The sequence below is a fragment of the Bos mutus genome, chromosome 2 (assembly GCF_027580195.1).
Source record: "Bos mutus isolate GX-2022 chromosome 2, NWIPB_WYAK_1.1, whole genome shotgun sequence".
Taxonomy (NCBI): Eukaryota; Metazoa; Chordata; class Mammalia; order Artiodactyla; family Bovidae; genus Bos; species Bos mutus.
The window spans coordinates 131,068,863-131,342,980 of NC_091618.1; the positions used below are offsets into that span (position 1 = coordinate 131,068,863).

Consider the following 274,118-nt stretch of genomic DNA (forward strand, 5'->3'; position numbering starts at 1 on the left):
GGCACATAGCCATAGCAGCACATCAGTGTGTTCACGGAGGAACACAGGAAGCTCCACTGACCCTCAGTGCCCCGAGTTTTTAACTGAGGCTTCATTATTTGGGCACGACTGATTACAACATGGGGCATTACAACTAGGTCAGGTCAATCTCCAGGGTCCCCACCCACCCACCACGGGGCCTGCCCCAAATTCCAACCCTCTGTGTGGTAGGTCCTTTCTGGTGACCAGCCCCCAATCCTAGTTATCCAGGGGTCTACCAGGACTCGCCTCATTAGCAACATAAAGACATTCCTAGTACCCAGGAAATCCCAAGGGCCTTAAGAAGTACACGGTGAGGAACCAAGGATGGAGGCCAGACAAACCATACCAGAGTTGGAAGGTTGAACTTTTAAGGGTCAAACCACTGTAACAGTTACAGTTTTTCTTCACTCACCAAGAACCAATTTTCACCCTGGTAGCGAATGCACCCTTGAAGACAATGAAGAGACAGCCCCCCAAAACCAGAATGGAATTTTATTGTGTAAAGTTTATAGAAGTATGACTAGTATTCTTCTGTAAAAAGTGCACAACAAATGGTTTTAAATATAACTGAGAGAACTGCGAATCCTATGACATTTGATACAGGCTGAATCATTTACAGGTACACTAAAAAAGTTTTTAAAATATCATCTTTCTCCAAAGAGTCCATCGCGCATTTCTGAAGAGTAGCAACGGGGAACCTCCCAGGCAGTCACAAGGGCATCTTATTGCCCTCGATGCTGATTTTTACTGCGTGTGCAGATCTGCTTTTTTTCCTGATGTCTGTGAACTTTCTCATCTGTTTATCCAGTCGACTGATACCCTTCTTGGAGGTCCCCTGAAACTAAGAGTGGGGTAGAAATTAAACAGCAAATTACTGAAACACATATATTTAGTTTTGTCTTTCACCTTCTTTTATCTGAAAGTCAGCAGACTGAAGAGCTCCCAGCTCTGGAATAACCAAAATAAGCTTTGGTGACCTCAGGAACAACAGAGCAAGTATACACAGCAGTGTCAGAAATGTATATTAAGCTCTCTCAGAGAAGAATAATTTTGTTGTTATCTGCGCCGTATTTTAAAATTTTGCCTCAAGTCCACAGAAATTTGCTAGGAGACAGAAACGGGGGAGGAATGAAACTACATTCCCCCTGATTCATCAGATTACATTTTGACTGTATGCTTTTTCCTTTCAAAGACCAAATATGGAGGTGACCACTTGACATACACAAGTTCAAACAGTGCTGGCATAAAAAATTATCTTCTAAGGCAAGGAAAGTCATCGAGAAAAAACCCTAAGCGTAACGAATGAGATCAGAACTGCTAAGTGCTTGCTGGAGCTCTAGTTTCAGATTAGAAATAGTCAGGATTCTATAAACCTGTGCAAATGATGCCCCTTGTCTGAAAGACTTCCAGGACTGCTGGGAGAAGTGATCAGGTAATAATAACAAATACAAGCACACAATCACGGCTCAAAATAAACATCGGCTACTACTACTATTACTACTACTTTGCAATCAGTTTGACACAAAAAGAAAAGTAAGTTAAGTCTCTTGATCGAAGAGGCTTACTACTTCTTGCATTCTCTTTCTACTTGCCCTTTTATGGTTAAAGATTTGTTGTTAGGTAATTTCTTCTATATTTTGAAAAGATTGTTATGTCTTGAAAAAGTGTGGTCTCCAAGAAGTTGACACCTTTAAGAAATGCTGAAAAGGTCTGCCATTTATGTTGGATCAGGGCAAACTCTTCTTGTTTGGTACAGTAATGCCAGCAATCCCAATCTTCATGAATGTTGAGTAGTTAAAAAGAGGTGAGTTTTTTCAGTTCTTTTCCCCAGATATTTACTACTGAATCGCCTGTGAAGCTTAATTCAAAGAATGCTAAAATAAGGTAGAGACTGGAGATACTTTAGGGCTGGTACTAGTGTGGTGAAATTCTTTTGAGTTGGGGAACCCCTCCTAGGCTTAGCTCACCTTTAGATTCAGCTTCTACCTCAGATATAAGCAAGGGTCTCTAATAAAATCATTCTTGAATAAGAGCTACATTGATATCCATCCTAGATTTTCTATGTACATCCAATTACAAGTATTATATTAACATCAATTTTAGTATTTGGCACTAGTCCTGTGAGGGGGTGTAAAAATTCATTATCAGATGAGAAAGCACTATCACCCTACGCAATACCCCAGATTTCTGGAGTCCCTTCCTTTCAGACAGTGTGCCCCGATTTTAGGATGTGCAGAGTCAGTGCACACTGGAAGCCTTGCCTGCTCAGATCTCTGCCGACTGCCCAGCTCCCAGCAGCTCTCCACATCAGCCTGCACTTCTTGTCCACTCCCAGCCCCTTCTGTAACAATTTGAGCCCTCTAATCTCAGCAACTGGGACACGCCCAGGCTGCGCTGATCTACTACCCCTTGTTATAGATCATAAGTCCCGTAGCTGGCAAATGCCTGGTTACCCCAAGTCTGAAAACACACAAAACTGAACACCTAGCATGTCAGATTCAATAACTTCTCTCTTGATTTCTTAACCCTACACCACCTAGGACAGTAAAACTGTATACTACACTTTATCAGTGAACAATCAAAAGCAGCCTAAAAGATTAGCAAGATGGGTTTGCTTTAAAAAATACGGTCAATCATATTATAATACAATATTTAGTCACTGAAGAATGTTCACTCAAATGAATTTTTACCATGTTAAGTAAAACACAAACCTAACAAGGTATAAAAGAATATGATCACAATTTTGCTTAAAAGTTCAAACACTACTACCACAACAAAAGAAACCCCAAACCAGTAATAATATGTTTATGCACACATATATAAAGGATTAAAGAAATAACCCAGAATGTTAATATAAGGTGTGGTGGGATTACAAGTGACACTAAGTTTATTTGTGCTTTTTGTATTTAAAGATTTATATAAAAACATGCACTGCTTTGTCATTTTAATGTTATTTTAAAAGCATTACATGGAATAAATTAGCATATAAACATACAATGTAGTGCAAGTTATTGAATTATTTAGAAGTGAAAAATCAGAAACCATAGAAGAACGAACAAATTATTAATATGTTTTTACATGATAGACTTATGCAGCCATTACAAATGATAAATATATAAGGTGGTTTAATGAGAGGAAGTGATCAAAATTATATAAATATAATTTTAATTATATTAAAATATCAATAGGAAACAAGGCAAAATTTTTGTCACATTGCTTTTGAGTGGTGAGTGATTTTTCTTTTTATAATCTCAAAATTTTCTACAATTATAAGCAGGAAAAACTAAGTTTAAAACATTACTGAAAATACATTTAATACATCAAAATTGTTAACAGTGGTGCTTTACATGGAGGAAGAATAGAACTTTGGGGAATGGGGTTTATTCTACAGTATATTTACTCATGTAATTTCAAAAATAAGAATTACACTTAAAATAAAAAGAGTTTCATGTGAAAGCCATTAATTCAGTTCAGTTTTCTCTTAGGAAGCGTGTTTTCCAGTAACACTCATAGTGTCTGTACAGTGTGAGAGCCTGAGGGGACATGTGAGGAGTCTTAATAGGGAGACAGTGCAGGACAGTTCACTGCAGTGTAACACAGGATGTGCTGATTTGTAGTTTAGTTGCTCAGTTGTGTCTGACTCTTTGTGACCCCATGGACTGTAGCCTGCCAGGTTCCTCTGTCCATGGGATTCTCCAGGCAAGAACACTGGAGTGGGTTGCCATTTCCTTCTCCAGGGGATCTTCCCAAAGCAGGAATCGAACCTGGGTTGCTTGCATTGCAGGCAGATACTTTACCAACTTAGCTACGAGGCCAGCTCCCCAAACATGCCTTATTATTATTTTTTGGACAGAGCTCTATAAGCCAGACAGGCCAAGATAAATAACAGTCCATTTTGATTTGGGAATGTTGGACAAAGGAGAACTCTGAACTTCCCTCTCGTCATGCTGGTCATGTCTCAGTCTAGAAGGAGGCTGGGCCACCTGTTCCCCCCTCCCCAACACCTACAGGGAGGGTGGGATCCAGACTATCAACACCGCAGACAGGCACATGCCCTTCCAAAAGAGACTGGCCATTACCACTTTTTACTACATTTTTCTCTGCCCTATTGTAGATCCTGATTTTCTGGAATAAGTGTACTGGGGAAGAAAATATATTATGAAAGAGAAGAATAAAAGAAAGGAAGAGACAGTGAGAATAGTAAAGGTAAAGAAAAACAGGGGTGGTGGGGAGGGGAAGGAGGGATATCAAGGGAAACAGAAATAGAAGAGGAAAGGGAAGGAGGGGACTTCCTTGGTGGTCTTATGGTTAGGACTTCAGGTTTTCACTGCCCGGGTTCAATTCCTGGTCAGAGAACTGAGATCCCACAAGCCACAAGGTGTGACCAAAAAGAGGGGTAGTGGGGAGAAAAAAGTGAAGGAAGTAGAGATGAAGGAGTTCTTAGCACTGAACCAGTGCTCTTCTACCTTTATTTATTCTCAATAAAGTAAGACTGTGTGCTTGGACTTCCAAATGTATATTAATTAAATTTATCTCCTAAATATTCAGTGTTAGGATTTATGCAATGAGCCCTCAAAGGCAGGTTACTGAGCCACTGATAACACAAAGCCACGTCCCTTCCACCAAGATGTTACTAACCAGCTTATATGCCTGTAAGGCAGACCAACCACTATGATTCTGGGCCCTGACAAAAACCTTTTTAATAAAAAGGGTACCAGGCAGAAAGACCAAAATATCTATCAGTGAGGTAATTATATACTGGGGTACTGATAAAGGAAGGGAACCTCATATCAATTTCTAAATATTCAAGATGACCAGAATGTCACTAGGTGCCTGTCACAGTCATTATTTCAGAACTAAAAGTGGTTCTGGCCTTTTCTGGTTAGGAAAGCACACACACACGCTTGTTTCCCCTCTAGCTGCTCAAGCCCATGCACAGAGCATGCTTCCTTGGGGATACCTCCCAGATAAGGCTCGGGCAGGGCCAGGCCTACAGGGGCATCCTGTTGCCTTCAATGCTGAACTTGACAGCACGGTGCACTTTGCTGAGTCGTTTCTGTTCTGCAAATCTCCTCTTATGCTTTTCCAATCGGCTTAGGCCCTTTTTAAGAATACCAGGCTAGAAAGAGTAGTTTGAATGGAGAATAAAAAAAGATTACTGAGCAGCAATGAGGATCAGCGAGTAGTATTTACAGTGATGGAGACATAGTGTCTACCCTAAACACCTCATAACAGACTGACTTAAAACAGCTCAACAGTAGGGTGCAAAAGGTGAGTTCTGTTCCTCAGGGTTCTAAAAAAAATAAAAGACTACACCAAAACACTCTAGCCTTCAAGCTTCAGTTGAAATAAAAGGAGTTAATATGAAGAAACTTCCCAACTGATAATGTTTCTTTAAGTCAGAAGTAATGCTCACCAGTAATAATGGTCAGAAATATAATCAAACCAGTAATAATAATAACCAGATAAACTGGCTAGATAAAGAGAAAAATAGCTCTCTTCAAATCAGACAAACCCTAAGAGCTGCTTAAGGGTTCTCAAACATGAAGTAAAAGACAGACAGTAATCTGCGTTTCAGATCCACCTTGTTGTCCCTGGACTGATTACTTACCCTGGATGATTCCATTTCCACATTCCACTTGGGCCTGACAACATAGTCCTTGTTCGAGGGCATGGGGACCCTTGCCCGGGCGCAGAATCCAGGATCTCCAGGTCTAAGAGCCCTGAGAACGGGAAGAAGAGCACGCTGCTTATGTAGCCAGCCTTAGCCGGGCCCATGCACTCATCCGCACATCTGTGTCAGATCTCCTCTGCCCTCCCGATGTCACCCACCCATGCCCTGCTGTCTTAGACGGCTGCATCATCACTCATGCTGCTCTATTAACTGCTCGACTTTCCCCACAAAGCCAGCTTCCTCTGCAGGATTCCTTATCCCCTCTTCTCAGCTTCAGATATAATCGTGTCTCTCTCCTTTCTAAGGCTGGTTCCTCCATGAGGACTCTGAATCTCAATTTCTCTGGTCTAATGGAGTCACTTGTGTTCACTTGTGACATGGAAAGTCAGGCAGTCAAATGACCTCCCAAACTGAGTATGACCATAAAGTGGTTTACATGGTTGTGCATATGCAACTCATACAGTCATCTTTTGGTCTGTTTCCTGTTTTGTAAAAAAAAAACTTGAGATACAGATTCACATGCAGTTTTAAGAATTAATACAGAGAGATCCAGTGTCTCTCTCAAAAAACAACATGCAAACCACTACAGCACACTATGGCAAGCAGGATATTGATGTTGCTGTCACTCATCAATTTTTATTTACATTTTCCCGTTTGGCTTGCATTCATGAATCTCTGTGCATGTGTTTCTACATAAGAAACCACCACACTATTTTCCAGAGTGGCTGTACCATTTTACCTGCAGCAGTGGATGAGTGATCTAGTTTTTCTGCATCCTTGCCAGCATTTAATGGTGTCACATACAGTAACTTTCACATACAAATTTAAGAACTACCATGCTCAAGTAAGACTGCCATCCTTCAAAAGTAAAGTCTATTCAGTGTCTGGGAATTCGAATCACTCAACTTTTAGGTAACTATCTCCACTGGTAAAATGGAGATTGGATATGTGTGTATGTTGGGGTGGGGGGTGGAAGAGAAGGCTAAAAGATTCTAAACTCTTTTCTATTCCCTTGTATGGTTTGCTCTATTCTTAAATATCAAGCTTCTATAACTTTCATATATGTGAATAGACCAACTGACTAGAAAATTTCCCACAAGTCTTATTTCCCCCTGAAGCCACTATCAGCAAACCTATCCACAAGTAAATGACATGTGCTCCCTCCAACTGATTTCCTGTTTGCCTTTTGTGATGTGGGTGCTGCATAATTGCCAGCATTCACTGCAAAGCCCCTCTGAAGTCTACTCTCCACCATAGCCCCCTCCAGGGCAGCCTTGTCCTTCTCTAGGTTCTCGTCCAATGTGTAGGATCACAGCTCCTCACTGGCCTTCGGTGGCTACACCCCTTTTCAAAGCATTCAGTTTATTTTTTGATGCATTTAGTGGGTTTTTTTGTTTTGTTGTACTGTGCAGCTTGCGAGATCCTAGTTCCCCAACCAGGGACTGAACCTGGGCCACTGCGGTGAAAGCACCGAGTCCTAACCACTGGACCACCAGGGAATTCCCCGTTCAGATTATTTTTCACTCTGTTAATCTCATGATTCAACAGTCTTTGCTAGGGAGATAACTATCAATGTCTCTAGCTCAAACTCCAGCACTAGACCCAGGATATTTACAGGACTCTCTCATTCACCTTCTATTTAATACGTTCAAGAAAAAACTCACCTATGACTTCACATCAACTTCTCTCCACTCTAGTGAAGGGTAACACCATCATCTCAGTTAGTTAAGTTTAAAATTCTGGTTGGTATCTTCAACTCTAGCCAGCTCTTCGCCCACCAAGTCACCAACTCCTGGCAGTTTTGCACCTGTGAATTCTCAACTTTCTGCTTCTCCATTACAGTTTCAGTTGACCTGTATCATCACCTTCAGTTCTTCTGCCCTGCAACCCATCCCACAGCATGCCACCAGCAGTGCATTCCAAATCAAATTTAATTTCACATCCATGCTCAAAAACTTTCTAGGAAACCAGAGAAGTAAACATCCCTCATCTTGATTTAAAGCACTTCAGAGTTTGGTCAATATTTGCATTTCCAACCTTATCTTCCACCACTTCAGGCACCACAGTTACTGCCCGATCACTTCGGCCTACTCAGTTCAGTTCAGTTGCTCAGTCATATCTGACTCTTTGTGACCCCATGGACTGCAGCACACCAGGCTTCCCTGTTCATCACCAACTCCTGGAGCTTACTCAAACTCATGCCCATCAAGTTGGTGACGCCATCCAACCATCTCATCCTCTGTCGTCCCCTTCTCTTCCCACCCTCAATCTCTCCCAGCATCAGGGTCTTTTCAAATGAGTCAGCTCTTCGCATCAGGTGGCCAAAGGATTGGAATTTCAGCTTCAACATCAGTCCTTCCAATGAATATTCAGGACTGATTTCCTTTAGGATTGACTGGTTGGATCTCCCTGCAATCCAAAGGACTCTAAAGAGTCTTCTCCAACACCACAGTTCAAAAGCATCAATTCTTTGGTGTTCAGCTTTCTTTATAGTCCAACTCTCACATCTATTCATGACTACTGGAAAAATTATGGATTTGACTAGATGGATCTTTGTGGGCAAAGTAATGTCTCTGTTTTTTAATATGCTGTCTAGGTTGGTCATAGCTTTTCTTCCAAGGAGGAAGTGTCTTTTAATTTCATGGTTGCAGTCACCATCTGCAATGATTTTGGAGCCCAAGAAAATAGAGTCTCTCCCTGTTTCCATGGTGTCCCCATCTGTTTGCCCTGAAGTGATGGGACCAGATGCCATGATCTTCGTTTTCTGAATGTTGAGCTTTAAACCAACTTTTTCACTCTCCTCTTTCACTTTAATCAAGAGGCTCTTTAGTTCTTTGCTTTCTGCCATAAGGGTGGTGTCATCTGCATATCTGAGGTTAATGATACTTCTCCCAGTGATCTGGATTCCAGCTTGTGCTTCATCCAGCCCAGCATTTCACATGATGTACTCTGCATATAAGTTAAATGAGCGGGGTGACAATATATAGCCCTGAGGTACTTCTTTCCCTATTTGGAACCAGTCTGTTGTTCCATGTCCAATTCTAACTGTTGTTTCCTGACCTGCATACAGGTTTCTCAGAAGGCAGATCAGGTGGTCTGGTATCTGGTATTCCCATCTCTTGAAGAATTTTCCACAGTTTGGTGTAATCCACACAATCAAAGGCTTTGGCATAGTCAATGAAGCAGAAGTAGATGTTTTTCTGGGACTCTCTTGCTTTTTCGATGATCCAACGGATGTTGGCAATTTGATCTTTGGTTCCTCTGTCTTTTCTAAATCCAGCTTGAACATCTGGAAGTTCATAGTTCATGTACTGTTGAAGCCTGGCTTGGAAAATTTTGAGCATTACTTTGCTAGTATGTGAGATGAGTGCAATTGTGCAGTAGTATGAACACTCTTTAGCATTGTCTTTCTTTGGGACTGGAATGAAAACTGACCTTTTCCAGTCCTGTGGCCACTGCCGAGTTTTCCAAACTTGCTGGCGTATTGAGTGTAGCACTTGCACAGCACCATCTTTTAGGATTTGAAATAGCTCAACTGGAATTCCATCACCTCCACTAGCTTTGTTCGTAGCGATGCTTCCTAAGGCCCACTTGACTTCACATTCCAGGATGTCTGGCTCTAGATGAGTGATCACACCATTGTGGTTATCTGGGTCATGAAGATCTTTTTTGTATAGTTCTTCTGTGTATTCTTGCCACTTCTTCTTAATATCTTCTGCTTCTGTTAGGTCCATACCATTTCTGACTTTTATTGTGCCCATCTTTGTATGAAATGTTCCCTTGATATCTCTAATTTTCTCTAGTCTTTCCCATTCTATTATTTTCCTCTATTTCACTCAGGAAAAGTTTCTTATCTCTTCTTGCTATTCTTTGGAACTCTGCATTCAAATGGGTGTATCTTTCCTTTTTTCCTTTGCCTTTAGCTTCTCTTCTTTGATCAGCTATTTGTAAGGCCTCCTCAGACAACCATTTTGCCTTTATTTTTCTTGGGATGGTCTTGATCACTGCGTCCTGTACAATGTCACGAACCTCCGTCCATAGTTCTGCAGGCACTCTATCAGATCTAATCCCTTGAATCTATCTGTCACTTCCACTGTATCATCATAAGGGATTTGATTTAGGTCACACCTGAATGATCTAGTGGTTTTCCCTACTTTCTTCAATTTAAGTCTGAATTTGGCAATAAGGATTTCATGATCTGAGCCACAGTCAGTCCCATCTTGTTTCTGCTGACTGTACAGAGCTTCTCCATCTTTGGCTGCAAAGAATACAATCAATCTGATTTCGGCTACTAGCAATCCTAAAATAGGCCTTGAGTGTTTATCCTACATCTTTGCTTAAGCTCTCCCCTTTGCCTCTGATCCCTCTAAAGACTTTGAGAGAATGGACTACTTTTAATATGATTCTGTATTTCTGGAGCCTAACACAGTTTATTATATAGCAAGTGGCAACAAAATCTTTACTTGAACTATTTTTCAATTTTCTTGTAGCCTCCAGAGCACCAATACAGTGTGGATATTCAATAAATGCTACACTAGAAATCATCCCCCACTACTCTGAACCATCATTTCATTCGCTATTTTTCTTAAGGCAGCAAGAAGAACATTCACAATATCGTGTAAGAAGAAAATCAATACAAAAAAATCTTACTTTTCCTCCCCTGTCAGCACCTTTTCCAGATCTCTTCGGGGTGTCTGACCACCAGTGCTGGGAGAAAAGCAATTGATGAGATATTAGGAATGTTAGAACTTTACAATTAAGGGGAAAAGAGCACAGTGAAATATCAAACTCAGATCATAATTAGGTCTTTTATATTGGATCAGAGAAAATAATTCCTAATCTTATAAAAGTGCTATTTATTTCAGTCATCATTTGCACATCAGGTTTCACTCACCTGTAATGATCCTGCTAGATGCAACTGTATCCAGTTTATGGATACAAATTTAACCAGTGATATCCCCCCCACCCCCACCCCCCTGCCCCGCCACTAAGAATCTGGAAATGGGACTAAGAAAGTCGTTCCTATAAGTGGTTGCAACAACAGAAGCAACCTCCAAAACGGCAGAAGAGGCCAGATGCAACCAGGAAATTCTGGGAGGGGAGCAGGTAACAAGCTTCACTAGACACTGCTGCTGCTAAGTCGCTTCAGTCGTGTCCGACTCTGTGTGACCCCATAGACGGCAGCCCACCAGGCTCCCCCGTCCCTGAGATTCTCCAGGCAAGAACACTGGAGTGGGTTGCCATTTCCTTCTCCAATGCATGAAAGTGAAAATGAAAGTGAAGTCGCTCAGTCGTGTCCGACTCTTAGCAACCCCATGGACTGCAGCCTACCAGGCTCCTCTGTCCATGGGATTTTCCAGGCAAGAGTACTGGAGTGGGGTGCCATTGCCTTCTCCAACTAATTCACTAGTTTAGTATGCAATAAAATAACAGAGGCTTTGAATAAGACTAGACTAGTGTCTAGTCACTAGACACTACCCACATTTAAACTTAAACGGTATTATGAACTACAAGAGACAGCAAGCGGAAAGACAAACTCCTATCATCTTATGGGTTTCTTAATCATCTTTATTTACAAAAAAACACAACAACAACAAAAACCCTGAGTTATCAGAGCAATAGTATTTACTTCACTTACTCATACCTGTTCCCTCATACCTGTTCATTCTTCGCCTTTGGGGCATCTGTTCTAGGTCTCTCTGCTCCCTTTCTTCTCTTGTCATTCCTTTGTAGTTTGAGGTAAGACCAAATATAGGCCGAGACCATTCATCTACAACAAAGGGAAATTAATTATTTAGTCAAAAGAGTGGCATTCTTGAAATAATCACACCCTATGGGAATGTCATATCAGAATATTCTCTCCTTAAAGACACCATTATTTCAGAACCATTTATAGGATAAATGTCTATTTAAGTCTTCTGCCCATTTTCTGATTTTTTTTTTTTTAATACTGAGTAGTATGAACTGTTTGTATATTCTGGATATTAAGCCTTGTTGATCACATTGTTTACAAATACTGAAAACAAAATCTTGAAATTCTCTATGCTCTTATTCTAACCAAAAACAAGCTCCTTTATTACTTAGTTGTCAAATTGGTTTAAATCTTTTAAAATTACCTTTTGATAGTGCAGACGTTGGGCCTGTATTCATCAAGTCTAAGAAAGCTGTTAACAAAAGTGCACACACAAAAATGTTCTACATGCACACTGTTTAGCCAGCAAAAGGCCAGAGGTGCCATTTGATGTTTTTGTTCTTACTGCTGCATTATATGGACATCCCTGGTGGCTCAGACAGTAAAAAATCTGCCTGCAATGCAGGAGACCTGGGTTCCATCCCTGGGTCAGGAAGATCCCATGGAGGAGGGAATGGCTATCCACTCCATATGCTAGCAGTCCCCAATCTTTCTGGCACCAGGGATCAGTTTTGTGGAAGACAATTTTTCCATGGACATGTATGTGCGTGTGATGGCTTTGGGACGATTTAAAGTGCATTACATTTATTATGCCACTGCTGATCTGACAGGAGGTAGAGCTCAGGTGGTAATGCAAGTGATAGGGAGCAGCTGTCAATACAAATGAAGTTTTGTTTGGTCGCCAGCTGCTCACCTCCTGCTGTCTGATCTGGTTCCCCTGGTACAATAAAGGACCTTTACAGACAGGACACAGGTGTCATCAAACTAAGAAGGAAGCAAGGAGTCTTGGGGGTCTATATCTCTTTAAAAACTGACATGCCTTCCCCATCTCTGGATTCAGAATTACTTGTAGTACATCATGGGTATCAGTAGGAACAGCCTGCTTCCCTCTGCCTAGGGCAAAAAGAAGGTTGAAAACCACTGCATCAAAGCATCAAAAGCTCATTATTTAATAGGCAGTAAACTGCAGGTTAATAAGATGTAATACTCCTCTAGTTTATTTAAAAAATTAAATTTCTTCTAAAAGTTTTTGATAATCTTAAAATAGCAATAGGCAAGTAACTACTGTATTCAGATATAAAGTCAAAGTGAAAGTGAAGTCTCTCAGTCCTGTCCGACTCTTTGTGACCCCATGGACTGTAGCCCACCAGGCTCCTCCGTCCATGGAATTTTTCAGGCAAGAGTACTGGAGTGGGTTGACATTTCCTTCTCCAATTCAGATATAAAAGTAGTTACCATTTCAATCTAGCCTTAAAGTTTAAAAATCTTTCCAACACAAAGCACAGGAAGAATTAAGGAGGGGGATGAAGACACACGTGGTGTTCAATATAGCAACTGATTAGATGAATTTCAGTTAAGACTTCTCAGGATTTCTCTGGTATCATTAAGTAATAACACACAAAAGGCTCTGGAGATCATTATAAAAGTAACAACAATAGCAGCAGCAGCTAACATTTCTTGAGGATTTACTGTATTCTAGGCACCATGCTTTATATATATCTTGTTTAATCTTTACGACAACCTAAGTTAAACACACAGTTCTCTGTTTTACAGAGGAGGAAACCTGATTTAGAGTTTAAATCACTAGCCCAAGGATATGCAGTAAGGCAGGTGGTAAACGGGAACTCTAGGGCCTATATTCTAATCTCCCTCTCTCTACATGTTCTTGATCCATAATTAGAAAACACATCATTTTATTTGTTATACACTGGGATAGCATCCTTAAATATACTGAGAAGCATTTTAAGCCTAAGGACAAAAAGCTTGGTATCTATAAGAAGGTATCAAAAATTTTTCTACTTCGTTTCATAGACTCATTTTAAAAGAATACTGGTAGAAATATAGTTAGTTTATATATATATATATAAAAAAACATATATACATATATACATGTATGTATATACAAATATATATATATATATATATATAAATATATATACACATATATATACATGTCTCTCTATAAACATAAACACAAGAAACAAAAAGCAAAATGTACATACTGATTAATTTCCCTGCCATGTCCTTGTTGGACCTTGATTCCTTGGGGTGTTTATAGAGATACATCACTGCTCGTCCAATCCCACTATGCTTCAGGGTCTCCTGGCTCACACTAGGTAGCTGGGGAACATAAACACATACACACACATTAATCATTAAGAAGCTGGGAGTCCTGCCAATCTACTCTAGCGGGCCTGCAACACCTGGTTCATTCACAACAGAACAAACGACAAAAAAGTTCTATTTTCAGTATCTATAGTCATTGAATACAAAGATACTCTGTGAGGAGTTCAGAGTTCAGTACTACCACTGAGTTGAAGTAAAACTTAACAGTGTGAGAAAGTGTAAACTAAGCACCCTCGGAGGTTGCCAGTTTAACAAATCAAGGGTCCTCTCAGGTCTCTGAACCAAACAGACCTACATCTGAACCCACAGCCACTTGCTAGTTTTGTGACCTTGGACAAGTCATTTAACTTCTCTGAGTCTTAATTTCCTCATCTGTAAAATGGAGATAATACACCTATGCTGCAGGTTTGCTGTGAGGAATAAATGAACCTATACATTTAAAAAACACCTAGCACATAGCAGGTTCCTCGGGATTCCTTCAGAAGTTAAGCAGCTTGCCCAAGGTGTCAGAGCCACATAAGGTGGCCCAGACCAAGATTTAAAGGCACATCTGAGGCTGAAGTCGGTGCTCTTTCTACATCAAGTGCCTCCCTATAAACACGCCCACCACCATACTACTGTTCTCAGATAAACCAGAGCTACTGCAAGATCTTTCTTCTTCAATACCATAGTCACAAGAAGTTTTAAAAGGCCTTCCTTTTAAGTTCATTTTACTTGGTATGCTCCTAATAAACATACCTAATACAACTCTTCTGACAGGCTATGGCAGACAGAATACAAAAATACACAGTAAAATGCAGAGGTTATGATAATACAAGCCATGTCTAATAATTAATGCAAACAAGTCAGATTATCTGCCTCTCACCTCTTGCAGAATCCTCAGCAGCTCTTCTCGAATCTTCAGTGCTGGTAAACTCCTATCTGGTAGAGGAGAGAGCCATTCTTTGATGGCGGACATCACACCACTGTCAATAAATGTTTCTTTAAGGTCCTGCCTAAAACAATGACAATAAAGGAAAAGAAGGTCAAGTCTATGAACGCTGGTTCTACTGTAGCTTCCTTTGATTTTCTTATATATTTAGTGATGTTTCAAAAAACTGCTTAAAAAAAATTACGCATTTATTTACTGAGCCCCTGTTCATAGATTTCAACAGCTCTATGAAATTTAGTTCCTGTTTTCAAGAAACAGACATGATACGCAAAGAAAGATGGTTTGTTAACAGTAACCTGCACCCCCACCCCCCCCCGCCCCTGAAAACACATCAACTTACACGAGGGTAGGCTAATGCTGGTATGACTGGTGCAGACATAATGAGCTTCAACTATCACATCTAAAAAACTTATGTTGAACCTAGGAGAACAGTGATCCTTAAACTGTTTCAAGTAATAGAGAACCCAGAATTATGCTATTCTTTGCAGGCAGGAATACCACCACTCTCCCAGCAGAAAAAAATCAAAACGAAATACTGATTATTATTAAAATTCCATTTTATGTACCAGATCAATTATGTTAACAGGGAACATGATATTATATATATGAAGTCTGGCACAGATAATTTTCTCTGTTGGCATAGAGGTAGCAATTTTCTAGTATAAAGTCCTAGACCATGTGTTTGGCTCATTGGTGTACTAATTCAAAGATAAAATTCATGATATAACAGGTCGCAGGAGTCTTGTTCAATACATCCTCCAAGCAGTCTTCCAGGATTTGCTCTGCTCTCAATCATACTGGGAAAACAGACCCAATTTATAAAGAACAAAATTAGTAGTTTCCAAATTTTCTTTCATTACCATCAGCTTGCCATTTGTTCTGTTTTTATCAGGCATAAAAGTTAAGAAAAATCTCTAAGAAAGTAATAATTTAGGAAATTCTATTCATTACTATTTTTCTGTAAATTGATAGAAGTTGATCATTCTTTAATAACATCTCTAGAACACCAGTACATAGCTTGAATATCATTCCATTAAAAGGAAAGCACTTTTTTAAGAAAACAGAACACTTACTTCTTAAGGTGCATGACCACAGTAGGTAATAATGTTAATTTTTTCAGTGCTGGTTTTTTTTGATTATTCAACTGTCTGTCTTCCTATAGGAAGAAAAAGATTTTTCTAAAAAAAAAAGTAAAAAGAAAGCAATGGCTTTTTGTTTTTAACTTTTTAAAATAATTTATTTTTAATTGGAGGAAAACTACTTCACAACATTGTGTTGGTTTCTGCCATATATGAACATCAATCAGCCATAGATATACATATGTCCCTTCCCTCCTCCCACCCTATCCTGTCTCTCCAGGTTGTCATAGAACACTGGATTTGAGCTCCCTGAGTAATACAGCAGATTTCCACTGGCTATCTAATTTTGCACATGGTAATGTATATGTTTTAATGCTAGTCTCTCAATTTGTCCCACCCTCTCCTTCCCTCCATGCCCACGAGCCTGCTCTCTGTCTCAGCTGCTGCCCTGCAGATAGATTCATCAGTACCATCTTTCTAGATTTCATATATATGTGTTAATATACCATATTCATCAGAGAACAACTGCTAATAGCAAATTATTAACACTATAATTCTAAGCTTTAAATATAACAAAGTGGCAACTTCTCTGAGACACTAGAGGTTCTCCTACAAGAAAGAACTACATACAGTATAGGCATTTAGTAGTGCCAAAACCCACAAAATTGTTAGAATAATTAGTTTTAACATCTACAAATTGAGAGTAACAATTTTAATTTAAAATACTGGCACAAATGTCAGGTTTTCAGAGTTCATTCAATGTACAAATTATACATGGAAAAATTTAGTTTATCATCAAGAATAATATTCTACCTATGCAGTTTGTAACAAAAAGAATATGTTATTAAAAACTTTTAGTCTTTGATATTTGGGTATTTTTTTTCCTACTTTTTTTTTTTGGTTGCACTGCAAGGCTCACAGGAATCGTTAAGTTTCCGAAACAGGGATTGAAACCCAGGCCCTTGGCAACAAAATCTTGGTGTCCTATCCACTGGACCACCAAGGAATTTCCTCTGCTTTTTTAACTGTAGAAAATTTAAATTCTACAAACACAGAAAACAAAATGACACACTCCTGACACACACATTTCAATGATTAAACACACATGGCCAATCTTGCTTACTGATCTCTCTAGCTGCTTTCCCCTTCACCCTTGAAGGGGAACAAATCTGGAACAAATCCTATACACACAGCAAAATACCTCAGCAAGTGCCTCTAAAAGAGCAGGACTTGTTTTTAATCATTGTATTTGGCCAATTTTTACAATTTGAGCACAATTTTAAAATGTAATCTTTTAATCACAGGCAAAAGCATGACGCATGAGTTTAAAACCTATTAGACGTAAGTTTATAATTTTTTTGTATGTGAAGAAACGTCACTTTGTGGTAAACTAGCCAAACCTGAGAGCAAAATCATTCCTCCATAAAAACAGCAAACCAGGGACTTCCCTGGCAGTCCAGATGTTAACATGCCATACTTCCAATGCAGAGGGTGCAGGTTTGAACCTTGGTTGAGGAATTACATACTGTGTAGCCAAATAAATAAAATAGCAAAATATTATGAAAAAGGCAAACCAATTCAGCTAAAAAGGCTCATTTTACTAAATAATCAAGTCTTCATTTTTTTCCCCTAAAACATACTACTAAAAATTTCCATGTTTAACATTTGGAACATTAAACGCTTATCATAAAAAAAAAATTAAGTATCTTTAATGTAAATTAAGCAAGAATTAAGTTTTTTTTTTTTAAAGGCAGGAATTCCCTGGTGCTCAAGTGGCTTGGACTTGGTGCTTTCACTGCCAAGGACATGAGTCCAATCCCTGGTTGGGGAACTCAGATCCTGCAAGCCACAAGGTGTGGCCAAAAAACAAAACAGGCTATATAACCAATTATGTGAGAGAAAGAAGGATGAAGCCGGAAGTGACCCACCTCAGCAGCTTCATTCATCTTGACAATCATGGCACTCACAACATCGTCAGCATCACTAATAAAAGTGCCACCATCGCGGTTGCGTCTGCGCTTGCCACTCATGCTCTTTTTCCGTTGTAACATCATCTCAAAGTCTGACAGAAAGTCCATGCTAAGCAGTAACACAAAAGCAAGTAGAATATAAATTCTCTTTTAAATACACATCTTCTTTTAAGAGTTAAGAACCACCATTTTTAAAATTCTAACTCAATGAAGTACTACTTTTTTTTTTTTTAAAGTACAAGTACTTTTAAAATTGTTTTTAACAGAACACAATACTGCTGCTGCTGCTGCTAAGTCGCTTCAGTCGTGTCTGACTCTGTGTGACCCCACAGATGGGGGCCCACCAGGCTCCCCCGTCCCTGGGATTCTCCAGGCAAGAACACTGGAGTGGGTTGCCATTTCCTTCTCCAATGCATGAAAGTGAAAAGTGAAAGTGAAGTCGCTCAGTCATGTCTGACCCCATGGACTGCAGCCCACCAGGCTCCTCTGTCCATGGGATTTTCCAGGCAAGAGTACTGGAGTGGGGTGCCACTGCCTTCCCCGACAAATCTGCTAAGAGCCTCAAAAAGTCATCTTAAGTGTTCACCTGAATCTTTACACTTAACAAGGAAGCTAATATGCTCTCTGCCAAGTAAGATGATACGGTTTATATAATTTAATTTCCAAAGGTATTGGAAACTCTCAGCTTAAATCTTGCATGTCACTAGGAATTAAGAAGGAAACTATTATTTACAGTATCATCTTTATAACCCTAACAGTAACTAATAAATCTTTCTATGTTTGGCACCTTTCAAGACACCAGATTTTTCTGCACAGATTCCTATCATCTCAACAAAAGTATGTGAAATACAATCAAGCAGTATTCTGTACCTAAAACTTTCCCCTCCGGGACTCCTAAATCAACTTTCTCTTTCTCAACAAACTTTTACTGGGCTACTTTTCAGACTGAAAAGTAAGCTGAGATATGAATTAAAAAAGCCTGACAACCAAATAGCTCCACAAAGATAGCTAAGCACAGGGCAAATGAAAGAAGAACAGCAAGTACAAATAATTTTAAGATAGCAACTGTATACAGAGAAGTAGACAGGAGGACAAAAATGGAAGATTCTTTCCTACACTTAACCAGGAACCAAAATAAGAAAAACAAAGTTTGTTAGTCTTCATCTCATTTTAAAAGTTCTCTTTAACAAAGTCCTTAAAACAAACTTACTGTTTTCCTCTCTTTATGTTATCATCAGAATCTGAATCTTCTGCTTCTTTTACCTGTGTTTCACTTTTTTCTTCTTCCAAATCTTCTTGGTTAAAACCCTAAATGCAGGGTAAGTTAGTCAGTTATCACAACCTCATTACAGACTCTTCCGTGTAACTGCCTGCTCTTGGATACCAAAAGATATATAGCAAAAAAGCTCCTTCCCCTCCAGCCACTAGCGTTACTGGTTTTCTTGTTTCCTTCCAGAAACACTTATGCTTACAGAAGCACTTCTACTTACTACATTCTTTTATTATACACACTGAGTGTGGTATACTGTTGTGCACATTTCACATCTAACAAAAGAATCTGGAGTCAAACTGATATTGGTATAAACTACCTTTGTTTTTAAGGCTTTGATTTCATCAAACAATTGCAGCCATAATTTAAGTATTTCCCTATTGACATTTAGATATGTGTAGTTGAAATCTTGAGAAATATCTGCAAATTGTCTGCAAATTGGTTATACCATTAACTCTCCTTCCAGCAAAGCACAAGTGAACCTGTTTCTCACCTTCTCATGACTACAGCAGGTTATCAAGCATTGACATTAGCAATCTCTGCACTGAGAAAAACAAAAGACATCTCTGTAGTTTTCTCTGCATCCACTTATTATGAGTAAGGCTGGGCATTTTTCAGGTTTCAAAGCTATCTGTTATTATTTCTCTGTGAACTCTCAATATCCAGTGGCCATTTTCCCACTGGATCTTTGTCTTACTGGTATAGAAAATCTCTTTAAAAATGAGAGAAATCAGCCCTTGTTATGTGACAGGAACAGCACAATCCTCACACCTGTACAGTTTTGCAAACACAGTTTGATTTTGTTTATGGTAATGTTTTCCAGGCACAATTTTTTAACTTAAATGGCCAGTCTTCTCTTCGTAGCTTGTAACTTTCACATTATACTTAGAAAAGCCTTCCCAATGCCTTCCCTAGTATGCTGTTTTTCTCACTGGACTGAACCTATCAGCTGATGTCCATTCTCCACACTAGAAAAATATATCTTGTCCTTGTAAATGTGGCTTAATGTTGAGTATAAGCCCCATGAGGGCAATGTTCAACAATCTCTGGCATTCATTGAGTGAATTCTTTTCTATTTTCTTTGGATTTGCTATTTTTCTACCATCTTGACCTATACTCTAAATTCATCTACTTTCATTCTCTCTTGCTTTAGTAATGAAAGTACTGACGTCTTTTTCAACATAAGAACTGTTTAACAAGTTTTAATTTTCTCTGGATGGCAAGGCTGTTTTATTTGCCAATTTTGTTTCAGACTTTTAATTACATTGCATTCAGAAAATGCTGTCTATAGTTTCTATGTTTGGCAAAAGTTTAAATTTTATTTGGAAATGCAAAGAACCAAGAAAAGTCAAGGCAACCTTTGAGAAAAACAGACTTAAAGGACATAAAAAACCAAATATCCAGAGTTATGCATTAACAGTACAAGGATAGACCAATGGAACAGAAAAGATAATTCAGAAAGAGACTAGAAGATACACACTTGATTTATGACAAAGATGTCACTACAGAGTAGTGAAAAGAAGAATCTGGGTCAACTAGGGGGTGGGGGGCAGAAATCTTGACTATCTCATACATATTGAACTTGTTTGTTTTTTATTCACTGAGTCGCGTCTGACTCTTACAACTCCATGAACTGCAGCCCACAAGGCTCCTCTGCCCATGGGATTTTTCCAGGCAAAAACACTGGAGTGGGTTGCCAGTTCCTTCTTCAGGGGATCTTCCCAAACCAGGGATCTAACTTGTGTCTCCTGCATCGGCAGGCAGATTCTTTACCACTGAGCCACCAGGAAAGCCCACACACTGCACATAAAAACTCATTCTAGACAGACTATATAAGTTAAATGAAAAGATAAGCAAGATTCTAAAGAATTACTCACAAGAATGTTTTTATAACCCTGGGAATAGGTAAAACTTTCCTACAATTCGAAAAACCTTCAACATAAAGCAAAAGATTGGTAAAGCAGATTTACAATAAAAAACTTTTGCTCATTAAAGACTCCATTAAGAAAGTGAAAAGGCAAGCCACTGAATAGAAGATATTTTTATCTTTTATAATCTCCAAAGGGTTTCTATGTCTGGATTATATAAAGAGAGAAACTTCTCGGACTTCCCTGGTGGTATAGCAGATAGGAATCCGCCTGCCAATGCAGGGGACGTGGGTTCAGTCCCTGGTCTGGGAAGATTCCACATGCCACAGAGCAACTGAGCCCATGCGCTATAACTACTGAGCCTGAATGCTGCAATTACTGAAACCTATGTGCCTAGAGCCTGTGCTCCCCAACAAGAGAACCCACGGCAGTGAGAAGCCCACAAACAGACTGGAGTAGCCCCTGCTCTCTGCACCAGAGAAAGCCCTCACACAATAACGAAGGTCCAGTTCAAACAAAAATTTTAAATTAAAAAAAAAAAAAAAGAGAGAGACTCTTTCCTATCTTTGGTGGTATTTTTTGGTCTGATGGTTCTATTGTTTATATTTCACTTACAGAATTGTGCATTCTCTTTGCAGTTCTGTCAATTTTTGCTTTGCATATGTTATATGTATTTAAAGCCATGTTACTAAGTACATGGCTAGGTACAATTTAAAACCTTTTTCCAATATAAAGTGACCCTCTTTATCTCAAACAATGGGTTTTGCCTTAAAGTCTAACTCTTTGATATTCATATAGCTACATCAGCTTTCTTGTGGTTAGTGTTCAGAGAGAGTATCCTTTTCCATTCTTTTATTTTCAATGTTTCTTTATCTTCTGTTTTGGATAAATTTTGAAATGAGTATAAATATACTCATTTTAAAAATCTAGTCTTTTTAAATTTGTTCTTTAACTGGAGCACTCAATACATTTCAGTATGATATTATCAAAGTTTGTTATCTGCTATCTTACCGTGTACTACTTTCTAACTGTCCCCCTGTTCTGTATTTCCTTTATTTTTCTCTTTTTTGCCTTCTTTTGGATTGACTAGCTTTTACTATTTCATTTTTCCTATTAGGTTGGAAGTTACACACTCCAATAGTATTTTTAGAGATTACAATGTGTATCCTGACTTACCAAAGACTACTAATGTATTTTTACATACCTTTGCAAAGACCTGTGAACATTTCAATTTCACATAAATGCCCAATTTGCTACTGCCATCATGTTTTAATTTTAAACATATTTTAAACCATACCAAACGTGACTTTGGCTTGCATGACCACTACCCATTTAGACTGAGCCACATGCTTTTGTTTCTCTTTTTTCCTTCCTGCATCCCTGACTTTCTGCCTGAGATATTCTTTCTGCTTTTACAATTTCTTTCAGTTGGCATTTTGATAAGATGAAATAAGAAGGGAATCTTCATTTTTGTAGAATACAAAAAACTCTTAAGTTTTAGTTACTGGATTCTCTTACTTCTGCTGACAAGTCAGCTATTAAAATAACTTGCTCTCTGAGGGCTTCCCTGGTGGCTCAGACAGTAAAGAATCTGCTTGAAATGCAGAAAGCCTGGGTTCAATCCCTGGGTTGGGAAGATCCCCTGGACCCGAAGGGCATGGCAACCCACTCCTCTCTGAATGTGCTTGTTTATTACCCTTTGGCTGCTTTCAAGTCTTTCCTGCAATTTTATTGTGATGTATTTAGGGGCAGATTGGTTTGTATTTATCCTACCTGTAATCTGTAGAATTTCTAGACTCTATGATTTATGAATTGTTTCTTTAAATACTGCTTCTGATATACGTATATTTTTCCTTTCTCCTTCGAGGATTCCAATTCACCCTGTTAAACCTTCTCATTATGTTTTTTACATTTTCTACACTAATATCTCAGTATTTCATTCTACATAGTTCCTTCTAACTTACCTTCCAATTCACTCATTTTCTTGTCAAATATGTCTAATCTGTTGTTAAACTCATCCACCAAGTTTTAAATTTCAGTTACTGTATTTTCACAGTTTCAGAGTTTATAAAAAAATTAATTAATGTATTTAACCACCCTGGTTGTGGTGGTTTAACCATCACTGGTATTTAACCATCCCAGTGTGGTTCACGGGATCCGTCCTGCATCACGCGGGATCTCTCCTTTCAGCCAATGACTCTCCAGTAGCGGCGTACGGCCTCCAGAGTGCGCAGACAGCCTCCAGAGTGCGCAGGCTTGGGAGTTGCGGCACACAGGCTTTAGCTGCTCTGCGGCACGTGGGATCCCAGTTCCCTGGAAAAGGATCAAACCCTCCTCCCCTGCACTGAAAGGTGAACACTTAACCAGTGGACCACCAGGAAAGTCCCCAGAATCTCAACTTGGTTCTGTTCCAAATATTTAAACACACACACACACACAACTATTTGCTCTAAGAAACTTTTTAATCTTTTATCTTGCTGAACACAGATACCATCTAAAATTTCTATATCTAGAGCCCTTAGGTCTATTTCTACCATCTGTTGTTACTACTGTTTTCTTTTAAATTGTGAAGTGCATATTATGTATTTGAAAAACTACAGAAATAATTTGAGGTCTATGATTATGTTAACTTTGTCCTGAAAGGTTTTTTTTTTTTTTAACGTTTTGGCACATGGGATCTTAGTTCCCTGATCAGGGATAAAATCCAAGCTTCGTGTGGTGGAAGCACAATCTTAATCAATAGACTGCCAGGGAAGTCCCTGTCCTGAAAGGATTTCTGTTTGAATATATCAGGTTCCTGAGAGCCAGCCAACAGGCTAATCACGGTAATCAAACTTCTGAGACTGAGACTGAGCAAACCATGTTGCTAGATGACTCAAAGGTAGCCTAAAATCTGAGCAAAGGCTATTTTAACTTCCAGTTCACCCTTAATCTTAGGAGTCTCAATCCAGAGCATTGGGTTTTCAGGGTCACCTAACCTCAATAGGCCCTGACCTCAAAGTTTTGTCTCTTGAGCCTTGAGGCAACTGAAAATAAACTTATCCTCTCAGCCTGACTAGATGAATAGCCCAGAGAAAGCAATTCTAAATGCTGAGCTTACCTCTTTAGGTTCCTACCTTCTGCTGGGTTTTATCTCATTTTTATGATGATGAGCAACTTTTTGAAACATTTTGTCTAGCTTTTGTAGATGTCCTTAGCAGAAGGACAAATTACATTGCCTGCCATTGCTATAATCAGAAGCTCCATAACTATTGTGAGTCTCTAGCATTATAAAGTGCCTTTTCATTGTACTTTAATGTGTTCCTTCCTGTCCTTAATACAATTTGCCTGTTATATTCCTTTTATGCCTTTGTAGACCATTTCATTTCACTTTCTGAATACCTTTTTTCTAGATTATTCTGCTGGATACATCATAGTTGTTTATTTTTACTTACTGAAATCTCTTAATAGAGAACCACTGCCATAAAAACAAACAAAAAAAACATAAAGAGGAAATATTTCCATCTTATACTTACTGTAAATTCTTCCTCCTCCTCATCACCAGATTCTCCAAATATGTCTGCAATAAGATTTCTAGAAAAGAAATATAAACAATTTTCATTTGTTTTCTTCTCATTTGCATAGGAATCATGAAACCTTTTTCTACTAGGGTATAATTTACATATAGTAAGACATGTAGGTCTCATGTGTCTACTTTAATGGGTTTTGACAAAAGCACACATTTATGTAACCATTACCTTAATAGAACAATTGCATCTCCCAGAAAGTTCCTTTGTGACCCTTTCTAGTGAGCCCAATATATAAATGTCCCAGAGGCAGCCACCTTTCTACCTACCATCAGATTAGTTTTGCCTGTTCTGCACTTCATATAAGTGGAATTAGATAACATGTCCCCTGTACTTCTTTCACTTGTAAGAGAGTGTTTTTGAGATTCATCCATGCTGTACTACGCAGCAGTAGCTGAAGAATTAAAATCCTTCATCTCCCACAGCCATGCAATTAGGCAGGGTATACTGTATTACGCTTCAACACAGAATTTTAATGTAAGTTTAAATAACTTGAAAGACAAACTCCTCTCTACCACCTTATATGAACCCTGGGAAGTTCGGGTTACACGGTCACTTACTCTTCTTCATTCCCTGACTCACTATCACTCCCAAACAGATCCTTCTCTTCATTTTTCTTATCAGACAGTTCTTTCCCCGCTTCCTCGTCACTGTCAGATGCTATCGTCTTCTCTCTTTTGCCTGATTTGTCCGATATAACATCACTGTCAGAGTCATCTGCATCAGAGACAACACGACTCTTCTTTGCTGCTGCTGAAAAAGAAAACCATCATTAATCTTATTCACCATGGTCACTGTGTTAGAACGTACAACAGATGCTCTAAAATGGCAGTATGTGGCAAAAATGAAAGGTCTTATAACACAGTTTAGAATAAAAAAAACTTAAAGATTCACTCAAGAGTCATCTTACAATTAAGAAGATGTTAGGAAAAAGAGGCCAAAAGATGAAGTTTTTCACCAAAATAAAGTGGGCATCAATAGCTACCTTTCCTTTGGGGGAACGAAGAAAATAAGACTAGAATCTCTTTCATGCTGCCTAGTATTAGCAGAACTCTTAAGGCTTGGATATTCTTTTGTGGAATCCCCATTTCTCAATTATCCATCACTGCTCAATCCGGAATTTCAAACTGCACATATGTTGCTCTTTTCCCTTCTCCTTTAATAACTGTCAGGTATTGGGGAATGTCTCTTCCAAAGAAGATATTTCATCAAAAAGTAATCAAGTAGTAAAGATTGGAATACTCTGTGGAGACACTGAGTCTCTAAATAAGAGTACTTCACAAACTTCCCGGCATTCAATGATGTTTAACAAATGAAGACAGGTACCCGTGGGAGCTCAGTCACTGTATGGATGGGATGCAGTGCATTTGCTGTCAAAGAGACCCACCGCTAACTCTGGATACAGCTGAGTTTTCATGTAATCATATTTCCTTGAACATTACCCTTTCTAGTAAAAAACAAACAAACAAAAAATTTTCATGTAAATCTTTCATATTGCCATTATCATGCAATCTATCTTATCAACCTGAAGCAGTCAGAACTTAACAAATACTGCTCAAAGAATTCAAAGGAAATTTAATATTAAGACTTGCCAATGAGGGAATTTCCTGGTGTCCAGTGGTTAAGACGCTGCACTTTCATTGCCAAGGGCCTGAGTTCAATCCCTAGTTGGGGAACTAAGATCGCATAAGCCAGAACTATGCTTCATATTATAAGTTTAGACAATAAGTAAAACTACTGATAAACAGCCCAAAATAATTCCTTACATGCTTTCTCTTCATCATCACTATCAGAAAGCACAGCAGCTTTTCGCTTTGCTACCTTCTCCTCCTCCCCTTCTTTTTCTTCATCCTCATCACTGTCAATTTTGGCCCTTTTAGGTTCTTCCTCCTCGCTGTCAGAACTGTTGAACCGCTTTCTGTCTACATGGGCATCTGCAGGAAGGGAGTCATTCTGCACTTCCGTATCCTCTCCCTTATTCTCCCCATCACTGTCCTCCTCAGACTCTTGTTTCTGTTTGTGTCTGGAGGCATCCTCAGTTTCTGAATCACTGGCAGGTCCCTTCTGAGGCTCCTCACTCTCAGAGTCACTGACTCGGGGTTTGGGAAGCTCCTCATTTTCAGAATCACTGGCCTGGTTCCTTGGGGGGTCCTCACTTTCCGAATCACTTATTCGGGGTTTGGGAAGCTCCTCATTTTCCGAGTCACTGGCTTGGTGCCGTGGGGGATCCTCACTTTCTGAGTCACTGATACGGGGTTTGGGAAGCTCTTCATTTTCCGAGTCGCTGGCTTGTTGTCTTGGCGGGTCCTCACTTTCTGAGTCACTGATTCGGGGTTTGGGAAGCTCCTCATTTTCAGAGTCACTGGCCTGAGTCCTCTGAGGCTCCTCACTTTCTGAGTCACTGATCCGAGGCTTGGGAAGCTCCTCACTTTCAGAATCACTAATTCGAGGTTTAGGGAGCTCTTCATTTTCAGAGTCACTGGCTTGGTTCCTCGGAGGTTCCTCACTCTCTGAGTCACTGGCTTGAGGTTTTGGAGCACCTTCTGTTTCCGAGTCACTGGCAGGACTTTTGGGGAGCTCTTCAACTTCTGAATCACTGGCAGGAGGCTTCCTAACATCTTCATTTTCTGAGTCACTTGCATGTCCATTAAGCAGTTCCTCATTTTCAGAGTCACTCGCAGGTAATTTCCTGGTCTCCTCACTTTCAGAGTCACTCCCATGGTGATTGATGTCTTCATTTTCAGAATCACTGGCAGGAGGCTCTGCGTGCTCTTCAGATTCAGAGTCACTGTCCTTTTGTCTCTGGAGTTCCTCACTTTCAGAGTCACTGGCATTAAGATTGGAGGGGTCATCATTGTCAGAGTCTGTCACCTGATGTCTTTTGTTGAGGTTATCTTCTCGATCACTAGGTTCATTCTGAAAAATTAAGGGAGAAAAAATTAGAAAAGTAAAAAAAAAGTTTGGTAGTAAAAATGTTAAACTTTTCAGCTATTTTTTTTTTTTTTAAAAACTGAGGTTTAGAGCAGTCTTGGTCATACATCCAAGTAACCCTGGCACAAAAAAAAAAAAGTTTTAGGGAAAACACTGACTAACCTAACAATACTAACATATAACATCACATGAAGTAATCTGAAAACTCAAGGGTACAAAGGTGATACAAGTATATTATAGCTGTGCTTTTGTAAATGCAGAGAAAAACATGTAAAATTAAACATGTCAAAATACTAACAACTAAAATGTGGGTAATTTTTTCCCTTCTAGTATCTGAACTCTCCATAATACGGTAATTAATATTCTGGCTTAAAAAGTAAAGTACTTCTGTGTTTGAGTTTCCCTCCTTAAAAATATGTTGAGCCAGTATTTTTCTTTATAATATATGACGAACATTACCTGGACTTACTTTAGCACAAACCAATTCTCAAGCACCAAAGAAACAAAGTATAAGCCCACCATATCATGGGATGAAATAATTAAGTAGTAAGACAATTCAGTGACAAGATGAAAGGCTTATAAAATAAGCTTATAATATAAAAAATTGAGGGCTTTTCCCCCTCTGTATTTCACTGCCATCTTGACAGCAAAGTTTCAAAGACATAGTAACTGCTATAAATATATTCATTCAAATATAACATATTCAAGAAATTTTTTAAAATCATAAATTTTTCAAATTTCCCAAAGGTATTTTTCTTTTATTATCATGGGTCACTCACAGCATAGCACTGTACTCCTTGTCAGTCATACACCCTGTTACCCCAATAAAACTGGCATTTATCTATTAAATTAGGACAGGAGAAATTACAGAATTTTTTCATACTGTACAAGATATAGTACTCCATATATGGATAGAAGCTTACTTTTGGCTGTATTTCATAATTTAATTTTTTATGTTTTAAAAGAATATAGATGAAAAAATTAACTATCTAGAGTGTGACGCCTAAACAGGCAGGCATTTTTTGGCCTGTTGTCGTCACTGAGAAGGCACACTCTGTGCTTCAGAGCGCAGAAGGGTGTCTGGTATACACAAAATCATAGGAAGAATTCATTGAATGAATAATAAGAATTAAATGTTAATAATTTAAAGTGAGGAATAATTAACTCAACAAGTATCTGCTTCAAGTCTACCATGTACAAGGTGCTAAGAATCAAGGCTGAACATGTCTCAGTGCCTGACCTTAAGGAAGTTTTATCTAGTGAGCTGGCCACATATACAGTAACAATAGTATAACATACACTATTACAAAGGTGATATTCTGAAAGCCAGGAAGTGATTTATATGAAACTAAGCCATAAAAGGTGTGCAGACAACAGGTATTTAATTATTGGTGATGACAGAGTTAAGAAGTTAACTACATTATTGAGGGTGGAAGGCAAAAGATACAGGTACCAGCAGAGGTAACTAAAGCAGGAGGCAAAAGGGAAAATTGTTAACTGCCTTTCAGAATGCTTTCAATAACATACTCATGACATGTTCTTATGACTCAATTTATTTCAGCTGCAAACAACACAAATCATTTCAGGCTAACTCCAGAACAATCTTTCCAGAATCACAGCGGGATGAATGGTTAAAGGCTCTAGAAGGGTAGGAACCAGGGCAGTTCAGAGAGCTCAGAAAGGGAACTCAAGGACCTTTCACTAGAGACTTAGCTCTCACCACTGATAAATTTTGGTGCCTTGGACCTCAATTTTAAGTGCCCAGAAGAGATGATCTAACAGGTCATGGCAATAGAGGATGTCCAACAGGTTATAGCCAAAGCAGAGGCGCAGCGCTGGGAGAAAGGAAGAAGACAGAAAGACTCCCAAAGAAAGAAGAGAGGCCATGAACTGAGCAGTCATTCCAAAACGCATCTATTACACTTTACCCTGGACTTCCCGACCAAGGACACGACATGTGATAACGACTGTGAAACTTGTGAATTCTCATCAATTTTTGAGGAGATTTGTAAGAATCTGAGTATCTACCCATCAGGTGTGGCACAATGGAGGGAAAGTGGGAAGTCACCATGGTAAGAAAGTACTGATGGATAGAATCAAGGTAGACAATGTACTTCGGCGAATACATTGTAAGACTTAGGAAAAGAGTACATTAGAAATTATATGGTAAAACTTAGAAGTTATCAAAATGATATTAAAAAAACTTTAGACTGGTTTCAGCAATTAAGTTGTAAACTTAAAAAAATATTTTAAAAAATGCTTTTTAAAAGTCATATTTGATATCAACAAATAAACAGTGGGATTCCCAGGTGGCCCAGTGGTAAAGAATCCGCCTGCCAATGCAGGAGATAGAGAGATGTAGCTTCAATCCCTGGGTCTGGAAGATCCCCTGGAATAGGAAATGGCAACCTACTACAGTATTCTTGCCTGGAGAATCCCACTGACAGAGAAGCCTGACGGGCTACAGTCCATAGAGTCGCAAAGAGTCGATACAACTGAGCAACTCAGTGCAAACACGTGCCATTTAAACACTATTTCTTAATATAAAAGGATCCCCAATTTTAACTCTCAGAGAAACTGAGCTCTCTAACAGTCCTTAGAGGCTTTAGACATGTCTATAACGCCTCATATCCCGCTCTTAAAATCATTTACACTATAGTGGTTACCCATAGTGAATGAATTGGTTGATGAATTGGTTGTTCGTCTCAGCAAATGGTAACAGATTCCTTACGACCAGTGCCACAATATGCAGAGATAATTAACATCCTAAATTAAAAATAATTAATCAAAATGATATAAAGCAAGTATCAGTTTGTAAATTTCAAAGAAGTATAAGAATGTCAAATAGAAGTCCTTGTAAAGAACCAAAAAACTGAGGACAACTGTTTCCTCCTTATTAATTAAAAGAATTAAACTCAAAAGAGTTGAACTTGCAGACCAACCCTTCATCATAAATTGGTAAAACATTCAACACCAAGTCACATAGTAAATTCCATGAGGAAGTATTTACAGGAACATTTTCCAAAACATATTTCACTGGATCTTAGTTCAAGAAGATAAATTTTAAATCCTCATTGTGGAGCTTTGACAATACATATCACTGTAAGAGCATAAGGAAGGATCTGAGAAATCCAGTTTTTATTACACAATGCTGTTAATCCAGTGTAGCTCCTGAAGGGCTGCAAGGCTTTTGACTTTGTGAAACTCCAGCTTTACAGCAATCATACACATAATAAAAAAAAGATATATACCTGAGTGTCTTTTGTCAAAAGCTGGTTGATCTTAGAATCAGTCAAAAACAAAAACACTTCTGCTGGGTACTAGAAAAAGAAAATGTCTACACAAAGTTTAGGAGTTTATAATGATGGGACTTCCCTGGTGACTCAGTGGTAAAGAATCTGCCTGCCAATGCAGGAGACACAGGTTTGATTCCTGGTCTGGGAGGATTCCACATGCCTCAGAGCAACTAAGCCCATGTACAACTACTGAGTCTCTGTTCTAAAGCCTGGGAGCCACAATTACTGAAGCCCGCGCCCCCTAGAGCCCATGCTCCACAAGAGCAGTCAGTGCAGTAAGAAGCCCGCACACCAGAAAGTAGCCCCTGCTGGCCGCCACTAGATAAAAGTCCACGTAGTAATGAAGACCCAGCACAGCCCAAAACAAATAAGTAAATAAAAATAAAAAGTTTATAATGATGAAGCAAACTCCCGTCTACCTCTCCAGACTCGCTTCTGCCCTTTCACCAGCATCAACTCTATGCACTGCACCAGCAGTTCCCAAACTCTTGCATTAAGAATCACCTGGGAAGCTTTGGTGAAAACACAGATTTTGTGCTTCTCCTCTCCAGGTATTTAGATAGTAAATCTGGGGAAGGGGGTCAAAGAATCTGCATTTTGACATCTAATCCAAGTGACTCTAACTGCACATTAAAATTTTACTGCAGACACATGGAACTACAGATTCACTACATTACTCCATGTTTTCACCTCAGCTTGTCCTTGTCATATCTCAACATGAGGCAAAAATACCCCCTTCCTGAAGCCTCTTTCATCCTTCTCTCTAGGTAGAATGGATTCTGAGCAATATGAGTTCACAATGTGGACTTAAGAGTCTATAAGATCTAGGCCATCTAGGTTCATGGCTCATCTTCTTCTGTAAAATTTAGGGAAATTACCTTAACTTCCCAAAGTCCTCAATCTGACAGTCAGAAATAGTATTTATAACTTAGAGGTCGGTCTATTGAGAGGACCAAATGTATGTGCCTGTGAGCACTCACTGTATGTTGCTAATCATCTACAACCAATTATTAATTATAAGACATTCACCCTTGAAGACAGAGCTCAGATGCATCATCTCTGCAGGCTGAGCTGGTCAGTCACTCCTCCTTTCATGTCACCAGAGCGTCTTGTGCATCTACCTCACTAAAAGGTGATGTTTTTACATTTATCTTCATAATATGAATGAACAAATGACCTTAAGATAAGAGACCATTTAAGAAAAGTAACCCAAAACCTATCTTTTACCTTCAGTATACAAATAAAACAAACCCCACAAGATAATGCTTAACAAAAAAGAACCAAAGCAAAATGTTTTTCTCATAAATTTGGTAGACTCAAAGACAAAGGCTGAAACCTAACACAAAGAAAGGACATAAATGGAATTGAAAGAAGTGCTATCAAATAGGGTAAACAAGGAGAGCAATGTCTGAAAAGAATCTTCTACAGGCTTCAGTGTACTCCTCATAGGAACGCTTTCCTTATATTAGCACAACCTTTCTGTGCAAAGACCCAAATGATTGCAGACTGCTATCTCTTCTCAATTCAAAGTAAAGCTGGGGCTAATGGGGCTGTCACCAACTTCAACCAAAGATGGATACTTGTGCCCATTAGCCTCTGCCTACAGTCAGCAAAAAAGGAGAAGCCAGGCACTATTTCCAAACAACCTCTTTCTCAATAGCCCCATACACTATTTTTTCCTGTGAGACCCTCAAGAGGGGAACATTACTTTTCTATGCAGATAAAACCTATAAAGTGGATTCTTTTTTTTTTTTTTTTAAAGTGGATTCTAAAATGCACATTACTTTCCATATATTTTCTGTGGAACAAAAAACAGCTGATCACAATCCACAACTAATTTCATGCTGCTCAAGAGACTATTCAAATAAAACAACAAAAATTAGAACTGGCAACTAGTTATAACTAGGTTGCATTCATGCTCAAATTGCTTTATTTAAAAAATTGTGTTTCCAAAGAAGTTAAACTGTCACTGTTTGCAGATGACATGAAGATTCTAAAGATGCTACCAGAAAACTACGAGAACTCATCAGTGAATGTGGTAAATTTGCAGGTTACAAAATTAATACTCAGAAAATCTGTTGCCTTTCTATACACAAGAACGAAAGATCAGAAAGAGAAACGTCAAACAGTGATTCTATTTACCACTGCATCAAAAAGAATACAACACCTAGGAGTAAACCTACTTTCCAGCCATAATACTCCTGAAACACAAGTGCTTCTCAGTCCTAGGCCTTTAAACCTGTGGTTCTCTCCAGCTAGAATTATCACCACCACCTCTAACTGGCTTCTCTATCTGGTAATGTCAGTCACTCCTCAGAGTCTACTTAGCCCACCCTCCCATCCTCCTACAGTCCTTTGTATGTGCCCTTTATGTAATTTTTAAATATATTTAGTTATTTGATGCATGCTAATAAAAATAGGTAACTACATAAAATGATGGGACAGTTATTCTAGTTATTTTCCTATGATTTCAAATATTAATGTGCAGACACAGAAAAGTATATTAAAATCACCTTCAACAACACAACCCAAAGATCACCATTATTTACATTTTTTACGAGAAATTTCCTCTCAATCTCTTCTCTGTGTGAATTTACTTTAAAACAGTAAATAAGGATCTAGAATCACAATTTAATGGCCGGTATCTTTCAAGTAACACACTGAATTCTCCCATTTCACAAAATATTTTTTTGGAAACAACTGTAATGGCTGCATTGCCATTCTTAGAAATGTTCTCTTTATATTTTAATTACTAATTTTCATTTTGTTGGACACGTATTGCTTCCTTTCTTATTTTTCTTTGCCTCATTTGTCCATTTCAGTGTTCTCAACCTGAGGGTGGTTCTGAGTCCTCCCCTAAGGGGGCATTTGTGAATGCAAAGGCCCTTTGGTTAGCAATGACTGGAGAGGGTATGTTACTACCATTTTATTTAATGCTTTGGAACCAAGATACTAAATGTCCTGCAATATAAAGGACTGCCTCTAAATGCCAACAGCTGGCTTACTCAGAATCATCTGTTTAGCTGGGCGGCTCTCCGTGGAGGGGAGGCCACATCCACACACAGCAGGAGAACCAATGAGATGAAAGAGCCAAAGGTCCCAGCAGAGACTGTGTTACCAGAGTAACAAGTAAAGCAGCCTGGCTTCTTCTGGAATGTGAACTGGGAAACACAGCTTCAACCAACTAGTAAAGAGAGATAAAAATGAGGCTAAGTGAAAACTTCTGGTATGCTCTGCTGACACACTAACAGTGTGTCCATCTAACAGTGAAATCTGTTACAAGTATTTAAGAACAACCATTCAGGGACTTCCCTGGGGGTCCAGTGGTTAAGACTTAGCACTTCCACTGCAGTAGGTGAGGGTTTGATCCCTGGGGAGGGAACTAATATCCTGTATGCCATGGGGTGTGGCCAAAAAAAGAAAACTTGAGAGGAAATAAAAAGACACACCTTTAAGTGTAAATTAAAAAAAAATTATTACAACCATTCAAAGCCTCTGGAAATGGTACTAAAGACAAAGAGCAAATAAAGAAGCATCTATCCAAGAAGGTCTACAAAAATTAGGTAAGAAAGGCAAAAATAGCTGGTATTTGAACCAATACTACTCCTTACTTCCACCCTCAGAGATGAACAAGAAAATGATTCTACTCCAGGCTGCTGCAGTCAAAACCAGGGTACTCTCTTCCTCTAGCTCCCGAGGGTGGGGTTTCTTCCCAGGAAAAGCATGATGTCAGTGTTTCTCATTCTGCCTCCAGCTACCTGTTGCTGTAGGTAAGTTCCCAGCAAGTGCAGCTGAAACTGGTGGCTCCCAATCATAGTAAGAAGGCTCTACTGGGGGCAGAGCACACTGAGAGTGCTGGAGGCCTTATCGCCTTTGCCCGAATTTGTGCACAGTGGTTCCATGCCAAGAGAGGCAAGCCAGGAGCACTTCAGGTTGCTATCCAATCCCCACCCCACACTGCGAGCTCAGCTTCTGGAACTGGGATGTCACTCAGAGAGAAATGTGCCATCACCCTTTCCCGCCCCAAACTCCAGATCCCTGGCTCAGAGATTTTGCTTGGGGAAAAAGCAGGCAGTAGGACTTCTCTGGTGGTCCAGGGGTTAAGAATCAGCCCACCAATGCTGGGGACACAGGTTTGATTCCTGGTCTGGGAAGATTCCACATGCTGTGGGGCAACTAAGCCCGTACACAACTACTGAGCCTGTGTGCCTAGAGCCCGTGCTCTGCAACGAGATGAAAGCCACCACAACGAGAAGTCCATCCACTGCAACTAGAGAAAGCCTGCACGCAGAGACGAAGACCCAGCATAGCCAAATATATACATAAATAATAAAAAGCAGGCAGTAAACCAGATAGCTTCTAATTTTTCCCAAAAGAAACCAACTTCATCTGTAACCAAGCTTGGGGAAGTTCAGGCTAAGGCACTTTCACAGGAAGTTGTGGTGAAATGCACTTAGGAGGAGATTCAAAATATAGATAAACTGTAGGCCAGCTAGTTTGCAGGAGATAAGCAGGTAATAATATAGCTGGAAGGAGCCAGACTAACTTGTTGAGCAATTTATGCCATAGGGCAATGCTGAAAAAAACAGAGCTATTTGTGGAGTTTTAACAGCTGATGACGGTCACAGAAAGAGGAAAAAAAGAGCCCTATTAATACTATTATCATCTCAGGTGACAGTCAGCATGTCCCAAATTGCACATCTGAGGATGCAACATTAGAGATTTAAAGCTGTGGGTGAGGAAACAGAATTCACTAAAATAATCCAGCCAGTCATTAAACAATTCAAAACATCCAGTTTCCAACAATAAATGAAAAGGTATGCCAAGAAACTGGAAAGTTGACCCATAACCAGGAAAAAAGCAGACAACAGAAACTGCCTGTGATAGCAACCAGATACCAGATTTATCAAAAAAGACTTTAAAGCAGCCATTTATAAACATGCTTAAAAAAATAAAGGTATGATGACAATATCATATCAAATACACAATATATACAGAAACAGAAATTTGATCACATAAAATAACAACACAGTAAGATTAACAACTGACTCCTCAACGGAGACAGTGGAGGCCAGAAAGCAGTGGGATAACATATTCAAAGAGCTCAAAGAAAAACTGAATAAAGGAAATGGCAACGCACTCCAGTATTCTCGCCTGGAGAATCCCATGGACGGAGGAGCCTGGTAGGCTACAGTCCACGGAGTTGCAAACAGTCAGACACGACCGAGCAACTTCACTTTCTCTCTTTCTTCAAAAAAAAAGTTAACAAAAAAAAGAAAACTTTTCCAGATGACCAAAAGAGGAAAGAATTTGTCTAGCACACCTACCATACAAGAACTGCTAAATGAAGTTCTTCAGGCTGAAAGCAAGTGACCTCAGTGAATCTACATGAAAAAAACAATAACCACCAGTAAAGGTAACTGTGTGATTATAAAATCTGTATTTTTTCCTTTCTTGATGTAATTGATTAAAACAACAGTGCACAAATACGTATATATTGTATTGCTGAACCTGCAATATATAAGAATATAATGTGTATTTCCCAATGACAATCAAATGGCAACCCACTCCAGTATCCTTGCCTGGAAATCTCATGGACACAGGAGCCTGGTGGGCTGCAGTCCATGGGGTCGCAAAGAGTCGGGCACGACTGAGCGACTAAGACTTAACGCTTCCCAATGACAGTATAAAGAAGGTGGATGGGAATAAAGTTGTATTACATGAAGGAATAACTTTAGCATGTACTTGAAGTTATCAGCTTAAAAGAGACTGGTAAAAGATAATTTTACATATGCCTCATGGTAAGCCACAAAGCAAAAAGGTGTAAGTAATCTTAGCATACTGCTACAGAAAATCATCAAATCACAAAGGAAGAGAGCAGGAGAAAGAAAAAAGGAATGGCAAAACAGTAAGAAAACAATGAACAAAATTGCAATGATAAGCCCCTAACTATCAATATTTACTTTAAAGGTAAATCGACTCAATTCTCCAACCAAAAGACAGAGTGGCTGAATGGCTGGGGAAAAAACAAACTGAGCTATGTGCTGTCTCACTTCAGCTTTTAGAACACATGCAGGCTGAGGAAAAAAGGGATGGAAAAGATATTCCATGCAAATGGAAACCAAATGAAAGCAAAGGTAGCTATGGTATTAGCTATATTTATAATAAGAGAAAATAGACTTTTAGCAAAAACTATAAGATACAAAGGAAATCATTATATAATGACAGAAGAGTTACCCCAACGAGAGAATTTAACATTTGTAAATATTTACGCACCCAAATCAGAGCACCTCAATATTAACAGACCTGAAAGAAGAAATAAGATACCAATGCAATAATTGTAGGGAACTTCAACCTCTCACTTTCAACAATGGACAGAACAGACAGAAAATCAATAAGGAAGTACTGGGCTTAAACCACGTTAGACCAAATGGACTGAAGAGACATTTACAGAATGTTTCACTCAGCAGAAGCAAAGTACACATTTTTCTCAAGTGTACATAAAACAAACTTCAGTATAGATCAATGTTAGGCCACAAAATAAGTCCTAATAAATTCAAGAAGACTGAAATCATACCAAACATCTTTTCCGACCACAGTGGTATGAAAATAGAAATCAATTATGAGAAGAAAACAGAAAATTTCACAAATATGTGGAGATCAAACATCATGTTACTAAATGACCAATGAGTCAAAGTAGAATTCAAAAAATATCTTTGAGACAAATGAAAATGGAAATACAATATGCCCAAACTTATGGAAAACAGTACAGTAGTTCTAAGAAGGAAGGTTACAATAGATGCCTACATTAAGAAAAAAGAAACAACTTAAACAACAACTTTATACCTCAAGGAACTGGAAAAAAAGAATAAACTAAGCCCAAAGTTATTAGAAGAAGTAATAAAGATTAGAGCAAAAATAAATTAAAGAGACTAAAAAGACAACAGAAAGATCAATAAAATTAAGAATTGTTTTTTAAAAAGATAAACAAATAGGCAAACTTTTAGCCAGACTTACCAAGGGGTGAAAAAAAGAGGATGGAAAGAAGTTAAACTATAAAGGAAAGAAAAGGTGTCAACATTACAATTGACACCACACAAATACAAAGGATCATAAAAACTAAAAAGCTGTATGCCAAGAAATCGGACAATCTATAAGAAACAAATTCCTAAAACATTCAAACTAAGACCAAATCAAGAAGAAACAGAAAATCTGAACAGATGGATCACCATGAAGAGACTGAGTCAGTACTGAAACACTTCCCAGCATTAGGAATCTCAGGACCAGACGGCTCCACTGGCGAATTCTACCAAACGTTTAGAGGAACTAATACCAGTCCTTCTCAAATGGTGCCAACCAAAGAGGAGGGAACATTTCCAAAATCATCTTATGAAACCGGCATTACCCTGATACCAAAACCAGACAAGGACACAAGAAAAGAACATTACAGACCAATAGCCCTGATGAACATAGATGTAAAAATTCTCAAAAAATTATTAGCAAACTAAATTCAGCAAGACATACACTATGATCAAATGGGATTTATTCCATGGATGCAAGGATGGCTCAATATCCACAAATTAATGTGACACACCATATTAACAAAATGAAAGCTAAAAATCACATGATCATCTCAATGGCTGCAAAAAAAAAAAAAAAAGCAGACGAAATTTTACAATTAACGACAAAAACTCTCAACCAACTGGGTAAAGAGAGAATGTATCTCAACATAATAAAGACCATGGGACAAGCCCACAGCCAATATCACTTTGCACTCAATGGTGCAAAGCTGTAAGCATTTCCTCTAAGATCAGGAAAAGACACAAATGCCATCCCTCAACATTTTTATACAACACTGCATTGGAAGTCAGTAAAAAAGAAATAAAAGGCATCCAAAACAGAAAGAAGCAACAGTGTCATTATTTGCAGATGACATAATATATAAAGAAAACCCTAACGACTCACCAGAAAACTGCTAGAACTAATCAGTGAATTTGGTAAAGTTGCAGGGTATAAATCAACAAACAAAAAATCTGTTGCATTTCTCTACACTAAAAATGAACTATAAAACAGAAAAAATTAAGAAAGCAATCCCATTTATAACTGCATCAAGAAGAATGAAAAATCTAGGAATAAATTCAACCAACAAGGACAGTACACTGAAAACTAGGACACTGATGAAAGAAACCAAAGACACAAATAAAAAGAAAGCTAATCCATGCTCATGGACTGGAAAAATTGATATTGTTAAAATGACCATATTATTCAAAGCAAACTACAGGTTCAATGCAATCCCTTTCAAAACTGCAATGGCATTTTTAACACAACTAGGAAAAAATAATCCTAAAATAAACCACAAAAGAACCTGAATAGCCAAAACCGTGAGAAAGAACAAAGCTGGAGATATCATATGCCCTGATCTCAAACTATATTATAATGCTACAGTAGTCAAAACAGTATGGTACTGGCATAAAAAACAGACACACAGATCGACACAACAGAATAGAGAGCCCAGAAACTATCAGAAGCACCTGTGGTCAAGTGATCTACAACAAAGGGGTCAAGAATATACAATGGGAAAGAACAGTCTCTTCAATGAATGGTGTTGAGAAAACTGAACAGCTACATGCAAAGACTCCAACTAGATTACTTTCACACCATATATAGTAATATACTAAAAATGGATTAAAAACTTAAAGAAAACATATGTAGTGCACTCCTGACGCCAGTCTTAGCAAAATTTTTTTGGACACATCTCTTCAGGGAAGGGAAACAAAAACTAAAATAAACAAATGGAACTATATCAAACTAAAAAGCTTTTGCACAGCAAAAGAAACTATCAACAAAACAAAAAAGTTGCCTACTTAATGGGATAAAATTATTTGCAAAAAACATACCTGTTAAGGGGTTAATATCCAACATACACAAAGAATTCACACAACACAACATTAAGAAAACAAATAACCCAAAAACAAAATGTGCAGAGGATCTAAATAGCTATTTGTCCAAAGAAGACATACAGATGGCCAACAGACACATGAAAAGATCACTCATCATCAGGGAAATGCACATCAAAACCACAGTATCAGTAGTACCACCTCACACCTGTCAGAACGGCTCTTATCAAAAGGACAAGAAATAACAAGTGTTGGCAAAGACGTGGAGGAAAGGGAACACCTCTGCACTGTTGGTAGGAATGTCAACTGATGCAGCAACTGTGAAAATAACAGCGGAAACAATTTAAATGCCCATTAACTGACAAATGGATAAACAAATGTGATTTATCCAAAGAATGGAATACTACTGATCACAAAATGGAAAGAAATACTAACACATGCTACAACTTGGATAAATATGAAAGCATTAAGTGAAAAGAAGCCGGTCATAAAAGACCATATGTTATATAATCCTATTCATATGAAATGTCCAAAATAAGGAGGGGCTCAGGGGTGGGAGCACAAGCTGGAATCAAGATTGCTGGGGGAAATACCCATAACCTCAGATATGCAGATGACACCACCCTTATGGCAGAAAGTGAAGAACTAAAGAGCCTTTTGATGAAAGTGAGAGAGTGAAAAAGTTGGTTTAAAGCTCAACATTCAGAAAACTAAGATCATGACATCCGGTTCCATCACTTCATGGCAAATAGGTGGAGAAAGTGGAAACAGTGGCAGACTTTATTTTCTTGGGCTCCAAAATCACTGCAGACGGTGACTGCAGCCATGAAATAAAAAGACGCTTACTCCTTGGAAGGAAAGTTATGACCAACCTAGATAGCATATTAAAAAGCAGAGACATTAATTTGCCAACAAAGGTCCCTCCAGTCAAGGCTATGGTTTTTCCAGTAGGCATGTATGGATGTGAGAGTTGGACAGTGAAGAAAGCTGGGCACCGAAGAATTGATGCTTTTGAACTGTGGTGTTGGAGAAGACTCTTGAGAGTCCCTTGGACTGCAAGGAGATCCAACCAGTCCATCCTAAAGGAAATCAGTCCTGAACATTCATTGGAAGGAATGATGTTGAAGGTGAAACTCAAATACTCTGGCCACCTGATACAAAGAACTGACTCATTGGAAAAGACTCTGATGCTGGGAAAGATTGAGGCAGGAGGAGAAGGGGACGACAGAGGATGAGATGGCTGGATGGCATCACCGACTCAAGGGACATGGGTTTGGGTGAACTCTAGGAGTCAGTGATGGACAGGGAGGCCTGGCATGCTGTGATTCATGGGGTCATGAAGAGTCAGACACGAATGAGCGACTGAACTGAATGACTAACTGGGGGGTGGGAGTGGTAAAGAGGTAACAGCTAAAGGGTTTCCTTCTGATGTGATTAAAATATTCTAAAAAGGACTATGTTGATGGTTGTACTGCTGTGAATATACTAAAGATCACTAAATTGCACACTTTAAATGGGTGAATTGTATGGTATATAAGTTTATCTTAATAAAGCTGTGTAAAAAAAAAGGTGTTATTTTTAAAGGTCAAATTTGACATATAAAAAAAAATCCATGAACACAGTATCAAAATTTAAACACTGGGATATGTATTACTTATTTTTTCTTTGCTTCAGGCTCCAATATGGACCACTAAAGCACTGTTACTAATCTTGACTTTAAGATTTTGCTATTTTTTTCATCATATTGATTGTATTAACTTTAAGTTTTAAAATATTATCTTGATCTTCTTCAACACTTTCCTTAGAGATCTAAAGAAATACATGCAGAGTGAGTATTACAGGTAAAATGAACTAAAAAACAAACAAAACCTGGCCTGTAGAACTCCAAAATCCAAATGGGAAAAACATTATTTGGAAAATCAAGTTGTGAGTACCATCTTGCACCAGGCAAAATGATGCCCCACAAAAGATGACCACAGAACTTGTAAATATGCAAAAGTAATGTATAGATATAAATAAGGATAGGGAGATTATCCTGGATTACCTGAGTAGGCCCAATATAGTAATAATTATAGGGATCCTTGCACCCCACTCCAGTACTCTTGCCTAGAAGATCCCATGGGCGGAGGAGCCTGGTGGGCTGCAGTCCCTGGGGTCACAAAGAGTTGGACACAACTGAATGACTTCACTTTCACTTTTCACTTTCATGCATTGGAGAAGGCAATGGCACCCCACTCCAGTACTCTTGCCTGGAAAATCCCATGGATGGAGGAGCCTGGTAGGCTGCAGTCCATGGGGTCGCTAAGAGTTGGACACAACTGAATGACTTCACTTTCACTTTCACTTTATGCAGGGGAGGGAGGAAAGTCAGAGAAACTGACATATGAGGAACTAAGCAAAGGTCTGGGAGATCTGAAGATGCTACAGCTCTAGCTTTAAAGATGGAAGAAGCCACATGCCAACCAGTGCAAGTGTCCTGTAGAGCTGAAGAAGGCAAGGAAGCAGGTTCTCCCTTAGAGAAAGAACACAGCCCCAGTGACACCCTATTTTAACCCAGTGAGATCCTCTTTGGACTTCCGACCTCTGGAATTTTAAGAAACAAATCTCTGGGGTTATTTTTAGCTACTAAATTTGTATCTGGTTGTTATGGCAGCAATAGGAAACTAATACACATCTTTCAAATTATGGGGCTATAATCTGCACTGCTCCATATAATGTAACTGTACTTTTTCAAGGGTACAACTGCTACTCAAAACTACTAGTAATTAGAATAACCTTTCTGGAGGGGAAAATCTATGAAAAGCACAAAAGTATGTTCATGGCAGAATTCACTGACAATAGCTAGACAGTCTAAATATTAACAATTAGGAAACTGCTGAATAAGTAATAGTTCATCCATGTTATGAAATATTAAGCAGCCATTAAAAATTACACTTAGCGAGAATCTTTAATAACATGGGGCAGTATTTAAAATCTTAAGTAAAGAGATAAAACTGTTATACAGACATATATATATATATATTTCAAGTAACTTAAAACATATACATACATTCTATATAAGAATAAAAATGCAGGAGAAATATATTTTTATATAATAATATAAAAAGTTAATATTTCTGTGACAGGAGTATGCTGACTTTAATTTCTTTTTTAAACTTTCATATAATCTCTAAATTTACAACATGCACATTTATTTATTTAGAACCCATCTCATTAAAAAAATAAAAGTAGTTGAAAAAAGAAAGTCAACACTACATTTATAACACACTTATAACTGAAGCATGAAGCCATGAGTCAATCTCCTGATGCGGTTTTCCAAAATGGGAAATTAAGACGTCACACACTAAATATACTAAAACAACGTTTACATTATCAAGTAATTTCTACCTATCATTTAGAATTTAGTCTAAATGCTTAACAGTATACAAAAAACCAAAATGACACCAAAATAACTAAAAGATAAGCCCTCTTCCCACTTCTGATCTCATCTGCCCCATATTCATTCTACTGTAGCCACAATGGCTCCCACCTTAGATCTTTGTTGGGAATGTTCATTCGCTACATAGCCATGTAGCTATTCCTTCACCTCCTTTCACATCTTGATTCAAATGTCACTTTCTTAATAAGGCCTACATGCACCTCCCTATTCAACATTCAAGCCTGCCCTCCATCTTGGCACCCTCCATTCCATTCTTTCTTCTTTCTTCACAGCAGTTACCATCTTCTAACAAACTATACAATTTTCTTTTTTTTAAAGTATACTGTTTAATGTCTTTCTTCTGCTACTGGAAAACAAGTCTAAGAGAAGGAGTTTCGTGGCAGTGGAACCTCATTAAGTCATTGATATGTCAAAAGAGCCTGACACATAGCAGCTGCTCAATAAATATTTGTTGGATATATGGCTAAACTAGAGATATATCAAAGGACAAAGTCAATAATACAATCTCTAACAACTGCATCTATTATTGCATGTAATAACCTAAAATTGGGCAATTTTCTGTGCAAAATATATGGCATATTGGCCATCTTTATCATTCCTACACTTTAGTTTGTTTTACTGCAAACTTACAGCTGAATTTTTTTAAAAGCCTCAATTTTATTTTGTTAACATTGTGCAGTACAGGACTGTATAACCAGGCAAGCAAATTAAAATGACACAAAGGTAGCAGGTGATAATCCCCATAACTTTCTGTTTCAACTGGTATTTCTTCAGACTTCAAATCCTCACCATCGGATTAGGACATCATTCTGGGAATGAGGAAGTCCAGTCAAATATCAAACACCTGACCTGTTTTCTGAATCAATAAGCACAGTTGAGACTGCCTACTATCCAAAATGAGACTCAATCAGTCCTTACTCCCTATGATTTCATACGTAACCAGACTATCCCTATTTATTTTTAAAGCAGTTCTCTATTATTTTTGAAGGGTTTGCAGCCTAGACCCCGTGACAGGGTCTCTACATCTCCTAAATAAAACAAGTCTCACAGAATAAGCAAGGGAAAAGCCTCCCCAAAGATGTTGTTTAGCCAATACCTCTGAATGACGTTCTACACTTCCAGTGTCTGATCCAGAGTGCTGCTCATTTACATCATCCTCAACGTCTGACCCTGAATCCCGTTCATCCTGCACTGGGGTAGCGCCACCATCATCTGCTTAAAAATAAAACAAAAACCCACTTAAGGAGTAAGATGGATGACATCCTCAACTGAAATGAACACAATGAATCAAGAATAATGTAAGAGCAAAGGTTACCACTGATGAAGCATAACTAATAATACTAATTTGGGAACAAGTACAATACATACATAAATACTCAGTCATACCCTGTACTGCTGACACATTTGGCAGTGAAAATATATCATTAAAGGAATGTGAAGCTTAAGAAATGCCACTAAGAACCAAGTCAACAAATTCTAAATAACAGTGTGTACTTTCAACTTTGTTACAATAACAAAGTCTATTTTCTCCACAGCACTTACTTACCACCTACTAAAGGACTACATGAGTTTCCAAGTTAATTTTGTTCAACGTGATTCTTTCCTCACTTGAATAAAAGTGCCAAAAGAGCAGAGATTCTAGTTCAGTGATGAATCCCTGGAGTGGAGAACACTACCTGGTATAGTATTTGTTTATGAATGAAGAGCATACAGAATTCCATTCCAGAAACAGTGTAAACTCCTTGAAGTAAAAGCATATACTACTATACTATTATAAAACAAAGCTACCTATCTTTAACCAATACTTTAAAAATACAAAGTAAAATTGTACTGAGAGGAATTCAGAGCTGTTGGAGGATACAGGAAGCCTTGGTTAAAAGTTTAATAAAAATAAAATTTAAAATATGAACCAGCCAACTACAGAAGAGTTTAAGAATGAAATCACATTGAACTATGTGTGAACTACTAATGAACTATTCTACTCAGCTAAGGAGTACTGAATATACATATATTTAACCTTTTTCTTATATAGTCATAATTAAAAAAATTTGAAGTGTAATGAAAAGTTATGCTTCAACGGTCAGAATCGGGGTGGGGAGGGGCAGAAGAGGTTAAAACTCTGTCCTAGCATAATAGGAAATAATTACAGAATGCCTAAAAATGATGCAACAAGATAGCATAAGTTAGGAATACAGGGATAAACATCAAAAACGGCTAAAAAAAAAAAAGTCAGGGAATTGCTAACTTTTCATGTCTTTCAGCATGTTAAATTTAAAAACACAAATGAACTGACAACTATTTTGAAAACATCAGGAAAACGTTTAAAGCCAAACAGCAGAATATGTTTGGAAACGTGTTTGCAGTCACTACTGTTCGTCGTCTTATACTAGAATCGATGTGAACGCAAAACAGAAAAGAAGGTAGTTCATGCTTAGAAATTTATTTAAGCACTTCTGACAGAGAATACTCACTGGAACTATAACACAATAGAAAAGCAAAAGTAATGTTTTTATTCCCCATGAGGTTCTGCCTTATTCGTCTTTGGTTCCCAAGTGCCCAGCACCGTGTTAACAAAGTGGGGTCCCGTGTTTATAAACAGGAAAAGAAAGAACTTGAGGGAGGAGAAAGGGGAAAGATCTCAAGGTGAAGGAAAGGCACAAAAAACACTAGTAAGCCCCAGAGGTACACATCTTATTCTAAAATACGTATACAACTCAACTCCGATGTTATCTTTAATGGGAGAAACTAGTTTGCAGGCATAGTCAAACCAGTTTCAACTCCAAGTGAAAAGTCTAGGTAAGATCCTGCACCCCCACTGAACAGCTAGCTCCCCGGGATTCTCGAAAATCACTCTCAACTCCTCAAAGACATTCCCTATCAGGAGAGGCCATTCCTAGTACTTTGCACACAGTAAGCATTTGATATACGGAAGTGGCTCCCATTTCAGCAACATCCTTCGCCAATCTGGAAGACGGCTTTCCGTCCAGAATTCCCTCTCCAAGGTTCTAACTTCTGGGTCCGCAGACGGGCTGCCAGCTCTTCCCGCTACGCCTCAGTCAACATCAGACCCAGTCCCGGGAGAGAACGTCTCTAGGGCCTCCTTCTCTTCCCCGCGGGAGTGCGTGGCCAAGCCCGGTCGAGTAACCGCACCGCCCCCCAGCCCTGTCCCCTACGTCCCTGCCTCACCTGACTGGTCGCCGCTGTAATACTCCGAGTCCATGGCAGGCGGCTCTCGGCGGGGAGTGTCTGGGCCCCGCGCCGCCCCCGTCACTTCCTTGCCGGCGCTTGCCTGCGCCTCAGAGGCTCCAGAAGGTACTCAAACAAACCTCAGAGGCTCCCGCCCAACTGGAGGTTTGGGAGACTGCGGAGAGTAAGGCAGCAACGGCGGCAGACGCCCACACTTGGACCTACAAACGCCGGCAGAAAAGGCCGTACCCTGCTCGCGACCAAGGCGCGCGGGTCGGTAATCTACTTCCCAGAAGCACCTCTGGACCAAAATGGCGTCTGCCCACGACCCTCAAAAGAATGCAGTGCGCAGGCGCTAGCTCATGTCATCTGGCCAATGAGAAGACACAACGCTAATGACGCACGGCATGGCCGGAAAGGAGACTAGTGGGAAAATTGAGCGGGAGCCGCGACTGCAATTACAATCTTCTCCTTGGAGGAACCTGGTCTGTTCCCCATGGAGATGATAGTGTTACTTTATGGGTTCTCCGCCCGCGCTTTGTTTGAATACTTTCTGGACTATTGTTCCGAAAAATGAAGACTCGCTAAAATTAAATTTTCCATCATACGGAAATTAACTATTGTCCCCATCATGCAGCGAGGCTCTTGATTCCCGCCCTTAGTACGGGAAGTGGCGCATTTCCCTCTGGGACTTGTAGTTCGAAGCCTAGCGAGCTATGATGTGTTACTAAGTGGCCTGATCAAAAGAGCCTCTTTTCAAGGCATTTTTCTTCCTTTCTTTTTAAAAATTACGACTTAATTTCCATCTTAAGAAACCATTTGGTTTACACTGGGAAGTACAGGTTTTTGCTTCCAGAAGGGTTCCCGGATGAAATCTTGCTAAAGTGACATTGTTAAACTTGAGCACTACATGCTTGTGAGAATCAACAATGGTTGAGAAACTACCTGACTTGTCAGAAAGCTGACTGTAAAGAACCGTCCTTCTTCCTATCTCTCAAGTAAAAGTTATTCTCCACTCTTTTATGAAACCTGTAAGACTTTACCGTCTGCTGCTGCTGCTGCTAATTCGCTTCAGTACTGTCCGACTCTGTGCAAAGAGTCGGACACGACTGAGAAACTGAACTGAACTGAAGTGAACTGAACTGTAAGACTTAGAGATGACCCCCTAGTTTACCCATGACAAGGCAGAAGACCTTTCCCCTTTCTTCTGAACCTGCTCAGATCTTGCAACTTTCTGTTTGTGTCTTTGCCCCTCTAAAACTAACTAGTGCTGTGCTGTGCTTAGTTGTGCACGTGTCTGACTCTTTGAGACTCCTTGGACTGTAGCCTGCCAGGCTCCTCTGTCCATGGGAATTCTCCAGACAAGAATACTGGAATGGGTTGCCATGCCCTCCTCTAGGGGATCTTCCCAGCCCAGGCACGGAACCCAGTTCTGCTAGTGGATTCTTTACCATCTGAGTCACCAGGGAAACCCAAGAATACTGAAATGGATAGCCTGTCCCTTCTCCAAGGGAACTTCGTGACCCAGGAATTGAACAGAGGTCTCCTGCATTGCATGCAGATACTTTTCCAGCTGAGCTACCAGGGAAGCCCCAAAATAACTAGATGCAGGAATAAGCATTTTTCTGTTCTCATTACCAGTTGAAACTTCTGATTGCAGATCAGTCACAACTATAAGTCATCACACATTCCTTTCTAGGAAAGTCTGAGACAACCCCATCTCCCCTGAACTAGATACTCTGATCTTCATATCTGGTGTATTCTCCCTACTGCAATACCCTGAATAAAGTCTATTTTCTTGCTTATTTTTGTCTTAAACAGAGAGGACAATATTACTGTCTTTAGATTGGAGGAAGTATAGGAAATATTCTGCAGGAGGTGTTCAGTTCAGTTCAGTTCAGTCGCTCAGTCGTGTCTGATTGTTTGCGATCCCATGAATCGCAGCACACCAGTCCTCCCTGTCCATCACCAACTCCCAGAGTTCACTCAGACTCACGTCCATCGAGTCAGTGATGCCATCCAGCCATCTCATCCTCTGTCGTCCCCTTCTCCTCCTGCCCCAATCCCGCCCAGCATCAGAGTCTTTTCCAATGAGTCAACTCTTCACATGAGGTGGCCAAAGTACTGGAGTTTCAGCTTTAGCATCATTCCCTCCAAAGAAATCCCAGGGCTGATCTCCTTCAGAATGGACTGGTTGGATCTCCTTGCAGTCCAAGGGACTCTCAAGAGTCTTCTCCAACTCCACAGTCCAAAAGCATCAATTCTTTGGCACTCAGCCTTCTTCACAGTCCAACTCTCACATCCATACATGACCACAGGAAAAACCATAGCCTTGACTAGACGAACCTTTGTTGGCAAAGTAATGTCTCTGCTTTTGAACATGCTATCTAGGTTGGTCATAACTTTCCTTCCAAGGAGTAAACATCTTTTAATTTCATGGCTGCAGTCACCATCTGCAGTGATTTTGGAGCCCAAAAAATAAAGTCTGACACTGTTTCCACTGTTTCCCCATCTATTTCCCATGAAGTGATGGGATCAGATGCCATGATCTTCGTTTTCTGAATGTTGAGCTTTAAGCCAACTTTTTCACTCTCCACTTTCACTTTCATCAAGAGGCTTTTTAGTTCCTCTTCACTTTCTGCCATAAGGGTGGTGTCATCTGCATATCTGAGGTTACAGATATTTCTCCCGGCAATCTTGATTTCAGCTTGTGTTTCTTCCAGCCCAGCATTTCTCATGATGTACTCTGCATATAAGTTAAATAAGCAGGGTGACAATATACAGCCTTGACGTACTCCTTTTCCTATTTGGAACCAGTCTGTTGTTCCATGTCCAGTTCTAGCTGTTGCTTCCTGACCTGCATACAGATGTCTTAAGAGGCAGGTCAGGTGGTCTGGTATTCCCATCTCTTGAAGAATTTTCCACAGTTTATTGTGATCTACACAATCAAAGGCTTTTCACAGTCAATAAAGCAGAAATAGATGTTTTTCTGGAAGACTTGCAGAAATAGGGCCTTTCGTTCATTAGTTGGTAAAGCATACATCTTGGACTGGATTTCAAGGCATATCTCGCCTGCCGTAAGGACCCATGTGGTGCCCTGAAAAGTCCACATTCTACCTTGGAGTTCGGATTTATGAATTTTATGATGTTAGCTATGCTGTGAATTCTCAGAATGTCATTAGTGAAGCCACATCCCAGCTTTGATAATCCTGGAACCATTGTTAGGCAGTCAGAATACTCTGGCAGAACCCAGTTCTAGGCTCCAGAAAAGGACATGGAAAGGAAGAGAGAGGGATGGTTTCTCTAGAAATTACCATTTTCTTGCAAGAGAGTTCATAGGCAGTCTTTTCCCTGTACATACAGTGGAAAACAGCTTTGAAATCCCAGTCTACCCCTTCAGCTGTAGGAATGACATCTTATTAAGCTATTGTGAGAATCATAAGAGCAAGGAATTAACAGTGCCTAGAACTAAAGGTAGAAAATTTAAAAATTCATTCCCTTCCATTTAGTAGAAAAGGGCTCAGGATTCACCTCTCTTCCAAAGAGATCAACCTCTCTTCTAAGAGGTTGTACCTGTGTAATAAGGTGAGTGAATAGGGCAGAAATCCAGAAAAGAACACACTGAAAATCCTGTCAATAAAGATCTTGTAGTTTCACCAAACATACATAACCAACAGCTATGAAAGTAATTGGCCTAAGCAATGCAATTACAAAAAGATAATGACTGAATTTTAACATAAAAATTCTAACTGTCCTGATGGTTTAGAGAATGGAGAAATAGAAGCAGACCAAATACACCATAATGTGCAGAGAGCCAGAAGGGTCTAAGGAAGTGTCAGATCTATGTTTTGTACTCAAGAAGCCATTAACTTAGTGAGATAGGACAGACTTTTTGAAATAAGTATATGTCTTAGTTAAAGCATTGTGGTTGCAAATGCAAACACAGCTCCGGGAGAGTTTTCCAGAGCCCCTTTCCACCAGGTGGCTGTCTTTCAGAGCCTCCAAAGGATAGATCTTGGAGCAGAACAGATACGCTTTCTGAGTCTTGGCTGCCTTGCATTTTGAAGACCACCATCTCTCTCCACTCCTTGTTCTAGTCCCAGCACAGCTGGTGGTAGAGAGGCCACTCAGAAGGGAGGCTGTTTTTTCCCCCTAAGGATACTAAAGACAGAGAAGAGACATGGGAGAAATGAGCTTGTGGCAGTCCTGAACGCTGTTTCCCTTGACTGATAACCATGCAAGAATTATCCTCCCAGTCTTTTGAGACACTGCAACTTGCTGAATATTTCTGGGAGTGAAAAGTCATACGATATCAAGAGCAGCCTGGCACTGGCAGAACTTCAGACTCGGGGGTCAGAAATCTGGGTTCTGTGTCAAGCTCTGAGTTTATTGTGTTAGATGAGGCAGTTGAATCAGAAGATTTCAAGACCCTTGTTGTTGTTATTCAGTTGCTAAGTCATGTCTGACTCTTTGCAACCCCATGGACTGTAGCATGCCAGCTTTCCCTGTCCTTCACTATCTCCCGGAGTTTGCTCCAACTCATCTCCATTAAGTTGGTGATGCTATCCAACCATCTCATTTTCTGTTGCCCCCTTTTCCTCCTGCCCTCAGTCTTTCCCAGCATCAGGTCCTTTCCAATGAGTCCGCTCTTCCCATCAGGTGGCCAAAGTATTGAGATTCAACAGCAGTCCTTCCAATGAATATTCAGGGTTGATTTCCTTTAAGGTTGACTGGTTGAGCTCCTTGCTGTCCAAGAGACTCTCAAGAGTCTTCTCCAGTGCCACAATTTGAAAGCATCAACTCTTTGACACTCAGCCTTCTTTATGGTCCAACTCTCACATCTACATTTAACTACTGGAAAAACTATAGCTTTGACTATACAGACATTTGCTGGCAAAGTGCTTTTTAGTACACTGTCTAGGTTTGTCATAGCTCTCCTTCCAAGGAGCAAGTGTCTTTTAATTTCATGGCTGCAGTCACTGTCCACAGTGATTTTGGAGCCCAAGAAAATAAGATCTGTCACTGTTTTCACTTTTCCCCTTTATTTGCCATGAAGTGATGGGACTGGATGCCATGATCTTAGTTTTTGAGTATTGAGTTGACATCTTATTAAGCTATTGTGAGAATCATAAGAGCAAGGAATTAACAGTGCCTAGAACTAAAGGTAGAAAATTTAAAAATTCATTCCCTTCCATTTAGTAGAAAAGGGCTCAGGATTCACCTCTCTTCCAAAGAGATCAACCTCTCTTCTAAGAGGTTGTACCTGTGTAATAAGGTGAGTGAATAGGCAGAAATCCAGAAAAGAACACACTGAAAATCCTGTCAATAAAGATCTTGTAGTTTCACCAAACATACATAACCAACAGCTATGAAAGTAATTGGCCTAAGCAATGCAATTACAAAAAGATAATGACTGAATTTTAACATAAAAATTCTAACTGTCCTGATGGTTTAGAGAATGGAGAAATAGAAGCAGACCAAATACACCATAATGTGCAGAGAGCCAGAAGGGTCTAAGGAAGTGTCAGATCTATGTTTTGTACTCAAGAAGCCATTAACTTAGTGAGATAGGACAGACTTTTTGAAATAAGTATATGTCTTAGTTAAAGCATTGTGGTTGCAAATGCAAACACAGCTCCGGAGAGTTTTCCAGAGCCCCTTTCCACCAGGTGGCTGTCTTTCAGAGCCTCCAAAGGATAGATCTTGGAGCAGAACAGATACGCTTTCTGAGTCTTGGCTGCCTTGCATTTTGAAGACCACCATCTCTCTCCACTCCTTGTTCTAGTCCCAGCACAGCTGGTGGTAGAGAGGCCACTCAGAAGGGAGGCTGTTTTTTCCCCCTAAGGATACTAAAGACAGAGAAGAGACATGGGAGAAATGAGCTTGTGGCAGTCCTGAACGCTGTTTCCTTGACTGATAACCATGCAAGAATTATCCTCCCAGTCTTTTGAGACACTGCAACTTGCTGAATATTTCTGGGAGTGAAAAGTCATACGATATCAAGAGCAGCCTGGCACTGGCAGAACTTCAGACTCGGGGGTCAGAAATCTGGGTTCTGTGTCAAGCTCTGAGTTTATTGTGTTAGATGAGGCAGTTGAATCAGAAGATTTCAAGACCCTTGTTGTTGTTATTCAGTTGCTAAGTCATGTCTGACTCTTTGCAACCCCATGGACTGTAGCATGCCAGCTTTCCCTGTCCTTCACTATCTCCCGGAGTTTGCTCCAACTCATCTCCATTAAGTTGGTGATGCTATCCAACCATCTCATTTTCTGTTGCCCCCTTTTCCTCCTGCCCTCAGTCTTTCCCAGCATCAGGGTCCTTTCCAATGAGTCCGCTCTTCCCATCAGGTGGCCAAAGTATTGGAGATTCAACAGCAGTCCTTCCAATGAATATTCAGGGTTGATTTCCTTTAAGGTTGACTGGTTTGAGCTCCTTGCTGTCCAAGAGACTCTCAAGAGTCTTCTCCAGTGCCACAATTTGAAAGCATCAACTCTTTGACACTCAGCCTTCTTTATGGTCCAACTCTCACATCTACATTTAACTACTGGAAAAACTATAGCTTTGACTATACAGACATTTGCTGGCAAAGTGCTTTTTAGTACACTGTCTAGGTTTGTCATAGCTCTCCTTCCAAGGAGCAAGTGTCTTTTAATTTCATGGCTGCAGTCACTGTCCACAGTGATTTTGGAGCCCAAGAAAATAAGATCTGTCACTGTTTTCACTTTTCCCCCTTTTATTTGCCATGAAGTGATGGGACTGGATGCCATGATCTTAGTTTTTTGAGTATTGAGTTTTTAAGCCAGCTTTTTCATTCTCCTCTTTTACCCTCATCAAGAGGCTCTAGCTTCTCTTCACTTTCTGCCATTAGAGTGGTATCATCTGCATATCTGAGGTTGTTGATATTTCTCCTGGCAATCTTGATTCCAGCTGTGATTCATCCAACTTGGTATTTTAACGGCATATTCTGCACAGAAGTTAAATGAACCAGGTGACAATATACAGCCTTGACATACTCCATTTTGAACCAGCCCATTGCTCTATGTCCGGTTCTAACTATTGCTTCTTGACCTGCATACAGATTTCTCAGGAAACAGATAAGGTGGTTCAGTATGTCCATCTCTTTAAGAATTTTCCACAGTTTGTTGTGATCCACACAGTCAAAGGCTTAAGCATAGTCAGTGAAGCAGATCTTTTTTTGAATTTCCTTACTTTCTCTATTATCCAACGAATGTAGGCAATTTGATCACTGATTCTTCCACCTTTTCTAAATCCAGCTTCTACATCTGGAAATTCTTAGTTCACATTCTGCTAAAGCCTAGCTGAAAGGATTTTAAATGACATTACTTTGCTAGGACGTGGAATGAGCACAATTGTGCGGTAGTTTGAGCATTCTTTGGCACTGCCTTTCTTTGAGATTGGAATGAAAACTAACCTTTTCCAGTCCTGTGGCCCCTGCTGAGTTTTCCAAATTTGCTGACATACTGTATTTTAACAGCATCATCTTTTAGGATTTGAAATAGCTCAGCTGGAATTCCATCACCTCCACTAGCTTTGTTCGTAGTAATGCTTCCTAAGGCTCACCTGACTTCACACTCCAGAATGTCTGGCTCTAGGTGAGTGACCACTATTTTCATTAATCTCTGTTTCTTTATTATCTTATTATTCTCTGTGAGAGAAGCTGTCTCCAAGTCTGACCTGCCTTCTTGTGCTTGAGCCGCTAGGGGTCCCTGCAGGTGAAGAAACAAAAGAAACAAGTGCGTTCTAAGCCTGCTTTCCAGCTCTGTGCAGCGTTCGCACATCCCAGACTCACCACTCACTAAGACACATGCGAGATTTGTCCTTGCCCACATCGTTCAGAATACTGAAAAGTTGGACCCACTTGAAAGCCCATGAGTAGAGGATAATGAATCATTAAACATCAATACCATGGCACACCACACCGCCACTAATACTAGCTAGTCAAATCTTTAGCCCTCACATGGAAGGATGGCCAGAATATATGAAATTAACAAAATAGTCATAGAACACTATAAATGGCAAAACTGTGTGTGAACAACCAAAACCCCACCTAAGAATTCCCTAATAAAAATAGAGGGAAAAAACTTTCAGACAAAGATTGAAAAGCCAAAAGCCATAAAAGTCTGAAAATTTTGACTACACACAAAAAATTAAACACAATAGTAAAACAATTGTAAAAACATATGCATGGCAGAAACAACACACCATTAACAAAACCAAAAGATAAATGACTAGGAATTTAAAAAATGTGTATTCAACTATCATAGAGCCTTCTCTATGTGGTTAAGAGAAATGATTAAGACTTCACCTTCTAGGTAAAGTTCCATCCCTGGTCATGCCGCTAAGATCCCACATGCCTCCTGGCCAAAAAACCAAAACATGAAATAAAAGCAACATTGTAACAAATTAAATAAGGACTTTTAAAATGGTCCACATGACCCTGGAGAAGACAATGGCAACCCACTCCAATATTCTTACCTGGGAAATCCCATGGACAGAGAGGAGCCTGGTGGGCTACGTTTTAAATATGAATTTATTTTCCATTTTGTTACCTGGAACTTTTAAACCAGAGGGTGGACTTTGTGTCATTTGATAAAAGGGAATTTCCTGGCTCAGGTCTTCAGTACTGTTCTGCTCTATTACTAACAGAACAGTACGGTACAATTCACTCAGTTATAAACATCAACAGATCTATTACTAAGGATGATGTTTAACATTTCCACTTGTGCTGAGCAAGGACCGGGGAAAAGTCAGGCCTCAGGCTGTTGAATTTAAATGTCTTGTGATAAATAAGGCCCTACAGTGTAGCACCGGGAACTATATTCAGGATCTTGTGATAAATCATAATGGAAAAAAATATTAAAAAAAGAATGTCTATATGTATATAACTGAGTCACTTTGCTCTACAGCAGAGATTGGTACAACATTGTAAATCAGCTATACTTCAATAAAAAAATAAAATTAAGGGAAAAATGGTCCACATTAAAAAAAAATCTTAAAAAAATTTATAGAACGAAAGGTTAATCTCCTTAATGAATACAGACACCCTAGAAATCAATAACTCAATAGAAAAAGACCAATAAACCAGTAGAAAAATGGACAAAAGATATGACAATTCACAAAAGAGAAAATATTAAGGGCTCTAAAATTCATAAAAGATATCTTAAAACAAGATCAAAGCAAATTAAAATTATATTGAGATATTATTTTTCACTTCTCAGATTGCAAAAATCTGAGAGCATTCCACTGGTGAGGCCATGGAGGAAGAGGCCCTCTCCCAGGGTACTAATGGGAGTATATTACAGAAGCCTTTACTTTCTTACTACTTGCCAGAAAGTAAGCTGGCAATATTTATAAAAATTACAAATGCATATACTCTTTAGCTTAGTAATTGAACTTCAGAAAATGTATCCTACAAATACACTTGACCATGAACTCCTTATTGACAAATTCAGACTTAAATTAAAGAAAGTAGGGAAAACCACTAGACCATTCAGGTATGACCTAAATCAAATCCCTTATGATTATACAGTGGAAGTGAGAAATAGATTTAAGGGCCTAGATCTGATAAATAGAGTGCCTGATGAACTATGGAATGAGGTTCATGACATTGTACAGGAGACAGGGATCAAGACCATTCCCATAGAAAAGAAATGCAAAAAAGCAAAATGACTGTCTGGGGAGGCCTTACAAATAGCTGTGAAAAGAAGAGAAGTGAAAAGCAAAGGAGAAAAGGAAAGATATAAACATCTGAATGCAGAGTTCCAAAGAATAGCAAGAAGAGATAAGAAAGCCTTCTTCAGCGATCAATGCAAAGAAATAGAGGAAAACAACAGAATGGGAAAGACTAGGGATCTCTTCAAGAAAATCAGAGATACCAAAGGAACATTTCATGCAAAGATGAGCTCAATAAAGGACAGAAATGGTATGGACCTAACAGAACCAGAAGATATTAAGAAGAGATGGCAAGAATACACAGAAGAACTGTACAAAAAAGATCTTCACGACCCAGATAATCACGATGGTGTGATCACTGACCTAGAGCCAGACATCCTGGAATGTGAAGTCAAGTGGGCCTTAGAAAGCATCACTACGAACAAAGCTAGGGGAGGTGATGGAATTCCAGTTGAGCTATTCCAAATCCTGAAAGATGATGCTGTGAAAGTGCTGCACTCAATATGCCAGCAAATTTGGAAAAGTCAGCAGTGGCCACAGGACTGGAAAAGGTCAGTTTTCATTCCAATCCCAAACAAAGGCAATGCCAAAGAATGCTCAAACTACCGCACAATTGCACTCATCTCACACGCTAGTAAAGTAACGCTCAAAATTCTCCAAGCCAGACTTCAGCAATATGTGAATCGTGAACTTCCTGATGTTCAAGCTGGTTTTAGAAAAGGCAGAGGAACCTGAGATCAAATTGCCAACATCTGTTGGATCATAGAAAAAGCAAGGGAGTTCCAGAAAAACATCTATTTCTGCTTTATTGACTATGCCAAAGCCTTTGACTGTGTGGATCACAATAAACTGTGGAAAATTCTTCAAGAGATGGGAATACCAGACCATCTGATCTGCCTCTTGAGAAATCTGTATGCAGGTCAGGAAGCAACAGTTAGAACTGGACATGGAACAACAGACTGGTTCCAAATAGGAAAAGGAGTACGTCAAGGCTGTATATTGTCACCCTGTTTATTTAATTTATATGTAGAGTACATCATGAGAAACGCTGGACTGGAAGAAACACACGCTGGAATCAAGATTGCCGGGAGAAATATCAGTAACCTCAGATATGCAGATGACACCACCCTTATGGCAGAAAGTGAAGAGGAACTAAAAAGCCTCTTGATGAAAGTGAAAGTGGAGAGTGAAAAAGTTGGCTTAAAGCTCAACATTCAGAAAACGAAGATCATGGCATCCGGTCCAATCACTTCATGGGAAATTGATGGGGAAACAGTGGAAACAGTGTCAGACTTTATTTTTCTGGGCTCCAAAATCACTGCAGATGGTGACTGCAGCCATGAAATTAAAAGACGCTTGCTCCTTGGAAGGAAAGTTATGACCAACCTAGATAGCATATTCAAAAGCAGAGACATTACTTTGCCAACAAAGGTTCGTCTAGTCAAGGCTATGGTTTTTCCTGTGGTCATGTATGGATGTGAGAGTTGGACTGTGAAGAAGGCTGAGCGCCAAAGAATTGATGCTTTTGGACTGTGGTGTTGGAGAAGACTCTTGAGAGTCCCTTGGACTGCAAGGAAATCCAACCAGTCCATTCTGAAGGAGATCAGCCCTGGGATTTCTTTGGAAGGAATGATGCTAAAGCTGAAACTCCAGTACTTTGGCCACCTCTTGCGAAGAGTTGACTCATTGGAAAAGACTCTGATGCTGGGAGGGATTCAGGGCAGGAGGAGAAGGGGACGACAGAGGATGAGATGGCTGGATGGCATCACTGACTCGATGGACGTGAGTCTGGGTGAAGTCTGGGAGTTGGTGAGGGACAGGGAGGCCTGGCGTCCTGCGATTCATGGGGTCGCGGAGAGTTGGACACTACTGAGCGACTGATCTGATCTGATGTACAAATGATGTATCTACAAAATTAACTATTGCAGCACTAATTGAAAAATGCTGGAAATAACCTAAATATCTAATCAGGAATGATCACAATATTATGATACATCTGTACAATGGAATGTTATATAGCTATAGTGAAAAGCAAAGAAACTCTCTTATGTATTGATACATAAAAAGATTTCTAAACTGTGAAAAAAAGCAAAGCACAGAACAGAGTATGCTATTGCTTGTGAAAAGGGGAAGAGTACATATATTTGTTGTTGCTTTTAACTATGTTTTTTTAATCTGAGATTGTATAAGAAACAAAACATTGGTTTTTTGTTGGGGAAAGGGAGGACAAGGGAAAATGGTGCAAATAAGCTTCTAAGGTTGTTAATAGCATGAAACACTTACTCTTGTTCCACATGATAACTTCTACTCAGCTCTGATTTTGTCATATTATACCTGTGAAATGGATAAGCAGAAGCCTCAATGGAGTCAGTAGGCCAGAAAGGGGAGCTCTAATGCTCTACCGCTTCACATCAGTTACAGACCCAACAGAGAGAGAAGTAACTTAACATCTCCAACAGGAAGAAGATTACTGCTCTACTACCCAGCAGGAGCTAGGAAGAATTTTTCCTGGGCTGGCAATCATCAGCCAATGAGAAGCCATCACAACTTAGCCAGTGAAAAGCTGCTACACTTCAAATTAGAAGTTTCATTCAGTGGACTCTGTTTAACAGCCTCTCCCAATACCCCTTCCTCTATAAAGAATATGGTCCTCTCTTTGGTTCTCTGGATATACCTGCAGTTCACCATAGATTGCTTGTCGTGAACTGCAATTCTTTGCTGTTCCTGAATAAACCTATTTTGCTGGTAAAATAACTGATTGTTTTAGGTCAGCATATCAAATTAACTTCACACTCCACTAATGGGCTGACTACTCATAACCTGAAAACCAGAAGTACCAGTCTCCAGTTGATCATGATGTGGAAGCTAACCAGACCAATTTGCTATGCTTGGGGATCAGGCAGAGATATCTTCACGGATTCTGGTCTTGCTTTGTATAGAAACCATCTTTGTATAGATGTGTGCCCTGTCCTGAGCACAGCCTCTTCAACATGCAGTTATGTATGTGGCTGAATAATTATCCAAGTTACAAAAGGAAGGACGTCCCTGATGGTCCAATGGTTAAGACTGTGCTCTCCCAGTGTAGAAGCCGTGGGTTGGAGTTCTGGTCGGGAAATTCCACATGCCATGCCATCAAAATAAATAAATAAAGACTTAATCAACTTAAAAGAATTTTTTTTTTAAGTTACAAAATGCCTCTTTATTTTGTTTTGTTTTTGTTGGCTTTGGTTTTGGTTTGTGATGAGCACTGCCTCCTCGGAAGTGTGGGAGCTGAGACCGTCAGTATGTCATAAAGGGGGTCAGCTGTGAAATCATGGTTGGACCAACTGAACTTCACAGTCTTTTTTTAAATTTTTGTAATATTGGTAAAATATATATAACATAATAAAATTTGCCATTTTAAGTGTACAATTCATTATATGTATAATGTTACCTAGCGGTCACCACTATTTCAAAAAATTTTCATCATCCCAAACAGAAACTCTGCACCCATTAAGCAGTAACTCCTCATTTTGCCTTACTCACAGCCCCTGATAACTTCTAATCTGTTTTCTCAATGAATTTGCCTATTCTTTATATTGCATACAATGTCTGCCCTTTTGTAACTGGTTTATTTCACTTAGCGTATTTTCAGGGTTCACCCATGTTGTAGAATGTGTCCGAACTTCATTTTTAACAGTTAAATAATATTCAATTGTACATATATGTGGATATCCATATTTATCCATATATACAAAGCACAGATATACTTTGTTTATCCATTCTTCTGTTGATGAATACTTGCATATTTCCCACCTTTTGGCTACGGTGAATAATACTTCTATGCAGACCAAAATTGCCATACAAAATCAGCACACAAAGATTAGTTTTTTTCTATACACTAGTAATGAACAATCTGAAAAGAAATTAAGAAAGCAATTCTATTTATCAGAGCACCAAAAAGAATTAAATACTTAGGAACAAAGTTAGCCAAAGAAGTGAAAGACTTGTGCACTGAAAATACAAAACATTTCTAAAAACAAAGAATATACAAATAAAAAGATATCTCATGTACATGGATTGGAAGACTTATAGTGGTAATACTACCCCAAAATGATCTTCAGATTCAATGCAATCCCTATCATAACCCCAACAGTATTTTTTTTTTTCAGAAATGGAAAAACCAGTCCTAAAATTCATATGCAATCACAAGGAAATCCTGAAGAGTCAAAACAACTTTGAATAAGAACAAAGTTGGGAGACTTTCACTTTCTGATTTCAAATTTTACTAAAAACCTTCGTAAATCAAAGCAGTGTGGTATTGGCATAAGGACAGACATATAGACCAGTCGAATGGAAATGAGAATCCAGAAATAAATCCTCACATCTGCAGTCAACTGATTTTGACTAGGATGCCAAGACCATTCAGGGGAGAAAGAACAGTCCCTTCAGCAAATGGTGACAGAAAACTGGACATGAACATACCAAAAAAACAGACCCTTATCTTAACACCACATACAAGACTTAATTCAAAATGGATCACAGATCTGGATGTAACAGCTAAAGCTATAAAACTTTTAGAAGTAAACATACAAGCAAATCTACGTGACCTTAGATTTGGTGATAGTTTCTTAAATATGACACCAAAGGCATAGGTAACAACAGTAACAAAGTGAACTTCATAAAATGAAACAAATCTGTAAAGGAGCACTACCAAGAGAGTGAAAAGATAATCCATGGAAGAGAACATTTTTGCAAATCATGTAGCTGATAATTGCTTAATATTTAGGACATATGAAGAACGCCTACAGTTCAGTAACAAGAGGACAAACAGCCCAATTTAAAAACAGGCAAAGGACTTGAATAGACATTACTCCAAAGATATACAAGTAGCCGATAAGCACATGAAAAGATGCTCAGCATCACTGGTCATTAGAAAAATGCAAATCAAAACCACAGTGGGACACCATGTCACACCAACTAAGATGGCTGTAATCAAAATAACGGAAACTAACACGTGTTGGTGAGGATACAGTGAAATTGAAATCTTGGTACAGTTGCTGGTGGGACTTGTGCATCCACTGTGGAAAATCCTGGCCATTCCTCAAAAAGTTAAACATAGGATTACCATGCTGCTGCTGCTGCTAAGTCGCTTCAGTCGTGTCCGACTCTGTGCGCCCCCATAGACAGCAGCCCACCTGCCTCCCCCATCCCTGGGATTCTCCAGGCAAGAACACAGGAGTGGGTTGCTATTTCCTTCTCCAATGCATGAAAGTGAAAAGTCAAAGTGAAGTCATTCCGTCGTGTCTGACTCTTAGCGACCCCATGGACTGCAGCCCACCAGGCTCCTCCATCCATGGGATTTTCCAGGCAAGAGTACTGGAGTGGGGTGCCATTGCCTTCTCCTAGGATTACCATATGACCCAACAAATCTACTCCTAGGTATGGATACCAAAGAACTGAAAGCAGAAACTCAAATGGACTCTTTGTCTTTTAATACATTTTAGGTTTTGGAATAATTTTAGATTTACAGAAAATTTGCAAAGAAGTTTAATTTCCATATATCCCTCATCCAGTTTTCCCTAATATTAACAACCTACATTACCATTTGTCATTACTTTTCTCAAAAGCCAGAAACCAACACTGATACATATTCTTAACTAAACTCTAGTGAGAAATTTCATGGACAGAGGAGCCTGGCAGGCTACAGTCCACGGGGTTGCAAAAGAGTTGGACATGACTTAGCGACTAAACAACAACACAAGAAGACCTTATTTAGATTTCAACAGTTTTTCTGCTAGTGTCCTCTCTTTGTCCTAGGACCCCAACCAGGATATAGTATTGTATGTTTGTCTTAGTGTCCAGTGGTCTATGACAGCTTCTCAAACTTCTCTTGTTTTTCATGATCTTGACAGTTTTGAGGCATCCTGGAAAAATGTTTTGTCGAATGTCCTTCAGTTTGGTTTGTCTGATGTTTTTCTCATGATTAGACTGGGATTGTGGGTTTGGGGGAAGAATACCACAGAGATGAAATACTGTTCTCATCACAGCCTGTGAATATGATGTATCTCAGGAAATGATAAACTTGATCACTTGGTACATTAGTCTGATAGGGATGCTGCACAAATACCACAGATTGGGCAGTTTAAACAACAGGGGTTTATTCTATCCGTTTTGGAAGTGGGAAGTTCAAGATCAATGTGCCAGCAGGGCTGGTCTCTCCTAAGGGTTCTCTCCCTGGCTTGTAGGCAGCTGCCTTTCCCCTGTCACTGCCTTGTCCCTCCTCATCTCTATGTCTCAGTCTGCTAAGGACATCAGTCAGATGGGACCAAGTAAGGCTCTACCCTAATGATCTTGTTTAACCTTAATTACTAGTATTCTTGTCTGGAAAATTCCATAGACAGAGGAACCTGGCAGTTACAGTCCACGGGGCTGAAAAAGGTTGGACACAACTGAGTGTGCGTGCACACACACACAACCTTAATTATTACTTCTTTAAAGGTCCTATCTCAAATGCAGTTCCATAATGGGCTACCTCGAGACCCTAGACTTCCATTTGGCTCTAATAGTCAGGGTTTAACAGGAGATACAAAGCTGGAAAGTTAACTATATTTAAAAAAGATTTAGGAGAAGTTGCTAAAAGTTATAATCTCTGCTTTCGGGACTATGCAGGAAAAAAGGTTAGTTGTTTTTTTCCAAAACTAGTTTAAAGCAGCAGTGAGTTTTCCTGAATTATTTGACACCTTTTCCAGGGCTCTCGGTGGTAAATACAGACAGCATAAGAGCAAATCCTGCCCTGCCCACACAGCTGGCTTCCGGCTGGCCTGCAGTGGTGAGGGGATGACAGTTCCTCTGCACCCGGCCAGCTTCAGATATAAGAACAAGTGAGATCAATACCAATGTTCCCTGTCCAACCAGGGTGCAATTTAACTGGACATACAAGCTAACAGTCCTTTAACAATTATGGTTAAGATGGTATAATTATTGGACACTCATTCAGTACTCAGGTTTCTAGGTGTGAATCCTAGCTCTGTCACCTTCTAACTTATGATGACCTTGGACAGACTGCTTAACCTCTCTGTGCTTAAACATCATCTATAAGCTGGGGATAATAGTAATATTCATCTCATAGTGTTGTTATGAAATGAAATGTGTTTATATATAAATAATGATTCCTGGGACATAATATATATATATTAATTATTATTAGGAATTGTTATTGTTAGGAATTATGAAGATACAAAACACTGTACCATATGATTCTTGCCTTGAGAAACTTACCATCCATCAGGAAGTCCTACTCTGAAAAAAAATACATGCTAACAGATAAGTTATGTGATGTGTGTAATGAGTGCCTTAGAAATTAAAAGGGGGCAAGGCTAGAGTGGCAGTCAGGGCCAAGTTCCTGGGAGGAGTGCTTGTGCTGGTGTTTGGAAGACAAAGGCAGATTTGGATGGCAGAAGGATCATGTTTTAAAGATGGTAGATTAACTGTTACAACAACAACAAATTTAAGTGACTTGAAATAAAAAAATTATTTCTTGTCCTTGTAAATGGGTACTGGGGTCAGTGGTGGAACTCTGCATCCCAGAGTCATTCAGAAACCCAAGGTTTTTCCATATTGTGGCTCCACCACCCCCTAGGGCCTCAGAATCCACTCTTGGAAGCTCCGCATGCCACCAACAGAGAGGAGAAGAGAGACTGTGCAGGCTAGTGCAGGTTTAAATGGGGCAGGCAGGGAAGTGAAGCATATTACTTACCCTCATTCCATGGTTGATCCTAATCATGAGTGAGGCTGAAAAGAGTATTCCAGCTGTGGAACCAGGAGGAAAAGAAACTAACCTTGGTGTACACAAAGCATTCCAGTCAGTGGTAAGAAATGTATCCTAATGCTTCTTCTTCTTCTTTTCTTTAGAAATAAAGCTTTTAACAAAGGACCTTTCACCCTTAACCTTTTCCAAGACCTGGACAAAGTATGATCATCATTATCACAATCACCATCATCAGCATCATTTAGCTGGTTTATTGAGTTGCCACGTAATCAGGTTTTGCTGTTCCTTCCACTACTTCAACTCCCCAGGGCAATCATATTAGTCATTGAGATGCTATTGACTCTGGTCATGGGGCAGAGGTCCCCCTGTTTATGACCAGTAACTGGACTTTAAGTGCCAGGGCCCAAGACCGAGATTTATTCACTGGACTGCCACGGTTTTCCAGAGAGTGACATATTTTGTGCCCTTGTGGTCACGTTACTCAAGACGACTGTTTTCTTATTCTCTGTACATCCCCTGCTGGACCAGGGCCTCCTTCACCTATATCCAACTCACAGGACTGATCTTCCTACATATTTGCCACAGTCCCTGGCTAGTGATCACTCTTATCAAAGAGGCAATGAGGGGCGTGTCCCTCTGCTGGTTTCCCTGGTAACTAATAAGTCAAACTGATGTCAATTTCACCGTATAACTGGCTGTCATGTCCTGCCTGCTGTTAGCCACATCCAGTGGGGGGTGTCACTCAAGGACCTCGCTCTGACTCTGTCATCCATTAAACCATTGATATCACTGTCGCTGACTCCGAGCTCTTTCTTTGGTCTTAAAGCCGGGCAACTGTGGGCCTTAGAGCAGGTTATAACACAATTGTGCCCCTCCTGTTGCCTAACTCTAACCCCAACCTTTGGACAAACCTCTGGGTGGGTCCTTCAGATGGGTTATGATAAAGCCCAATCAGAATGAATCATTTCTCCTGGATAGGGGTAGTGGACGCCCCCCACCCACCCCCAACCCATCAGGACTTGGGTTCCAGGCTTTGCCCAGTCTAGTGATGGTACTGATCCAGGGAGGAGGCCGCACTAAGACTTCTCTGTCGATACAGGCATTTTCTTGGTGTGTCAGAACAAAGATCCTCTAGGGAGCACCAGCCCCTTCCCTCTATCTCCCGTATCTTCTGAGCTGGATCTTTTTGCCACTCAAGGAGGCCAATTTTGGCATCACTTCTTCCAAGAAGCCGTTCCATCTAGCCCTTGCTGGCCTCCTTTTGTTCCAGCCTTAATTGTACTCGAACCTATGAGCCACGTATTGGTTCTCAATGGGAGCTGATTTTCCCCTCTAGGAGACATTTGGAAATACTTGGAAGCAATTAATTGCACCACTTGGGGAGTGCACATCGTGAGTAGAGGCCAGGGATGCTGCTAAAAAAATACTACAGTGCCCAGGACAGCTCCTCCCAACACACCCATAAGGAATAGTATAGTTCGAAGTGTCAATAATGCCAAAGTCAAGAAAGTCTGACCCACAAGATAGAATGTCTTCCATACTACGCACAACTGTTTCCAGGGAAGCATTTAGGCCTGGTTTCTTCCCGGATAATTTTGTCCTAGGACGTTGGTGATCACAGAAATTAAAGGAGAAATTCTCTTTGGATCCTATGCTGCTGCTGCTACTGCTGCTAAGTCACTCAGTCGTGTCCAACTCTTTGCGACCCTATGGAGCAGCCCACCAGGCTCCTCCGTCCATGGGATTTTCCAGGCAAGAGTACTGGAGTGGGGTGCCATTGCCTTCTCCGGGATCCTATGCTAGGATGAGCAAATTGGAGAAGCACCTTCCCTGAAAATCTCTAAAAATGGATGTCTTATTCAAACTTGAGGGAGTCCAGGTTTGTTTGAAGATTGGTGTGGTGTAATATAGTGCGGTAAGCGCTGGCCCTGGAGTCAGGCAGACCTCCATTCAAATCTTGCCTCCACCACTTTTAGCCACGTGACTTAAGCAAGTTTTTTAACTTCTTTGGTTTTAATTTCCTTACTGTGAAAAGAGTTAGATAAGCACCTCTAATTTGTAGGGTTTTGATGAAAGTTGAATGAGTGGCATATGCAATGAACCCATTACATAGAAGTTCAGTTCAGTTCAGTTCAGTTGCTCAGTCGTGTCCGACTCTTTTCGACCCCATGAATCGCAGCACGCCAGGCCTCCCTGTCCATCACCAACTCCCGGAGTTCACCCAGACTCACGTCCATTGAGTCAGTGATGCCATCCAGCCATCTCATCCTCTGTCGTCCCCTTCTCCTCCTGCCCCCAATCCCGCCCAGCATCAGAGTCTTTTCCAATGAGTCAACTCTTCACATGAGGTGGCCAAAGTACCGGAGTTTCAGATTTAGCATCATTCTTTCCAAAGAACACCCAGGACTGATCTGCTTTAGAATGGACTGGTTGGATCTCCTTGCAGTCCAAGGGACTCTCAAGAGTCTTCTCCAACACCACAGAAAGCAGTTATTAAATGCTCATTTTCTTTGAGATGGAGAATTGTAAAACTCTGTAAACAGTAACTCAGTCCTGGAGGCCTGTGCTTACAGCTGTTCCATTTTATAGTGTTAATGGGTAACTCTGGCTTCGGAAGGCTGGATGGGAAGGTCAGGGCCACTAGGAGACAAGCTGCTTCCGGTTTCTCTATGATGGGTTTGGCAGAGCTGAAATTAAATACTCTCTGTACATGGAACTCTCATATCTGCTCAGAGTTACACGACAGATGGAGGGTAGGGGAATTTGGGGGAGAATGGATACATGTATACATATGGCTGAATCTCTTCACTGTTCACCTAAAACTATTACAACATTGTCAATCGGCTGTGCCCCAATACAAAATAAAGAGTTTATTTAAAAAAAAAGCAATGCTCACTGCGCTCTCTTTTAGTTGCTATGCAGATACTACAGTGGGCTTGACCTTTGGATAGAATGGAATGGAACATAGGTTGTCTCATGGAGGCCTTTTGGTTCAAGTCAGAAACATATTTTTAAAGGTTAGCGGACTCTGCATCTTGAGGAGAATTGTGGAAGTAACATTAGCCTGTGGGACAGTCAAGTCTGGCCACATGTGTGACAGATAAGAGTTCTTAGGCTGCGGCAGGCTGAGTTCCCAGACTCTTTCCTTGATTCCCAGAATGTGGGGTACCCTCAGCAACAGAAAACCCGAGGTTCTCAGAGGACTGCCCCTCAGGAGTTCCCTTTGAGCTCTACCAACTGATGTGGCAGTCAGGCCAGGTCCTTCAGGTTTCCTGGACACTGTCTGCTGGGAGGGACAACTTGATGTGCTGCTTGAGAAAGGTTAGTGACAAAGCATTCAGGCCCCTTGTTTCAGTAAGTTCCCAGTAAATTCCCTTCTGGAATTTCCCTGTAATGACATATTGCAAACAGAGCTGTGAGCACAGGTCTGTACACTGCAGTGTTGTGGGTGGTAGCGATGGATTGACTGCCACCCCGTGTCCCTCCAAGGATGATGGTTACATAAATGATGGACCACTTGTAGCACGGACCACGCTGCCTTTTTTAAAAATTAATTTTTGTTGGAGTATAGTTAATTTACAATGTTGTAATTGTTTCTTCTATACAGCAAAGTGGGGCTTCCCAGGTGGCTCAGTGGTAAAGAATCCACCTGCCAATGCAGGAGATGTGAGTTTGATCCCTGGGTGGGGAAGTTCCCCTGGAGACAAAAATGGCCACCTACTCTGGTATTTTTCCCTGGGAAATCCCATGGACAGAGGAGCCTGGCATGCTACAGACCATAGGGTCAAAAAGAGTTGAACATGACTGAAGCAACTTAGCACCCATGGAGTGTGTCAGTTCCAATCTTCCAACTTAACGCCCCCTCTCTTCGCCTGGGGGCTCAGGCAGTAAACAATCTGCCTGAAATGCCGGAGACCTGGGTTTGATCCCTGGGTTGGGAAGATCCTTTGGAGAAGGGAATGACAACCCACTCCAGTATTCTTGCCTGGAGAATCCCATGGACAGAGGAGCCTGGCGGGCTACAGTCTGTGGGGTCACAAAGAGTGACTATTGAGCGACTAACACTTTGACTTTCATTTGTCCCTTAATAACTGTATGTTTGCTTTCTACATCTGTGACTCTACTTCTGTTTTGTAAATAAGTTCATTTGTACCATTTTTTTAGATTCCACATATAAGAAGTATCATACGATATTTGTCTTTGACCATGCTGACTTGAAGACTCATGGTTAATATCTGCTATAGTGTAAGAAAATACTTATGATTTAATGTCAAACTAGTAAAAAAAAAAAAAAAAAAAAAGCAGGAGACAAGTCTGTAAGTATCCAAAATGTGTTTCTATCAAATTTTAAGACAGGCTCTGGAATAAAAAAGTCTTATGAATCATTTTGTTCTACACAAATATTCTGTTCCACTATTTTTTTTTTGGAAGAGGACAGTGGAATGAGAGCCACAAAGGACCCAGTCTGGTCTCAGGAGTCCCAAAGTAGGGGGCTTATCATTTCCAGGAGCTGCCAGAATTAGCAGCACCCATTCTGTGGGAGTGAAATGTTTCCTTTCTAAACCAGAACAGCCAACTGCCATGTGAAACCCTCCCAAAGCAAGTGTTGACCCAGAAACTGGATGAGGTTTTAGGGGCCAGGAAGCTATTTGGAGCCGGACAGAACCTGAGCACAGCACTTTTGGGGAGTGGGTGGGAAGTTGACTGGATGCCTCAGAGCACATGCTTCCTCCTAATGGCCCTTTCTAAGTCACCTCCCAATTCACGTTCCTACCTCTGGCATCACCAACTCAATGGACATGAGTTTGAGCAAGCTCTAGGAGATGGTGGAGAACAGGGAAGCCTGGCAGGCCTCAGCCTATGGGGCTGCAAAGAGTCAGACACGATTGAGAGACTGAACCTTTGTCCTGGGCTGCTTGATTGCAAGGAACAGAAATGCCTTCAAGCTGTCTCAACAATGGAGTGTGTAGCAGCAGGAAGCTGGGCTTCTGCAGAGCCCACAGCAGGACCCACAGAAAGCTCAGACAGCAGTGGCCGCTGTCTCTCTCCAGGGCCACATGATTGCTCCCCCATGGCTCTTCAACTTTATCCTTTTCCCTTCCACCAGCATTTGGTTCCCATCTCTCAAAGAGGCTCAAGGTCAGGGTTGTCACCCTGCTGTGGCCTCAGTCCTATTTAGAAGATGATAGGGACTTCCTCGGAGAAGGCAATGGCACCCCACTCTGGTACTCTTGCCTGGAAAATCCCATGGATGGAGGAGCCTGGTGGGCTGCAGACCATGGGGTCGTTAAGAGTCGGAAACGACTGAGGGACTTCACTTTCACTTTTCACTTTCATGCATTGGAGAAGGAAATGGCAACCCACTCCAGTGTTCTTGCCTGGAGAATCCCAGGGACAGGGGAGCCTGGTGGGCTGCCGTCTCTGGGGTCACAGAGTTGGACACGACTGAAGTGACTTAGCAGCAGCAGCAGCAGCAGCAGCAGGGACTTCCTTGGTGGTCCAGTTGCTAAGACTCTGTGCTCCCAATGCAGGGGTCCCGGATTCCATCCCTGGTCAGGGAACTAGATCCCACATGCCACAACTGAGAGTTAGCATGCCACAGTGAAAAATCCCACATGCCGTAACTAAGGATCCCACATGCCACAATTAAGATTGAGTGCAGCCAAATAAACCAATAAATATGACAGCTAGTTCCCACACCTCTGCCTGCCAAGTCCTGGGAAAGAGAGGGAACCCGATGGGCTCCTGCTGGGTCACTGAGGAGTACCCCTGAGGCCTCTCCTTGCCCAGGGATAGTGTTGCAGTCAGCAGGCATCTCCTGTGGACTCATTTTTCATCCACCTTCAAAGACCTCACCATCGCTTCCAGGGACTGCCTGTCCCCTCCAACCTGGCCTCTCCCAGGGTGCACTGCTGCATGCTCTTTACTTCTGAAAGATCTGTATTTGCCTCATCGCAAAAATCCCCCTTTATTCAAGTCCCAGCCCAAGTCAGCCCCCTCTGCTCCCAGAGACCGTATTGGGAATCTAGGTGCCCCAGTGGCCTTCAGCTCTGGTGCAAGGCTCCCTGGCCTCTCCTGTGGGTGCTCTCAACTAGGACAGGGGGTTTGGGAGTAGAACTCCTGCATAGGCAGTCTTGGAGTTCCCGTGATCCCCGGAAAGATGCTCAGCTCCCTGGATGGATGGGCACCAGGGGATTTGGCTGGCTGTAAGTGCCCACTCCAGTACTGTTGCCTGGAAAATCCCATGGATGGAGGAGCCTGGTAGGCTGCAGTCCATGGGGTCGCTAGGAGTCAGACACGACTGAATGACTTCACTTTCACTTTTCACTTTCATGCGTTGGAGAAGGAAATGGCAACCCACTCCAGTGTTCTTGCCTGGAGAATCCCATGGACGGAGAAGCCTGGTAGGCTGCAGTCCATGGGGTCGCACAGAGTCGGACACAACTGAAGCGACTTAGCAGTAGCAGCAGCAACAGGTGCACAGAATCAAGCTCTCACGGCCCACGGAGACTCTCTGACGAAGAGGCCAGGGTTAAAGATTGGACCGCTCTGAGGCTCTGCTAGCTGGGGCCGCAGGAGCCCTGTGGGAGTGGGTGTGCCTGGAGCTCAAGGACAAAGTCCTGTCATAAATTACGTGGGCCCAGAGGACTCGGCCATTTCCTCTTGGGGCCCTTCCTCCTCTTCCTACTCTTTCGTGCGCTCCAACACACCCAGAGTCCTGGCACTGCCTTCTGCCCAGCTCATTTCAGAGAACCTGGGTGGAGGGGAAGGCAAGCAACAAGACCCCTACCCTGACAAGGTAAGGGCACTTCCTGGGCCTTCTCTGTGGGCTGGTTGCCCCGAACCTGTGTTCTGCCAGCTGGGAGGGTGGAAGGAGGGTCTTCGGGCAGGGGTGGGTTGGGAGTCACAGCCTTGGGAAAGCACTGCAGGGAACAAGGTGATGAGGAGGGAGCGTGAGAGCCCTTTCAGGAGCCTGGAACTCCAGCCCAGAGAGCCATCCCAGCAGCCGCAGGGCTGCTGGGGCCCAAGCAGGAGGAGGGGGTGTGCTGGGCCTCTGCTCCAGGAAGGCAGGTGCAAGAGTAGAGGGGGTGGCAGTGTGGGGGTGCCTTCCCCCAGAAGGGGGGCCTCCGGGTGGCCTCAGGAGGTGTGAAGCCTCGGCCCCGAGGCCTGGGTACTAGGCAATGTCAGCCGTGTCATATGTGCCGTTTCCCCGCACTTGGGGTGTTATTGCCTCTGTTTCATGGACGAGGACACTGAGGTCCATGAAAGATGAAGTGCCCACAGGAAGAAGCAAAGGGGGACATGATGCCCAGGTCTGGGCTGATCTGAGTTACCACCTACCTTCTTGGACAACTGTGGACAAGTGTGTTCGTCATCTCTGAACAGCTTGGGCCCCAGAGTGAGGCAGGACCCTGCCTGCCAGGCCTCAAAGCCTCCCCTGGGTGGGGTGCTGGGCTGTGGCGGGACGGCGTTCTGAGAGGAGGAACACTCCCCGGCTCTCCCTCGAGCTGTCAGGGTGCTGGGCACCGTCCTCACTTCTCACAGGAGGGAATCTGACACAGACACAGGCTGGGGTGGGGCCCATCCTGAACCTCCTAACCCCACAGCCAGGCCTTCCCCTCAGTCTCCACTCTTTAACTCTGGACTTAAACGTTGTCCCAACCTGAACTCCATTTAGGGTTTTATTTTGAAGAAAACCAAAACTCTGTGTGCAGCTATCGGCCTGGAGCACAAGCCCCCAAGGAACTTTTGTTTAGAGCCACTCAGTTCAGTGGCACCCCTGTCTCTCTGAACCCACTGGGAGCTGAACGCTGGCCCCACTGCCTTCTCCCAGGGGAGCTGTCTGTGTGGGTCTTGGGCCCTGCTGCACCCCCACTTCAAAACGGCTTACAGTGGGGGTGGAAGTTACAGCTCGATGTAAGGGTGACACAGCGGGGTTGAACATTTCCCAATTTCCCAGCTACATTCTTATAACTGAGTGCTTTTCATGTCATATGAAGGCCCTGGCTTCTGCATTCTCAGTCCCTGTGACAAGCCCTCCAGGGAAGAACAGCAGGAATTACAGGACATTTTTCACAATACAGGAAATTTTTCATAGGACATTGGGATGAAGGAGGGTAAAATCCTTCACCCAAAGCCACTGGAGATGAGCTCCGTGAGGGCACAGGTTGGAACTGCTCACAGTTTCTCAGGCCCCTGCACCCACCCATGGCCTGGAGGAGAAGAGGCCCTGGACAGAGAGCTGTATTGGGGAGTGGAGTCATGAGTGGCAGAAATAGAGGTTGGGACAAAGTCATGTTTTCTAGTCGATTTTCATGTTATACTCTCTTGTCTTCCCCCTCAATTAATCAAGCAGCGTGTATCTCTTTTCTGCACTGTTGGGTGAGTGAGGTGAGGCTGTGCCAAAGAAAAGTCACCCACCTGGGGGCACAGACCTCAGGCATCAGGAAGTCAGAGGTGGAGATGTCTGGGGCCGAGGACGGGTGGGGAAGGGGAGGGATTGAAGCAGGCTGCAAAGACAAGGATGGCTTGGTGATGATGTGGAGGGCTAGGATGCCCAGGCTAAGAAAACAACATCCTAAAGATGCAGAGGAAAGAAAGTACAAGTCCAGCCTGGGCACTGCTGGCTCCTGGCAGGACCCTAGTGCAGGTGTAAGGAGGCTGCAGGAAATGCTCTTTCCGTGCTGAGAATGGCACTCTTTTCTGTACTAATACAGTAGCCACTGGCCATACAGGGCTACAGAGCCCTGAAAGTGCAGCCAGCAGGCCTGAAGAATTTTTAATTTTAACTAAGACTAATTTAAATTTCCATGGCCATATGTGGCTGTGTGCTGTGCTGTGCTCAAAGTGTCTGACTCTTTGCAACCCCATGCACTGTGTCCGCCAGGCTTCTCTGTCCATGCAATTCTCCAGGCAAGAAGACTGGAGTGGGTTGCCATTTCCTATGCTAGGGGATCTTCTCAACCTAGGGATAGAACCCGTGGCTCTTGCATCTCCTGCACTGGCAGACAGGTTCTTTACCACTGCACCACATGTGGCTGGTGGCTACCATATTGGGCCTCACAGGTCTAGAGAGCAGAGCATGTCAGACTTGGCAGAGAGGTGAAGTATAATAAACAAACAGAGCCCAACAGGCGTGGGTTCAAATCCTGACTCAGCCACTTACCAAGGGTGGTACCTGAAGCCTCAGTTTCTTCAACTGTCAGATGGAACCACATCACTTACCTTGCAGCATTACTGTACAGATTAAACTAATGAACTACTATTTCAAAACTCTAAGTAAGTATATTATGCACCCCTACTCTGTTTTGGGGGCCAGGGATGGAGTGTTGAGGGGGTACAGAGAGGTGCCATGGCACAGTGAGGTACTGGCATGTACATGTGGATGTATCTGTCAACTTCTCTCTCATCCATCTCCTGCCTTATTCTAAAGGTAAACAAGAGCCTTTTGAGATAGCTTACAGAGATACCTGTAATGCAGAGGAATCAAAATTGAAATGAGAAACCAAGATGAAGGAAAATTAAGGTAAACGTGATGCAGCTGGAAAAAGTTTCATACAAAGTTCCCATCTATTTGCTAGACAAAGCTACCAAATGTATTCTGGGCTTTCTGGCAGATGATCAAAAATAAAATACAAGCAGTGACAAGAATAATAACATCCTCAAGTTAAGAACAAGACCATTTCTGAGAAGAAGCACTGATGGGATACCAGGAAGGGGATATCAAATAAGGAAATGCTATTGACAAAAAAAAAGTAAATTCAGGAGGGCTTCTCAAGAGCCATCCCTGCTAAGATCTCTCCAGGCAGGCTGACAGCACCTTGCCAAAGTGAATCTCAAGAAAAGAAATGTTCTCTGGACAGGTATAAACGATGGGTTTCAATTCAGGGTGGTGAATGCCCTTCCTGAGGGCTGGCCAGGGTCTTCTGGGACCAGAGAGCGACAGATAATAGGTAGGGTGGCTGAGAACAGCATCAGGGAGGCTGCAAGGGGACTCTTTTTAAAAAAAAAAAAATATTATTTTTATTTTAACACCAAAAATATTTTGTATTTGGGTATAGTTGATTAACAATAGTGTGATAGTTTCAGGGGAACAGTGAAGGGACTCAGTCATACATATACGTGTATCCATTCACCCCCAAACCTCCCTACCATCCAGACTGGCACATAACTGGCACATGGAGCAGAGTTCCTTGTGCTATACAATAGGTTTTTGTTGGTTATCCATTTTAAATATAGCAGTATGTACATGACCTTCTGAAAGCCCTTAACTATCTGCAAGGGGACTCTTAAGCCAGATCTGGGAGAGTGGGCTGGAGATGAGGCTGGAGAGGCAGGGACTTCACCTATACCTGCAGGGAACCAGAAAGCACCTGAACCCAGGTGTGAGAAGGGATGGGATAAACGTGGTTTAATTCACTTACTCATGACTTTGCAGAGGACTGGCAGGCTTGTCAAGTTCCCCACAAGTGCGTTGGCCCTCAAGAGTGGGAGCAGAGCCCTGCTGGGAAGAGAGATTCCCCTGGGAGCGACTCTTCACCAGAGTCAGCCTGCCATCTCTGACTTCCTGGGAGGGAACAGGACCCAGGCTCTGGGGGAGCCAGTTCTTGCATGGTCTCACACTTCAGGGGCTTTGGCCGTGGGGGTGGCCAGCCCCTGTGCCCACTAGAGGAAGATGGGAAGGAGGACTGAAACTTTGTATCCTCACCCTGGGCCACCTGAGCAGAAGAGAAAGGGCCCAGGAGTATCGTGTCTCCAGGTCGGGGCACCTCCGTACACCTCCTGGGTGGCCAGTCACAGGTATTCCTGGCATCCTGCCATCAGCTCCTCCATGCCCCTCTGTCACTGAGCTTGGTGGCTGATCTTTGCAGGGAGTCATCACTGTGGAAAAGGGGTGGAGCTGATTTCAGGCCCGTGGACAATCCTGTGAACAGTGAAATAAATAATGGAAAGCGATCTCTGGATATGGAAAAGCCCATCTCTCTCTGCTCCCTATCCCGATTCCCCTTCCAGGAAAAACCACTGTCAACGGCTTACCGTAATTACCTTTAAAAAGGATGTATCTCCCCCAAATATATCTTATATTTTAAAACAAAAATGGCAGTCTTGTGCTTATGCTCAGCCGTGTCCGACTCTTTGCGACCCCATGGCCTGTAGCCCACCAGTCCTCTCTGTCCATGGGATCCTCCAGGCAAGAATACTGGAGTGGGGTGCCATTTCCTCCTCCAGGGGATCTTCCCAACCTGGGGGCTGAACCCGAGCTGCCTGCATCTCTGGCATTGCCAGATGGACTCTACTACTGAGCTACCTGGGAAGTCCACTGCAAAAATGGCATAATTGTATAAAATATAGCTTGTTTCTATTACATAGTCATATATCAATATGTATGTAGATGGAACCATATGAAACTGCCAATATTTGACTTTCCTGACGTCTTGACTGGGTGGTCCAGCACAGATTCCTTATCGCCTGCTGGATGGTTCTGACTTCCAGAGCAGTGGCCCTGTCTGCCTTCACCAGCCCATGCAGGCTCTGTTTTCCTTGGAGTGATGGATTCCAGGCTAGGGACCTTAGGCTCAGGGTTGCGGGGGGAGGAGTGGAGAATAGGCAGTTAGCTGGTGGCATAGCATACCTTCCAAGGTTCTCTTTCTGTTACCCAATCCTTTCTGCCCCAAAATGCTCACATCCCTGCCTTGGGAAATGCTTTTTAGTCTTCCAGGAGAGGGCTCCTTCTGGACTGGCAGCTCATAGACCAGAGTCTCCATTTGGGTTTTGCCTTTTAGACCCTGATCTCCTGAAATGTGCCGCCCACACCACCTAGCACACAGCCCTTTGTCCTTTTTGGTCCCTGCAGCACTTTGATTTTCTCCCCAGATCTACCTTCCCACGCACCTTTTAGTGTTGCTTACCACTCCCGCTACACACAATCCACTTCAATGATGCCCCAGAAATGCATGTGAGTCCTGTGGCTTTAGACTTCCAAAAGCTCTGAGGAGGTCTTTGGGAACCAGCAGCTTGTCCTTCTACCCTCAAGTTATAGTCAATGCCATTCTGATTCTTAAGATTAGGCAGACTCTGGGTCCAGTGCAGGACACTGATCCCCACATTCTCATACTGACCAGCCTCAGAGCTGGACAAGGGGGCCTGAGCTAAGAAGAAACATCTCACTTCAAAAGGGCAGGGACTTGCAAATACTCCTGGGCTTCACCTCATAGGCAACCCCTTACCTGCCTTCCTGGGATGGGTACCAGGCTGCTTCCATCCTCCTGGTAGCTATTCATCCACCCACCCACTCATCTATCCATCCATGCACCCACCCACTCACACATCTATCCATACATCCATTCACCCATCCATCCATCTCTTCATCCATCCATCCACTCACCCACACATTTATCCATACATTTACCCATCCATCCATCCATCATTCAGCAAACATTTTGTGAATTCTTTATGGAATGAGTAAGGCAAGGTTTTGCTCCTAAGTATCTCACAAATGTGGGAGAAACACATACAATGACACAAAAAGCAGAAGTAAGTGATGATACAGAAAGAGCTGCTGCATGTGAGATGTGTGTGCCTGTGTGTGAGTACATGTCTGCATGTATATGTGTTCCTAACTCATTTCCGATCAAGTACAGAGACACAGTACTTGACTCAGTGTCTCCCATCAGGAAGCTTCCATAAGCCTCTTACCCTTCTCCATCAGAGGGCAGATAGACTGAAAACCACAATCACAGGAAACTAACCAATCTGATCACATGGACCACAACCTTGTCTAACTCAGTGAAACTATGAACCATGCCATGTAGGGTCACCCAAGTTGGACGGGTCATGGTGGAGAGGTCTGACAAAATGTGGTCCACTGGAGAAGGGAATGGCAAACCACTTCAGTGTTCTTGTCTTGAGAACTCCATGAACAGTACGAAAAGGCAAAAAGATAGGACACTGAAAGATGAACTCCCCAGGTTGGTAGGTGCCCAATATACTACTGGAGATGAATGGAGAAATAACTCCAGAAAGAATGAAAAGACAGAGCCAAAGCAAAACAACACCCAGCTGTGGATGTGACTGGAGATAGAAGTAAAGTCCGACGCTGCAAAGAGCAATAGGAACCTGGAATGTTAGGTCCGTGAATCAAGGCAAATTGGATGTGGTCAAACAGGAGATGGCAAGAGTGAACATCGACATTTTAGGAATCAGGGAACTAAAATGGACTGGAATCAGTGAATTTAACTCAGATGACCATTATATCTACTACTGTGGGCAAGAATCCCTTAGAATAAATGGAATAGCCATCATAGTCAACAAAAGAGTCTGAAATGCAGTACTTGGATGCAATCTCAAAAATGACAGAATGATCTCTGTTCATTTCCAAGGCAAACCATTCAGTATCACAGTAATTCAAGTCTATGCCCTGACCAGTAATACTGAAGAAGCTGAAGTTGAACAGTTCTATGAGGACCTACAAGACCTTCTAGAACTAACACCCCCAAAAGCTGTCCTTTTCATTATAGGGGACTGGAATGCAAAAGTAGGGAGTCAAGAAATACCTGGCGTAACAGGCAAATTTGGCCTTGGAATACAGAATGAATTAGGGCAAAGGCTAACAGAATTTTGCCTAGAGAACGCACTAGTCATAGCAAACACCCTCTTCCAACAACACAAGAGAAGACTCTACACATGGACATCACCAGATGGTCAATACCAAAATCAGACTGATTATATTCTTTGCAGCCAAAGATGTAGAAGTTCTATACAGTCAGAAAAAATAAGACCAGGAGCTGACTGTGGCTCAGATCATGAACTCCTTATTGCCAAATTCAGACTCAAATTGAAGAAAGTAGGGAAAACCACCAGACCATTCAGATATGACCTAAATCAAATCCCTTATGATTATACAGTGAAAGTGACAAATAGATTCAAGGGATAAAATCTGATGGACAGAGTGCCTGAAGAACTATGGATAGAGGTTTGTGACATTTTACAAGAGGCAGGGATCAAGCCCATTCCCAAGGAAAAGAAATGCAGAAAGGCAAAATTCCCTTCTCCAAAATGCAGAAAGGCCTTACAAATAGCTATGAATAGAAGAGAAGCAAAAGGCAGAGGAGAAAAGGAAAGATATACTCATTTGAATGCAGAGTTCCAAACAATAGCAAGGAGAGATAAGAAAGCCTTCCTCAGCAATCAATGCAAAGAAATAGAGGAAAACAATAGAATGGGAAAGACCAGGGATCTATTCAAGAAAATTAGAGATACCAAGGGAACATTTCATGCAAAGATGGGCACAATAAAGAGCAGAAATGGTAGGGACCTAACAGAAGCAGAAGATATTAAAGAAGAGGTGGCAAGAATACACAGAAGAGCTGTACAATAAAGATCTTCATGACCCAGATAATCGTGATGGTTTGATTACTAACCTAGAGCCAGACCCTGATGCTGGGCAAGATTGAAGGCAGGAGGAGAAGGGGATGACAGAGAATGAGGTGGTTTGATGGCATCACCAACTCAATGGACGTGAGTTTAAGGAAGCTCTGGGAGATTGTGAAGGACAGGGAAGCCTGGCATGCTGCAGTCCATGGGGTTGCAAAGAGTCGGACATTACTGAGTGATTGAACAACAACAACCATTATTGTATCGTTGTCAATTTCTCTTTTTATGTCTGTTAATATTTGCTTTACATTTCTAAGTGCTTCTGTATTGGGTACATGCATGTTAATGGATGTAATATCCTCTCCTTATATTTATCCCTTTACCGTTATATAATGATCTTCTTTGTCATTTGTTACAGACATTTTTTTTAAGTCTCCTTCTTCTTAGATGAGTATTGCTAGTCCCACTGTCTTTTATTTACATTTACACAAATGTCTTTTCCCCTACCCTCACTTTCAGTCTCTGTATGTGTTTATCTCTGAAGTGATCCTCTTGCAGATATCATATAGATGAGTCTGGTTTATAACCCAATCAGCCACCATATGCCTTTTGATTGGAGCATTGCCATTTTATTGTTTATTTTCCAGTTGATTTTGTGGTCTTTCCCTAATCTTCTTCCTTTTTTTCCCCTTTAGTTTCTTCCCTTGTAGTTTGATGATGTTATTTAGTAGTATGCTTCTGTTCTTTCTTTCTTGCCTCTGAGTATCTATGATAGGCTTTTGATTTGTGGTTACCATAGGGTTCATGCATGTTGACCTATAACTGTATCTGTTTTAAACAGGTAGCCCTTTGATTTCAAACACATTCTAAAAGATCTACTCTTTTTTTTTTAAACGATTACCACAGGTTTAATTAACATCAATCACTCACATAGTTACAAAAGATTTTTCTTGTGATAAGAACGTTTAAGATCAACTCTCTAAGAGGTTTTCAAATATACAATATAGGGTTGTTGACTGTAGTTACCATGCTGTACAGAGTTATTTATCTTATAACTGGAAGTTTTTACATTTTGACTGCTGCTGCTAAGTCACTTCAGTCGTGTCCGACTCTGTGCGACCCCATAGACGGCAGCCTATCAGGCCTCCCCGTCCCTGGGATTCTCCAGGCAAGAACACTGGAGTGGGTTGCCATTGCCTTCTCCAATGCATGAAAGTGAAAAGTGAAAGTGAAAAGTGAAAGTGAAGTGGCTCAGTTGTATCCAACTCTTAGCGACCCCATGGACTGCAGCCTACCAGCCTCCTCTGTCCATGGGATTTTCCAGGCAAGAGTACCATTGCCTTCTCCAACATTTTGACTGCCTTACGGTAAAAGATCTATGCTTAAAAATTCCCCCCCCAACCCATTTTGTGTTTTTGGTGTCATATTTCACATCTTCATGTTTATACCTTCACTGATTATTGTAGTTATACTTAGTTTTATCCTTTTTTTGTCTTTTAATCTTCATAATAACTTATTTAAATGGTTGATACTCAACCTCTACTATATATCTGTCTTTACTAGTGGGATTTTTTCCTTTCTTATAGGTACTTACTTTTTCTTATAACTTTTTCCGTTTCTTTGAAAAGACTCTTTAACATTTCTTTTCGGGTTAGTTTAGTATTGATGAACTTGTTTTAGTTTTTTCTTATCTGAAAGGTTCTTTACCTCTCCTTCAATTTTAAATCATAGATTATAATCTTGGTGGATACAGTATCTTGATTTCATGGTTTTTTCCCCTTTCAACATTTTAAATATATCATGTCATTTCTTTTTGGCCCGTAAAGCTTCTGCAGAAAAATCAGTTGATAGTTTTATGGGGTTTCCCTTGTATATAACTCTTTGTTTTTTCTCCTGTGTCTCTAGAATTCTCTCTTTTTCTTTAACTTTTGCCATTTCAGTTATGCTAAATCTTGGTGTGGGTTTGTTCTGTTTATCTTGTTTGGGACTCTATGCTTCCTGTACCTGGATATCTGTTTACTGCTTCAGGCTTGGGAAGTTTTCAGTCATAATTTTATTAAATGCTTTTTTTTTTTTTTTACTTTCTTCTCTATCTTGTCTTCTGGGACCCCTATGATGTTGATATTGGTATGCTTGATGTTATCCCAAAGATCGCTTACTCTGTTTCAGTTTTTTCAATTCGTTTTTCTTTTCACTGTTTTTATGGGTGATTTTCATCATTCTACCTTCCACATCACTTACGCATTTTCTATATCTAGTCTGTTGTTCATTCCTTCCTGTGTGCTTTTCATTTGAGTTATTGTATTCTTCAGCTCTGACTGGTTCCTTTTTATATTTCCTAGTTCTTTGTTAAAATTCTCCCTGTGTTCATCTATTCTTTTCCCTAATTCACTTAGGAGTCTTATTACCAATGCTTTGAGTTCTTTATCTAGTAAATTATTTATTTCTCTTTCATTAGTTGTATTTTTTTAGGGGTTTCCTTTTGCCCTTGCAATAAAGACAAATTCCTCTCTCTTCTCATTTTAATTATCTTTCTCTGTCTCTATGAATTTAGGTGAAATTGTTACACACGGTGGTCTTGAAGTGGTGTTCTTATGGGAGAGTGTCCCTGCACACTTTGCCTACGCCCAGTGGCTTTGCTGTGAGATTTGGATTTGATATGAGCACAAGTGGCATTTTTCCTCAGGGTGTGCCGGCAGCTATCACCTTGGTGCTAGGCGCGACTGGAGAAAGATCGGATAGGGCTAGAGTCAGGTGCGAAGTGGGTCTTCCCCTTTGCTCAGTGGCTAATACTGCCTTATTGAGGGTGAGGTTAGGTAACGAGTTGCTGGAACAGAAGCCCCGTGTGGCAGGTGTGATCTGGCTGAGTCCCCTTTCACCGTGTGTGTTTTCCCTTTCCCAGCACGAGCACCTTCAGCCCCAGAAGGGAACAGCCCTGGAGCAAGAGCAGGTGTGGGCATTCAACAAAGGTTGGGCAGAGAGTATGGTGATACGGCCGCAGTCAGAGCCCTGGACCGGCTCTCACGTAACACCTGTGCAATCACCAGTGAGGACGGCCCCCTCCCTGCTAGGAAGCTGCGTAGCATTGGAGCTGCCAGAGTCTCACGGCCAAGCCTTTGCCCTGGTTATGGCAGCCCTCCCTCCTGTGTGGAGCTGTGACATGAGGGGAGCAGGGCTGGAGCATTCACTCTGCTCAGGCCAGGGCGTGCTCTGGAGTGGTGCTGGGAAACACGTCAGCTGACTGCGTGATCTCAGTCTGCCCTCTCCCGTCCGCTTTGGGAGCAGGCAAATGTTAATGTGCTCTTCACAAGCAGAGTCCACTCTTCCCACAGCCCTCCTGTTAGTCCCACTGAGCCGCCAGCAAGCCAAGGGGGCTCATCTTCCCTGTGTCATACCCAGGGCTGGGGAACCCAATGAGTGGCTCAAACTGCTTCCTTTCCAGGGAGGGTCTCTGCCTATGCAACCTCTCTTCCTCTGAGTCCCCTTCTAGGGGCACAGATTCCAACCTGATCACTTCTCTTATCTTCCTACCCAATTCTGTGTATATCTTTTTTAGAGTCTTGGTCATACAGGAGTCTTCCTGTTAGTCTCCAGTTAGTTTTCTGTGAGAATTTTTCCACACATAGAAGTATTTTTGGTGTGTTCGTGGGGGGAGGTGAGTTTACTCTGCCATCTTGGTTTGGATGCTCATCTTTTTTAATATAGTCTTTCAGCAGTATAAGTTTCCTTCTAAGCAAGTTCTCACTGCATTCCACAACTTTTAATAAGTTGTATCTTCATTTTCATTTAATTGAAAACACTTTAAGAATTTTTCTTGAGACTTTGACTTGTATTATTTATGTTTCTTAATCTCAAAATATTGGGGGATTTTCCAGCTATTTTGATTTATAGTTTATTTTCTTTGTGGTCTAAGAGCAGACATTGTATGGGTTTTATTTTAAAATTTTGCTCAGGAGTGTTTATGACCCAGAAGGTGTTCTATCTTGGTGAATGGTCCATGTGAACTTGAGAAGAAGGTATATTCTGTTTTCATTAGATGAAGTATTCTATAAATGTCAATTAGATCCAGTTGACTAACAATCGTATTCATTTCAACTATGTCCTTGCTGATTTTATGCCTGCCAAATACATTAATAACTGATAAAAGCATGTTGAAGTCTCCAACTATGATATTGGATTTACCTTTTTCTCCTTGTAGGTTTACCAGTTTTTGCCACATGTATTATGATTCCCTGTTATTAGGCACATACATGTTAAGTAATGTTATATCTTCTTTGGGAGTTGGCCACTTTATTATTAGGTTATTCCTGTTTATATTCCTCATAATTGTCCTTGCCCTGAAGTCCACACTGTCTTAATTAAGTATAGCTACTCCAACTTTCTTTTGATTAGTTTTAACATGGTATATTTTTCTCTATTTATCTTCAGTCTATCTGGGTCTTTATATTTATAGTGAGTTTCTTGTAGACAACATATGGTTGGAAGCCTCACGCTTTTAAAAGATGAAATCTTTGGATCTTAGCGATCATTCAGATATGAGGATTAAAGGATGACTCAAATGTTTTCTTCAACAATTGATAGTTTCGTTCACTGAGATGAAAAATGAAGAGGAAGGAGCAGATAGAAGACAGAGGAGATGTGTATTCATGTTGAGTGTGCTGTGCCCATGGCCTATCTGCTGGAGATGTCCAGGGGTTCGAGTCTTGGTGGATCTAAAGTTCAGGACAGAGATGAGAGTTAGAGACGTTGAATACAGTCAAGAGCTTTGATCCTGTCAGTGGCCCTGGGAAAGGATGGGCATGCACAAGGGGAGTGGGCAGACTGAGAGAGAACAGAATAAGGACCACTAGGTTGATAGAATTCTTTGATTTCAATGACAGAGTCCAGGTGGCTTCACTCAAGCAACAAACTGCAAAGACAACATTTTGTCTTTGTCTCATTCCCTCTTGGCCTGCCAACTTTATTCTCTCCTATCAGCTATTTTTGGGACACTAGAACCATAGCCCCTGGCAGTTCTGGAATCATATTTCAAAACTTTGTGACTAGAGAGGAACATCAATCCCCAGTTCCAATTCAGAACATTCCAGGGAAAGCCTGTGATTGGCCCTTCCTTGCATCACACCCCGTCTCTCAGAAACATTTTGGGCAAAGGGAGGAGAATTTCCCTGAAAGAAAATAGAGGAAAGCATATCAGGCAGACTGAAAGCATCAGCATCTCCTTCAGACATCAAGAGATCAAAGTGAGGGGAAAGAGCCCTGGGAGGAGATTGAGGGCAACCCCAGAATACAAGGAAAGACAGGGAAGTGCAGTCCTGCAGAAGTCACAGGGGCGAGCTCAGGGGACAGGGCATGGCTGAGAGAGTCCTGGCACCAACGTGGGCAGTGGTGTCCCTGGAGGGATCAGTGCAGTGTTGGTGGGTATGCACATGCAACCCAAGGCTTGGGAAGGTGTGAAGGGCAAGAGGGTGGAGACAGGGCAACTGTTTCAGGCAGTTCAGCTGTGGAGTGGAAACAAGAGGAAGGCAATATCTGGAGGGGGTCAGGAGGCCAAGAAAATTCATTTTAAGATAATCAAAACTTCAGCTTGAAAATGTTACTGACAAGGGGGTATTGGAGTTATTTTCTGGTGGAATTATCATGTCACTAAAGCAGGCTTTTTGATACATTAAAAAATTTTAAAGCAAAACAGAAGTTTAGATTTTAATCATATTTATAGGATTCCCAAGTTTTGCTTTACAGAATTGCTTGTTTGCTTCAGCTGTCTCCTTCCCATCTCTACTCTTGGAGGAGAGGGGAACAGGTCTGGAGTCCAAACACTTGTAATTTTGTATTCTGGTATCTATTCTCTGAGTACAAAATATTCCCTTCCTTGGTTAAGATTCCCGAGTTTTTTTCTTTTATAATAAAAACAAACTCTACCTTAGTCCCTAAAAAAAAAAGATAGACAAAATTTGCATTTTTATGTAAGAAGGAGGTCAGAAGAGAAATAACGAATGAAGATGTGAGAGAGAGGGGTGATTGTATTAGTTGTCTACTGCTGCATAACAAATTACTCCAAAATTTTGCAGCTTAAAATGACAAATATTTATTTTCCCACCAATTTCTGAAATCCAAGAGTGGCTTAGATGGGTGGTTCTGAGCCAGCATGTAAGCCAGCATATTTGCAGCATGTAAGATCTTTTTTTTTTTGAGTTGCCACATGTGGGATCTAGCTCCCTGACCGGGGACAAACCCAGGCCCACTGCACTGACAGCTCAGAGCCTTAGCTGTCGGGCCTCCAGGGCAGCCCCTCATGAGATTTGTATTCATTTTCTAGGGTCGCCATAACAAAATGCCACCGACTAGGCAGCTCAAGCAACAGACATTTCTGTCCTCACAATTTTGGAACTAGAAGTCCCAGACCAAAGATGCTGGCAGGGTTGGTTTTTCCTGATGCCCCTCTCCTTGGTTGCAGACAGTTACCCTCTTCATACTCTGTCCTCATATGATCATCCCTTTGCACACACAGCTCTGGTATCTCTTTTTCTTCTTACAAAGATATCAGTCAGATTGGATTACGCCCCCCCTAACAACTTCAGTTTAATTTCACCACCTCTTTAAAGGCCTTATCTTCAAATACAGTCCCACTGTGAGATGCTGGGGTTAAGACTTCAACTTATGAACTTGAGAGGGGGAGTGGACACAATTCAATACTCAACAAGGTTACAGTCAGGACACTGGCTGGAGCTCTGGTCATCTGAAGCCTTGATCAGGGCTGAAAGATCTGCTTCCAAGATCACTGGCTGTTAACTAGAGACCTCCGTGGGGCTGCTTGAGTGTCCTCATGACATGGCAGCAAGTTTCACCAGGCCGAGCAATCTTAGAGAGAACAAGGAGGAAGCCCCAAGTCTTGGAAGCTATACTCTATCACTCCCATCTTATTCTATTTGTTAAAAGGCAGTCCCTATGTCCACACCCATGGTAGGGAGAACGAATGAATCCATCTTTGGAAGGGGGCGGAGTCAAAGAATATGTGGGCATATTTTCATCACCACAATAATCGATAAAGCAAAAGCCCTGATGGAGGAGGCCAGAGAGGGCAGGGCTGGAAGGGTTAGCGTGGAGCTGTCAGCGGCCCCTCCCCAGGGCATCCCTTACGTGCCCACAGGTATAGGAGAAGGCAGGGATTGAACAGAGCTGGAAGCTGAGGGTGACTTCTTTCTTTTTTCAGTGATGCAGATCAAGTTCTGCAGAGTGATTAGTGGGAGGGAGCCTTGAAATTGGAGGGATTTTTTTTTTTTTCTTTTCAGAAAGAGCTGACTAGAGCCCACTCAAGGATCCCCAAGCATTTCTAGAGTCTTAGGGGAGGTACAGGTCATGAAATTTCCCTGGCCCCTGTTGTCAAGATGGTGTGACCCATTCTTGGAATGCTCAGCTCAGTGCTCGGACTTTGCAAGGTGAGAGCAGGACTCAACGACATTCACAGGACAGGAGTGAAGGTGGACAGAGGGGTCCACAGAGTGTGCAGCTCATTGTACTGCTTGTATTCCATTTATGGGTACTTACAAAACTACTCTGTTCCAAAACAGATTTAAGTTCCGTTTCCAGGCTGGTTGAGATAGAAATGAAGCTAGGATAGTTGACAGACTGGGGAGAAAAGCAAAAGCTGAGGAGTTGTGATGAAATGAGGGAACAGTTGCCATGGGCAGAGGGCCCAGTGCTGGTCTGGGGTGTGGCGAGAGAGTGGCAGTTGGAGGATGTGGCCTCTGCACTGCAAGCATGGAGTCCTAACCAGGAGACTGCCAGGGAACCCCTCAGAGGATGTGGCTTTTGGAGTGGAGAAGTTCTGGGACACGGGAAGACCAGGGGAAGTTGTGGGAAGTGGAGGCAGTGGAGTCTGGGAGTCCAGGACACACGGCCGGCTCAACCCCCAGGGATGGCAGGACTGGTGGGGAACGCCTGTGGGGCAGATCCTGGAGGCTGGAGAGGGAAGATGTCCACGGAGGCCAGTGCCATGGGTGAGGGCACTGAAGAACACAGGTAGGCCTCAAATTCCTAGCTGGGGGGAGAAGTGAGGAGCCTGGGCCAGGCCACAGTGGGGAGTCAGAGGTAGAAAATGCCCCCTGCCTCTTCCCCACCTGCCACCTCACTGGGGTATGTGAGGTTACCCCAAAGATGGACCAGCCTCTCTTTGAAAGAGCTGTAGCCTCTTTCAAGGAATCTCAGTCTGATTATCGCCTTTTACTTTTTAGGTGCTCAGCAAATGCTGGGAGGTATAGATTGCCATAAACATATTAATGCCCATGCACTAAGTAAAAATGGAATGAGAAAATTCTTTATTCAGCAGAACAGAGAGGCAAAGACTCTCTGTCACATTTGCCCGCTGCCTACAACGAGACACTTCTTTCACCTCCCCACAGTCCGCTCAACCCAAACATGCTGACCGCGCATCCTCTGTACTTTGCCCTCTGCCTTTGCTAAAGTTACAGCATCCCTAGAGAATGCCCCTTTCTTTCCACTGTGAATTCTTGCTCATCTGACAAAGCCAACATCAGAGGACACCCTCTCCAAGGGCTTCCTTCTCTGTTTCACTGAACAGATATTTCCTAAGTTCCTCCCAGGGGCAGGTCTGCGTTACAAGCAGGGAGTATGTGACCAGCAAAAAAGCCAGCCTCTGTGTCAGGATGCTCGAAGCAGAGAGGGCGGGGCTGGTGGTGGGCGGGGCTGGTGGTGGGCGGGGCTCCCCCTGAGCTCAGGGCCCCGCCTTCCCTCCCTGACTAGGGGGCAGCTACTCAGGCCTGCCTGATGCTCCCTGGGTACCGGAAGTAGCCAGGCGCTGAGACAGGTTTGAAAGGACGCAGGTCCAGACTGAATTTCCAGCTGTGCTACTGATAATGGGTCACCTTTCCTTTGTTGAGTCCCATGAATGAAATGGGGGTATCAATGTTTTGTGGGTGCATGAGGTTTACATCAAGTATGTTGCATCTCAAGTTCTGCTGGCTGGTTCCCTCAGCACTCCGTGTGGCGTGTGGTAATGCCTGATGTTCACAGATGTCTGACCAGACACAGTCTGCGTTTCTGGGTGGCAGAGATGCTGTTCTGAGGCTGTTCAGAACCACCCCACTCCCTATGTTGAGCCGAGTGCTGAGTGCAAAATAGGCGTTCAGTAAAGATGAGATAGGGCTTCCCTTGTGGCTCAGCTGGTAAAGAATCCGCCTGCAATGCAGGAGACCTAGGTTGGATCCCTGGGTTGGGAAGATCCCCTGGAGAAGGGAAAGGCTACCCGCTGCAGTATTCTGGCCTGGAGAATTCCATGGACTGTATAGTCCATGGGGTTGCAAAGAGTCGGGCATGACTGAGTGACTTTCACTTCACTTCAAAGATGAGATAGGACTGAAGAAACTGAGAGAGTCTCCTCCAACACTTGCCATGGGGCTATGACACACCCATCCATTCTTTCAAGAGTCCTTTCTTGGCCCCATGCCAGGCACTCAGAGCTACACTGATAAGCACTCTGGCCCCTACCTGCCAGGGCTCCAACTCATGGTCACAAAGACTGACATTCTGCTTTCTCTCTGCACACAGGCTGTCGGGAGCTGCTGCCTCAGGATGTCAGGGTTGAGACTGGTAAGAACTGCATCTCTTCCATTAAAGGGTTGTTCATGGGAGTTGCCAAATGCTGACTCAAACCACTCCCAAGGAAAGAAGAAGTAAGGCAATGTGACCTTGGAAGGAAAATACCAGACACAGGGAGTTTGAGGGAAAAGTCAAAGTCACTCAGTCGTGTCTGACTCTTTGCCACCCCAAGGACTATATAGTCCATGGAAGTCTCCAGGCCAGAATACTGGAGTGGGTAGCTGTTTCCTTCTCCAGGGGATCTTCCTAACTCAGGGATTGAACCCAGGTCTCCCACATTACAGGCAGATTCTTTACCAGCTGAACCACCAGATTGTATTACCTAAAGAAAATGAGTTTGGCCAAACTTGGCCTTGGCAGGATGGCCACATGCACAGAGTAATCCCTCACTTGTACTCAGGGCTTAAAATGTCTTGACAAAACACATACTATATTTAAAATAGGTGTTCCACAAGGATGTACTCTATAGCACAGTAAGATAAGATACTAAATATCTTGTAATAACCTATCATGGAAGAGAATGTAAAAAAAGAATTGTTGTTCAGTCACCAAGTTGGTCTGATTCTTTGTGACCCTATGGACTGCGGCATGCCAGGCTTCCCTGCCCCTCACCAACTCCTAGAGTTTGCCCAAGTTCATATTCATTGAATCGGTGATACCATCCAACCATCTCATCTTCTGTCATCCCCTCTCCTCCCGCCTTCAATCTTTCCCAGAATCAGGGTCTTTTCCAATGAGTCAGTTCTTCTCATCAGGTGGCCAAAGTATTGGCGTTTCAGTTTTAGCATCAGTCCTTCCAATGTATATTCAGGACTGATTTCCTTTAGGATGGACTAGTTGGATCTCCTTGCAGTCCAAGGGACTCTCAAGAGTCTTCTCCAGCACCACAGTTTGAAAGCATCAGTTCTTTGGCACTCTATCTTCTTTATGGTCCAGTTCTCACATCCATACATGAATATACATATACATATATACATATATATATATATATATATATAACTACATGAATATATATATAACTACATGAATATATATATAACGGAATCACTTTGCTACACACCTGAAATTAGTACACCATTGTAAATCAAATGTATTTCAGTAAAAATTTTTAAAAATAAAAGAATCTAGAAAAAAGTATCTTGACAACAGTATTTTTTATTTGTTAACTTCTCCACTTACCTAAATAAAGGCAGCCCAGAGCTACTTCTAGGCCTATCTTTTCTCCTGTGGGAAGAAAAGCCTGGTGGGTGGGCGCATGGGACAAGCCACAGTGAGCATTTCAGCCAATGGCTGGAATAGCCAGCCCACCTCGGAAGACTGAGGATCAGGTCTCTCGGAAGTGGATTCTTTGTGTCTTTGAGATTCCTCGTAGTGATTTCTGTCTCAGGCTAGGGCAGGAGTTCTGCATCACGGGCAGAAGTCAGTTGTCAGGTATTTCTTATCACAAAGAGCAGTGAAGACCTAGATCCCTCTGCTTTCTGTGACTCATTCTCTATTTCTTTTCTAAAAATGTTATTTATTTATTTGGCTGCGCTGGGTCTTAGTTGAAGCCCACAAGATCTTTGTTGCATCATGTGGGATCTTTACTTGCGTCATGCAAACTCTTAGTTGCAGTGTTTGAGATCTAGTTCCCTGATCAGAGATGGAACCTGGTCCCCCTGCTTTGGGAGTGTGGAGTCTTAACTACTGGACCACCAGGGAAGTCCCTCGTGCTCTATTTCTTCTTTTTTTTTTAAATCATTTATTTATTTATTACTTATTTTTGGCTGCGCTGGGTCTCCGTGGCTTTGTGCAGGCTTTTTTTCCCCTCTAGTTGTGGTGAGCAGAGGCTATTCTAGTTAGGGAGTTTGGGATTGGCATGTATACTCTGATGTATTTAAAGTGGATAACCAGCAAGGACCTGGTGTATAGTACAGGAAATTCTGCTCAATATTATGTAACAATCTAAATGGGAAAAGAATTTGAAAAAGAATAAATACATGTATAGGTATAACTGAATCACTCTGTGGTACACCTGAAGCTAACACAACATTGTTAATCAGCTATACTCCAATATAAAAGAAAATGTTTTTATAAAAAAAAAGAAAATGTTCCTCTCAGTTGAGACCTGAAGTGTACTCTAAGTGCTAGACTGTAATTATCTTGTTCCCTATCTGCTTTGTTTTCTCTGTACTTATCACAACATAACCACGCCTCACCCTACCCCCACCCAGCTCTCTCCCAGGTATGTCAACATTCTTGTTAAATGATTCATCTGGGAGTTCAGTCAATGTCATCCTCAGGAGGAGCTTTCTCCCAGAGCTGCCGATGCCATATCTAAACTCGAATCTCATACTTCTGAGGCACACGCCTCAGGATCACGGGGTCTCCTTCACAACCACCCTGGACATTTCTTTCACCTCTCCTTTACCTGAGTCCCTTTTCTTGGATCCAAGGTTTTTCTCTTTCTTGGTTTACTCCCTTGGTTTGATCAAGTACGACCTGTAATAGCTTCCTGAGATAGGCTGCATATGAAGTAAACATTTTTAACAACTTGCACGTCTAAAACTATGTTTATTCACATTTGAATATTAGCTGGACTTAGGATTCCATACTAGATATAATTTTCCCTGAAAATTGTGAAAACATGTACTCCTTCTGATTTCCAGCATTGCTATGGAGAAGTTGGAAACCCTTCTAATTCTTGAGCCTTTGTATGAAACTTAATTTTTCTCTCTGAAAGTTTTTGTGATCTCTTCGCTCTCCCAAATATTTTGAAACTTCATCATTGTGTATGTTGGTGTGAATTTACATTCATTCTTGGTACTGTTGACTTAAATTTGTCCCCTAATTATTTTTTCTAAAAGACTTATGAGAAAATATTCATCTAAAAATGTTGATTATCTTTATACAGAAATGACAAATGGGCTGGGTAAAAAAATTATTGGATTCTTTTTTCTATTTTTGTAATTGTGGTAAAAAAATATCACATTCAATTTTCCATCTGAACCATTTTTAAGTATACAGTTCAATATTGTTATATATATTCACAGTGCTGTGTGACAGATGTGAGATCATTTTCATCTTGTGCCCTTGAAACTCTTCACTAATTAAACATGACTCTCCATCTGTTTTCCTCTAGCCCCTGCAACTGCCTTTCTACTCTCTGTTTGTGTGATTTTAACTGCTTTAGACACTTTCTCTGAATGGAATCATACAGTTTTGTCCTTCTGTGACTGGCTTCTCTTGCTTGGTATAATGTCTTTGAGGTCCATCCACATTGTAGCATATGACAGAATTTCCTCCTTTTTTAAGGCTGCATGCAATCTCAAAGTGAAGAGCTGACTCATTGAAAAAGACCCTGATGCTGGGAAAGATTGAGGGCAGGAAGAGAAGGGGATAACAGACAATGAGATGGTTGGGTGGCATCACTGACTCAGTGGACATGGGTTTGGGTAGACTCTGGCAGTTGGTGATGGACAGGGAGGCCTGGCGTGCTGTGGTTCATGGGGTCGCAAAGAGTCGGACACGACTGAACAACTGAACTGAACTGAACTAATATTCCATAGTGTACTATTTGCTGTGCTGTATCATTTCATATAAGGTATTTGGGCATCTATGGATTTGGTATCTGCAGGGGCTTCTGCAATCAATCCCCTGATGATTCTGAACGATGACTGTGTATTTTACATTTTTATTTATTCATCTGCCGATGGACATTTGGGTTGCTTTTACCTCTTGGCTATTATGAATAATGCTGCAGTTAACATAGAAATGCAAATATGTCTTTGAGATCCTGCTTTGATTTCTTTGGAAATTTACCCAGAAGTGGAATTGCTGGATCATAATTTTATTTTTAGTGTACTGAGGCGCCTTCACGCTGTTTTCCCCAGTGGTGTCACAATTTTACATTTCTACCAACACTATACAAGGGCTCCAGTTTCTCTGCATCCTCACAAGCATTTGTTATTTTCTGTTCTTTTTATAACGGCCATTCTGATAGCTGTATTGCTCTTTTCCTGAGGTCTTTGTATGAGTTGTTCAGCCCTCATATGATTTGAATTTGTCCTGAATTATCTCCTTATAAGGGCATTTGTCTTTTTATCTGCCTACCCCTCAAAAAATTAACTCTAGGATCAGTATCTGTCCTAGAGTTGATTTTTCTTTGTCATCATTTCAAAGAAAGGATGGTGTGTCTTCAACCCATAGATCCAAACCTTCATTAATTTCTGGAAAGTTGTCTTGAATTATATCTTTAAGTGATTTTTCTGTTTTTTTCCCCCTGTTTTCCTTCTTTGTGCACTTAAGTTATTTGTATTTTCGCCTGCCTTCCATATCTATGCTCTTCTGCCTCATCCTGATTGTTTGAATTTCTTTGTCACTTTGCTCCCTTTTCTTCTCCTGTCACCCGTGACCTTTACCCTGATTTTAGCAGTGCTTATCTCCCTGTTGTTGCTTCCAGTTTGCTTTCACCTCTGGCCCATGCTTACTTGTTTTCCTCCATTTCTCTTTTGAGCTCTGCGAATTCATGTCTCATCCTTTTCAGCTGTCTCAGTGTCTAATATCTGAGCTCAGTAAATTTCTGGAAATAGTGGTGAGATACTTGGGTATGACTTTGCACTGTTCTGTGGCATTTGGTTTTCCCCTGGTGAGTGTTACTCATGCTCCTTTCCTCCTTTTACATTTCAGTATCTTTATGTGTAGACCTGTGCTTTTTCCTTTGGGATTACTCCTCTTTGAGTAGGGTGAGCTTTCTTGGATCAGAAAGAGGTTCATGTGGGTTAATGCCATGTTGCAGGCCAGGAAGAAACCTAGTGAGATTTTAGTCTTTGCTTTCCCCGCCGTCCATGGGGTCACACAGAGTCGGACACGACTGAAGTGACTTAGCAGCAGCAGCAGACACTGGGTTTGGGTACTATAGGGCTAGTCAAAGGCAGAGACTCTCTTTTTGCACCTCACGGGGGACACTTTCCTGCAAAAACCAGGCCAACAGAGCTTCCCCTGCCATCACCCATCAACATCTTGACAAGAACAAGAAAGGACTGGGGAGGGGTGGGTAGGAGAGAGGGAAGAAGGAAAAACAAGAGGAGGAGAAGGGGAAGCAGGGAGGGCAAGGGAGAGAGAGCACATCCCAGTCACTTGGCATCTCTTGGTTGAAGGGACAGCCCCCAGGGAGGTAAATCTTTAGCAGGAAGTGGAAGGTGGAACATGGATCTGACCTCTCTGCCCTCTAGGGTGACCACGTGTGGCTGAACCCCACCCCTGCCGACAAGACCAGGGTGGCCATTGGGGGCATCATCAAAGAAACCAAGCCTGGCAAAATTTTGGTTGAAGATGATGAGGGCAAGGTGAGTATGGCTATACATTCCTCAGAGGCTCAGCCTTCTCAGCTCCCGTCCAGAACCCTGAGCCCCCTCCCTTCTCTGGTGCTGCTCCCAACACCAGGGATTCTAGAGCCCAAGTCTGGGAACCACGTGGCAGGATAGACCATAGGGGAGTCCTGTCACGGCGGGCATTGTGTGTCTGTCTAGGGAACTGTTTCTATAGGGAAGAAGCAGGGAGCAGGTTGGAAGACGGAAAATTAGGACAATTAGGGGAGCAGGAAAGAGTGAAGTGGGAAAAGGGTGGGGGCAGAGAGGGGGAAGGGCCAGAAACTTGTTTTCAAAGTAATGCAAGGTGAGCAGGAAGGACAGGAGAAGTGAGGGAGAGAAAGGTGCATGAGAAAGATGCCTGGATGGGGGCCCCCAAGCACATGAGGAGGAGAAGGAGACCCATCTCACATGAGCAATGCAGCCCAGATGATAGAGTAGGAAGCTCAGGGTGACCTGTTGGGGAACCAGCTTGGTCACCTGGCAAGCTGGGGAGGAGCAGGGGAGGGGCAGAGGGGAAGGACTTGCAGACTGGGGCCTCCAGCTGGTCACTGAGGTCCTCCCTGGGCAGCCCTCTTTGCTGAGGATCTGCAAAGTGAAGCATGTAGAGACTTGGCCTCCGAGGAGAAAATTCTAGAGTGTGACCTGTGAACCCTATAGTATGTAAGTCAGTCAAATATTAACAATAATGTCTCCTATTTGCAAAATGACATAACATCATTTATATTAAAAACACTTTCTTGCACACTTTTATCCCAGCCATCTGTGAGACCCCAGCTGCAAGCTGCCCCGATCCCAATTGTAGCCATATCTAACTCCCGGCTCTACACTCCTCTGACCCTGGTCTGAACTTCACCCCTAGCCCCAGTACACACTGACCCCTGGCCCTAGACACGTGCTGACTCCAGCCTCAGCTTGACTCGATCCTTTGACCTTCACCGCAGACCAGCCCTGGCCAGGTGCGGGCCACCAGGTCAGCCAGTCCATTGAGGACATGGAGGAGAGTTTGGCCCTGGCAGAGGTCACCTCTCAGGAGAGCCTGTGCCCTTTGTTGCAGGAACACTGGATCCAAGCAGAGGACCTTGGCACTCTCAGCTCCATGCACCCCAATTCAGCTCAGGGCGTGGATGACATGATCCGCCTGGGGGACCTGAATGAGGCAGGCATGGTGCACAACCTCCTGATCCGCTACCAGCAGCACAAGATCTACGTGAGTCTCCCTTGGCCATGTGTGCCCCCACGGCATGCTTGGGCCACACATGCTGCGCTGGCTGGGGAAGCAAACCGTGCCCCAGGCACGCCTGGCTTAGTCCCTGAGCCCCACACCCTTACGGTGTGAGGATGCTCATCAATCCCTGCTCCCCAATCCGAAATAAGCAGGGGCATAAAGGCTTCAAGGTTGCAGAAAGCTGACCTGCATGTGCCAGCACAGTGCACAGGATGCAGTATACAGATTAAGTGCTGCCTCTCTCCTGCATCCGTGGCTGAGGAAGAGGCCTGCTCTGATGGCCGAGGGGATCAGAGGCTGTGGGAGAGTAGTTTTCTGCCTGGTTTCTTTCCGGTTACGTGGCAGAGCCAGGGTCACCAAGCAGAAGAGCCCTGCCCTTCTATGAAGTGATGACCAGGAGGGTCGTGTAGGTAGATGCAGGTGCTTCTCCCAAGGCCTTGTGATGGATGCAAAGCTAGCATCCCTGCTCCAATGCAGACTTACCAGGTGAGGTGGTATTCCAAAACTGACACCAGCCTTGCCGTGAGTGGGTGTGACCCAGGGGTGTCACCACCTGCCTGGGCCTCTCACAGGGAGAGGCGGCTCACTGACCTCTGACCAGCCCTGATCATGGGATGCTCAGAGCAGGGGCCTCTGAATAGAGGGCAGGGTGGGAGAGGAGGAGAGAGGCCTTGGAGGGCAGGGACCAGGCACTCAGAGTTCATACTGGCTGAGTGTGCCTCGGCTCCTGGGACTAATAACAGCAATAAATTAAGTTGAATTGCAGCTTATCCTTTACCGAAGAGCTTACGCTTGCATTCTTTTATCTGGTTGTCATAGTCCTGAGTCCTCTCCTTCCCTAAAATGAAAACGAAGGCACTGTACACGACTATTGAGATGACTGTCCCCATCCCAATCCAGAGGGGCTGGCAGGCCCAGTGGAGGCTCCACGTGGGCAAGTGACCCTGAACTAAGGTCCAGGAGGACTCTGAGGGCTCCGATGGTGGCCCAGCCTCACTGAGGCCCCTGTGGGAGGCAGGTGAAGACTTGCTTCATACATTCAGTCTAGTTTCATTGAGCCTCTTCTAAATCCCAGACAGAGCACTAAACATTAACCACAGTGTTAATGTTAGTGCTAAACATAAACCACCTCATTTAATGTTCCTGTGAAGGCATCCTCACCCAGGAGCTCTTGTTCTTGGTGAGCATCCTTTCCAGGGGAAGGATCTGAGCTGCCAGGAGTGTCATCTCTCAGCCCAGAATCAGTCCCCGCCTCCCTGCCAGAGTCAGCCATGCCTGGTGCCCTTGCAGCTGCTGCTAAGTCGCTTCAGTCGTGTCCGACTCTGTGCGACCCCATAGACGGCAGCCCACCAGGCTCCCCCATCCCTGGGATTCTCCAGGCAAGAACACGGGAGTGGGTTGCCATTTCCTTCTCCAATGCATGAAAGTGAAAAGTGAAAGTGAAGTCGCTCAGTCGTGTCCGACTCTTAGGGACCCCATGGACTGCCGCCCACCAGGCTCCTCTGCCCATGGGATTTTCCAGGCAAGAGTACTGGAGTGGGGTGCCATTGTGACATCCAAAGTCAGCACCGATCCTCAGATTAGGGGCCACTAACCACCTCCTCCCTTCCCCAGACATACACAGGCTCCATCCTGGTGGCGGTGAACCCGTTCCAGGTGCTGCCCCTCTACACCGTGGAGCAGGTCCAGCTGTACTACAGGCACCATGTGGGTGAGCTGCCGCCGCATATCTTTGCCATTGCCAACAGCTGCTACTTCAACATGAAGAAGAACAAGAGGGACCAGTGTTGCATTATCAGGTGAGGTTCTGGGTGGGCCACCCACCATTTCTGAGCATCTCGTAAAGAAGGGAGCGTCTCCTCTCCCAAAACCTCTCCAGACCAGCGTGCGACTTAGAGACCCCCAATCAATGAGCTCCCCCTGCGTCTGGCGCCTGCGGCTCCTCCACCCTGAAAGGTCCCTCCGAGGTGTCCTCCTTCAGAACCTACTCTTCTCCTATCATCAGGGCCTGAATAGCCCCAGCCTTCTGTGAATGTTTCCTGAGACAAGAAAGGAAGAATGGGGATGGGTTGGTTTAGAAATGGGACCCAGGATAGGCACTTGGGGTGCAAGGATCGAACAGGTGAGATCCCTGAAAAACAACCTCAGGAGGACTTCCCTGGTTGTCCAGTGGTTAAGACCCCCTGCTTCTAATGCAGGGGGCTCGGATCCAACTGCTGATTGGGGAACTAGGATCTCATATGCTGCTACCAAAAATAAAAAACAAGAATGGAACAACTTTAGGCAGATCTCAGAGAGGATGGCTCTCAGGCTGCTGGACCCAGAAGGGATGTGTCCCTCTCCAGTCCAGACACTGATCCTGACTCACAGAGAGACTCACTGCCTGGCCTGGCTTCTCTGCCTCCTGCCCTCCCAGCACTCATGGAAGGGAGGCTGAGCTGGAAAGGAAGGGGGAGAGGGAATTTGGCTTCAGGGCCCCTTGCTTGGGGCTCTAGTAAAGTCATCTCTTCATTCATTCATTTATGCATTCAAGATTCTGCTGTGCTCCAATTGTGTGTCCTTCTCTGTCCTAAGATGGCTGGACAGCAGCCAAGGAAAGGGACTAAAATCCCTGCCTCATGGAGCTTACATTCTAGAAGGGGAGACAGGCAATAAATAGACAAATTGTTTTGGCAGATAATAAGAACTTTGAAGAAAAACACTGCAGGGAAAGAGGAAAGAGAGCGATGGGGTCACTGCCCTAGGTGGAAGGGCAGATTGGGTTGGCCTCTCTGAGGAGGGGCCATTGGAGCAGAGATTAGAATGAGGTCCTACAGTGTAGGTTATCCTGTTTCATGTTCTCAGCAACTCTCTCAAGTAGGTACTCCTATTCCCGGTTTACTGTTGGGGAGACCTCCCACCAGAGAGGTGGATATTCTTTCCTAGTGACACACAGCTGTCAAGCAGGAGCAGCAAACCCAGAGCTCTGGAACAGAAGATGGAGAGGTGGCCTGGCCAGGAAGCGTCACCCCCCAGACAGCAGTGCCTGCAGAAGAGCCCAGGGCACCTGGGACGTGGGCGAGGCCCTGAGTCTTCCACCCTCAGAGCCACCTCCCCACGCAGGGGCATCATGTGAAGTGTCACTGCTTATGTCACACACACCTTCAGAGAAGACGAACATTTGGATCAAAACTTTTTAAAAACTTAATACTTTCAGATGAAACCTTGTTTGTCCGGAATTTGCTTCAGTGTAGTACAAGAGGGATGTCCCTGGCAGTCCTGGGGTTTAGAATTTGTGCTCTCAGTGCAGGGGCTGCAGGTGTAATTTCTGCTCGAGGAACTAGCATCCTGCACAATGTGGGGGGAAAATCTGTACAGAATGGGATCAAAATTGGTCAGGAGTTGCAGCTGGGAATGGGACGCTAGGAGTTCATTAAGAAGACTGTAAGGTGCAGGAGCCCCTTGGGGGGGCATTTCACAATCTGCATTGTGAAAATGCAGATTTGGCTGAGTAGAGCAAGGGAGCCTTGAAGTTTGCATTTCCAACTAGGCAGCAGGCGGTGCTGGCATATAGGCCATACTTTTATTAGCAGCATACTGCAGCATTCTGCCTTCATTTGTAATGTTTGACGATTTCTATAATTTAAAAAAGTTCATAAAAGCAACATTTCTCCCTTTATAGTAATAATAGTGTTAATTACTGCAACCCTGAGTGTATGCTATGTGCCAGACATAAGTATAGTTTTCAATTTAAACACTCTAAGAAATTTTTATCTTTATACTGATTAATTATTTTATTGTTAAGGTTTAAAGCATGTAGTTTTATTTTGGTTTCCTCTTTAATTCATTATATTTTAGAAGAGTGCCTGTATCTAAATATAAAAATACTTCCACCTTTTAACTCAATTTCTAATTTAATCATAGTATGATTAATATGCTCTATATGTTATTGACTCTGAAATACATTGACTTCTTTTACAGCCCTATTACTTGGTCAAATGTGTGACTATTTTATGTGAGTTTCAAGACATTTATATGTTCTCTGTTAGTTCAAGAGTCTATAAATAATTATTAGTTTAAGTTTATTAGTGCTTTTTATATGCTTTAGATTTCTGATAAAAAATGTTTTAAAACCTCCTTTTAGTTTCCAAAGTTGGCTTTGTGTATTCGGAGGCTGTGTTATTAGGTGCATACAAATTTGTGATATTGATATTCTGGGAATGGTTTCTTTTATTATGTAATGCCCTATTTTTTCTATGAATGCTTTTTTTCCTTGTTATATTTTGTAGTAGTATTTTGGCTATTTTTGGATTATTTGTTTTTTCCCCAAACTCTGTGTGAGCACAGTGTGTGTTTTGGCTATTTTTTCTGATTACTATTTTATGGCATATATTAATGCTTTTTTTCTTCCAGTTTTGTTGAGATATAATTGACATACAGTTAATTATAAGTTAAGTTTTAGCATACAGTTAATTATAAGTTAAGTTTAAGGTGTATAGCATAATTAATTGACATACATCATGGAATGATTATCACAAGAAGTTTAGTGAGCATCCATCATCTCTTATAGATACAAAATTGAAGAAACAGAAAAAAATGTTTTTCCTTGTGATAAAAATTCAGGATTTACTCTCTTAACAACTTTCATATGTGACGTACAGCAGTGCTAACTACATTTATCATGTTGTGCTTTGCATGAGTATTTTGTGTTGTAGAGTATTTTGTGCTGTAGAGTATTTTGTGCTGTAGAGTATTTTGTGCTGTAGAGTATTTTGTGTTGTAGAGCATTTTGTGTTGTATGTTTTCCCTTTCACTACTTTATATTGTGCGACTCCCTTCTGGCCTGCAGACTCTCTGCTGAAAAGTCAGCTGATAGCCTTTTGGGAGTTGCCTTGTATGTCACTTACTGTTTTTCTCTTACTGCTTTTAGTATTTTCTCTTTGTCTTTAATTTTTGCCGCTTTAACCACAATTTGTCTTGGTTTGGTCCTTATTGGTTGATCTTGATTGGGACTCTGCTTCTGTACTTGGATGTCTGTTTCCTTTCCCAGGTTGGGGAAAGTTTTAGCTATTATGCCTTCGAATATGTCCTCTGCCCCCTTTCTCTCCCTCTTCTCCTTCTGGGACCCCTATAAAGTGAACGTTAGTATTCTTGATATTGTTCCAGAAGTCTCTTAACCTGTCCTCGTTTCTTTTCATTCTTTTTTTCTGTTGCGCATCAGTGAATTTCACTGCAGTTTCAGCTTGCTCATGCATTTCTATGTATCATCTGATCTACTGCTGTTTCCTTCTCTTGTATTTTTCAATTTGCTTATTGTATTCCTCAGATCTGTTTGGTTCTTCTTTATATGCTCTAACTCTCTGTTAAACTTCTTACTGTGTTCATGCATTTTTTCTGAGTTCTTTGAGCATCTTTACAATCATAACCTTGAGCTCAGTCTCAGGCAGATTATTTGTCCCCACTTTACTTAGCTCCTCTGGAATTTTTTCTTGTTTTTCTGTTTGGAACGCATTCCTCTGCTGCCTCCTTTTGCCTAATTTGTTGTTTTTATTTCTGTGTATCTGTTAGGTTGGTTACAATTCCTGACTTTGGAGAAGAGGCGTTTTATAGGAGACAGCACACTCCCCTCTGATCACCAGAGCTCTATGCTCTGGCGGTACCCTCTATGTGAGCGGCTTGGGTCATCCACTGTGGTGGGCTGCCTGCCGAAGGTGGTCTAATAGGTGTGACTGGTCCCTGGTCCAGTTTGTTGCCAGGCCCCGCCTCATATGAAGGCTACTGACAGCTGGTGAGGCCTTGTCACAAGGCTGCAGGCTGCAGGACCCTGAGGAGTCCTGGGACTAGTGGTGAGCAGGGCAGGGTTCTGGAATGGGTGGTGGCAGGCCCGGGAATCCCAGACCCAGTGTTGGCCCACAGATGGGCAGGGCTGGCTCCTGACATGGCTCGCTGCAGGGTCTGGCGTGTCCCAAATCTAGCTTTGGCCTGTTGACAAGTAGGGCTGTGCCTTGGGGTGTCCTGGCACAAGTGCTTACTCACAGTGGGCAGAACTGGGCTTCCAAGCTGTCTCAGCGCTGGTGTCAACCTGCTGGTAGGCAGGGTCCAGGGGTTTTCAAGGTTGGTGTTGGCCTGATTGTGGGTGGGGACTGGAGTCCAGAGGCTTCTGAGGGTAGTGCCAGCTCACTGGTGGGTGAGGCTGTATTCTGGGTCCTCTAGTGGACCGAACCAGGTCCTGTCCAGCGGTGTGCTCTGGGGGCCTTAAGGCAGGAGGCCTGCTATGTGTGGAGCTGTGCCTGGCCCTGCTCATTGCTTGGCATGTGGTGTGTCAGTACTGGTACCAACAGGCTGGTGGCCAGGGCTGAATCCAGGCTGAATAAGCTAGAGGGGGGATTCCACCCTGGCACTCGCGAGCACCAGGGGCCGTGTGCTCAACAAGCTCCACAAAAAGGCTGCCCCAGTGTCTGTGTCCCAGGGCGAGCTGCAGTTGCCTCCTGTCTCCAGGAGACTCACTAGGATCAGCAGGCAGGTCTGACCCAGGCTCCTTTCAAATCCCTGCTTCTGCCCTGGGTCCTGGGGCACGTGAGATTTTATGTGCACTATTTACAAGTGGACACTCCATTTCCCACAGCCCTCTGGTTGTCCTGAAAGTAGGCCCCACTGACCCTCAAAGCTTCCTCACTCCTTGGGGAGAACCTGTGTGGTTGTTCTTCTCGCATCTGTGGGTCACCTACCGGGGGTATGTGTCTCGACTTTACTGCATCTCTGCCCCTCCTCCGACTGTCTCCTTGTGGGTCCTTCTTTTTTGCTGTTGTTTTTATTTGTTTGTTGATTTATTTTAGCTGTGAATTAAATATATTTTATATAAACATAATGCCATTTAACATTTAGTCCTGAGACAATGAAGTAAACGTCTTTTGTTTGCTTTTTTTCGTTGTTGTTGTTTTTGGTTTTTTAACTTTCTTGGAGTATAGTTGACTTACAAAGTTGTGTTAGTTTCAGGTATACAGCAAAGTAATTCATATATATATCTCTCCATTCTTTTTCAGATTCTTTTCTCATATAGGTTATCATAGAATACTGAGTAGAGTTCCCTGTGCTATGGTTCTTTCTTTACGTATTATTTACACATTTCTTTTCTGTTAGTCTTCCAGTTTTTGTCATCAATAATTTCTCTGTAAATAGCTGTAACTTTGATGTGCCCATGGGAGGAGGTGGGCTCTGGGTCTTTATACATCACCATCTTGGCTAGTCCATGGCCATAAGTAATTTTTAAAACTGTTTTTCATATTTCACTATTATTAAATTAATATATATTCACCATGAAAATTTCCAAAATTTTCAGAAAAATAAATATTCTCAGAAAACAAATCGCTAGACATTTCTGGAAGAAAAGTCTTCCTCCACTCTCTTGGATCAGTTCAGTTCAGTTCAGTTGCTCAGTCGTGTCCGACTCTTTGTGACCCCATGAACCACAGCATGCCAGGCCTCTCTGTCCATCATCAACTCCTGGAGCCCACCCAAACCCATGTCCATCGAGTCGGTGATGCCTTCCAACCATCTCATCCTCTGTCATCCCCTTCTCCTCCTGCCCTCAGTCTTTCCCAGCATCAGGGTCTTTTCAAATGAGTCAGCTCTTCACATTACATGGTCAAAGTATTGGAGTTGCAGCTTCAACATCAGACCTTCCAATGAACACCCAGGACTGATCTCCTTCAGAATGGACTGGTTGGATCTCCTTGCAGTCCAAGGGACTCTCAAGAGTCTTCTCCAACACCACAGTTCAAAAGCATCAATTCTTCGGTGCTCAGCCTTCTTTAGAGTCCAACTCTCACATCCATACGTGACCACTGGAAAAATCATAGCTTGACAAGACGGACCTTTGTTGGCAAAGTAATGTCTCTGCTTTTGAATATGCTGTGTAGGTTGGTCATAACTTTCCTTCCAAGGAACAAGTGTCTTTTAATTTCATGGCTGCAATCTCCATCTGCAGCTCTCCTGGATAAATTTTACTTAACAGTGCCTACATTTATCACTTCACTTAACTAGTAAGCATTGCTCATGTTGCTGCTCTGTGCAGACCTGGATTAAGTGGCTGCACTATATTCTCTGACTAGATGGACCATAATTTCCCACATTTATGTTACTTCCAATGTTCCACAATTGCAATGACAAAAAATAATGCTTTATAGAGCAGGAAGTATTTGTGGAGAAAGCTTTTTCTCATTTTAAGATTCTTTCTTTAGACTAAGTGAAAGTGAAAGTGAAGTCCCTCAGTTGTGTCTGACTCTTAGCGACCCCATGGACTGCAGGGCTCCTCCGTCCATGAGATTTTCCAGGCAAGAGTCCTGGAGAGGGTTGCCATTGTGTTCTCCGCCTGTAATTTCTCTTTTGTGAGGGGCCATTGCTCTGTCCAAATAGGCTCGTCATTCTTCCAAGTTATTTTAATAATTGTATTGTTTGTTAAATGAGCAGTGGCCCCCAGGAAAAATGTGGAATGTATATCTGAGCTTGCCATATCTTATATCTTTTTATTAAATGCGTATATCTTACTTTTCCTTAGCAACTATGAAGTGTCTTTTATATTAGCATTTTATAGATTGGTGAATATATTTATTATGTCATGCTGCTGCTGCTAAGTTGCTTCAGTCGTGTCCAACTCTGTACGACCCCATAGACGGCAGCCCACCAGGCTCCCCCGTCCCTGGGATTCTCCAGGCAAAAATACTGGAGTGGGTTGCTATTTCCTTCTCCAATGCATGAAAGTGAAAAGTGAAAGTGAAGTCGCTCAGTCATGCCCAACTCTTAGCGACCCCATGGACTGCAGGGCTCCTCCGTCCATGGGATTTTCCAGGCAAGAGTCCTGGAGTGGGGTGCCATTGCCTTCTCCTATTATATCATATTATAATATATATATTTATTATATATATATCAATATATTATACATTATATAATATACTTATTAATAGTTTAAAATATCTTTAGTTTTCCTGTAAGAAAAACTTTTGTAAGAGGAAGTTAATGTTTAGTAATTAAAGTTTTAAAATCTTATTTTATTTGGAAATGACCTAGTTATTTAATAAACTTTTATTATTTAGTTTAGTACAACTCTAGAAATTTAAGTTATCCCAATCCTAAGAGATTATTTTAGATTATAAAAATAGATTATTCTACTAAAAATACAATTATTTTTTAAAGGATGCTTTACATGTGGAAATAAGAACCATTTAAAAAGGGACTGCCCTAAGAAAGCTAAAAAAAAAAAAAAGGAAAAAATAAAAATAAAAAACCTCCAAAAATCTGCCCTCGCTGCCATAGAGAAATACATTGAGCCAAAGATTGTAAGTCTAAATTTGACACTGAAGGAAAACCTATTCCAGGAAACTCCAAGCAGGGGACCCCCCAGTTCCCTTCAGCAAAAACCTGGGGCAAATTCCATCTTTTACCTGAAACCCTCAACATCTGGCAGTGCTGCCCTCGATATACCAGCTTTGTTTTTAGATAATATGAAGTTAATGAGCTCTATTTAAATTCAAACTCACGTGAACTAAAAAAAATTCAATATTAAATATAATGTTTATTTAAATATAAATATAATTGTTTGCTAATCTAATTAAGATGTCTTAAGTCATCAACATTATATAATACTTTTATTATGCCTAGGTTTAAGGTAAACTAAATTTGTCAACAAAAAGGTAACTCTTTAGACTAAAGGCGACATCATTCTGAAGGGGCTTGCAACTATGCCAGATTACTTTCCCGAAGGACTGACGCCATTTCCCTTTTGTCCAGCATGACCTTGCTGCTCATGGAGACAAGGTTACATCGGGGCGTGGCATCGCCCAGTCTCATTCATTGATCTAGGTGACTAAACATTGAGCCGTGACCCTGGGATGAAGCAGATATGAGCAGGACTGTGCAGTTGAGCAGAGAAGGAAAGATGAACACACCAATAACTAGCACAAAGTTAGCAGGGGATGTCAGGGCGGACACAGTGCGATTTCTGCACAGGGAGAGAGCATCTTTGTTCAGAAAGTGGACTTGTGGTGGGTTTACAGGAGAGTCAAGAGATGTTGAAAAATAGTTGTTTCATTGACTGACGTACCTGTACGCCTCTTTGCAGTGGTGAGTCTGGGGCAGGGAAAACAGAGACCACCAAGCTCATCCTGCAGTTCCTGGCCACCATCAGTGGCCAGCATTCGTGGATTGAGCAGCAGGTCCTGGAAGCCAACCCCATCCTGGAAGGTAAGCAGTCACCCACCAGACCAGCCTCCTTCCCAGGCTCTGCAGGCTGGTACCTTCCTGCCAGGTGGTGCTCGTGGGGAAGAAGGAGAGGGTGAGCCATAAACTTTCAGCAACTTCTCAGGATTCCCCAGGACACGAAAGACAAGGATGGGGTGGATGGTAGTGTGGCTGCCAGGAAGCACAGAAAAGAAAGACTGACAACCTTATTAGCTTTCACAGGTGTGTTTTCCACACACGGGATCTTAAACATTCCTTTAAAAAAGAATCCAAGATAAAATCAATTTGGGAGATTCTGGGAATGGATTATTGATACACAGAAGGATCCCAAATGTATTATGCTAATAAAAGTAGCCAGACCCTCTATTTTTTTTTCATTTACCCATACAAGTGAGGATGTGTGCACAAAAAGATCTTTCTTTATGCAGTCGCATCATCAAACAGCTCTATGGAATGCACTTCAGATCATACTGCAACCCAAATGCCATCTGGTCTAACCTCCTATCCACGCCCTGGCTTGTACCAGCCCTTGTCACTCTCCTTGCAAGCCGGCCCTCTCTAGCCCAGTCTCTACCCTGCAGCCTGAGCAATCTTTCTCAAATGCACCCAAACTCCCTCCGGAGGCTTCCTGCTTCCCTCATTGCCCCTGGGGCTAATTCTGAACTTCTTAGCTTCACGTTGAAGGTTCTTTGCTACTTGGCCCCACCTGGGAATGGTTCCATCCATCTTCCTCTGCTTTTCTCCTGTATCCTGTGGTCCAGCCGAATTTCCCTTCCTGAAGCACACTTCATGCTTTCTGACCTCCTAACCTTTAGCTGCCCTTTGACTTCCTCTTAGCAAACCCTTGGCCACCACCACTGTCTGGTGTGAGCCTACCCATCCTTCAATTCTGGGCTTAGCTACCTCCTCTGAGAAACCTTCCCAGAAGATCTCACTAAAAGTAAAATTTCTATTCTCTGCTCCCATCGTGGGCATCATCCTCTGGCCCTTAGCCTTTGGAAATGCCAAGACAATCCGAAACGACAACTCAAGCCGCTTCGGGAAGTACATTGACATCTACTTCAACTCCAGTGGGGTGATCGAGGGGGCGCGCATCGAGCAGTTTCTCCTGGAGAAATCCCGGGTCTGCCGGCAGGTAAGGCCTCTGCCCACTACCCTGGTCCTGGGGAACCTCCCCTTGCCCCAGGATAGGAGTCCGGGGATTGGGGAGGCTTCCAAGAGAGTTCCTTTCCATCACTCTCATACCTCTCTCCCTCCTCCTGGGACTCCCACAGGCCTTGTCTCACTGCCATTGAACCCTGGCCTGAGATGGGCCAGGGACCCCTAGAATTGGGTAATGATGGTTCTTCCCCAATATTCAAGGAAATGATAGGATTTTCTGTTTTGAAATTTCCTTCTATACAATTGCCTTCATTATTTGGTGCTTACTACTCCTCACCTCTATTAGAATTAATTCTGAGGCCAGGTAAGTCCTCAACTGGGGGTGGGTGTATCTTCAGATGTATAGGGAGCCCTGTCAGAAGGACCTAGATGACACCGTCCAAAAGACCGCTGGCCAGGAAATGAGGTGGCGTATGGTCTGTGTCGTCACATGGGCCTCGTACTCACATGGGCCCACATTTGGTTTAATGCTCTGTTGTCACCATCTTGAAATTCTTAATAACTTTTTAGAGAGACTCTCCATGTTTTCATTTTGCACTGTGCCCCACAGATCAAGTAGACAGTCCCGGCTGACAAAGACCCCAAAGTATGACAGCCACATCAGCAGAGTTAACACAGCCTTGTTGGGGGTAGGATACTCCTCTCGTGTAATGGTATAACCCCTAAAGCGTGTGTATGCATGCTCATGAGGTTTCAGAATGGGGCCATGCCACTGAAGGGGCTGGAGATGTGTATGAGGACAGACAGACACCTGGACACTGTGGCAAGCTGAAGAAGGAAGCTCACCTTTAGTGACCCCTGCCTGATGCCAGGGGTTTCCCCTGTGTTATCTCATTAGATCTTCACAACAACCACGGAGACAGGTCTCTTTGTCCCCATTGCATAGATGAGGAAACCGAGTCCAGGGTAACTTATCTAGGTCCCAGAACTAGTAGAAGGTAGAATCTCTCTGACTCCAAAGTTTGCCCTTTCCAGAAGCTTATAGTTCTTCACATAGTGGTTGGTGAATTCATGGAACTTGGTTCTCATAGAGGCATCCCAGAACGAACAGGAGACTTCTAAAGCAGATCAGAGACAAGTCCTGTCCATGATAAGATTAAAAATTTTGTGGGGATGGGGGATGGTGGAGGGACTCCCCTTGCGGTCCAAAGGTTGGGACTTCATCTTCCAATACAGGGCATGCAGGTTTGATTCCTGGTCAGAGTGCTTAGATTTCACATGCCTCGGGGCCAGAAAATGTATAACAGAAGCAATATTGTAACAAATTCAATACTTTTAAAACGGTCCACATCAAAAAAAATTTTTTTGGTGTGTAAGTGGGATCGCAGAGGTGGACGCGACCAATGGAGCAGGCATGCATGCACTCTCAGTAAACGTTCTAGTGATGTGTAGAAAGGACGTCCAATGGTTCTGAGGAAGAAGAGGAGGTCGTCTGAGGAGTGGGAAGGCGGGGGGAAGAGAAACTCCCCCTTTAACACTCTATACTTGGAACTGCCTGAATTTCACAACAGAGATGTGCTCATAAATAATGTTTAAAAATGCAGAAGACCCAGCTAGGTAAACCTGTGGAAGTCAGGTCCCTGGGGGTCACGAGGTGATAGGAAAGCTTTGTTGTTTTTATTGTTGCTCAGTTGCTAAGTCGACCCCACGAGGCTCCTCTGTCCATGGGATTTCCCCGGCAAGAATACTGAGTGGGTTGCCATTTCCTTCTCTGGGGGATCTTCCTGGAGGATCAAATCTGTGTCTCCCACATCTCTTGCATTAGCAGATAGATTCTTTGCCACTGAGCCACCAGGAAAGGCTTTCCCTAGACTGTAGAGTTGGGAATTCTGAGTCAGAGAGCCTGGATCTGAATCCTGACACCTTGCTTTGCCTGTGACTCTGGACTGCGGGGGCAGTCAGGCTGCAGGGAAGTGCCAGGGAGTGACTTTCTGCACGGAGCTGTCAGGATGAACTGGCCTTGGGTGAGGACAGCAACTGGGCGTGCTCATCCCTTGGGTCAATGCCAGAGCCCTACTGGCTGGGGAGCAAGAAACTGGGACGGGGCTGGAGCCAGGAGACAGCCCTGAGGACCCAGAGCCTCAGGGAAGCTGCTGACAAGCTCCTGAACTCCCTCCTTGCCAGGCCCCGGAGGAGCGGAACTACCACATCTTCTACTGCATGCTCATGGGGATGAGCGCCGAGGAGAAGAAGCTGCTGTGCCTGGGGACGCCCTCGGAGTACCACTACCTCACCATGGTGAGGCGCCTGCCCCCTCCCCGACCCTCCTCCCCTTCCCACCTCTCCCTGCCCTGCCTCTTACAATGAGGAAGAAGTAAGAAGGGCCAGTTCTTGCTCAGCGTTGGTTTACAGCCTCATAAAAGCCCAGACTCCGGGTAGGCCCCTGGGCGGGGACTGGGGGCTCCCTTTCCCTTCTCCACCCCTCCCTTCTGTGTTTGACATCCACGTTACAACCACCAGAGGATTACTCTTGACCATCAGAGCCCTACCCTTGTCCATGTGCTTCCTTGTTTTCTGCAGAGCCTACAGTCCTGCCCCACAAGCCTCACCTTCCTTTGGTTCCTAATGGACAGAAGGCTCCTGGCCACCCTGTAGCCCCTGCCTCATTTCATCCCAGTCACCGTCCTCCTGGGTGCCCCTAGAACTTGAACTCCAGGAGAGCAGAGGCCTTGCTCAGTTGTGTCCCCATGCCTGGAACATTGCCACACAAGCAGTCTCACAAGTTGGGCTTGCATTGTTGACAAGAAAATGAATGAGATCCACCTCTTGACGTTCTCTCCTGCCTCACCCCTGTCTCCCCTGTCTCTGCCTGAGGACTTTATCATCTCTTGCCTAGACCATGGTGCTACTTTCCTACTGGGTGCCCCCTCTCCCCAGACTTCAGCCCCAATCTATCATCCACCCCCCAGATCTCCCATACAGGGCGCCTGGCAGACCATATTCCTGGTCACAGCTCTTTGGAAGTTCCTTGTGGCTCCTTGGCAAGGTTTCCAAGTCCCTCCAGATCCCACCATCTGCCAATCTCTCCTCCTCCACATGACCCCAGCCTCTTTGCAACCTTCCTGCCTCCCATCTCACAGCCTAACTCAAGCTGTTATCTGCCAAAACCCTCTCTCCCTGTGCTACTATAAAGCTCAACCTGTGGAACCAGCTCAGGTGCCTCCTCCAGGAAGCCTTTCCCCGGTTCCCAGGAGGGCTGGCCAAGCCCCCTTTTGTCTCAGCGTCTGTAAAAGCCTATGACATAATCTTTCTGCCTCCTCTCCTGGATGCAACAGCATGCAGAACAGGGCCCACTCTCTCCATTAATGAATTCCCAGTAAGTACCCCAGGGTCTGACACACAGTGAGCCTTAGAAGGTGTTTGTTAAAGGAATTAACCCAAGGTATTCCCCCGAGAGACTGAGGCAGGCATTACCATGGATGGTTGACAAGCAGAGGCTCAGAGAAACTGAGTGACTTAGCTATGGCCACACAGCTATCAAGCTACTATAGAATTCTGGGTCTATATCACCATAATTCTGCCTTTGGAAATACCTTTGTGTATTTTATGAGTGTGGTCCTCCAGGTGGTCCCATGGGACCCACCCAGAGCCAGTGAAGTATCACTTACCAGGGGCCTTTGGCTGAGTCCCTGATACATCCCTGCCTTGCTGGCCCTACAGTGGAGAAGGCCCCCCAAAGCTGATGTGTTCAATCTTTCAGGGGAACTGTACTTCCTGTGAGGGGCGCAATGATGCCAAGGACTATGCCCACGTCCGCTCGGCCATGAAGATACTCATGTTCTCTGACTCGGAGAACTGGGACCTCAGCAAGCTGCTGGCCACTATTCTCCACCTGGGGAATGTGGAGTTCATGGGTAATGCTGCTTCCACCCAAAGTACACCCCCTGGGGAGGAAAAATGGGGATGAGAGGAGGAAGAAATCCCTGTGGGTTCTCATCCAAAGGGCCCATCAAAGTCACAACGTGCTGGAAAAGTGCATTAGGAATTATAGCTGTAATTTTGGAGGTCTTGTGGAGTTAGGGGGAAGATGCCAAAGCTTAGGGCCCTCCAAAGGTGAGGGTATTGATCAATCATCCCTAACTTTTGGCTGGAAACCCAAAGAGTAAACAACTTGGAGTAAGCAAAGCCATGCATGAACTTGCAAGCTGCAAAGTATAAAAAAGTGACATTACAGATTTTAAAGTGAACCACATCAAAATTCTAAAGTTAAAAATGTTAAAACCAAAATGAACTCTATGGATGAGTTTAACCACCAGTTTTATAATGTGAAAAAGGAGAAAAGGTCAGAAAAAACCTGTGTGTACAGCACAGAAAGACAAAAAAGATGGAAAATATAAAAGAGAAAATAGGAGACCTAGAAGATACAATGAGAAGATAAAGTATACATTTAATTAGAGTTCTAAAGGGAAAGAGAAACTGTGTGTGCAGCATGGAAACGCAAGAAAGATGGAAAATGGGAACTTGCTTAGTGGCCCAGTGGCTAAGACTCCATGTTACCAATCCAGAGTTTCCAGGTTCGATCCTGGGTCAGAGAACTAGGTCTCACATGGCAACTAGGAGTTCACACGCCACAACTAAAGGACCCAACACAGCCAAATAATAAATAAGTAAATATTTTTTTAAAGATGGAAAATATAAAACACAGAGTAGGAGACCTCAAAGATAGAGTGAGAAGATGTAGAATACATTTAATTAGAGTTCTAAAGGATAAGAGAGGGTTGGGACTTAAACAGCACTTGAAGAGATTATGGCTGGCTCTAGAGCTAATGAAAGACACCAACTCACACAGCAGTGGGGAAAAGGCAGGCTTTTCAATAAACTCTTCCAGAGCGATTGGGTATTCATGTAGAAAACATGAACCACTATCTCAGATCATATAAGGAAATCTACTCCAGCAAGCTGCAGCTGGGTGACCATGTAATCTATCCACCAAACCGGGCACCTCTGCTGGTAAAAAGGGGTGCTGACAAGCAGGGCGCGTCAGGACGTGGAATACTACCAAATGTGATGTTGAGGAGATGAAACCAGGCAAAAGAACGCAGAGAGCTCACACACAAAATTTAAACACAGATAAAATTAAATGCTACAGGGCTTCGCTGGTGGCTCAGTGGTAAAGAATCTGCCTGCCAAAGCAGGAGACTCAGGTTCGATCCCTGATCTGGGAAGATCCCACATGCTGCGGGGTAACTAAGCTACAACTATAGAGCCTGTGCCCTAAAGCCCAGGAACCGCAGCAAGAGAAGCCCACACGCTGCAACTAGACAGTGGCCTCCACTCTCTGCAACTAGAGAAAAAGCCGGTGCAGCAACCAAGACCCGGCATGGCAAAAAATAGATAAATAAACATTTTTTTTTTTTTAATGAAATGCTACAAAGGAATGCAGGTAGTTAGATGACACATAAGTAAACGGGTAAAATTAAATGCAGCTTAGTGGTTAAATCAGTGAGGGACAGGGAGGCCTGGGATGCTGTAGTTCGTGGGGTCACAAAGAGTCAGACTCGACTGAGAGACTGAACAACAACAGGGATTAACATATAGGTAGTAAAAAGATAAGGAAAAACCAGGGAAGTGGTTTCTGTGATAGTCAGGAGAATACTGCCTTCGGTGGAGGAACTGGTCTAAGCAGGAAAGGTCGTGGGAGGCCCCGGCTCTTCGTGAAGCTCTGGGTTTGGCTTTAGTGGTTGATTCACAATATTGACATAATAATTATCCTTTATAACATACCTTTGGGTTTTATGCATTTCTTATCCATACGCGTTAGTTTATAATTTGTAAGTCTAAAGAAGGAAAAAAAATGACAGAAACAGCTTTCTTCCGTCCCTGCAGCTCAGCGGCCCTAAAGGGAGGGACTCAAAGGGGAGGGATTGAACCAGGAGGTGGGTCAGGAGACTTGCAGCAGAGCTGGGCCCTGCTTCCTCCTTTGCTGAATGCATGAACACACCTGGGTTTCTAAGGACAGCAGAGTGGATGGAAGGAGACCAATGGGTCTTCCTCTCCCTTGATAGACTCCACCCGCCCCACTGGCACCAGACTTCTCCCTCTGATAGCTTCCCACTCCCCTTTGAGTCAGGATCTCAATCTGGGCAGCAGGGGACATACCCTGTGAACAGTGGTTAGAAGCAAAGTGTTGATTGTCCCCAGAGAGGCCATGGTTCTCAGAGGGGGCCTGGGAGAGGCAGTGCCTGGCACCCAGGGATGGCTGTCTCTGAGCCATGCATCTGGAACAGCCTCCCCAGGGCCTCTGTCCCGTCCCTTCAGGCCACTTTGCCTCTCAGGGTCAATTGCTTCTCTCTGCAGCTGCGGTCTTTGAGAACCTGGACTCCTCTGATGTGATGGAGACCCCTGCCTTTCCTACTGTGATGAAGTTACTGGAGGTAACTCTGCTCTTCTGTCCGCTAGCCTCCTTCTTTTGTGAGCAGCCCCAGGGCCTGGGCTGGCAGCCCTTGCCAGTCTCCAGTTCCTGCCTCCCAGGCTCTCGCTCACCCTTTCACCTCCAACTCCCCTGTGGAGCACTGCAGGCCCTAGGCATGGGAATCAGGCCCGTGGAACTAATCATTAACAAAGTCCTGGAAATGATCAGTTTGGCTTGAACATGTGTTTCTTGCCCTTTCCCTGACCTTCTTGCTCTTCCAGGGCCTTTGCTCAACTTTCTACCTCACCCATTCCCCAGGTTGTCCCCACTCAACCAATCTGATGCCTATACAGCAAGACATCCTCGCCCCATATCCTGGTCCCCAGGGCTTCTCCATGAGTTGTGCTCTTCTGGGCTGACGGAATGTACTCAGACCATTCCCCCTGCGTGTTATTTCTGCTGTTGTTATTTTTTGGCTTTGCCACACCTGCTGGCCCTGTAGGCATTTAGGCTGTGACTGCTAATACTTGTACTTTCTGTATAACTTGCAATGCAGTAAACTCAGGTTCAATCCCTGGGTCAGGAAGATCCCCTGGAGATGAAAATGGCAACATACTCCAGTATTCTCACCTAGAGAATTCCATGGGCACAAGAGCCTGGTGGGTTATAGTCCATGGGGTTGCAAAGAGCTAGATGACTGAGCGACTGACACTTTCACTTTCACACAGCATGTGGGATCTTGGTTCTCCAATGAGGGATAGAACCTGTGTCCTTTGCATTGCAAGCACGGAGTCTTAACCGCTGGGCCACCAGGGAAGTTTCCCCTGCACATTATTAAAGAGATCAAATAGAGCCTTGACTTGGAGGACAAGTGATGGGACTTTGTAATCACACCCCACTAACAGGTTCAGTGGGAAATTAATAGAATCAAAGGGGGGGAAAAGGCAATCACATTAGGTAGGCACATTTTGCTGCTAATGTTTTTCATGTGGTCGCAGGGTTCTTAGAAACCTTGGGGGTTTGCCAGCCAAGTCTTCTCTGCATGTGGGAGGCACTTCATCCAGACTCCTCTTGTTAACTTGGGCCTCCAGATTCCAGGCAGGAGTGCCTTCGGTTGAGGTGTATTCAGATGTCAGTGGCCAGGCCTCAGAGTCCTCCATGGCCACTGTTTTCCAGGGTCCACCAGATGGTGGGCCCAGTACCAGGAGACCAGCACAAGACTGGTCAACCAAGCAGCCAGCACGCTCAGGGCCCACCCAACTGGCGCATCCTTCCCTGACACTGATATCCCCGTGCTCAGACTGACGCTGGACCAGTCCTGCCAGCATCCTGACTCTGGTCCTAGTCACAGGCATCTCCCATCCTCAAGATTTGGGCACGGGATGTTTGGTTATGAGAGAGCATGTTGGCACCAGGCCCTGCTCTATCAGCTGTGATGCCAGCCCCTACCTACCTTCCAGGTGAAGGACCAGGCCCTCCGAGACTGTCTTATCAAGCACTCCATCATCATCCGAGGGGAGTTTGTCACCAGGCCCCTGAACATCACTCAGGCTGCAGACCGGAGGGACGCCTTTGTCAAGGTGCAGAGCTGTGGGAGAAGGGGCCTACGTGTCTAGGTATTGAGTGTAGCTCCTTGCCTGGTGAGTGGACAGCAGGAAAGGGCAGAGAGCTGGGCAAGTCCTGACTCTGCCAGTCCCCTGGCTGGTGACCGTGGGCTGCCCAGGCTCTCCAGGGTGGTTTCTTGCCGTAAAGTAGGGGTGATCTCCCTCAGTTGGTCCAGTGTGCCTGCGGCCTTTCCAGGTAAACTTGGAGAAAGCAGCCGCCTTCCTCTCGTGCATCAAAGCCTGTGGGTTCTACCCATGTCTCTACAGGGCATCTATGGGCATCTCTTCCTGTGGATTGTCAAGAAGATCAATGCTGCAATCTTCACCCCACCTGCCCAGGACCCCAAAAATGTGCAAAGGACAATCGGCCTCCTGGACATATTTGGTTTTGAAAACTTCCAGAAAAATAGGTATGGAGGTCCCCGCACCTGTTTTCAGAAAAATGAGAGATAAGCTTAGGTCCTCCCTGAGCCAACTGGAACTCAGCCATTCCTCCCGACTGGCTGGGAGCAGGGCCTCGCCTCCGCTCACAGACGCCAGGGTGAGTCCCTCAGCAAGACTGTGTCCTTCCTCAGTGAGGCAGTCCACGCTCATCCCCTGGCATCCACAAGGTGTCTAGAAAAGGCCATATAGCTAAGAGCATCATGAGAGTCAGGCTGACACTCTAGCACTCATTGCCCATCTCGAGCTATCCACTCTTCCTTCTCACAAACTAGAGTGAATTATCCCGTGTGGTTAAGGCGAAAGTGGAAATCAGTGACACTAATGTGACTGCATCCTTGGGTGGGCTATCATACTAGGTGATGGGGAAGGCAGGGAATTTGTGGCCCATCCCCAATTTTTCAGTCTGACAACGGTAAGGTGAGGCAGGACACTTCTGACCCAGTGTCCCAGCCTGGAGGCTGAAGAGCTAGAGAAATGAAGCAGGTCAGAAAAGTAATTCCCAGCGAAGACTGTGATGAAGACTGGGGTGGAAGTAGACAGAGGCAGCAAGGGGAGCCAGGCCGTGGAGCTGGACGAGGGCAGGTGATGCTCTGCGGAAGTATCATCAAAGGGCCAGAAGAGGACACAAGGACGGGGGACAAGCAAGCAGGAAGTGCAACCTAGCTTCCCAACGTGAGCCTGGCTCGTTTAAAGCATCGGTGAGACAGAGCCTAGGCCTAGTTCCATTACCAAATGGAATTCAGGTCTGCTCACCCAAAGTACACCAAAGCCAGTGTACTGACACCAGGGTGTGGTGAAGCAAAGCACAACACTTATTGCAGGGCCGAGAAGGAGAGCAGGCAGCTCATCCAAATTTGAGGCAGCTCAAAATCCAAATTCCTTGATGGCTTTCAAGTAAAGTTTTTTAAAGGCAGTTTTAGGAGTGAGAGTCACAGGGTACACAATCAGCTTGTGGACTTTCTTCTCATTGGTTGGTGGTGAGGTAATGGGGTGATGTTTAGGGAATCTTAATCATCAACATCTGGTTCCAACCAGTCTGGGGTCTACATGCTTGTGACCAGCATGTAGTCACCATACTCCACCTGGGCAGGGGTCTTAGTTTCTGCAAAACAACTCTAAGAGATCCCTTGAGGAAGAACTAGGACTCTGTTTTATCACTGCACTATTGCTTCTTGACTGCATTTCTTCACTTCCCTAATTGGTCTTGAGTCTGCTCTTAGGACTCAGAGATGTCATAGGAGACTAAAGCCTTTTGCTACAAATAAGAAATGGGGGACAAGGAGGGAGTTTTGTATTCAGGAGGGCCCCACAGGGTTCTGCTTGGTTTCAGTCCCAAGTGGAGGTCTCCGGGCACTGTCAGAGGTGCCAAAGGGCTGTCCTGACCTTGGCATGTCCCTGCCCAAGGCCCTGTCTCCAGCTGAAGGCTGAGAAGGCCCCTTGGTCAAGATGCAAGCCATTCTGAGTGCATGCACATTGGGATTGCAGGCTCCTAGGACCAGCTCACCATGGGCAGGTGGAATGGGGCAGGGCTGGCAGAACTCAGCCCAACATGACAGAAGCTCTAAGGAGCAGAAAAACAAAAAATGATTCTGATCATTGGTTTCTGGCCCTGAGAGGGGCAGCTAAGCAGACCAAGCATATCTTTGGCCACTGTGGAGCTGGATGAGTAGTTTATTTTGGGGGATCTGGCCATTTATTAAGGGACGCCCTCCCCTCCACCCCCTGTGAAGGAGCCACAAGCTGGGTTTGTGGCAGGGCTGCAGTCTGGGGGCCACCTGAAGGAGCAGGGCCATGTCACTCAGCACCCAGTCACTTACCCGAACTGCCTTCTGCAAGGGTGCACCGAGTACTCTTGTCAACTGAAACAAAGTGCATGACCTAAAAGTTGAGACTTGTGTTTTATTCAGCAGACATTCCTAGAACTTCAGGCCCAGGAGACAGCATCTCAAATAATTCTGAGAAAAATGCTCCGAGGAGGCGAGGGTAGAGCCAGGATATATAGGAGTTTTTTGCAACAAAGGGCAGGTAGAACATCAAAAGATTATTGTTAATAAAAGAAAACTAGATATCCCAAGTTAAGGTATTTGGCACTTTTCTGTGTATGGAAAGATGCAAGAGTCTGGGTTCACTGAAATCATTCCTTTGATATGAATCTCAGATATCTGGGGCCAGCATTCTGTGTTTTCACATCCTGAGTTTCTTTAAGCTCTACTGTTGTGAGTGGCTGCAATCTAATGGGGCATCCCCAATGGCTCAGCAGTAAAGAATCCACCTGCATGCAGGAGACGTGGGTTCGATTCCTGGGTCAGGAAGATCCCCTAGGGGAGGAAATGGCAACTCACTCCAGTATCCTTGCCTGGAAAATCCCATGGACAGAGGAGCCTGACAGGCTACAGGCCAAAGGATCTCAAAGAGTTGGGCGTGACTGAGTGACTGAGCACACAGGCAGTCTGATGACTGCTAGGTGGCCAGTATTCCTGGTCTCCATCCTGAGTTCCCTCAGGGCTCATTGTCCGGGGTGGCTGCAATCGCTGATGGCTACAGCATCACTCCACGATGTCCAGGCAGTGTGTTAACTCTCTTGGGTTAACAGACCTGAACAACCAGCCTGAGGAACCATAAGGTTTTGCATAAATGGGCATCCCATCCTGAGGAAGAAATGCCTAAGTGAGACCCAAAGGATGAACCAAAAGAGCAGGTCAGAGAAAGGAGGGTCTCACATGTGTGAAGACTTAGAATTAGAGAAGGGCAGGGCGCCCTGTTGGAGAAGGAGCTGGCAACTCACTCCAGTATTCTTGCCTGGAGAATTCCATGAACAAGAGGAGCCTAGCAGGCTATAGTCCATGGGGTCACAAAGAGTCAGACATGGCTGAGCGACTATCACTCACAGAGTCCCCTGCGTCCATTCCCTGGCTGTGTTGGGCAGGCTTTCCACTGTGTCACTGTCTGTCTGGATCATGAAAATAATGGGAGCTCAGGTCCACAAGGATTCAAGGCAGGGGGAGAGCAGGTCCCTGCTCTGCACGTCCGAAACCTCTGTCTGGTGGCCACAGAGAATGGTTGGAGGGGTGAGGCTGGAGGCAGAGAGAGCCATGAGGCGGTTGTTATTGCACTCCAGGTGAGAAAGAGGGTGACCTGGATTAAGGGAGCAGCAGTGGGAGTGAAAAGAAGTAAACAGGTTAGGCGCTGTGTTGGAGAGAGCGCAGCCGGACTTTGGCAACGGGTTGGAGTTGGGAACGAGGGAGAGGTGTCAGGTATGATGGCCTGGTTTCTGACCTGAGCTGGGGTGATGAGTGGAGGGGCCATTTCAGGAGGTGAAATGGAGCCCAGGAGGAAGAGCGAGTGGGAGGACTCGGGGAGGGGAAAGGGGTATGTCTGACTGATGCAAAGGAGCCCAGCCATCAATGACGGGTCTCCAGAAGCTTGTCTTAATACCCAAGCCACTTGCCCATGGGGCAGGGTGGCTACTGGACCCTTGGCCCCCAGAGATTGTCTCCATGTCAGGACAGCCTAGTTTGGCAGAGGATCCTGCTGGGGACCTTATGGAGTCAAAGTCAGGGCTTGATGCTAAGTGCAGCCTCCATATTTCTCTGAATCTGTTTGCTGTGGGATGGAGGAGGGGATGGAGGCGGAGGCAGGGGAAGAGGGAGGCTATCTGTCGGCCTGTATGGTGTTTGGGGGTGTGCTCTGTGGGTACACATGTGTGGGGCTGTGTGCCAGGGGTTGGCTGCAGTGGCAGCCAGGCCAACCTTGCCCCCCTGGGGCGGTGCTGCGCCTGCAGCTTCGAGCAGCTCTGCATCAACCTGGCCAACGAGCACCTGCAGCAGCTGTTCGTGCAGCACGTGTTCACCGTGGAGCAGGAGGAGTACCGCGCGGAGAGCATCGCCTGGGACTACATTCACTACACCGACAACCGGCCCACCCTGGACCTGCTGGCCCTCAAGCCCATGAGCATCATCTCCCTCCTGGATGAGGAGAGCCGCTTCCCACAGGTGCCCTGGGCCCGCCCACCTCGGGGGAGACCCCTTGCCTGGGAAACTCCACTGCCCGGAAACCGCGGGGGCTGGCAGAGGAGCCCCCGCCTTCCAGCCTCCCTCTCCCTCAAGGCTCGCCTCCTGGAGGAAGGCACCTGAGTCCGCCCTCACTTCTGCTCCTCAGCATAGATTATTTAGATTCAGGAACACACCCCCAGAGAGGGCTGGTTGAGCCTTGTGGGCCAAGGGCTGCATGGAGTGCAAGACGAGGCAACACTTTCCTTCTTGCTTTGGGGGACTCTGCATGTCTCTGGGGAGATGGACTCTCAGGGAGTCAGTAAGAGCTCTGATCCAGAGAAAAGAGATGCTCTGCTCCCGGGGAAGGCTACAGCCAGCGAGCTGGCAGCCTCTCGTCCTGCCTCGGCCCTCACTCAGGGAACAAGCCCCTGCCCCTGACACATCCTCTTGCTGTCTGTAGAAAGGCCCTCAGTCATTCTGAACCCAGTTGCTTTACCCTTTGAGGGAGCCCCTGAGACCTGGGGGTGTACCCAGTGGCTGGGCTGTGGGTCCTCGGCCCATAGGGCATCCATTCTTCCAGGGGACAGATACCACCTTGCTGCAAAAACTGAAGAGTGTCCACGCTAACAACAAAGGCTTCCTGCAGCCCAAGAACATCCACGATGCCCAATTTGGCATTGCCCACTTTGCTGGCGAGGTACACTACCATGTAGAAGGTAGGTGAAGCTCCTCTCCACAGTCCCTTCCTTCCAAATCTGGAGCACCCCAGGGAGGCCATGGAAAGAAGGCTAGGTCATTTTGCAGAGCCAGCAATGGGACAGAGGGAATGGAATGGACCAGGCATGTATGTTTGTGTTTTGTTTTGTTGGTAATAGTTCTACTGAGAGATAATTCACATCCATAGAATTCACTCATTTGAAGTCTACAACTCAATGGTTTTTTAGTATATTCATAGACTTACGTAGCTGTTGCCACAATTTTAGAACATTTACATCACCCCTCAAAAGAAATCCCCACTAGGGACTTCCCTGGCAGTCCAAAGGTTAAGACTCCATTCTTGCGTTCAGAAAAACAAAAGGAACTCCCATTAGCAGTCTTTCTTCATTGCTTCCTAATTCTCCCCAACCCCAGCAACTGCTAACTTCGGTCTCTGTGGATTTGCCTGTTCTGGACATTTCACATAAACAGAATCGTGCATCGTGCGGCCTTTGTGACTGGCTTCTTTCACTTGGCATGGCGTTTTCAAGGTTCATTCACACTGTAGCGTGTTTCTGTACTGGTTCTTCACACTGCATACAACGGTCCGCAGCACAGATATGCCACTTTCTGTTTATCCCTTCATCAACTGATGGATGTTTTTGGCCATTATGAGTAATGCTGCTATTAACACTCATGTACAAGTTTTTATGTGGACATACGTTTTCACTTCCTTGGGACACATACCTAAGAGAGGAATTGCTGGGTCATGTGGTATTTCTATTTAACTTTTGGGATAAGCACCAAACTGTTTTTCAAAGTGGCCGCACCATTTTACATTCCCATTAGCAATGTATGCAGTTTCCAATTCCTACAGCTCCTTACCAACACATGTTAATTGTTTTCTTTTTTATTGTAATTACCTCATCAGATATAGAATTTGCAAATATTTTCTCCTCTTCTTTGGGATATCTTTTCACTCTCTTGGTAGTGAAAGTGTATATGTGGAGATAAGGTCAGGCATGTTTTTAAAGATTTTATTTATCTAGTGGCGGTGCTGGGTCTTCATTGCTGCACGTGGGCTTTCTCTGGCTGTGGCAAGCAGGGGGTCCTCTCCAGTTGCAGTGTGGTGTGAGGGCTTCTCAGTGTGGGGGCTTCTCTTGTTGCGGAGCACAGGCTCTAGGGAGCAAGGGCTTCAGTAGCTGCGGCACTAGGGCTCAGTAGCTGTGGCCTGTGGGCCCTAGAGCTCACAAGCCCTGGTAGTTGTGGTGCTTGGGCTTAATTGCCCCATAGCGTTTGGGATCTCCCTGGACCCTGGATATAACCCATGTCTCCTGCATTGACAGGTGGATTCTTAACCACTTGACCACCAAGGAAGTCCCAAGCCTAGTTTTGATTAGAGAAATAAGGGGCTGAGGTGGTCAAGCTGCTGGTGTGCTTAGAAAAATGGGAGAGGTGGCCAGTGGGTGCTGTGATCAGGAAAATGAGGCGGGAAGCCAGAGGGTGACTCTGTGTGGCTTGTAAGGAGAACTGAGGAGCTACTGTGGTCTAACTGGAAACTTGGAGTCAGGGATGCTCCAAGTATACTTTTCAGGTGGAGGGACAAGGCAGCAGGAGGGGCTGCTGTTTTCACATGGAGGAAGGGAGGTGTTCCGAGACCAGGGGATTATTTCTGTTGGAGAAATGAGGAGGTAAGGGGGGGCTCCTTTATAACTCCCACCAGATCCTGGCTTTGGGGCTTTTCCGAAAGGGGGAGCCCAGAGCTAGTGGGACTTCAGAATTCCAGAACACAGAGACACTGAGCACATCAACCTCCGTGGGCTACTCAAGGCCAAGTTTTAGTTTTTGAAGTGAACTGCAACTTCCATGTATGCTAAGAGTAAGGTTGCTTCTTTCTAGGCTTTCGGAGCACAGAATTCCATTAATGCTCCTGGAAACTGAGCCTGCTGGGTGTTTTTCAGTGCTCTGCTATCTTCATGACCTAAGCTCATTACTCTGTCTTTTGGCGGGGATGGGGTGGGGGAGGTTTGGGCCCAGGTGTGCCTCAATCATCCCCCCAAAAGCACCTGGGGCTGGGAGGCTCTGTCTAAGCCTGGAAGGGCACAGGGTAACATCACGTGCCTGCTCGCCCCGTCTGCAGAAGGCTGTCTTCCAGCATAGGGCTGAGAGAGGGGCTTATGTGCCAGCCTCCTCTTCAGGTGGCCCTGGAGCCTGGGAAAGCAAGCTTGTTGTCACCACACTCAGCTTGGTGAGGGCGGCTCGGTTTGAGCTCTTGGTCCAGTCTTCCCCTCTCATAGCACCTGCTGGCAGAGAGGGAATCAAGCTTCCTCTTCCACCATTGACATGGCCTTCCCAGACCCCACACGAGGCTGTGCAGGCATGCACAGAGCACCCCACTAAAAAGGGGTGACTTAAAGGGAGAAGACAAGTTGGAGTCAGGCGCTTGTGGGGTGCAGCCTTCAGCAGGCCCCCAGTCATCGTCTGGCCTGGTTTTGAGAAGCAGCCGTCCTCTGGCGCCTTCTTCTTGCCGTTCCATGCCCTGCCTCAGACAGGTCCACTCTCTCCCACGGCGGGAGGGAAGATGGGCTGTCCACTCATCCCCAGACGCACGCTGTGTCCCCTGGCCAACACTCCCATAGCAACGTTCCACAAATAGATACAGGGATTCATTTTCTCACGGTCCCAGAGGCCAGGAGTCCAAGACAAACGTCAGCAGGACTGGAGCCTTCTGAAGTCTCTCCCTGGCGTCTCTCTTGTTCCCATGCGTGTCTGTGTCCTAATCTCCTCTTCTTGTAGCACACCACTCTGACTGGGTTAAGGCCCACCCTAACAGCCTTATTTTACCTCCCTGACCTCTTCAAAGGCCCTCTCTCCACACACATTCTGAGGTACTACGGATTAGAGCTTCAGCATATGGATTTGGGGGGCAAACAGCTCAGCCCATACACAGCCCCCTCCCTAATTTCTAGAGTCTCACTCCTTAAGCTGGAGGGCCCTCCGACTCTAGCATGTTGCTAGAGAAGGGCCTTGGGGCACCCAGGCCCTCAGGGTCTCCTTAGTGAGCGGCAGACATGCTTCATTCCCAAACCTACTGGGTCCAGGCCCACGCATGTGCCTGCACATGTGCATTCACGCAAGTGCTCGCGTGTATGTGCACACACTGCCTGTGGGCACACGTTCAGTTCCAAGACCAATGCAGTTTATACTTATAATGAGGAAAGAAATACATTTTAGGACCTCATAATCAGCAAGTCACCTACCCCTGCCCCCTATCCTTGAAGCCAGGAAGCCAAGTCATGTTTAATTTCTTTCCTTTCCCCATTTTGGGCTTCCAGGAAGAGCAAAGCAGCGATTTCTCCCCCTTGCTGGTTCCACAGGGACATGTGAAGCAGCTGCTCCTTTTCAGACAGGCTGCTGGGGAAGGGTGGGCCTCCCATCAGGAGTGTCCAGATTGCAAGCTCCCTGGACGCAACCAGGTTGCCAGATTTTCAGAAGTTACGGGGCTGGGCAGCCTTCTTCGCTTTCTCCTTTTCCTTCTCTTCTGTTTTGCTCCCTTATGTAGACAAGCGGTTGGCTCAATCAGATTTGCCCAGGGTTCCCCAGAAATTCAGAGCCCTGACGAGAATCCACAGGCTCCACCCTCGGGAGGTCCAAACCGCACAATGATTGCACAGTCCGTCTGCTGTGCTGCTAGTGGGCTCCTACGTGGACGTGGGAGTGACGGTGGGGACTGGGAGGGCCAGGATGTTGAGGGGAAGGGGCTCGCTCCCACCCGTAGTCCACCCGGGGAGCTGCGGCTGACAGAACAGATGGGAAGGCCTCAGGCTTCCCTGAGCTGAATGACAGGGCCCAGGTGAAGGGCCACACGGCGCAGGTGGGAGCCACGTGTGGGTCAGTAGGGCCTCCCAGAATAGATGACGCTCGAGCTGTCCTTGAAGCACAAGCCAGCATTATCCTGGAGGGCTTAGAAGGGAAGAAAGCCCCAGAGATCTCTTGGGGGCCATAGGCCATCAGGAAAGGGGAGACCCATGCGGTGGGGCACAGGTACTAGGGGAGAGGAGACCCCTGGGGTGGGGTGCAAGCTTAAATGAGGGAGTTTGGGGTGGGGATGGTGGGTTGTGGGGGCTGCAGGGTGTGGATGTGACATGACTTGGTGCTGAGCGGAGGCACTGGATGCCAAGACGTGGGGAGATGGAGGTGGGCATGGTGGCCTTCTGCCTGCGCCTCACCCTCCCCTCCCCGGTCTGAGCTGGCGGGGGCTGGGGGCTCTGCTTCCCCACAGGCTTCCTGGAGAAGAATCGGGATGTGCTGAACAGGGACATCCTCGCCCTGGTCCACTCCTCCCAAAACAAGTTCCTGCGGGAGATATTTGGGCTGGAGTCGGAGGAAAGCAGGCGGGGCCCTGGAAGCATCGTCCGGGTGAAGTCGAGCAGCCAGCAATTCAAGGTGGGCTCTGGTGGCCCTGCTCTGCCCAGGGCCTGGGGGGCAGACAGGCATGGAGAAGCCCCGCTGCCTGGAGTCTGGGGTGCAGAGGTGACTGCAAAGGGGCTGAGGTACTGTGGGGGTAGTGGCCAGGGGCAGGAGCACGGGGCTCTGCCTGCTTCCAGTGAGCAGTGGTCTCTGTAGGGCTCACTGAGTTTGTTTGTGTTATTTCTTTCTATATTGGTCTCTGTGTATGTTTTATGGGGGGGGGGTGTGGTGTATGTGGTATATGTGTGCTTTGTGTGGTGTCTAGTATGCGTGTGTGTGTGGTATGTAGAGTGTGTGTGTGTGTGTGGGTATGTGGGGTACATGTGTGTTTTGTGGGTGTGTGTGTGTGGTAGGTGGGGCGTATGTGTGTGTGTGGTATGTGGGGTACTTGTGTGTTTTGTGGGTGTGTGTGTGGTAGGTGGGATACATGTGTGTTCTGTGGGTGCGTGTGTGTGTGGTAGGTGGAGGGTGTGTGTGTGTGTGGTATGTGGGGTACATGTGTGTTTTGTGGGTGTGTGTGTGTGTGTGGTACGTGGGCTGTGTGTGTGTGGTGTGTGTGTGGTATGTGGGGTACTTGTGTATTCTGTGGGTGTGTGGTGTGTGTGTGTGTGTGTGTGGTGGTGTCTGTGTGATATGTGGGGTACTTGTGTGTTTTGTGGGTGTGTGGGTGTGGGTAGGTGGGGTGTGTGTGTGTGTGGTGTGGTGGCAACAGCGCTGGGCCTGCTGACCAGAGAGGAGGGAGCAGAGAGCCCCTGGTGCTCCTCAGAGCAGCCTAGGACATCCTGGCAGGGTGGGGGTCTCCCTTCACCCCTTAACAGTGACTGTTCCAGAAGAGCCCTGTGGGTCATCTGATGAGGAGCTCCCCCACCCCTGGGCTGGGAGACGGGGTCGGCACACTGGCACAGGAACTGTGGGTGCAGGCATAGGAACCTCCCGCCCCCTACTCCATGCTGTAGTCCACACTGAGGCGCCCCACCCCCACCCCCACAGGAGCTCCTAACACTTTAGTGCCCAGGGCCCACAGCATGACCACATGCAGAGCCAGCCCAGAGAGGCACCAAGGAGCTATGAGGCTTGCAGGAACTACCCAGGTCTGGAACCAGCTGAAGCTGAGCCAGATCCTCTGCCCTCATGGAGCCAGGCTGGACTCCACAGCTGAGGCCGGAGCACAGCCTGGTCCTGGCCCTGTAGGGCCTCCAAGGCATGTCCACAGGTTTCAGGGAGCCGGAACAGGAGGAAAATGCATTATTTTAAACCCAGGAGAATGCTGCCCATTGTTATACCTGCCAGGGATTGCATCCTATTCTCAGAGGCGTTAAACCATGAATTTGAGTCTCCAGACTGATGCAGTTTGTCAGTACATATGTTTGCCAAGCGCATTTGACCTTGGAAAAAGTTTGATCAAGGAGCATCACCAAGATCAGTATGGCACAAAAGCACACACTACTCTTGGCCCAAGGCTTTCCCAGTGGCTTAGCGATAAAGAATCCACCTGCAATGCAGGAGACGCAGGAGACTAGGGTTCAGTCCCTAGGTTGGGAAGATTCCCTGGAGGAGGGCATGGCCACCCACTCCAGTATTCTTGCCTGGGAAATCCCATGGACAGAGGAGCCCGGTGGGCTACAGTCCATGGGTTCACAGAATCGGACGTGACTGAAGTGACTGAGCACCCACTTACGCACTCTTGGCCTGGGTTTTTTGTTTTCTCTTGCATCCATCATTTTAATACATTAAAAAAATACTGTATACATTTACAGTAATGCTTACAATGTACAGTACATAACATTCAAAAAGAGCATACAAAATCTATACAAAAACTGAAAAATGTAGAATGGCAAGGTAAAAATTGACATTGTCTCCTCTCCCTGGTGCATCTCACTCTGGGGTCCCCACTCCTAGACAGGAGGCTTGCCCAGCTCTACTTGCCTCTGGGTTCCCAGTGTCTCCTGGGTGCCTGCACACAGTAGGCACTTGGGGAACCTATGCTAAACGAATGGATGAGCGACTGGATGAATGTAGCCCTGCCCACCTGTGGGACCTCAGCAGAAGCCCTCGCTGTGCCCTGAGTCAGCTGTGCCCTGGACCGAGCTCCACTTGTGCCCTGTGCTCTGTCTAGGCTGCAGACTCCAGCAAGCGGCCTTCCACCTTGGCTGGCCAGTTCAAGCAGTCTCTGGACCAGCTGATGAAAATCCTCACCAATTGCCAGCCCTACTTCGTCCGTTGCATCAAACCTAATGACTACAAGAAGCCGCTGGTAATGAGGGGAGTCTGGGGACCTGCACAGGACGAGGGGAGGTATCTAAGGGAATGAATCTGATGGCATCTGGAGTCATGTCTCTCCTTTCACCAGTGCCTGGGCAGCTTTGAAGCTATCTGCCCCCATTTTACAGATGGGGACACTGAGGCAAGGTGGCCAGTCTAGACCATTTGAAGGTTGGTGACCTTCAAGGCTTTGGATCTCCCAGACCTCAACTGTTTCCACACTGCCATTTGCTTGCCATTGGCCAAGTGTGTTGCTTCTCTGAGCCTCAGTTTTCTCTTCCATAAATTCTGGATCTGCCAGCCTGCGGGGAGCAGCAAGGGTTGCACATGACTTTGTGTGTGTGTGTGTGTGTGTGCGTGTACCATATCTGCATAATTAAGCCACATTCCATAAGGGCAGCAACCAGTACTGTGATTTTAGAGGCTGACACCAACTACTGGTCACCGAGACCTGAGGCCATTAAACCCTTGGAAAGTGACTGTATCTACTTATGTGCTGGGTGGGAGCCTGCTGCCTACCCAGTCCCTGGGATTCCAGCTTGGGAATCCCACCCAGAGACCACAAATTTAAAGGCTTCCAGACATGGGAAGATGCCATCTGAAAGGAGATAAAATGATTTTTTTTTAAATGTCTTATAAAAGAAAAAAATAATATTACATTAAATAAAGTTTCTTTTTTGAAAGTATAAAATTACATGAATTTCAGGCTGGCCCAGGAAATCCAAAATGCATCTTCCTTAAATCACAGTGCACAGATGTTAGATAGTAACAGTGCTCCCAAAGGCCCTCTGCCACAGAGGCTTGTGGGTCATGCTCAGGTCTTGTGGGTGCCCCTGGCTGAAACACCCCTGGGAGACGCAGCTCCTGTGCAGGTATAGGGGAACCCAGGCTGAGGGGCCAGGCAGGCTTAAGGTTGAAACTCTGGCTCTGCCACTTAAGAATATGTCTCTGAGGCTCAGGCACCTCATCTTTAAGTTGGAGCTAAGTGCCCCATCCAGGTAGAGCTGTTGTAAAGATTAAACAAGAAATACCAGGTCCACCAGAAATACTGGACAAACGGAAGAAATCTAGTTGCCCAGGACTGCTGGGTGGTCCTTGACCGCATTAGCAGTTGCCTCGGTGGCCCTCCATGTTTCCAAGTGGGTGACTGCCTGCTGGTAGGCTTGCCAGATTGGAGGGCATGCACCTAGTCCCCAGACACTCCTGGTTCCAGGTGGAGGGGGCCCCTCTAGGGTGCCAGCCATGGCTGAGCCCCCATACCCTTGTGCAAAGCATTGTGACCAAACTCCTCTCCAAATAGCTATCTCTGGAGGATGCAGAGACTAAATCCATTACAATATTTTCTGAGTCTAAGTAGGGAATGTACTTCTTCTTTCCACTAGAGTGGGAGGCATAATGGTGCCCCTGCCGGAAGGACCCCAGGGGCAGTGGTCACCCCAACATTGGCAAGGTCAGGAGGAAACCGTGTTCTTTGGGATCACTGTTTGGGGGCATTTAACAGTATTTTAAATGTGACATATGCAAAAAAATTTTCTATTCCTCATACTCTGCATATCCTGAAAATGAGGGAAATATTTGCTCTTCTTATGGATGTCCCAGTTTGTATGTGATGGACTTTTATCTCCTTGGAAACACTTCCAGGACTTTCAGCGACTTCAACCAAATATCTCTCTTCAGAATAGAATTTTTATGAAACCAAGTGTTTGTTTCGTTCTCCTGCATTTGGGGACAGCGGCAGAAGTGGTGGCTCAGAGCTGGTGGCGAGTGGTGGGGAAGGGGGCGGCCCGTGCTATCAGCCCCTCGCCTCTGCACCCGCAGCTCTTCGACCGGGAGCTGTGCATCCAGCAGCTGCGCTACTCGGGGATGATGGAGACCGTGCACATCCGCAAATCCGGCTTCCCCATCCGCTACTCGTTCGAGGAGTTCTCACAGAGGTTCCGCGTCCTGCTGCCCAGTGCCGTGCGCACGGAGGTGTGTGTCCCCGCAGCCCGGCCGCAGGCCGCAAGACGCGGCGTGCGCATCCTGAAAACCCGGGCGCCTCTGGGAGCCCCCAACCTCCCAGTTCCAAGAGGGCTCAGGGCCCCTTCTTGATGCCCAGGGGCCGAAGCTTTGAAATGACCCCTGTTCCTGCTTCCTTTCTCTGGAGGAGGCTAGCGGCTGAATATGTTGCTTCTAGGAGCAACCAAAGTTTAAAGCAAATACTCCCTTTTAGGGCAGAATGTCACAGAGGTGATGTGTGGTCGTCCTATCCTTCCCCCAAACACTCAGCCATCCTGAAGTTTGGACTGCCCGTGTCCAAGGGCCACACTGAGACCCCACACCCTTGGGGCATTGTGGTATCGTAATCCTCTGGACCCCATCCTTGATCCAGGGTGCTGGGGGCTTGTGCCCTGGCCCAGCAGCCCCTGACGGTGACCCCTGTGGGAGCAGAAAGACCCCGATCCCTACGAAGGCCCTGAGGAGGGACCTCAGCCTCCTGCGTGACTCCACTGAGCCACTCGTTTCCTCCTGTTAGCTCCGAAACAAGTTTCGCCAAATGACCCTGCGCATCGCCGAAAGGTGGCTGGGGACAGATAAAGAATGGAAGATGGGAAAGACCAAGATCTTCCTGAAGGTGAGAACCTGAAGCCTGTGTGGCTGGTCTGGTGCCCGTGGGTGCCTGCTGCATGCCTAGCCCCTGACCTCAAGGAGCCTGGTCGTAGAAAGCTATGCTAGGGGAAAGGGAGGCAGGGAGTCACAGAAAGGGCCCTGCCCAGCCTGCGAAAGCCCGGGCGGCTTCTTAGGAGAGGACGTTTAGGACAAGACCTAAGGAGACAGAGGGGCTGCTTCCAAGCTACTGGGCAAGAGCAAACAGGACCTGAGGGAGGTCTTCCACTGTCCCCCAGCCCTGGAGCAGTCTTTGCTGCCGGAGCCGGAGCCGAAGCGAAGTCTGCAGTCAGTCCTGGGGAAGCCCCGCCCCTGCCTCCCTGGGGAGGCGGAGCTTCAGGGAAGGCGGCAGTGCGGACCCTGCCCTTTGACAGCTCATCCTTGGCAGGGTCGGGCAAGCAGCATCACTTCCCACCTCCCACCTCCCTCTCCATCAACTTACAGGGAGGCCCAAGGTCACAGCTGAGGCAGCCTCCAGCCCCTGAGGCTGGAATTCGGGCCCTGCAGGATTTTGAGTTGGGTCTAAGGGAGAGAGTTATCAGTGTTTCCTAGCCCCACACACCTTGAGTAGGTCAGCAGGGTGCGGAGGAGGAACAAGAGAAGATCAGGGCCAGAATCAGGGCTCTGCCAGCCCACCCGGCACCACACCCCGTCCCCACTGCCCCTTCCTGAGGCTTCCACTCTCTCCTCTTACCCCATGGAGCCTGCCCACCAATCCTGGTCTGTCCTCCCAGCCCCAGCTCTCCAGTGGGCCTATTGTCGACCCATCACTAGTTAGGCTAGAGCTGGGACTGTGGGGCTTAAAAAGGAAAGAAGCAGAGGGGCTTCAGACTCCATTGGGGCAGCTGACTCCACAGAGGGAAGAGGTCTAGGGAATCCCATGGTGCTACCCAGTAAGGTGCGGTTTAAAGCAGGGGTCCCCAACCTCTGGAATCTAATGCTTGATAATCTGAGGTGGAGCTGATATAATCATAATAATAGAAATAAAGTGCACAATAAATGTAATGCACTTGAATCATCCCCAAACCACCCCCACCCCTCAGTCCATGAAAAACCCAATCCATGGAAAAATTGTCTTTTCCATGAAACCAGGATCCAGGGGGAGCATCAAGGTGGGCCTGGGAATGTCACCACTCAGGGATGAATACAGTCCATCACCTCACACTGTGAATTCTCTGCAAAGGCTGGGGAAACATGTTAATATTTAAACAAGCATGCGTCTATATTACAGCTGACTGCGTGTTTCACATAATTTTTAGGAAATAAAACACAGCTTTGGGGACAGTTTTTGCCCGCCTCTTGGGTTTTCCAGAGCAGAAATGAAATTTTCCAGATTGAATTAACAAGAAGAAAGAGCTAAAATGGGAAGTTCTTGGATTGAGGGGCTGGGCTGCGGCTCTGGGCTCGGAGCCATATCAGTGGCATCTTAAGAGCAGGTCTTTCAACCCCATGTCTTTCAACCCCTGCCCGCTTCTCCCGGGAAGAGTCTTAGAGTTCCTGACTTCTGGAGACAGAGCCCTGGCTGCAGGTAGGGGCTTGAGGGTGAGGCAGGGCAATTATGCGATGAGAACTCTTCTGTTTCAGGAAAACCAGGACACCCTGCTGGAGGTACAGAGGAGCCAGGCCCTGGACGAGGCTGCCATCAGAATCCAGAGAGTCCTGCGGGGCTACACACACAGGTGCAGGCCCTGCCCCAAGCCCCTCCCCACCCACACATCCACACGCCCTGTCCCCTGGGCAGGCCTGTACCCCTTAAACCAGGGTGACATGTTCCCTCTGGTCTCTCTCTGGGGGTGACTGAGGCAGAAGAGCTTTTGTGACCTGCTGACCAGGGACACTGCCGTCTGTGTTGGCAGAGAATTTCTAATACACAATTTGAATGTTTAGGGGTGAAGGGCAGAATCTACCAGTGTGGTCTCGACTGTGTTTTGATTCTCCTTCAATTATCTTAGAAAACATATGGATTTGGGTTTATGAGGTGGTTGGTTTTGGAGGGAAGAAAAGAACCATCTTTGACTCAGTTCCCTGGTCAGTAAATAGGTAACGTGTGAATTTCAGCCCAGGTTCAGCCAATCAGCCATATTACTGCCTCCCTGACCCTCACCATGTCCAGTGAAAGTGAAAGTTGCTCAGTCATGTCCCACTCTTTGCGACCCCATGGACTATACAGTCCATGCAATTCTCCAGGCCAGAACACTGGAATGGGTAGCTGTTCCATTCTCCAAGGGACCTTCCCAACCTAGGGATCAAACCCAGGTCCCCCACATTGCAGGCGGATTCTTTACCAGCTGAGCCATCAGGGAAGCCCAAGAATACTGGAGTGGGTAGCTTATCCCTTCTCCAGGGGACCCTCACCATGTTCAGAGGACTCTGCAGATACCATGATTCTGTTCCCTGCTGTCCCACTGGCCTGTTACCAACCACAGGAAAGCCTGGAAACCCAGACAGGACAAAATAGGAGGAAGTGGCTGAGTCACAGGAACAGAGGCTGTGGGCACCTGTAAGAAGGGTCAGGAGGCAGGGCAGTGTGGCTTGGAAGGCCATACAGGTGCAGGAGTCCCCAGTGGTCTCCAGTGACGTTGTGGGGGATGGACTCATTGCTGCCCATTGAGGATGACTTCCTGCTTAGCCTTTTCTGACACAATACAGGTGAGGGTGGGAATCTAGGCTTCCCACTGGGCATTTTCTGGTGTAACTGGGGGTGAGAACCACAGTTGTTTAAATGGTGTTTCACTGGAGCAGACTGGTTATTATCTAAAAGTTTTGTGTCTTGCTAAACTGTCCTTTTTCTGGTCTTTTTACTGGAGAGAGAAGGCTTTTCTTGGCTTTTTTTGGTCTGTTCCCATTGTTATTTCTGGATTTTCTACTTCTTTAGCTCCTAGTCTGGGGTTCATGAGACAAAAAGAAGCTCAGAGAAGTTACCACTGTCTGAGATCCTTAGCTTGTCTTCCTTCTCATCCTCCATCTTTCAGGGTCTTCTTCATATTTGTTTTATGTATAATGTCTAAGGGTTTTTAGTCATAGTTAGCAGGAGAGGTAAGGAAAAGTATATTTACTCCATCTACCCAGAACTGATCACTATTGATAATTGCAGTGTTATTGCTGTTCTGGCCAATGCAATTAGACAAGAACTTTTTTCAAAAGATATAAATAGAAATCAGGGTTTCTCAACTTCAATACTATTGATATTTATTTTCTTTATCTACTTATTTTTGGCTGTGCTGGATCTTCACTGCTACACACACACTTTCTCTAGTTGTGGTGAGCAGGGGCTGCTCTCTGGTCGCGGTCTACGGGCTTCTCACTGGGGGCTGCTCTGTGGTTGCAGTCTACGGGCTTCTCACTGGGGGCTGCTCTGTGGTTGCAGTCTACGGGCTTCTCACTGCACTGGCTTCTCTTGTTGTGGAACATAGGCTCTAGGGTGGGTGAGCATGATTTGCCGGCTCCAGAACACAGCCTCAGTAGTTGTGGCACATGGGCATAGTTGCCCCTCAGCATGTGGAATCTTCCCAGACCAGGGATTGGATTGATGTCCTCTGCATTGCAAGGTGGATTCTTAACCACTGGAACCCCAGGGAAGTCCCACTATTGACATTTTGCTTGGATAATTTTTCATTATAGAGGGCTATCCTGGGCATTGTGGGATGTTTAGCAGCATCTAAACTCTACTTACTAAGATGCCAGTAGCATTCTCCTCCCCAACCCCTCAGTCATGGCAACCAAAAATGTGTCTGGACATTGCTGAATGTGCCTGGGGAGCAGAATCACCCCCAACTGAGGACCACTGGTACATTCGAAAAGAGACAAAATTTTCTTTAGACTATTCGGTTGTTTACTTTGGCCTTATATTAGAATCATCATGTACGTGTGTGTGTACATGCATTAAAACTATTATATGTGCATGCATATATTCTTTGCCCATCAACAAAGATTCTGACTTAATTGGACTGGGTGGCACCCAGACATCAATAAATATTGAAGCTCTCCAGAAGATTTTTTTCTTGTTTTTTTTTTTTTTTGTCTCCCAGTTTTATTAAGGTATAATTAACATACAATACCATATAAGTTTAAGGTGTACCACATAATAGGGAGGCCTGGAGTTCTGCAGTCCATGGGGTCGCAAAGAGTCAGACATGACCGAGCAAATGAACAACAACAACGTAATGATTTGACTTATATCATGAAACGATTACCACAGTGAGACTGTTGTTGTTGTTTAGTCACTAAGTCACGTCCAACTCTTTTACACCCCAATGGACTGCAGCCTGCCAGGTTCCTCTGTCTATGGGATTTCCCAGGCAAGAATCCTGGAGTGGGTTGCCGTTTTCTTCTCCAGGGGATCTTTCCAACCCAGAGACTGAACCCACATCTCCTGCATTGGCAGGCAGATTCTTTTTTTTTTTTTAATATAAATTTATTTTAATTGGAGGTTAATTACTTTACAATATTATATTGGTTTTGCCATACATCAACATGAATCCGCCACAGGTATACACGTGTTCCCCATCCTGAATCCCCCTCCCTCCTCCCTCCCTGTACCATCCCTCTGGGTCGTCCCAGTGCACCAGCCCCAAGCATCCAGTGCCATGCATCGAACCTGGACTGGTGATTCGTTTCATATATGATATTGTACATGTTTCAATGCCGTTCTCCCAAATCATCCCACTCTCTCCCTCTCCCACAGAGTCCAAAAGACTGTTCTATACATCTGTGTCTCTTTTGCTGTCTCGCATACAGGGTTATCGTTACCATCTTTCTAAATTCCATATATATACATTAATATACTGCATTGGTGTTTTTCTTTCTGGCTTACTTCACTCTGTATAATCAGCTCCAGTTTCATCCACCTCTTTAGAACTGATTCAAATGTATTCTTTTTAATGGCTGAGTAATACTCCATTGTGTGTATGTACCACAGCTTTCTTATCCATTCATCTGCTGATGGACATCTAGGTTGCTTCCATGTCCTGGCTATTATAAACTGTGCTGCGATGAACATTGGGGTACACGTGTCTCTTTCAATTCTGGTTTCCTTGGTGTGTATGCCCAGCAGTGGGATTGCTGGATCATAAGGCAGTTCTATTTCCAGTTTTTTAAGGAATCTCCACACTGTTCTCCATAGTGGCTGTACTAGTTTGCATTCCCACCAACAGTGTAAGAGGATTCCCTTTTCTCCACGCCCTCTCCAGCATTCATTGCTTGTAGACTTTTGGATCGCAGCCATTCTGACTGGCGTGAAATGGTACCTCATTGTGGTTTTGATTTGCATTTCTCTGATAATGAGTGATGCTGAGCATCTTTTCACGTGTTTGTTAGCCATCTGTATGTCTTCTTTGGAGAAATGTCTATTTAGTTCTTTGGCCCATTTTTTGATTGGGTCGTTTATTTTTCTGGAATTGAGCTGTAGGAGTTGCTTGTATATTTTTGAGATTAGTTGCTTGTCAGTTGCTTCATTTGCTATTATTTTCTCCCATTCTGAAGCCTGCCTTTTCACCTTGCTAATAGTTTCCTTTGTTGTGCAGAAGCTTTTAAGTTTAATTAGGTCCCATTTGTTTATTTTTGCTTTTATTTCCAATATTCTGGGAGGTGGGTCATAGAGGATCCTGCTGTGCTGTATGTTGGAGAGTGTTTTGCCTATGTTCTCCTCTAGGAGTTTTATAGTTTCTGGTCTTACATTTAGATCTTTAATCCATTTTGAGTTTATTTTTGTGTATGGTGTTAGAAAATGTTCTAGTTTCATTCTTTTACAACTGGTTGACCAGTTTTCCCAGCACCACTTGTTAAAGAGATTGTCTTTAATCCTTTGTATATTCTTGCCTCCTTTGTCAAAGATAAGGTGTCCATCCACAAAAAAAAATCCACAAAGATAAGGTGGATTTATCTCTGGGCTTTCTATTTTGTTCCATTGATCTATATTTCTGTCTTTGTGCCAGTACCATACTGTCTTGATGACTGTAGCTTTGTAGTAGAGCCTGAAGTCAGGCAGGTTGATTCCTTCAGTTCCATTCTTCTTTCTCAAGATTGCTTTGGCTATTCGAGGTTTTTTGTATTTCCATAAAAATTGTGAAATTATTTGTTCTGGCTCTGTGAAAAACACCATTGGTAGCTTGATAGGGATTGCATTGAATCTATAAATTGCTTTGGGTAGTATACTCATTTTCACTATATTGATTCTTCCGATCCATGAACATGGTATATTTCTCCATCTATTAGTGTCCTCTTTGATTTCTTTCACCAGTGTTTTATAGTTTTCTATATATAGGTCTTTAGTTTCTTTAGGTAGATGTATTCCTAAATATTTTATTCTTTTCGTTGCAATGGTGAATGGAATTGTTTCCTTAATTTCTCTATTTTCTCATTATTAGTGTATAGGAATGCAAGGGATTTCTGTGTGTTGATTTTATATCCTGCAACTTTACTATATTCATTGATTAGCTCTAGTAATTTTCTGGTGGAGTCTTTAGGGTTTTCTATGTAGAGGATCACGTCATCTGCAAACAGTGAGAGTTTTACTTCTTCTTTTCCTACTTGGATTCCTTTTATTTCTTTTTCTGCTCTGACTGCTGTGGCCAAAACTTCCAAAACTATGTTGAATAGTAGTAGTGAAAGTGGGCACCTTTGTCTTGTTCCTGACTTTAGGGGAAGTGCTTTCAGTTTTTCACCATTCAGGATAATGTTTGCTGTGGGTTTGTCATATATAGCTTTTATTATGTTGAGGTATGTTCCTTCTACTCCTGCTTTCTGGAGAGTTTTTTTTTTTTTTATCATAAATGGATGTTGAATTTTGTCAAAGGCTTTCTCTGCATCTATTGAGATAATCATATGGCTTTTATATTTCAATTTGTTAATGTGGTGTATTACATTGATTGATTTGTGGATATTGAAGAATCCTTGCATCCCTGGGATAAAGCCCACTTGGTCATGGTGTATGATCTTTTTAATGTGTTGTTGGATTCTGATTGCTAGAATTTTGTTAAGGATTTTTACATCTGTGTGCATCAGTGATATTGGCCTGTAGTTTTCTTTCTTTCTTTTTTTTTTTTTGGCATCTTTTTCAGGTTTTGTTATTAGGGTGATGGTGGCCTCATAGAATGAGTTTGGAAGTTTACCCTCCTCTGCAATTTTCTGGAAGAGTTTGAGTAGGATAGGTGTTAGCTCTTCTCTAAATTTTTGGTAGAATTCAGCTGTGAAGCCGTCTGGACCTGGGCTTTTGTTTGCTGGAAGATTTCTGATTACAGTTTCAATTTCCGTGCTTGTGATGGGTCTGTTAAGATTTTCTATTTCTTCCTGGTTCAGTTTTGGAAAGTTGTACTTTTCTAAGAATTTGTCCATTTCTTCCACATTGTCCATTGTATTGGCATATAATTTCTGATAGTAGTCTCTTATGATCCTTTGTATTTCTGTGTTGTCTGTTGTGATCTCTCCATTTTCATTCCTAATTTTATTGATTTGATTTTTCTCCCTTTGTTTCTTGATGAGTCTGGCTAATGGTTTGTCAATTTTATTTATCCTTTCAAAGAACCAACTTTTGGCTTTGTTGATTTTTTCTATGGTCTCCTTTGTTTCTTTGCATTTATTTCTGCCCTAATTTTTAAGATGTCTTTCCTTGTACTAACCCTGGGGTTCTTCATTTCTTCCTTTTCTAGTTGCTTTAGGTGTAGAATAAGGTTATTTATTTGACTTTTTTCTTGTTTCTTGAGGTATGCCTGTATTGCTATGAACTTTCCCCTTAGGACTGCTTTTACAGTGTCCCACAGGTTTGGGGTTGTTGTGTTTTCATTTTCATTCATTTCTATGCATATTTTGATTTCTTTTTTGATTTCTTCTGTGATTTGTTGGTTATTCAGCAGCGTGTTGTTCAGCCTCCATATGTTGGAATTTTTAATAGTTTTTCTCCTGTAATTGAGATCTAATCTTACTGCATTGTGGTCAGAAAAGATGCTTGGAATGATTTTAATTTTTTTTGAATTTACCAAGGCTAGATTTATGGCCCAGGATGTGATCTATCCTGGAGAAGGTTCTGTGTGCACTTGAGAAAAAGGTGAAATTCATTGTTTTGTGGTGAAATGTCCTATAGATATCACTTAGGTCTAACTGGTCTATTGTATCATTTAAAGTTTGTGTTTCCTTGTTAATTTTCTGTTTAGTTGATCTATCCATAGGTGTGAGTGGGGTATTAAAGTCTCCCACTATTATTGTGTTATTGTTAATTTCCCCTTTCATACTTGTTAGCATTTGTCTTACATATTGCAGTGCTCCTATATTGGGTGCATATATATTTATAATTGTTATATCTTCTTGGATTGATCCTTTGATCATTATGTAGTGTCCTTCTTTGTCTCTTTCACAGACTTTGTTTTAAAATCTATTTTATCTGATATGAATATTGCTACTCCTGCTTTCTTTTGGTCTCTATTTGCATGGAAAATCTTTTTCCAGCCCTTCACTTTCAGTCTGTATGTGTCCCCTGTTTTGAGGTGGGTCTCTTGTAGACAACATATATAGGGGTCTTGTTTTTGTATCCATTCAGCCAGTCTTTGTCTTTTGGTTGGGGCATTCAACCCATTTATATTTAAGGTAGTTATTGATAAGTATGATCCCATTGCCATTTACTTTATTGTTTTGGGTTCAAGTTTATACACCCTTTTTGTGTTTCCTGTCTATTGAATATCCTTTAGCATTTGTTGGAGAGCTGGTTTGGTGGTGCTGAATTCTCTCAGCTTTTGCTTGTCTGTAAAGCTTTTATTTCTCCTTCATATTTGAATGAGATCCTTGCTGGGTACAGTAATCTGGGCTGTAGGTTATTTTCTTTCATCACTTTAAGTATGTCTTGCCATTCCCTCCTGGCTTGAAGAGTTTCTATTGAAAGATCAGCTGTTATCCTTATGGGAATCCCCTTGTGTGTTATTTGTTGTTTTTCCCTTGCTGCTTTTAATATTTGTTCTTTGTGTTTGATCTTTGTTAATTTGATTAATATGTGTCTTGGGGTGTTTTGCCTTGGGTTTATCCTGTTTGGGACTGTCTGGGTTTCTTGGACTTGGTTGATTATTTCCTTCCCCATTTTAGGGAAGTTTTCAACTATTATCTCCTCAAGTATTTTCTCATGGTCTTTCTTTTTGTCTTCTTCTTCTGGGACTCCTATGATTCGAATGTTGGGGCGTTTAACACTGTCCTGGAGGTCTCTGAGATTGTCCTCATTTATTTTAATTCGTTTTTCTTTTTTCCTCTCTGATTCATTTATTTCTACCATTCTATCTTCTAATTCACTAATCCTATCTTCTGCCTCTGTTATTCTATCCAAGTAAAAATGGGTACTGAAGATTGGGTTCTTAAAGGTACAAAATTGATAACAAATACCAAAAGCAAAGATTAAAAATCTAGAGTAAAGTTTGGAATTTCAAAAATACAGTATTAAAGAAAAGAAGAAAAAAAGAGAAAAAAAAGTCACAAAATTATAAAAAATATATATATATGAAGTTTGCTTTTAAAAATAGGGTCTTTTTTTTGCAAAGTAATAGTAGGTTATAAAAGTGAAAATTAAAAGAGTAACAGAGGACTTAAATTTTTTTAAAAATTAAAAAAAAAAGAATGATCGTAAAAATAGTAAAAATATATCTAGGACTTTCTCTGGTGTTGTTGTGGGTATTGTGGGATCAGTTCATTTTTGGATAGTTCCTTGGTCCGGCTTATATTTCTCAAGATCTATAGGCCCTTCCTATGTAGTTGGTACTAACTACAGGGTTTTAATCTATTGCACCTGTCACTTCCAAGGCGGTTCCCTCTGTTATAGCTTCTTCTGTTTCCTGGTCTCTTCAGTGTCTGATTTCTGCCCTGACACACAGCGGGTGGTGGAGGACACTTTTTTAGGCTCACTTGTTCAGTCATGCTGTGGGGAGGGAGGGACGCTGCAAACAAATTACACTGGCGTGTGTTCGCAGTGTCTCAGCCACACTGGGTCTGCCACTGCTCTCGGCGCGTGTGCCTTCCCTGCCCACACTGCTCAGGCTCTAGGTTGCTCTGCCGGGAACCATCTGAGGCCAGCCCTGGGCTGCATGCACCTCCCAGGTCTAAGCTGCTCAGGTTCAGGCACTCGGGTAGTCCTCAGAGGCGGAGACTCGGTTGGGCCTGAGTTTTGTGCCCTTCCCAGGTCCGAGCAGCTCAGGTGATGAGGTGTTTGGCGAGTGTGGTCACTGAGACTTATTGCCTCCCCTGTCCCTGCCGCTCGGTTTTCTGGGTGTACAACCGGCGCACCTTCACAGGCGGATGTTGACTGTCCAGAACCCCAAGAAGTCTTGGTTAGCAAAGAAGCCTGCTTGCAGTTTGGTAGATAATGTCTCTCTGGGGCTGCGATTGCCCCCTTCCGGCTCTGGCTGCCTGTCACTGGAGGGGGATGGTCTGCAGCCGGCTAGTTCTGTTCAGTCCTTTGTTCCATGAGTGGTCCTGGTGGTGTCTTAGGGCTTTTCACATGGTAGCTATCCCACAGCTGGTTTGCTAGCCCAAGTTAGTTTGCTCAAATTGCCCTCGGGGCATTCAGGCCAGATTCCTACTCTAAGTAATGCAGCCCGCGCCTCCCTGCCCAGCCCCCGCTTGCTAGTGGCGGGTGCAGGCATCCGCGCTGCTTCTCTGCTGGGGGAGTTACTGTTGGGCTCATAATCTGTGGGTTTTAATTATTTATTTATTTTTCCTCCCTGTTATGTTGCCCTCTGTGCTTCCAAGGCTCGCCACAGACTCGGCAGTGAGAGTGTTTCCTGGTGTTTGGAAACCTCTCTTTAAGACTCCCTTCCCGGGACAGAGCTCCGTCCCTACCTCTTTTGTCTCTTTTTTTTGTCTTTTATATTTTTTCCTACCTCCTTTCAAAGACAATGGGCTGCTTTTCTGGGTGCCTGATGTCCTCTGCCAGCATTCAGAAGTTGTTTTGTGGAATTTACTCAGCATTTAAATGTGCTTTTGATGAATTTGTGGGGGAGAAAGTGGTCTCCCTGTCCTATTCCTCCATCATCTTAGGACCGCCTCCTAGCAGGCAGGTTCTTTACCACTGGGCCACCAGAGTTATTATTATATCCATCTTCTCATATAGATACAAAAACGAAAGAAAATTTTTTTTCCTTTTGATGCGAATGCTTCTTAGGGTCTGCTCTAACAACTCTCGTATGTGCCTTGGAGCCGTGTTCACTCTGGTCACCACGTGCATTTCATCCCTCAGATCAGATCAGATCAGTCGCTCAGTCGTGTCCGACTCTTTGTGACCCCATGAATCGCAGCACGCCAGGCCTCCCTGTCCATCACCAACTCCCGGACTTCACTTAGACTCACGTCCATTGAGTCAGTGATGCCATCCAGCCATCTCATCCACTGTCATCCCCTTCTCCTCCTGCCCCCAATCCCCCAGCATCACAGTCTTTTCCAATGAGTCAACTCTTCACATGAGGTGGCCAAAGTACTGGAGTTTCAGCTTTAGCATCATTCCTTCCAAAGAAATCCCAGGGCTGATTTCCTTCAGAATGGACTGGTTGGATCTCCTTGCAGTCCAAGGGACTCTCAAGAGTCTTCTCCAACACCACAGTTCAAAAGCATCAATTCTTGGGCGCTCAGCCTTCTTCACAGTTCAACTCTCACATCCATACATGACCACAGGAAAAACCATAGCCTTGACTAGACGGACTTTTGTTGGCAAAGTAATGTCTCTGCTTTTGAATATGCTATCTAGGTTGGTCATAACTTTCCTTCCAAGGAGTAAGTGTCTTTTAATTTCATGGCTGCAGTCACCATCTGTAGTGATTTTGGAGCCCAGAAAAATAAAGTCTGACACTGTTTCCACTGTTTCCCCATCTATTTCCCATGAAGTGGTGGGACCAGATGCCATGATCTTCGTTTTCTGAATGTTGAGCTTTAAGCCAACTTTTTCACTCTCCACTTTCACTTTCGTCAAGAGGCTTTTGAGTTCCTCTTCACTTTCTGCCATAAGGGTGGTGTCATCTGCATATGTGCGGTTATTGATATTTCTCCCGGCAATCTTGATTCCAGCTGTGTTTCTTCCAGTCCAGCGTTTCTCATGATGTACTCTGCATATAAGTTAAATAAACAGGGTGACAATATACAGCCTTGACGAACTCCTTTTCCTATTTGGAACCAGTCTGTTGTTCCATGTCCAGTTCTAACTGTTGCTTCCTGAACTGCATACAAATTTCTCAAGAGGCAGGTCAGGTGGTCTGGTATTCCCATCTCTTGAAGAATTTTCCACAGTTTATTGTGATCCACACAGTCAAAGGCTTTGGCATAGTCAATAAAACAGAAATAGATGTTTTTCTGGAACTCTCTTGCTTTTTCCATGATCCAGCAGATGTTGTCAATTTGATCTCTGGTTCCTCTGCCTTTTCTAAAACCAGCTTGAACATCAGGAAGTTCACGGTTCACATATTGCTGAAGCCTGGCTTGGAGAATTTTGAGCATTACTTTACTAGCGTGTGAGATGAGTGCAATTGTGCAGTAGTTTGAGCATTCTTTGGTATTGCCTTTCTTTTGGATTGGAATGAAAACTGACCTTTTCCAGTCCTGTGGCCACTGCTGAGTTTTCCAAATTTGCTGGCATATTGAGTGCAGCATTTTCACAGCATTGTCTTTCAGGGTTTGAAAGAGCTCAACTGGAATTCCATCACCTCCACTAGCTTTGTTCGTAGTCATGCTTTCTAAGGCCCACTTGACTTCACATTCCAGGATGTCTGGCTCTAGGTCAGTGATCACACCATCGTGATTATCTGGGTTGTGAAGATCTTTTTTGTACAGTTCTTCTGTGTATTCTTGCCATCTCTTCTTAATATCTTCTGCTTCTGTTAGGTCCATACCATTTCTGTCCTTTAACTGGAAGTTTGCACATTTTGATGACCTTCATCTAAATCCCCCTCCCCTATTCCCTGAGGGTGACTTTTAATATGATCGAAATCTACTGTTCTAGACCTAAGAAAATACCCTGAAAAATTATTAGAAGTGATAAGAAAACTCAGTTAAGTGTGGGAAGAAAGATACAACCATATGCACCTCTGACTCTCCAGAGGCCAGGTTTCAGATCATCCCTCCATTTTCAGCCCACTTCCCTCTCTGTTGGAGGAAGGCATGGCAACCCACTCCAGTATTCTTGCCTGGAGAAAACCATGGACAGAGGAACCTGGCAGGCTCCAGTCCATTGGGTGGCACAGAGTCGGATGCGACTGAAGTGACTTAGCACTAGCACTTCCTCCTTGTGGAGGGAGCAGTTAGATGGCACTTGCCAGGCTGCCAGCACCTGGGTGCTGCCCTCTGGTTTGACCTGTCCCCAGAAAGGAGCTCTGATACTAAGATTTCTGACCTGATTTCAGTAGACTCCTGGGCTAGTGGCCAGAGGAGGGGGCAAGGAATAAAAAGTTGGAAACCAGTTTTATATCTTCACAGATCTTTGGGGGTAATGAGGAAATCATTCCTCCTCATTCTAAAAACTGGACTGTCCTCGGGAATTCCCTGGCAGTCCAGGGGTTAGAGCGCCACACTGCCACTGCAGGGGGCACAGGTTTGATCCCTAGTCAGGGAACTAAGATCCCACATGTTGCATAGCATGGCAAAAATAAATAAATAAAAGATATAAGATAAATTTAATAAATAACAGAAACTAGACTGTCCTCATTCACAAATTTATTTGTTGGCAGTAGATTTTTTGTTCCTAACCTTTCAGCCTATAAAGTCTTCTGGAAAAGAAATACCACGTGTATTCATTTTTACCCAAATTTTGTTTTCTCTCTTCCCTTCAAAATCAGTTTCCCTCCCCGCCCCACCCCCAGCCCCGGAGGCTTTTAAAATGCCAGTGGTTGTTACCACTGACTTGCATTTCCCCTTCTAGGAAGGAGTTCCTGAGGCAGAGGCGGGCAGCTGTGACCCTCCAGGCCTGGTGGAGAGGCCACTATAGCCAGCAGAACTTCAAGCTGGTAAGAGAACTCATGTGGGAGGTGGAACCTGCAGGGCAGGGGACACCTGTCCAGTTAGAAACCAATATCGACCTTTGTTTGTGAGTGTGAGACATTTATTTATGAATGTGAGCGCTGGGGCAAGGAGCATCACCAGTCACAAACCTCAGTACCCCACACTCTTCTTAGCAGTGTCAGGTCACGTGTTTGTGGGTTTCAAGTGTTCTCCTGCAGGATCTGAGGCATCTCCAGAGCTAGAATGAGATGTCCTGCTCTGAAATGAGACGGTGGCTGGTTTTTTCCCCCCACTTTGCAGGCAGCAATAGAAGTTAACGGATTGATTATTCTCTGTTTCAAGCATTTCTTCCAAATTTTTTCCTTGACCACAGGCACTGCTAATGAGTGTCTGCTAAGCAAACAAACCAGGGGCACCTTTAACATGCCCTGCTGGGCCTCCTTGACTGCTTGCCTTGGTCATGGCCATGACTATGGCTGGAACACGCAGATGGAAAGGCTACATGGGGCCTGTTGCTCTATGTGCATCATTTTATTTATTATTAAACCGACACTGCATGTCATGGATCTGAGACATAAAAAAATTAAGTCATTTTCCCAAGAGCACGCAGTCAGTAAGCAGCAGAGCTGGAGCTGAGATGCAGGTCTGTGTGACTTGACGGTTGTAAAATGAAGCACGACCCCACACAGACAGCACGCACCAGGGTTGGTCTTTGAAAAGCCAATAGAAGTCAGCCCAGAGGCTCAGAGACCTCTGGCCCAGAGTGTGTTTGCAGCATAGAAGTGCGTGCTCATAGTTTATTATTTCCTCTTTATTTTCAAGCTCCCTGTGAGGGAGTTGCTTGATGGAGCAGGCCAAAGGCCTCCACCAGGTCACAGCCCCACACGAGCTGACTGTACTTGGCTGCAGGTGTGAAAAGCAGGACCTCTGCAATCCTGCCACCCATGTGACTTCCAGCCCAGTTCTCTGTCACTAGCCATCAGAAGGGAGAAGGCAATGGCACCCCTCTCCAGTACTCTTGCCTGGCAAATCCCATGGATGGAGGAGCCTGGTAGGCTGCAGTCCATGGGGTCGCTAGGAGTCGGACACGACTGAGCGACTTCACTTTCATGCATTGGAGAAGGAAATGGCAACCCTCTCCAGTGTTCTTGCCTGGAGAATCCCAGGGACGGGGGAGCCTGGTGGGCTGCCGTCTGTGGGGTCGCACAGAGTCGGACACGACTGAAGTGACTTAGTAGCAGCAGCAGCCATCAGAAGACCACTCTATCATTTATGCCATGTAAAAGTACTTCTTTAGCACCAATTTCATGCCAGGCTCTAACTGCTTTACAAGTATAAGTCACTTAATCTGCTTGTGCTCACAGGTGTGCAAAATTTTAGCACCAGCACTTTGCCAAAAAGCATGTAACTGTAAAGCTAATTTGCGAGAACACCTTGCCTCTCGCTCTCTGTCCCCTCAGGAAGCCTTTCTCTGCTCTGTGCCCTGCCAGTCCCAGGCCCCTCTGAGAGTGTACGCCCTTCTTGCCTCCGCAGATCCTCCTGGGTTTTGAGCGTCTGCAGGCCATTGCCCGGAGCCATCTGCTGGCAAAGCAGTACCAGGCCCTGCGGCAGAGGATGGTCAGGCTGCAGGCCCTCTGCAGGGGCTACCTGGTACGCCAGCAAGTCCAGGCCAAGAGGAGGGCTGTGGTGGTCATCCAGGCGCATGCCAGGGGCATGGCTGCTCGACGGAACTTCCGGCAGCAGAAAGCCAATGTAGGTGGTCACTGCCCTCTCGGGCACGTGGGGATGGCTGGGCGCAGATGAAGGAGGGCAGGCAGAAGGAGTGGGCAGCAACATAAGACCATCATCAGACACTCCTGACCCCTCTGGGTCCAAAGTTACTACTGTACTGGCCCCCACCATCAGGCACACCCAGCTCATACCCTGGGTGCTGAGGATGCAGCATGGGAGATGGATTATCTCAGTCTTATACCTGGAATCTGGAACTCAAGTTCTTTGGTCCCCTTCCTTTAGTTTTGGGGATGATTTCTCAGCAGCACTGATCAGTCCGCAGGAAGGCTCAGGAAACCAGGGTCAGCTGAGCTATGGGAGGCCACAGCTCCATGGAGGAGGGTGGAGGTGCCTGGTTCCTGGGCGGGTCTGATAGCTTAGGGCAGAGAAATACCAAGAGTAGCCTTCAAGAGAGTGTGGGCAGGAGAGACGGGAGGGCAGGGGGCAAACAAATGTCACTGAGATGTGTATCCCTGCATTGTGACATTTCACCCCTGGGTGGTCCCATTCCCTCCATCCAGAGAGGACCCAAGACTCAACCTCACTCCTCAGAACTCACTCATTGGCAATGGTGATAAAGAAGGGGGCTAGGGTGAAATTCTCTCCTGCTCCATAGATAATACAGGTCCCCTGAGCACAGTACTGGTACAGTGGCCAGAGCGAGAAAGAGTGCAGAGCCTCAGACATGTCAGCAGATGCTCCTACACCTACATGGCCTTGGACAAGCAACAGACCGGGCGGGCCAGGGCCTTCTCCCTGCTTTTAGTGAAGGGACCACGTGGGCCTGAGTGGGTTTTGCAGCTAGGTTCTGGGAATCTGTGGGGTTTGGTGTGGTCCCATGTGGGGACAAGCAAGCATGTCCCTTCTTTACATCTTCTCTGAAACAGGAAGCCCAGGCTGGTTGATCTCCAGTCCCTCTAGCTATTGAAACCTAGGATTTTAAAGGGAAACGTATTGATTTTGACAAATATGGCAGCAGAAGGTTTATTCAGCTTTGTGAGGGGCTTGCCCCAGCTGGGCTGGTGGCAACTGTGGCCCCATGGGGTGTCTGTGCAGGTGCCCCTCGTCATCCCAGCTGAAGAGCTGAAGAGCCCAAGCGCTGTACCCAAAAGGAAGCGTAAGTCCATCTACGACACCATCACCGACACGGAGATGGTGGAGCAGGTGTTTGGCTTCCTGCCTTCCCTGACTGGTGGGCAGGATAGCCCGGCCACACCGGACATTGAGGTAAGTTGGGCCCTGCCAGCCCAGCATGGGATCTTGTGGGGTGCCTGCCCAGTCCCAGGCTTCAGCCAACCTCTAGGTTTTACTGAAAAGCCACGACTTGGCTCGAGGAGTGAGTTCTGTGGTTGTGGGTGAAGATGCAGAGAAAAGAGGAGCGAGGGTCTCTGTGGTCAGCCCCTTTCAAGTTAAGGAGGTGTCTTAGCTGCAAGGCTTCCTAGAGCCTTTACTATGCAAATGTTCTTGGGCTTTCAACTGGGCAGTGTTTCCCACCTGTATTTGGCCACTGTCACAGAGCATCTCATTGGCTGCTGCTCTGCAGAATGAGACCTGCGGGACTAGGGGTGGGGAGCAGAGCAGGAGGATTGGGCAGAGAGGGCAGCTCCAGGGCCGTCCTGTTGACTCTCACTGCATCCCTCAGGAGCTCATCATGCCTGCTCCTCCAAGCTCCACCCACCCACAAACCGTCTGTGCTGTGGGAGCAGCTGGGCATACTTCCCCTGGAGGGGCACCTAAGGGAGGCAGGCAGGAGGCAGCAGGGAGTGGGGGTGTCTGGGGAGCCAAGGTCTACAGGCAGAGGAGGCAGCAAGGAGTGGGGGTGTCTGGGGAGCTGAGGTCTACAGGCGGAGGGCTCTGAGGGCAAGCCGCCAGGTACCTGGGGCTCTCATATCAAGGCCCACCCAGCACCTGGCAGCCCACTAGGGACGCACTGAGGGTGTGGGCAGGGGGCGATCCCTAACACAAGGGGGAGTGGGTCATTCTGCACCCTGTCACAAACCAGGCAGGCCCTTCTTGGGGCTCCCTGGCCCCAGGATGTGCACACTGGCAGATCACATCTGAGACGAGAGTGGACCCTTGTCTCTGTCCCAGGATCTGAAGGAGATGACCCAGAAGCTGCCTGAGGTTGACCTAGACACGGTCCCCATGATGGAGGAGCCTGAGGATGACCTGGCTGAGTACACCTTCCCCAAGTTCGCTGTGACCTACTTCCAGAAATCAGCCAGCCACACACACATCCGGCGGCCCCTCCGATACCCTCTGCTCTACCACGAGGATGACACTGACTGCTCGGTGCCTGGTCCCGTGCTTTCTAGTGGCTCAGGCCTCCCGCTGACTCTGCGGGAGCAACAAAGGGACAGGATGCTGTGGGCTCTGTGCTGCATGGAGCTGCGTTCCAAGCAGGGGCTCTGTCTCCATTTTCCCAGGCTGCCCTGGCTGTATGGAGCATCATCCTGCGGTTCATGGGCGACCTTCCGGAGCCAGTGCTCTTCACCAGGAACACCCTGCGTGGCGGCTCAGTGATGCGGCAGATCCACGATGCCCTGGGCAAGGACGGCAGCACCCAGCCTCCACAACACAGCAGATCAGCACAGGTGCGCCATGAGGGCGGTGCCAAGGGGAGATGCCCTCCCGGTGTCCCCAGGCCCAGGGCCTGGAGAAGCTGGACCAGAAAGGGGAGGCACAGTGTGGAGTGAGCATCGCCCGCAGGACCTAGGGACCCCTAGGGTTTTCAGTCTTGAATTGCATTCGGGAACTCATGAGTCAGGCATTATACCCAGGACTTTGTGAATTATACAGTCATTATTGGAGAAGGTCCTTCAGATGCTGAACACTGAGTTTGACTTAGTCAAACTTGGTGCTTAGTCACTCAGCTGTGTCTGACCCTTTGAGACACCACGGACTGTAGCCTGTCAGGTTCGTCTGTCCATGGGATTCTCCAGGTAAGAATACTGGAGTGGATAATCATTCCCTTCCCCAGGGGATCTTCCCGACTCAGGGATCGAACCCAGGTCTCCTGCATTGCAGGCAGATTCTTTACTGTCTGAGCACCCAGGGAAGCCCTTCAGGACTCAAATGCATAGACCAGTAATAATAACAACAAATGTTACCGACTGTCAACATGCTGTATGCTGGCTGCTTCTCTTCAGTTAATTTCCAGAGGAGCCATCCCTACAAAGTAGGATTATTAAATTTATTGTAGCTAACGAAACTGAGAAGTTAAGTAACTTGCCCCAAATCACAGTGAATACATGTTACACAGCTGGGCTTTGAATCCACTCCACTGAATTCAAAGACCCAGTTCTTTGAATTTTTCTTTGAATTTTCTTTGAATCTTTCTACACTGCCCTCTGATGAAAGGCTGTTATATCCATTTTTGGTCAGAAGCCCTTCCTAAGGCCTCAGTTTCATGATGTCATCCTAGTGGAATTAACCAAGAATAGTTCAAAGGAATGACACACCAGTGACAGCACTTGGGCCCACCAGCAACGGGAGCCCCACAACGGCCTGTAATTCTGACACCAGTTCCAATGTATATGGGTTTTTTCCACCAAAACTTCTCAGCACCAGCTGGGTGTCCTAAAATTCAACTCGGTTTGGATACTGTCTGCCTGGAGATAGTGTCCGATTCCACAGACGAAGGGCCCGGTCCTTCTAGATTACCCCTACTTTAATGCAAGTTCAGATTGGTCTTTATTTGCTGACTACCTGGCTTGAATCAGACATTCTCACACCTCCTCCTTGGGTTTGATTAATTTGCAAGAGCAGCTCAGAGAATTCAGAGTAACATTGTACTCACTAGCCTACTGGTTTATTATAAAGGATACAAGTCACTACAGCCTGATGAAAGAGGCAAGGTATGAAATGCACAGGGCAAGATATGAAAAAGATTAAGAAACTTGCATGCCCTCTCCAGGTACCACTCCCCAAATCTCCACGTGTTCACCAGCCTGGAAACTCTCTGACCCCTGTCCTTTTGGGTCTTTACAGAGGCCTCACTTCATTGATATGATCAAATAAATCACTGGCCATTGAGCCAGCTGAGCTCAGTTTCACGCCCTTCCCCCCTCCCCTTGACCACTAGCCACCAGCCCCCATCCTTCAGTTCAGTATCTCAGTCGTGTCTGACTCTTTCCAACCGCATGGACTGCAGCACACCCAGGCCTCCCTGTCTATCACCAACTCCCAGAGCCTATTCAAACTCATGTCCATCAAGTCGGTGATGCCATCCAACCATCTCATCCTCTGTCGTCCCCTTCTCCTCCCGCCTTCTATCTTCTCCAGCATCAGGGTCTTTTCAAATGAGTCAGTTCTTCACATCAGATGGCCAAAGTGTTGGAGTTTCAGCTTCAGCATCAGTCCTTCCAATGAGCACCCAGGAGTGATCTCCTTTAGGATGGACTAGTTGGATCTCCTTGCAGTCCAAGGGACTCTCAAGAGTCTTCTCCAACACCACAGTTCAAAAGCATCAATTCTACAGCGCTCAGCTTTCTTCACCATCTAACTCTCACATCCATACATGACTACTGGAAAAACCAAAGCTTTGCCCCCATCCTTAGGTGCTTTCTAAAAGTCACCTCATTAACATAAAAAGACATCTTTATCACAGGCGATTCCAAGGGTTTTAGGAGTTCTGTGCCAGCAATGGGGACAAAGACCAAGTATCTATTTCTTATTATAAACTGAAATATCACAGGCCCCCAAGCATCAGGTGCTCAGATAGCAGAGCAACTGCACAGACATCTAAGCGGGTCTGCAGCCTGGGGTCACATGGTCAAATCTGGCCCAGAGGTTACACGTAAGTTGCCCAAGCTCAAGCCCTGACTCCCTGACCTCTAGAGACGTGGACTCTGCCTAGTGTAATGTCATCCGTTGCTGTGCAACAAATGAACCCCTAAATGTGATGGCATGAGAGCCCACATTCATTATCTCAGACAGTTTTTGAGGATCAGGAGTGGCTTAGTTCGTTAGTTCGGGCTCCAGGTCTCTAACAAAGTTGCAGCCAAACTGTCATTTAAAGCTTGACCGGGGCCACAAGATGTGCCTCCGAATGGCTCCCTCACATAGCTGCTGGTGGGAGACCTCAGCTCTGGCCACCCTGGCCTCTCCACCGGGCTGCCTGAGTGTTCTCACAATTTGCTTCCTCCATGACGAGTGACTTAAGAGAGAAAGCAGGAAGGAGGCTTCATTGCCTGCATGCCATCGTGGGTGAGAATGTCAGGAAGCAAGGGTCCCTGGGGGTCACCTTGGAGGCTGGCCACCACTCAGGGAGGGGACATTGAGAGGTGGTTGAGCTGCCGGCACCTCTGGAAGGTGAGCACAGAGTCAGATCCCCAGTGCTCCTTCTTGCACACTTATTAAGTGTGTGTGCCCCCAAGGAGGGGGAGGGGGCTTAGTGAGCCCTGCCCACCCTCGTTCACCAGCTAATGTATTTTCAATTTGGTCCCTGTGTGGCAAACCAGGTGGCTGGCACTAGTGGCAAAGAATCTGCCTGCCAGTGCAGGAGATGTAAGAGGCACAGGTTCGACCCCTGGGTCGAGAAGATCCCCTAGAGGAGGAAATGACAGCCCCTTCAGTATTCTTGCCTGGAAAATTCCATGAACAGACAGGCTTGGCAAGCTATATAGTCCATGGGACGGCGAAGAGTTGGACACAGCTGAGCACACAGAATGCACACATAGAAGCCCGTGCCCAGCTCCAGACCTGGCTCATCCCAGCCCAAGCCCAGTCCCACACTGAGCTCATTTTGGCAGCAACTTCTCATGACACCATCAGGACAGGCTGTGACCCCTGCTTACGGAGACCATCGGATCCTGATGGCTGGGAGTGGGCCCGGGCCCCAAAGTCTAGTCTTCTGAGTCTCTAGCAAAACTCTGACCTCGCAGTGGGCAGAGTGTATTCCGGTTCATCCACCACATCGTCACAGAGAATGACTGTAGCCTGTGGCTGTCCTGGGCGTCTGGGTTCAGACCCAGCCCACTCAGCTGGTGAGAGGTCCAGACTTTGGAATAGGAGCAGCCCTGAACCCTCCCGGAGGACCGGTGTCTGGCCGAGCGGCTTTTGTCCAGTTTCTCACGTTCTCTCGCCTGTTTCCTTGCCCAGCAGTGAGAATGGCGGTGCACACCTGTCAGTGTTGCACGGCTTGGTGGAGATGAGGGAGTGCACGCTGCTTTATGAGTCAGGCTGGGAAAAGGCTCGGGAGCTAGAGATGAGCCCCACCCAGGTGGGTCTTGGGTTAGGTTTGGAGGTGCTGCCCAGGCTTCACCTTCCCTCAGGAGCTGTCTCCCTCCACAGAGGCCCAGCCGCAGGGACAGAGGGACCAAGGACATCTCCTCCATGAAGCTGAAGCGGTCCTCCTGGGTTACAGGCCAGGTAAGCCCAGGGCCAGGGGGCCCAGGCTTGCTCCCAGCTCTGCTGCCCACTGGCCGGCCGGCTGCAGCGTTCCAGGCTTTCACCCAGTTTCCTTCTTTGCAAATGGAAGCGATCTTGGTTGTCCTGACTGCCACCTTTGGGTTTCAAGGTGGCCAACCAGCTGAATATTGGAGAAGAGGCATTTGAAGAGGACAGCCCCCTCTCAGACCGACCCATGTCCAACCTGGAGAAGGTGCAGTTCATTGTGGGCTATGCCATCTTGCGTCCCGACCTCAGGTCAGTCCCCACCCCCATCACGCCCCCTGAGAACACAGCCCCTCACTAGCTCTCAGCCCAGGGCCCCATCCCTAACCTGCTCCCCACCCTGGCTGGCTCTCAGGACAGCAGATGGTACAACCACCAGGGGTTCTCTAATGCTCTGCATTAAAACCCCTGGGTAAAACCCAGTTTTAGGAAGACAAACTTATCATGGGCTGTTGATTCATCTTATAACCAGCTTTACTGCAAGACCCTGTAAATGGGCAAGTTCCTCATTTATTCTATATATGTTTTGCTTTATATACAATTTGCTTTACAGAAATTGTGTTTTTATACAAATTTTAAGAACTATATATACTGCTTACAAGGACAGACTACTGTATTTCAGGAGTTCACATATTTTAAGTTATTATTAATATTTTTAACCAAACTCAAGGAATTTGAGTCATAATTTTTTCAAATTTTTTTTCTACTTCACTCTCTCTCTTTTCCTTTGAACTCTAATTAAATCTGTAGAAGACTTCTATATTGTCTGTCACATCCCTAAGGGTCTGTTCATCTGTGCTTTCTTTTTTCCCCTTCTGTTCTTTAGGTTAGATATTTTCTATTAATCTGTCTTCATATTAACTGATTTTTCTTTTGTCTTCTCCAGTATGCTGTTATACCCATCCAATTATTTTTTAAAATTTCAAATATTATATTTTTCAATTCTAGAGTTTGCACTTGACTCTTTTTTTTAAAAAATAGTTTCTGTTTTGCCAAGATTTCCTGTTTGTTCATTCACTATGAGCATAATGTCCTTTATATCTTTGATCATAGTCATGGTAATTTTAAAACCTTTCCTGATAAATCAATATTTGGTTCATCTTGGGGTCAGTTTCCATTGACTGCCTTTTCTCTTGAGAATAGTCATGTTTTCCTGTCTCCTCATATGTCTGATACTTGACTATTATTTTCTCAGTAGCCTAGTACTCTGGGGTTGTTATCTTAGACCTTTGGAGATGATATGTTTGAAGACTCTGGAATCTGTTACATTCCTTCAAAGACTTTTCATTTTGGGAGGCAATTAGTTTGGTTGGATTCAAACTCTGTCTCCCTGTGGTAAGCAGCAGCTGGAATCCCTGTGCAGTTATTTTAGCCTTTGCTGCGCTGCCTGGAGTCTGCCTCAGACATGTGTAGATGAGGGATGAGTCAGAGATTTAGGGAGAGTTTATATACAAAGTATAGGGCTCCTCCCCTCCCCCAGAGCCAGCCCCCAGCCTGGCCTCCCAGCGCTCTGTGTCTTTCAGGGACGAAATTTACTGCCAGATCTGCAAGCAGCTCTCAGAGAACTACAAAACAAGCAGCCTGGCCCGGGGCTGGATCCTGCTCGGCCTGTGCCTGGGCTGCTTCCCGCCTTCCGAGAGGTTCCTGAAGGTGAGGAGGGGCAGGGGCAGGAGCTGAGGGCTGGGGCACCATGGGTGGGCCCAGGGCCCTGCAGCAGATGGAGAAACCCCAGCCCGTGGCCTGGTTCTCCTGCTCGTGCAGGCCAGGATGGGCAGCAGTGCCTGGCCTTCTTTGGGCCTCAGTTTCACGTCTATAAAAGAGGATGCTCCTCCGGCCCCTAATCAGGATCTGCAGGGCCATCTCACCTGGGCTCCATCACCAAAAGACAGTGAGGTGGTGGATGAAATGGGCATTGAAAAGACAAAAGTGTTTGAGGAATGGGTACCAATGAGAGGCTGGATGCAGCATCTCTCTCTAGGCCTAAGAACTAACAAGAGAGGTGTTTCCAAGTGTTGGAGGCCCCAGGCTTCGCTGCTCTAATACACCTTTTGGTTCTGAATATAAAAGTAGTATGTAGGGGGACTTCCCTGGTGATCCAGTAGTTAGGAGTCTGCTCTTCCACTGCAGAGAGCACAGGTTCAATCTCTGGTTGGGGAACTAAGATCCCATATGCCCTGCAGCCAAGAGGGAGAAAAAAGTAATGTGTAGGAAATGTAAAAAGTCTAAATAGAAGATAAAAGTCATCCTCACACCCAGAGGCAACTTGCCTTACGGTTTCTGACCTTTTGTGATGTGAGAGAATCATACTTGTGATCACACAGAAAACAATCTCACTATCTCTCATGCCTCCAGGGACAGCAGGAAGTCTGATCACCCTGGCCATGTGCCCTGGGGCAGACTTGACAGCAGTAAATCCTTCCAGGCTGCATCTTCTCAAAGAATCTCTCTGAGAGACAAAAAGCTTTTCAACACCTTGTTTCAACATCTCATGGAACATATTTTGAACATCGGCTCTCCTGCAGCTTTCACTTATAAGCGTCTTCTCACGTCATAAACTGTCCCCAAATGGCAGTGCTAATGCCATTTGCTAGTGTTCCTAATGCATATTTCACTTTTTGATGGACACTTAGGATCTATCTTCCAATTGCCCATCACCATAAACACCACTATGATTAAAAACTATACATCTACCTTTACCAAATTATTTTTACCTTTACCAAATTAGGTCAAAGAGTGAACACATTTTAAAATTATGTACTATTTAAAACATATTGACAAATGGGTCCTCAGAAATGCTGTGCAACTGATACTCCTCATAGTGTGACAGCCCCATGTTAATGCACCTTTGCCACGGCTATTATCATTTTTTAGCTTTTTTCCAGTTTTATTGAGATATTATTGACATATAACATTGTTCAGATGTAGGGTATACAGTGTTGTGATTTTATATAGGTGTGTATTGTAAAATGATTGCCAAGTAATACATCATCCATAATTACAATTAGTATCATAGTTCCTAGAATCTGGACAGTGAATAGAAAGTGGCCTCCATTCTAAGTATCTTTGTGCCGTTCCCTTCCTCATCCACCAGTATCTGCTGAACTTCATTGGTCAAGGACCAGTCGGCTACGGGCCCTTCTGTGCTGAGCGCCTGAGACGCACCTGTGCCAATGGTGTGCGCACAGAGCCCCCCTCCTGGCTGGAGCTGCAGGTAGGGGCTGGAGGGGATGGGAGGCAGCCAGTGTGGGGTGGTGGCAGCCCCCGTGACTCCTCCAGCACAGCTCATGGGGCTGCCAACAGGAAGTATGTGCTCTGGGCCTCTCCCCGCTCTTCTGGGCCAGTGGTCCCTGGGAGCCCCAGCTGGGGCTCAGCCTCCCCAGACCCAGTCCAGGCTTCAGAAGTGCCACCTCCCCCACATCTAAATTGATATTCCTTGGTGGCTCAAATGGTAAAGAATCTGCTGCAGTGTAGGAGACCCGGGTTCAATCCCTGGGTCGGGAAGATCCCCTGGAGAAGGGAATGGTTACCCACTCCAGTATACTTGCCTGGAGAATTTTATGGACAGAGGAGCCTGGCGGGCTACAGTCCATGGGGTTGCAAAGAGTCAGACATGACTGAGTAACTAACACTTTCTCTTTCATTTAGGGCCCTTCTAGCTGAAGGGGAAAATCAGTCTTAGTTCCTTAGCTGCAGGGTGTGAGTGGCTGCTAACTGCCTAAAGCTTACCCCTCCCAAAGACACTTGCATTTTATATGGTCATGCAAGGTTGTCAACCTAGGTGGCATTCTTGTTTGTGTTACTTGTGAGTTCTTGCAGGATCCGCAGGAACAGTACTTCAGACACAGGTAGGGTCTGGCCCCCACCCTACCCGTGGCTCCTGGAAGGTATGCTCTATGCCTTGTGGTGCCCTATACCAGGACACAGAGAGCACCTCCCACCACACCCTATCGTGTTCTTACTCTGCCACCAACATCCACGGGACTTCCCTCCTCTACCTCATCTACCTGCTCTGCCCAGAAGCCTTGGAGTTGAAAGTGAACTTGCTGCAGCTTTGTGGCCTGTGCTCAAGCCCTGCTGTACACAGAGAGTAACAGTGGCTTCCTCTGACCCAAAACGTTCTAGAGTCCAAGACTCAGACATCTCCAAGAGCTTTTTGATTTTCTGTGATCCTGAGTCACCCAATCTCACTGAAGCTCAGGGAACTCATGTTAAAATGGGGCCTTCCAGTACAGGCTGCACCCTACGGACACGGTGCTTAAACAGCTCTTACCCTGGCAGGTTCTTCAGTTCAGCAGCGATGTCTGCTGGCCAGGACTGTGTAAACGCTTTGCCGAGCTGGGCGGGGCTTCAGAAGGCCCCGCCCCCCAGAACCCATGGGAATGCGCCCGCGGGGGCAGTGGGTTGGAAAGAGGGGCTGGTGGGCCAGCCTCCCATCACAGAGTTCCAGGAGCTCCAGCGCAGGCAGCTGAGCCGAGGGGCCTCCTGGGCAGAGGACCTGAGTCTTCGTCCGTGCCCAGGCTGTCAAGTCCAAGAAGCACATCCCAATCCATATCAGCTTGGCGACTGGAGAGAGCCTGACGGTCATGGTGGACTCTGCCTCAACGTCTCGGGAAGTCTGCCTGCACATCGCCCGCAAGCAGGGCCTCAGCGACCACCTGGGCTTTTCTCTGCAGGTCACCGTGTACGACAAGGTACTGGCCAGGGGTCCCGCCACCGCCCGCCTCCTTCACACACGCAGGGCAGCACCAGCCCTTGTATCATGCCAGCCTAGGCACCACTCACCTTCCCAGCTGCCAAACACAGATGCGAGCACAAACTCCCGCTTACAGACGTGCCTCCTAACCAGGCAGCCTGCCCCCTGGCCAAACACTCGCACACTCAGCCTAGTATCTCACACACACACACCTGGAAGGTCCCCTGCTGTGCCTACATCCTGCGCCAAGCCCCTCACCCTGAGGAGCTCAGAATCCCATGCATCCATGTGGAGGTCACACCAGCACTGCCCCATCCTGACCCCACATCGTCGCCCCACCCAGATGCCCTGATTCCCACGCTCAGAACCAGGTATACACAGGCCAATGAATCAAGGCATTCGAACCCAGTCACATGGGCATGAGCCTCCTGTGAGAGGGGCCGGCAGGGGGAGAGTGTAGGCGTGTTTAGGGGTGAATGACAGGCCACGCCCAATGGGGAGGAGTCTGAAGGGTTCCTGTCCTCTTGATGTCCACACCTCCACATGGGTATGGCAAAGGCAGGTGTCCCTGGGGGGCTGACACGCAGCAGTTGCTCACCCCTGCCGCTCTGATTCTGGTCTCAGTTCTGGTCCCTGGGCAGCGGGCGTGACCACGTGATGGATGCCTTGGCCCAGTGTGAGCAACTGGCCCGGGAGAGGGGCGAGAGTGAGCGCCAGGCGCCCTGGCGCATCTACTTCCGGAAGGAGTTCTTCACCCGTGGCATGACTCCCAGGAGGACCCGGTCAGCACCCATCTCATTTACCGCCAAGTCCTCCATGGAGTCTGGCTTGGCGAGTACCCCTTCGAGAAGGTGAGGGGACCACAGCGCTCAGGGCCCCAAAGACCCCCCCTCTCAGACTGCCTGGGGAAGGGCCCTGCTCTAGGGCAGGGACTTTGGGACAGAACAAGGGCAGCTGGGCTGGGCACCAGGCAGTCCCTGGGGAGCCCGTGTGGGTCATGGAGGGCAGGAAGCTGAGGGAGAGGAGTGGGCCCAGGATGTATCTGTGAGTACAGGTCCCTGCGGCCCTCTGGGAGCAGCTGTTCCTGCCCAGTAGCCTCCATCCCCTCCTTTAGCCAGAGGTTCACTCAAGCTTCTGGGGTTTGAGCCACCTGGGCCGGCAGCAAAGCCCCCCGCCCCTGCAATCAGCCCCAGGCCCACCTAGCCTCACCACAGCAGCTGCTCATGGGGCAGCAGGGCCTGGGGGTCAGGAACACGGCCTTGGAGTCCCAGCGCTTGAATTCAGGTCCCACCTACGCCTCTTCCTGGCGGTGTGGCCTTGGAACGTTAGGTCACCTCTCTGAGCCTCTGGCTCTCTCCTGGAAGGTGCAGTCACCAGAGCTTTCTGTGTGGTTGTGAGACTCAGGGTAGGGGAGCTCACGCACCTGACCTCCTTGGGCAATGCTGTGCCTGTTCAGCGGGTGCAGACCTCCCTGGGCCTGAATCCAGAGGATGAGCTGGGGACTGGAGGAAACTGTGGCAGTCCTGGAGGCCTGCCTGGAGCAGGGCAGTGGGCAGGGAGAGGTGGGGGCAAAGGGGTCGTGGGGACAGAGGGCAGGCAAATAGACGGCTGGGCAAGGTTTGTCTTCTTGGAAAGAACAGGGCAGCTTGTCCCTGTAGGGCACCTGGAGCAGGGAACCTTCTGTGTGCTGGGCGTGCTAGTGACTTACACAGGCTCCTGCCCACATGAATCCTAGCAGAGGCTCTGCAGGAATGGCTAGGGAGATCACCTTTGCCCAGTGAGGACTGGGGGAGACAGGGTAAAGGCCTTGTCCACAAGTGAAGGACAGAGAAACCTGATGTCCTGCAGTCCACGGGGTCACAAAGAGTCGGACATGACTCAGTGACTGAACAACAGCACTCACCTCACTCAGCAGTGTTGGGGCTCCAGGCCCCAGAGCTCAATCCCACACACTCACTGGCTCACGAGGGCTGAACAAGGAACATGCAGGACACCCGCCTTGTCTTCAGGCTGGGCTGCTGGGACACTCCGGCCTGCCAACAGGAGCGCAGCCCGTGTTGGGCCCAGTCAGGGCACCCAGGGGCTCTGCCATGTTGGGGGAGAGGCAGGTCCTGCCTAGCAGAGGCGGCTGCTCACCTCAGCTGTGGGTGGTGAGCGCTCAGCAGGGGCAAGGCTTCCTGGGGGAGAGTGGGCTCGCACATGCACACCCCACCCTGGCTCCCGTGTGTGTGCCTGGGCTGTGCAGGAGGAAGAGCTGGTGGAGCTGCTGGCCCAGCACTGCTACGTGCAGCTCGGTGCCTCGGCCGGGAGCCAGGCCATCCGGGAGCTGCTGCCCAGCTGTGTCCCCTCCAAGCTGTACAGGACCAAGACCCCAGAGAAGTGGGCCAGCCTGGTCACCACCACCTATGCCAAGGTCAGCCTCCCCAGAGCCTGTGTACTCCGGCTATGAAGCTCTTTTTGGGGGTGGTGGGCCCCTTGGTATTTAGAGGGGCTGGAGATCCCATTATGAGTCCCTACTCACTGAGGGGATAGAGACTAACCTCCCGGTCAGCATAGCCCTAAGTCTCCAGGTTTAAACAATCTTGTTCAGGTTCACCCCCCTCACAAGATGGTATCTTGGCTGGTCTGGGCAGCTCAGTCCTCCACTGGTCTCTACTACAGGCTCAATCTGGGCCTTGGCTTTTGGGTGCAAGAAGGCATCCCCAGCTGCTGACCACGCGCACACCCTCACCTTGGCCCCAGTTCCGCCCTGGGCCTTATTGGTGTCCCCTTGCTGGGCCCTGAATGCCCGATGCTGGCCTGGACGGCGGGAGGGCTGCCCCTCCTCTACCCCTGCTTGGTCAGCCCACAGCAAGTGAAGATGGTTCCTGAAGGCTCACAGCCTCTTCCCCAAGAAGACAGCCCTCTGACTTGGTCCCCCTGCTTCTCTTCCCCTCCCCACAGGGTTGTCCCAAACCACCCCTCTGTCAGAGCCTCCTTCCTCATAGGGTGCTTTGCTCTGCAGTGTGTCCTGAGAGTGCAAAGGGATCTCTAAGGGCTGGTGGGCTCCGTGCTGCAGCTGGTGGTGCAGAAGAGCTGTGCATGGGGTGAGGGGGCGTGGAAGGGGGAGGATAAAGCCCTTTGGTTAATGCTTGTGTGTGTATTAGTCACGCAGTTTTGTCTGACTCTTTAACACCCTATGGACTGTAGCTTGCCAGACTCCTCTGTCCATGGAATTCTCCAGGCAATTATACTGAAGTGGGTAGCCATTTTCTTCTCCAAGGGATCTTCCCAACCCAGGGATCAAAGCCGGGTCTCCCACTTTGCAGGCAGATTCTCTACCATCTGAGCCACCAGGGAAGCCTTCCCGGCTTCAATTACCCTGTGGCACTGGGAGCCAAGAACCAGCAGGACAAGCAGTGGGCAGTTCAAAGGCAATGCAGTGCTGGTTTGTCAGGGATTGACAGCCTGGCTGCAGGAGATGAGTCCCAGGTGCATGGCTCAGATAGCAGGCATTGCCCGAGTTCAGAGCGGGGCAGGGAGGGTAGACCAATGCAGTCTGCATTCCGGCCACAGGAAAGGAGGTACTCAGTGTGGGTTTGCAGACAAGGGTCCTGTGCACGTCTGCAGTGGGGGAATGCAGCTTGCTTTGTCCTGCTCTTCAGGAATCACAGTGCACAGCCCTGAGGAAAGGCTCCGAGGAGTCCTGCAAGAGAGAAACCCAATTGTATTGCCTAATATTCCTCACACAAGCTTCACCACAGAAGCTTTGTTCCCCAAGGCGGTCGCTATCATTTCTTGGGGACAATCCTTGGACAGGAATTTGGGGAAGCAAACCTTGTGGATTATTTTTGTTGTTTCCCAGCCTGAGTGGATGCGTTTACAGGGGAGAGGCCATGGACTTTTTAGGGCTAGTACGAGGGCTAGCAGAGGAGACAAGAGATGCACATGAACCCGAATGAACTTGAGTAAGAAGTGGCATCATCATTTGGGGAAAGGGGAGATAGGGTGAGAATAAAGAATTAGGAAATTTATGCCACTGTTTTTTCCAAAGGGAACATAAGTTTCACTGATTTTTTTTCAGTAAACACTAAAATGTGGACATTAACAAATAAATCAGAAAACAAGACAAACACAAAGAAAAAAGGGAAACCACCAATAGTATCACAACAAAGAGCTCATCCCTCTTAACACTGTGGTACATATCCTTCTAGACTGCTGTACTCACATGTACACAATTGACATGTGCATATGATTGGAATGCAAGAAGCACACTTAAAAAATTAATTTATTTTAATTGGAGGCTAATTATTTTACAATATTGTGGTGGTTTTTGCCATACATTGACATGAATCAGCCATGGGTGTACATGTGTCCCCCATCCTGAACCCCCCTCCACCTCCCTGCCCATCCCATCCCTCTGGGTCATCCCAGTGCACTGGCTTTGAGTGCCCTGTTTCATGCATTGAACTTGGACTGGTGATCTATTTCACATATAATAATATACATGATTCAATGCTATTCTCTTAAATCATCCCACCCTTGCTTTCTCCCACAGAGTCCAAAAGTCTGTTCTTTATGTCTGTGTCTCTTTTTGCTGTCTCACATATAGGGTCATCGTTACCATCTTTCTAAATTCCATATATATGCATTAAAATACTGTATTGGTGTTTTTCTTTCTGACTTACTTTGCTCTGTATAATAGGCTCCAGTTTCATCCACCTCATTAGAACTGATTCAAGTATGTTCTTTTTAATAACTGAGTAATATTCCATTGTGTATATGTACCACAGCTTTCTTATCCATTCCTCTACTGATGGACATCTAGGTTGCTTCCATGTCCTGGCTATTGTAAACAGTGCTGCGATGAACACTGGGGTACACGTGTCTCTTTCAATTCTGGTTTCCTCGGTGTGTATGCCCAGCAGTAGGATTGCTGGGTCATATGACAGTTCTATTTCCAGTTTTTTGAGGAATCTCCACACTGTTCTCCATAGTGGCTATACTAGTTTGCATTTCCACCAACAGTGTTAGAGAGTTCCTTTTTCTCCGCACCCTCTCCAGCATTTGTTCGTAGACTTTCTGATAGCAGCCATTCTGACCGGCGTGAGATGGTACCTTACTGAGGTTTTGATTTGCATTTCTCTGATAATGAGTGATGTTGAGCATCTTTTCACGTGTTTGTTAGCCATCTGTATGTCTTCTTTGGAGAAATGTCTGTTTAGTTCTTTGGCCCATTTTTTGACTGGGTCGTTTATTTTTCTGATGTTGAGCTTCATGAGCTGCTTGTATATTTTTGAGATTAATTATTGGTCAGTTGCTTCATTTGCTATTATTTTCTCCTATTCTGAAGCCTGTCTTTTCACCTTGCTTATAGTTTCTTCCATTGTGCAAAAGCTTTTGAGTTTAATTAAGTCCCACTTGTTTATTTTTGCTTTTATTTCCATTACTCTGGGAGGTGGTTCATAGAGGATCTTGCTGTGATTTATGTCAGAGAGTGTTCTGCCTATGTTTTTCTCTAGGAGTTTTATAGTTCCTGGTCTTAAATTTAGATCTTTAATCCATTTTGAGTTTATTTTGTGCATGGTGTTAGAAAGTGTTCTAGTTTCATTCCTTTACAGGTGGTTGACCAGTTTTCCCAGCATCACTTGTTAAAGAGATTGTCTTTTCTCTGTTGTGTATTCTTGCCTCTTTTGTCAAAGATAAGATGTCCATAGGGGCGTGGATTCATCTCCAGGCTTTCTATTTTGTTCTATTGATCTATATTTCTCTCTTTGTGCCAGTACCATACTGTCTTGATGACTGTAGCTTTGTAGTATAGTCTGAAGTCAGGCAGGTTGATTCCTCCAGTTCCATTCTTCTTTCTCAAGACTGCTTTGGCTTTTGAGGTTTTTTGTGTTTCCCTACAAATTCTGAAATTATTTGTTCTAGTTCTGTGAAAAATACTGTTGGTAGCTTGATAGGGATTGCATTGAATATGTAGATTGCTTTGGGTAGTATACTCATTTTCACTATATTGATTCTTCCAACCCATGAATATGGTATAGTTCTCCATCTATTTGTGACCTCTTTGATTTCTTTCATCAGTGTTTTATAGTTTTCTATATATAGATCTTTTGTTTCTTTAGGTAAATTTATTCCTAAGTATTTTATTATTTTCATTGCAATGGTGAATGGGATTGTTTCCTTAATTTCTCTTTCTGTTTTCTCATTGTTAGGAAACACACCTTTTTAAAAAATAAAAATTGGATCATCGTTAGACAGCTTTAAACCTACTTCTTCACTTCGCTTAATAGTTTGGGCCCTTATTTCTGTGTCACTAAATACCAGTCTGTTTTTAAGGGCTGAATAGTACTGTATTCATGAGCTACAATTCATTCACTGGTGAACTTTAAGGTCATGTCCCATTTTCACTGTTAAACCGATGAAGTGAATCTCATTGTAGATACACCTTTTATATGCTTGATGGTTATTTCATCAAGATTGATTTCTTGAAAAGGGATTTCAGAGTGTACAAATGTTGGGTTTCCCAGGTGGTGCCAGTGGTAAAGAACCCGCCTGCCAATGCAGAAGACATAAGAGATGTGGATTCAGTCCCTAGGTTTGGAAGATCCCCTGGAGAAGGGCATGGCAACCCACTCCAGTATTCTTTCCTGGAGAATTCCATGGACAGAGGAGCCTGGCAGGCTACAGTCCATAGGGTTGCAAAGAGTCAGACATGACTAAAGTGAATGAGCACGCATGACTGTTCTAAAATCCTTGATATGTGTTGCAAAGCACCAAATCTCAGGATGTGTCCATTTACATCCCCTGGTTCAGTATATGAATGTTACCCAACCACCTTTTAAAGAGGGAACAAGAGAAACAACATTTTATCCAACAAACCATAACAGGAAGGCTCAACTGGATGTTACAGCCGGCGATTTTCCAGCTGGATATTACAGATCTGTGGACATGGGAAGAGGAAAGGGTGAAGGTCAGATAGAGCCAAGGGTGAGGGAGGGAGGAAGGTGAGACAGGACTGGGGAGGGGGGTTGAGGTGAAGGTCCCTGAGAGATGCCTCCCAAAGTGTAGAAGAGAGGCAGAGTGGAGCACCAACACACAGACACAGACACCAAGGCGGGCCTTGAGCACGGAGCAACATGCAGCCCCAGGAGGCCGGTGTTGCTGAGAGCCCGTCTGAGCCCGCAGACGGGGTCCCACAGACAGCTGCACGTGCCCCTCGTTGTCTTCCAGGCTCAGGCAGCAAGCAGCAGCCTGGCCCTCTGGCCCTTGGGAGCTCTGATTCTAAAGCGGGGATCAGAACCACCAGTGATGGGCCCTCCCCAGCCCACCAGAGTCCCTCACCTGACTCTCACGGACACTGGCCTGGCTTTAGGCAGAGACTTCACAGAATGATCCAGCAAATGAGCTCCCTGGGCACCGGGTGAGGAGTTAGCTGAGGGATAAGTGATGGAGGTGACTCATCATCGCAACCTCCGTGCAGGCACCCTATACCCAGAAGCGGGCCAGGCCACTGACTGTGCAGGAGCAGGTGGTGGACACTGCCTGCCTGAAGTGGCCGCTGCTCTTCTCTCGGCTCTTTGAAGTCACCACACTCTCAGGTAATGGTGTCTGATGTGTAAGAGGGTGCCAGTGGGCCCCCACCCTGGACGAGCCCTGGCTTCACACCCCTCTCTCCTTCTGCCAGGCCCCCAACTGCCCAAGACTCAGCTGATCTTGGCTGTTAACTGGAAGGGGCTGTACTTCCTGGACCAGAAAGAGAAGGTGCTCCTAGAACTCTCTTTCATCGAGGTCATGAGTCTGATCACCAACAGGTGGGTGCTCTGAGGGAAGCCCCAAACCTGCTCCTTCCCACAACCTCAGTCCTTGGGGCTCCAGGAGAGACCAGGAGAGGGATGGGGCACACTGTTACTGGGGGCCCGACTGACTCACACTGCATCATATGTGTGGCATAATGGCCATTGGCTCAGGCCCTGCCCTCTACTGTCCTGGGGTCAGCAATGTGTCCACACACCACCGATTGCCCTCTCAAACTTCCTCTAGAGCCCAGCTCCCCTGGAAAGAGGCACATAAGCTTGCGGCCTTTGGGGCGTCCATTCACTTATAGGTTCCTTCTCTTCTCGCTGGTGGGTACTGCTCACATGGAGGTGCCAGCAGTCTGGGAGAGGGAGCGAGGGACAGGCCTGTGTGTGCAGGGCATGGAGCAGAGTGAGGACCACCTTGCATGCCAGGCGTGCCCCAGACACCCTGCCCCCAGCTCTCATCTACTGAGAAGGCCTCCACGCCCTTCTGGAAGGTGTGCCTGTGCCCTGCCAGAGCCCCTCCTTGGTTAAAACACACCCTAGTGTGGCAGGACCATTAAGGTCATTCCCAGTGTGTGCAGGGCACATGCTGGTACCACTTACTGAGGCAGACTGTGCTAGGTGCTCTCTTCTATCCCAATAAGTCCCCCCATCACTCCATACTCTGCAGATGAATAAACAGGCATGCAGAGGGTAGGTGCTTAGTTGCTCAGTCGCGTCCTACTCTGCGATCCCATGGACTGTAGCCCGCCAGGCTCCTGTGTCCATAGGATTTCCCAGACAAGAATACTGGAGTGGGTGGCCATGCCCTCCTCTGGGGGATCTTCCCACCCCAGTAATCAAACCAGGGTCTCCTGCATTGCTGACGGATTCTTTACCAGCTGAGCTACCAGGGAAGCCCACAGAGGCTGGGTAGCTCACCCAAACTCACCCAGGCTGGAGCTCCATCTCAGCACCAACTTTCTTTGCAGTGGCCCCATGGTGGCCCTGCACGCTGGCCACCACCTTGCCTGCCCAGAGCTGACTCCACAGACAGGCTTGGCACCACCACTGCCTTTGAAGCCCATAGAACAGGACCCTAAGCTCTGGCTCATCTGCCCACGCACACAGAGAGTCCGGGGCTAGGGCAGATCCATGCTCAGCCCCAGGCCCTGTATGGCTCCAGACACACTGGAGTTTCCTCATCTGTAAGAGGGCTTCATGGTGTGATGGTTGGCACTCTGGACTCTGTAACTTGGGCAGGTCACCCCTCAGGCTGTTGAGGGGCTGACCCAGGGGGAGGGTGGGGCAGGCCTCTGGTCACATTGCCCTCTTTCCCCCTCAGGGAGGCCCGGGGTGGGCAGAGGCTGATGCTGTCCACGCTGCACGAAGAGGAGTATGAGTTCCGGTCCCCCAGCAGTGTGGCCGTCGCCGAGCTGGTGGCCATGTTTCTGGAGGGCTTGAAGGAGAGGTCCGTGTTCGCCATGGCCCTGCAGGACAGGAAGGCCACAGGTACCCAGCCAGGTGGGGAGGGGGCTGGTGAGGGGCCACTCATGTGGGTGGTTGGAGGGCGGCTTGCTTGTGCCAGGCCCTGGTGGTCACGAAGCAGGCGGAGGGCAGGGACTCGAGCAGAGAGAGGGAGAGGCCACAAAGCACTCAGGGTCACCCATGGGCAAGGCCCTCCCTCCTGCAAGATAAGGGAGTTCAGGAGGGCTCTCAGCCCCTCCAAAGTGAAGGGCACTGAGGGATGCCCTTCTTCTGGAAGCAGGGGGAGAGCCAGCCAGGTCACCAGCCCGTGCAGTGCACACCATCCCCACAGCCACCGTTATCCAGTGTTGCAGACAAGGATTGGCGGCTCAGAGGAGGAACGCAGCTTGTCCAGGGCCGCTTAGCTTGCGGGTGGGGATGGGAGCGGGGTGAGCCCTGGTGGTCTCGTTGATGGCCACAGCTTCCCTCAGCACAGCTGGAAATCAGGCTTCAGAAAGTAGGGGAGCAGGGGAGGGCTGTGCATAGGGTCTTAATTGCGCTGGAAACATCAGCAGAAGCTTTGTCCCCATGGCCCATCCCATCCTCACAGCCGCCCTAGGAGGGAAGGGTGATATTCTCCATCTTATAGCTGAGGAAACAAGCTCAGACGGGTCACTTAGCTCCTGGGCAGGTGTGGTGACAGCCTGCCAGTCCTCTGTCCCCTTGGTCCATCTGCCTCACAGCTCCCTGGCCACTTCCTGGTCAGGCCTCTGTGCAGGTCTCCCCAGCTTCTGCCTGCCCGGCTGTGCCTGTCCAGGCCCCCCGAGTGCCTGAGCTCAGGGAATCCCAGCCCCAGTCACTCTCGGGGTGGCCTTGGGCCCCCTGCTCTGTGTCCCTGTTTCCTCACCTGTCAGAGGGGACCACCCACAGGATGCCAGCAGGGCCTCTGGCCTCCACTGAACCCTGGGGAAACTGTCTTCTCTGTCTCTTGTGTGTGTCCATGTGACTGTAGAGGATTCCACCCTCCTGCCCTTCAAGAAGGGGGACTTGCTGATCTTGACAAAGAAGCAGGGGCTGCTGGCCTCTGAGAACTGGACCCTGGCCCAGAATGACCGGACCGAGAAGACGGGACTGGTGCCTACCTCCTGCCTCTACACCATCCCGACAGTCACCAAGCCCTCAGCACAGCTGCTGGTAACTCACGTGCTCGCCTGCCCTCAGCCTGGCACCCCTGGGCACCTGTGGAAGAGGCTGAGAGGCCAGGCCTGGGGTCCTAGCTCAGGTGCCTGGGCCCACCCCCCAGAAAGCCTGGGTGTCATGTCAGCCCTGCCAGCCCTGCCGCCCCTCTGGGAGAGGCAGGAAGTGCTTGTGCAGTGAGTGGCTGGGGTGTCACCTGGCACTCAGCAGGTGCTCAATCAGTGCGCATCCCTCCCACCAGGGAGCATCCTGGGGGTAAACCCATCTTGCCTCAATGTCGTTTAAAAACCCTGACCCAAAGGGGCTCAAGTCTCCCTACCCCTGACAACCACTCCACCCTAACCCCCAAGACCAGCGCCCCCCGCCCCCGCCCAGGGAGACAGGACAGATAGGCCTCCCAAATGCATGTATGAGTGCCAACTGCATGCCCTGTACCACAATACAGTATCAAACACCGTAGAATCTCCACCTTCAAGGAGACTTGGATGAATGATGACTTGATGGCAAGTGTGCAAAGTGCCACCAAGAAGCAGCACTTGTTACAGGAGCAGATTCTAGGAGGGGGCTCACCTTGTCCAGGAGGACTTCCCTGAGGGACAGACACTTCAGTGACAAGGCCCGAAGGAGGTGGGGGGCCAGGCCAGCAGGGCCAGGGTGAGGGATACCCCTGAAGAGAAGTGCCCCAGGAGAGGGGAGCCTGGTGGGCCTGAGCGCCCCCTGAAGAAAAAGGAAACAGGTTCAGAAACATCGAGTCACTGGTCCTGGGTTCTAGAGCAGGTGACACAGGACGGGTAGGTCCAAGCCTGTCCAGCCCTGTGGCCCGGCCCCTCCCAAGTCTCTGAGGACACCTGGCCAGGAGGAGCCCATGGGTGGGGCCTTCTGGACACCCATACCTGTGCCCCCCCACCCCCAGAGCTTGCTGGCCATGTCACCGGAGAAGCGGAAGCTGGCGGCCCAGGAAGGGAGGCCCACAGAGGCTCCCCCTGAGGAGCAGCCCGAGGAGAACCTGCACACCCTGGAGGAATTCTCCTATGAATTTTTTAGGTGCCCACCCTGCTCCATCCCAGGCCCCACCCCAACCAGCCCTTCTGTGCTCCCTGGGGACTCAGGTCCATGAAAGCAGAAGCAGTGCCCATGTGGGCTCCCTGGGCAGGGAGGGGGCCCTCTGACCCTGACATGACCCACCTGTCTCTTAGCGGAGTGCTGTGGGTGCGGAGGGCATCCCCGTGGGGGCCCACCCTGGAAGCCTGGGCTCTCTCTGCACTGTGTGTGCATGGCCCACGGTGGGTAGGAGCAAGGAGCAGCACACACCCTGACCTGGCTCCACCCCCACAGGGTCCCAGAGAAGGAGACTGTCAGCAGAGCCGTGCTGCCCTTGACCCGAACCCGCGGGCAGCTGTGGGCCCACTCGGCCGAGCCCCTGCGACAGCCCCTGCTCCGGCGCGTCCACGCCAACGCTGAGCTGCGGGATGCTGCCTGTCAGATCTTCATCGATATCCTTTCCCGGCCGGCCTGCCCCAACCCCACGCCAAGCCTGTGGGCCCGGGCCCCACGGCCAGCCCACCCGAGGGCCAGGCCTCTCAGGGCAGGGGGCTGCTCCGGAGGCAGTGAAGTGCCCTGGCGGGCGCGGGATCAGCTCCGGGCCAGACTCAGGATCAGTGGTGAGAGGCGCTGCTCCTTGACGGCTGCACCCATCCTCAGGTACATGGGTGACTACCCCTCTCGGCAGGCCTGGACCTCCCTGGAGCTCACCGACCAGATCTTCTCATCAGCCCTCCAGGAGGCCGTCCTGCAGGATGAGGTTTATTGCCAGATCCTGAAGCAGCTGACGCACAACACCAAGAGGTCTGTGGGCAGCAAGGAGGGATGGAAGGCAGTGGGCACAGGGTTGCTGTGCTCGGGGCCCCCTTGGTCCTTCCCCCAGCCCCCACCTCGTAAAGGCAGCCTTCGTTGTAACATTGTGGCGGGGGGGGTGTTGGGACTTCTTGCCCTGAGCCATGCCTCTCCGACCCTGTCTCCTTTGTCCCCTGGCCTCTCTAAACCTCAGTGCTCTCCTTCACAAAATGGGCATGATAGCACTCCCTCCCTTCCTGTGAGCAGGAAGGCTTTGGTGGCATTGGCAGCAGGGCAGTGGCCTCCTTGCCCAGGGCCTCAGGCAGGCCTCTGCTCACATGATAATCCTACAAAGAGCCCCATCTCCCTACAGTGCTGGCGGGCCGGGCCTCCAGGAGGGGCCCCTCCTGGGCTGACCTGTGCTGCCGCCCACAGGTACAGCGAGGAGCGGGGCTGGCAGCTGCTATGGCTCTGCACCGGCCTCTTCCCACCCGGCAAGGCGCTGCTGCCGCACGCCCAGAAGTTCATAGACACGCGGAGAAGGAAGGTGCTGGCCCCTGACTGCAGCCGCCGCATCCAGAAGGTCCTGAGGTGAGCCTACCAACTCCTAGGTGCCCCTGGAACGTTGGTCTGGGAGTGCCGGGCGAGGAGGGGAGCCTCCAGTCTCCCAGGATCATGTTCCAGTGGGGACACCCGCCAGAGGAGCCAGACTCAGCTTCCTGTCTGAAGTGGTGTCAGTCTGGGGAGATAGGACCCGGTCCTAGCCACCAGGGAGGAAGACACAAGAGAGGCCCAGGAGGGCTGCGGGGAGGCTGGAGGGGTTGGCAGAGTTCCTGGCCACGAGTGGCCACCTGGGTCATGAAGAGGCCCATACCCGATGCCCAGCTATGTGAAGATGGGAACACGACTGGCCCTGCCCACTGGTGGCCTGCCCAGTCTGGTCCTCTCCCCACGTGTCCTCAAACCTCGGGGCTCCTGGGAGATGAGGCCAGGCTGGCCTCTGCCGCCTCCTATGGGTCATGTGCCCAGCGCCTCCACAGGGCAGCTCCCCGCCCTGACCTGGGCACCACTGTGCTTGTCTCTGGGGTTAGCTTCTGTTGTGCGCATGGCACATAGCTGAGCTCAGAGGCTGGTGCTGGGGCCCGGCCTGGGTAGGGGTGGTGGGTGGCCTGTGCAGCGCGCACTTGGCTCCAGGACAGGGCCCCGGAAGCAGCCGCCGCACCAGGTGGAGGTGGAGGCCGCTGAGCAGAACGTCTCCCGCATCTGCCACAAGGTCTACTTGCCCAACGACACGAGCGAGGTGAGCCTCCCCGCCCTGCCCCCCACATCACCAGGGGCTCACAGCCAGAGCAAGGCACCTTCCCACTGGGGTCACTCTAGGAGGGCTGGGAGACGCCTACAGACACAGCTGTGTGAGTTCGAATGGACTGTCTCCCCTTGTGCGCTCCTAGCCCCTCTCCTGTGAAAATACTGCTCTGCTCTTGCTGGCCCCCACCAGCATGAACTGAGTGCTGGGTGCCCTCAGGAGCTCCGCGCCATGCAGGGGACTACTGGCCCTGGGCAGGTTGTAGTATGGCGGGGAGTTGGGATGTCCCAAAGGCATGGGGGGCCTTCCAGGCCAGGCACAGGAGTGAGGAGGCCAGGAGGCTGGGCAACGAGGCTGAGTTCCAGGGCCTAGAGGCCCCTTGGGGCTTCCACCCAGCCCTGGGGCCACAGTGAGCAGGGAGCCCATGAGGTGCCTATGGATGGAGCCCAGTTGGCTGTTGGGGACAGCGGAAGAGCCAGGTGCGAGTTGGGAGTGCATGCGTGCGTGCTAAGTCACTCAGTTGTGTCTGACCCTGTGCGACCCCATGGACTGTAGCCCATCAGGCTCCTCTGTCCAAAGGATTCTCCAGGCAAGAGTGCTGGAGTGGGTTGCCATCCATTCCTCCAGTGGGAGACCTTGGCTAAATGGCAGCAGTGGAGGGAGGGGAAGTGGGGGTGATGACCTCACGGCCCTCCCCAAGTGGACTGTGGCCTAGAGATGGCAGAGCCCATGATGGGAAGTTCCCAGTCTGGCTGCAGGCTCTCAGAGCAAGTTGAAACAGCCAGGCCTCTTGGGTACCCCGAGACAGTGAGCCCTGTGACAGAATAGTGCACACATCTGGCCAGGTTTCTAGAGGGGTAGTCTCACCCTTCTCAGGACAGGGCATGCCCAGCCTTAGCCAGCAGGGTTCAGAGGGTTATCCAGAGCTGAGCCGGGCTGCCTCTCTGCCCAGATGCTGGAGGTGGGTGCCAACACGCGGGTGCGGGATGCCTGTGACAGCATCGCTGCCCGGCTGCAGCTTGCCTCCTGGGAGGGCTGCAGCCTTTTCATCAAGATCGCAGACAAGGTGTGTGGCCCGCACGCCAGGGGGCGGGAGGGAAGGCGGTTAAGGCGGGTGGGGGTCTCCCACCAGCACTGGGCCAGCCCCGCCGAGGTTCACAGGCACACAGGCGAGAGGGGTCACAGAGCCCCAGGGTGACACCTGGCCTCCTGCACACCTGCCTGCCTGTACCCTCCTCTCCACCTGCTCCAGGTCATCAGCCAGAAGGAGGGAGACTTCTTCTTTGACTCCTTGCGGCATGTGTCCGACTGGGTAAAGAAGAACAAGCCCCAGAAGGAAGGTGAGCAGAAGGCTTCTCAGAGCCAGGCTGGGGCCACAAAGGAGGGTGTTGCTGGGACATGAGGTGAAGCAGAGCTTGTCTGCCTCCTGGACCAGGGTCAGACAGCTCCCCGGGACCCTCCCGCATGGCCCATGCCCATTTATTCATTCATTCTCCTCAGGTCCCCTGGCTCATGGGTGTGGCCAGGCCTGGGGCCAGGCAGTGAGGCCCTGCCCTGAGAACTCTACCAGCTCGGGCAGGGGCTGGGCTTGGGGCAGGCCTGGAACACATGGCCGGACTTTGGGGTGATGAAGGGTGCACAGGGGCAGAAGGGAGTCTGACCCCGCAGGGAGATCCAGGAGCGCCCACTCATCCTGAAGGCTGAGGAAGGGCTGGGGGCCAGGGAGAGAGGTATGGGGGCTTTCCAAAGGGGAGGTCATGGTAGCAGACACAGCAGCGACATGGGAGGGCCAAGTGGCAGGGTGCAGGAGTGGGGGGTAAAGCCTCAGAGCCTGGCTGGCCAGGGACAGGCTCTGTGCTCACTGCTGCCCCTGCCCAGGGGCCCCTGTGACAATCCCCTATCAGGTATATTTCATGCGGAAACTGTGGCTCAACGTGGCCCCTGGGAAAGATGTGAAGGCAGACACCATCCTTCATTACCACCAGGTACCGGGCTGCCCCTCCTGGGGGTGTCGGGGCCACTCTTGCTCAGTCACACCTGCCCTCAGAGTGGGGCATGGCCTCTTTGCCCAGGGCCACCCACCTCCCGCCCAGGGCCTCATGGTCGGTCAGGGTTCTGGAGCCAGGAGCAGATGGAGAGCACTGCCTGGGGCAGCGGCACCTGCAGACAGTGGCTGTACCCTCACCTGCCACATGCCTACCGGCGAGGGGAGGACCCAGAGGGTCCCGCGCCTGCCAAGTGCTAGGCCTTGCCCCGAAGGGGTAGAGCAGGCCCGGCTCTCCAGCGAGGCGCTCAGCCATCTTCCCTCTGCTGGAAACCTAACCCTGAGGACCTTATCTCTCTGCAGGCTCCGTTTCCTACATTCTACTGGGCTACCACCTGAGCGCAAAGCTGGGGGTGGCAGGAGCCTAAAATCCAGCTTTTCCTTCACCCAGGAGCTGCCCAAGTACCTGCGTGGGTTCCACAAGTGTTCCAGGGAGGATGCCATCCACCTGGCTGGCCTAATCTACAAGGCCAGGTTTGGTGATGACCGGCCCCAGCTAGCCAGCATCCCCAAGATCCTGCGGGAACTCGTGCCTGAGAACCTCACGCGCCTAATGTCCCCAGAGGAATGGAAAAAGGTCCTTGTTGGGGGCTGGGGAGGGGGCCCTTGGCTGCTGCCCCTGTAGGGGTCCTGCCCACGTGTGGCTGTGGGAGGGTGGACTGGGTCTGCCACCCCCGGCCTCGGGCAGCGGCTTTTGTTCTGGCTGGGGCCGCAGAGCCTCGGGTGGTGGGCCAGCCAAGCTGTGGTCTCCACTGAGACCTCACTGGTCCTGGATTCCCCTAGAACATCCTCCTGGCCTGCAACAAGCACAAGGACAAGACGGTGGAGGAGGCCAAGGTGGCCTTCCTAAAGTGGATCTGCCGGTGGCCCACCTTTGGGTCTGCCTTCTTTGAGGTGAAGGTAGGTGGCACCCCAGACCCGCTGTCCTGGCCAAGCAGGCCCCACACAGCTCTGGCCCCGGCAGCCTGAGCTTCTCCTGCAGACAGGCCACAGGCAGGGCCACAGCCAGGTCTGGGAGGGCACGTATGCGTGGCTGCGTCTCAGGGAGGGGCTGTGATCCCCGTGACACCCTCCCTCCACAGCAAACCTCGGAGCCCTCCCACCCGGACATCATCCTCATCGCCATCAACCGGCACGGGGTCCTGCTCATCCACCCCAAGACCAAGGTAGCAGAGGGCCCTGGCAGGACCGGGGGGGCCCCCGTGCAGGGGGGCTGGGTGCCCGTCCTCCTACACGTCGGCCCTGGGCTCTAGAGGATCCAGGGCAGCAATGCAGCCCCGGGGCCCCTCAGACCTCCTGGGCTTGGGCTGGCTCTGACCCACCCGCCTGCTGTGGCCACAGGACCTGCTCACCACCTACCCCTTCAACAAGATCGCCAGCTGGAGCAGCGGCAGCACCTACTTCCACATGGTGCTGGGGGGGCTGGGCCGGGGCAGCCGCCTGCTGTGTGAGACCTCTCTGGTGAGCTCCAGGCCTGAGGGGCCTTCCAAGTGCCCCAGGTCCCTTTTCCTAGCCCAGACACAAAGCGCCCAGAGGCTCTGGACACTAGGTTTCCCTCAGCCTGACCCCTGATGCCACCGGGTGAGTTGCTCATGGGAGGGCCCGGCTCCCACGCCTGGCAGGGACAGGCCAGGCTGGGCTGGTGGAGGACTCGATGGAGGTGCAGTGCGAGGAGGGCTGGGCATGTCACTCGGGGGCATCAAGGCCTGGCAGGGGCCTTTGTGGTCCCAGGAGGGATGAGTACTCAGGGCCCAGACACAGTCCTGCTTCTCTCTTTACCACATCTGCCTGGGGTGTCACTGAGGCAGCTGGGCCCCCTAAGCCCTGGTCCACGCCCTGCCTAACTATAACCCACCTTTCCTTAACGCAGGGCTACAAGATGGATGACCTGCTGACCTCATATGTGCAGCAGCTGATAAGCGCCGTGAACCGGCAGCGGGCCCCCCGCGGCTCAGTCCCAAGCCACCCGTAGCAGCAGGGTCCTCTGGCCCACTCAGCCGCCCTCCCCAGTCAGGGGTCATTGTGGGGCTTACCCAGGGCCCTCCTCTGGGCCTGAGGCCTGCCCTCTCCCCAGAACACCCCCTCCCACCCTTTGGCACCCCAGTGGGTCCCTCCTCTGGGTGCTGACTACGAGGGGCAAAGACAGGAGCCCAGGGCAGCACTGGGAGTGGTAGGCCTCCCAGCTGATGGGTGGATGATGGAGAGGACCCCCCTAGAAATGTTCAATAAACATTCGTGGAGCACTGGGGTGTGTGTGTCGATGAGAGAAGAGGATTGCGGGTTAGATGGGCAGGAGATCCAGGAGGTGCTGGCCAGGAAAAGTTCCTTCTGCAAAAAGCAAAAAGCACTATGATCCCCCCAGGGACAAGGGAGGACAGCTTCATCCTCAGAGAATGACTTCCTTCATGTCTCACCCTTCTTTCCACTTCCTTCCCTTCCTGCTTCTCAGACTCCCTATGGGCCTTTGGCACACCTCTCCCCCGTCCCCAGCAGGACTCTGAGCACGGGAGGCTGCCGGGGGGTTCTGCTGGAGGAGCTGTGGGCCCCTCTGCCCACACACAGGGCGGACCTGCATGCAGGGCTGTGGAGCCTGGGCTCGCCCTGGACCGCCCCAGCTGGCCTGTCCCCCAACTCCACCCACGGGGCCAGCCCTCAAGGACTGAGGGTCTCTGCTGAGCTTGTCTCCAGGCCCCGTTGCAGCCTGGCCCTGGGATGCCCGTCCAGTCTGGTCTTTGTCTTTCTCTCACTGAGGTAGCACGTCCACCCTGATGCCACAAACCACACAGGCCCTGCGGTGGTGTAAAGAAGCCTTCATTCATTGTGCGAGTGTAACATCCTTCCTGGAGGGCAGGAACGAACCACCCACTGGGGCCCACTGCCTCCTGGCTCCAGACTGCACCCAGGGAGTCAGCATGTGCCCCAGAGGCGGGGTGCGCCAGGCCCCTCCAGCTGCTGTGTGGGGTGAAGTGCAGGATGTGCCGGCCTGGTCTGGGTCCTGGGATCCTCCTTGACTGAGTGAGCACGTGGTGGGGATAGGACAGTTTACCGGAGGGCCCTCACCCACGTGGCCTAGGGCCCAGGGCGGCTGCCCGGCTGGGGGCTCCATCTGTGCCACGAGGGGCGGAGGCTGGCCACGCTGCCAGGAGGCCTCCTGCAGGGATGGGACAGGACAGGCCAGGGCAGGGCAGGCTGAGTCAGGTGGCACCGGCCCCTATCTGTTCCTGGCCCTGGAGGACCTTGGGCCGAAACTGCGGATGTGGGCCTGTCACAGGTTCACTACACCCAGGCCCCTGCCCCATGGCCTCGTGGGAGGAGGGAGAGAAGGGATGCTCGAAGGTGGCGGGGGAGGAGGAGGGATGCTGAGCACAGAGACAGGAGCGAGATGCCACAGGTTCAGGGAGCCCAAGTGCAGAGTGAAGCCTCAGGCAGCAGAGGAGCACCCAGCAGGAAGCAGCCAGGTGGGCGGGCCTCTCAGGCAGGGTGGAGGCCCGAGGACTTGGGCTGAGCCCTGCGGGCTGCCAGCTCCGATAGCTTCTTGAGCCGCTTCTTCAGCTCCAGCGGGAACTTCTCGTAGCACCTCTTACACACGGGCTTCATGTCGAACTCCACAAACTTGTTCCTGGGGAGGACAGGCAGCGGTCAGGAGGGGTGGGGTCTCCTCTGGGCCCGGAGCAGGCCGCCTCCCACACAGCAGCCTGTCCCCCGCCCTGGGCGTGACTTTGTGGCCAGAGGTCACGGTAGACCTCTGGAGGTAGGAGATGGGCCTCCAGGTCTCCCTTTCTGCCCAGAGACTTTTCTTGAATGCTGACACTCCAGAACCTTCCCTGCTGTCCTGGGAAACCAGGCTCCAGCTCCAGCTGTCCTGCCCCTTTCATTCTCCGAGGAGGTCTGCTTCCTTTGGCTCTGAGCGTGCTGCTCCGGGCTCTTCCTTCCCCAAAGTTCAGTGTGACTCTTCTTCCCACTGGGCCCTGAGGGTCCCTGGACCTCCCTGCTCGGGGTGGGGGCTGCCCCTGTGCCCACTGCATCCCCAGGGGCCGATGTCAGTGGGCGTTCAGGGTAAGGCCCAATGAAGGGGAGAAACCACGGAAAGCCAACTCCAACAGGAGACCCCAGCAGGCTCCAGGAGCGGGAAGGGGAGGAGAGGGGTGCTGTGTGGGTCTCCGCTGTGTGGCTCCTCTCCCGCCCGGGGGCAGGGGGAGTGGGGGGGGCGGGGGACGAGAGTGGGGGCGGGGCGCGGGAGTGGGGGTGGGGCGGGGCGCGGGAGGGGGCGGGGCGGGGGGGGGCGGGGCGGGGCGAGGCTGCGGTGGCAGGTGGGCACGCCACTTACTTCAGGGTGAGCCGGCTGTTGCAGGTGGAACAGGAGAAGCAGTGCACGCACCAGGCCTTGTTGAGGGCTGACACCACTGTGGGGGCAGATGCAGGCTCAGTGACCCCACAGGTCAGCCACAGGGCCCCCTGTGCGCAGGGAGGGGCAGCTGGGCACACAGCTGCAAGACCCACAAGCCCAGAGAGTGCGGGGGACAGGGGCTGGGGCAGGAAGTCGGCACAGGGACGGGGCGGGGGGTGGGGGGCCTCACCATCGCCCTCGATCACGTGGCTGCAGGTGTAGCAGACATCGCCAAAGAGCTGTGGACAGAGCAGGGGCTTAAACAGGCTGCTGGCATTCATGCCCCCGGCCCTGGGCCAGGGGTGTGGCCCCACCCCGCCCCAAAGGGCAGCTCCTGTCATCTGCCAGGGCCTCCCGGCCCTCCTAGGCCTCCCGGGCCTGAGGGCTGGTCAGAATCACCGCCCCCCCAGGAAACACAGGTGGAGGTGCTGCCCCCTGTAAGGCCCCTCCGCCGCCCTGGTGTCCTGAGGGGCGCGGTCTGGGCGGTTTTTCTGGGCCTGGTAGGAGGGAGGGGGCCTGCCGCAGGTCACCCCGAGAGCCCAGGACTCCACATGCCATCTCACTCAGTCCCCACGACAGGCCTGGCCACAGGGCACATTTCCCAAACGGAGACACTGAGGTCACAGGGGCTGCCCAGGTCCCGAGACACTCAGCACACAGGCCTGTGGCACAGCCCCCACTCAGCACCCACCATGGGGGCTCCCAGGGGAGGAGGCTGCCCCATACCCTCTCCGGCCAGCCCGCCCTGACTGGCTCCCCGCAGCACCACATCCCACTGCCCTGCCTCAAGCCGCACCTGGTTGTAGTGGGTCTCACAGTAGGCCAGGCCCTTCTTCTCATAATGCCGGTGCCCCAGGAACGGCTTCTCACACTTGGCGCAGACGAAGTGCTGGGGAGGGGGGCGAGGGGCAGGGATGGCAGAGTTGGAGCAGGAGCCACCTCCCCAGGAGACGGCAGTGACCCCAGGAGACAGCCCAGAGGCTGATGGGGTGGACCCACAGGAGGGCCGTGGGGCCGACACCTCCGTGAGCTGACCCTGCTCAGCAGACCTCACTCCTCGCTGCTAGGCACCCGCAGCCCAAGGGGTCAGGTGCTGGTGAGGTGCCTGGAGCACAGAGGGCTGCACTCCCGCAGACTCCTCTGTCTCTACAAGCCCAGAGTCACCGGACACGTCTTCCTACTCAGGGAGGCTTTTGGGTGTGATGACTCACCTTCCCATGGGGGGCTGGGGGCCAGGGGCCACATCAGGACCCTCACAGAGGGGCCACCCAAGGCAGAGCCTGTGGGACACAGAGCTGGCCTAGCCACGGGCTTGCATGCCTCTCTTCCAGATAGTGACTGTGAGTGCCAGAGCCCCCAGTGGAGCCCCCAGTGTGACCCAGTGGGACACACCTGACCATCTTGCCCGCAGGTGGGCTGAGCTCCCGTTTGCACAGTACACACAGCCACTTCCATCAACCACAATCCCACAGGGCGCCCTGGACCTGTGTCCCCAAGGCGTTCTCATGACTTTGGAATCTTCTAGAAGACCAGGAAAGGGAGGACGGGTGGGGGTGTCTCAGGACTTTGGAATCCTCTAGAAGGCCAGGAGGGAAAGGAAGATTGGGGCGTGGTGTGCCTGCTTGGTCATGCTTTGTGTGCCCAGGTCTCTGGGCCCCAGGGACTGACCTGTCCCCGTCCAGGGGCCAGGAAGGGCAGCACCCAAGAGGAAGGTCAGTTCTGGGAGCCGGCCGCACGGCCCAGGGCTGGGAGGGAGTGTGAGCGTGAGCCGGGGCCCCCACCTGCTGTCCACACCGGCCTCACTCACCTCCACATGCCACTGCTTGCCCAGTGCGTTGACCACCCGGCCCTCAATGGGCCGGCGGCAGGCCCCGCAGATGGGGACCCCCATCTTGTCATGGCAGGGCAGGCAGTAGAGCTCGCCCTTCAGCTCCCGGGCCTCTGCGGTCAGCTCCTTCCTGGAAGACAATGCAGAGCCCCCGGTAAGGGCGCTGCCCAGCTCCCGCCCCTGCAGACCCAAGGAAGCAGCTTCCGGACAGCCCCCAACTCCAGCTCTGTCCCTGCAGAGCCCCTCAGGCAGGCGGTGCTTTCATCTCTGCTCTCTTTGGAGACTTCCTGTGCCCCAGACACGCCCCGGGGCATGGGATTCCCGTTCAGCTTTCGCAGAAGGAGGCCTGTGTTTGGCACAGATCTGTTCTTGGCCGCTCCGCCCCTAGATCAGACTGGGCATCTGGGACAGACCCGAGGGGGGGCTCTGCAGCCTCTCCTTCCTCTCTCGTCCTTCGTGCAACTCTGAGTCTCCAGTCCTCCCTGAACGGAGCCCCAAAGAGAGGAGTCTCCTGCACGGTTGCCCCCGGGCCCCCATTCTACCTTCCCCTGCACCCCACTCTCCCGTCGCTCCTCTGCCCACCTGGTCCTCCTCTCCAGCCCCATAACTGCCCTGGGTGGCTGTCCCACCTCCACGCAGCTCTCCCCCTACCCGCAGTGGGTGCAGCTGAAGTGGTCAGGGTGGTAGGCGTCATTCTTGAACATGAGGGGCTGCTCGTCGATGACCAGGTGGCAGCGCTGACAGATGTACTTGCCCAGGCCCTTGGCCTTCTCGCGGTTGTGACAGGGTCGGCACAGGTGTCTGTGGGGAGTGAGGCAGGTGTGAGGAATACAGCCGCCCCTCCGCAGCACCCTCCCCCAGACAGCTGGGCCACCTCCCTGGAGAAGACATCCCTGAACACCCCAGACAAAGGTCTAGTCAAGGCTGTGGTTTTTCCAGTAGTTGTGTATGGACGTGAGAGTTGGACCGTAAAGAAGGCTGAGCACTGTAGAATTGATGATTTCAAACTGTGGTATTGGAGAAGACTCTTCAGAGTCCCTTGGACTGCAAGGAGATCAAACCAGTCAACCCTAAAGAAAATCAATACATTGGAAGGGCTGATGCTGAAGCTGAAGCTCCAATACTTTGGCCACCTGATGCAAAAAGCTGACTCATTAGAAAAGACCCTGATGCTGGGAACGATTGAAGGCAGGAGGAGAAGGGGACGACAGAGGATGAGGTGGTTAGATGGCATCACCGACTCAATGGACATGAGTTTGAGCAGGCTCTGGGAGTTGGTGCAGGACAGGGAAGGCTGGCATGCTACAGTCCATGGGGTCACAAAGAGTCGGACACGACTGAGCGACTGAACAACAACACCCTCACCCCCACAGCCCGAACAAATGCCGGGAAGCCTTGGGGGTTCAGCCCAGTGGCCCAGAAAAGTCAGCCAACAATCCTGCTGCTGGGAAGGCCACAGGTGAGCCCTCTAACAGGAGCCTTGGCACAGGACAGAGCAGAAGGAGACACGGCAGCAAGCTGGAGCTGACGTCTTTGGACAGCAAGGCAAACGTGGTGTTTTTCTTCTTTATGCTTTTCCTGAACCTAGGACATCACGTGGACAAGAGCAGCTCAAAAATTCGCTTTATTTTTCAAATATCTTTGAACACATACGAGTAACTGTGCAGTGTGTTACCATCCCACTGTGCCCAGTCAAGGAGCCAAGGAGTGCCAGGCCCGTCGGGCACTCGGGGCCTGCTTCCTCAGGGGTCCTCCCAACAAAGAGGAACCCAGACGTCTACAGGCTCGCTCTGTCTCCAAAGACAAGCACGGTTGTGCCAGATGGAGGCCCCCAGACCTAGGAACTGTCATTACAGAGTCTTTTTTGTAAAGACCTCCGAGTAATTTCTGATGGTACTTTCTCCTCTGGGCGACAGCTGTGGTCTCTACTGAGAGAAATGAACATGGTTTCTGTCTCCTTGGGCCTCACAGGCAGCACGGATTTAGATTCAGGGTCCCTGGGCAAAGATGCATTCATACAAAGGCTGCAGTGCCCTGCTCCCGTCCCCCACCTGCCACCTGATCTGCCGGTGCTCTCGGCATCTGGGCCTTCCTGCCTCCCTTTTCCAGGCCCCCAACCCTCCCACCAGCCTCCTGCCCACCTGATACCAGCGTTGGCCTCTTTTAGAGGCAGGTCAGGTAAAGAATCCACCTGCCAATGCAGGAGATGTAGAGGACTCGGGTTCGATCCCTGGGTTGGGGTGATCCCCTGGAGGAAGAAATGGCAACCCACTCCAGTATTCTTGCCTGGGAAACCCCATGGACACAGGAACCTGGCAGGCTACAGAACATGGGATCGCCAAGAGTCTGATACAACTGAGCATCTGAGCACGCACAGGGAGTCTCCTTAAAAGATTAACTCTCAGATTCAGAGTCCTCTTAGCAGCAGGACAACATTCAACCCATATGGAAAGATTTTTGCCTCAAAGTTTACAGAAATGAGCGCAACTCCCCAAAATTTGGTTGCAACACCCTGTGCCCTTAAACTCTGTCATCAATCATCCAACAAAAGACATGTGCACTCAGGGAAGCCGGCCAGATTCCCGTGTTTCAAGCCACCATGAGCCAGTTCTCCTAGACAGCTACCTTGGGCCACAGTGGGGAGGGAGCCTCACACCCCACCAGCTCCGGAGCAAGACAGAACTGAGGAACCCCGCTCTCTCAGAGGAACGTCAGATGTGAAATATCTTTTCAACGGACCTGATCCCAGCACCAGATCTAAGGACAACCAGTAGAGTTTTTCCAAGGTAGAATGAAGATGGAACCTAGGAATTCTACCATTGAGGTGCAACAGAAGAAGAGAACAAAACAACACACGCACACGTGCAGCCTAAGTTTTAGAGCGACACATGCTTGAGTCCAAATCCTGGCTCACTGGTTTGTGGTTGGCCAGTCAGGTCACCTCTCTGAGCCTCAGTTTCCTCGTCTGTAAAATGGGCAGTAATCCCAAGTGCACAGGACTGCATGAAAGAAGACATTTCAGAGAGTACTTGTGGGAGGTTCCTCCCAGTGATAGCATGTACATCTTTAAACATCTTAACTAAAAAGTTGTAAAGTCTTTTGAAACAAGTAATAGTGGTCTGGTGACCTGTGCTACTGGGTGTATCGTTTTGGGAAAGACAGAGAGAACCAACTTTGCTGGAGTAGCCATTGGTGACATGCAAACAGCCACCCCCCAGACTCCCAGGAGGAGCCCTGGGGGAGCAGCACGGGGCAGGCAGCAGTGGCTCTGTTCCCAGGCCTCCTGTCCAGAGGAGGAGCCTGCACAGACGAGGGCCAGGCCTCCGGGTCCCCACAGGCACAGACAGCGCCCCATTATGAGGCAGCCTGCAGCTGGGCCCTGCTGGAGATAAAGGCCATGATTTATTCCGCACACCCAAAGGGGGCCTCATTATACAGGGCAGGACACAAGGACCCTACAGCAAGTGTCCTGAAAGAATCCCCTCTCATTTGACCAAACAAGACTCCTCGGCCTCCCACCCTTCCCCATTCACAAGACCCCCCCGCCGCCGATGGCCAGTGCAGGCTTGGGTGCCCAGGCCCGTTGTCATGGCAACCAGCCCCTCCCAGGCCCCCTCCCCTTGATAGGAAATTACCCTGTTCTGAAACGTCCTGTTGTCTGTCGGTCCCAGCCAAGCCCCCCACCCAGCCGGCGCCCACTCCACGGCTTCGCAGACAGTCACACGCAGACAGTCACACACTCGGCCTCTGTGATGCTCGGCGGCCCAGCTGGGGGGCGGGGGGGTGCTGGGACACACTGGAATATTCACAGCCCAGCAGCAGCAGAGGCAGCCGGAGGAGTGGCCCACCACACAGGGGACCCCTCAGGAATGAAGCAGCCTTTCAGGGCCCGAGGGGGTGCAGCCTCCCCGCCTCTCCTTAAATAGCCAGCCGGCCTCTACCACGGCCGCACGGAGCCACCACCCACCCACAGGCCGCAGCCCACCTGCTGCCCCAGACCTGCTGTGAGAGGTAAGGGCAGGGCTGGGGAGCAGGACACGGGGGTGCGGGGCAAGCGCGGGCCCAGCAGAGCAGGGCCATCTCTGCCATCTCGCTTCAACCTATTTACCAAGGCCTCCCTGGTTTGAATTAGAGCAGCCCATGGGCGGTGCTCCTGTCTCACTGTGGGGGCTTTTAAAAGAAGAGTGGGTGCCCAGTCTGTGGCCCCATGACTGCAGCGATGCCCCTACACTCTTCTCCTCTAGCCAGGGCACCTGGAGGGGCCCAACGAGGAGGCAGGAGGGACAGGTGCCGGCAACACCAAGAGACCTCCTGCCACCTCAGCCTCCTCCCACTACACACCCGCCCATGTTCCCTCACAGAGGCCGAGCCCTGCACCTGCTCCGTGGTCGGGGGCCCCACGCCCCCCAGCCGCCCTGCCCCGAGCAGAGTGAGACGTCGAGAGACAGTGAGAGCAGGCATTTCTAGGGACACGTGGAGAGGAGCAGGAGCCCCCCCAGACCTACTCCAAAACCAGCACCAAAACTCGTAACACAGGGGCAGGGTGGAGAAAACGCAACAGACCTCACACAAGCCTGAAAGCATTCTGAAATCAAGTCTGCACCCAAAGAGAGCACGGGGCATGCGGCCTAGTGGTGGGACTCAGAAGGCCTGGGCAAGAGCAGAAAGCCAGGTGCCAGGCAGCCCACGGGTGCCACCTGCGCACATGCAGGGCCCCACGCTCAGGCCACTGCTCTACTGTCACCATCTGGAAAGCCTTGCTTCTTGAACAAAGGGTGGTGCAGACTGTGTCGCTGTGCCTGGGGCCAGGCCCGCGGGGGAGGCACTGAGCCTGGGAGGCAGCTCCACACCAGCCCTGGCAGCAGGGACCCATCAGCCCCTGGAGGAAAAGCAGGCAGAGGTGTTGGCTGTCCCTGCTGGGTCTTCCGGATCTGGCTTCCTACCCCTGGGCTGTTGCCCTGGCCAAACGACCCTGGGCAAGTTAGCTGATGCTGAGCCTCCATCTGTAAAATGAGCCTCCTCATCTGTAAAATGAGCCTCCTCATCTGTAAAATGAGGCAGTGGACATCTGCCCCTGAGGACTGGTGGGCAGTGCCCAGGCAGGCCTGCCTCGCGACGGGCAGAGAAGATGGTCAGTACCTGTGAGCAGACCTCATGGAGGGGCTGGGTGATGACTGTACCACCAGGGGGGTGGGCAGAGTCTGGGCCTCAGAGCAGCCCAGAGTGGAGGGTACCCAGCTCAGCCCCTCCCCATCCCCATCAAGACCCCTCCCTCACTTGGCCTCCAGGCCTCCCCCACTTCCCCCACTGCCTCAGGTCACACACACTTGGGAGCAACAAGAAATAATCTCTGTATTAGAAATTTAGGGAACCTGAACCACTCTGGGTCCAGGAGAGATTTGGGCAAGGGGACATCCCTGGATCTCTCCAATAATCAAAACGTGATGTGATCAGGCGAGCGTCTCCGCTGGCTTGAGAATGACTGGCCAGATGCTCACCACCCCTGACTTCCTCCTGCTCAGCCACCTGTGGGGCAGCGGGGGTGCCAGGGGTGCCCAGGGACCCCAGTGGTGGTTAATGAGGCATGAAGCGGAGGGTCAAGCTGCTGCCTGGCCTGACAGCTCCTCACTACCCACACTGCCCTCCTGCCCTCCTAGCTGCCAGAGTCTGAACCGCTGGCCCTGCTCCATCTACTTCGGGAACCCACACCTGGGGATGGCGCCCAGCCTCATACTCAGGGACTGCCAGCACTAACGTCCCCGTGCTCCCGGAGCACTTGCCAGCCCCCGCCAGGACTATTATCTTGGTCATTAAAAGGAGAGGACCCGAGGACAGGAGGAGTTTACAGAGAACTTGCTCCAGGTCCCCTGTGGCTCGTGTGTGCAACTGCTGCTCCCGCTCCATCCCCGCTGCTCCTGTGAGCCCCTCTCCTGCCCCCTCTGTGGCCCACAGGCAGGGAGTGTGGCTGCTGAGAGGCAGGGTTCAGGGGAGCCCCTGAAGTTGCACTGTAGGCAGAGGTGCCCTGAGAAGAAACGGGCAGCTGCCCCCCCAAGCCCACGTGGGGCTGCGGGCTGCGTGCCGTCTGGCCTTCTCCTGCCCACACCTGTCCAAGGCCTGGGGGAGGCAGGGCGTTTGGACCTTTCCTCTCCTTTGTGAATCTCCTGAGTCGACCAAAATCAACATGGGAAATCTGTCACTCTGTCTGTTGCGGAGGGACCACCGGTGACCCACTCAGAACTGGGGTCACCAGACAGAAACGGTTTGTTTCCAAGGTCAGGAGGGCTCCGAGCCACGCCCCCTGGTTTATGCTGAGGGTAAACCAGGTGGGCAAGGCTGGGCAGAGACAGGCTGCCTCCCTGGGTCCTGGCCTCTCTGGGGCTGCAGATCTTGGCCAGAAAACCACGGCCAGTCTCTCCACCTCTGGGACATATGGCTCTTCCTCTCCTGGAAAAGAATCTGCCTCCTGATAGTTAAAGCGACCCCATGGACTGTAGCTTATGAGCTTCCTCCATCCATGGAATTTTCCAGAAAAGAATACTGGAATGGGTTGCTATTTCCTTCTCCAGGGGATCTTCCCCACCCAGGGATCGAACCCGGGTCTCCCGCATTGCAAGCAGATACTTCTACTGTCTGAGCCACCAGAGAAGCTCTAGTTAAACTACTCCAGGTAGTAAAACACCCAATGCAGGCCTGGACCCACAGGCACAAGTCTAAGACACTTGTCTTTCTAAGACACAAGTCTCCGCCCACTAATATGCCCAAAGCAGGGCTGGTGGCTGAGTTCAAAAAGCTCACGACCTTGGCTGCTGGCCTGGACGGCCTTCGGGTGCTGTAGACAGAGCAGGACACTGCATTGCTCGTGAGGCCCTCCCGTGGCTGGTGCTGGGAGCACGGGGGACCTAGTGGACAGGTGGGTCAGGGAGGCTGAGCAGGGCTCACCTGATGCTGAGGAGGCGTTGGCCAACCCCCCGCACTGGGCTCTCAGGCCTAAGTGCCCCACCCACGAGAAGCAGGGCTCAGGGGACTCATGCACCCCACCGGTTAGACAGCACACAGGGGAGAGAGACAGAAGATGCGGGCCCCTCCCTCAGCCCTCACACCCCCCAGGGCCTCAGACAGACAGACAGGCCACCATGCTCTCTCTGCCTGCGGTGCTGACTCTATCCCCTAGGCCTGAGAGGTGGCTTTCAGGAACACCAGGGCTCTGCCCAGAGCTCTCCATGCTCTACAGGGACACGGCCGCACAGTGGGGAGCTGACCCCAGCATTAGTTTGGCACCCAGGCCCTGGTTTTGGTTTTGCTTTCTGCAGCCTTCCAAAGCAGAGGGTGCAGGTTCGATCCCTGGTCAGGGAGCTAAGACATGCCTTGAGGTTAAAAAAAAAAATCAAAACATAAAACAAAAAGGGTTTCATCCCTGGGTGGGGAAGAACTCTTGGAGAAGGGCATGGTAACCCACTCCAATATTGCCCAGAGAATTCCATGGACAGAGGCTACAGTCCATGGGATCGCAAAGAGTCCGACACGACTGTGACACTTGCCCACCCCCAGCTGGACACAGGAGGTGCTCTGTAGCCCCTGAGGCAATGCCGAGCATGGAACAGCCTATTAAGGGGTTAGGGGTCGGCAGGTACTAAAGGCTTCCAAGAGCTCATGTCTACAGAGGGTGATGCCTCGCTTGTCCCAGGCTCTCTGAAGCTGGGGTGTCTGCTTGTTCCCTCCAGGCTCAGTGCCTCTGCCTCTGGCTGAAGCATGAATGGCCTCGAGGTGGCCTCCCCAGGGCTACTGGCCAACTCCTCCCTGGCCCCTATGGAGCAATGCGGCCAAGAGACGCCCCTGGAGAACGTCCTCTTCGCCTCTTTCTACCTCTTGGATTTCATCCTCGCTTTTGTGGGCAACGCCCTGGCCCTGTGGCTCTTCATCCGGGATCACAAGTCCGGCACCCCGGCCAACGTGTTCCTGATGCACCTGGCCGTGGCCGACCTGTCCTGCGTGCTGGTCCTCCCCACCCGCCTGGTCTACCACTTCTCAGGGAGTCACTGGCCGTTCGGGGAGATCCCATGCCGGCTCACGGGTTTCCTCTTCTACCTCAACATGTATGCCAGCATTTACTTCCTCACCTGCATCAGCGCCGACCGCTTCCTGGCCATAGTGCACCCCGTCAAGTCCCTCAAGCTCCGCAGGCCGCTCCACGCCCACCTGGCCTGCGCCTTCCTCTGGGTGGTGGTGGCCGTGGCCATGGCCCCGCTGCTGGTGAGCCCGCAGACCGTGCGGACCAACAACACGGTGGTCTGCCTGCAGCTGTACAGGGAAAAGGCCTCCCAGCATGCCCTGGCGTCCCTGGCTGTGGCCTTCACCTTCCCGTTTGTCACCACCGTCACCTGCTACCTGCTGATCATCCGCAGCCTGCGGCAGGGCCCACGCGTGGAGCGGCGCCTCAAAAACAAGGCGGTGCGCATGATCGCGGCGGTGCTGGCCATCTTCCTGATCTGCTTCGTGCCGTATCACGTCCACCGCTCCATCTACGTGCTGCGCTACCGCGGCCACCGCACCTCGTGCGCCGCCCAGCGCGCGCTGGCGCTCGGCAACCGCATCACCTCCTGCCTCACCAGCCTCAACGGCGCGCTCGACCCCGTCATGTACTTCTTCGTGGCCGAGAAGTTCCGAGATGCCCTGTGCAGCCTGTTGTGTGGCAAGCGGCTCCCAGGGCCGCCGCCCAGTGCCGACGGGAGGACCAACGAGAGCTCGCTGAGCGCCAGGTCGGAGCTGTGAGCCTGGGCCCCGCCCCCTCCCCAACCCCACAAGGACCACCCCGCAGACTCACCGAGGAGGAGCCCACCTCCTCTGAGAAAAGAAACCGAAACCTCGGCCGGTCACCATCACCTGCTCCAGGTCCGAACTCATCACCCAGCGCCGAGTTCTGTCTTGGCTGTCAGCGGATCCCTGGCGAGGCAGCACCAAAGCGCCCAGACGGCCGCTCCTCTGCGGGGACTGGGCTGACCCTGCTCATTCACAGCCACGAGACACTCAGTGACTTGGACCCCACCCCGCCTCCCCCGGTGAGGGGCAAGGAGGCCAGAGGAACATTTCTGAACAATGAGCGTCTTTCTTTCCCAAGTGCCCTCTGCGAGGCTCTGGGCCTCCTCACAGTAGAAACACATGGCTGCGAAGCTTGGCAGAGAGAACTCAGGAGACAGGGGAACGGCCTGCCAGAAGAGGGGGCACGGGTGGGGACGGCGCTCGGTGGAGGGTCAGGAGAAGGGGTCTAGAGATTTCCTCTCAAGTGCAAGGTGCTTTGAGTTCCCTTTGTGCCCCCTTTCCCAAAGGCCCCTGTGTTTAGGGGACACAGGCAGTACATGAGAGCCGAACACTCTAAGCACGTTTCAGGGTGATCTGCAGGTGACGTCCAGCAACACAGGGCCTGTGGGTCCCTCCTGCCACACACAGACCTGCATGTGCCGACAATCCCCAGTGCTTCTCAGCAGCTGCCCTGTCCCTCCTGAGTCCTGGGCGAGCACAGACTATGGGGCGCCATCACGGGAAGCCCAGCTTCGTCACTGCCGGCTGTGGGGGGCACGCAGACTGGCCCACGAATCTATCTCCCCCTAACCCAGACCCAGCAGGGGCAGGGTCCCACTCCTCCCCAAGAGGTCTTCGCCTGGCTGGCCAAGCTGTGAGGTGTTTTGCTTAGAGGGTGGCCTGTATGCCCCTCACGGGTTCTTTTATGTACTTGGTTATACTGATCATAAGGGCTTCCCTGGTGGCTCAGTTGGTTAAGAATCTGCTTGCAATGCAGGAGACTGCCTGCAATGTAGGAGACCTGCATTTGATTCCTGGGTCAGGAAGATCCTCTGGAGAAGGAAATGGCAACCCGCTCCAGGATTCTTGCCTGAGAAGTCCCATGGACAGAGGATCCTGGCAGGCTACAGTCCAGGTCACAAAGAGTTGGATACGACTGAAGCAACTTAGCATGCATGCATACTGATCATAAACATAACTGTACTTTAATAACTGAAAGTTATTCTGTTTGGTTAATGCAACTCCCTCCCCAGAACTTCTCTCCCTTCCGACCCAAGAACGGCAAAGTGGCGGCGCAGGCAGCAGTGTGCACTGTGGTTCTGGTGGCGCCACAGCCGCCCGCCCGCACAGACGCTGACATTCTGCCTTGTGGGCTTCAGGGTGCCCCACCTGCCTGTCACCACAGCAATACTTTACTTTCCTGAACAAGTCCAGCCTCTTCTGGATTTTTCCAGCAAACACTACAGCAGGAGTCCCAGCGTGAGCTGCAGCTTAGGCCCACGCTCGGGGACCCTGCTGCACTGTCTGCCCCTCAAGGCCACTCATATCAGCACTCAACACTCAGGCTCCTAGTGAGCACCCTGCAGACACCAGGATGAACAACACATGTCTCTGGAGGAGCAGGCAGACGGACAAGGTCACTACAGCAGTGTTAGGAAGTGGGGCTCCAACAGGGCCGGAGATGGTGCCCAGCGCCCAGATAAGGGAGGAAGCGGGGGGCAGACAGACAACTGAGGTGTTGCTAGCAAGGCAGGTGTGTGCTTCTGTGAGGCCTGACTGCCAGCAGAGGAGAAACTCAAAGTTGGCTTGTTGGGTTCTATGGCATTTGGGATGCCTGCCAGACACTGTGGAGATGGCATGTGGGCAATGGGGTATTCCGAGGGAGAGGTCTAGGGTAGAGGCCTACATCTGGATTACCCAGCACAGATATGCCATCTGGGCCAAATGCAAAGCCCCAAAGGAGCCCGCCATAGAGAGACGGGTGGAAAAAGGGGAACCGGGACAGCACAGCCATGCGGTAGGAGACCCCATGGGTTCCTGGGCACCCGGAGAGAAGTGGGAAGGGCAGTGCAGGCTGCGGGAGCCCTGAGCAGCTTGGGCGGGGGGAAGAGGTGGAGGAACCGGCTGGTCACTGGGAAGGGCTTCAGGGAGTCGCTGTGCAGTGAAGGCTGACAGGGTGCCTTGAACCAGGGGCCACCTCGCCTGAGCCATTAGAAAGGGACCAGAGAGGTCCAGAGCTGTGAGCCCCGCTGGAGGAGCGGGAAGTGAGCAGGCCTTTGGGTGCAGGGACACGGCCTCCGCTGCGACAAGGGAGGGAAACACAGGTGCAGGGCAGGGGAGGGCAGGGCAGGGCAGGGGGAAGGGAGGTCCTGGCTGCGGGGGTGGGGTGCAGGGACAGTGAGGGGAGGGGAGGAAGAGGAGAAAGAGCAGGTCTTCGTGGAAGGGGACAGTTTAGCCTGCTAAGGGAACCCGGGCCTGAAGTTTGGAGCACCACTGGGCCCCAACTGAGTGCTTTTCTCCCAGCAGCCCCCGTGGGGTCTGAGGACGGGGGACGGCTGCAGCCTGGGTGGCCAGGCAGGCAGGAGCTTAACTCACAACTCCTCATTCTCACACTGCACCAACAGCTCCGGCTTCGGCTGCCTGCCTGCTGGCTGTCTACCGTCAGCCTGCTCCAGGAAGCAGCCCTGAGCCTGGGGCAGCCCCGATTCCTGACCCCTCACTCTCCAGCCTCCGTCGTCACCCGTAAACCAGAGAGAGTTCTCCTGCCCGCCTCACAGGGACGGCGGGGGTGGCAGCCCCACTGGCAGCCCGAGGCGCCTGGACCAGGCCTGGGCCTGTGGTGAGGCCCGTCTCACCTGCCTGCGTTCTTCACAAAGCCCAGGTCAGCCAGCTCCACGTCGCACAGCTCACAGCGGAAGCATCCAGGGTGCCAGTTGTTGTTCATGGCCTTGATGACACGGCCAATGATGAATTCGCCTGGAGGAGAGATGTCCCTGCTGGCCTTGTGCCCTCCCCCTCCAGAGTCCCTGCACTGGAGCCCGCCCGGCTCTGCCTGGCCCCAGGGCACCGCTCCCAGAGCTTGGGAAGGTGATGAGCACAGGGGCCCGAAGGCCAGTGCTCAGACAGGGCCCCCTACCTGGCTCTGCCTGGCCCCAGGGCTCCGCTCCCAGAGCTTGGGAAGGTGATGAGCACAGGGGCCCGAAGGCCAGTGCTCAGACAGGGCCCCCTACTCTCGCATCCCCACTTCCCAGGCATCGTGGAAGCCTTACCGCAGGACCCGCAGCACGGAGCAAACAGCATCTGGAAGTCGTGCTCGCAGTACTTCCGACCTTCGAACTGCAAATGGGGCCAGCAGAGAAAGGACAAGGAAGGCACTGTCATTTTCTGAGCTGCACTGGTCGGTGGGGTGAGGACCTGCCCTCGGGGAGGCTGGATGAGCACCCCACTTTGTATACCTGCTACCACCACAGGAAGCAAGGGTGGGGACTTCCTGAAGGAGGTGATAAGGAGTGGAAAGACAGAAGGGGAGGAGGGTACTAAGAAGAGGGATTTCCACACAGGGAGCAGTCAGTGCAAGGCCTGAGGGCGGGACGGGATTGGCCTGTTTGACTTGGGGAGAGTGCAAAGTGAGGGACCTCGAGGAAGCTGGCAACTCGGCAAGGCTGGCCCCTCAGAGGGCCTCCGCTGTCTGCTGGAGATCTTGGCCTTGCTGGTTCCAGGCGCAGGCTGCAGGCTGGGGGTGGATGTTTATGCTGGGAAGCCCAGGGATCAAGGCTGAATTCTGTGTGTCCCTTGGCCCTGTTTCGTGTGTGAGAGGTACACTCCCCCAGGGCCCACAAAAGATGTAGGGAAGGGACCCAGAAGAAGAGGCACAGGAATGGGGTGCACCAGAGCACCCCGAGCCCTGCACGCTGTCCCCATCTGTCTGGGCAAGGCAACACCTGCCTCTGCCTTTCCGCCCTTGACAATTTTATTTGGGTGTCCCCTGTTCCCTGAGAGTGTCTTGTTAAGCTGCACCTGGCTAGAGCCCTACCCAGCAGGGGCAGCAGGAATCTAAATCATCATAGGCACATCCACAGAGCCCGGTACCACTCCACCCCTTTACCCCACCTCCACCACTGGCCAGCAATTCTCAGGAGGCACCATGGGGAACGGCAGCTCCTGTTCAGTCAGGCAGATCACACACTGTCTGTCGGCCAGTCCCCTCAGCTTCAAAATCTAGCCAGCCTCTGAGCATTGCCGTGGTGTGCCTATAAACGCTTAACAGGCAGCCCTGAGGCAGCCTGGCAGCATTTGCCAATTTCTGTGGTGTAAATAGTCCCACCGTGGTCAGTTTGAAGCTACCAAAATGACGCTGACATGGAATTGAGAAGAGATGTCAGTAGCCACCACGGTACTGCGTTTCCAGCCCCCAAACACAATAACAGGTAGTGAAATGTAATAAAACAGTTAGGAAGTGATGAGTTTTGAGTATCTGCTATTTTTGTCTTTAATAAAATTTTATCTCATTGTATGTATACATCATTTAACTTTTAATAATGACTGTATTTAGCAACCAGCCTGCAGGATTGCTGAAAATTTAACCATCTGCTCTTGGGACCGAGGGCAGCTCAGCCTAGGTCCCTTGCCTTCCATCTGGATTACCAAAGAAATAACTGGCTTCTGGCCTCACCTGCTCTCCCAGCTTCTGTCCCCACTCCTGCACAGTGTCTCCTCCGCATAGCAACCAGGGAGGCCCTTTTCTACTGACAGACAGACAGGATGGGTCCTGCCCCTCCCAGGATGAAGCCTAAGGCCCCATGAAGGCCCACAGGGTTAAACGATTCTGCCTGCCCTCCCTCATCTTCTACCGTGCCCTCTCATTTCCTCTGCTTCCATCACGCCAGCCTCCTACTGCTCCAAAACCCACACGCCCCAACCTCAGGGCCTTTGCACTTGCTGTGCCCTCTGCTGAGAGCTCTTCCTGTAGGTGCACACACGCTCCCTCACCTCCTTCAGGCCTGCTCAAACGTTACCTCCCTGCTCAGGCCCCCACCCCCAGGATTCCTCATAACCTGAGCACTTAGCAGCATCAGGTGTATGTTGGTTGTGTTTACTGTCGGACCCCAGGGCCTCCCAGATGACAGGATGAATGGTGACTCCTTCAGCACCATGCACACCAGGAGAGCACCATTCGCAGAGGTGAGGGCTGGGCCCCCGCGGGGTGGCCAGCAAGGTTCTGGGCTGGCAGGAGCACCACCGGCTCACGGCCCGGCACGTCTGCCAGTCTGTCACTGGAGGGCCGTGGCCAGGCGAGGCCCGCAGGCTGCCAGAGGGCAGACCCTGAGCTGGGTCAGGGGCTTGGGCTCCGGGAAGCAGAGGCAAGGGTTAGGGAGCACGCTCACCTCGTAAAAGAGCCCCTCGGGGAAGGGCCGGAAGCACTGTGCGCACACGAAGCAGTGCTCGTGGTACAGTTCCCCGTTGCTGTTGACGATCCGCTCGGCAGGGGCGAAGCGTGCCTGGCAGCGCTGGCACACGGCGTTGGCCAAGGCGTTGGACATGTTGCTGGGCAGGAAAAAGGAAGAGGTCAGGACCTGCGGGCCACATTCAAGGGACACGCTTTCTGGGGCAGAGGACAGCACCATCCCCACCCCAGGCTGGCCTTGGCGCCCTGGAGACTCAGTCACGCAGTCGGTCCACGCTGCCCTGCACCGGCTGGGGTCACCCCGGGTGGCTGTCTACACCCCATCCCTGTAGCCACCGTGTGCCAAGGATACACCAGGTGCCAGTGTGTGCAAGGATGCAGTAGCCTTCCCCGATGACAACCCTGCGAGCCCTGCATAGCGTGTCCAGCTCACAGACGGACGAGCAGACACCTGGAGAGAGTGACCCCCCCCGGCCACAGTGGGCAGAGGCAAAGCCCCTCACCCTGGAGCCCCGTCTCTCCCTATACCCTGCAGCCCCCAGTGCCCTTCATGGAGGGTCAGGCGCAGGTCAGGCCACCGCTGGGCTCATGCCAGCCAGAGCAGTCAGGGCTCCAGTCCGGGCCCTCACTCGTGGTGCAGCCAGGGCTGGCCCTTGTGCTCCAAGCCCAGGCTCCCAGCCAGAGAAGGACCCTAATCATGGCCATGAGCGCGTGTTCTGGCCTTTTGATGGTGGACATACAAGCTCTCTATGGGGTGCGCGGCCCACTATAAGCTTGCAGAGGACAGTGTTGTGGTTGTCATTGTCACTGACCTGGCCCCCAAGCTACTCAGTCGTGGAGCTGGGCCATCTCTCAGGGCATCAGGGACACCCGGGCACCCTCCTGCGCCTCCTGTCTCCTACTCAGGGAACCAGAGTGTCTCGGGTACAAAGCATTATCCAGGCACAGGGGAGCAGCCTGGGATTCACATACTTATTTCATCCCTGAGGTCACCCTGCTTTTCCAAGGCTCAGAGAGATTGAGTAACTTGAGCAAACTCACAGAGAAGATGACAAAGTCCAAATGTGAACTCAGGTTGGACCGAGTTCAATGGCTCTTTCCCCTGCACCACGAGTTAGATTCATCCCTGCCCCACCCCCCTCCAAACACAAAACCACCCTACCACGGAGAAGGTGAGACTATGAATATTTGGGAATGGGAGCAGGATGGGAAGCGGGCAACTGCTGTCCCTGGGGCAAGTGATGGCTGTCCTTATGGGAGGCGTGAAAGCCAAACTGAACTCCAGGGGAAATCGCTACAGAGACACACGCTGGCTCCAGCCTAGGGCCCCAGCTCAGAGAGGAGGACAAACCTTGCGGTCAGCCACAAGAGCCTCTACAAATTCCCAGCACCCTAATGCCCGCGACCTTGACTACAAGGCGGCAAACAGACTTTGTCTCTTGTCAGCTCCAGTGGATTGTGGTGGCTGCCTGGAAGGGTGGGCGCAGAAGGGAGGTCAGGCTCAGCGACGAGAGACGCAACCAATCGGCATGTCATGTAGATTCGTGCAGTGGCGCTCGGCCCATCTTTGGAGGACGTCTTTCCAGCCTGTTCTGCCTTCCGCCATGCTGAACCCCAGCCTTCTCTCAGGGCTACAGCGCCATGAGAAGTCTCAAGTGACACTGCTCGTGCTGGAGTCCCCTGGCAGGATGAGCCCGGGAGGCAGGCTAGGGCTCTGCCTCTCAGGTGGGGGCTGTGGACAGTGGGTCTAGCAGAAGGTGCTGCCACTGACACAGAAGGGGAGCTGGGCTGGGGCACCCAGGTAGGACTTCCTCTCTGCTCTGCCAGAGGAGCCCTCATGGCAGGCAAAGGGCCAGAATGCTCTTCAGCAAGCCCTGTCAGGCAAGCAGACCTCCGCCTGCCCTCAGGCATCCCTGGGGGACCAAAGCCACCTCCCATGTCCACATTAAGGCCAAAGGGGTGAGGAAGCAGGACAGACGCAGGAGGGGTTGGGCAGAGCCCAAGTCGACAGGGAGGCTCTGCACGCAGCGGCCACCACCTTCCTTTCCGGCTCACTGCTGGTCACCATGTAGAGGAACAGACAGGACAGGGACTGATCACCCAGGCCCTCAGGAGCTGGGCTGGACTCTCAACACAGGCACAGTTTCCTGTCCCAAGGTCACCATGAACCTGGAGGCCTTGTCCTCCCAAAACACACACCCAAGGTAGCTGGGAGGAAGTTCCAATGCCTGGCCATGAACAAGACCTTGGCGGGTCTTGGAGAAATCAAAAATCAACAGGAAATCCTGTGACTCTGGGCCTGGAATTCCCCACCCAAAGAACCCAGAAAATGCAGCCAAAACACGTATTCAAGTCCAGCCCCAGGCTTTCAGATTGTTCCCGACGTCTGGACCCTGACCGAGTGAGCGTGCAGCAGGCCCATTGTCAGTTTGCCCCTACAGAGCCCCAGCCTTACCCCAGGGCAGACATTCGGAGACAGCATCTCCACGTGATGGCCACAGCAGCTGGCCCCTAAGAGAGCGGCTGGCTCTGCACTCTGCCTGGGTCCAGCTCCCTGGCTGGGGCCCTAGGAGGCTCAGATCAACAATTTTGCCATCTGTCCCCTACACGGCTCTCAGGTAGGTGGGGCATGGGGGAGACCACCTACCTCCCGCCCCGCTGGTAGCCCCAGCCCAAGTCTTGGTCAGTAGCACCCCCAATGGCACTTCCATGTCTGCATCCCCATGGTCCTTGCTTGGGAACACAGTACTCCAACTCACTGACCAAAGACAGGGGATGGACAGACAAGCCCATGTGCCCGATAACTGGATCACAGCCCCATAAGAGACGATGCCAGCTGCAGGAGGCAGCCGCTCCAGGCTCAACTTCTTGTGTTTAAGGCCTGACAGCTCTAGCCACCAGTTGTGCCCCTGGAGAAAGGTACCAGCTCCCTGGGGCCTCGTTTCCTCATCCGCAAGGAGGTGGCCAGAGGAGCAGGAACTGCCACTCAGAACTGAAGTAAAGAACTTGCTGCCTACAGCAGACAGCACGCGGAGCACAGGGCCAGACAGGCCAAGCGCTGGATAAAAGAGCTGTTGTTTCCAGCAGCCCAGGGACCTCCCGCCCAGCCCAGCAGTGCTCCCTGCAAGACGGCAAAGGGGGGAGGCAGGGATTCCATGTCCTCCTTCACATTCTGCCCGAGAACGGGGAGTGCAGTCTGCCCAGTTAACATCAGGGAGACACCACCGCCCCACCAGCACCTAGAAGCCAAACCCCATTGCTGGGGGTGGGGGGCGGGGGGCAGGCGTGGAGACTCACCCACAGATGTGCACACTGCCTGAGACGAGCTGGGGCAGCCAGTGGGGCCAGAGGTAGGTGGTCACCCCACCCTGTCCCCCTCTCCAACCCTCCCCAGCATCCCCAAATACTCTGTCTTGATACCCAACATAAAAGAATTTGATGCAAGACATCTGGAGCTCTAGCCTGGGGTGTGGTGGGTGGGGTCCTTTCTGAGCCAGGTCCTCATGAGGGGAGGTTGCTGGTTTCAGATAGGGAAACTGACCTACCAAGAGGGTCAGAAACCTGCTGAGGTCACACGGGATTGGATCTGTGCTCTCTTGTCCCCTCAGCTCCTGGTGGCATCACGCAGGCACGACCATGCAAAACTCTGTTTTTCCTACAACCTCAGACCAACCTCCATTGCAGCCTCCCACCCACCCAACCCTGGAAAGCCAGCAAAAGGGCCTGGGCACAGGCAGGGCCAGCCATAGGGGACTTTCCACACTCAAGGGTGAGTCAGTGTTGGTGAGGCCAGGTCACAAGCCAGAAGCTCAAGGCAATAGGAAGTTGAGTTTAGCCTATGAACATGCATGCGTGCGTGCGTGTGGGGGACATTCCTGATGCCTGATCCTCACTATCAGCCCTGTCCTCCTTGCATCTAGACCAAGTTCTTGTGCTGCATTCATACCGTGAAACCAGCCTCCACACGGCCTCGGGCCCATCAGTGCCCTGTCACCCACTCCTTGCCCCATGGCTCCCTCCACTCACATCTAGGGTCATCCGGAGACCAACCGGTGAGGGTTCCTGTTCACTCAGGGAAGTCACTTGGCCTCCCAAGCCCCGAGTCCCCCACCGGAGCAGTGGGCTTATCCAGTTCCTGCCCTGGTGTGGCCCCTGGTGAGGAACCTGCAACACTGGTGCGGATACAAGTCCAGCTGCAACAGGTATCCCACGGGTGCCTCTCTGCAGCCTCTGCTCTCCACTCCCCACATGACAGCCTCTTGCTTGCTGCGTTCGTACTCCCAGACATCTTTGCGGGCTCACTCCCCTCCCAGGCACCCACCACGGTGCTCTGTGGTCACCGCTGAGCATCAGCCTCTAAACCTCCTCTTCTCCCCAGGTCCTCCAGGCACCTCACCTCTATGACTGCTGCTCTGTCTCATCCCTGAATCCCTACCCCTTCCTCCCAACCTTCAAGTCCTCCCCCACACTCTGCCCCCACACCCCTAGGGTTCCCACCTGCTACTTTGATGCAAAAGACAACAAACGCACAGCTCCCACTGCTCTCTTGCCCCAATTTCTAGCAGATCTTTCCACCCAGATGGCCCCTGAGATGCTGCAAATGCAAGGAGTCCAGGATCCCCTCCCCCAGCCCCCACTCGGAGGGCTCCACTATCTATGTGCCCTTCAGACTCTCTCCACGCCAGATTAACTCATCCTCAGAGACACCTTGAGGTCCATTCTGAGCCCCAGAGGCTCCTCCTCCCAGTCCCAAAGGAAGCGTTCATCATTGGTCTACCCCAGCAGTTCTCCCCAGGATAGAGCAGTTCAGGCTTTTGAGTCAGTCCAACCTGGCTTCAATTCACCGCTTAGCCCCCTTTATAGATGAGTGATGTCCGGCAGGTTCCTTGACCGCTCAGTTCCATCCGCTAGAAAGCGGCCAAAAAGTTTCGAGGAGCCTGAAAGCGGTAGTGGCGGTTACTTCGACAACTTATCTGAGCGCCCCATGCTCAGCGCCCTGCCCAAGAGTGCTGATCCCAGATCAGTAACCCCGGCTGGATGAAGCCGCGCCTTGCCTCCACTCTGGCCGCCAAGCCAGGCGCTGCCCCCACGCCCCGGGCTGCGGGCAGCCGGGCGGCCGCCGCCGTCGGAAGGGCCAGGCAGGGTGTCCGAGGAAAGGCCCGCGGCCGCTGCTTTCCGGCCATTGTCCCCCGCGCCCCTGCCCTGCCCCCCGGGCCACCTACCCTGGCGCCGCGGGCGGCGGGCTCTGCCGGTGCTGGCGCCGCCGGTACAGCCCCGACGCGGCAAGCGCGCCCAGCCGGGTGGCCATGGCACGGGCCTCCCTCCCTCCTGCCGCCCGCTCCGCCGGGTCGAGGGACCCCAGGCTCGGAGGGCGGGTGCTGCCACGGGCAGCCACCAACGACCGGACACCGGGGCCCGGACGCCCGGCTTGCAGGAGGGGGCTCCCTCGGCACCCACCCGTCTGCACCGGAGCTCACGTTACGCACTGCGATCTCCAAAGGGCAGCGGAGTCAACTCCAAATAGAAAGGATATTGTTCCCGCCGCGGGGGCAGCGCAGTGAAAGCTGAGGCTAGCAGGATTGGGTCCCGGCTGGGGAGGAGACGCGCTGGGAAGATCCCAACGAGCACAGAGGTGAGTCCACAGTGGCAGGGCAGGCTGCCTAGAGATCCCGGGCTGCCAGGAGCCTCCGAGGAAATCCTAAGCCCCCTGAACACCCTGAGGATGGTATGTCCTCCTTTGAGGAGGGCAGTATGGACCTGAGCCAGCTTACGAATCCTGCAGTCAAGAAGCTGATGAGGGATTCACACACGTGCCCACTTTCTGCCTTGGTCTCTTCCCTGAGAAAGTGCAGCCACCTAGGAGACCCAGGGAGACCCAGGAGACCCAGCTTCCCTGGTAGCTCAGCTGGCAAAGAATCTGCCTGCAACGCAGGAGACCCCAGTTCAATTCCTGGATCAGAAAGATGCCCTGGAGAAGGGATGGGCTACTTACTCCAGTGTTCTTGGGCTTCCCTGGTGGATCAGACAGTAAAGAATCTGCCTGCCATGCGGCAGACCTGGATTGGATCCCTGGGTTGGGAAGATCCCCTGGAGGAGGGCATGGCAACCCACTCCAGTATTCTTGCCTGGGAAATCGCTGGGACAGAGGAGCCTGGTGGGCTACAATCAATGGTCGCAGAGTTGGTCATGACTGAGCTACTAAGTACAGCACAGGAGACCCAGACCAGGGCAGCCCAGTCCCTGGACCTGGCCAACAAATAACCATCCACTCCAAAAGAAGTTCACACGGTCAAAACCTGGAGGGCATGCAGTCCCCCAGCTCTTCATGGAGAGCAGAAGCAGCAGGTTCTGATGGAAGACCCCCATGGTTTCCATGCATTTTTATCTAAAGGTATTTATTGGTGGGGCTACTGTGATCTATGTGCAAACACCCATGACCAGCATCTGAACTGTGGCCACTGATGGCCAAGGAAGAACCACGATCAGCATTTAATAAGGATCCACAGCACTCACAGAAATCTATCACATTGATTCCATTTCCCTGAAAAACCTCTCTAGTGAGGTCAGAAAGCATGAGCAGTATCTTCCCCTGCCTTCCATCATTCCAGACAGCAAGGTCTTCTGACACTGGGAAAGGAGGAAACTTTAGAGGGGATCAATCAGCACTCAGATGCTGGGCCTACACATCAAAGAACGAACATCGCCCAATAAATTCAAACTCGAGGAAGTAAGTGCTCCTTAACCGCTCTGGGAGTCAACCCCCAAACATAGCCAGGTGACTACAAGCACCGTGTGCAGTACAGTTTGTCAATACACCTTGATTCCAAAGGTATCAAGTACTGATCAATTCAATAAATATTTTCTTAAAGGTGGCACCAGGGGCTAAAAGGGCATAGAGAAGCTGAGCCTGGAGCCGACAACTAGAAGGATCACCTCCTGCCTTCTGATTTAGAGCTGAATGCTTAAGAAAGCTAGGGTATAGAGTTTTCCTAGGGCAGCTTCAAGTTGATGGCCCAGGGCCTAGGCCCCTCTTACCAGCCTCCATTCAACCTGACCCATATGGAAATTCTGATCTCTAGAACCCAGAGCTCTCAGCCAGAGTCAGAGTCACGTTTAATGAGGGAACACGTCCACAATGGTGGATAGACCTGGGAGGGAGGCTATAGCCACAACTGTTTTGCACATCACCATTTTAAATGAAGTTCAAGTCCAAGATTACCAAACACTGATTGATTCAACAAATATTTACTGTAAAAGGGGCACCAGAGGCTAGAAATTGAGAGAAAGTTAGTGACTGATTGAGTCCAAATCCCAAATCTCTGCATAGCCTTGTTTTCCCATTCTGCAGCCTCTCTTGCAGGGTGAGGCTGCCAGTCATGCAGGCCTCCCTGTCTAGCATTCTGGCTCCAGAGAACACAGTTGCAAAAACACAGCAAAAACGATGTCAGCAAAAATGGCAGAATAAGGACCTCTGAAAGTCTGTCCTTCCGTAAAAGCAATGAAGGATTTCCTTGGTAGCTTAGCAATAAAGAATCCGCTGGCCAATGCAGGGGACATGGGTTCAATCCCTGGATCAGGATGATACCCTGGGGAAGGAAATGGCAACCCACTCCAGTATCCTTGTCTGGGAAATCCCGTGGACAGAGGAGCCTGGCAGGCTACAGTCCATGGGGTCGCAAAGTGTCAGACACAACTTAGGGACTAAACAACAACCACAAAAGCAATGAAAAAACTAGCACAAACTGTCAAGAGTCCCCTTTGTCAGAACTCTATAAATTAACCAAAGACTTGCAGTAAGCAGACAGCAAGAAAAACAGCTGAGAGGACATATGCATGATCAAAAGGTACATGAAAATATGCTCAATATATTATAATCATAATCGTTAAGAAAATGCAAGTCAAAACCTCAATGAGATATCGCCTCTCACCTGTCAGAAAGGCTATTACCAGGAAGACAAGAAATAACAAGTATTGGTGAGGATGTGGGGAAAAGGAACCTTTGCATACTGTTCAAAGGAATGTAAATTGATGCAGCCACCATGGAAACAGTATAGAGTTTCCTCAAAAAAATTTAAAAATAGAACTACAATATGATCCAGCAATTCCACTTCTGGGTATTTATCTGAAGGAAACAAAAACACTCATTAGAAAAGATATACACACCCCTAAGTTCATTGCAGCATTATTTACAAAAGCCAAGGTATAGAAAGAACCTAAAGTGTTCATTGATGGATGAATGGACAAAGAAGATGTGGTATACAAATGAAATGGAATACTATTTGGCCATAAAAAAGAACAAAAGGGACTTGCCTGGTGGAAGTGGTTAAGAATCCACCTGCCAACACAGGGCACACGGGTTTGATCCCTGGTCCAGGAGGATTGCACATTCTGTAGAGTAACTAAGCCTGTGTGCCACAAATACTGAGGCGGTGCTCTGCAGCTTGCAAGCCACACCCGCTGAGCCCTTGAGCTGCAGCCACTGAGTCCGTGTGCTGCAACCACTGAGGCCCCTGTGCCTAGAACCCATGCTCTGCAACAAGAAGCCACCACAATAAGAAGCCTGCACACCGCAATGAAGAGTGCCCCTCTCTCCCCAAAACTAGAGAAAGCCCCCGAGCAGCGATGAAGACTCAGTGCAGCAAAAAAAAAAAGAATGAAATCTTGCCATATGCTACAATGTGGATGAAACTTGAGGGCATATGCTAAGTGAAATAAGTCAGAGAAAGAAAAATACTGCATGATCACACTTATGTGTGGAATTTTATTTATTCTTACATGTGGAATTTTAGAAACAAAAGCCCAGGTCAGATACAGAGAATAGTTTGATGGCTACCAGAGGTGGGGGATGGGAAGTGGCCAAAATGGGTGAAGGGAATCAACAGTACAAAATTCCATTTATCAGATAAATAAGTCATGGGGATGTAATGTATAGCAGGGTGACTATAGTTAATAATACTGTATTTCATATTTGAAAGTTGCTAAGAGAATAAATCTTAAAAGTTCTCATCACAAGGAAAAAAATTTTTATAATTATGGTGTCAGGTGTTAACTAGACTTACTGTGTGATCATTTCACAATATATACAAACATCAAATCATTATATTGCACATTTTCTAAAATTAATATTATATCTCAATAAAAATACATAAGCTAAAAAATAACTGGGAGAAAAAATAAAAAAATAATAACTGGGAGGGAATAAAAGCAAAAAAAAAAAAAAAGCTGAATCTTCATAAGAACACTTTTATGGTATTTTAATTTATCTTAGTACCTTAATCCCCAATTCCTAACTCCATAGCTGCCTAGAAAAGTAACTGCCGACATTCCCAGTAATGGGGGAGAAGAGGGCTGAAATTCTTTCAAGGCTTCATTCCCAAAGAATGACCTGGTCTTCCCTTGAAGATCACACTTGAAGGCTTTTCTTTATGTGACCTCAGTCATATCAACCCAGGGCTGAAAGCCTCTCCTAGGGAGAGTTTTTCAAATATATTACTATCAAAACTACCTATGATGTCATTGTCACAGACAATGGATAACAGTTGGGCAAACAGATGACTAACTTAAACAAGCTTAAAAGGAAAAACCAAGGAATTAGATGTGCTTAGGAGCTCTGAAAAGAACTGACATATCTCTGGGAAACTAGAAGGCCATGCACATGCCCAGGGCTGTGTGTATGCTCAGGAAAGACCTTAGAAGGTCCTAAGCTTTCACTTCTGACAGATCCTTTTAGCTCCATACAGCAGGAAATGAGGACTAGGGCAGAGCTGTAAAATGCCAGGTTGAATGTTGAAAACGTGCCCCAAAATACATTCAGAGCCTTCTGTAAAAGCTGGGAGACACTGATTTTGTCAACTACAAATTTTGGCATTTGCCATCGGCACTTGCCATCTACTTCTACAAGGGTTAAATCAGGTGCTGCTGTATCTGCTAACTTTTAATACTCTCTGAAAGGAGATCAGGATGGAGAGCAGAAGTGAGGCACTCTGTGCTCTGAGAAAAACTGGTAGAACAGGTATTATAGTTAGATATCTTCTCATATCGAGAAAAGCACTAAAATCCTTCATGGTGACGGCAGTTCCTCATGACTAGCAGAAACCCTTTGCCCTCCCCCCCAAAAAAAGTGCTTAATTGCACGTGTTCTCCTGTCACCAAAATCCTAAGTATACTGACCTTCCCCCCTACCCCACTGAGAGCAGCGTCTCAGAGCTATCTGAAATGCTGTCTCCCGGGGTATAGCCCACACTTTGACCCAGATAAAACTTAACTCACAACTCGCACATTGTGCATTTTTTTAAGTCAACAGTTTCAGGCATTCAAAAATATCTCTATCCAAGGCCTTCCATAGTAGCCCAGTGGCTGAGACTCCAAGCTTCCTATGCAGGGATGCAGGGGACTCAGGTTCAACCCCTGGTCAGGGAACTAAGATCCCACAGGCCATGCAGCATGGTTGAAGAAAAAAAAAAAGAAAATCTCTGTCCAGTCATTAGCTGGCCACTAAACTAATCAGGCAGAGACTGCAGTGGCCACAAATGACAGAGATACAGACTTTACAGAGTAAGTTCAGGAAAGTTACTAAACAAACAAATCATAAGCAGCACCAACAGAACCAGGGGATTAGGGAGAATCTGGTTTCCAAAGCTGCCACACCACATTATTTTATTTGAGAAGTTCCGTTCTCAGCAAAAGTTAAAATACATGCAAAAAAACAACAACAAAAATGACCTAGACACAGGGGGAAAAAAGAAAAGCAATGAGTAGAAAGGAAGCCCTGAGGAAGCCCAGATGTTAGACTTACTAGACAGACTTCAAATCAGCTAATTTAAATATCTTCAAAGAACTAAAGGAAGCCAGGTCTAAAAACCTAAAGAAAAGCATGAAAATGATGCATTATCAAATGTAGAATATCAATTGATAGAAATGATAAAATGGAACCAAATAGAAATCCTAGAGTTAAAAGGAAATACCAAAGAGATTTCTTCAGGATGAAATGAAAGGACGCTGGACAACAATTCGAATCCACATGAAGAAACTAAGAGCAGTAACGCTAACCATAAGATAAATATAAAAGACAATACAAATGTATTTTTTGCTTGTAAACCTTTTTTCCCATTTGGCTTAAATATGACTGCATAATGACATAATTTAACACAAAAGAAGGCAATGGTGTAGGAAGTGAGAAACAAAAAAAGACATGATATATAGAAAAAAATAGCAAAGTGGCAGATGTAAACCCCAGTTATCAGTAATTACATTAACTAAATGGATTAAACCAGTCAATCCTAAAGGAAATCAGTCCTGAATATTCACTGGAAGGACTGATGCTGAAGCTGAAGCTCCAATAGTACTTTGGCCACCTGATGCAAAGAACTGACACATCGAAAAAGACCCTGATACTGGGAAAGACTGAAGGCAGGAGGAGAAGGGGACGACAGAGGATGGGGTGGTTGGATGGCATCACTGACTCGATGGACATGAGTTTGAGCAAGCTCCGGGAGTTGGTGATGGACAGGGAAGCCTGGCGTGCTGCAGTCCATGGGGTAGCGAAGAATGAGACATGACTGAGCGACTAAACTGAATTGAAATGTATTAAACTTTCCAATCAGAAAGTTTTTTAACTTTCTTTAAATGAATATTTTAAAGGTGATCCAATTATATGCTTTCTCCAAGAGACTCACTTTACATTCAAAACCACAAAAAGATGGAAAGTAAGAGAATGTCAAAGATATACTATACAAACTGCAACCAAAAGAAGACAGGAATGGCTATGTGTGCATGCTAAGTTGCTTCAGTAGTGTCTGACTCTTTGTGACCCCATGGACTGTAGCCCGTCAGGCTCCTCTGTCCATGGGATCAAATAGCATCAAAAGGAAAAAATACTTAGAAATAAATTTAACCAAAGAAGTGTAAGCCTTAGGTGGCACAGTGGTAAAGAATCTGCCTGCCAATGCAGGAGGCGCATGATACGTGGGTTCACTCTCTGGGTCATGAAGATTCCCTGGAGTAGGAAAAAGCAACACACTCTGGTATTCTGGCCTGGAAGATTCCATGGACAGAGGATGCTAGCCCATGAGGTTGCAAAGAGTCAGACATGACTGAGCCTGCACACATGTTATATATACTGATAACTACACAACATTGTTGAAAGAAATTAAAGAATACCTAAAGAAACAGAAAGACATCCCCTGTTCATGGATTATAAAACCTAACATTGTTAAGACAGCAATATTTCCCCCTCCCACACAAGACCTATGGATTCAACACAATCCCTATCAAAATTCCAACTGCCTTTTTAATAGAAATGGACAAGGTAATCCTAAAATCCACATGGAAATAAACGCAAGGAACTCAGAATAGTTATTGAAAACAACTTGAAGAACAAAACCAGAGGACTCACGTTTTCCAATTTCCTAACTTACTACTTAGTTACAGTAATCAAAACAGTAAGGTACTGGCATAAGGACAGACAGATACATCAACTGAATGGATTGAGAATTCAGAAATAATCCCACACATCCATGGTTGACTGATTCTTAAAATTTATTTATTTATTTTAATTGGAGGCTAATTACTTTACAATATTGTAGTGGTTTTTGCCATACATTGACATGAATCAGCCATGGGTGTACATGTGTTCCCCCATCCTGCAACCCCCTCCCATCTCCCTGCCCATCCCATCCCCCAGGGTTGTCCCAGTGCACCGGCTTTGAGTGCCTGGTTTCATGCATCAAACTTGGACTGGTGATCTATTTCACATATGGTAATGTGCATGTGTCAATGCAATCTTCTCAAATCCTACCCTCGCCTTCTCCCACAGAGTCCAAAAGTCTGTTCTTTATGTCTGTGTCTCTTTTGCTGTCTCACAAATAGAGTCATCGTTATCTTTCTAAATTCCATATATATGTGTTAATATACTGTATTGGTGTTTTCCTTTCTGACTTACTTTGCTCTGTATAATAGGCTCCAGTTTCATCCACCTCATTAGAACTGATTCAAATGTGTTATTTTTAATAGCTGGGTAATATTCATTGTGTATATGTACCACAGCTTTCTTATCCATTCGTCTGCTGATGGACATCTAGGTTGCTTCCGTGTCCTGGCTATTGTAAACAGTGCTGTGATGAACATTGGGGTACAGGTATCTCTTTCAATTCTGGTTTCCTCAGTGTATATGCCCAGGTGTGGGATTGCTGGGTCATATGACAATTCTATTTCCAGTTTTTTAAGGAATCTCCACAGTGTTCTTCATAGTGGCTGTACTAGTTTGCATTCCCACCAACAGTGTAAGAGGGTTCCCTTTTCTACGCACCCTCTCCAGCATTTATTGTTTGTAGACTTTTTGATAGCAGCCATTCTGACCAGCGTGAGATGATACCTTATTGTGGTTTTGATTTGCATTTCTCTGATAATGAGTGATGTTGAGCATCTTTTCATGTGTTTGTTAGCCATCTGTATGTCTTCTTTGGAGAAACGTCTGCTTAGTTCTTTGGCCCATTTTTTTAATCAGGTCGTTTATTTTTCCGGTATTGAACTGCATGAGCTGCTTGTATATTTTTGAGATTAATTCTTGGTCAGTTGCTTCGTTTGCTATTGTTGCCTCCCATTCTTAAAGCTGCCTTTTCACCTTGCTTAGAGTTTCCTCCGTTGTGCAAAAGCTTTTAAGTTTAATTAGGTCCCATTTGTTTATTTTTTGCTTTTATTTCCATTACTCTGGAAAGTGGGTCATAGAGAATCCTGCTGTGATTTATGTCACAGAGTGTTTTGCCTATGTTTTCCTCTAGGAGTTTTATAGTTTCTGGCCTTACATTTAGATCTTTAATCCATTTTGAGTTTATTTTTGTGTATGGTGTTAGAAAGTGTTCTAGTTTCATTCTTTTACAGGTGGTTGACCAGTTTTCCCAGCATCACTTGTTAAAGAGATTGTCTTTTCTCCATTGTATATTCTTGCCTCCTTTGTCAAAGATAAGGTGTCCATAGGTGCATGGATTTATCTCTGGGCTTTCTATTTTGTTCCATTGATCTATATTTCTGTCTTTGTGTCAGTACCATACTATCTAGATGACTGTAGCTTTGTAGTATAGTCTGAAGTCAGGCAGGTTGATTCCTCCAGTTCCATTCTTCTTTCTCAATTGCTTTGGCTATTCGAGGTTTTTTGGTATTTCCATACAAATTGTGAAATTATTTGTTCTAGTTCTGTGAAAAATACCATTGGTAACTTGATAGGGGTTGCATTGAATCTATAGACTGCTTTGGGTAGTATACTCATTTTCACTATATTGATTCTTCCAATCCATGAACGTGGTATATTTCTCCATCTATTTGTGTCATCTTTGAATTCTTTCATCAGTGTTTTATAGTTTTCTATATATAGGTCTTTTGTTTCTTTAGGTAGATTTATTCCTATTTTATTATTTTCATTGCAATGGTGAATGGAATTGTTTCCTCAATTTCTCTTTCTGTTTTCTCATTGTTAGTGTGGAAGAATTCAAGGGATTTCTGTGTGTTAATTTTATATCCTGCAACTTTACTATATTCATCAGTTAGCTCTAGTGATCAGTGGTGGTGTCTTTAGGGTTTTCTATGTAGAGGATCATGTCATCTGCAAACAGTGAGAGTTTTACTTTTTCTTTTCCAATCTGGATCCCTTTTGTTTTTTTTTTCTTCTCTGATTGCTGTGGGTAAAATTTCCAAAAATATGTTGAATAGTAGTGGTGAGAGAACCCTTGTTTTGTGTCTGACTTTAGGGGAAATGCTTTCAAGTTTTCACCATTGAGGATAATGTTTGCTCTGGGTTTATCATATATGGCTTTTATTATGGGTCAACTGACTTTTGACAAGCCTGCCAAGACAATTCAATGATAAAAGAATAGTCTTGTCAACAAATGATGCTAGAACCACTGAATAGTCACATGCAAAAGGATGATTTTACATGTCTCTCCCAAATCTTCCCACCCTCTCCCTCTCCCACAGAGTCCATAAGACTGTTCTATACATCATGTATGAAACGAGATGCCAGTCCAGGTTCGACGCACAATACTGGATGCTTGGGGCTAGTGCACTGGGACGACCCAGAGGGAGGGTATGGGGAGGGAGGAGGGAGGAGGCTTCAGGATGGGGAACACATGTATACCTGTGGCGGATTCATTTTGATATTTGGCAAAACTAATACAATTATGTAACGTTTAAAAATAAAATAAAATTAAAAATTAAAAAAAAAAAGGATGATTTTAAACCTCCACTTCAGGTCATATATAAAAACTGACTCATATATAGAAACTGACTCAGGTACTGAAAATTGAAATATTAAAGAGTTAACATGAAAAACTCCAGGGGAAAAAAAAAAACATATGTGTAAATATTTATAAATTAGGTATGTTTCCTAGATATGACACCAAAAAACTTAAGCCATCAGAAATAAATAAATAGGGACTTTCTGGTTAATCATCTGCCTTGCAACATGGGGGTGCAGTCCCATCCCTGGTAGGGGAAGTAAGACCCCACAAGCTGCAGAGAAAGTAAGCCCATGTGCCACAACTGGAGAGCTCACACACAGCAACAAAAGACCCTGCAGCTGCAGCTCAGACTCTAGGCACAAAGAAATAAGTAGAACTTCACCAAAGTTTAGAACTTCTGTGTATTTAAGGACACTACCAGGAAAGTGAAGACAACCTACAGCAGAAAATATTTGCAAATTATATATCTGATAAATATCTAGTATCCAGAATAATGAACTCTTACAATCCAGCAATAAAAAGAACCCAATCTTAAAACAGGCACAGAATTTGAGTAGACATTTCTCCAGATAAGATCAACAAGCAGCCAATAAGCTCCTGAAAAAGTGTCCAAGATCACAGGTCACTAGGGAAATAAAAGTCAAAACCATAATGTGGTGTCACTTTACACCTACAAAAACAGATAACGGTAAGTGGAGAAAACGGAACCCTCAGACATTCTTGATGTGAATGTAAAATTGATGCAGTTACTTGGAATACAGCTTGGCAATTCCTCAGTTTAACATAAAGTTATTATAGGACCCCCAAATTCCACTCCTAGGTATATTCTCCAGATAGTAGACAATATATGTAGGAATATTCACAGCAGCACTTATTCATAAGAGCCAAAAGTGGAAACGAAATTTCTACCACAGATGAATATACAGATAAAATGTGGTTTATCCATATAAGGGCATATTATTTGGTCAAAAAAGGAACAAAGTACTGATTCATACAACAATATAAATGCACCTTGAAAACATTATGCCAAATGAAAGAAGCTAGGCAGAAAAAAAAAAAGAGGCCACATAATGTATGGCTCCATTTATATGAAATGTCCAGAACAGGCAAACCTGTAGAGACAGAAAGCAGACTAGTGATTGCCAGGGGCTGGGGGAAGAAGGGATTAGCTGCAAATGGGTTTCTTTTGGGGGTGATGAAAATATTCAGAATTGGTGGTGATGGTTGCATAACCTGGTAAATATACTATAAACCACTGACCTGCACACTCTGATAGTGAATTTCATGGCATGGGATTCATATCTCAAATGTTAAAGCAGCACACACATAGTGAAGAATGCAACTATGCTGCTTACTAAGAGACAAGAGCCCCAGAAGCAGCATGAAGCTGGGAGGCGGGGTTGCTATCTCTTTCTGGGTGGTGAGTGCCATCCCCAGGGCAGCCAGCGATACCACCACAGCCTCTCTGCCAGAGCCAGTTTCACTGGGGGACTGAAGACAACTCGCCCAGATCCTTTGGCATGGCTGAGATGAATGATAATTTCATCAGGACATTCTGAGTGATTGTATTTTCTTACAGTGCATGTATGTTTGGTTTTATATACACGCATATGAGACATCTCATCTTAGTGAGATACAGTCATCTCACGTGAGCGTCTCATTAAGATCATCTTACCAGGTCATCTCGAATAAACAGTCATCATCCAAAATCTAGAAGATCTGAATAAACAGAACAAGAAGGACTGTTCAGGTGCCTCCCTCTGCTGCCCTCCCTTCCTCCCCCACCCCCCAGCAGAAATGAAGCCCTAAGGATGGTTTAAGTGTGACCCTACGTAGTAGGTGGAAGCAGAGAGCGGACGTGTGGCTGGAGAGGTAGGTCAACCGCTGTGCAGGGAGAGCCCAGGCCCTCCCCAAGCAATAGGCCAGCTCACAAGTGCCGAGTGCTCAGTTTTCAGGAATTCTGGGAACTGGTTCACATCACCTTGGTAGCTTGAAGTGAGCCCAACACCTCTTGAAGTAAGTTACAGCATGGAACTGCGCACACCCTATAGATCAGGCCCCATGGCACTCCCCTGGCCAGCCAGAGAGGGAGTCTCCACCAGAAGAAGAAAAGGGAGGAGGTGAGGGCCATGGGTGGGGCCCAGTCTGGGGCTCAGGGCCCAGCTGCACATCCCCTGTCACCTGCTTCACACTTTGCTTAAACCCTTGAGTCCATCACAGCCCCATGTGCTGTCCCAGGGCCTCTGGCTGCCACCCTAGCTGCTCCTTGGCAAGCTCCTCTGCTGAGGGAGTCACTGGGCATATTCCTGAGGAGGGTGGGGAGCATCTGGGAGCACTGAGGGGGTGTGGTGGACAGGGTGAGGGGGCTGGTAGGTGTGAGGACAGGGATCCAGCAGCCCCACTCTGCACTGTGCCAAGGATGGGGCCCGGCTGTGAGCTGGCGGCCTCTGTGGGTGTCGGTCATGTGGTGGGTGGGCCTCCCCTCCAACAGGCCAAGCCACTGAGTCACAGCTGTGTGCACGGTGCCCCAGGCTCCCTCTGGAGGACAGCCGCTGACAGGTCAGCTCCCTGGGCAGGGGAGGTAACCCGCCCAAGGTTGGAAACGTCAAAGGTCCCTTCAGCTGGGACAAAGACACGGTGTTTTTAAGTCCAGAGTTCTCGGGGCTGCAGCCAGGGCTGAGCCTCTTCCCACAGCATGGAGGCTCCCTAAATAACCACGCCCATGTCCCAGGCCTCATTCACTCTTCTGGCCTAGCTCAGCCCTCTCCTGGGCTACAGGCCCTCATGTCCAGTTTCAGGGTTTCCCCTGAGACTTACCACCGCTCTCCAAATGCTTCATGGCCCAAACTAGCTCTGTGTCCACTCCCACACCTGCCACCACAAACTGGGCACCTGCCCTGGGTCCAGACTCCACCTCCCAGGTCTCCTGAATCGCTCTCCTCTTCTCTTGCCCCATGGCTGCCAAGGAGAGGCTTCATCACTGCTTGCCACCTGGCTGGTCTCCTTCCCTGTCTCTTCCTCAGCAGCCCCTTTCCTAACAGTACTCAGAGGAGTAGTTCCAAAGTGCCAAGCCATGCATGGCACTCCAGGTCACTTCAGCGGCTCCCCCACTGACCTCCCTCTTGTCTCACCTGCTTGGAGAGCTGGGGCTTTACACTGTTGCCAGGGAGAGCCCAGAAGGTGCAGGAGGTGTACAAGGAGAGGGTAATTTCCAAAAATCAGTCTGGTCTGGGCAGCAAGGGATAATGTGGGGGAAACCAGCATCCAGGTGTGAGAACTGCCCTGGCATCTCATGGGGGTAGTGGATGTGTAGAGGGCACGGTGGCATGAAACAGAATGAAAAGGAAACTCCACAGCTTCTGGGACAGGAAAAACCTCACCCACCCCAAAGGCTGGGTCGGACGTCCATTCCTCTGCCAGGCTGGCCCCTATGCCTGCATGTGGAAGGGAGATCAGCCACTCCTGGCATGGATGCCACATGTGGTAGGCCAACTTCAAAGGAGGATGGGAGCATGGGCTCACAGACCACTCCCAGCTTGTGAAAAAGAAAAAAGCAGAAGAATACACAAGAAAAGAAGAAAACCACCAAAATGTTACTGAGGGCTTTTCTGAAGAGTGGAACCACAGGCTATTTTCTTTCTTTCTTTATGTTAACGTTACCTCTTTGTTTCTGGGTTTTTCCTAGTGAGGGAGTGAAAGTACTAGTTGCTCAGTTGTGTCCAACTCTTTGCAACCTCAGTGGATTGTAGCTCGCCAGGCTCCTCTGTCCAGGGAATTCTTCAGGCAGGAGTGCTGGAGTGGGTAGCCATTCCCTTCTCCAGGGGATCTTCCTGACCCAGGGATAGAACCCAGATCTCCCACATTGCAGGCGATTCTTTACTAACTCCCTAACTCTCTAAGATGAGCAGTTTTACTTTTAACCCAACTCAGAGTTTTCCAAGGCTCACTCCAGTCCCTGTGTCATTTGATGACTAGCATCTTTCGGGCTCAGGGTGCCCACTGGAGCCGGGCAGCAGCTGGAGCAGGTTGGCCCCTGTTCCCACCCTGGCCTGCATTCCCAGCTTCTCCTGCGGCGCTATCCTCTGGCCAACCTGATACCCCCCTCTCCCCGGAAGACCCCCGGGGTTCAGGGGGTAAAGAGTTCCTGCTGAGGGAACAGAGGTGCATCTGGTTTCTGCCTCTCCCCACCCCAGAGCATCAGAGCTGAAGCTACTATAGACGCTGACATCCTGCAGCTCGGCCTTACACGATCTCCGCTGTGCCTGGAAAACCACCTGTCACGCATCCCAGCCCCACACCAACACCCATCTGTCGCTGCTCCTGATTCTGTCCCTGTCTTGGGAGCTTAGAGGGTGGGGAGTGAGGCAGCCGGCAGGGGTGCCCTGCGAGGGACAGGAAGGCAAGAGCACACTAGGAGGGGTGAGCACTGGGAGCGGGTTTTGTCGGCAGACCTGGGCTGCGGTGGGAGGTCTGGGAAGTGGGCAGTAAACTGCATGTGAAGCACAGGACTCCCCAGTAACAGGATCTGTGCTGGCTCCTGGGACTGCCCTAGGACTACAGGCCATAGCCTTCATAGCGATCTGTGTGACCCTGAAGGCTGGGTGACTGTCCTGCACATCGCCTAGGTTTTGGGGCCACCACTCTGCCCTCTGTGGCTGCTCCCCATTTCTGAGTACTGCCTCTCCAAGCTCCTTTCCCCAGCAAAGCCACGGGGTCCCCTCTAGCCTCCAGCCCCAAGTCAAGGGGTCATAAAGAAGAGCATCCTCCTCCCAGGGCTTGGCTGGAAGGGGGCCTGTGGGCCTCAGAGACCAGCCCCTCCCACCCCTGAGTCATGCACTTGTACCCAGCCAGGTTCCAGAAAGGGTTGCGGGGGCCAGCACTGGCCAGACACTGGTGGCCATGTGACTGGCCTGGTGAGTCACTTGGCCTATGGGGCGTCAGTCATCTCATCTGTGAAATGGCCACAAGGGATATAAAAGTGGAAACCGGGCCAGGCCTGGGGGAGTTTCTGGGGTTCAACCCATCCCTGTGCAGCCTGTGTTGGGGGCAGGTCTGGCTAGGTCCCCAGACCGACCGTTTACCATTTTTACCACCCCATCTTACAGAGCAGGAAACAGAAGGCTCCAGAGGTGACCTGTCACCAGGGTCACCCAGCGAGGGGACAGGGAAGCCGGCGGGAGCCGACCGCCTGGATTTTGACGCCGTGCCTTTCAGTTGGTAGTGACCTTGAGCAAGTCCCTGGCCCCTCGGAGCGCTAGTTCTCGGGAGCAGAGGGCGGGTGTGGTAATGGCTCCGTCGTCCGGGACAGCACAGACCGTTCACCTGCCGCTGCCCTGGGCCGGCCAGAGGGCTGGACACGCGGGAGCGGGGCAGGCGCCCCTGACTTGACCAGCGCTGCCACCCGTGGAGGGGCCTGGTGAGGCCGGGGTGCCCGCAGGGGTCTGGGCTGGCCGGGGTCCTGCCCCGCAGCCCCGCCCAGCCTGGCGCCCCAGGCGCCCCCTCCCGGGCCCACGGCGCCCACCGCCCAGGGGCGCGGGGAGGGGCAGTTACCTTCCCGTCATGGTGGCTGCGCACGCCGAACCCGGGCCGCCTCGGGACCCCTGAGCCGCCGCCGCCGCCGCTCGCGGAGCGCCCGCCGGCAGGTCCGCGCCCGGAGCGAGGAGACGCCCAAAAAAGGCCGGAGCCGCTCCGCCCGCCCGGCCCCGCCCCGCCCAGCCGGGCGAGCCGGAGGTGGGGGCTCGCTCTGAAGGGCAGGGTGGGGTGGGCCCGCCGCGCCCAGGAGGTGGGGGTGCGGGAGGCGGGGGGAGGCGGTGGGCACAGCGCGCCGGAGGGCAAGGAGGGGGCGCGCGCCACCCTCGCAGCCTCGCCTCTGGGGACACCCGAACACGGCCTGCGGAGCGCGCGGGTCACGTCCTCCCCGCCGGCTTCGCTCGCCACCTCCCGGATTCCGGGCATAGCTTTCCTTTAAAAGGGAGTGAAGTTATAATAAACACGAACGAGCCCCCTTGCCCCGCTGGGGCGCCCCGCCCGGAGCTTCCCCCGCCCCGGCTGTCCCAGGCTGCCCTGGAACGCGAACACGTGCGGGGGAAGGAGCAACGGGGACAGATGCTGAAGCCACCTCCTCGCTGGCCCCCAACCCCGAGGCCCAGCTGCGGCCCCGGGCAGGAGAAGGGGCCACCTTCACGCTTTAATTCTGCAGACAGACGTATCTGGACACCGACTCCCTCCCTGGGCACTGGGGACTCCCAGTCCACGGAGTCCCGCTTCCAGGAAAGTCAAGGTCGAGGGGCGCCCCCTTTGAGTCAGGAGCCTGATTCTGCATACTTACAGGCCAGTGCCCTCCCCCGGAGATACCCAAGTCATCCGAGTCTGTGAGCCGCCCCCTAACCTAGCAGAAGTTACTCTATAAAGATGAACCAAACGCCAGAAGTTGAGGAGGAGAACCAAGGAAAGCTAGAGGGGAGTCATTAAACTGACCTGGAGAAATATAAAAATTTAGGGAACATATTCTGAATAAAAATGTTAAATAAACAAAACCTTTACTCCACCTAAAGGCAGAAATTTCTAGCGAGGCAGTGGAGTGTAGCTCATAATTCAAGGCAGCCCAAATACCAAGGCTGGAATAAAACTGAGCAGCCTGGTCTGTTAAACCAACTGAACATTGCCTTACTTCTTGGAAACAGACAAAAACTATCTAGAAATGGCCATGCGAAGTAGCAACTCACAAATAAACAGTGGAATTCAGAGCGATGAATTGATAGTAACGTGCAGCATTATACCTGCAGAGCAAGCTTGGGAAAGGCACCTGTTCCTAAGTAGCTGATATCTTGAAACTATTGTGGTTTGCAGTTCTTTTTGCAAATGTGTCTTGGCTGATTCTGATTAACTGCAATTTGATGATTAAGTGGAAAGTATGGATGCTTTCTTGGGTCATCCGCCTGTTGATAGAGAAATGCTTTTCATAATTGCCAACACAGAGATGCAAATGTGTTGGAGGTTGTGCACCAGCAATGGACTGGATGCTTAATCAAATATTGGGGTTTTGTGGGAACCAAAGGGGATGAAAAGTAGAGAGCAGAACACCAAAGGGACCTGCTCCCTACCTGGGGATCCCATGCCTGCCCTCCAGCCTTCTAGCCCCCTTTTGTATGGTCACTGAGCAGGCGGGGATCTACCTGTGGCCAAACCAGAGCTCTCTGCTGCTCACCTGTCACGCAGAGTGCCTCTTCCCTGGGCCTGGGCAAACTCAGCAAGAGCTGGGTGGCGACTGTGCCATCATTCAGAGGTGGAGCCTCAAGGAGCTGTCTGCCAGCCTCCTATAGAGCTGCTACAGGTCAGATTTGCAGGAAAGAGCTGGCAGTTGCTTGGCAGTGGTTATTCAGATGTTCAGTCACTCATCACCCCTTCATTCAAGACCATATTTATGGTCAAACCATATTTATGGTTTATGAGCACTGGGGGGTCAGCTGTGAACAAGAGGACCTGGGCCAGGTTCACACTGAGTTTAGCTGGCATGTGGGACAAACTGCAAACAAATAAATACGATTTCAGTCAGGAACAGTACTGCAAAGAAGAGGCAGTGTACAGGGCCACTTTAGAGTGGAGAGGCAAGTGGTGATGATGACTGAATGAGGAAAAAAGTTAGCAAGTGCAGGGACCCTGAGGTCAGAAAGAAGGTGATAGGAGAACACGAGGGCAGGGCATGGAAATAAGGGAGAGGGCAGGGCCAGAGCACAGGCGCGGAGTCTGAGCACCGGACGCAACACTCTTTGACACCAACGTGAGTGAATCTCCAGACATTACTCGGAAAGAAGCCTTAAGCAAAAGAGGCCTGCTCCGTTAGTTGAAGTTCCCTGAGGTAGCCACCATCCTGAATTTTTTCCACCGCTGACTAGTTTTTCTGCTCTAGTCAGTAGTTCACTGGAGTCTGACTCTGCGACCCCGTGGACTCAGGCTGCCAAGCTCCTCTGTTGATGGAATTCTCCAGGAAAGAATACTAGAGTTGGTTGCCATTTCCTTCTCCAGGGATCTTCTCCATCCAGGAATTGAACCCACCTCACCAGGGAAGCCCGAGTATCTGAGCATTCGTGGTAAAATTCTTTGAACTTTGCTGAATGCTTGACTGGGGTGTTTGTGGCGGGCGTGGATGTGATTTCTTTTAGAGTCCAGATGACTGACAGATTTTCTTTCTCTCCTGCTTATTGGCCATGTGGCAGGACAGCTGGGGCAGGTCAGATGAGGGGTATGTAACACTGAAGAGCCTTTTGGGCATCCCAGGGAAGGTAGGAGGGGAGTGGGTGCCCTGAACCTGGAACTCAGCGAGGTCCCATCTCTGCAAAGATGTGGACGGTTTTGTGCAGATAGGGTTTCAACCCTGGGGCTCATGTCACTGAAGGTGTCTGTGCTGAGTCAGAAGCCCTCTAAGGATGAGAGGTCAGGGGTCCCAGAGAGGGAGGGAAGCCAGGGTGTGGAGGTGGGGTGAGGTGTCACAGAAGCCCAGAGAGCACGACCACTCTCTGCTCCCTGTGCAAGCTGCTTCAGGTGCAGGTCAGGGAGGGACCTGGGTTTGGTGTCAGGAGGAGACCCATGGGAGTGAGGGGACAAGCTGGAAGGATAAGGCATGCTTGTGTTCGAAGTCACTTCAGTCGTGTCTGTCTGACTTTTTGCAACCCTATGGACCGTAGCCCTCCAGGGTCCTCTGTCTATGGGAGTATTCTGCAGGCAAGAATACTGGAGAGGGTTGCCATGCCCTCCTCCAGGAGATCTTCCTGACCCAGGGATTGAACCTGTATCTCTTACGTCTCCTGCATTGGCAGGCAGGTTCTTTACCACTAGCGCCACCTGGGTAAGGCAGAGCCCTGCAATGCCCTCTCCCACGGTCCTGTGGTCCTGCAGACAGCGCTCCCTGGGGTGGGGAACACAGCACCCGATGGGGGCAATGGAGATGGCAGAGAACTTTATAACTGCTTGGAGAAATCCTGCTCTAAAGAGAGCAGAGAAGTGGGCAGTTGTCATGTGAGGGAGGGAGGAGGAAAGGGTGCAGTTTGGAGGCTGGGGTTTGACAGGGAGAGAGCTGCTGACACTCAGAAGTGAGGATTGAATCACCCACTGCATGTGATGATTCAGAGCAGGACAGATGAGGCTCTGAGATGTCAGAGGTCAAGGCTGGGCCACAAAGCAAGCAGTGGACGACGTGACAGCTGTCCTAGAAGAGACTGGGAGGTGCAAGGTCCCTCTAGGTGCAGGCCCCATGCCCTCTGGGTCTCAGGTTCTCTGTGAGCAACCCCTTCCCAGGGGATTTCCTTGGCTGCCCCACACCACCCTCTCACTCCCCACTCCAGCACGCTGCCACAGCTGAGCTAACTCAGTTCCCTGGAGGTCCCACGGCAGGAGGAGAGGGAGGAGGTCATGGGGTCCAAAGGAGGGGTTGGGCCTCCCTGGACCTGCATGGCCATGGCAGCAGCAGTGAGAACTGGGGCCTCCAGTTGCCTTGAGCAAACGGCCTTTTCCCCAGAGCCACGTGGGGCTGTGGTGTGGGTGGAGGAGGAGGAGGTCTCAGGTCCCTCTCAGGAGCAAAGTGCCTTCCCAGCAGGCAGGACCAGTATCATGCCTAGTTAATAATGGCCAATGTGATGTGAGTGCCCCAGGGGCTCCCCCTCCCTGTAACTGGTCTGGGCACTTCCCTCTCAGGGTGTTGGGGATGGTCCAACACTGAGCCTCGTAGAGTAGGGATACATAACTCAAATCAGCCAGCTGCTTCGAGCCTGAAGTTTGTTCCGAAGAGGCCTGTGAGAATCCCTGGGGAAGGGCGGGGAAGCACCTGGCCTGTTCCAGCGGGAGCCTCTCCCCAGGCAGAGAAACAAACAGTGAGCGGCACACCCGCCTCCGTGCACCCACACACACCAGGACAGCTGTCATTTTAACAAACACGTTTTTCTATTTTAAATATTTCTTTTTGGCTGTGCCACGCGGCATGCCGGGTCTTAGTTTCCCCGCCAGAGATCAAACCCACACCTTCTGAAGTGGAAGTATGGAGTTCTGACTGTAGGGAATCCCTAAGTTTTTCTATTTTAAAATGTGAGCATGCCCTCAGAACACAGCGTCCGACCGGCACAAAATGTACTTACTTCTTGGACCATGCAGAACTCAGTGAAAGAAGCGGGTGGTATCATAACCCACTAATTCTTTTAACACTTGTAGAAAAACAAAGTTGTTATTTAGTCGCTAAGTCGTGTCCAACTCTTCTGTGACCCGCCATAGACCAGGCTCCTCTGTCCATGGAATTTTCCAGGCAAGAATACTGGAATAGGTTGCCATTTCCTTCTCCAGGGGATCTTCCCCACCCAGGGGATCTTTCCGACCCAGGGCTCAAACCCACATCTCTTACGTCTCCTGGAGTGGCAGAGCAGATTCTTTACCACTGAGACCCAGAGATGTTTTTCAATGTAAAGAGAACACAGGACCCTTATTCAGATCTTGTTTACTCAGGGGTGGAGCTGAGCCCAGGAGCTTTACCGCTCATGGCTCTGCTTCCTTTCCAAAGACTGCCTGCCTTGAACTTTGAAGAGAGAAATGTATTTCACTCTTACCTTAGCTCTGGGACAGACTTCACTCAACTCCCAGGTTTGGACCAAGAGTGGCCGAGTTTGGACCCAGAATGCCTCTAGCTGGCATGCAGCAATGCCACATTTTTGCACCTCAAAGCGTCCTGGCCTCAGTTACCCAACAAGAAACCACCTGTGCACAGTGACCACAGAGTTCTTCATCAGCCTCCCCTGCTTCCAAAAGCACCTTTCTTCCGCACGATAAGGTTCACATTGCTTCCCCTTTCTCATGAGGACAGCCAACCATTAACCCTTCCATTGGAGCATCTCCAGCCTGTGTCTACAACAGAGATCAGCTGCTCCCCACCCTCACCCCCAACCTGTCCAGACTTGCAGGAGGCCCAGCATCCAGCCAGGATGAGCTAGGCATTCGCACTGCAGCTGGTCCTTTATCCCAACAGTAGCATGACCACTTAGAAGCCGTAAAGAGAATGGCAGAGAGAACCGGGCTGGGCCCCATGCACATCTCGAGAGCAACAAGCACCACTCAGTGGGCACTATGAAATGTCTCTACCTCAGAGGGCTGAGTTGCCCCTCGGCCTCCTCCTGCTGCTCCCTGCCCCGAGTGGAGTGCTGCTAGTCACTTCTTTGGGGAAGAGCAGCTGCTCGGCCCTCTTGGCACAGCCACATGGAGAAGCCTGGGCAGCGGCTGGGAGTGTCCGGCCACCACCAGGTACCCAGGCATTTTGGCCCATCTCTCCCTGGACAGGAGGCTGGGCTAGAGCTGGAGGCGGAGCCAGAGGCACTTTGTGGGGCCAAAGAGGATGGAGGAAGCCAAGGAAGGAAGGGCCGGCCTCCCTGGGGAGGTGCCTGCTGGGCGGGCCATTGAAGGCCAGGAGCCAGGAGCTAGGGCTGCAGGACAAAGGGAGCAACAGCTGCCCTCTGAAATCAGAGGAGCCAGCAAAAGTACAGCAGCCAGAGTGGCCTCCACGTGCAGCCACTAAACCAAGCGTTCGCTAAATGGGGTTATTGAGCCCCTGGGAAGCCTGACGCTTAGAGCAGGCACACACCCTAAAGCTGCCCCCTACGAGGACATGAGAGAATCTGCAATCACTAGGAGTAAGCTAAGAAAAGTTACTAAGACACCTCCCTGTCAGTTATTGTTGTCCCCAAAGAAGGGAATTCTTAGGATTATTTCTACCACATCAAATTAATTATAATTTTCTGCTATAAAAATTTCATGTATCGGGAACCACCCAGAGGCAGTAAGAAGAAAACTTACCTTGAGCTGCATCATCCAAGATGAGAATGACGCTTTGCTTCCAGTCTTATTTGGGTAGTTATTTTGTGATCCCCTTGCAGTTATTTTGTGACCCTTTTGCAGTTATTTTGTGATTCTTTTGTGTTCCCAGTTCCACGTTCTGTGTCTTCATGGCAGATGTCCACACTGTTTGGCCCTGAGCCGGACTGCCCCGCTGTCCAGCGCTGAGCATTAGTCACACTGTGCTGTGCAAAAATGCTGCCCCGGGATCTCCCTGGACTCGTCTGCTTGCGAGGGCGGGCGGCATTCATGTGCGCTGTGTTCACAACTTTTATGAGGATAACTGGTTTTCATTTTTCAGTCAAATGTAACACACCTCAAGGTTGGAACTGTTTAACATGTACACAAAACAGCACCCAGCAGAGGGCTGCCTAGACACAGAGCAGGCGCTCGGCTATTCTCCAGAGCTAGTGACGTTACGCCCTATTGCCGTGTTGTTTAGAATGACTTGTCTTTATGCTAGGAATGTGCTATACACCAGAACGTAAACTCTCCGAGGACAGACTCCTGCCTTGCTCACTGCTCTATCCCTTGAACCAAGGGCAGGGTTCTACTCAGAGAAGCTGCTCAGTAAATATCTGTTAGATTAACACTATTTTGAATATTCTTGGTAAGTTTTGTACATATATGATAAGCTGCCTAATTGTGAACTGCGTATCACACTCCTGTTGCTGGAAGCATCTCAGATACCATTTTACTCAAGACATAAATTCCTGAACTGAATTTGTATAAATAAAAAAAGTGTACTTACACCTAAGTGAATCTGTAATTTGAAGAAGTCTTGATGGAAAGTATTTTTTTAAAACTGGAATCTGTTTGAAAATGCAGTTGATGCTCAAATTCATCTTACATATGCTGGATTTTCATAGCAGTTCACTGGTCTGAGATTTGCCCCAGGAGAAGCAGGTCTGGGGACACTCCCCCCCACTGGATAAGGCACAGTAATTTTTACCAGCACTAATGTTGCTTCACTGACCAACCAGCTACAGAGAGGGGCAAGGCCTCTGGCCAGTGCCATGCAGAGAAGCCATAATTCCACCTGCACATCTATCAGTTAGGTTTGAGTCCATTAATGTGGGGTAGCATGAGGGCAAAGCAGAAGTCAACTGTACATCTTTTTCCCTAGGGCCACCCGAAGGATGTCCATATGAAGACACTTGGAACCCAAGGATTCTGCTGGGCAAGAAGGATGCAGACACCTGGGGGAAAGGGCTGGGCCTGCATCTAATGGTTACTCTGAAGCTTAGAAATGTTGCAACAAGTGGACAAATCCATGCTCTTAAGAGCAGTGGGGCATAGTGACTTGAAGAGTATAAACCACGGAATCAGGCTACATGGGTTCAATATTGTCTGGCATTAAGGTGTTCATTGGAGGGAACGCTGCTAAAGCTGAAGCTCCAGTACTTTGGCCACCTCATGCAAAGAGTTGACTCATTGGAAAAGACCCTGATGCTGGGAGGGATTGGGGGCAGGAGGAGAAGGGGACTACAGAGGATGAGATGGCTGGATGGCATCACTGACTCGATGGACGTGAGTCTGAGTGAACTCTGGGAGTTGGTGATGGACAGGGAGGCCTGGCGTGCTGCGATTCATGGGGTCGCAAAGAGTTGGACACGACTGAGCGACTGAACTGAACTGAACTAGCCACATGATGGACAACTGCTTCCCTTCCCTGGGCCTCAGTCTCCTCATCTATAAACAGGGTTAGTAACAATAATCCTAATAGAGATGTCATGGGGATTAAATAAACCCATATGTGTAAGTGATTCTCCAAAGTATTGAGGATACCAAAGATACTTAGGTAGCCTGGATATGCCAAGGTATAGCAAGGATGCTTTTATTTATGTGGGTCATATCTATCAATATTTACCATATTAAAAATGAAAATGAAAATTTGTGATTAGTTATAAATTCATTTAAAATCAATAAGAACATTATTACATATTAACACAATATATGTTTATAAAAATTATGTTTTCCAAGACAAAGAACAATTACTAAGACTTCTACGCTCAACCAAGATATAGTAGCAGAAACCAGACAAAATATGTAGAACAAAAGACAAAATATATGAAACAACTGTTTTCTAGAAACTGAACACCAGGTAGCAAAGGATGGTGATCCATAAGAGAAAGGAGAACAGATCAGTGGACAGTGGTTGCCCCAGCTTATTACCTGGAGAGTGCTCCCAAACCCACGCCAGGAGAATAGGAACCCAAGCAGACCTGAGAGGATTCCCATAGAGAAGGCGTGGAGAGCCCAGGGACACCAAGGCAGCTGCACCTCGTGGAGCTGGACCCTGGGGAGGAGAAGGCTGCACAGACAGAGAACTCCGAGGTCAGAGGGTCGCCCTCAGGTATCCAACAGAGTGCTGACAAGCATGTGCATGTGAGAAACAACTCCTTGGGGGAGGAAAAAAACACCCAAAAGAGTACACAGCAACAGTGCCTGGCACCCACATAGGCCAAGAGCAATGCCTATTGCCAGCAGCCAGATTGAGAAAGCCCAGGATGGAGGAGGGTAAACTACCCAAACTGAACATGGCGAGCTATGCTGACAACAATGCAGAGCCCCCTAGGAGCCTGTAACACGATCAGAAAATGGTAAAATACCGATGCTAGTAGACCGTGATAAGTTATGTATCCACAGCTTTTTAGAGCAAGTGCTTAAAAATCTATACAAAGAGATACACCAAAAGGCACTATAGATGAAGCAACGTGGAATTCTAAAAAAAACATTCAAGGTTACATAGAGAGTCAGGATTAAAAGGAATGATACATACACAGTTTGGACATATCTCAAGAGCATTTTTCTGAGTGGGAAAAAAAGCCAGTCTTAAAAGATGACATACTGTGTAATTCATATAACAACTTTGAAATTAAAAATTGCAAATAAAAGCTATGACAAACCTAGACAGCATATTAAAAAGCAGAGACATTACTTTGCCAATGAAGGTCTGTATGGTCAAAGCTATGGTTTTTCCAGTAGTCATGTATGGATGTAAGAGTTAGATCATAAGGACAGCTGAGCACCAAACAATTGATGCTTTTGAACTGTGGTGTTACAGAAGACTCTTGAGAGTCCATTGGACTGCAAAGAGATCAACTCAGTCAATCCTGAAGGAAATCAACCCTGAATATTCATTGGAAGGACTGATGCTGAAGCTGAAGCTCCAATACTTTGGACACCTGATGCGAAGAGTCAATTCATTGGAAAAGACCCTGATGCTGGGAAAGATTGAAGGCAGGAAGAGAAGGGGACAACAGAGGATGAGATGGTTGGATGGCATCACCAACTCAGTGGACAGGAGTTTGAGCAAGCTTCAGGAGATGGTGAAGGACAGGGAAGCCTGGCTCACTGCAGTCCATGGGGTCTCAAAGAGTTGGACAGGACTGAGCAACTGAACAATAACAACAAGCATTAGGAATGGTTGGAGAGGGGGTACGTAGAAAGACTAGAGGTCTCTTCAAGAAAATTGGAGATACCAAGGGAACATTTCATGCAAAGATGGGCTCAATAAAGGACAGAAATGGTATGGACCTAACAGAAGCAGAAGGTACTAAGAAGAGGTAGCAAGAATACACAGAACAGCTGTATAAAAAAGATCTTCAGGACCCAGATAATCATGATGGTGTGATCACTCACACTCACCTGGAACCAGACATCCTGGAATGTGAAGTCAAGTGGGCCTTAGAAAGCATCACTACCAACAAAGCTAGTGGAGGTGATGGAATTCCAGTTGAGCTATTCCAAATCCTGAAAGATGATGCTGTGAAAGTGCTGCACTCAATTTGTCAGCAAATGTGGAAAACTCAGCAGTGGCCACAGGACTGGAAAAGGTCAGTTTTCATTCCAATCCCAAAGAAAGGCAATGCTAAAGAAGGCTCAAACTACAGCACAATTGCACGCATCTCACACGCTAGTAAACTAATGGTCAAAATTCTCCAAGCCAGGCTTTAGCAATATGTGAAGCGTGAACTTCCAGATGTTCAAGTTGGTTTTAGAAAAGGCAGAGGAACCAGAGATCAAATTGCCAACATCCGCTGGATCATCGAAAAAGCAAGAGAGTTCCAGAAAAGCATCTATGTTTGCTTTATTGACTATGCCAAAGCCTTTGACTGTGTGGATCACAATAAACTGTGGAAAATTCTGAAAGAGATGGGACTACCAGACCACCTGACCTGCCTCTTGAGAAACCTGTATGCAGGTCAGGAAGCAACAGTTAGAACTGGACATGGAACAACAGACTGGTTCCAAATAGGAAAAGGAGTTCGTCACGGCTGTATATTGTCACCCTGCTTATTTAACTTCTATGCAGAGTACATCATGAGAGACACTGGGCTGGAGGAAGCACAAGCTGGAATCAAGATTGTCGGGAGAAATATCAATAACCTCAGATATGCCGATGACACCACCCTTATGGCAGAAAGTGAAGAACTAAAGAGCCTCTTGATGAAAGTGAAAGAGGAGAGTGAAAAACTTGGCTTAAAGCTCAACATTCATAAAGCTAAGATCATGGCATCTGGTCCCATCACTTCATGGCAGATAGATGGGGAAGCAGTGGAAACAGTGGCTGACTTTATTTTTGGGGCTCCAAAATCACTGCAGATGGTGATAGCAGCCATGAAATTAAAAGACGCTTGCTCCTTGGAAGGAAGGTTATGACCAACCTAGACAGCATATTGAATAGCAGAGGCATTACTTTGTCAATAAAGGTCCATCTAGTCAAGGCTGTGGTTTTTCCAGTGGTCATGTATGGATGTGAGAGTTGGACTATAAAGAAAGCTGAGCACCAAAGAATTGATGCTTTTGAACTGTGGTGTCGGAGAAGACTCTTGAGAGTCCCTTGGACTGCAAGGAGATCCAACCAGTCCATCCTAAAGGAGATCAGTCCTGGGTGTTCACTGGAAGCACTGATGTTGAAGCTGAAACTCCAATACTTTGGCCACCTGATGTGAAGAGCTGACTCATTTGAAAAGACCCTGATGCTGGGAAAGATTGAGGACAGGAGGAGAAGGGGACAACAGAGGATGAGATGGCTAGATGGCATCACTGACTCGATGGACGTGAGTCTGAGTGAACTCTGGGAGTTGGTGATGGACAGGGAGGCCTGGCGTGCTGCGGTTCATGGGGTCACAAAGAGTCAGACACGACTGAGCGACTGAGGTGTGACTATAAAGGAGTTTTCTGATCAATTAGCATGAGTTGTGTCTCCATTTATCTAGATTTTATTGAATTTCATTTAACAATGTTTATCGTTTTTAGTGAACAAGTCTTGTGCTTCTTTAGTTTATTCCCAAGTATTTAATTCTTTTGGATGTGATTGCAAATGCAATTGCCTTTTAATTTCCTTTTCAGATATTTCATTGTTAGTGTATAGAAATACAATTAAAATTTGTATACTGATCTTGTATCCTATAAACTTGTGTTTTAATCCTCAAAATTTCATAGGGGATTTCTTAAGTTTTTCCACATATTAGATGTCATCTGCAAATAGTGAAAGTTTTACTTCTTCCCTTCCAATCTTGATGCTTTTTATTTTTCTTGCCTATTTTCTTTGACTGGAACCTCCAGTACACTGCTGAATAGAAAATTTGTTCTTGCTATTAGCCTGAAAGTATACTCTTTCTCCATGAAATATATTAGCTCGTATAAGCTAATATAAACCTCCTTTATCATGTTGAGCAATTTCTGTGCCATCTTTAGCTGTTTATGTTATCATGGAGGGGTGGTTGGATTTTGTCAAATGCTTTTATCTATTGAACAGATTATGTCATTTTTGTTTTTATTCTATTAATGTGATGCATTACATTGATGTTCATATTTTATTCCAAGCTTACATTCCTGGGATAAATTCTACTTAATTATGGTGTGTAATCCACTGTACATGTTCCTGGATTTGGTTTGTTCATAATTAATTGAGAATTTGTTTATATGCTCAGTTGTGTCCAGCTCTTTGTGACCCCATGGACTATATGGCCCATGGAATTCTCCAGACCAGAATACTGGAGCGGGTAGCTTTTCCCTTCTCCGGGGAATCTTCCCAACCCAGGGATCAAACCCGGGTCTGCTACATTGCAGGTGGATTCTTTACAGAGATACCAGGGAAGCCCTTGTATATTCATGAGATGTTGGCCTATAGTTTTCTTTGTGCTGTCTTTCTCTGGTGTTGGTACCAAGTACCTGATCTTGTAGTAGAAACTGGGAAGTGTTCTTTCCTCTTTTATTTTTGGAAGAGCTTGCAAAGGATTTGATGCTAAGTCTTCTTTAAACATTTGGTAGAATTCCCCTGTAAGACTTCTGGTCCTGGGTTTTCCTTGGTGGGTAGCTTATTTGTTTTTTTTTTTTTTTGCCATATAACAGCTTTTTTGAGATAAAATTCACATGCCATAAAGTTCATCCACTTAAAATGTACAGTTCAATGATTTATACTATACTATTCAGAGCTGTGCAGCCATCACCACAGCCAATTTTTTTAATTTATTTATTTTAATTTTTAATTTTGGGCTCCACTGTGTAGCATATGGGATCTTAGTTCCCCAACCAGGAATGGAAATTATGCCCCCTGCTTTGGAAGCATGGAGTTTTAACCACTAGACCAATAAGGAAGTCCCCATGACCAATATTAGAACATTTTATCACCTCAAAAAGAAATCCCAAAGATAGGAGGAAATAACCTGTAAAGACACTTGGGACTATGACATCTGGATGAAGAAAATTCATTGATTAATCACAGATCTCAGCTCCTCCTTATCATTCTCTGATACAAATAGGTATTGTCTAAAATCAACCTGTGCATAATGAGAACCTATTCTATGGCACAGGGAACCCAACCCAGTGCTCTGTGGTGACCTAAATGGGAAGGAAATTTTAAAAAAGGGGGTATATGTATACATCTGGAGAAGGCGATGGCAACCCACTCCAGTGCTCTCACCTGAAGAATCCAACGGACGCAGGAGCCTGGTGGGCTGCAGTCCATGGGGTCGCGAAGAGTCGGACACGACTGAAGCGACTTAGCAGCAGCAGCATGTATACATGTGGCTGATTCACTTTGTTGTCCAGCAGAAAATAACACAAAATTGTAAAGCAATTATATTCCATTAAATTAATAATAATAAATAAAATCAGCCTACTCATACTTCTTAGAAAAACAGAAACTGCACACACTTTAGCAGTCACCCCCTTATCTCCTCTACCACCCCCCACCCCCTGGCAAACACTAATCCGACTTCTGTCTCTATGGACTTCCTATTCTCAATACTTCGCACAATTTATGGTCTCTGGGACTGTCTTCTTTCACTGAGCACGATGTTTTTAGTGCTCACCTCTGTTTAGCAGATGTCAGTACTTCATTTCTTTTTGCTCTATCAACTGAATGGATAAACCATCTTTTATTTATCCATTTTTATTTATTTATCTATTCATTATTTAATAAGTTGTTGCCACTTTTTGACTATTGTGAAGAGTGCTGCTATGAACATTCAGGTACAAGTTTTTGTTTGAACATATGTTTTCAGTTCTTTGGAGCATATATTTAAGAGTGGAATTGCTGGGTCATAGGGCAACTTCATGGATTACATCCTTGTCATGGCAAAGGGCCTTGTGTAACTCAGTGAAGCTATGAGCCATGCAGTGCAGGGCCACCCAAGACGGACAGGTCATAGTGGAGAGTTCTGACAAAATCCAGTCCACTGGAAGAGGGAATGGCAAACTGCTCCAGTATCTTGTCATAAGAATCCCATGAACAGTATGAAAAGGCAAAAAGATATGGCACCAGAAGATGAGCCCCCACGTAAGAAGGTTTCCAATATATTACTGGGGAAGAATGGAGGGCAATTACAAAGGGCTCCAGAAAGAATGAAGCAGAGGGGCCAAAGCGGAAACAATGCTCAGTTGTGGATGTGTCTGATGATGAAGGTAAAATCTGATGCTGTAAAGAACAATACTGCATAAGGTCCTGGAATGTTAGGCCCATGAATCAAGGTAAATGGGACATGGTCAAGCAGGAGATGGCAAGAGTGAACATTGATGGCTTTGGAATCGGTGAGCTAAAATGGACAGTAATGGGAGAATTTAATTCAGGTGATCATTATATCTACTATTGTGGGCAAGAATCCCTTAGAAGAAATGGAGTAGCCCTGATAGTCAACAAAAGTCTGAAATGCAGTACTTGGAGGCAGTCTCAAAAACGATGGAATGATCTTGGTTCATTTCAAAGGCAAACCACTTAACATCACAGTAATCCAAGCCCAGGCCCCAACCACTGATGCTGAAGAACTGAAGTTCACTGGTTCTATGAGACCTATAAAACCTTCTAGAACTAAAACCAAAGAAAGATGGCCTTTTCATCATTGGGGACTGGAATGCAAAGTAGAAGTCAGGAGACACCTGGAGTAACAGGCAAGTTTGGCCTTGGAGTACAGAATGAAGCAGGGCAAAGGCTAACAGAGTTGTGTCTTAGCAAACACCCTTTTCCAACAACACAAGAGATGACTTTACACCCGACATCACCAAATGGTCAATAATGAAATCAGATTAATTATGTTCTTTGCAGCTGAAGATGGAGAAGCTCTATACAGTCAGCAAGAAGGAAACCTGGCTCAGATCATCAGCTCCTTACTGTAAAACTCAGACTTAAATTGAAGAAAGCAGGGGAAACCACTAGGCCATTCAGATATGACTTAAATCAAATTATACAGGGGAGGTGATAAATAGATTCAAGGGATTAGGCCTGGTAGACAGGGTGCCTGAAGAACTATGGACAGAGGTTCATAACATTGTACAGGAGGCAGTGACCAAAACCATCCTAAAGCAAAAGAAACGCAAGAAGGCATTTGTTGTCTCCTCAGTGGCTGTCTGAGGAGGCCTTTCAAATATCTGAGGAAAGAAGAGAAGCAAAAAGCAAGGGGAAAAGGGAAAGATATACCTGACTGAATGCAGAGTTCCAGAGAACAGCAAGGAGAGATAAGAGAGGCTTCTTAAATGAAAAATCCAAAGAAGTAAAGGAAAACAATAGAACTGAAAAGACTAGAGATGTCCAATAAAACTGGAGAAATCAAGGGAACATTTGATGCAAGAATGGGCATAATAAAGGACAGAAATTATAAGGACCTAATAGAGGCAAAAAGAGATTAAGAAGAGGTGGCAAGAATACACAGAAGAATTAAACAAAAAAGGTCTTAATGATCAGGATACCCAAGAGGGTATGGTTATCCACCTAGAGCCAGATATCCTGGAGAGTGAAGTCAACTGGGCTTTAGGAAGCGTTACTACAAACAAAGCTAGTGGAGGTGATGGAATTCCGGCTGAGCTATTTAAAATCCTAAAAGATGATGCTATTAAATAAAGCTCTATACTCAATATGTCTGCAAATTTGGAAAACTCAGCAGTGGCCACAAGGACTGGAAAAGGTCCATTTTCATTCCAATCCCAAAGAAAGGGAGTGCCAAAGAATGTTAAAACTACCATACAATTGCTCTCATTTCGCATGCTAGTAAGATTATGCTCAAAATCCTTCAAGCTCGGCTTCAGCAGTACATGAACCATAAACTTCCAGATGTACAAACTGGATATAGAAAAGGCAGAGGAATCAAAGATCAAATTGCCAAAATTCCTTGGATTATGGAGAAAGCAAAGGAGTTCCAGAAAAACATCTACTTCTGCTTCATTGACTACACTAAAGCCTTTGACTGTGTGGATCACAATAAACTGTAGAAAATTCTAAAAGAGATAGGAGTACCAGACTACCTTATCTGTCTCTTGAGAAACCTGTATGCCAGTCAAGAAGCAACAGTTAGAACCAGATATGAAACAACAGACTGGTTCCAAATTGGGAAAGGAGTAAGACTAGGCTGTACATTGTCACCCTACTTATTTAACTTACATGCAGAGTACATCATGGGAAATGTCGGACTGAATGAATCACAAGCTGGAATCAAGATTGCCAGCAGAAATATCAACCACCTCAGATATGCAGATGATACCACTCTAATGGCAGGGGAAGAGGAACTAAAGAGCCACCTGATGTCGGTGAAAGAGCAGAGTGAAAAAGCTGGCTTAAAGCTCAACATTCAGAAAATGAAGATCATGGCATCCAGTCCCACCACTTCATGGGAAATAGATGGGGAAACAGTGGAAACAGTGTCAGACTTTACTTTTCTGGGCTCCAAAATCACTGCAGATGGTGACTGCAGCCATGAAATTAAAAGACACTTGCTTCTTGGAAGGAAAGCTATGACATACCTAAAAAGTATATTAAAAAGTAGAGATGTTACTTTGCCAACAAAGGTCCATCTAGTCAAAGCTATGGTTTTTCCAGTAGTCAGATACAGACAGATGTGAGAGTTGGACCATAAAGAAGGATGGGTGCCAAAGAACTGATGCTTTTGAATTGTAGTGTTGGACTCTTGAGAGTCCCTTGGACTGCAAGGAGATCCTAAAGAAAATCCTAAAGAAATCAACCCTGAATATTCATTAGAAAGACTGATGTTGAAGCTGAAGCTTCAATACTTTTGCCACTTGATGCAAAGAGCCAAATCATTGGAAAAGACCCTGATTCTGGGAAAGAGTAAAGGCAAAAGGAGAAGAAGAGGGCAGAGGATGAGATGGTTAGATAGCATCACCAACTCAATGGACATGAATTCGAGCAAACTCCCAGAGATAGTGGAAGACAAAGGAACATAGTGTGCTATAGTTCATAGGGTCACAAAGTCAGACAAGACTTAGCGACTGATAACAACAATCTGCGGGAAGTGGCATCTCCTGGTTTTTTTTTTTTTTTAATATTTACTTATTTATTTGGTTGCATAGGGTCTTAGTTGTGGCATGTGAGTTCTTCATTGCAGCATGTGGGTTCAGATGTTGCAGTACCCTGGCTTAGTTGCTCCTTGGCATGTAACATCAGTTTCCTGCCCAGGGATCAAACCCATGTCCTCTGCATTGCAAATCTGCAGCCAGATTCCCAGTGACTGGACCACCAAGAAAGTCTCTCATTGTGATTTTAATTTGCATTTTCCTGATGATGAGCATCTTTTCATGAAATTATTGGTCATTCATATACCTTCTTTAGAGAGATATCTACCCAAACACTTCATTCATTCTAAGATTGGACTATTTGTCTAAGTGTTCTTCATATAGTCTAGACACAAGTCCCTTATCATTTTTTCTCTTGTTACTTGTGCACTTTAGGTGTTATAGCCAAGAACCATTGTCCAATCCAAGCTCAAGAAGATTTACACCTATGTTTTCTTCTAAGAAAAGTTTTAAAGTTTGATTCTAAGAAAACTTTAAAGTTTTAGTTCTTACATTTAAGTCCTTTATCCATCTTGAGTTAAATTTTATATGTGGTATAACAGGGGTCCAACTACATTCTTCTGCTGTCAGACATCTGGTGGTCCCAGGACCATTTGTTGAAAAAACTCTTTATTTTCCCCATCGAATTATCTTGGCATCTTTGCTGAAAATCACCTGACCACAAATGTATGAGTTTATTTCTGGGTTCTTAGTTCTGGTCCATTGATGTGTCTTGTCTTTATGCCAGTAACACACTCTTAATTACTGTAGCTTCACAGTAAATTCTGAAATTTGGAAGTGTGAATCCTCCAATGTTGTTCTTCTTTTTCTAGGTTATTTTGATTATTCTGGGCCTCAGATTTCCATATAAATTTTAGAATCAGCTTTGTCAATTTTGGTAAACTAATCAGCTCTTATTTTGACAGGAACTGCATTGAATCTATAGATCAATTTGGGCAATATTGCCATTTTAACAATATTAGGTCTTCTAATCCATGAATGCAGATGTCTTTCCATTTATTTAGATATTATTTCAGTGAAGTTTTGTAGTTTTCCATGTATCTTGCACTTTGGTTAAATTTATTCCAAAGTATTTTTGTGCTATTTTAAATGTAATTGTTGGGTAACAATTTACAGATTGTTTCTTGCTAGTTTATAGAAACACAGTTGATTTTGGATAGGAAGGCCATATTTAGCAAACGAAAAACAAGAGCTAAACCAAATTTGAATTTCAGACAAACAACGAACAATTCTTTTAGTATAAGTATGCCCCAAATATTGCATGGAATATACTTATTCCAAAACACTAATTATTGCTTATCTGACATTCAAATCCAGCATCCAGAGCATTGCATATTTCGTCTGGAGGCAACCCTGCATCTGGCAAAATGAACCAGGAGGCTCTGGACAGGGCACTGAGGCCCAGCTGAAGATGGGGAAGTTATGAGAGACTATGAGAGTGGAAAATTAAACCCCCAGTGCCTTCCCCCTCTCTGCTCCCAGAACCCTGGTTGGCGGGTCTGCACCTTATCCACATCATGTCCACTAAAAGATTCCAGGGGAAAAAAAAAAATGAGAAAACTTGCACAAGGAATCTGCCATTAGAATGGCTTCAGACTTCTCAACAGCACTGGAGACAAGTGGGACATTTTGAGGAAAAAGGATACCCAAACTGAATTTCTGTACAGCAACCAAACTTCACACAGGGTAAAAGCAGAATAAAGACACTGCAGTCACACAGGGCCCCAGGGGCACAGCCTTAGGATGCTCTGGAGGAAGTGAAGTGTCCACCCAAACCAGGGAACCAACCAGGAAAGAGGAAGATGAGTGTCTGAGAAAGGAGACAGGAAGGGCCCTCCCAGGTGAGGAGCAGCCCCAGGAGGGCCCGTCGGGGGCAGGCCTGGAGGGCACCCGTCCAAAGGAGCAAGAGGGAAATCTAAAGAAACAAGCAGAAACACTTAAGAGATGATCTGATTTTATCATACTATATGGAGAGGTCTGATAGAACCTGTCATAGAACACGGGGATGACTTAGCATTTACAAAGCACTTACAAAATCAAACAAGTGAAAATATATGAACTGTTACTATAAAAGAAGAAAAGAGTCTTAGGAGAGAGGTGGCATCAGAACACACTGTTTTGCTTAGCTGTGAGTAGTATGTATACAGTCCTTATGAGATCCTCACTGAACGGAATAATTACCAAAACTGTTACACAGCTACACTGGGATTGTGATGGGATCGGGGAGGGGATGTGTGGGGAAGTGTAAGAAAGAACCTGATCTGCAATGACAGGAACTCAGAAAGTGTCTAATGTAAATCAAGAGTTATGAGCATGTTATATGGAGATAAACACCAGAAGAAAAAGTTAAACGAGTTGATAATGGTTGCCTTTGAGAGGTCCAGTGTGGAGTGAGGGCATGGGATTGCCTTTCATTTTAAGACGTGGTGTTTTCAAATCTGTACATGTATTACTGCCATAAAAATAAAGTCACTACCTTACACATTAATAAAAAACTAACTCAAGATGGATCATAGACTTAAATGTAAGTGCTAAAATTATACAAGTTCTAGAACCAAACATCAGAAAAAATTGGGGGACCTTGTATTAGACAAAGGTTTCTGAGATGTGATACCAAAAGCACAATCCATTAAAAAAAAAAACTTGACAAACTGGACTTCATCAAAATGAAGAACTTATGCTTTTCAAGACACTGTTGGGACTTACCTGGCAGTACAGCCAGTGATTAAGACTCTGAGCTTCTGACGCAGGAGGTGAGGGTTCAGTTCCTGGTTGGAGAAAATTCCACATACTGTGTAGTGCAGCCTTTAAAAAAGGACACTGTTTAGAGAGTAAAACAGGCAAGCCAAAAACTAGGAGAATATAACTATAATATTACAGATCTGATAAAGGATCTTTAGCTGGAACTTATAAAGAACTCTCAAAACTCAGCAATAAGAAAATTTCAAACAACTCCCTTTTCTAAAGATTGTTTTTAAAATAATTTTATTTATTTATTTATTCGTACCAGGTCTTTGTTGCTATGCCGGTTTTTCTCCAGTTGCGGCAACTGGGGCTACTCTCTAGGTGCCGGGCACTGGTTTCTCCACGCGGCGGCTTCTCTTGTTGAGGAGCACAGGCTCTGTGGCACAGGGCTTCAGTTGCTGTAGCACATGGGCTCAGTCGTTGCGGCCCCTGGGCTCTGGAGCACGGGCGGAATAGTTGTGGGCTTAGTTGCTCCTTGGCATGTGGGAGCTTCCAGATCAGGGATCGAACTGCGTTGGCAGGCAGACTCCTTACCACTGAGCCACCAGGGGAGCCCCCCTATTTTTAAACAGGAAAATATTTTTAAACACATATTGGACGGCACATATGCACATGAAAAGAGTCTCAATATCGTTAGTCATTAGGAAAAGATAATTTAAAACCACAATAAACTACCACACTAGAATGACTAAAAAAAGTTTTTTTTTTGGCTGCATTGCAAGGCTTGTGTAATCCTAGTTCCCTATCCAGGAATAGAACTTGGAACCACGACAGTGAAAGCTCTGAGTGCTAACCACTGGACAACCAGGGAATTCTCAAGAGTGACTATAATTTTTATAAGAAATTGACATGACCAACTGCTGATGAGGATGCAGAGCAACATCAGTGGTGGGGTCACGAAAGGAAAACAATTTCGCAGTGAAGCCTATGACCCAGCAATCTCACTCCCAGAAATTTACCCAAGAAAAGCGAAAACTTAGTTTCCTTCAACTTGCACACAAATGTTTAAAGTGGTTTTTCTCATAATTACCCAAAGCCTGAAGCACTCCAAATGTCCTTCACTTGGACAATGAAGCGCTACTCTGCCCTGAAGAGGTTTGAACTATGGAGATTGCTACAACATGGATGAATCTCAAAGGCATTGCCCTGAGTGGAAGGAGCCAGTGACAAAGCCTACACACTACATGATTCCATTTATATGACTTAATAGATAATATAAAACTGTGGGGGACAGAAAACATATCCGTGGCTGACAGGAGCTGAGAGTAGGGGAGGGGCCAGCCACAAAGGGAAGTAGGGATGATGAGACTTCTGTGTCTGGATTGCGGTGGTGGCCACAGGACTGTATAGATTTGTCAAAATTTGCAGAACTGGGGGAGGTCTCGAAACTGGGAGCCACACAGGAAGTCTGTGAAGGCACTGAGGGCCTCTGTCTTGGTCTTGGATGTGATCACCCAAGTCCAGACACATGCACACATCTTTCATGCTGTATATGTTACTTAGGGTAAGCTATACCTGCCTCGGCCTCCTTTGCAGCTATGTGTGACAATGGATTGACTTCTGGCCTGCATACGTGGAAGTTGCCTGTGCAATTTCTAGAGAGGGTCTTTAAAGGAAGGAATGAGTCTTCCCCTTCCTTCATCCTGCTGGCTGGAATGCAGATACATTCTACATTCTGCTGGCACTTGAGCAGCCATATTGGACGACGAGGAGTCACATGTGGCAGAGCAATAACATAGAAAGAGCCTGGGTTTCTGAGACCATGAAGCCTGGCAGCAGCCCTGGAATGGCTACTTCCGGACTCCTTGAAAGTGACAGAAATGAAGTGCCTGAGCTGTAATTTAGGGCTTTCTATAACAAGCAGCCAAACCTAATCATAAGTGATACAAACGCCACGGAGGACAAGTGAGCAACAGACAGGAGAGCTGTGAAGTCTATGGAGGGTGGACTGGACAGGGCCATCCAGGAGGAAGGAAGGGCAGTTACTGAGTGATGCATTTGTTCTGGCAGAGGACACTGTGCCCAACAAGGGCAGTGATGATGGGGGACAGGCCAGAAGACATTGAGGGGGGCGGTACTGAATGTGGACATAACCACAACAGAGCAATGAGAGGGGCTCAAATTTCTGAGCCTTTTCCCCTCTTGGTGCCTTGTCTAGTTTCACTGGCTCACAGAAGGCCACGGGCAGAGGCCTCATGCCCCGCACTTCAGAGCAGAGCTCCTGGGAAGAAATGGCCCCGTAAACACCTCAGCTCTATGTGCCAAATGCAGAGATGCCAGATGGGGGTGGTTTTTTAAATTACTAATTCAGGAGATTGCTTAGCAGGCCAGTGGTTAGGACTCCAAGCTTTCACTGCCATGGCCAGGTTCAATCCCTGGTTGTGGAACTAAGATCCCACAAGTCATGTGTCCCAGCCAAACAAACAAAAACACTTCAAAAATTACTAATTCAGTCTCTTTGTTTGATATGCATCTATCCAGATTTTCTATATTTCCTTGAGTCAGTTTCAGTAATTTGTGTTTCTATGAATTTGTCTGTTTCATCTGGATTATCTAATTTATAGGCATAAAACTGTTCATAATACTCTCTTATAATCCTTTTATTTCTGTAAACTTGATAGTGATTTTCTCTCGTTTCAGATTTTAGTTATGTGTGTGTGATTTTTTTTTTTTTTTTTGTCAGTTTGGGTAGAGGTCTACCAGTTTTGTTGATCTCTTCAAAGAACCGACTTTTATTGAACTGATTTTTTCCCCTTCTGTATTTATTTCCACTCTCCTATTTTGTTTCCTTCCTTCTGCTTGCATTGGGTTTAGTTTGCTCATGTTTCTAATTTCATAAGTGAGAAGTTAGGTTATTGATTTGAGATCTTTCTTCTTTTTTAATATATAATTTGACAGGTATAAATTTCCTTCTCAGAAAACTAAGATCATGGCATCTGGTCCCATCACTTCTTGGCAAATAGATGGGGAAGCAATGGAAACAGTGAGAGACTTTATTTTTGTGGGCTCCAAAATCCCTGCAGGTGGTGACTGCAGCCATGAAATTACAACACGTTTGCTCCTTGGAAGAAAAGCTATGACCAACCTAGACAGCATATTAAAAAGCAGAGACATTACTTTGCCAACAAAGGTCCGCCTAGTCAAAGCTATGGTTTTTCCAGTAGTCATGAATGGATGTGAGAGTTGGACTGTGAAGAAAGCTAAGCGCCAAAGAGTTGATGCTTTTGAACTGTGGTGTTGGGAGAAAAGACTTGAGAGTCCCTTGGACTGGAAGGAGATCCAACCAGTCCATTCTAAAGGAAATGTCCTGAATATTCACTGGAAGGACTGACACTGAAGCTGAAGCTCCAGTACTTTGGCCACCTGCTGTGAAGAACTGACTCATTTGAAAAGACCCTGATGCTGGGAAGGATTGAAGGCGGGAGGAGAAGGGGATGACGGAGGATGAGATGGTTGGATGGCATCACCGACTCAACGGACATGAGCTTGAGTGAACTCCAGGAGTTGGTGATGGACAGGGAGGTCTGGCGTGCTGCAGTCCATGGGGTCACAAAGAGTCAGACACAACTGAATGACTGAACTGACTGAAATTTCCCTCTGAGGACCACTTTTTCTTCATCCTACAAGTTTTTGCTTATTTCTCTTCATTTTCATTCATCTCAACATATTTTCTAGTTTCCTTTGTGATTTATTCTTTGACCCTTTTGTTTTTTAGGACTATGTTTATTTACTCATATTTGTAAATTTCCCAAATTTCCTTCTCTTATTGAGTTCTCATTTCATTCCATGTGGTTAGAGAACCTATTTTGTATGATATCAGTCACCTTACATGTTTTGAGATTTGTTTTATTGGCCTAGCATATGATCTGTCCTGGAGAATGTTACATGTGCTCATGCAAAGAATATATGTTTTGCTGCTTTTGGGTTGAGTGGTCTATAGATGTCTCCTTCCCTTCTCCATTATTATTGTTATACATATTTTTGTTCAGTCACTCCAGTCGTGTCCAATTCTTTGTGACCCCATGGACTGCAGCACACCAGGCTTTCCTGTCCTTCACCATCCCCGTGAGTTTGCTCAAAATCATGTCCATTGAGTCAGTGATGCCATCCAGCCATCTCATCCTCTGTCCCCTTCTACTCCTGCCATCAATCTTTCCCAGCATCAGAGTCTCTTCCAGTGAGTCAGCTCTTCTCATCAGGTGGCCAAAGTATTGGAGCTTCAGCTTCAGCATCAGTCCTTCCAATGAATATTCAGGGTCGATTTTCTTTAGGATTGACTAGTTTGATCTCCATGCTGTCCAGGGGACTCTCAAGAGTCATCTTCAACACCACAGTTCGAAAACATCAATTCTTCACCACTCAGCCTTCTTTATGGTTCAACTCTCACATCCGTATATGACTACTGGAAAATCCATAGCTTTGACTAAACTGACCTTTGTTGGCAAAGTAATGTCTCTGCTTTTTAATACGCTGTCTAGGTTTGTCATAGCTTTTCTTCCAAGGAGCAAGCCTTTTAATTTCATGGCTGTAGTCACCATCCACAGTGATTTTGGAGCCCAAGAAAATAAAGTCTGACACTGTTTCCATTGCTTCCAATCTATTTGCCATGAAGTGATGGGACCAGATGCCATGATCTTTGTTCATATATATATATATATATGGAAACTATATATATTACCTCCATGTATATTATAAACCCAACAATACATTCTTATAGGCCTACTTTACATAATCTTCTATCTTGAAGAACCTGTGAGACAAAAGTGGAGCGATTATATATTTATAGAGTTTGTTACACTAAATTTCTTTTTTATCATGTCTGATTCTTCTGGTGGATGTGAGTTATCACTACCTTACCCCAAAACAGCTTTGCTCCCACCCTCCTCCTTTGTACTGTTATTGTCAGATAACATTTTGATAAAATGTTGACACATATTATGTTTCTATAAGTGAAAATCCTAACAATGCAGTTATATGCACACATCCTAGATACTTATTTTTTAAACAAGAGAATAAAGGAGGGAAAATGTGCAATCACTGTCTTTTGTAATTATGCATCTTCACCAACACTTTTTTTTTTTTATATAGATTTGAATTACTCTCTTGTGTCATGTGCTTTTAGCCTGAAGAACTTATTTTAGCATTGTAAGTCAGGCCTGCTAGCAATGTATCTTCTCAGCTTCCCTTTATTTTGAAATGTCTTTATTTTTGAAAAATAATTTTGCTGAATATAGAATTCTTGGTTGACAGGTTTTTAAAGCACTGCTGGCCTCCAGTGTTTCTGATGGGATGTCAGCTGTTAATCTTATATGTAATGAACTGTTTTCCTCTTACTGCTTTTTAAGATTTTCTCTTTATATATGACTTTCAGTGCTGTGTGATATATTTCAGTGTGAATCTCTTTATATTTATCCTAGTGGAAGTTCATCATGCTTCTTGGACATATAATTTCTACCAACAAATTTGGGAAAATTTCAGCCAAGACTCCTAATAATTTTATGCCCCCTTTTCTCCATTATGCATATGTTGGTGCACTTAATAGTGTCTCACATTTTCTTTGTGGCTCTGATTATTTTTCTTCCTCTTTCAGATTACATAATCTCTATTGAATTTGTCTTCAAGTTCACTGGTTCTTTCTTCTGCCAACTCAAATTTGTAGAAATCCCCAATGAATTTTTTCATTTTGATTATTGTACCAGAATTTTCCAGAATTTTTTAAAAATAACTTCTCCTCCCTGATATTCTCTATCTTATGAAGCGATGTCATTGAGTGTTTTTGTTTTCTGTCACAAGGTGAGGTTTGCAGGATCTTAGTCCCCCAACCAGGGACTGAATCTGGTCCATGGCAGTGAAAGCACTGAGAACTAACCATTTATTCCCAAGTTTTCTTTTAATTTTTTCTAAGATGTATTTATTTTTGGCTGTGCTGGTTCTTTGTTGCAGTGAGCAACGGTTACTCTTCACTGCAGCGCAAGGGCTTCTTACGGCAGTGACTTCTCTTGTTCCCAAGCATGGGCTTAGTTGTCCCATGGCATGTGGGATCTTCCCAGACTCACATCCCCTGATTGGCAGGCATATTTCTTAACCACTAGACCACCAGGGAAGATCTTTTTAAAATTCTTTGAATGTGATTTCCTTTAGTTCTTTGAGAATGTTTATAATGGCCGCTTCTTGTGTGGGTCGTGCATTATTGTTTTTTGTGTGTCAAATTGATTTTGTTGAAAACTGGATGTTTTAGATATCATGCAACCCTGGACACTATTCTCTTTATCCCTCAGGAACTGATGTTCACTTGGTCATTTATCTGTTCAGTGACTTGCTAAACCAACTCTGTAAGGTCTATTTCCCCTGCAGTGTAAAACTTCTCAAGTCCCTACTCAGATTTTGTTTTGCTTTTATATTTTAATCTGGCTTCCCAGGGGTCACCCCTGAGTCAGCATAAACCACTTATTGGTCAAAGGTGGTACTTAAGCCCCCTTGAACAGTAAATATTTTTACACTTTACCATTGGATGTATGGTTTGGATGCTGCTGTTACAGTTTGAGAATTTTTTTCTTGGCCTATGTTGAGCCAGAGACTGGTAGCTTGGACTGTCCCTCTCTTACCCCCTGAAGAATGTTCAGCTTTGGCCATGCAGTCTTCCAAACTCCTTTATGTTAAATCTTGACTTCCTAGGCACTGCCTCTGCATTCGAGTAGCTTACTGTACAACAACTACCATTGTTTCAGAACTTCTGCTTAAGGCCCTCATGCCAGTGAGGCTTCCACATTTTGCTTAGTTTTTGTGCAGACTAGAAAGTGTTTCCAAGTCTGCTCACATCCTTTTGTGATTGCTCCTAAGTGGTTTCACTCTAAGCCTAATATTTGTATAACAGAATTCCTGACACCCATGATTGACTGTAATCCCAGAAGCATTTTTCTTGGTTGTCTCTTTCCTTGGTTTTCTCTATCATATATCTGGCTGCTCTGCCATTTTGCTTATTGCTATTAATGGAGAGTGAAAAAGTTGGCTTAAAGCTCAACATTCAGAAAACGAAGATCATGGCCTCCGGTCCCACCACTTCCTGGGAAATAGATGGGGAAACAGTGGAAACAGTGTCAGACTTTATTTTTCTGGGCTCCAAAATCACTACAGATGGTGACTGCAGTCATGAAATTAAAAGACGCTTACTCCTTGGAAGGAAAGTTATGACCAACCTAGATAGCATATTCAAAAGCAGAGACATTACTTTGCCAACAAAGGTTCGTCTAGTCAAGGCTATGGTTTTTCCTGTGGTCATGTATGGATGTGAGAGTTGGACTGTGAAGAAGGCTGAGTGCACAAGAATTGATGCTTTTGAACTGTGGTGTTGGAGAAGACTCTTGAGAGTCCCTTGGACTGCAAGGAGATCCAACCAGTCCATTCTGAAGGAGATCAGCCCTGGGATTTCTTTGGAAGGAATGATGCTAAAGCTGAAACTCCAGTACTTGGGCCACCTCATGCGAAGAGTTGACTCACTGGAAAAGACTCTGATGCTGGGAGGGATTGGGGGCAGGAGGAAAAGGGGACGACAGAGGATGAGATGGCTGGATGGCATCACTGACTCGATGGACGTGAGTCTGAGTGAAGTCCGGGAGTTTGTGACGGACAGGGAGGCCTGGCGTGCTGCGATTCATGGGGTCGCAAAGAGTCAGACACGATTGAGTGACTGATCTGATTTGATTAGTATCATGGAGCTATGAGTCCCCACTTAATTTGTTTTAACCAAAATCGCCCTTGTTTTCAACAGTACTCTTAACACGGGATCTTCCACCCTCTGCTCTGAATAAAATCAGTCCCCTCAGACAAAGCAGGGAGTTCTTAGTGCTTACAGACTGACTCTCCCCTGGACAGAATCTCTGCACCATTGCACAGGATCTAGGCTTAGGGACAGCAACCCACTTATCTTAGAATCAACACATCTTCTATAAAAGTGGGTTCCTGGTCTTCTTGGGTTGCCCCTCTTGGTATGGAATCTCTCCCCTATAAGCAATTTTGAGTGTGCACTGGGAGTGGGGAATGAGGTCCCAGGATTCTCAACCTGCTCATCTAGAGTAGATCTTCTGATCCACAGGTAGAGTCTGGGGGCATCCTTCTGCTTCCTGGTTGCACCAAATATGGTGCCTGAAGTAGAGTTTCTATAAGATGGAGTTGGCAGGGGAGGGAGTGTGTTTTAGCTCAGTTGCCAAAGAAATCTTGGTGAGATTTAGGTTTTCTTGAATGAATGTTTCTGTTTGCTGTATGCCCTTAGGACAATTTCCAGAGACTTTTGTTTTTAATAGTTTTTCCAGTTAAATGGTTGTTGGGGAAAGTCTACCTGCCTTCACTCCAACATTCTGGAAATAGATTCACTTCTGTGATTTTTTTATTGACTTTGCATCCAGCAATATTGAATGCATAGGCTTTATTGGTCTCTCAGTATGTACTTCTCTAGTCAAAGCTGCCTGATAACCTAACCTGAGGGTATGCTCTAGTAGTTTTTAGTACCTAATTTTAAAAGCTGGGAGAAATAAGATTTGTCTTTCAAATATTTAAATCGTTCAGTTCCTTTAAGTTCTAATAAATTGTTGGTCTGAAAGTAATAATGCAACTTAACTGGCACTATTGGAAAATGTTCTACTGTGTAAGTGAGTGAAAGTCACTTAGTCATGTTCGACTCTGGAATCCTCCAGGCCAGAATACTGGAGTGGGTAGCCATTCCCTTTTCCAAGGGATCTTCCCAACCCAGGGATCAAACCCAGGTCTCCCACATTACAGGCAGATTCTTTACCAGCTGAGCCGCCAGGAAAGCCTGATCTGCTGTATAAGATATAACAAATTAAAACTTTAACACTACGGAAGACAAAACGTGCTGGATAATTAAAGAGATGATTCTATTCAGCCTTTTGCACTAGGGAAAAGGGTTCATTAATGAGGAATATCTCAAAGGAGTAGAAGGGGGTCTGGGACTTTACAGAGGCAGATAAACAAGAGAGTCATGAGAAAGGGTGTGGGGTGTGGGGTCCAGTCTGCAAGCATAGGGTGGTCCTTCACAGTTAGCTGTCTCCTAGAACACTAGAGGGTCAGAAATTTCTCAATCATCACTGCTCTCCAGGAGCCCAGATTTCAAATAAAATTCAATATGGCTCTTCCCTCAGATATCAGTTGTTGGACTCAGAGGCAATCATAAACCTCCTGTGTAGGTGAAGAGGGGCCCAAGTGATTGTATCTCAGGCATTTGTTGGTGTCATTTTGTAAATCTAGTTGAACCATCTGTTGGAAGCTGGTGGCAAAGGTCAGTTGTTTTGGGGTCCTAGAGATCAGACATCTTAAAAGAGGGAAGCCTAAATGCAAAAGGGGAATATTAACACAGAAACTGTATTAAAGAGCTGCAAGTTGAACCTGAAAGCATCCAGTACAGTGGATTCCAAGAAATCAGTGGAGGAAAATCTTTCAGCTATGCAGCAGCCCAGCCTATTGAGTTTCTTAAAACCCCCTTACTAGATGTCAATGTTCTTGGTGATGGTGTTGACAACCTTGGTTGCCTCCATGTAGGACATGTGTGACACAAGCCTTTTGCCCACCTGTCCTGGGAAATCCAGCTCATGAAGGGTCTCCCGTAGTGGTGAGTCCTTCCAGATTTGTAACAAGTCATCAGGCTTCAGTGCACAGGATCTCTCCAGAACATGGGGACATGGTCAGGTGACCCAGAAATCCAACAGAGATCTGGCTGTTCAGGTTTTAGCCTTGGTGATGTTAAGTCAGGTAGAGAGAGGAAAACTGGAAACATTCGTTTGGAAGGTTGTGGCCAGATACTCATGCAAACTGAGAACACTAAAAATGTAGTAAAGTTTGACAATTTGGGAAAAGAAGCAGGATCCAGTTCAGTGTGCAAGTAGGTGCCAAAACTGATTCTTCTACAGTGTTGAGGTCAGTTAAACCTCTACCAGTGAGACAAGGTTTGCACCTCCATCAGTTACCTGCAATTTACAAAGGAGGTGCAAAGTGGCTCAGAGACAATGAACAGGGCTAGAATCTGAATACCTAGAAGAATGCACGGTGAATAGTTTTCTACTGAAACACAATTTTTTTCCATTCAGTCTCCAATCTCAAAGATAGACTAATTTTGCCCATGAAATAAGTCTAGTCTCATTAGATCTGGCCTGGTGTTTTCACAGGTGCAGCAAGACTGGTCACCTACCATAAGCCTTTCTAGGTTTACTGGAAGTTTTCATGCAGAATCTCAGATTGCACTCTTCAGGCCTTCTCTAGCTCTGATGAGCAGAGGTGCATGATGCATGGGTCCTCACTGAGCTGCTCTCCTCGAGCAGAGGCGCTTGATGCATGGGCCCTCGCTGAGCTGCTCTCCTCGAGCAGAGGCGCATGATGCATGGGCCCTCGCTGAGCTGCTCTCCTCGAGCAGAGGCGCTTGATGCATGGGCCCTTGCTGAGCTGCTCTCCTCGAGCAGAGGCGCATGATGCATGGGCCCTCGCTGAGCTGCTCTCCTCGAGCAGAGGCGCATGATGCATGGGCCCTCGCTGAGCTGCTCTCCTCGAGCAGAGGCGCATGATGCATGGGCCCTCACTGAGCGGCCTCCTCTTGCTGTGAAGCACAGGCCCAGGCACATGGGCTTCAGCAGATGCGGCGTGTGTGCTTACTAGTCGCCTGCAGGCTCTTAGAGCATGGGCTCAGTAGCTGTGGTGCATGCGTTTCAGTTGCTCTGCACCATGTGTCATCTTCAAGGACCAGAGATCAAACTTGTGTCCCCTGCATTGGCAGGTGGATTCTCATCCACTGCACCACGAGGATTGCATTTTTAAAAGCCTCTTGAGGCTAGAAAACCAGGCGAAGAATTTGCCACCTCACCTGCAGTACCTATAGATTTAGGTGAATTCCTCTCTTCTCAAGGCTCGCAAGATATCTTAAGTTTTCTGAGCCTTCCAGAAAGTGACCTTCCTTACTCACTTGTAAAGCTAGGGCACCTGTCAGCCAGGAACCAGCCCAGTGTTTCAAAGGTTTTATAAGTATTGGTTCCATAAAGTCAACCTTAGCTTCTTAAAAGTGTCTGGTCATATCTGATTAAATGATCATCATTCTCAAACATGATACTTCAAGCAACACTTTGGTTCTATAACCAATATTTCCAGCTATTTTATATGAGGAAGACAGAATCTTATAATTTATAATAACTTTAATTTATAATATTATATAATTATTTATATTATTATATTATTATAAATCTTATAATTTATAAATTTATGAATTTATAATAACTCACATTGCTATTAAAATAAGAGAACTCAGTAAGAGTTTCTGAATTCTGGAGGGGTCAGGTAGGAAGAATAAGATTATCATTTTATAAATTACATGTTTCTGCTTATAAAATAATAGTCCACCATACTGTTGTGAGTTATAGATAACTTAGAAGAACAGAGGAAGTAGTTCCTTGTACCTCAGATAATTTTAAAAAGTTAAAGACTGGATGAGAGTTCATTACCAGAACAGTGTAACCGACAAGGAAATCTGACAATTTCTGAAGCATCCAAAACAAGATAATTAAGTGAGCTCAGTTCAGTTCAGTTGCTCAGTCGTGTCCGACTCTTTGCGACCCCATGAATCGCAGCACACCAGGCCTCCCTGTCCATCACAAACTCCCGGACTTCACTCAGACTCATGTCCATCGAGTCAGTGATGCCATCCAGCCATCTCATCCTCTGTCGTCCCCTTTTCCTCCTGCCCCAATCCTCCCAGCATCAGAGTCTTTTCCAGTGAGTCAACTCTTCGCATGAGGTGGCCCAAGTACTGGAGTTTCAGCTTTAGCATCATTCCTTCCAAAGAAATCCCAGGGCTGATCTCCTTCAGAATGGACTGGTTGGATCTCCTTGCAGTCCAAGGGACTCTCAAGAGTCTTCTCAACACCACAGTTCAAAAGCATCAATTCTTGGCACTCAGCCTTCTTCACAGTCCAACTCTCACATCCATACATGACCACAGGAAAACCATAGCCTTGACTACACGAACCTTTGTTGGCAAAGTAATGTCTCTGCTTTTGAATATGCTATCTAGGTTGGTCATAACTTTCCTTCCAAGGAGTAAGCGTCTTTTAATTTCATGGCTGCAGTCACCATCTGTAGTGATTTTGGAGCCCAGAAAAATAAAGTCTGACACTGTTTCCACTGTTTCCCCATCTATTTCCCAGGAAGTGGTGGGACCGGAGGCCATGATCTTCGTTTTCTGAATGTTGAGCTTTAAGCCAACTTTTTCACTCTCCTCTTTCACTTTCATCAAGAGGCTTTTGAGTTCCTCTTCACTTTCTGCCATAAGGGTGGTGTCATCTGCATATCTGAGGTTATTGAGATTTCTCCTGGCAATCTTGATTCCAGCTTGTGTTTCTTCCAGTCCAGCGTTTCTCATGATGTACTCTGCATAAAAGTTAAATAATCAGGGTGACAATATACAGCCTTGACGAACTCCTTTTCCTGTTTGGAACCAGTCTGTTGTTCCATGTCCAGTTCTAACTGTTGCTTCCTGACCTGCATACAAATTTCTCAAGAGGCAGATCAGGTGGTCTGGTATCCCCATCTCTTTCAGAATTTTCCACAGTTTATTGTGATCCACACAGTCAAAGGCTTTGGCATAGTCAATAAAGCAGAAATAGATGTTTTTCTGGAACTCTCTTGCTTTTTCCATGATCCAGCGGATGTTGGCAATTTGATCTCTGGTTCCTTTGCCTTTTCTAAAACCAGCTTGAACATCTGGAAGTTCACGGTTCACATATTGCTGAAGCCTGGCTTGGAGAATTTTGAGCATTACTTTACTAGCATGTGAGATGAGTGCAATTGTGCGGTAGTTTGAGCATTCTTTGGCATTGCCTTTCTTTGGGATTGGAATGAAAACTGACCTTTTCCAGTCCTGTGGCCACTGCTGAGTTTTCCAAATTTGCTGGCATATTGAGTGCAGCATTTTCACAGCATCATCTTTCAGGATTTGAAATAGCTCCACTGGAATTCCATCACCTCCACTAGCTTTGTTCATAGTGATGCTTTCTAAGGCCCACTTGACTTCACATTCCAGGATGTCTGGCTCTAGATGAGTGATTACACCATCGTGCTTATCTGGGTTGTGAAGATCTTTTTTGTACAGTTCTTCTGTGTATTCTTGCCACCTCTTCTTACTATCTTCTGCTTGTTAGTCCATAACATTTCTGTCCTTTATCGAGCCCATCTTTGCATGAAATGTTCCCTTGGTATCTCTAATTTTCTTGAAGAGATCTCTAGTCTTTCCCATTCTGTTGTTTTCCTCTATTTCTTTGCATTGATCGCTAAAGAAGGCTTTCTTATCTCTTCTTGCTATTCTTTGGAACTCTGCATTCAGATGTTTATATCTTTCCTTTTCTCCTTTGCTTTTCGCTTCTCTTCTTTTCACAGCTATTTGTAAGCCCTCCCCAGACAGCCATTTTGCTTTTTTTGCATTTCTTTTCTATGGGAATGGTCTTGATCCCTGTCTCCTGTACAATGTCATGAACCTCATTCCATAGTTCATCAGGCACTCTATCTATCAGATCTAGGCCCTTAAATCTATTTCTCACTTCCACTGTATAATCATAAGGGATTTGATTTAGGTCATACCTGAATGATCTAGTGGTTTTCCCTACTTTCTTCAATTTTAGTCTGAATTTGGCAATAAGGATTTCATGGTCTGAGCCACAGTCAGCTCCTGGTCTTGTTTTTGCTGACTGTATAGAGCTTCTCCATCTTTGGCTGCACAGAATATAATCAATCTGATTTCGGTGTTGACCATCTGGTGATGTCCATGTATAGAGTCTTCTCTTGTGTTGTTGGAAGAGGGTGTTTGTTATGACCAGTGCATTTTCTTGGCAAAACTATATTAGTCTTTGCCCTGCTTCATTCCATATTCCAAGGCCAAATTTGCCTGTTACTCCAGGTGTTTCTTGACTTCTTACTTTTGCATTCCAGCCCCCTATAATGAAAAGGACATCTTTTTTGGTGTTAGTTCTAAAAGGTCTTGTAGGTCTTCATAGAATCGTTCAACTTCAGCTTCTTCAGCATTACTGGTTGGGGCCCTCCCCCCCAATTTAGATAAAATAATTATACACATTATTAACCCTATTTCCAAAGAAGAATAAATAAGAACAAATGATTCGTGATTTTCCAGGTATCCTTGGAGAAATTAAAAGACAATTTTAGGTGTAAAGATATCTTGAAGGAATGTCATTCTCAAATATAACATTCTCAGTGAGATCTTGGAATTTTGTAATTTTTATTTCATTATACATTTAGGGTTAAATATTGAGAACATAAAAATCAAAGTTGTCAGATTTGAACACTTATGACAGGAATCAATCATGGGTGCCTGAGAAACAATGTTTGGCCATTCATTTCAAAGTGACAGTAAGACAAAAAAATAAACATAGATGGCAATATGATTGCAAAGAATCTCACTCATGCTCAGTTGCTAAGTCGTGTCTCAACAGTTTGTGACCCCATGTACTGTACAGACCGCCAGATTCCTCTGTCCATGGGATTTTCCAGACAAGAATACTGGAGAGGGTTGCCATGCTGCCATCCAGGGGGTCCTTCTGACCCAGGGATATAATCTGCATCTCTTGTGTCTCCTGCCTTGGCAGGTGAATTCTTCACCACTGAGCCACCTGGGAAGACCTGCAAAGAATCTTAACCCATTCTTAAATGAGGAACTTTGGCTTCTAATTAATCAAAGACATGATAAATCAATACAAACTAAAGAAGGCTATTCTGGTAAGATACAGAATTTTTGTTGTTTAGATAAATAACAGAATAAGTGATCCTTAAGTTTTAGGTGAAGGTAATCAACAGTAAACCAAGGAAACAAGCCCATGAAATTGAGCAAAGCTAAAATTTTAACTTTTCAGATTCTGGTATTATAAATCAAGGCAAACAAAATTCATTTCCAAACTTTCTTTCATTGAACTCTGATATTCTGGGACAAACGGGCACTATACTCTAGACTGATCTCAAGATGTCCTAGCCCATTCAGGCTGCTATAACAAAATACCACAGACTACATCTCTTATAAACAACAGGAATGTATTTCTCACAGTTCTAGAGGCTGGAAATCCAAGATTTAAGTGCCAGTGTGGTGGGATGAGGACCTTTTTCCAGGCGGCAGACTTCTCCTTATACATGTACATAAATGAAGGGGGTATCACTTGAGCCTCATTTTTCAAACAAATATTTATTTATTTGATCCCACTGGGTCTTAATTGCAGCACACAGGATCTTTAGTTGCAGCATGCAGGATCCAGTTCTATGACCAGGCATCTTACCCAGGTCCCCTGCACTGGGAATGCAGAGTCTTAGCCCGTGAACCAAGAGGGAAGTCCCTGGAGTCCATTTTATAAGAGCACTAATCCTTTTCATAAGTTAACCTCCTCCCAAAAGCCCTACCTGCTAACACCATCATCTCTAGAAGACAGGATTTCAACATATGTATTTTAGGGGGTGGATTTTCAGACCACAACACTGGGTGTTCACATGGTCAGAACTAATTTCATAACATCACTAAGATATCATTAATGCACAGTGCATTCACTGCTGCTATCATCAAATGAATCAATGAGTAAGCATTTCAATGTTTTTTCAATTTCCAAAACATGAAATGTCAGTAGTTACAAGCACAGAGAAAGGTTTTGGGGTCCTCAATAAGCTTGAAGAGTGCAGAAAGGGGATGGAGACTTAAAAAAACCCAAATACTTCTTTAGGATAAAACTACTGTTTTCCTTGAAAAATAGATCTATGTACCCAGATGAGTTTCTCCAACTTGGTCTAAACTACATATTAATGATAACTTTTCCCAAAGCAACTAACTTCAGTTCAGAGATAGCAGGGGGACAACCGTGCACTGTCTGAGGCACACCAGCTGCCGCAGACGAGCAGAGCCCACGAGGACGCACAGCACAGCTCAGCATGAGAGATGAGCGCGTATGAGCACACTCACTACAGACACAAAGACACAGCCCTCTGCAGCAAAGAGAAGCGAGAAGCAAGAGGATGTAAGATCTAGGCAACTCCTTCTCAGTCCAGAGGTTAAGACACAGCTCTTTCTTTGCTGGCGCCGGGGTTCAGTCCCTGCTCCGGGAACTAAGATGCTGCAGGCTGTGAGAGAAGGAAGGATGAAAGGAGTACACAGTTTAAATTATGCTGAGTGACAATGTTTCAGCATTCTCTTACTAAGTGACGATCTAGGTATTTTTGTTTAACTAATACAATATACTCTAAGTCCAAGGATTTAAGTTACCTAAACATCTTGGCAATTATCTTCAAGAAAAATAATTACTGTTGAAATAAAGTTTGTCAGTATAATGATTTCGTTAAATACAAACATGTGTTTTATAATCTTAAACAGTTAACATAAGTAATGCTAGCTTATCTGATCACTAAACTTATATAAATTTAAGAAATATATACCCAAGTAGAATAAAAATGTAAGCACTTAATGGTCAGAGAAGACATAGCTGTTTTTATTAAACCAAAAATATTAAACTAGTCTCATTGCCTAAATAGTGTGCACTTATTCTTAAAACATTTGAGTTAATTTCAGCAAGAATGGATTTCTGTTCTTTGAAAGTATGAGAAGTTCAGTTTCCTTAACTTCTGGGAATTTTAAGAATATTGCATCTATAAGGTGCTTATTTATTTCTAAGTCAATCAAACTAGAGCTCCTTTAATTTAAGCAATTTCATAATATAACTTGGCAATACCACCCAGACAGGAAAACATTACACACAATGAGAATTCACAGCCTTTCTGAATGACAGAGACTGAGAGCTTAGAGCTACCACTCTAACATCTCAGCCCTGGGCACCTGTCATTACAGACTAACTGGAATCACTGCTGCTGCTGCTGCTGCTGCTGCTGCTAAGTCACTTCAGTCATGTCCGACTCTGTGCGACCCCACAGACGGCAGCCCACCAGGCTCCGCCATCCCTGGGATTCTCCAGACAAGAACACTGGAATGCGTTGCCATTTCCTTCTCCAATGCAGGAAAGTGAAAAGTGAAAGTGAAGTCTTTCAGTCATGCCTGACTCTTAGCGACCCCATGGACTGCAGCCTTTCAGGCTCCTCTGTCCATGGGATTTTCCAGGCAAGAGTACTGGAGTGGGGTGCCTTCTTCGACAGGAATCACTAGTCCACACCAAAGAGCTGTTCTCTTCCCAGCGGATATAAAACTTTAACTGATAAGCTCAAAGCAGATGAACAGGAAAGGGTAACAAACAAGACTCCCTGCCACCTTTCCCAACAGAGACAAGATCTCTATATCCCAAATGGCCAGACCATTCAATCAAACGAATCCAGCACCAGGAACCTGGTGAACACTCAAAAAGAATCAGAACCGAATCCTCCCTGTGCTGGGGATGGACCCGAGTCCAGAGCACAGGAGCAGAAGGCAGATGCACACTGGTCCCAGATCTACGGTCAGGAGTGAAGGTGGAGAAAGCAGGGATCTGAGCACAGGCTTGGCTCCTAAACAAGTCATGGCACCAAAACTCTCAAAGACAAGATGCACTGACATCTAAGGAGGTGCTTTTACTTGGGCTGTTGTGCTGGGGTGACTGTTCATTAATGAGGAATGTCTCAAAGAGGAAAGGGTCTGAGGTATTATAGAGGCAAGTGGTGGAGGAGGAGTCATGGGGAAGAGGGGTAGAGGGGCCTGTGTCTCAGATATAAAGACTGGATGTGAGACCTGGGGACTTCTCAACCATCACTGCTTCCAGGAGCACAGGGCCGAGATAACACTCAAACATTTTTAAAGCGGACTTCCCTTTTGGCTCAGTGGTAAAGAATCTGCCTGCCAGGATCCTCTATGACCCACTTCCCAGAGTAATGGAAATAAAAGCAAAAACAAACAAATGGGACCTAATTACACTTAAAAGCTTTTGCACAACGAAGCAAACTATAAGCAAGGTGAAAAGACAGCCTTCAGAATGGGAGAAAATAATAGCAAATGAAGCAACTGACAAAGAATTAGTCTCAAAATTATACAAGCAGCTCATGCAGCTCAATTCCAGAAAAATAAGCGAGCCAATCAAAAAATGGGCCAAAGAACTAAACAGACATTTCTCCAAAGAAGACATACAGATGGCTAACAAACACATGAAAAGATGCTCAACATCATTCATTATCAGAGAAATGCAAATCAAAACCACAATGAGGTACCATTTCATGCCCAGTCAGAATGGCTGCTATGTAAAAGTCTACAAGCAATAAATGCTGGAAAGGGTGTGGAGAAAAGGGAACCCTCTTACACTGTTGGTGGGAATGCAAACTAGTACAGCCACTATGGAGAACAGTGTGGAGATTTCTTAAAAAAAAACTGGAAATAGAACTACCATACGACCCAGCAATCCCACTGCTGGGCATATACACAGAGGAAACCAGAATTGAAAGAGACACGTGTACCCCAATGTTCATTGCAGCACTGTTTATAATAGCCAGGACATGGAAGCAACCTAGATGTCCATCAGCAGATGAATGGATAAGAAAGCTGTGGTACATATACACAATGGAGTATTACTCAGCCATTAAAAAGAATACATTTGAATCAGTTCTAATGAGGTGGATGAAACTGGAGTCTATTATACAGAGCGAAGTAAGTCAGAAAGAAAAACACCAATACAGTATATTAACGCATATATATGGAATTTAGAAAGATGGTAACGATGACCTATATGCAAGACAGCAAAAGAGACACAGATGTACAGAATAGACTTTTGGACTCTGTGGGAGAGGGAGAGGGTGGGATGATTTGGGAGAATGGCATTGAAACATGTATATTATCATATGTAAAATAGATCACCAGTCCAGGTTTAATGCATGAGACAGGGTGCTCGGGGCTGGTGCACTGGGATGACCCTGAGGGATGGGATGGGGTGGGAGGTGGGAGGGGGTTCAGGATGGGAAACACATGTACACCCATGGCTGATTCATGTCAATGTATGGCAAAAACAATACAATACTGTAAAGTAATTAGCCTCCAATTAAAATGAATTTTAAAAAAAGAATCTGCTCGCCAATGCAGGAGACATGGGTTTGATTCCCAATCCAGGAGGATCCCACATGCTTTGGAGCAACTAGGTCAGTATGCCACTATTGAGACTGTGCTCTAGAGCCCACGAGCCACAACTACTGAGTCCACGCAATACAACTGCTGAAGCCTGCACACCCTAGAGTCCATGCTCCACAAGAGGAGAAGCCGCCGCAAGGAGAGGCCCGCACAGTGCGACTGGAGCGTGCCCCTGCTCACCACAACTTGACAAAAGCCTGCACAGCAATGAAGACCCAGTACGGCCAAAAACAAATAAAATTATTTTCTAAAACATATTGCAAAATTAGTAAACAATTGGTAGGTGCTTGTTTTTTCTTTCCACTTAAGTTCAAGGGAAACATCGGGATTTCACAGACTTAATGGAAAATAATGAGATACAAAGATTGTGGCTGGTGTACCAGAAGAGACTTAGGAAGAGCGCAGCATGAGTCCTGGGGCAGACAGAGCACAGCACGGGTCCTGGGATAGACAGAGCGCAGCATGGGTCCTGAGACAGACAGAGCGCAGCATGGGTCCTGAGACAGACAGAGCGCAGCATGGGTCCTGAGACAGAGCGCAGCACGGGTCCTGAGACAGACAGAGCGCAGCATGGGTCCTGAGACAGAGCGCAGCACGGGTCCAGAGACAGACAGAGCGCAGCACGGGTCCACAGACAGAGCTCAGCATGGGTCCTGAGACAGAGCGCAGCACGGGTCCACAGACAGAGCTCAGCATGGGTCCTGAGACAGACAGAGCACAGCACGGGTCCTGAGACAGACAGAGCGCAGCACGGGTCCTGAGACAGACAGAGCGCAGCATGGGTCCTGAGACAGACAGAGCTCAGCACGGGTCCTGAGACAGACAAGAGAACACTTCCTGAGAGAAACTGAGTCAAGTGTCCTAAAGTGACACATTCACACATCAAAGCGCTCACCTTAGAAAATCCTAGAACATACAGCAACGTCCCCTTTCCATGAGCCCCTTTCCTAGGAGATCTCCTGTAGTCCTGCAGACTGCACCCTCCCCAGGCCCTGGCCCAGTCACTGGGGGCTCCGCTGCTCCTGGCTGGGCCACACCTCCTCCGCCTCTGGGCTCCGGGCCTGTCCCAGCCAGGCCACCCCAAGGCACACTTGTCTCATCTTCAGCTCCCTCATCCTGTCAGTGAGGGTGACATTCTTGGTCCCTGGCACCCTATGCTCTCAGGTCCCAACACAGATCACCCTGCTTCCTCCGCACCCACTGGGTCTGAGGCAGGCGGAGAGCTGTGGCCCCTTCCAGGGGACCAGCTCCCACTTCACCCGGGGGTTCTGAGCGAGAAAGGAGCCAAGGTCTAGTTTGGGGATCAGTAGGTGGGGAGAGAAGTGAGAGGTAAACCAGCACCCTGACCACCGCCCTTCTGAGCCCTGTGCTAGACTGCAGTCACACCAGGCTGCAAGTGACAAGCAGGAGGGCCTGATGAATCTTTGAACAAGAATTTGGCCCACGAGGTCCGCACTGTCACGGTGTGGCCACAGAAGGGCAGCAGTGCCCAGGGTGGCTGCCCAAGGCAGCAGCACGGAGATGTCTCAGGTTAAGCCAGCTGGACGTACAAAGCCCTGGCCAACAGTGAGACACCCTGTGATGGGCCCTTGTGCTGTATGAGGAGCTCCTGTGTAAGTCTGCCTGACTACCCAGGAAGCTTGAGACAGCCCAGGGAAAGCACCCTGACTCGGGCAGCCCAGTGCTAGAGCAGCAGTGAGTTCTGCAGAGCTGAGCTGAGGAACCACGGTGTCCTCAGATCAGACTGCTCCGCCAGAGGCCCTGGAGACGATCAGCCAACCCAGCCATGACACCCGGACTTTTGTCAATGCCTGACCCCATAGGCACCATGCAACAAAGCCACCGGTGTCCCCGCTCATGTACACACACAAGTGCTGTGTGTGCGCTAAGTCCCTTCAGTCGTGACTCTTTGGGACCCTTTGGACTATAGTCCACCAGGCTCCTCCGTCCATGGGATTCTCCAGATAATACTGCAGTGGGTTGCCATGCCCTCATCCAGGGGGTCTTCCTGATCGAGGTATCAAACCCACATCTCATTACTACTAGCACTATCTGGGAAGCACCCCCCTATCACGATGATACCAAATGCCCATGTTTCTAACATGCTCCAAGCACACCAATAGAGGAGCCATTGGCCACATGTGGCTCTCATGAATACGATTATATAATGATGTTATAGAATAAATTATATTTTAAATATTATGTATGATAATATATGTGTAAATTTTAGTATATTATAAATGCAATTCATTACAAATAATGACTTAATTAAAATTTTAAATGAGGTTCTTCTATCTCACCAGCCACCTGTCAGGCTGTTCACAGCTACCTGTGGCTAGTGGCTCCAGAACTGAACATTCACCAAGTATCTCTCCCCATTTTCAAGCCACTGAACTTATTGCTGGACTCTGGCTAGACTCCCTGCCCTATGCACTCCTTGCCCATAAATACAGCCCAAACCTACAACGGACTCCTTTGTAGCTGCTACAGTTTGATTTTTCCCAAATTCAATTCCCCTGCTGTTCCTGAATAAGTTCAATGTCTAGTAATTTGAGCTTGCCTCAGTTTACCCCTTTATTTATATTGACACAAGTGAGATAACAAATTGTAATGTATTTTGAAAAAGCATACTGAAACCAAGCAAGATCTTTCCTGGAATAGACCTCCCCATGTCTCCCAGCTCTTATCTATAGAAAAGCTTCAGCTTTCCAAGTGTTTCCCAAGTTCCAAAGAGCAAATATAATCAGAGAAATGAGAAAATGCAGAAACAAAGGAAAGGAATCGAGCAAGACAAAATAATAAGTTTAACCATTAAAAAAGATTGAGAACCTTTAGTTCTTCCTCAAGGGCTGTAGATAATACCCTGAGCCATATCCTTGAGTTGTTTTGCAAATACTAAGACCCCCACCAGGTGGAAGAAGTTAGCTGCATGCTCACCACCATCAACAAGACCCCAAACCAGTAGGAATCAGAAGGTTGATGACTGTACCGATATAAGGGGGGAAAAAAAAACACCAAAAAACCACAATGTGAGAGCTGTAAGTTTAGAGTTGGACTGTGAAGAAGGCTGAGCGCCCAAGAATTGATGCCTTTGAACTGTGGTGTTGGAGAAGACTCTTGAGAGTCCCTTGGACTGCAAGGAGATCCAACCAGTCCATTCTGAAGGAGATCAGCCCTGGGATTTCTTTGGAAGGAATGATACTAAAGTTGAAACTCCAGTACTTTGGCCGCCTCATGTGAAGAGTTGACTCATTGGAAAAGACTCTGATGCTGGGAGGGATTGGAGGCAGGAGGAGAAGGGGACGACAGAGGATGAGATGGCTGGATGGCATCACTGACTCGATGGACGTGAGTCTGAGTGAAGTCCGGGAGTTTGTGATGGACAGGGAGGCCTGGCGTGCTGCGATTCATGGTGTCGCAAAGAGTCGGACACGACTGAGCGACTGATCTGATCTGATCTGATCTGAAGGACTACAGCCTGGGAACAGTTTCTCAGAGGTATTGGATCTCAGAACTCTGAGGATCACTTATCTAGATCATCTCTAATTCCTGAGACTGGCGGGCTTGGCCTGTGGGGGGAGAGACATAGAAAAATCTTTCTAAGAGTTCTGGTCTCAAGGCACAGGAAGAGAAAACCAAGTTTTCCTGGTAGGACTTGTTTCCTTAGGGTCAGAATTCTTAATTTTTTTTTCCTTCAAGCTAGCTTTCCCTGCTACTGCTGCTAAGTCGCTTCAGTCGTGTCCGACTCTGTGCGACCCCAGAGACGGCAGCCCACCAGGCTCTGCCATCCCTGGGATTCTCCAGGCAAGAACACTGGAGTGGGTTGCCATTTCCTTCTCCAAAGGTAGCTTTCCCTACCCTTTGGGAATTAAACAGAAGTTGGTTAACCTTCCAATGACATTGCGTACTTAATTGGTGCAACTGAAGGTTCATAATTTTCAGAGATAAGCCTTTTCCTTCCTTTTAAAAATTTATTTATTTATTCATTTACTTTTGGCTGCTCTGGGTTTTTGTTGCTGCATGTGGGCTTTCTTGGGTTGAAAAAACATATTCCAAATGTTATTTACAACTAGTGAGTTTTACATTGTGATATGTGATTCACAACTAACTTTAGAAAATGAAGCTATGAGATCTCTGCTTGTGTTTGTCTATATGTTGGTCTATATGCATTATCTTTGTTTTTACCTCTGTATGGGATTATCAAAATTAATTCACAAGTGAGGTCTATTTAACTGGATTAAAGGAAATTAAGGGCTTATATAAATTCTAAAAAAAAAAAAAAATAACAGAGGAAATAACTGGCCACAATTAATTTCAGGTTCACATAAACTGGGAAATATCCAGCATTAAATTAATACCTGGAATACAGACATGACTTTACAGTCATCAACATTAAGTATAGTACTTTTATTGAACCTAGATTTAAGTTAAATAGAGTCTTGTAATATCCATAGCAAATTTGTCAGCAAAGAATGTAACTTGATGTGAAGAAATTTTTAAAGAAAGAAAATGTGAGATAAGAGCTTTTAGATATTCTATTAAGAATAATTATACTTTAGAAATGTTTATCTAATAGTCTTTCCAGATTCTGGTAACCTGAAATTCTAGAGATGTGCTAAAATAAGTTAACTGATGGAAGCTTACTGAATAGCTTAATGACCGACAGAAGCTTTCACCATTTCCAAATAAAAGATACTGAAACATTGATTACTGAACATTGGCTTCCTTTTACATAAAAACAAAAAGTTTTAGGACTATTAATGAGTATGTCTGGTGCCATGTTCTCTATAAGAAAGCAAATGTGTTTAGACATTATCATTGGTACTTATGTTCGCAGAACTATAGAATGCTAATATAAATATCAGTTCATAATTGCTTCCTTCTCAGTTTTCACAAGAAATAGAGGTTTTAAGAGCTGAGGATTCTACCATCAGTTCAGTTCAGTTCAGATCAGTCGCTCAGTCGTGTCCGACTCTTTGCGACACCATGAATTGCGGCACACCAGGCCTCCCTGTCCATCACAAACTCCCGGACTTCACTCAGACTCACGTCCATCGAGTCAGTGATGCCATCCAGCCATCTCATCCTCTGTCGTCCCCTTCTCCTCCTGCCCCCAATCCCTCCCAGCATCAGAGTCTTTTCCAATGAGTCAGCTCTTTGCATGAGGTGGCCAAAGTACTGGAGTTTAAGCTTCAGCATCATTCCCTCCAAAGAAATCCCAGGGCTGATCTCCTTCAGAATGGACTGGTTGGATTTCCTTGCAGTCCAAGGGACTCTCAAGAGTCTTCTCCAACACCACAGTTCAAAAGCATCAATTCTTCGGCGCTCAGCCTTCTTCACTGTCCAACTCTTACATCCATACATGACCACTGGAAAAACCATAGCCTTGACTAGATGGACCTTTGTTGGCAAAGTAATGTCTCTGCTTTTGAATATGTTATCTAGGTTGGTCATAACTTTCCTTCCAAGGAGTAAGCGTCTTTTAATTTCATGGCTGCAATCACCATCTGCAGTGATTTTGGAGCCCAGAAAAATAAAGTCTGACACTGTTTCCACTGTTTCCCCATCTATTTCCCAGGAAGTGATGGGACAGGATGCCATGATCTTCGTTTTCTGAATGTTGAGCTTTAAGCCAACTTTTTCACTCTCCTCTTTCACTTTCATCAAGAGGCTTTTGAGTTCCTCTTCACTTTCTGCCATAAGGGTGGTGTCATCTGCATATCTGAGGTTATTGAGATTTCTCCTGGCAATCTTGATTCCAGCTTGTGTTTCTTCCAGTCCAGCTTTTCTCATGATGTACTCTGCATAAAAGTTAAATAAGCAGGGTGATAATATACATCCTTGATGTACTCCTTTTCCTATTTGGAACCAGTCTGTTGTTCCATGTCCAGTTCTAACTGTTGCTTCCAGACCTGCATACAGATTTCTCAAGAGGCAGATCAGGTGGTCTGGTATTCCCATCTCTTTCAGAATTTTCCACAGTTTATTGTGATCCACACAGTCAAAGGCTTTGGCATAGTCAATAAAACAGAAATAGATGTTTTTCTGGAACTCTCTTGCTTTTTCAATGATCCAGCGGATGTTGGCAATTTGATCTCTGGTTCCTTTGCCTTTTCTAAAACCAGCTTGAACATCTGGAAGTTCACGGTTCACATATTGCTGAAGCCTGGCTTGGAGAATTTTGAGTATTACTTTACTAGCATGTGAGATGAGTGCAATTGTGCGGTAGTTTGAGCATTCTTTGGCATTGCCTTTCTTTGGGATTGGAATGAAAACTGACCTTTTCCAGTCCTGTGGCCACTGCTGAGTTTTCCAAATTTGCTGGCATATTGAGTGCAGCATTTTCACAGCATCATCTTTCAGGATTTGAAATAGCTCCACTGGAATTCCATCACCTCCACTAGCTTTGTTCATAGTGATGCTTTCTAAGGCCCACTTGACTTCACATTCCAGGATGTCTGGCTCTAGGTCAGTGATCACACCATCGTGCTTATCTGGGTCGTGAAGATCTTTTTTGTACAGTTCTTCTGTGTATTCTTGCCACCTTTTCTTACTATCTTCTGCTTCTGTTAGGTCCATAACATTTCTGTCCTTTATCGAGCCCATCTTTGCATGAAATGTCCCCTTGGTATCTCTAATTTTCTTGAAGAGATCTCTAGTCTTTCCCATTCTGTTGTTTTCCTCTATTTCTTTGCATTGATCGCTAAAGAAGGCTTTCTTATCTCTTCTTGCTATTCTTTGGAACTCTGCATTCAGATGCTCATCTTTCCTTTTCTCCTTTGCTTTTCACTTCTCTTCTTTTCACAGCTATTTGTAAGCCCTCCCCAGACAGCCATTTTGCTGTTTTGCATTTCTTTTCCATGGGAATGGTCTTGATCCCTGTCTCCTGTACAATGTCACGAACCTCATTCCATAGTTCATCAGGCACTCTATCTATCAGATCTAGGCCCTTAAATCTATTTCTCACTTCCACTGTATAATCATAAGGGATTTGATTTAGGTCATACCTGAATGATCTAGTGGTTTTCCCTACTTTCTTCAATTTAAGTCTGAATTTGGTAATAAGGAGTTCATGATCTGAGCCACAGTCAGCTCCTGGTCTTGTTTTTGCTGACTGTATAGAGCTTCTCCATCTTTGGCTGCAAAGAATATAATCAATCTGATTTCGGTGTTGACCATCTGGTGATGTCCATGTGTAGACTCTTCTCTTGTGTTGTTGGAAGACAGTGTTTGCTATGACCAGTGCATTTTCTTGGCCAAACTCTATTAGTCTTTGCCCTGCTTTATTCCATATTCCAAGGCCAAATTTGCCTGTTACTCCAGGTGTTTCTTGACTTCCTACTTTTGCATTCCAGTCCCTGAAAATGAAAAGGGCATCTTTTTTGGGTGTTAGTTCTAAAAGGTCTTGTAGGTCTTCATAGAACCGTTCAACTTCAGCTTCTTCAGCATTACTGGTTGGGGCATAGACTTGGATTACTGTGATATTGAATGGTTTGCCTTGGAAATGAACAGAGATCATTCTGTCGTTTTTGAGATTGCATCCAAGTACTGCATTTTGGACTCTTTTGTTGACCATGATGGCTATTCCATTTCTTCTGAGGGATTCCTGCTCATAGTAGTAGACCCAGCAATCCCACTACGGGGCATATACCCTGATAAAACCACAATTCAAAAGGACACCTGTACCCGACTGTTCACTGCAGCACTGCTTACAATAGCCAGGGCATGGAAGCAACCTAGATATCCAATGACAGATGCATGGGTAAAGATGTGGCACAGATACACAATGCAGTATTACTCAGACACTGAAAGAGACAAAATAAGAGTCATCTGTAGAGATGTGGATGGACCTAGAGTCTGTCATAGAGTGAAGACAAAAAACCGAATATCGTATATTAATGCATATGTGTGGAATCTAGAAAAATGATACAGATGAACGTATTTTCATAGCAAGAACAGAGACACAGACATAGAGAATGTACATGAGGACATGGGGTAGGAGGAAGGGGAGGGCGGGACAAATGGAGAGATGGGGACTGACATATATACACTACTATGAGTAAACTAGCTGGCAGGAAGCTGCTATAAAGCACAGGAAGCTCAGCTCAGTGGTCTGTGATGATCTAGGTAGGTGGGATGAGGTGGGGTGGGAGGAGGTCTAAGAGGTAATATAGATCAACACAGTAATAAACTTCATTGTACAGCAGAAACCAACACAACATTTTAAAGGAATTATATTCCAATCTAAGAAGAAAAAAAAAAAAAAAAGAGGATTCTAATTTTTAAATGTAATTAAAGCTAATAGAAAAAATTTTTGTTTACAGTAGCAAAATAGGATGTATATTTTCAGTAAAGAAGGCATAAGGAATGAAATTGCATTTTATTAAGGGACAAGTAAGTAGGTCTGACTTAGAGTTGGCTGTTTCTGAATGGAAAAATAAAGTGATAGATAGAGAAAGCTTTGTGGAATGTGGACCCTGCACAGAGTTCTGTATGGTCAGGACTAAAGTATAAATTCATTTGAGTAAATAAATTTTAAAAGTGGGTGCTAAACTTGAATTTAGCTTTTCTCTCTTGTTAAGAGGACAAGTTTTCTTAAGATGTTGAACTGCCTTGGATAATAGATTTTAAGCTTCTTTACCTTTTAAGTGATTTGTTCTGTATTTGCCTTTGAAGTCTTTTATTGTTATTAATACTTTGGGAACTAAAAAGCCTCTTGATGAATGTGAAAGAGGAGAGTGAAAAAGTTGGCTTAAAGCTCAACTTCAGAAAACGAAGATTATGGCATCCGGTCCCATCACTTCATGGGAAATAGATGGGGAAACAGTGGAAACAGTGTCAGACTTTATTTTTCCGGGCTCCAAAATCACTGCAGATGGTGATTGCAGCCATGAAATTAAAAGACGCTTACTCCTTGGAAGGAAAGTTATGACCAACCTAGATAGCATATTCAAAAGCAGAGACATTACTTTGCCAACAAAGTTTCGTCTAGTCAAGGCTATGGTTTTTCCTGTGGTCATGTATGGATGTGAGAGTTGGACTGTGAAGAAGGCTGAGCACGGAAGAATTGATGCTTTTGAACTGTGGTGTTGGAGAAGACTCTTGAGAGTCCCTTGGACTGCAAGGAGATCCAACCAGTCCATTTTAAAGGAGATCAGCCCTGGGTGTTCTTTGGAAGGAATGATACTAAAGCTGAAACTCCAGTACTTTGGCCACCCCACGTGAAGAGTTGACTCATTGGAGAAGACTCTGATGCTGGGAGGGATTGGGGACAGGAGGAAAAGGGGTCGATGGAGGATGAGATGGCTGGATGGCACCACTGACTCAATGGACGTGAGTTTGGGTGAACTCCGGGAGATGGTGATGGACAGGGAGGCCTGGTGTGCCGCAATTCATGGTGTCGCAAAGAGTCGGACATGACTGAGCGACTGAACTGAAGGAATAACTATTGTTTCACAGTGAACTGTGATCCTATCTGAGTGTTCTAAACCTTTTTGATATAGTTTTATTTGACAAAACTTTCTAAATCAAAGTTAAATGAAGTCCTGTGATCTCTAGCTAACTGTGGGATGCTTCAAAGGGCCCCTAACACATCCCAAAGAGATATGTTAAACAGTTTCATTCCTATGTTAAATTACATAGGAAGCATTGTCAAATGCTTAATAAATCTTCTTATAGTGTATTGTGAATATTAATATAGGTATTCTAGAAACTATATAGAATTCCTAAAATTCTGATATGTCCTATAATATAGTTATAAATCTAGTTACTATCTTTAAGTGAGGTATGTTACAACAGTAACCAATTTAGTCAATTGGACTGCATTGTAATCAGATTTTAAACATGTCTTAAATCTTCTGTCATAGACAGTTATGGTTTTATTCTGTTGCCTCTGCAAAAATGCTTCCTCCTCAGGAATATTTATAGAAGGGATTTTTGGATAAATAAAAGCTTTTGACTTTCAGTAAATGTCTCTGCTTTTTAATATGCTATCTAGGTTGGTCATAACTTTTCTTCCAAGGAGTAAGCGTCTTTTAATTTCATGGCTGCAGTCACCATCTGCAGTGATTTTGGAGCCAAAAAAATAGTCTGACACTGTTTCCACTGTTTCCCCATTTATTTCCCATGAAGTGATAGGACCAGATGCCATGATCTTCATAATCTGTATACTCATAACTTCAGTATCATTGATGTCCTATGGTTTTTACTGTAAGGGATGGATTGTTAATCTCATCTATTATGTATAGGATTCGTAAAGATGGAAGGGCAATTAAAATTAAAATAATAGCTGGTAAAACAGTTCAGATTGTTTCCACCTTTTGTGCATCTATTGTACTGGTATGGGTTAATTTTGTTGTTAATATTAGTGAAACAATATCAAGTACTAGCGAGCTAATTAAAAAGACGATTATTAGTGTGTGATCATGAAAGTGTAGTAATTCTTCTATAATGGGTGATGTTGCATCTTGAAAGCCTAGTTGTATGGGGTATGCCATATGAGATGTACAGGGTTTTCATCTGTAACTTAACTTTGACAAAGTTATATAATGTTTTACTAACATCTCATTAATTGAGAGAGACATAGTGGTTATGATGTTGGCTTGAAACCAATAGTAGGGGGTTCGATTCCTTCCTTTATTTTAGGTTGACATATGTGAGTTCTTCAAATGTGTGATATGGTGGACATCCGTTTAATCATTCTAGGTTTGTCGTAGTTAAATCTACGGTCAAGACCTCTCGTTTAGATGTGAATGCTTCTCAGATGATGAAAACCATTAGTATAACTGCTGTCAGAGAGATAAATGAGCCTATAGATGAAATAGTATTTCATATTGTATGCTATGCTAAGTCGCTTCAGTCATGTCCGACTCTGTGCGACCCCATAGATGGCAGCCCACCAGGCTCCGCCGTCCCTGGGATTCTCCAGGCAAGAATACTGGAGAGGGTTGCCATTTCCTTCTCCAATGCATGAAAGTGAAAAGTGAAAGTGAAGTCACTCAGTCGTGTCTGACTCTTAGCGACCCCATGGACTGCAGCCTACCAGGCTCGTCTGTCCATGGGATTTTCCAGGCAAGAGTACTGGAGTGGGGTGCCATTGCCTTCTCCAAAAGAGGGTAATCAGAGTATCGTCGTGGTATACCAGATAGTCCTAGGAAATGTTGTGGGAAGAAAGTTATATTTACACCTACAAATGTAATTGCAAAGTGAATTTTGGCTCATGTAGTATTATGGGTATAGCCTGAAAATAGTGGGAATCAATGTACAAATCCTCCTATGATAGCAAACACAGCCTCTACTGACAGTACATAATGGAAGTGTGCGGCAACATAATATGTGTCATGGAGAACAATGTCAAGGGAAGAGTTGGCTAGAACAATTCCGGTCAAGCCCCCTACTGTAAAAAGGAAGATGAAGCCCAGGGCTCACATTATAGCGGGAGATCATTTGATATTGCCTCCGTGAAGTGTTGCTAGTCAACTAAAGACTTTTACTCCAGTTGGGATAGCAATAATCATGGTGGCTGATGTGAAGTAGGCTCGTGTGTCGATGTCCATCCCAACTGTGAATATGTGGTTAGCTCATACGATAAATCCTAAGAACCCAATTGATATTATAGCTCAAACCATTCCCATATATCTGAATGGTTCTTTTTTTCCTGAGTAGTAAGTCACGATGTGAGAAATCATTCCAAATCCGGGTAGAATAAGAATATATATTTCAGGGTGTCAGAAGAATCAGAATAAGTGTTGATATAGGATAGGGTCCCCTTCCCTATCCTAGTTAAGAAACTAGGCTTCATAAAAAGTTAACAAAAGCACTGAGTGAACTGGTGAATAGGGTTATAATTTTTATGGTTTCTATCTGAAAAATTACAGGCTGGAATCTGTGTTTTCCAAATGTAAGGAAAACCTTCCCCTTTAATTATGATTTACAGTAATTTGGTAAATTATACCTTTGCAAGAAGAATTGAAACATTTAACTTATCTGATCCCTCCAGAGATTAGAAACTCTTAGGTTCCCAGCAGCTTTATCAAATAAATGAGGAAGGCTACCTCTTGAACAGTTACAGAAACCTCAAGGTATTTTGGGATCCTTGAAAAGGGAGGAATTCACCCAAATCTGGTTGTCGAAATCTGTGACAAGGCCTTGGTGTGACTTTCCTAACCCTGAGACATCTTTTAAAAAGTGCAGTCCGAGAGTTCTTATAAAAGTTTCAGCAATCAAAATGTCTATCTGACCAAGCATACTTATGTAAATCAGGCCAAGTTTACTGAGACCAGACTTATTTGGCAAACTAGCCTTAATTTGGTAAAAATGAGGGTAATTTTAGAGAGAAAAAGAGTATGTTTCAATGAATATTAAATTCCAATTTTGTTAATGGGGATCTGTACTTACTAGACTCACCTCCCAGATAATTCCTTGTTGTTAAGTTATATTGATATAAAGTTAAATTGAATTATTAAAAGGACATTCTAAGTTTGTTTCTAAAGCTTATCTCAATAATCTACCTTTGGATGAAGATCAGATGCCCCTGCAACCAGGGGATTATATATATTGGCAAATATATCATTTAAAGGACTCACTACAAGCCGGGTGGGAAGGTTCTTACCAGGCATTCTTAACTAGCTCATGTGCAACAAAACTAAAGGGAACTGACTCTTGGATTCATATTTTTCACTTAAAAAGGGCCTCCACATTGGATTGGTCTATAGAGAGGCCTGCTGACCTCAAGCTCACTTTAAAACAATATTCAGAGGACAAACTACACTCACACCAAGACAAGAAGATGACATCAGCAGACACCTTACCCAAGATGCTGGACCTGATTCGTATGATCATTTATGTTTTCTTAACTTCTTCAACCTTTACATACAGATCAAATGTCTTTCTATCAAGGGCATGATCCTATGCTAGTTTTCAAAATCAATCCAATTGTTGGGTTTGTTGCCAATTACCTATGTCTAGTACTTCTTGGTTACCTTGGTGAATTTCTCACTTCCAAGGCACTGACTGGCCAGCCCTTAGGAAACTGATTTTAGAAGAAAGTAAGCTCAGTCCTGCTCAGGCTACTCTTGATATTACTAGATGGGATCCTCTCACCTGGCCAGTTAATAATACCTGCTCTGACCCTGGCCATATATATGAATTTTCTTTTAGGGTCACTCAAGCTCAATCAGAACAAGAAGCTAAGTTTCAATTAAAAGTTGTAACTTCCCATTTATTAGAAGGAAACCTCCCACGATTATGGGATTGATTTTTGTAGTTAACACTATGGCTATGGTCATTTAGTTTAAAAGTTCCTCTCTGGTGGGAAAAATTAAATTGTACCAAGGATGGTCATCCTCGTAACATTAGGAAATTTGGGTGGGTGCCTTATGAACAATGCCTACATATTACTGCCCTTAGAGATAGTGACTGGTATGGAACCAAATGGGTCAGATGACCAGGGATTCACTGGGCTGTGCCTAATTGGATCTGTGATACTAGTCCATGGGCTTGCACTGGGATGGACAGGAAGATGAACACTAGGACTTCCCTGGACTCAGGGTCATATACGCAACAATTTAGAGATGACCCCAGCCAATTTACCATTAGTACTAGCCCAATAACAACCAATCTACCATTGGTATGAGCCTGACAAGTCAAGAAATCTGTATTTCACTGGTATGATTATTTACAGCTATTTTTGCACCTTCAGTATGTTACATTCTTCAACAGGACTGGAGAATGTAATCACCCATACCAAAGCCTTAGTAAAATTCACTCAAGAGGTTTTAAATAATAGTAACCAAGCAAAGAATGTTCACACTGCCACACAGTTGTCCTCATCACACACTAGCAAAGTAATGTTCAAAATTCTCCAAGCCAGGCTTTAATAGTATATGAACCGTGAACTTCCAGATGTTCAAGCTGGATTTAGAAGAGGCAGAGGAACCAGAGACCAAATTGCCAACATCTATTGAATCAGAAAAAAAGCAAGAGAGTTCCAGAAAAACATCTATTTGTTTTATTGACTACATCAAAGCATTTGAGTGTGTGGATCACACCAAACCGTTGAAAATTCTGAGAGATGGGAATACCAGACCACCTGACCTGCCTCATAAGAAATCTGTAGGCAGGTCAAGAAGCAAGTGTTAGAACTGGACATGGAACAACAGACTGGTTCCAAATCAGGAAAGGAATACGTCAAGGCTGTATATTGTCATGCTGCTTATTTAACTTATATGCAGAGTACATCATGAGAAACTCTGGGCTGGATGAAGCACAGGCTGGAATCAAGATTGCCAGAAGGAATATCAGTAACCTCAGATATGCAGATGATGCCACCCTTATGGCAGAAAGCAAAGAACTGAAGAGCCTCTTGATGAAAGTCAAAAAGGAGAGTGAAGTTGGCTTAAAGCTCAACATTCAGAAAACTACGATCATGGTATCCAGTCCCATCACTTCATGGCAAATAAATGGGGAAACAATGGAAACGGTGACAGACTTTATTTTGGGGGGGGCTCCAAAATCACCACCATGGTGACTACAGCCATGAAATTAGAAGATGCTTGCTCCTTGGAAGAAAAGCTATGACCAACCTAGACAGCATATTAAAAAGCAGAGACATTACTTTGCAAACAAAGGTCTGTCTAGTCAAAGCTATGGTTTTTCCAGAAGTCATGTGTGGATGTGAGAGTTGGACTATAAAGAAAGCTGAGTGGTGAAGAATTGATGCTTTTGAATGGTGATTTTGGAGAAGACTCTTGAGAGTCCCTTGGACTGCAAGGAGATCAAACTAGTCCATCCTAAAGGAAATCAGTCCTGAATATTCATTGGAGGGACTCATGCTGAAGCTCAAACTCCAAAACTTTGGCCACCTAATGCAAAGAACTGACTCACTGGACGAGACTCCGATCCTGCAAAGACTGAAGGCAGGAGGAGAAGGGGACGAAAGAGGATAAGATGGTTGGATGGCATCACCGACTCAATAGACATGACTTTAATTAAGCTCTGGGTTTGGTGATGGACAGGGAAGCCTGGTGTGCTGCAGTCCATGGGGTTGCAAAGAGTCAGACACAACTGAGCGACCAAACTGAAATGAACTGAACCAGGCTATTAGCCTACCGAATTCTGTCTCTATAATGAGAAAAGTGCTAGAAGACCACATGACATTTGACATCCTTCAGCAGCTCAGGGAGGCACTTGTGCCATAACTCAAACTGAATCCTGTACCTGATGAATCCTCTAACACATTTAATGAATCATATGAGAAACCACATTTCTGCCTTAAGTGACCCACTTCCTAGTCTTGACGATCTCTTGAAAAACTGATTTGGCATGGGAAGTTCTTGGCTTAAATATTTACTTATAATTCTAATTAATGTATTAGCTATATTATTTGTATTTTGCCTGTTTTACAAGACTATTGTTCCTTATATTACCAACTGTGTGACTGAGCTTCCAATAAATATAATGACGACTAGGCAACCTGAAGCAACTGATCAAATATATGGTTCCATATGAGATCAATTACTGTAATAGAGTGATTCTTGATACAGGAAGATGCTACAAGAGGGAATTTTTTCCTGGACTATAACAGACTAGCCAGACAGATAATCCAACATTACTTTTAGCTATTGTTTATAAGACCTAGTCCAGTAATAGCATATTGAGTGGCCTTGCAGCAAAATCTCTGCCAGACCTAGGAATAAGCCTTCCTAGCACCAGTGGACAAAACGGTCATAAAATGCCTCTCAAAGCATGAACAAATTTATTACCATGAGGGGGCCCTAACTACAAACTGGCACCTACCACTGGCACTTGCCATCCACCTCTACAAGGATTAAAGTGGGTGCTGCTGCAGCTGCTGATTTCCAACACTCCCTGAAAGGAGTTCAGGGTGGAGAGCAGAAATGAAGCAGGCTATCAGCAGGACTGATGTTGAAGCTGAAACTCCAATACTTTGGCCACCTGATGCGAAGACCTGACTCATTTGAAAAGACCCTGATGCTGGGAAAGATTGAGGGCAGGAGGAGAAGGGGATGACAGAGGATGAGATGGTTGGATGGCATCACCAACTTGATGAACGTGGGTTTGGGTGAACTCCGGGAGCTGGTGATGGACAGGGAGGCCTGGCGTGCTGCAGTCCATGGGGTCACAAAGAGTCGGACACGACTGAGCAAATGAACTGAACTGACGCTCTGGGAAAAATTGGCAGAACAGGTCTTCAGGTAGATATTTTCAGGAGCCAATTTTATGAGCCCAATTCTTGTGTCCTCTCATATCTAGAAAAGCACTCAGATGGTGACAACTGCTCATGACTAGAAGAAACCTTTTGCAAAAAAAATATATATATATGTGCTTATTTCCATATTTCCCCTTCAGCAAAATCACATATATACTGACCTTCACCCTACCTCTTTGGAAGAGTTTCTCAGGGCTATCTGAGATACTGTCTTCCAGGCTATAGTCCTCACATTTTGCCCGAAATAAAATTTCATTCACAACTCTCCCATTATGTACTTTTTTAAAGTTGGCAGTTGAGATTCCCATATCATCCAGTCACCTCACCATCAACTAATCAACAATACTTGTGTATGAGCCGACCTTGCACCCTGTGACCCTCTCCCTCACAGTTTCAGAAACCTATCCCTGAAAGACATTAGGGAGTTCGGGTCATGTGAGCAAGGCGCTTGCCACCCTACAATAAACACGATACGTTCCTCCACCGCAATCCAGGGTCAGCAGATTGGCTTTGCTGCACATGTGGGCAAGTGGAACCAAGTTTGCTTGTTCAGTAACAAGAGTCAAGATCCAACCAGGAAAACAAAGTATTAAAGGGAGTAATTTAATAGGGGAAAACTGGTTACACAGGTAACAAGAAAACTGAAAAGTCAGACATGACAACAGCAGGAAATCATTAATACTTATCTTGTCATAAAGGACAAAGGACGGTCACCAGTCATCAGCTGGAGTTGTGCAGGGGAAGCCAGTACCAAGGAGTGAGGGGAGCTAGTACAGACAAAAGAAACAGACACAGGGAGATACCCTCTTTTCTCCTGCAGCGACAGAAGAAACAGCCTACAGCGCTCAGCCTTGCCTCCCATTCCCAGTGCTTCTGGGGCAAGTAAATCAAAGACCTGTACAAGAATACACTGCTGTAGTACTTAACTGGGTTGCACTCTACATCACAAAGACTTCCATACCATCATATTTAAATTCACAATAGACACTTTAAAAATAGGTTTTTCAACCGAAGGCTTCAACATCTACAAAGGCTTTACTGCACTCAAATCGACAGCTGTGTCAATCAGGTCAACGTCCGTTTGAGTGCCTTTGCTGTCCAGGTCCAAAGAAAAGGGAGATAAGAGAGAACTTGTCCTCAAGCTGCTGGCACTGCCTTGAACAAATAAACTTTCACAATTGGGATAGATGAGAACTCAGAGAAAGTGCACCTCAGTGAGAGATGTAAACAAGAGGTGCAGCTTACTCTGAATGTCTGAGAACAGGAATTAGCCAAGCAGAAACCAGAGAGCAGGGAAACCAGAAGTCCTAGCAGACACCCAGATGGCTGTGACCTACATAACAAGCCAAGGAACTTCAAGGAGGTTCTGAAAAAAGATCAGAAATTAACCGAGCCATGAACAAGCGCTTCAGAATTATCTGATGGGTCTGGAAACTTGTACCCGGAGGTGCATCAGAAGCATGACAATGTGGTCCAAAAATATACATATATGACCTGGGGCTTGAAACAATATTGCCAGACCTATGCTGAAACGGGTAAGAGAAGAGAAGCACATCAGTGGGAGTGGGCGGTTAACTCTGCTTCAGCTCTGTAGCATTCCCAAAGAAACCACTTACGACCTGAAGCGTGAGCTTCTTAAAACATTAAATTAAAAATTAAGTTATAGATTAGCATAATTTAAGACCGTATACCCTTTCCCCATTTCTCCCCAATGGCCAAATATTGGAAAACAACAGCACAGAATCACGATACTGATAACCGTAAAGTCAAGACACACAAGTTTCTTTCATTTATAGCCACACGAGCTCACGCCCCTCAACTAACTTCTAATGCTATTATAATTCACCCAAGCCCTGTCCGCGCCTACAGCGGACACTGAAAATGTGTCCGGATGCTACACGCAGGGATACAGCCGCGGTCTCAGCTCAAGTGCCAGTCGAGACCACGTAGGCAGCGGAACCACAAGCCCCGCCCCTTCCGTCCCGGCGGACTAACAGCCGCCCGAGGTCCGAGCAGTTTCCAAAGCCGACAGAGTAGAGCCGGAAGTGGGAGGCTGCACCCCACCCCCCTCGCGACTTCGCGGAAGCGTCCATCCAACATGGCGGACCTCAACCGCCAGCTGCAGGAATATCTGGCGCAGGGGAAAGCGGGCGGCCCTGCGGCCGCGGAGCCACTGCTCGCCGCGGGAGAGGCGAAGGAGTCCGCGGCGGGGGCCGGGGCGTGGTTCAGCCGCGTAGGCCTGCGCTGGACGTGGACACAGAGCCCCGCGGAGCCGGCGGCGGGACAGACGTGCCTGCCCAGCGTGACGCGCACTCAGCGGCTGGCGGCGAGTGGCGTGTGCCTGCTGCTGGCTGCGCTCTGCTTCGGCCTGGCCGCACTCTACGCGCCTGTGCTGCTGCTGCGCGCCCGGAAGTTCGCGCTGCTGTGGTCGCTGGGCTCGGCGTTGGCACTAGCAGGAGGCACACTACTGCGAGGCGGCGCAGCGTGTGGACGCCTGCTGCGCGGCGAGGAGGCGCCCTCGCGGCCCGCGCTGCTCTACGTGTTTGCGCTAGGCGTGACGCTATACGCGGCGCTGTGTTTGCGGAGTACGTTGCTCACAGCGCTGGGCGCCTGCGCACAAGTGGCCGCACTGCTGGCCGCGTTGCTGGGCGTGCTTCCCCGGGGCGCGGGCACCGCTTTGCGCATCACACTCGGGCGCTTGGGCCCGGGCGCCGCCCTCGCCAAGGCGCTCCCCGTTTGAGGCCCGCGGTCCGCGCCGTCGGAAGGACGCAGAATCCGTCCCCAGGATGCGCCATCATGGGGACACGGACAACCGGCTCTAGGCCCACCGCCAGCCAAACCAAGGACTGCGCCTGTCCGTTCCCAGACCGCACGGGGTAGAAGCCGCTCCTTTACTGTGCCAGCGAACTGTAAACTGAGACACAAGGAGTTTGGGAAGCTCCTCGATTTCTGCATTTTGTGCTACACTCGGCAGCAAGTGTTGTGAAAACCAGATTTTGTTTTGAATTGGTGATAGGACGCTATGAATATTAGTGATAAATTGTTTTTGCGTTAACCGTGGTCTTAGATTACACTCAGTAAAAAGAGGAAATAGCTTTTCCGTTTTGATTGCCCTTATTTTCCCGGATTTGTCTTTCACGTTTTGTCACCTAAAAAAACCCAGGGGTGGATCGCAGTAGCTTAGTTCCACTAAACGTGCTTTCTTTCGCTTTTGGAAGATTTTCCCCTTGTTCTTCAACGTGAGTGTATCCATAGGAGTTAGCAGATTAAATGCTGACTTTAGCCACTGTAATTTTTTCAAGTGCTTTAGTTAATACGGTTTATCTCAGTTTTCTCTTAGTGAAATTGTTAACATGATGTCTTATAAAATTAAAGGACAGCTGGTTCTGCATTACATAAGGAAACCATGGACCAAGAAGCATGGTATCCAGTAAGGTGCACGTAAATGCTCAGAGGTCCAAGGACAGAACTCAGCTAAGGAAATGCCTGGCAGACAGGAAGATAATTCCACATCCAGTTATCCTATTGGATGGAAACCATGGATTTCTACAGGGTCGTTTTTCATTCCTAATTTTATGATGTGCTTTTGAACCATAGTTTACACTTTATATTCTGATCTTAATGGAATGTAAGGTGCTTTTCATACCTAATTGCCAAATTTTCTTCATTTTTAGATTTAGCACCTTGGTCTAGGACTTACCTTAATTTATTGCCAGAAAGAATGGGCTCAGTATTCTGGTTAAGTCCATAAATAAAACAACATTTTTTCACTAGCTACATATTAACTGGGAAGTAAACTGTATTTAAGAAGTTTTAGTCCTATGCCAGTGGTTCTCAGTTCACATGAGAGTTACTTGAGTCAAATTTCAGTTCAGTCAGAATCTCTGGGTGGGGTGAGGAGGAGATTGGCATCAGTATTGTTTTTTAAGCTTCCCAAATGATTTCCTTTTTCTGCTAAGGTTGAGAACAACTTGAAAGTAATTGTTTCCTGGGACTGGATTAGCATTGCTTAAACAGGCTGTCAGGCAACAGAGTTTTGCCTCTTCCTCCAGCCTCAAAACTTGTATTTATAGGTCTTGATCAGTGTCCAACAAGCCCTGCTCCAAGTGGACGCTGAAGTAGACTTACTCCCACTCCCTTACTTTGAAAGAAGGCTGCTTTCCCCCCCATCAGTTAATAGGGTTACCTGCCTCAAGAGGCACTTACTCCTACCCCCCTTACTTTGAAAGAAGGCTGCTTTCCCCCCCATCAGTTAATAGGGTTACCTACCTCGAGAGGCACTTACTCCCACCCCCCTTATTTTGAAATAAGCCTGCTTTCCCCCAGTTAATAGGGTTACCTGCCTGGAGAGGCACTTACTCCCACCCCCTTATTTTGAAAGAAGCCTGCTTTTCCCCCCATCAGTTAATAGGGTTACCTGCCTCAAGAGGCACTTACTCCCACCCCCCTTACTTTGAAAGAAGGCTGCTTTTCCCCCCATCAGTTAACAGGGTTACCTGCCTCGAGAGGCACAACTACTGGGTGTTTGTAAAAGCAAATCCACTGTTTTGGGGGAATGATATATTTTTTTGACTGGAAAGTGTACCATTGGCTGCTTTCTCTACCCCCTAGTTAAATCTGTATTTTAGTTCTAAATTTTAGGCTGAAGATTTTACTGCATTTAGCCCATTTTTATATTGATGCTATTTTTAAAAATTGTTTTTCCAGCATTTTCCCAAGAATTCACTGTCAGGAAATCTGTTTTTATAAAATTCAAAGCACAATATATTGTATGTATTTTGACAGTGATGATTTAAAATGCAGATATATACATTAAGTAATAAAAATGTTGAGTTTTCCGTTTTCTCTAAATGAATTCATTCTCAAAATGCAACCTGGTTATCTGCTTACTGAGGTAGTGTTTTTGGAGTTAAAGCCTTAAAATCTTATGATAAAGTTTTTAGCACATGAGTCTCAGAAAAAAAAAAAAAAAAAAGAGCCTAATCTCTAGAAAAGGCAAAGGAACCAGAGATCAAATTGCCAACATCTGTTGGATCGTAGAAAAAACAAGGGAATTCCAAAAAAACATATACTTCTGCTTCATTGCCTGTACTAAAGCCTTTACTGTGAGGATCACATCAAACTGAAAAATTCTTAAAGAGATGGGACTACCAGACCACCTTACCTGTCTCCTGAGAAACCTGTATGCAGGTCAAGAAGCAACAGTTAGAACTGGACATGGAACAACAGACTGATTCAAAATTGAGAAAGGAGTTCATTAAGGCTGTATACTGTTACCCTGATTATTTAACTTACATGCAGCGTAGCATCATGTGAAATGTCAGACTGGTTGAATCACAGGTTGGAATCAAAATTGCCAGAAGAAATATCAACAACCTCAGATATGCAGATAATACCACTCCAATAGCAGAAAGTGAAGAGGAGCTAAAGAGCCTCCTGATGTGGGTGAAAGAGGAGTGTGAAAAACCTGGCTTAAAACTCAACATTCAGAAAACTAACATCATGGCATCTGTCCCATCACTTCATGGCAAATAGATGGGGGAAAATTGGAAACAGTGACAGATTTTATTTTCTTAGGCTCCAAAAAGACACTTGCTGCTTGGAAAGACAGCTATGACAAACCCAGACAGTATGTTAAAAAGCTGAGACATCAGTTTGCTGACAAAGGTCTGTATAGTCAAAGCTATAGTTTTTCCAGTAGTCATGTCTGGATGTGAGAGTTGAACCATAAAGAAAGTTGGGTGCTGAAGAATTGATACTTTTGAGTTGTGGGGCTGGAGAAGATTCTTGAGAGTCCCTTGGACTGCAAGATGAAACCAGTCAATCCTAAAGGAAATCAACCCTGAATTGGAAAAACTAATGCTGACGCTGCAATACTTCAGCCATGTGATATGAAGAGCCAATGCACTGCAAAAGACCCTGATGCTGGGAAAAACTGAGGGCAAAAGGAGAAGCGGAAGACAGAGGATGAGATAATTGGATGGCATCACTGACACAATGGACGTGAATTTGAGCAAATTCCAGGAGACGGGAGGACAGAGGAGCCTGATATGCTACAGTCCATAGGATCGTAGAGTCAGACACAACTTAGCAACTGAACAACAATAAACTGTCTATTATGGTTTTGTGCTCTGGATCCCTTTTTATCCTCTTAGAATTTGATTACAACTTCTTTTTAAGCTATACCAGTAGAGGGCATGGAGAAGGCAATGGCACCCCACTCCAGTACTCTTGCCTGGAAAATCCCATGGACGGAAGACCCTGGTGGGCGGCAATCCATGGGGTTGCTAAGAGTCGGACACCACCGAGCGACTTCACTTTCACTTTTCACTTTCATGCATTGGAGGAGGAAATGGCAACCCACGCCAGTGTTCTTGCCTGGAGAATCCCAGGGACGGTGGAGCCTGGTGGGCTGCCGTCTATGGGGTTGCACAGAGTTGGACATGACTGAAGTGACTTAGCAGCAGTAGAGGGCAAATAAAGAATATCCACAAACCTAAAGCAATCTTGAGCCTCCTATAGGTGTGTTTAGAGCAAGGTGCTGATAAACAGGATGTTTTAAATTGCAAAGTAAAGAGAAAATCTCTTGAAGCCTCTAGGTTCTAACACCCTAAAAAAGGCAGTGTTTATGTGTGGTAAACATTTTATCTGCATAAGTAACTTAGCTTTTTACCATTTTTTAAATTAGTGGAGAACCAATTAGGAGTTTTTATATACGCCAACTATGTCAATATCCCTTTTCTAAGCAACTACTGACACTTTCCAGCACCACTAAATTTGTCAAATAAACTTGTTTCCAGTGCCCAGCTGAAGTTGTCGAAGTAGTGAGGGTGACCACAGGATGTCCTTTGAAGAATAAAAAAGACTTATAAAAACAAAGTAAGGGGTCAATATAGAAAGTATCCTGGGATAATCTCAAACTGAACTTTTGGCTTCCAATTCAAAGTGGGCCAACTGTCCTATTCATTTAAAACTAAAAGAATCTGTTGTGGATGAGAACTTCCTGGCTCACTTTTAATTGAACAATCCTCCGCCTTAAACACTGGTGTTTCCACAGAGCTAGTGTGGAAGAGGAAGACATTATTTAAATTTTGCAGAACTGTTTTAAGAAAGATTTTGATCCATTCCTTTTCAACTTAAAACCATTTTGAAATGATTTACAGTATTCAAAAGGTATGTGTAGATGATTTCTAGCTTATGTTCCTCTAATGAGAAAAAAACAAGTCAAGGCTAAGGTGTAATTACTAGAAGATGCAGCCAAGGGAGACCTCT

The 274,118-nt window shown here is 46.5% G+C and overlaps 5 protein-coding genes and 1 non-coding gene across 14 annotated transcripts; 3 read left to right on the top strand and 3 right to left on the bottom strand.

The window, feature by feature from the left end:
- Nucleotides 1–494: 494 nt before the first annotated feature.
- Nucleotides 495–46,482, bottom strand: IWS1 (interacts with SUPT6H, CTD assembly factor 1). 7 transcript variants are annotated; one of them, XM_070359819.1, is made up of 15 exons: nt 46,167–46,482; nt 44,077–44,192; nt 26,184–27,333; nt 24,978–25,167; nt 24,367–24,424; nt 18,924–19,021; nt 17,672–17,822; nt 15,738–15,820; nt 14,599–14,728; nt 13,610–13,727; nt 11,354–11,465; nt 10,346–10,402; nt 5,633–5,744; nt 4,982–5,140; nt 726–862 (listed from the first exon to the last, which is right to left on the bottom strand). In XM_070359819.1, the coding sequence occupies exons 1-14, from the start codon at nt 46,198–46,200 to the stop codon at nt 5,012–5,014; spliced, it is 2,538 nt and encodes an 845-aa protein (XP_070215920.1). In that variant the 5' UTR covers nt 46,201–46,482; the 3' UTR covers nt 726–862; nt 4,982–5,011. The 7 variants fall into 7 exon arrangements, with proteins under 7 accessions (XP_070215917.1, XP_005894404.1, XP_070215905.1 ...); XM_070359811.1 differs by having other exon boundaries at nt 44,077–44,195; XM_070359797.1 differs by having other exon boundaries at nt 24,978–25,170; nt 44,077–44,195.
- On the bottom strand, nt 7,123–7,194 carry TRNAE-UUC (transfer RNA glutamic acid (anticodon UUC)). Its single transcript has one exon. It is a non-coding gene; the product is annotated as a tRNA-Glu (tRNA).
- A 23,476-nt stretch (nt 46,483–69,958) lies between the features above and the next one.
- MYO7B (myosin VIIB) lies at nt 69,959–172,740 on the top strand. Its single transcript, XM_070359826.1, is given in 49 exon segments — nt 69,959–70,408; nt 87,547–87,588; nt 92,811–92,924; nt 94,003–94,155; nt 95,788–95,972; nt 104,270–104,391; nt 105,381–105,523; nt 107,674–107,787; nt 109,250–109,403; nt 111,847–111,923; nt 113,362–113,481; nt 113,773–113,915; nt 117,731–117,941; nt 118,522–118,657; nt 122,920–123,083; nt 125,224–125,361; nt 127,188–127,340; nt 127,885–127,983; nt 129,600–129,694; nt 141,883–141,967; nt 143,496–143,714; nt 144,789–144,959; nt 145,824–146,024; nt 146,159–146,326; nt 150,027–150,104; nt 150,253–150,380; nt 151,652–151,778; nt 153,220–153,339; nt 154,646–154,819; nt 155,446–155,572; nt 155,575–155,672; nt 157,067–157,234; nt 162,287–162,404; nt 162,491–162,617; nt 163,930–164,096; nt 165,064–165,245; nt 166,162–166,292; nt 166,584–166,741; nt 166,940–167,093; nt 167,517–167,672; nt 168,276–168,381; nt 169,340–169,453; nt 169,640–169,727; nt 170,266–170,372; nt 170,823–171,008; nt 171,215–171,331; nt 171,514–171,597; nt 171,773–171,892; nt 172,302–172,740. Coding segments are annotated over 48 exon segments (6,420 nt in total). The 5' UTR covers nt 69,959–70,408; nt 87,547–87,570; the 3' UTR covers nt 172,404–172,740.
- A 484-nt stretch (nt 172,741–173,224) lies between these two features.
- LIMS2 (LIM zinc finger domain containing 2) lies at nt 173,225–217,347 on the bottom strand. 3 transcript variants are annotated; one of them, XM_070359849.1, is made up of 10 exons: nt 217,195–217,347; nt 190,827–190,986; nt 188,712–188,778; nt 188,298–188,418; nt 177,298–177,447; nt 176,626–176,776; nt 175,615–175,707; nt 175,009–175,057; nt 174,759–174,834; nt 173,225–174,050 (listed from the first exon to the last, which is right to left on the bottom strand). In XM_070359849.1, exons 2-10 carry the CDS (start codon nt 190,980–190,982, stop codon nt 173,903–173,905), a joined length of 1,011 nt encoding a protein of 336 aa, XP_070215950.1. In that variant the 5' UTR covers nt 190,983–190,986; nt 217,195–217,347; the 3' UTR covers nt 173,225–173,902. The 3 variants fall into 3 exon arrangements, with proteins under 3 accessions (XP_070215950.1, XP_070215943.1, XP_070215940.1); XM_070359842.1 differs by lacking the exon at nt 217,195–217,347 and adding an exon at nt 211,627–211,761; XM_070359839.1 differs by lacking the exon at nt 217,195–217,347 and adding an exon at nt 196,069–196,231.
- On the top strand, nt 184,396–185,739 carry GPR17 (G protein-coupled receptor 17). The gene has a single exon (XM_005894344.3). It carries the CDS (start codon nt 184,396–184,398, stop codon nt 185,413–185,415), a length of 1,020 nt encoding a protein of 339 aa, XP_005894406.1. The 3' UTR covers nt 185,416–185,739.
- Nucleotides 217,348–268,902: 51,555 nt separating the features above from the next.
- Nucleotides 268,903–271,691, top strand: SFT2D3 (SFT2 domain containing 3). Its single transcript, XM_070359889.1, has one exon. It carries the CDS (start codon nt 268,945–268,947, stop codon nt 269,584–269,586), a length of 642 nt encoding a protein of 213 aa, XP_070215990.1. The 5' UTR covers nt 268,903–268,944; the 3' UTR covers nt 269,587–271,691.
- Nucleotides 271,692–274,118: the final 2,427 nt, after the last annotated feature.

Bases quoted from the DNA above. Each gene is read 5' to 3' on its own strand.
- IWS1 (XM_070359787.1), bottom strand. From the start codon at position 46,200: ATGGACTCGGAGTATTACAGCGGCGACCAGTCAG. The intron at 17,823-18,923 runs GTAAGTTTGTTT...GTTACTGCTTAG, and splicing joins AACATAAAGAGAGGAAAACA to CATGGACTTTCTGTCAGACT. The intron at 11,466-13,609 runs GTATGTACATTT...CCTTTGTTGTAG, and splicing joins CATGGCAGGGAAATTAATCA to ATGAATGGTCTCGGCCTATA.
- GPR17 (XM_005894344.3), top strand. From the start codon at position 184,396: ATGAATGGCCTCGAGGTGGCCTCCCCAGGGCTACTGGCCAACTCCTCC.
- LIMS2 (XM_070359839.1), bottom strand. From the start codon at position 196,154: ATGGCCACCCGGCTGGGCGCGCTTGCCGCGTCGGGGCTGTACCGGCGG. The intron at 190,987-196,068 runs GTAGGTGGCCCG...TTTCCTGCCCAG, and splicing joins CCGCCGCCCGCGGCGCCAGG to CAACATGTCCAACGCCTTGG. The intron at 188,419-188,711 runs GTAAGGCTTCCA...TCTCTCCTCCAG, and splicing joins TCCGTGCTGCGGGTCCTGCG to GCGAATTCATCATTGGCCGT.
- SFT2D3 (XM_070359889.1), top strand. From the start codon at position 268,945: ATGGCGGACCTCAACCGCCAGCTGCAGGAATATCTGGCGCAGGGGAAA.